We start from the raw sequence: 231123 nt of genomic DNA, 5'->3' as shown, positions 1-231123 counted from the left end.
GCAGTGACCTCCATGTGCTAAAAACCAGTGGTCAGTTTTTAAAACCAGCTTTGAGATGTAATCCACATAGCACACAATTCACCAGTTGTACTGTTCAATGCTTTTCACTGTATTCTCAGTTGTGTAACCATTACTGTAAAGCCAAAAAGAAATCTGTACCTGTTTGCACTTCCTCCCTTTCAGCTCCCCACCGCAACCTTAGCCCCTGGTGACCACTAACCCCAGTAGTCAGCTTCTCACCCATGGTAGCGTTTGATGAGTTGGTCACCCTTCTTCATAAACGTCCTATTGTTCTGGACCCCACTTCCACCTCGCTGTTCTTCATCCCACTGGCTCTTCTCCCAACCTCTGAACTTGGAGTACCCCAGGGTTCATATCTGGATCATTCTCTGCACTTTCTGTTGGTCATCCCATTCAGTCTAAAGTTTACATGCAGATAGAACCGAAAAATATATGTAGCCTACTTTCTAGGAACATCTGATTCCAAAAACCTATTTGACTTATTGATATGGATGTGTCTAATAAGCACCTAAGTTTTTACATGCTCAAAACTTAAACCTTCCCTTCAAATCCTTACCTTCTTAAAGCTTCCCTTCTCATCAGTAGTGGCTCTAAACCTTTTGCACAAGTCAAGAACCTGGGTATCCTTCCCTCTATCATTCCAATATCCAAGCCATCAGCAAATCCTTTGCACCATTCAAAAAAGGACCTGTTCTTACTGCGTTCCCTGCTAACACTCTAGTCCCTGATTCCATCATCACAATTGGACGACTAAATGCCTCCTGGATGGTCTTGCTGCTTTTGCCCTTGCCTTTTTCTTATCTGTTCTCTGTACAGCAGGTTGAGTGATCCTTTTAAAAGCTAGAGCATGTCATGTTTCAATGAAAGGTGTTTTCCAAATATTTGAGGATTTTCCACATAAGTTTCTGTTACTTATTTCTAGTGCAGGTCTGATTTGTCCAGAAATCATGCTTTGTATAATTGAAATCTTTTAAAACTTACCAAAGCTCTTCTTATGGCTCAGCTAATGGCCTTTTTGGTGAATGTTTTTGTGAGTGCTGCAAAAGTGCAGTTGTTGGTAAAGTGTTCTACACGTCAGTCCCAGTTGCTTATTAATGTCAGTCAAGTCTTCTGTATCCTCACTGATTTTCTGTCTCGTATCAGTTAGTGAGAGAGGAGTATTGAAATCTAGAATTGTGAGTTGGCCTATTTCTCCTTTTAGTTCTATCGGCTTTACTTCATGAAATTTGAAGGTTTGTTGTTAGACATATACACATTTAAGATTGTTAAGTCCTCCTGATGGACTGACCTTTTTCATCATATTCAAATGCTCCTCTCTATCACTGGTAAACGATTCTTTGTCATAAACTCTACTTTGTGTGATATAGCCACTCTAGCTTTCTTTGATTGATGGGAGTATTTCTTTTTCCATCCTAACTTTTAACCTATCTGTGTCTTTATATTTAAGGTAGAGTTGTTTTGTTTTTGGGTGTTTTGTTTCCTTTTTATGGACAGCATATAGTGGGTCTTGCTTTATTTTTCCTAACCTGCAAATCTTTGCCTTTTATTTGCAGTATTTTAGGTCAAATACATTTAGTGTAATTATCAACATGGCTGAATTTAAATCTACGATCTTTCTGGTTTTCTATTTGTCTCATGTTTCTTGTTTTCCCCTCTTTAATATGTTCTTTTTGTTTAACTGAGCACTTTTTATTGGCTTACTGGTTGTTCATCTTTAATTTTTCAGTGGTTGCTATAGGGATGGTTTTATATATATATTTATAGCACATTATATTTATTTATGTAATATACATAATATATAGATATGTAATATATATATAAAACTGCAATCTACCTCATGTAGAATGTAAGAACCTTACAACTGTATTTCCACTTTCTTCTCTGTGCTATTGGAGTACATTTTATTTTTATATACGCATAAATATTTTTGTTTTAAATTGTTTTCTTTCTAAGAGATAAAACAGAAGGGGGAAAAGTCTCTTTTACCCACATCTTACCATCTCCAGCATTCTTCACTTCTCTGTGTAGATCCACATTTTGGTATTTTCCTTCTGTCTTTAGAATTTTAAATTTTCATACAGTGCAGGTCTGCTGGCAATATATTCTATCTGCTTTTATTTGTCTAAAAAAGTATTTTTACTTAATTCATAAAGGAAATTTGCATTGGGTATAGACTTCTAGGTTGATTTTTATTGCAATGCCGGACAACACATTTTACATTGTTGAGTGCTAGACTTTTCTATTCATGTAAAAAGTGTTGGTTTTCATTTTGGCATATAGTTACTTGGAAGCAGGGAGGTCCTTTGGAGTTCTGCTTCTCGAGTGTTTTAGGACAGATCCAGTCTCTAGGGCTAATTTGACCCACACTGATACAATACGTCCTAAGCACTCCAATGAAGTGACATGTCACTCCACTGGAGGACACATCAGACTTCAGGATGCACCTTGCCTTGCTGTCCCCCACATCTGCCCACGGGGCTCTGGGAAGAGATAGATGAGAAAGGGAAATGGGACTTGAGGCCTCCTTGAGCTAAGGGGACCCAAGCACCTTGTTGAGTGACAGCACATCATGTTTCTGAGGACCCCTGACTCCAGAACTGAGCACCTACTGGACTCCCCACTCCAAGCAGGGTGTGACACGGATTGAGAAGTTAGGAGGAGAAAAAAACTGAATCTTGGTCCTTGTGTGTTCATAATGCCCTTGAATCACACATGAGGATCCAAATTCATCCTAGGTAAAGATCAGAGATGACATGTGACAGGGCACTGCTGGGAGAGTCTAGAGAGTTCCAAGGAGGGTGAGTCCGGGGAGGGAGTCAGTGTCAACTGCCGGGGATGGAGAGCTGAAGATCTGGGCAGATGCAAATCACTGGGCCCTGTAGGTGCCAGGAGCCAGTGGTGGACTTTGCTAAGGAGAGTCCACTTTGCTTCTTGGCTCCTTCATCCTTTCACCAGGTTGCTAATCTTTCCGGACTGGAGGACTGAAAGAACTGGGAGTTGGAGGGCACAGCTGGAAGGAGTGGACTGAGCAGAAGGCATGCATGAAGGGCAAGCGAGACTGATTCAGTGCCCGTTGTGTGCGGCCCCAGGCTTGAAGGGTCCCCTCGATTTAATGCTCTGCTCCTAGTTTGTCATCTTGAAATTCTTAAAAACTCTCAAGCAAGGGTACCGCAGTTTCACTTTGCACTGGGGCCCCTTGGGTTCTGCCCCTGGCAGAGAGATTCCCTGCAGATCTGTATTCCACAAGTATGGAAGATCATCTCAGCCTGGAGAAGGGGGGACTCTGGCAAGAGCACAGACCGTGAGGAAGCAGGAAAGGCCAGAGACAGGAACCCAGGCCACCTCCAGTGTGGGGTAAGAGAGAGCATCGAGGAAGCAGGGAGCAGAGACCACTGACTGTGAGATCAGCAGGTGAGCCTGAGAACTTCTTGCTGAGGCCGAGTGGTCTGTGGATCAGCTCTGAGCACCAGAGGCTCCCCTGAGCTTGTGGAGAATGAGATGGAAGCAGGTTCTTGGAGGGCTCTCTGAGAAGAGTCTGGAGCAAGGCAGAAGTGGTGAAGTTAGCATGCGGGTGTTGCTTTGATCCGTCCCCACTGAAGGACGGGCAGGCATTGCCCCTTTCTCACCATGCGGGCCCTGAGGCTCAGAGAGATAAGGGCCTGCCCAGGGATCTGGTCCCAGAACTTGCCCACCCGGATGGCGAGAGGTGAGATCCCCTCGACATTACCTGTGACCTCCTAATACCAGCCAGCCGGGCAAAGCAGAATTAAGCCTTGACATGTACGGTTCCACTTTCAGCCACACTGGTGCTCGTACCAGACCTGTGTATATGCATCTTGTTACCTTTCTAATGCCTGAAATTTCCAGATTCGGAGATACAGCTGGATTGTGGACCTGTAGGTGGGACCAGATTGGGCAGCTTATCACACACCCTGTGAGGCGAGATCATTTAGAGTCAAGGCTGAAAGCTGGTCTCGAGACATTTCCCCAGGAATTTCAGCCGGCTGCTGCTTCCCTGGGCTGGATGGCTAATCCCTGGGGCCCGCCACCTGGGGGGAAGTGTCTCTCGGTTCCCAAGATGCCCGGGGTCTGTTAGGAAACCAGACCTTCGGTGTGTTCATGTAGAAAGCACAGCGATGACCTGGCCTGATGGACACGCAGGTTAGGGGGAAGCCTGCCTCATCGGTAGGTTGGTTCTAGTGGTTGATGCAAACCCCAACCTGTGTCCTCCCTTCATGAGTGGCCCAGAGGTGCGGTGCTGCAGAATGGCTTCCAGCAGCTCTGCAGGGCCCAGAACCGGTGGGGGGGGGGTCGGGGGTGGGGGTGGGCAATGAGGAACCACAACCCACCCCACCGCCCCACCTGCGGTTGTTCCTGCCATGCTCCGGGTCTCCCCGGCTGTACCGGGTTGCCTGCACCCGCGATGGACAAAGCCTGGGGGGCCCGTTTTCAGCCTTGCCTCAGCCTCTGCCAGAGGGGAGACATAATTGGTTTCCCTTTTTCGAGCCAGACAGCTGTGTAAAGGGAGGCATGTCCCTGTGTCTACACTGGAGCTGCCTTCTGGTTAATTATTCAGCACTCTGCCATGATTTCCCTGGTGCTGAACAGCCCTTTAAAGTGAGGATTCGGCCTCAAGGCTGGTTGTGCCTGCCTGGGCCTGTCGGGGTCTGGGGACAGCCATGGGGTTCTGCTCCCCCGAGGGGCAGCAGACCTAGACTAAACCTGGCTCTGCCCCCTGCGTCCTCCTTCCTGGGCCTTGGAATGCTTGGGGTTAGGGAGAGAGGACAGCAAGGGGGGAATGGGCCATGTGCTCTGGCCACTTTGTGTCCTGTGTCCCCCTTCCCCAGTCTAGAGAGGAGGCCAGGATGCCTGCGGGCCCTGTGTCATCGGCGTGATCCATGCCACACACAGGGCATGAGGTCACCATCCCTCTTGGACTTGTTTACTCATCACTTGAAGCCCATATACCAGTCAGCAAGGAGATCAGCACCCCCTTCTTCCCCTGACCGGCCCAAATGTCCCAGGGGCCTATAGCAGGCCAGGCACATGAGGGTCCCCACAGCTGGCACCTCGGGATTTGGGAGGCCTCTGGACCACCTCCTATTCAGCCCCGGGGGCCACCTCCTATTCAGTTCCCCACCTGGCACCATGCAGACAAGGAACGGGGGAAGGAAGCTGGCTACTTCTGGGGAGAAACCGGAAAGGCCTCTGCCCCCGCTGTGGTTCTCAAACCTCAGTGTGAGTGGCGTTGACTGTGGGCATCTTCAGAGATGTGACTCTGGGGCCAACCTGTTCATATCCTCGTCCTCAGGCCCAGGGGGCAGGGCACCTGCTTGAACAACGTTCAGGGGCTGCGTTCGTGGGGTGGGTGGAGGGGACACAAACATCCTCTGAGCAACCTAAGCCAGTCCCACTGCCACAGGTCCCCAGTCCTTGCCTCGCTGCCCATCCGGGGTGGGCCTGGGTGGGGCCCCCTGGCTGGCTTGCCAGTGTCCCACCGCCTTCCCGGGTGCCCACTTCTGCATGGATGAGAAGACCATCAATGGGTCTTCAACGGGACCAGAAAAAGTGTCTTCCTTCCCCTGAAAAGGCTGTGGTCCCTCTTGTGACCGGGACGAATGGGTGATCCCAAGCTGAAGGATACAGCTGCCCTGGCTCAGGGGCCCCGTCTTTCCTCCAGGCTCCGGTGGCCTCCTGGAGGCGCTGGGGGCCCCAGGCTCATGCCCCCCACTCTTCAAGCCCCCCTTGGGGGAGCGGGGGATACAGGGAGCCAAGCCTGGCCTGCTTCTTCAGACTTGGCCTTGTTGCCTGCTGTTGGCCAAGGGTTGGGGCCAGGTACTGTCCTCACAGGGTCGTGGGATTCTTGGAGTAACTCAGCTGGAGGATCCCAGGCCTTCTTCCTTCTGTGACTAGTTTCCTGGGGGAGAAAGCGTAGGAGCTGCTGAGGAGAGCGCGGGAGGCGGTGGACAGCTCGGTGCCGGCTGTGGTAGGATCCTGGCAGTTGTGGGCCCACAAGCAGTGTGGAGAGTGGCCGCACTGCTAGGGGAACCCCGTGTGCCTCAGCTTCCTCATCTATAAAAGAGAACAATATAAGGAAACCAAGGCCCGCGTGGGGTGTCAGGGAGGGCAGTGGGCCCCTGGCTTCCAGCTTCATCGTAGGGCTGGGTATCCCTGGGTATCCTGGCTTCTGGTTTCCTCCCCTAAGCCACCAATATAAAGAGTTGTCCTCAAGTCTGAGCGTCTGAGCTGCTACTGAGGAGTGGGGCAGTGCGGCTCTCAGGAGGGGCAGGAAGGTCCACACTGTCTGACCCCCTCTCCCCAAGGCAGCCAGGGGCTGGACTCGGCCAGCAGAAGCCCGGGCCTCATCAGAGGGACACTCCAGGGTCTCTGTGGCACCTGTGTGGCATGTGACAGCCCGGCTGTCTGCTGGGGTGTCCACAGATGTCCTACCGGGGGTGTGAGGGGAGTTGGGCTGAGGTGTGAACCAGGCCATGGCCAAACCGTACCAGGATCAAGGCCCACCGACAATCTATGGGCTTAGGGACAATCAGCATCCCAGGGCCTCAGCGAGGTGAGTGGGGTGGATGGTGGGGAGCATCGGCCATGGGGAGAGACCGCTGGGTGCCTTCCCCAGTGGGGTGTGCAGAGCCTCCTAGCGAGTTGGGGCAGCACTCCCTGGCCCTTTCCTGCCCAGCGGGGGCCGTGGTCCCCTTGGGGCCGAAGTGTTTTTTTGCTGTCCTCCGGGAAAGCCAGGGCCGACTGGGCCTGGGGTCCCGACACTCAGGTTCCACTTCCTCTGGCTGACCACAGTGTGTGCAACCCCTCTGCCCACCCCTGAGAAACCCAGGGCTGGATTCCTGAGGTTCCTGCTTGTCCGAGCCTGATCCACCCGTGGGGAGCTGCTGCTGGGGCCCGCGTTGGTGCTGCTCCCTCATGGGACGGCCAGGCTGGGGCCAGTGACCCGGAGTCCACGTGTGTCAAGGTAGGCGGGGGCCTCCTCTCATGCCCGCTCTGGGGGCCGGGTGGGCTGCAGACGTGGGAGCAGGGTGCTCGCTCGCTGCCGTCCTCAGGGACACTGGGAGAACTGGGGAACAGAGCAGGGAGGCCCGGGGCAGTGGGCATGAAGTGGGGCAGGGCTGTGGCTTGGCTCTGTAGGCGGGGGTGAGGCCAGAAACAAGAGAACAAATCAGCGGGCAGAAAAGTGGAGGGAGAAGAAGCACAGGGCACAGGCTGTGGCAAGCAGTGCTGGGTGGGGACAGGGCAGCATGGTCCTCCATGTCCCTCTCCACTTAGGAGGATAAGGGACCCCAGAAAGTGGAGCAGTGAAAGGTCCTGGCATCTCCATGCCTGCTCTTGAGTACCCTCCGTAAGCTGGAAGGCATGGAGCAGCTCTGGGGCCAGCAGACCTACACGGCACCCCCTACCCCCCACCTCCCTTTGACACAACCTGGCGATCCCACGTCTAGCCTCCGTGTCCCTGTGGCCCCAGTGGAGGTGAGTCCTGTGCACCATGGCCTACCCCAGGGGCACCGTTTGCCCCCAACAGGGCAGGCTGCGCCCTGGTTAAGCACTGCGCTTCTGCCGGTGGTACCGAGGAAGGGCACAGGGAGGTTCCTGGGAGAGACCGCCTCCAGTGCAGGGACCCCCGGCTCTGCACGGGCACCTCACAGTGAGGAGGGCCAGCCCGGAGAGCGGCCACCTGCAGCTGGGAGCCCAGGGGCAGGGAGTTAACTCCTGTTCATGGTCAGGACCTGTGGGAGACCAAGAGCTAGTCCAAGAACCCCATCGACACCTGACCCTTCCGCAGCAAACACAGCACTCGGGCTGGACTGTGAGGAAGCTCCTGGGGACTCGGCTTACTACCACAGCGGTGGCGGCCATTCACCAGGGCTTCAGAACCCGAGCATGTTCCAGAAAGTCTTCATCAAGCCTGGAACCACCACTGGATAGCTGGGCCCTGGAGTGCCTTAGACCAAGCAGCAGTTGGGTAGAGCCGACTCAGAGAGGTCCGTGCTGACTCGGCAGTCTGGCAGGACCAACCTGACCACACTGAGGGGCAGACGGGGGCGTCGGGCCTTCCAGCCGACTGCTGAACGGGCCCACTGAGGCCATCTCCACTCTGAGGTGAAGGAGAGAATCAAGGTGCGGGGCCCCTGAGGAAGACAGGTCTAGAAGCTAGAAGGTCCTCAGCCCCTTTCCCCAGCTGTTCTTTCCCTGGTGGAAGGAAGGGCCCATGGGTCTGTGGTACCCCGTTGTGAGGAACATGGGCCCAGGCACAGAGGGTCCGACTGCTGCACGAGGCTGAGCCCAAGAGCTGGCAGGGAAAGGGAGCCAGGCTCTGCCCTCCTGGGTGGTCCTTGTGGTCAGATGAGGTAAGACACAGCCAGGGGAGCAGCCTGAGCTCCAGGGTTACCGCCTTTGTGCCCGTGAAAGAGGTGTGTGCTGCCCTCTGGGCATAGGCAGGGGGCGGATGGCACCCCTGGGCAGAAGCTCTCTTCTGTGGGGGGTGAGCCCACACCAGGGTGCCGGGGGCCACGGGCATGTTGCATTCCCACTAGGGGACGGGCTCCAGGGGCAGCGGAACCTCCCGAGAACTGGCTGGGCCTGGCCACAGGCTTTGGAAGTGGCACACAGGTGCCCAGCCTCAAGCAGAGCCCCACTCTCAGCTCGGAGCTCTGACAACCTGACTAGGGCTCGTTTCAGAAGAAGGGCCTTTTCAGTCCACGTGCGGTAAGCAGGAGTCAGAGAGGTACGTGTCGCCTTTAATAGCTCAGTTACTATGGTTTTTGTTGAGAAAGGGTCTGTTCACATACTGCAAAGGAGAACCAGGCAAGAGGTATCTGGAGCTGTCCAGGTGCTGGAAACACTGGCTCGCCCCTGTCCCTCTGCACAGAGGCCCCGCAGGAAGCCCCCGCACTTGGCCTGCTGGTGGCCCGCTGGTGGTGCGGTGGGCACCGCACCTGACCTGCCGCCCCACCCCCCAGGGCTGACCACTGCTGTGAGGGGCGCACGGGGAGCGGCGGTCCACCGCAAGCCAGGCTCTGGGCCTCCGTCGTGCTGCTGCAGGGGCATGGGGGCCCTCGGCAGGGACAGGAAGGAAGGGGCAGGCTGGGCGGGGGACTGGGAGGGGTTGGGTCTCAGCTCCCCTCTCCATGGCCCACACCGGGACACCGCAGAGGGGAGGAAGGGCCTGCCGCTACTTGTGGCCACGCCCTGGGTCTGGGTTCAGGGGCGGCCATGTTGCTCCAGGTGCCCCTCTGCTCTCGCTCGGGCGGCCCGGGTGGGTGCTCAGGCCTCCTGCTCCTTATTTCCTTCCCTTGAGTCCTCCTTCAGGTTCTGGGCCATGAGCTTCATTTGCTGTTGAGAGAACACAGAACACAGGGTGAGCCATGCCAGCTTGGTGGCCCCCCGAAGGGGGGGACACAGGCTCCCGCCCCCGCTGTGAGAGGCCCTGGGTGGTGGTGTCCCTTGAGCTCCATCACAGCACACTCTGTGGCCCGAGAAGCCAGGAAGTGGGGGTGCTCTGACACTGCCCACGGTCTCCCCAGAGTGCAGAGCCCCCGTATCTGACCCCGAGGAGATGGGAGCCTGCAGGCGTAGGCTGGGAACATCGTGTTGTGTGAACCTCCTAGCCCAGTGGGGAATCTACAGAGGCAGAAATGAGAAGCAGCAGCTGGAATCTTCTCCTCCCTGGATCCCCAGGGCCAGGGGGAGGGGAAAGAGCGGAGCAGGGGCCTGGAGCACTGACTTGGGGCCAAGTCCTTGCTCTGTGCCTGTAAACTTGGTGACCCTGGCAAGTGGACTTCTCTGAGCCTTTGTTGCCACATCTGCACGTGAGCAGCCAGGGTGCATGTTTGCAAGGTGGACACAGGGGTCACTGAACGTGAAGTCCCTGGCCCAGAGCAGATACGCCAAAACAACAGACATTTTCACCAGGCCTCTGACCCTAGGGCCACAGGACCATTCTGAGCCATTGAGCCATCCAGAGCCGTTAGGGCCATCCTATGAAATCTCCCAGAGAGCCAGGCCGAGACGGAGGGGCAGCCTGCCAGGCTCGCAGGGAGGTGTCAGAAGGAGCCCACAGCCAAGGCAGCTGGGGGCGAGGTGGTCCTGCTGCTCCCAGTCCTGGGGCGCCCCCTGCCCGTCCCCGAGGCCCCCATAGCTCCCAGCCCCCTCTGTCCCATGGGTGCTGGAAAATATGACTATAGCTCTGCCCTGTTTGTTGAAAAAATGAATAACTCCTTTGGAATTTGGCTTAAAATACACACACTGATTTTTGGTAACAGTTATTTACTTCTGGGAAAGACATAGCTCTGAGCACAAGCACTGCCGCTGCTTCAGGTAGCTGGGAGTCCTTCTTGGGGGCCCCCAGCACCACCCAGGGCTGGACACAATGCCATGCTCTCTCTGTTTCCGGGAGAGGAGTCCCATTCATACTCTGGAATCAAATGCCTCTGCCTCTCGATTCAACCCCATTTTGCCCAGTGAGAATCCTTTAGATCTGTAGTACCTCGGGGGACCCCAGTTCACTCCAGACAGTCACCTTCTCTAAGCCTGGTGGCTGCCCCTCCCACCATGAGCTGTGGAGGGGACTGCCCACGGTCTACACAGGAACAGGCTTCAGGGATGGCTTTTATGGGGAAGGGGGCAGGTGGGTCACGGGCACCAGTGAGCTCCTGCTGCACGGGCCATAGCATCTCCCCAAGCCTCCCCACAGGGGCTGACACCAGCCTCAGGCCCCACGGCTGCAGGGTCTGCACAGCCTTTAGCCTGCCAGGGTGACAGTCTGATTTAGTTCTCAAGGCTGGAGAAGCAGAACTGCCAGGCCACGTGAGAGTGCCCCGGAAGTTACGTAGTGCATCTGCTCCCTTTTCTGTGGCTACTAGCCCTTCCTGTCCTCTAACGAGGCCACTTTCCCTATTAACTGCCGATGTAAAACACAATCATAAGGTCACTGCCGACTCTTCTAGTTGATGTCAATTAACACTTAATGAGACCTTTTCAAAGGTCTTTTTGTGAGAGAGAATATGAATCTATTTCCTGATTTGACAAGCAGCCATAAGAAATTAAAGGCTAAATAACATTAACTAAACTAGAACTAGAATGAGGATAAACTATTCCCTAGCTTGTCATGGAATCTTCTAGCCAGGCCTCCCTAGCATTCCACATGCGGAGGTAAATCAAAGTGGGCTTTGGTCCACAGGAGCCTGTGAGGCTCCCTGCAGGGTGCAAGCTGTTCTCCCATTCTGTGTGTGGCTCTGGCTGGGAGGCCCCCTGCCAACAGGCGAAGGGCCACAGAGCTGTCCTCAGATCTCCGAGGAGGGGGCGTCCTGCCCCACAGTGGCCAGGAGGAGGGCTCTGCCTGACGTGCCCTCTCCTCTGGATGACCCAGGCCAAGGTAGGAGCTTCACTCAGGACCGGGGAGGGATTCAGAACCCACCACCCCATCTGTGGCACCTGCCCTGCTCAGGGTGGCTCCTGAGCACAGGGGATATATGGAAGGTCATGGGCTATCCACCCTGAGCTGCGCTACTGGGAGCAAAGGCAGGAATGCTGGCCAGGGACCCCACCATCCTGTCAAGCCCCAGCCCAGGCAGCAGGAGTACCTGTCTCTACTAGTGCAGTGACCAGGCCCCTCCCTCTGCTGGGTTTGGCCAAGCCTGCCCACAGCCCTTCCCCTCGGTGGTGGGTCCCTCAGGGCCTGATCTGCCTTGTGGAGCGTCCTGACCCCCACAGGAAACATGACCCATGGTGGACGGGAAGACTTGTGCTCCCCAGGCCTTTGCCAGCGTAGGGCTGAGCATCCTGGCTGCGAGGGGGGCAGAGGCTTGGCTTGTCTCCCTGCATCTCCTGTCCTCCATGCGGGACGTGGTAGCCAGTGGCCGAAGCAGAACTTCAGACCCATGGCTCAAGCCCAGAGAAACATCGCAGCAGATTAGAAGAAACAAGCTGTAGCAGCCTGCTTGCCACAGGAGGAGACTTAAACTGGTTTTGAGGTCGGTGAGTGACAGCCAGCCCTGTCCTGTGCAAACGGGCAGGCCTCCGCCATTCCTGCACTGCACCTTGAGACAGGTTCTCTCAGGTAAGCCAGCTGCTGTCCATTACTCCTCTATCTGCTGTCATGAACTTGGAAAAGAACCCTAACCCCACCCTCCTGGTGCAGAGGAGCCAAGAGGCTGAGCTCCAGTCCACTCTGCTTCCCACATCTTCCCCTACTGGGGGAGACCGTGAGCATTCGCAGAATGAACTCCAGAAGCACGGATTTTCTAATCTGGAAGAACCTTGATAATCATTCAGTCCTGTGGCCACTTAAGAGTCTGAGCACCTCTTAAATGCAGACTCACTGGCCCCTCCCTGAGGCACGGCTAACTCCCCTGTCTGTAGTGGGGTCCAAGGTCTCTGAATTTTAACAAGCCCTTGAATTTCTCCCAACTTGGGAGACTCTGATTTGTTGCCTGCCATCTCTCACAGATCAGTAAGCTGGAGTGGAGGGGGATGAGCAGGTCCCTTCCAGGCCACACTGTGGGCTCAGGCCAGGAGGCACAGAGCAGCCCTCTGGCACCAGGCTGCCTCCTGCCGCCCAGCTCTTTGGCTGCCTCTGCTCTTTAGCAGCCCTGCCTATAGGTGGATGTGGTGGGAGAGAGCAACATTATTCCCTAAACAAACAAACAAACCTGGCTTCTTTAGGGATTCTTGAAGTCTTATTAAAAATATAAGAAATATAATAGCACTAACTTCTTCCCTACAAAAAATATCAGAATGAAGAGAATGAAATCTTCCCCAATCATGACTCTTTAAAACACTCATGCTCCGAATAATTCTTTAAAAAGCCCAGACTGACTTCTTGCATCATTATTAGTAATGATTATCAGAGGAACCTAATCACGAAGTGTGTTGTTCAAATGCACGGCTTAACAGAAGAAAGGACGTAATTGGATCCATTTTTCCCTGTGGAGAAGCACAGAAGTGCTTCCTGAGCCCTGCAGTACTTTGTACAGACCTGGGATGGCCCCTTCCCCCTCCTGGGCTGGTAGCAGGGACTCTCTCTGGCTGACCCCGCAGTTAGCTCCGGGATCTTTCTATTCACAGCACTCAGGAAATCACAACCAATGGATTACATTATTGCCCAATAGGAAATCTGTTAGCAGCTACTCCATTACCCCTTCCCCTCAAGAGCAACAACCACCCACAGAAAGACTCTATTTGGGCAGCTCCTGGCTGAAGGACAGAGAGAGCCTGTGCATTCATCTCTTCCTGTTTACTAGAAGCTTCACTGGCCAGGAGCTGGCTCTGTGCAGAGCTCAGAGGCTGCCATGCGGGCTGGCTGCTGGCCTCACGGGCTCAGACAGGCACTGCGTTCCCGGGCCAGTTCAGTCTGGCAACGGCACCTGCGGCACCCAGTTCCCCCGAATCTTGCCTGTGGCCTCTCATGTGGAGGCCTTGTGATAGCGCCATGGCTGAGAGCACGGCCCCCTCCCCACCTCCATGCTGATGTAACTGGCTCCCCAGGGCGAGTCTATCACGAAGGCGAAGGCGGGGTGGAAGGAAGCCACTCCAGCTCTAGGGAGCAGGAAGGAGCAGGCCTGGAAGCCTCCCTCGGGCACAGCCCTGTCCATGCATCCCTCATTAGTACAAGCGAGGTCTTCTCTGTGTCATTCACTGATGAGGCTGAGGCTAAGCAACTTGTCTGAGGTCCTGTAGCTTGAATCAGGGCACAAATAAGCAACGGTCTGGCTGTTCAAGTGAAAAAGAAAGTAAAGAATGGGACATTTCACACACACAAAAATTTTTTTAAGTTATCTCTACACCCAGCATGGGGCTCAAACTCACAACCCCAGTGATCAAGAGTTGTGTGTTCTTCTGACTGACCCAGCCAGGTGCCTCAAGACTCTTTTTATTTGTTATATCTAGAGGAAAGCTTACCTCAAACAAGCAGGATTTTGGACATACTCTAATACTATGATGAAACACTCTAGCTCTGCCCTGGGCCTGGCAAGGCCTTTAGGCTGTGACAAACCCCACCGTAGTGGGGGAAGGGCAGGAGGGGCAGGGGCAGTGGTCCTTCAGGCTGTCCTGTGGGCATTGCCTATGCCACCTCTCCCTCTGGGGGTGGCCTGGTTCCTCAGTATTTGACAAAACGTACAAAACGTGAGGTCTGCTGACCATTAGACACGTCGGCGTTCTAAGTCCCATGTCTTCACCCCTGCCAGCTGCTCTCCCAGTCACCCCATCTCAGGGGCCACAACCACCTTGTTGCTCAGATCAGAACTGGAGCCCTTATGGTGGGTGCCTCTGTGCCCCTCCTCTGTCTTCGGTCCTCCATGGGGCCCTGCTCACCCTGCCTGCCCAGCACACCCCCTGCTCCCAGTGCTGGCCTCCCACTCCTCAACGTCGTCATCCAAACACAGCCCAAGCCAGGTTTTAAAACAGGGGACAAGAACATGCAATCACAGAGGCTTCCCAGAGGTTCTGGACTCAACCCCAGGTCGCTCAGCCCACAAGGGCTGCCTGTCACCTTCACCCTCCACCGTGATTCCTGTGCTCCACACACACCATCTGCTTTTGTCAATGTTTATGTGAGGGTTTTTCCTGCTTTGATATTCTATCCCACACAGTGTGGACTCTCTGGAGAGGGGGCATGGCTCTGTCCCCACAGCCCACGACACAGCACTGAGAGCTAGAGCCTGTACCCCGCCAATACGGGTGGAAGGGGGACCACAGCCTGGAGCTCCGGGGCAGCCGGCATGACCACTGTTCAGCCCAGAGCTTGGCATGACTGCAGTGAACTGGGGAGTCTTCCTTGCTCGCGGGTATGTAGAGGAGACACACTCATATTCTTGAAGGCAACATCACTATCTGGATCACAGGTCTGTCGAGCACACGTATGGCGTCCCAAAAAGCACACTGCAGTGTGAGCTTTATGTCAGAAGGCCCAGGATGTCGTTCAGAGGCCAGTTACCTGCCCTGGTAGCAATGCAGGTCTGGGCCCCTTAGGCCTGTGGCTCAGTGGGAACGGGAATTGTGGTTCCCCCAAGCCCTCAGGTGTGGTTCTGGCTCAGGGGGTCTGCAATGACAGCCGGGGAGGTGGAGGGAGGAGCAGAGGCAAGGGCCACCAGGAAGGCTGCCGGATGACCAGCTTGATCCCAGCTGGAAACAAAAACCCTCCAAGATAAAAACCCAGCTCTAAAGAGGCTTCAGGACCTGGTGGCCCAGCCCAGCTCACCCAAAGGGTGACATTCCAGAGCCCACAAGTTCATTAATTGCACAGGCTGACCCTGGGGAATATAAGTCAGTTTAACATTAAAAACATTTTATCTACTTTTAAAATTATCGTTTGGGTCCTGCTTTCTCTGTGTAATTGGGATTCAGGGCTAAATTTCCAAAAGCAGAAGTTAAAGGCTCTTGGAAGGAAAACTCTATAGATAGCTTGAGAATGCAAACTATTTTCTATAGAGTGTGAGGGGCCTGCAGAAGCCTAAGGCCTGCTTCCCAGCCATCCCCAGGTATGCACTAATTTGGATGCTTCTGGAGTCAGAGAGCCAAGTACATCCGATTAGCCACAGCCGTCTTTGAAACCTAGGCTGCTAAGATTATGTGTCTGCTAAAGCTATGGAGTTCTATAGGTGGCTACAAGCTGCTGAATGCACACAAAAATGACAAAGTGAAATCGATGAGAGACCAGCCTACCTCGCTGGGTTTGGGAAGTGCAGAAGGCCCTCATCTGGGCTGCTCATGGCCTCTGTCCTTCCACAGTCATTCTTGGCAACTTACTCCCTGCCTGCCCATTTCCTGCACTTCTAACTGTGCTTGTATATCCAAACTCTTTTTGCCTCCTGCTTTATTGATTTCACTTTCAATGTCTGTTTCATTCTATTGTTTTTGTGTAACTTAGTGACCAACAATTACATCACAATACATACCAGACACTCTTCTAAATGCTATCTATTTACTCATTTGCTCCTCAGAACCACCCTATGAGAAACATCACATTGTCATTATGTTCAAGAGGGAATCGAGGCCCAGGGAGGTTGAGAATCCTGCCCAAGGTCACACAGCCTGCCCAAGGTCACACGCGCCCAGGAGGTTTGAGCCCAGCCTGCTGCTGCATCTCTGGTTTCACGCTGTTATAATGTCATGCCTAGCCCCCTGCACTGGGAGACTCAGGGTCAGCTGGCTCGCACTTCCATCTCAGGAGGGTTTGCTGAGATCTTTCTGATTCTTGGTAAGGTCTCAATTTTTTTCCCATCCCACCTGGCTCGGAGTCTCTGCTTCTGCTAAGTCTCTAAACCACCGGAGTCTGGCTCTAGAACCCACCATGTTAACCCCTCTTCTGACCTGTAAGCACAAATTCAAGCAAGGTTTAAAAAGTTGCTTACAACGCCAGGAAAGAAGTTTTAAGAGTTAAATTTTTTAAGAAGGCAGACATCCTTGGCTTTTTTGTTGTTGTTGTTTCTTTTATTTATTTATTTATTTAGGCCTTTTTTTTTTTTTTTCCTCTTTTTTTAAACGGAAAGGCCTCTGAAGGGCACACGAGCCAGCGAATGTGGGAAATGCTGTGGGAATGTTAGCTGGCAAAATCACAAGTGCTCCAACAGCTCCAACACGGAATAAGGCTAGCGATGGGTGAACCACTAAGGAGAGCCCTTCCAAGAAGGAAAATGGAAAGAACCAGGACTTAAATGTGGCAACGAAGTGCAGTTCACCAAGCACAGAAAGGGGAGTACAGACAGTCATACATTATTCAGGAACAACCAAGGTTAAAATAAGCGATGTCTCCTTCGTTAGATGAGGAGAGAAAACTGGTAACAGATGTTGCTTAAAAGGCAGCTGAACTGAATGGATGCATTTTGGAAACACCCAGACCCAAGTGTAGAGAAGAAGGATGGCTGGGCCCTGGAGTGCCTGGGGACATCCACAAAGGGGAGACAGCCCAGCAGCAGCCTGGGCAGAAGGCATTAACCCTGCCCTCTCCATGGCCCACTATGGGGGTCAGGTCAGAATGCAGATGGAATATGTGGAATAGAAGTGTCATTAGAAATAACAAGAGCCAGAGTCCCTGAGATCAAAAGCAAGCTATGAGTAATTCTAAGGAAATAAGAGAATATATAGATAAGACACTCAGTACTTCTGGAACGGCCAACCACAGAGTGCATATCATGACCATAGAAGAAGGAGGGGATAAAAGGGAGGGTGAGGAAGACACAGAATGGGAGCCCTTGGCGAGTCACAGAAGTCGGATGAAGGGGCCACCAATTCTGTATGAGAAAGGGGAAAAAAGCGTTTTGTGTTTTGGTAAATAATCATGTAAAAAGAATATGGTGGGGGTACCTGGGGGGCTCAGTCCGTTAAGTGTCTGACTCTTGGTTTTGGCTTAGGTCATGATCTCAGGGTTGTGAGATCAAACCCTGTGTCGGCTGAATACTCAGCACAGAGTCTGTTTGGGATTCTTCCCCCTTTCTCACCCTCCCCCACTATTACCCGCCCCCCCTGCTTTCTTTCTTTCTCAAATAAATAAATACATAAATAAAATCTTTTAAAAAAAAAAGTATGGTGGTCAGTTTGCCTCAAATCAGGGGACAAATAACTAAATTTCCTTTATAAATTGAGTTCCTTTTCGAATGGCACCTTTCATTGAAAGAACTAGGTCTCCAGGCATGATGTTATTTTGCAGTGAAGCGCAGGAGGCAGCCCTCCATCCACTCCCTCTGCTGCAATATGGTCCTGGGCAGTTTGTCAGAAGAGAGGGAGGGGGATAATCTGATAGCTCTTCATCACCTGCGATACTGAATACACAGTGATGTTACTTTACCAAGACAGGACTCCTGTGCTTCCGAACACCCAGATGACCAAGCATCTGCAGGAGGCACTTCCTGGACAAGACTGTCACAGTGTCCCTACTCAGGAACTGGCCCACTCTTGATCTGACTGTAGGAAGGATGTGTTGGGGCTTCAGGATTTAACTCGCTCTTTGTCTGGAAGCCCTGGGAGCCAAGGAGGGAGGCAGTGTTGTTCTCTCCCTGAATAAGCTTACACACAGGTCACTGGGGTCCCTTAGGAGATGAGACCTAGAGAGATTTTTGACAAGGCTAGGCATTGTCTTTATCTGCAGGTCCTAGGTGGATAGCAGGGGCATCCCAGGGCTCAGGCTGTGAGTGGAGCAGTAGACAAGGAGAAAGGACAGAAAGCATCCATGGTTCCTCCAAAGAAACCCCCCAAAGGCTCACTGAAAGCCATGGCTGGGGGGGCATTTAGGGATTGAGCAACTGAAACTTCAACAATTTGGTTGGGTCAAGGTGATACACAAAGGCGTAAGAGCCCCAGGAAGAGAAATCAAAGGTCTCTAATAGGACCTCGACTGTGGGGTGAGTGGGTGGTGTGGAGGTCAGTCAGAGGGAACCTGGAGCCCAGCCTTTCATCTGAGTCCTGAGTCAAGGAGTGGGAGGGGCAGGATTTCACTGTGCCATGAAGCAGAAACCCAGACAGTTTAGAAAATAAAGGGCTGAGGTAAACAGTCCACTGAATTAAATATAGGAGACAGTCTACGCCCCACAGCAGGGTTTCAACTAAAGATTTTTTTCAATTTAAAATAAACACTTTTCATTAATATTAAGGGGGAATAACCTTTAATCTAAGAAAATAATGCCATCACTACTAACAAGGAGTGAGAGGGCAGGATGAATGGGCATGACCACACAGGGCGAGCTGCCTCTCTGCCCCAAGAGGCATCTGTACCCCTTCTGTGTGGCTGCCATGGGGGTCTGGGGTATGTGTAAGCACAGAAAGGGCTCCTGTCTGTTGCAGAGTGGTTCCAGCCTTTAGACACACCTCACCCATCACCAAAGCATCTTGTGAAAGATGCTTATAAAATGCATGCTCAATTTCAGACCACAGAGAAAGCACATGCCACCCCCCGCCCTCATCTTTAGGATCTTCCCAGAGCAGTGAGGTCGTTTCTCCCCATCTAAACACTGGATGGCTCTTTGATAAACACAAACATCTCTATCCTCTGTTAATCTAACAGTCACAACCAATAATATGACTAAAACCCAACCAATAGTTGTAACACTGATTGCGATTTTGACAAGGCCACATTGCCTCCATTGCCTAAGACACTGGCATGCTCCCCTCACTCTGGGTGGGTGGGGGAGGGCTGGGGTAGGGTCCTGGGTGCCCGTGCTGGGAGCCAGCAGGACTGCCACCATCAGCGCCCCTTCGGAGGAGCCTGGGCAAAGCTGGAGCCAGGGATGGTCTACTTGATCACACCTGATCTTTTTCTCCAACAAAAACACCCTCAGTGGAAGGTGGGGCTCTAGCCTTCATTCACTGGACATCCCTTTCCCTCAGAGCAGCTAAGGCCTACTCATTCCCATCTATTAGCCTCATTAAACGGAAAAATTCCTGCTTCTCGCCTCCATCTTTTACTCCACTTTTCTTTCCATCGCCTTATATTCCCTCCTGGGTGAGTGGCAGCGACCGTAACCAGCACTGATGGCTGAATTTTGGGTGACAAGAATGTCACCGAACACACAAACACACCTCACTGCTGTGTCCCAGGGTCGTGAGAACATTTAGGCTGTCTAGCGCGTCCTGAAATCTAGAACTGGAGTGACACAACGCTGTCCTAGTTGGTGCCATTGAAACCTATCCATGGCACCAAACCACCTCTGTCCCAGGGATTATCTTTCCATTAACTTTCCTCTGGGGGGGGGTTGAAATCCAGGTCAGACTTTCTAACAAGTGGAATTAGAAGCAGGCTAGATGACTTTTTTTAAGTTCATGTCTATGGTATAATACAGGCATGAAATTCACTGTTTCTGTGAGGAAGAAAGGACTTTTTTTTTTTTGCAAACATGTGTCTTAGAGATCAAAGACATCTAAGAACCTGGTGTTACCAGAATACAGAGTCTAGATGAAGAAGAAATGAGAGCATTCATGACTGACACCCCACATACAGTCTAGTCAGACCCCGTGAGGTTTCTCCCAAGTGTGCATGTGCCCCGAGGGAGATGTGGCCCAGTACGTGTTGGTGTTACATGAGCCAAAATGGGGTTTTCTAAATTGCAATGATTACAGTTTCACTGAAATTAATTATGAAACCAATCCTAGGTGAGCCCCTCAGTGCGTCATACATGTACCCCTCTAGGCCTTGAAGAGCAGCACTCCCAGGTATCAGGGGAGGCTCTGAAAGGCAGCATGAACAAATGCATGGGCTTACCCCTTTTATGACCCTATTACAAAGGCTCTTTCGTGTTCTCTCCAAGATAACAGAAGTAGAATAATAGCTACTTTATTATTTTAAATGCAACACCACAGGTTCACTTTGTCCATCTAATGGGAATATGAAAGTTCTGATTGTTCTCGGGCCCTAAATGCACAATGTACAAATGGACTTAGAAGATGTTCTTGGTTCTTTGGGTGAGGCCAATATTACTAAATTCAGGTGTTTTTTGGTTAAAAAAAAAAGGTTTACAAATTCAAAAAGAAGAAAAACTAGGACTAAAACATTGCCATTTTATCTGCATACTGCATTCAGAAGGGCACACAAAATAGGGGGAGAAGTGGTAAAAGGGCACTTCATGAAGCTCCTAGAAATCACTGCACAGAAGAAGCTAGTACCAATACTTCATTCCAACAGTGTCTGGTTCTACTCACTTCTTCCAGGTCTCAAAACATGACTGCATTTCATGCTGGGAGAGCAGCAAAGGCTTCCTTCTGTTTCCATCACAAGCTTTCCAGAATCTGGAAAGTTCTAGAAGGATGGAGTCCAGCCCGTGTGATCAGTGCTGTCTTTAGTGCGACCTCTGGAAGAGATCACAGTCACAGTTTGTGTTGAGCTGTCAGCCAGCACAATCCTGCTTAAGCCACGTGGCTGTGGACTTAGCTTTCTAAGCCGGTCCCAGTATCTGGAGTGTCAGAACTCTGCCTCCTTGCTTTGCTATTTAGAAACACGAGCTGATCTACCTAATAGGTGTTGAATTAAACATGCTTTCAAATATTTAGTTCCTCCTCTACCATTACTGCCGTTTCCCTGCGTGAAGCCAAGAACAGCATGTGGCACAGGAGATAAGCTGTTTGCTGACAGGGAAGCCCCTGGTAAAAGTAATAAAATACAGATGATTTTTGCCTCTTACCCTGAATGATCTGCAGGTCATTTTGTTAAGAGGGCACGGAATAAATGTTTTAGGTGCACATGGCCAGGTGTTTGTGGGGTGATTCTGTGTCATCTAGCAAAGCCTGCAGCTGAGGCACAGTTTGCTCGCATGGGTTTAGGAGGGGGAAGCAAATCAGTGTTTCCATAAGTTGTTTTGGACAAGCCAAAAACCAAGCATGCACCAAATCAAGAATCATCCAGTTGCAGCAGGTTGTGGGTATAGACTGTACATTTCCCCCCTTTGAATCGAGCATTCTGGGGAAGCATGTGGCAAAGCACATGGGTAAATGCTCTTAACTTCTGTAGGCTTAACTGGAAGGGCCTGAAGACCACTAGAAGAGTAAGATATCCTTAATGGTAACAAAAGCAGCTTGCAGACCAAGATCCACCACGCCTCAAGAAGGAACTGGTACGAGTATCGAGACTGCCCTGGTGTGCTGGAAAAGCCAGACACTCCCCCAGCATGCACAGTGCAGCAGCCAGCTGTACCGGGCCGGGAGGAAGTGAGGGCTAACCGCAAGTGGAAAACATGCACGAGGCGGAAATGGAACAGAACAAGACAGTGGGTGTGTCAGAGCTGAAGGGCCTCCACACAATGCGAGGACAGCTCTTTCCAAACAAAGACCTCATCGGGGGCAAAGGCTCACCACCAGTAATGACCCACCGAGAAGGGAGCCCCGCTCACGGGTCTTGAGTTCTTGCCTTCCGGGTCCTCAGTGCAGCAGAGTCCCACTGACCCCACCCACGATAGGTCACTGTGGCACCTGCTAACTACCCCAACGCTGTGAAGCAGCTGCAGTCCCTGGGGGAGCGCGGGAGACCCCAGCATTTCTGGCTCCAGTGGATACGCTTGGACTGGACCTTGAGCCCACCTCTCAGAGCCCACCTCTCAGAGCCCACCTCCAGCCCCACCCTGCCATCTTCACTGGCCCTTTTACCCTGCTTTGGGGCAGGCTGGTGTGCAGGGAGCTCAGAGGGAAGCAGTTCTCTCCTGACGTCTCCAGCACACCGACCTGGCAGCAGCTTCTAGTCCCGGGGTCTCACCTACACCTCTGCATGCCTACTGCTCTTTGAAGACATGGCACAGCAGGCACACTCCCGGAAGCTTCTCTAGCCTGCCACACGCAGGATAGGCAGGCCTCTGTGCACCGGCAAGTGGTCAACCCTGATGTAAGAGCTGGTAGGATGTTGTCTGTCTGCCCGCTGGCTTCCTTGAGGCAGAGTGGGCTCCCAAGGGCAAGGTTGGTCACTGGGGGGATCCAGAGCTCTGAGGTATGGCACAGGAGCCAAACAAGCCAGGCTTCTGCACCACTCTGTGCTGAGACCCAGTGTTTCTGCCCTTTACAGTGACCACCAACACATCTTGGGAGTCTCCCTTCTTCCCTGGGCTGCACAGTCAGACTCCCCCTTTGCCACCAAAACCCATCCCTCCAAGGGGCCAGTTCTACAGCTGGAGGAGAACCAAGGGCGGCAGTTAGGGAATGGACCATGGGACTACCACGGGGACCCGAGGAAGCAAAGTCCAACTGGCAAATTCAGATGCTCTACACAGGCAGCTTTAAGAATGAGACAGACTTTCATGTAGTCGGCCCTCAGCCTTGCTGACTGACAACCAGAATGTATCTGAGGATCTTTCATAAAACGGGTTTTTCTGGTCCCATTCGCAATTCTCATTTAACAGGTCTGGGGATGGGTCTGAGAACTATTTCTCAAACTTTAAATTTTGATACTTCAAACTTACAGAAAAATTGCACACACAGTATTAAGGGAGTCAGAAATACTCTTACTCAGATTTACCAACTGCTTTCATTTGTCCTATTTGCTTCATTATTCTCTTTTGTTTTTTGGGGGGGGGACCATTTGATAGTAAGTTGCAGACCATAAGCCCCTTGGCCCCTAAACACATCAGTGTGTATTTCCTAAAATCAAGGCCTGTCTCTTACATGATAGGGGAGAATGTTCTGTCCCCAAAGTGATTTTGGAGGGTGAAGAGATAGTACTTTCCTTTTTTTTTTATCAAAGTTTCCAAATTTTATCAAACTGACAGAATTCAGGAAGTATCAAAAACAGATGGGAGTCCCTCAACTATTACTGCAGAATAGCAGCTGGTTATTCTGAGGCTATAAGGTTATGGGCGAGGTTACAGTGATGAATGCTGGAGTTCCCTTTTATTCAGGATGCAAAAGATCTTTTGATGAACTGGAATAGAACATCACCCACCATATAAAGAAGCATTCAATTGAGATGAATTTGGGGATATAGTGGTGGGCATCCTCTGCTAGCCCTCAGTGGTCCCTGTCCCTGGTATGACTCCTTTGTGGAACCCTCTCTCCTGGAGTGTGGGCTGGACCTAGCGACTCACTTCTCAACAACACGACACAACAGAGGTGAGGGGATGTCACTTTGAGATTAGGTTACAAAGAGACTGTGGCTTCTGGCTCAGGTGCGTTCTCTCTCGCGCACTGGCTCTGACAGGAGCTGGCTGCCCTGTTGGGGAGAGGCCCACATGGTGAGGAACCCATGTCTGGGCCCTGAGGCGCCCAGCCATGGGTGTAAGCCCAGCCAGTCCTGGGACACCTGCAGCTCTACCCAACATAAGAGGCACCCTGGTAGGCATGTATGGATTCACAGACACTGTGAGAGAGCCAGCGTTTATTGTTCGGGGATAATTTGTTATCCACAAGTAGACAATATGGGATGGTTAACGTGGAATATCACAAAAACTCATTACGTTAAAATATGCCCGATTTCATGGAGAGCTCGATGGAGTAATCAAAGGCCAAGGGGTCCTGGCCAGAAAAGCAGAAGGTGGTTTACCTTTCCTGATTATTTAACCTCTCTCTCTTTCAACCAAATTCTGTCCTAGTGACTATAAAAATACTTTTATTTTTAAAATACATGTGCATAGTTTAAAAGGATCACGCACTAGAAAAATATCATTAATAAAGATTCACTCCCACTTTTGTCCCCCAGTCCCTCATCTTGGGAGGAAATTTCTTAATACATGACCAGTTTCATGATCATTCTTTCAGAAGTTTTGTCCCCCACGCCAAATATCAGCATATGCTATCTGAGGATATCCTTCTTGTTTTTAATACAAGTGTAGCATAATATACCCTGTTCTGCATCTTGCAAAAATAAATCTTAGAGATAGTCCTATATGAGGAATTGTAGAAAATTCTTTTTCTTTTGAATGTGTATGGGGTTTGTCATGGGACAATTCGCTAACTAGTCCCCTAAACCAAGGTGTACTTATGAACGTGAGTATATCTAGGGAATGAATTCTTGGAATTTTCTTTAGGCTATTAACCATCCTACTCTTTCTCATTAAACAGACAAACAAAGTCCTCCTCTCTACCTCCCACCCTCACTCTCCCCTCTGTGGACATTTCAGTTTCCTCCTCCCTCTCCCAGCCAAACCTGTCAATGGAATGGTCTCCCTTGGCTGTTTTCTCACTCTGACTCCCCAACCACCCCACTGTGGCTCCTGGCCAGTGAACCCACTGGAAGAGTTCCCTCTAAGGTCACCCAGCTGCCATGTGGCTAAATCCAAGGGTGTTTCTCCCGTCTTCATCTGACGGCTTCATCACAGCTGCACTGGACATCTTGCCACTAACTCCTTTCTGCCTGTGACTATGACATGACCCCTCACCTGGCCCTCCAGTCCTCCCACCTCTCCTGCCCTGTGCCCGCTCTTTTCTGGAAACAATCCTCAAGGGTCAACTCCAGGCCCTCTCCCCCTTTCACTTAGATCAACACCACCGGCCAGAACACTCTGAGATAAAAGGAATGTTTTATAAGCACTTAAGATGTGGTTAGTGCAACTGAAGTGCTGAATTTTTAATTTGATTTAATGTGAACGAATTTAAATGTAAAGAGCAACAGGTGGCCGGCGGCTACCGTGGACAGCACTCTCCCTGCGAGAGATCGCACAGAGCCAGCGGCAGCCACCACCTGTGTGCAGAGCATACATACACTCATCCCTACTCCCAGCCCCCAGGTTTCCTTCCTGCTCACAGAACACTCACAAAACCGATGCCCTGACATCTTCCTTTGGATGTCACTAAACTGACAATGCTAAACTCAAGGTCATTTCCTGAAGCCAGGCTGTCTTCCTGCCTAGTGAATCGCACAGCTTCAGAGCCTTGGAAAAGCAGGTGTGGTTACCTTCACCTTCCAGACTATTCCTAATTGGTCTGCACTCTACATCTTGGTCACTGTCTTATGAATCCATCGTGGAACTGGTGCAGCGGCCTCACTACTGGTCTATCGCATCCCCTCTGCCTCACCTGTCGTGTGTCCTCACAGTACCCTTGAGTATGAGAGACACCACTCCCAGCATGTCACAGTACAGCTGGAGCACAGTCATCCATTAGACCAGCGAAGGTCATGGATGCCACGCACCATGCAGATATCAGGGATCCTCGCAGCCCTCCAAGTCGAGCTTGGGTCCAGCTTCAAGACGAGCAGAGCTGAGGCCCAGTAAGTGCTGGGAGTTAGGTCGGGAAACAAGGCAGCAGTGGTCCATTTTACTTGGGGCCTGGGGGACTGGGATCAGCAAAGGCTGGAGAAGCAAGCACTTGACCAAGAGTCATCGAGGGATGGGATCTGCTGAGCAGTCCCTCAAAGGGGCTTTCTGAGCAGGGAGGGTGTGACACCAAGGGATGAAGGTGGCAAAAAAATAAAAATAAAAATAAAAAAATCCAGAGACAGAGATTGGGCAGGAGAGGTGGCCCAGGAAGCCTTGGGGTCACGCCCCTTTGTTCTGGATATTATTCCTGCAGCCTCTGGTTACATAAGCTGCTCTGGCAGCCGAGCCTTTAGCTCTTTGGAACTTGCAGCCAAGGAGACGGGCCAGCTTTTTCCATGTGCGCTTCATTTGGTCAGAATTTTTTTTTTTTGCCTGTACTTTTGTGATTTTTTTTAAATAGAATGCAAGACCTTCAGTTTATCCTGATTAAATTTTAACCTGTCCTTTCTGACCTTCATCATCGAAACCTACCATGATCTTTCTGAATGCCTTCATTCAGCACATTCCATTGCCTTTTCACCATCTCCCACTGTGTGCATTTTTTTTGACACTCAGAGCTTACTGCAAACTTTAGTAAGGCAGAACAAGATCTATTCCCTTCGACTGCTACGTAGTGTCTTTACTCCCTGCCTGGTCTCTACCTCTTCCCTACTCTAAAAGCCTATTTTTCACTCTGGAAGTCAGCAATGCCAGGTGCTACTTCTTAGTCTTCCCAATAGTTAGGGAATGAACTAGTAAGTCTCCTGGGGGACTTTCAGGAAAGGTTTTCCTTCCTAATATAAAGAGACTCTGACAAGAAGCCTCCCTTGCCTTTGGACAAGAGTGTGTGAAGATATGATGCCTGGAGCTATGGCATCCACCTTGTGACCATGATGAAAGCCAACATACTGATGATGGCTGGATGGGAAGACAGCCAAAGCCAACCTAGTTCCATAATGCCATCACTGGGCTGTTCCCTCAACCTTGGGAGAGGCCCACTTATGGATTTATTGTTATATTACACCTCAGGTTCACTTAATAACTTCTGTTCTTTTCTTTTTTATTAGTTTCAGAAGCAGAATTTAGTGGCTCATCAGTTGCATGTAACATCCAGTGCTAATTACATTACATGCCCTCCTTAATGCCCAACACCCAGTTACTCGTTCCCCCTCTCCATTTACCTCCCCCCAGCAGCCTCAGTTTGTCTCCTGGAGTTCAGCATCTCTTATGGTTTGCCTCCCTCTCAATTTTAATCTTACTTTATTTTTTCCTTCCCTTATGTTCATCTATTTTGTTTCTTAAATTCTACATATGAGAGAAATCGTATGGTATTTGTCTTACTCTGACTGAATTATCTCACTTAGTGTAACATCCTCTGGTTCCATCCATGTCATTGCAAATGGTGAGCTTTCATTCTTTTTGATGGCTGAGTAATATTCCATTGTAGATATATACCACATGTTCTTTATCCACTCATCTGTTGATGAACATCTGGGCTCTTTCCATAATTTGGCTATTGTGGACATTGCTGTTATAAACATTGGGGTGCAGGTGTCCCTTTGTATCACTACATTTTTATCTTTGGGGTAAATACCCAGTAGTGTAATTGCTGGGTCATAGAATAGCTCTATTTCCAAGTTTCTGAGGAACCTCCATACTGTTTCCCAGAGTAGCTGCACCAGTTTTGCACTCCCACCAACAGTGTAAGAGGGTTTCCCTTGTTCTGCACCCTCACCAACATCTGTTTTTTCCTGAGTTGTTAATTTTAGCCATTCTGACTGGTGTGAGATTGTATCTCATTGTGGTTTTGATCCTTATTTCTTTGATGCTGAGTGATGTTGAGCATTTTTTCATGTGTCTGTTGGCCATTTGTATGTCTTCTTTGGAGACATGTCTGTTCATATCTTCAGCACATTTCTTCACTAGATTTTTTTTTTTTTTTGATGCTGAGTTTGATATATAGATTATAGATTCTGGATACTAGGCTTTATCTGATAAGACATTTGCAAATATCTTCTCCAATTCTGTCAGTTGCCTTTTAGTTTTGTTGACTGTTTTCTTAGCTGTGTAAAAGTTTTTTATCTTGATGAAGTCCCAGTGGTTCATTTTTGCCCTTGCTTCCCTTGCCTTTGGAGACGTCTAGTGAGAAGTTGCTGTGGCTGAGGTAGAAGAGATTGCTGCCTGTGTTCTCCTCCAGGATTTTGATGGATTCCTGTCTCAATATTTAGGTCTTTCACCAATTTTGAGTTTATTTTTGTGTGTGGTGTAAGAAATTGGTCCAGTTTCATTCTTCTGCACGTGGCTATATCATTTTCCCAACACCATTCCTTGAAGACACTGTCCTTCTTTCTATTGAATATTCTTTTCCTTGATTTCTCTTTGTTCATTGTTCATGTTTAGAAATGCAACTGACTTCTGTGCATTGATTTTATCCTGCAACTTTGCTAAATTCCTGTTATCAGTTCTAGCAATTTTTTGGTGGAATCCTTTGGGTTTTTCTACAGAGTATTATGTTGTCTGTGAAGAGTTAAAGTTTGACTACTTCTTTGATGCTTTGAATGGCTTTTATTTCTTTTTGTTGTCTGATTACTGAGGCTAGGACTTCCAGTACTATGTTGAATAACAGTGGTGATAGTGGATATCTCTGCCATTTTCCTGACCTTAGGGGAAAAGCTCTCAGTTTTTCCCCATTGAGGATGACATTTGCTGTGAGTCTTTCATATATGACTTTTATGAACTGAGGTATGTTCCTTCTATCCCTACACTGCAGAGTTTTAATCAAGAAAAGATGCTGTATTTTGTCAAATGCTTTTTTTGCATCTATTGAGAGGATCATATGGTTCTTGTCCTTTTTTTATAATGTATGTGTATGACGTCGATTGATTTGTGGATGTTGAACCACCCTTGCAGCCCAGGAATAAATCCCACTTGCTCATAGTGAATAATCCTTTTAATCTAATGTTGGATCCTATTGGCTAGTATCTTGGTGAGAATTTTGGTATCTATGTTCATCAGGAATTTAGTCTGTAATTCTTTTTGGTGGGGTCTTTGTCTAGTTTGGGGATTGAAGTAATGCTGGCCTCATAGAAAGAATTTGGAAGTTTTCCTTCCATTTCTATTTTTTGAAACAGCTTCAGAAGAAGAGGTATTAGTTCTTCTTTCAGTGTTTGGTAGAATTCCCCTGGGAAGCCATCTGGACCTGGACTCTCGTTTGTTAGGAGACTTAATTTCCTTGCTGGTTATGTGTCTGTTCAGGTTTTCTATTTCTTACCATTTCAGTTTTGGTAGTTTATATGTTTCTAGGAATGCATCCTTTCTTTCAGATTGCCTAATTTGCTGGCTTATAGCTGCTCATAATATATTCTTTTTTTTTTTTAAGATTTTATTTATTTATTTGACAGACAGAGATCACAAGTAGGCCGAGAGAGAGGAGGAAGCAGGCTCCCTGCCGAGCAGAGAGCCCAATGTGGGGCTCAATCCCAGGACCCTGGGATCATGACCTGAGCCGAAGGCAGAGGCTTTAACCCACTGAGCCACCCAGGTGTCCCAAGCTCATAATATATTCTTATAATTGTTTATTGCTCTTCAGTATTGTGATCTCTCCTCTTTCATTCATGATTTTATTAATTTGGGTCTTTTCTTTTCTTTTTGGTAAGCCTGACCAGGGAGTTATCAATCTTATTCTTTCAAAGAACCAGCTCACAGTTTTGTTGATCTCTTCTACTGTTTTTTGGTTTCTATTTCTTTGATTTCTGCTCTAATATTTATTAATTCCTGTCTCCTGCTTGGTTTAGGCTTTATTTACTGTTCCTTCTCCAGGTCCTTTAGATGTAAGGTTGGGCTATATATTTGAGACCTTTCTTGTTTCTTGAGAAAGGGTTGTATTGCTATATACATCCTCTTGGGACAGCCTTTGCTGCATCCCAAAGGTTCTGAACTGTTGCATTTTTCATTTCCATTTGCTTCCATGTATTTTTTAATTCTTCTTTAATTTCTTGATTGACCCATTCATTCTTTAGTAGGACACCCTTTAGCCTCCATGTGTTTGTGTTCCTTCCAAATTTTTCTTGTGGTTGACTTCAAGTTTCAAAGCATTGTGGTCTGAAAATATGCATGGTATAATCTCAATCTTTTTGTATAGCTTGAGACCTGATGTGTGACCCAGTATGTGATTTATACTGGAGAATGTTCCATGTGCACTCCAGAAGAATATGCGTTCTGTTCCTTTGGAATGAAATGTTCTGAATGTATCTGTGAAGTCCATCTGGTCCAGTGTGTCATTCAAAGCCCTAGTAAATCTTATTCTTTATATGGGAACAACTCAGAAATATCCCAGGCCATGTAAGTCCCTATGTCTCATCACTCTTGTGTTCACCTGTACATTACTGGCACCCTCGCAACTAAATATATTGTAGCTGCGGTTTGTAATTCTATGTAGACTGAAGGCATTATCTGGGCATATGTTTTTCTCCCTTAAATTACAAAATTCTCTTGTTTATACCAGCCAATTTTCTGAGAAATTCATTCTTCTTGTGAATTTTGAGGTACTTTCTATTGGTTGTTACACTCCAGCATTTTAAGCCTCATTTAGACACCAAAATCATGCTCTTTGACATTCCATGCAGCTATTTATCTCCCTTTCCTTTCAGTTACAAGTCTTGACCTCCAACATAGACCAACACCTGGTCTCCCTCTCCTGCAGGTGCTCCAACATCAGTAGGGAAGTAACCTGAGTTATCTCCTGTGAGCTGAGCTCCCTGAGACCCCCAACTGTGGCTCCTTCCTCCAAGACTCCTCAGGAAAGCCCTCCCGGCTTTCCTCTCTGCCCCCTCCTCCATTCCCAGAGCTCTTCCCTTCTCATCTGCCCGTTCCACTGGAAGGCAATCAAACTTGATATCTGTCCTCCCTCATAAGTCAGCACTATGTACAAGCCTAGGGGCAGAGCTGGTAGATAAGGAACACTCCTAGGGAAGGGAAAAGGTATAAACACTCACAGGATATCATAACTGCTTTTTTCTGTCACACTTCATTTTCAGGAGAATCAGGGGAAGTTTAGGGTGACTGCAAGGGCTGATAAGTGTGGGCAGATTTGCTTTCACATATGTGTCAAAGCATCCTTCTTGCTTGGCAGTGCAGACCTTATGTTTATGTCCTCTGGCCCACCCTCAGGCATTGTGACCCCTTGTGGTCAGCAACAAGATTCCTCTGACCTATCATTTTTTCTTCTTGTCCCGAGGCCTGACATGCAGCTTTTCCTTGGGAAGTCCAGATTTATCCTCTATGGGAAAACCTCCTGTTACAAACACATCACCAGTAGCTCTGCATTTTTCTTTTTCCCTTGTGTCAAATTCTTCTACCCTCACCTCTTGACCCTAAAGTCTCTTCAGGATATTTGTTTTTCTGGCTTCCTTCCTGAATTTTTTCCATCTTGCACAGGAATATTTAATCCCTTCTAAAATGTTAGAGCCTAGACTTTTTCTAGCAAAAACGTCAACTGGATTTCATAGGAAACAATGAAAAAAATAACCCTTACACTTGCATGTAGTTTTTACACTTGACAGAATCATGTCTCTTGCTGGCAAAGAAAGCAGGAAGCACCCCTGCATAAGCGGCAGGCCTGGTTGTTGGGCACCCGGCCGCCCTACCTCTAGTTCTCACAGTGCTTCCCACTTGGCACATGCAGTAACTGTCCTGCACAAAGGTTAGGTCACACACCTACAGCTAATAAGCTTAGGTCTTAGGACACTTAGGTCTTGATGCCAAGCCACGTGGCATCAAACAACTGTTCTTCTCAATTTCCTCAATTTCTGTATTTTCTGGGATTCAAGGAAGGTATAATTGACCCTTGAACAATGCAGGTTTGAACTGTGCAGGTCCACTTATCCATGTATTTTTTTTAAAATAAACACAGTACAGTACTACAAATTTCTTTCCCTTATGATTTGCTACATAACATTTTTTCTGTAGCTGACTTAATTATAAAAATACAGTATATAATACAACATACAAAATATGTATGAATCGACTGTGTATGTTCTCAGTAAGGTTTCTGGTCAATAGCAGACTATTAGTAGTTAAGTTTTGGGCTGGCCAAAAGTTAAGCAAATTTTTTACTGAATGAGCAGGGTCAGTGTCCCTAACCCCCATGTTGCTCAAGGGTCAACTCAGTTTTTAGATTTCAGGAAACTATGATTTTGCTGGACTTGTTTGCCGCTCCGCTTTTGCTCCTCCCTGGTGGGGAAAGAGGTTTGAGCTGGGGGGAAGACACTGGGAGGCTCAACGGTCTGACACAGCACGTTTCCTGCCCACAGAGAGTAACAGTCAGTGTTTGACAGGTCCCCAGAACTGTTTTCTAGAAGATTCTCCTGCTTTTCTTTTAGCTTTCTCATTGTATAAATGACAGATTCAGAAAAGCATGTTTTCAGTTTTGATGACATGCCTATTTATTGATTTGTTCTTTTATGGACTGTGCTTTAGAAGCTGTATCCAAGAAATCTTCGGCTAATGCAAGTCACAAAGATTTTATCCTGCTTTTTTTCTAGAAGATTTAAAATTTTAGGTTTTCTGTTTAGGTTTACAAGCCATGTTGGTACGAAGTATGGGTCTGTGTTCATTTTGTTGTTGTTGTTTTTGCGTATGGATATCCAATTGTTCTCACATTATTTATTGAAAAGACTATCCTTTCTCTAATGCACCATATTTGTGTCTTTGTTAAAAATCAGTAGTATATCCTGGTGTCATCCTTTTGGTTTTCTTCAAATATCTGATGCTCTTAGGTAGTTCCTTCACATTTCTAACAGAAGGACTAGGTGATCCTTGTGTAGGTACTCCACCAAAGACTAGGTGACAAGAATGGGCCCCTTCCAGGGCTTTTCTCTCCCTGGATGGGGAGGAGGTGCTCTGGGTAGGCTCTGTATGCATACACCAATGAACCTGTTTTTCTTCAGGATGTGTGTAGGCAGCAGATAGGTGACCTGCAGGTTTCATTAGGAGCCACATGAGAAAAGCATCTTCCATCCTGGGATACTATGCATTCCTTGTATCCTCTCCCCATGGGTCACGGAGGCCCAGAGTAGCCTAGACATCCCTCACAGTCGCAAAGCTCCTCCTGCGCATTTTCTCCTGCTGGGGAGGTGCTGCTCTCTTGACAGAACTGCCTAAAGCCACCTGGTCCTGGTTCCCTTTCTGGCTGGACTGGCCGCCAGCTTGGGGCTGCTCTCACCAGCCAGCACTTGGCTGTGTCTGAAGGGGCTGCAACATCTTGGCTCCAGTTCCCAGTCAACCTGTCTTTTCTAATGCCTATTTTACAGGAATTTCCCAACCTTTTTTGGTTAGCTGATGGTACACTTTCTTGTTTTTCAACCTTTTAAATGGATTTATGCTTTTCTTGTATTTTTCCTATTGTTTAAATATGGTTTTTAGAGGAGGCAGAAATAAATGGGAAGTCCTGTTAGATGGTAATAAGTGTTAGGGAATGGATGGATTCACCTTCCCACAGAATATTTGCTAGGTCATAACCAGAGACAGAAAGCAGAACTGGAGCAATCACCAGGCCATCCAGAGCTACCACATACAGAAAGCTGGCTGGCTGGCTGTGATCTCATTCCCCATGTCTTTAAAAGCTCTTCTGGCCATGGAAGACTATGGCTCTGTGTAAGGGAGGTGGGGGGCAGGGGCAGCTCCACAAAGAGCAGGGATGCAGGAAAGCACAGGTTCAGTAGGACATACTTTGTCAAGAATCAAGCCCATAGCCATCACGACAAGGTCTTTTTCTGTTTTCCTTAATCATCTTTCACAGGCTTGGGTCTGTCTTTTTTTTTTTTTTTTTTTTTTGGGAAGAGAAGTATACATGTGTATGTAATTTTCCTATCTAGTCAGTAATTAGGAGCACTAGCATTTTTTTTTTTAGGATTTTATTTATTTATTTGAGAGAGAGAGAGAGAGAGAGAGAGAGAGAACGACCGGGGATTAGGGGAGAGAAGAGGGAGAGGGAGGAGCAGACTGTCCACTGTGCGGGGAGCCTGAGGTGGGGCTGGAACCTGAGGTGGGGCTCCATCCCAGAACCCTGAGATCAAGACGTGAGCTGAAGGCAGATGCTCAACCAACTAAGCCACCCAGGTGCCCCTGGAGCACTGTTTTAAAACAACTATATTAAGAAGGTGTTTTTTTTTGTTTTTTTTTTTTGGTGGTGGTGGGGGAGATCCTTAAAAGTATCAATAATCGGGCGCCTGGGTAGCTCAGTTGGTTAAGCAACTGCCTTCGGCTCAGGTCATGATCCCAGAGTTCCAGGATCGAGTCTCTCATTGGGCTCCCAGCTCCACGGGGAGTCTGCCTCTCCCTCTGACCTTCTTCCCTCTTATGCTCTCTCTCACTGCCTCTCTCTCAAATAAATAAATAAAATCTTTGAAAAAAAAGTATTAATAATCTTGGCCCCACAGACTGCTTGTCTTAGTTTCTGTAGTATTTTATGCTAAGACAGGCTGGCCACAGCATTTACAAAGGAACCAGCACTATCAAACACTCTCCAACATACAATCATTCTTGATCTGAAGGAGAACATAGTTTCATCTTAAAAAAACAAAATAAAGAACTCCAAAATTTCATGTTTCCTTCTCGGCTCAAGTCTTGTTATGAAACCACTCTGGGTGAAGATACATTACATTTTTTTTTTTAAAGATTTTATTTATTTATTTGAGAGGCAGAGATCACAAGTAAGCAGATAGGCAGAGAGAGAGAGAGGAGGAAGCAGGCTCCCTGCAGAGCACAGAGCCCGATGTGGGGCTCGATCCCAGAACCCTGGGATCATGACCTGAGCCGAAGGCAGAGGCTTAACCCACTGAGCCACCCAGGCGCCCCTACATTACATTTTTAAAAGGCAGGGAAAAGCAAACACAAAATAAATCTGCTATAATGGACTTAAAGACTTGCTTCTTGGCCAACAGGCCTTTGCTTATGCTGTTAGACTCTCTTGTTAATTTTGATCTGGCTGTTTACACACATTTCTTAATTTGTTCAATCATTTCACAAACCAATAGTTTCATGGTTCAATTTGTCTCAGGCAAAATGAAGTGTTACAAAAAAAAATTTTTTTTTTCAGGTTGGAGAAATTAATGAATTGAAATTGGAATAATTCTACATGATTGCTTTTTTTGTTCTAATTACAGAATACAGTCCTTCCCATAGATGTAAGAACACTCAGTAATAGCATAATAGATAAAAATACAAATATATCCCCATATTTCTTAACCTTCCCCTTTCATTCTTTGAAGGGTCCAGAAGCCATCACATTGTGAAATCCAGGTGTAGCTGATGCATAATCTGAAGTAAATGCTGGGCTCGGGCACTGCTACCTTGCAATTGCACAGACTCTAAGAAGGGGCCCCTGTGCCCTGGGGGAAAGCAAGGGCTATGGGCACAGGCTGGTGTGGGCAAACAGAGCCTGGAATATCTCCCAGCAGGCTTTTCCCTCAGCTCAGTGGCTGTAAAACTCAGTAAACAAGAGACAGACCCCTAGGCATACCTGCCCAATTCCTGGTTTTCCTTAAAGCAAATGAACATAAACAAAAAAATCTAATTCTCACAAATCTATAAAATATAAAAGTATTACTCTTCCTATTCAAAATCACAAACTACTGCACAAACACATGGTGTTGGAAAGAATGCTCTAACTGCCCCACTATCCAGCTTCCTTAAGAAATGGATGCCTGGGTGGCTTAGTCGGTTAAGCATCTGCCTTCGGCTCACTTCATGATCATACAGTCCTGGGATCAAGTCCCACATCGGGCTCCTTGCTCAGTGGGGAGTCTGCTTCTCCCTCTGTCTGCCGCTCCCCCTGCTTGTGTTCTCTCTCTCTCTCTCTGTCTGTCAAATAAATAAATAAAATCTTAAAAGAAAAGAAAAGAAATGGACATTGCTAATACGATGGATTCCACCTTGACAGCCCTCTGAACCTCATCTTCCACCCTCCTCCCCCAAAGAGGAACACTCCCCTGGATTTGGTACTCATCATTCCCATGTGGTTTTTCTCCCCTAGATGGGTTACACCTAAATGACACATAGTTTTACTCTGTAAGTGTTAAAACTTCCTGTCAGTAACAAGAGCTGTGCACACAGGGCTCCAGGGTGAACTGGCTCCCAGTGTGCTGGGGTGCTGATTCCCTTGGCTCCTGGGCAAGAGCATGCCCTCCTCCTGTGCTCTCTGTCCCACAGCTGCCCTCCAGCTCCCCAGGGCAGGCAGTGCTGAGGAGGGACATACAGTTACATGCCTTCTCGTGAAGCTCATCTAAAAACACACCTTGGTGTCCTCACTGAGGACAATGAGACAACTGTTGCTTCCAACAGGAAGCAAATGCTCTACAACAAATCAGCAGATTAAACAAGACCTCATCCGCAGTCTAGTGAGAGACATACGAGAGGGACTCTTTATCAGGAAATGCTGTGCCACGGCTGACATATGTTTTGTCTTAAGGCAAGCTGCCGCCTTCCGTACCAACCCAGGATTGAATGTGCCTTCTCTGTCCTCCCCCACCAGGTCTGCTAAGCTTCTCCTTCATCCTGCTCAGTTTTCAAGCCACTTGGTGGCATATTTCTTCCTCTACTTGCTGCCCCTGCCCTGAACACTGGGCCTTGCAAACTGAGTACTCCACGCAGATGGAATACTGCACCAGGTAGAGACAGTTCTCAAACTGTGCACAGAGGCACCCTTGAGCACTGCAGCGAACTCACAGGGGTGCCACAAGATATTTTGAATTTTGGAGAAAAACACAGTGACACTCAGCATCTATCAGATGTCAGTCAAGATAGGTGCACAGTCTAACATCAGAGGGATGAGCCTTACTAACGGGGATGATTTTGACTAGTGAAACAGAAGAAAGGTCGCCTGGGCACCTGGGGAGCTTGGGGCTAGGCTGGGCCTGTGGGGGTATGGCAGCAAGGTGTTGAGGGCAGCACAAGAGGGCTGGGCTGCTCCAGATGTGTGGGAAAGGGAGCAGCAGATGTGGCCTCTCACCAAACAGGGCTAGAGTGGGTGTGGTGAGGTGCTGATGGACGGGAGCCCCCTATTCCCCCAGAAGATGTGAAAAAGTTTTTCTCCAGCACTGCACACACCCTGATCTTATTCTAAGCACAAGGTAAGTCCTATAGTGATATTTTAGATTGGCTACACTTTATGACATGGGCTTAGTCAGTTCACCTATAAACTTAGTTACAACTGATCATCCTCTCCGTCTTAGAACATGGGTTCTGCATTCCAAACCATAGCCTTATACATGGATCTTTCAACTTAATAACTAGTCACTGAGTGCCTGTGGTGGACACCCTAAGGTATGTTCTAGGGTTCACCCCCAATGATTTCCATCTCCTGGTTTCATGCCTTGGACAGTCCCCATTCCTAGAATATGAATGGGAGCTGGAACTTGCTTCCAATCAACAGAATATGACAAAGGTAATGGGATGTCACTCCCGTGATAGGTTGCATTATATGAGAAAAGTGAAGAGATTTTGCAGATATAATTAATGAGCTGAGTTTTAAGTTAACCAAAAGAGGAACGCTAGGGTGGCTCAGTTTGTTAAGTGTCTGACTCTTAATTTCAGCTCAGGTCATGATCACAGGGTGGTAAGACTGGGCCCCATATTGGGTGTGGAGCCTGCTCTCTGCCACCCGCTCCCCCACCAAAAAAATCAACAAATCTTAAAAAAAAAAAAAAAAAGTTAACCAAAGCAGAGATTATCCTGAGTAAGCTGGACTTAATAAATTGAGAGTCTTTTAAAAAAGGGAATAGGCTGTCTCTGAGGGTAGAGACTAAGTGGAGAGACTCTTCATTGCTGACTCTGAAGAAGTAGGCTGCCATATTGTGGAGGCCTATGGAAAGAACATGGGAAGGAACTGTGGGTGGCCTTCAGGAGCAAAGAGCAGACCCTAGCACACAGCTAGCAAGAAAATAGGAACTTCACAGTCTATCATGGGAGATGCATTTGCTAACAACTGCAGAGAGCCTGAAGATCCCTTTCCAGTTGAGGCTCTGATGAGACCAAAGCCCTGCCCAAGCTTTTTGACTGCAGCTGCTGAGACCTTGCAGAGAGGAATGAGTTAAGCTGTGCCCATGGAAACTGTGAAATACTAAATGTTTTGTTTTAGGCCCACTAAGTTTTTGGTTTTTTCTTAACAGAACAATAGAAAACTAACACAGTGCCCAAGGTAGAAACTACTTATGCCACATTCTTGATGCATTGAGTACGTGAAACAGTTAAGCAGAAATGATCTCTAAACATTTTATAGCTTTAAAAAAATGATGATTTTTGAAAATTTATTTATTTGAGAGAGAGAGAGAGACAGCACGAGTGGTGGGTGAGGAGCAGAGGCAGAAGGAGAGGCAGACTCCCCACTGAGCAGGGAGCCTGATGCGGGACTCGATCCCAGGACCCTGGGATCACGACCTAAGCTGAAGGCAGATGCTTACCTGACTGAGCCACCCAGGCACCCCAAATAAATAAAGATTTAAAAATATGTTTTAAATCTATGCTACAATTTTCATCTGCAAATTGATCTAACCCAACCTTTTAATTTTAAGCTGTGTTGCTTGGCTCTTCTGGAAAACTGATCCCGGTTTTTCAGGATTTTGATGGCTCTAATTTTTAAGAAACTCTATCCTTTGGTGAACTATAAACACTTTAATTCTAATCAATCCCATCTGGAGGAGTCCTGGGGGTAAACAGAGTGTTGTACCTGTGGACTCCTAGAGCAGTGTGCAGGGAAGACGCCAGGTAGTATGTGAGAATGTCCACTTTGACCCAGGATGTGGTCCGAGGATGATCACTTTGACCCAGTGACCCTTTACCAACCCACTGTGTTGTAACTTCATGAAGATTCAAAGCTTTCTGTTAATTTATGAGAAATTGACAAATTATTCCTTAACACTTTTTAATCTGTAGATTTTTTCCGAAGAACTAGAATTTCAACCTAGAATGTATACTTATTACCTAATTATTGACAAATTTATTGAATATTGTTAGATTATCATCAGCTACTTTGTCAAAGGTAATTATCTACTTCTTTGGGCCTGAAGAGGGAAATAATTTTGCTCTAATTTCCGCTAAGTGGTACAGTAGTAAGGGTGCTTCTGGGTGAGGGGTGACATGGGGCTCCTGCACCCTGGGGGTCGGCATGGCCTCCTCTGTGGTGTCTGGAGCAGGCTGCAAATGGTCCATGCTGAGTCGGAGCTGTCACTGCTCAGAAACACGATGAAACACACAAAGCAGATGATGTACGTATGCTTTCACTTGCTACATTCAGCTCATTTTCAAAACTTTGGGGTATTGGTTTAAAAATGATTGTGACCACATTTTTAAACCTTGTGAGTCAATGATGAAATCTTAGAGGCAAAAAAGGAGCCATCATCACCTGTTTGTTGCTGATTTGGAAACAACAGTCACATTGTAATGCTGGTAAGTTATTAGCACCTGAAGAGCTGTCTCTTGTACATGCATCATGGCTGATGGGAGCCCGGGTTACTTCTAACACTGAGGGGCTCATGTGATGAATCTCGTGGCACGCAATTCATGACAGTCAAAATATGCAGAATGCACTCTGAAGTCAGTGCTGTTGGTCTCTCCCCAAAGCCAACTGCTTCTTTATCTCCCCAGTGACTTAGAGTTGTACTGTGTCCTCTTAGAAAGGTAAAATTAACAACTTCAAAGCAAAAACGATGAACACTAAATTCCATTTACAATATTCCAAATTTGCCCATCTTAGGGAGTACTGGCATTTTAAAGGATGATGCCATAGGATCTCATGACTGTCATTTGAACACTAGGGGAGTAGCCTAGTGGGCTGCCCCACCCCGCAGTGTGCACGCGAGTCTTCCTGGAAGAGCTGCCCTACGGCAATGGAGGGGCTTCCGGGGTGACCTGGTCCAAGTCCTCAATTTTAGCCAGGAGGGCCCTGAAGCAAGCCCAGGCTTGCATGGCTTCTCTGTGCTAGAGGACAGACCAGAACCCATGCCTCAGATTCATAAATCCTAGAATGCTGCATAAGGTCCCTTGACCTCAAGGAGACTGCCTGATTGACTGCGGGTGTTCTAACCCCAAAGTGAATACTTTTCTCCCTGCGCTTCTTGGATGCCCTGGGACAGGGCCTGTCCCTGAGGATCCTGTTAGGTGAAGGCTGCTGCCTTGAGGAAAACTGCACCCCCACCTTCTCTGGGAACACACACACACACACAAAGATGGAATTGCCAATCAACGGGTGCAAGGTCACTCTTCCACGCATATCCGCCACAAGCTAGGTACTAAGGAAACAGAAGCCATATGCTGGCTGTGGCTATTCCAGGACACAGATAAGTAAACTGTGACCACAGGTAGCACAAAGGAGGGCTTCACTGTGGTGGTGACCCAGGAGGCTTAAGAGAGGATGGGAACATTTCCAGGAAGACAAGCTGGACAGAAAGAAGGGAGCCAGCAGAATGAGAAGAGTGTGCAGAGGCAAAACCATCTGGGGTGACCCAGGAACCTGGTTACTTCCATGTGGTCAGAGAGAGGATCTGGCCAGGGAGATGAAGCTGGAAACAGCCATGGGGGTGGGCCAGGGTTTCTCTGAAATGTGGAGAGGCTAAAGGATTTTGAGCAGAAGCATACCATAGAGTTTTTTATTTAATTTAATTAATTTGTCAGAGAGAGAGAGAGAGAGAGAGAGAGAGGAGAGCGCACCCAAGCAGGGTGAGCAGCAGGCAGAGGGATAGACAGGCTTATTGCTGAGCAGGGAGCCAGCCACAGGACTTGATCCCAGGACCTGGAGATCATAACCTAAGCAGAAGGCAGACACCTAACTGGCTGAACCACCCCGGCATCCCCCCAATAGACTTACATTCGGAATTGGGAGAGCAAGCTGTGGTAGCAAAAGGGCAAGTGGATGGGACAGAGGAGAGATCGATGGCAGTCAGAGGCTTTAGGAGCTGTCCTGGAAGAGAGGGTAAGAGCCCCTTAACTGATTCCTTGACATACTGCAGATTAAAGGAAAAGTTTCACTACACAAGGACTGATACCATTGAAAAGGACAAGTCAGGGACCTGAATTCCTAACCCCATCAAGGGAAACCTAAAAACACAGCTTGTTACTTAATGACTTGTTACTTAATGACTGTTTCTTGGTCATAGAGAATTCTCAGATGACGTAAAAGAATCTTAGTTCATCTAAACACTGATTTATTAACATAGTTTATCTATTAATTATTTCATAGAGGCTTAAGCTCTATTATTATACTCCGGAGAATGATAATTTCTGTGCTTTTTAAAGTACCAAATGAAAATAGAGACATAAGGGAAACCAGCAGGATATACTGTGATTTTGAAAATGGGTTTGATTTTCAACTTAATGCTTGCTCCTTTGAGGAATTCAAAGGTATAATTTAAGAGTCTGGCAACTGAAGAATTATAATCAGCACTTACAATTTCACCAAATATATATCACTTCCAAATCTGCTTCTTCCATACCGCCCTATGTTCTATTTATAGTCCTGTTTACGAAACACAGAAGGCGCATGAAGTGTCTGCTGAGTGAAGGCATGAATGGCGTGACCTGCAGGAGGCACCGCGGAGGGAGGCCAGGACTGGGTCCCTCTCCTCATGGCTTTTCACCTTTACATTTTGGCTGAGGAGTCTAGGTACTGAGATCAATGTAACAGCTTTGTAGCTCTAGATACTTTCTGACAAGTTATAGTGTCTGTCCACTAATTTTCTCTTGCTTTCGAGCTGCCTTCACTGTGTGCTATTCAACAGGACTGTTCAAGGGTGATCCAAAGCCCACATCACCACCACCACCGCACCCATGGAAAAGGAATGGAAATGGAGGAGTCTGTGGAGCCACAGCCTTTGGGGAAGAAAGGAAGTACATACTATTCTTACTACCTCTATAGTCGAGTGCCTGTATCTTTCAAAATCATCTTTCCCAGATATAAAATGCAGTTTGCATTACTTATCACTAATTAGCCCAGGGAACTGGAGTGAATTTTACCAGTTAATTTTAATATACAATAAAGGAGTCATTACAACAACAAAAAACATTCAAAAGCATGCGCATATTACATTACTCAACTGTGAGTAAGTAAGATAAAAAGCAGCTAACCCATCTAATTTGTATTTCACACTTGGGGTTAATGTGTTAACAAAATACTGGATGAAAAAAAACAAGTATAAAGGGTGACTGTCTCTCAAATGTTTCAAGGGGAGTTTGCTTTTTCATATTACATTTGAATAATATCCTCTTTTTCCAGCATATAATTCCTGAAGACCCATCCTTTAAAAGGGAAACTAGAAGAAGGAAGAGAGTGATGTGAGTCCTTCATTTGTGTTAAATGAGAATTTGGGATTGTTTCTACCATGCTAATGGCTTTGACAGTGAACAATAAAATGTATTAACGTTACATGAGGTTATCTAGCTTTCTCCTCCCTCACAAAATCTACCATATTTAACAGAAGCTGAGAGAAAGGTAAAACAAGGGAATAAGAATGTTACACAAGTTGTTTTTAACTGTAGTTTACTAAGAAATTGTTGCAAGACAACTTTTCCTCTAAGTAATTTTAAACATATCCTATTACTGTCATTTAAAAAACGTAGTTTAAAAATATTAAACTCTTCTTGCTTGGCTCATATCTGATTCTGCAGCAAGAGTATTCGGATTCCATTACCTAGATTATAATAGAACCTTTTATTACTACAATATCATGAGTCTTCCTCTATTTATATTTTCTTGAGAGAAAGGAAAGAAAAGAAAGAAAGAAAGAAAGAAAGAAAGAAAGAAAGAAAGAAAGAAAGAAAGAAAGAAAGAAAGAAAGAAGACAGGCGTTCCAAGCCTGCAGCATAGTAAACTACTTTGAGGCGCTCTTGGAACCGGAAGGAAACCCTGACGTGCCTTTTCAAGCAGAGTGCCGCTTATACAACTGGCAAGAAGGTAATGCTACCAAACCCATTCCGTCCCACTTACCTCATCTAGCTGAACACTCATAAAATCCATGACCGCCAACTGCATTTAGTTGCATGAGAAAATATATTCTGAATACAGCGGTGCTATATTTGTGAAAAAGAGGCTTTCTGTGAACATTTCCAGGTGGAGGCTATGACTCCAAGTGATCCGAAAAGTAACTCTTCTTGGATGACTCTCAAATATATGATGCCATTCTGGTAACATGGCAAACAGATGCTAACACCTTTCTCACTGATTTACCTGCACGAAAAGTTCCGGAACACGAGCATGATGAGATCCCTCAGCTGATGTGTGCACTGAAACCAAATTATGACCTCAACGATTATGTCTACAGCCTTAGGCAACAGGTGTTTAAGTTCTCTGGTCCGCTGAAAGGTAGTGACACTGTGGGGAGGTGGTTTTAGAATCCTGACGGTAGGACTAAAATGTTAATCCTGCTTAACTGCCACCTACCTCAACAAGCAGAGAGAGCCACAGCCCACTCTGTGGCTGCACTTAATACCACCACAGTCCAGGGACTTTCCTGTCAGAGAAACTCGCCTTCCCGTTTAATTTGTACTCCTTCAAAAGTAGATCGTACTGATTCTGACCACTATCTTAGAGCCATTGAGAGTCCAAATGCAAAAGGAAACTCGATGAAGGCAGACTGAGTGAGATTTAATCCTCTGGAAGCCCAGGATGGTATTAGAGAAGGGGAGCTTAATTTTGAAAAGGCATTACATTTTTCATTGGTTATCTGTTCCCTAATCAAATCAATGGAAATGAACTTGAAGTGCCTTGCAGAGCAGGCTGGCAAGAGCGCTTCCACAGGGCCCCGTTTATGCTGCTTCTCTTTTTGGAGTGATGCCATCGTCACAGAGCTCAGAACAGTGGAAAATTTATACTTTCGCTGCAAACAAGCAGATGGTTTCAAGTCTAATGGAGGACCATTTAAAGATGCCTCAGTCTGTATTTTGGAGCTCAGGAACAACTGTGTCTTGGAGTTATTGTTTCCCAGAAAAATTAACTTCAAGGGTATGTGCTAACCAACCATTTCACTGAGACTGCCACTGTGTTAAGACACAATTAACTCACAAGAACTTAGTTTTTTTCTTTCGCCAGCTAACCCGTTTGATTTGGACACCCTGTGTCTATAGACAGGATAAGTCCAAGTTCCTGAGAGAGAAGACATATATATTTATATGTAGATAAGTATGTATGTATTTTTAACAAACAATTCCAAATAATTGGGATATCTCAACTGTCACAAGCTGACATGTGATGGGCTCCTGAGGCCAAGGATGAAAAACAGCCAGCTCCTACAACCAAATGTAAATGAAAATCAAACCCACTCCACCCTCCCACAATGAAAACAACTCCTTTCCACTTAACTACCCTCAACCAAGAGCTGGTGGTTTGAAAGGGGATCTAAGGGAGCCAAGGGGGTGCTGGGTGGCATGGAGCTTTAGACAGGTAGGAGATCAGAAATGCAGATGCATCTTATTTTAAGAGAATACGGAAAAGGAGGCAACCAGAGATGACTGTCAAGATGCCTGATGGTCTAGTGGTGGCTAGGTGGCTGAATCAGGTGAACATCCAACTCCTGATTTTGGCTCAGGTCATGGTCTCAAGATCGTGAGATCACCCCGTAATGGCCCTGTGTCGGATTCAAGCTGAGCCAGGTGTCTGCTTCTCTCACTCTTCTTCTTCCTCTGCCCCTCCCCCCCACACATATGTGCACCCTCTAAAACATACATAAATCTAAAAAAAAAAAAAAAAGATTCCAGGTGGTCTCCAGTGTCACAGGCATCACACTGGCGGTGGCCCAGGACACAGCCAATGTGCCCGTGCTGGGCTGGCTGCTTGGGAGCCTCCCCCCACTTCCTGTAGCCACTGTCCCCATTCCAGAGGGCTCTCCAGCACTGCTGAGTCAGCAGCTCATCTGAAAGCTAGTGCTGTCTAGACCTCAGGGCCTCTCCGTCAGTTAGAGCACTCTTTCTGACCAAATGAAAGGACCATACAAATGGCCAACAATCATCTTTATTCCCTGCCGTTGGCACAATGAGAATGACCTGCACTACATCTGAAGCAAGAGCTTCCTAAGGCAGAGCCACAAACAAAGCCTGCACTCAGGCCCCGGCAGGAGGGACCTTCTGTTAGAGCTCTCAGCTGCTCTGCCTTTTGTTTCCTATTTCTCCCACCCTCCTTTGTACTCCCCCCACCTTCCCCGCCTCAGTCTGTGGAGAGGTTTCTGGAGAGGATGGACCGGAAGTGCTCTCTTCCCTAGAGTGTATGCACTCCTTGGTTCTCATTGAGACAGCCACTTGTCTGGGATGGGGAGTTCATTATGACCATTGGCAGAGGTGGACCACTTTCTTCAGGGGACAGCAAGTTGCTGGTGCTAGGGCTACATCTCTGACAGCAAGATCTGACTGAGGTCCATTCTCATCTCACCTGCTGTGACCAAGAAAGCGGCCTGCAAGTCTCCCAGGCCCCACAGGGGTCGGCTGCACTGCCGCCCCACAGAGATGGGAGGGCTCTGAGGGCCCCCCCCCCCCCCCCCGGCTCCCCATGGAGAGAGGGCAGCAGCCTTCAGGAGGGCAGTCATCCCCAACACACAGCTTCTTAAGTAGGAATGCTGGCCCAGAGCACAGACCATGAGGTCTGTGGCCATCCCAGAGGAGGGTTTGAGACCTAGTGCTCTGAAGACTGGAAGACAGAACCAGCAGAATGCAAGAGGGGTGCGTGAGCATCTGCAAAGATAAACGGAAGAGAGAGCAGGGTAATTTGCTAAAAGGAAATGAAGCAGAAAATAAAAAAGAGAGAGAGACTGTAAATAGTAACACAAGCACAAAGAAGGAAGGTTAAAAGGAGGGTGTTTGGATAACATAAAATCAAAGAATGGACACTCTGGGCATATAGGCCTTTTCCTTTCCCAAACAACAGAAAAAGAAGAAAGAGATGTTGATGGAGAGTGGGAAGGAGGAGGTAGAAGAAAAGAGAAGCATGACTGACAATAGCACACAGACTCTACAGAATATAGCCCCAGGGCTGGCTGAACTCCATCACTATTCTTCCTAGAGAGAAATGCTGTTTCTATGAATTCTGCCATGGAAAGAGCAAGTGTGAGCCCAAGAAGAGCTATCCAACAGAGCCCCAATCCAAGTTTTGAAGGAAGGGCACTGCCCAGGGACTTGACACCAGTTTTTATTCCCAGGTATTCGTTTGAAATCCAAATTAGTCTTGGTTGATCAGGATTTCAAGACAACCTATTTGGTTAAAATACAGCTGGATAGTAACTATTTTTAAGGAATCACAGGCTGGAGGGTATCTGAGATAGTGAGAAAGGTAAATCTCCAAACTAGGAGTTCCTTCTCTTCTACAAGATCTCCAAGGATGGAGAATTAAAACCATCCATTTCTAAGGATGGAGTATTAAAAAGGAATATTTTGTCTCCCAATGGTCAAGTTCTTCATTGCGCCCAACAGAGAATTCTGTTATTTATACCCATCTGCTCTGTGGTGGAAAATGGTAGAAAAGCCATAGACTCAGAATTAGTTGTCTGCCTGGACCTGACTACTTATTCTCCCTGTGTGGTTATTCTCATCATTATGCCCATTTCACAGAGGAAGAAGCTGAGGCCCAGAGATGTTTAGTTACTCTGAGTAAGTTTGGGGCCCAGGGTTACTTAGTAGCGCAGCTGGGATATACCTGACTCCAAAAGCCATTCTCTTAACATCCGGAGCATGCAAACTACCCATCCTGCTCCAGGAACATTTTATATCCTTCAGAGAACCAAAATGCTTCATTTAAGGCCAATGGTTTGGCACAGACATAAATATGACAATTCCTTAGCGAGTTTCGCTGATGGTAACTGTTTAATCACACATCATTTTCACAGAAATGATTTGTGCCCAGCTATCCTGAATAAAGTCTAAATAACCCAGACTGATGTTTTTGGAAATGTTTTTCTACAACTTACATGGAAAAAAAAAAAAAAGAGTGAATTCATTAGTCCAAGAAGTCAAAAAAAGCAACCTGGCTTTATTCTGCTTCTAATCAAAACAATATTTATCACATGTGAAAGGAGAGGCATTGGTGCTGTTTCCCAGACATTTGGCAGTTCATTTTCTCTCGTGCCTGTGACTAAAACCAGACTTGAAAATTAAAAATAAACGCCTCTCATTTCTTTTTTTTTTTTCAAGACAATTCAAACAAAAGAGCCTGTAAATCTACCCACATGAACACTGCTTTAAGCAACTTGAATGAAGAACTGGAGAGAATCCCGAGATCCATTTACTTTCCAAATAACAAATAAGAGATTTTTTTTTTCTTCCAAATTGGCGTGTAGGGGAGATCAAGAATTTAAAGTTACAGCCCTGGTAACATAGTTACCTGGTAGACAGCAACTGCATTGCATACTTGATCTGAAAGGACAGCCACCAATATAAAAATGTTTAAAAAAAAACCTTAAAATACAATATTAAACAGATTTTTGGAAGGAAAAAGGAAAGGGAAGGTGATGGACTTTTGAACTAAATTTCATAATCCAAGGACATTTCATCAGGCCTGGTATTTTGTTCTTTGTTGTCCTACCACCTTTCTTACCTATTCTCATCATTAAATCTCCCTTGTAAATGGCATCACCAAGGACATCTGGTTATTCAAAATCCAACACTAAATCTTATTTTGTGGTTATCCTGGGGAACTGCAGGAGCATTCTCTTCCAGACCCATTCAACCACTCCGAGGAGGTGAGTACATGCAATGCAAGGGATCAAAAGACCAGTTGTTTCAAATATCCGTCTCATGTACGTACCTATCGATACGTTATGTAATTTATATTACCAGTTAAGACCTTTCAGGGTGATTTCCAATTTCAAAGGTATTTTAAAGGAAAGTTAAACTTACTGTTTTAGAACCTACTATGTACCAACCATTGTGGTAGGTTCTTTTATATAGTGAATTGTATTTTATTTAATGTCAAATTCTGTTTCTTTTTTTTTCTCCCCCCCCAAAAGATGTATTTATTTATTGTTTTAGAGAAAGAGAGAGAGAGACATAGAATGCAGTGGGGGAGAGGCAAAGGGAGAGAGGAGAATCTCAAGCAGACTCCCCACTGAGTGCATAGCCTCACTCAGAGCTTGATCCCACGACCCTGAGATCATGACCTGAGCGAAATCAGAGCCAGACACTTAATGGACTGAGCCATCTGGGTGTCCCTCCGTTTCTCCTTAAGCATGAGAAGAGGTAATATAGGAAGAAAGAAAGAACACTGGGCCAGGAGCCAGACTCTGGACTCGGCTGCCTTTATCTGTCTGACCGTTTAAACTTTCGGAGTCTCTGTCTTCTCATCTACAAAATCCTGGAGTGAAACTTGCCAAGCCAATCTTCATAGGCTGTGTAAGAATTACAGTTAATGGACTTGCGAGTGCTCTGGTGACAGCACGTTCAGTAAGAATGTAAACAACAAGCTTTGTTCTACTCCAGGCCACACTGAGGTAGGACTCTGTAGATCTCTGAGCAAGGCTCCATCCCCCAGGAATGACTAATTCTATAGTCCATGGTATAAAGAGGTATAAAGAAGCAGAAAGGCCTTCAGGACAGCTCAACAAGAGCAATGGTATCAAAGTCCAAAGAACTATCTTGCATGTTAAGTTGGAGGTACTCAGGTAGCAAGAATTGAGGGGAAAACTTGAGCAAATAGCTACAGCTCTACTGGTTGCTATTTATGCAGAAAGGAGAAGCCAAGAGAACGCAGGATTTCAGAGCCAGATACCTGGGTATGCAGCTTGGGCTTTGTGATTTTAGATGAATCACTTACCAGTTTTTTTCTTTTTCTTTTTCTTTAAACTTATTACACAAAAGTAGAGAGAATAGTGTAAAGAATCCCCCTATTGCTTAGCCTCAATAATGACTACCTCATAGTCACCCACCCAGCCTCCTTTCCTGGATTTCTGGTGCATTAAGTATCTATTACTGTGGAACAGATTAATCCAAAATCTTGTAGCTTTAAAACAACATGCGTTTATTTCCATGCTTTCTGTCAGCTGGGAATCTGGAAGCAGCTGGGTGGCTCTGGCTCAGGGCCTCCCACGAATGTGCAGTCAGGAGGTAGGGCAGGGGCTGAGGCATCTGAAGGCCTGACTGAGGCTAAGAGCTGGGGATGACAAACTACGGTCCACAAGCCAAACCTGGCCCACAGCCTGTGCTTATAAATATGGTTCTAACTGGAAAACAGCCTCTTTCTTTCATTCACATATTGCCGATGGCTGCCTTTGCATGACAATAGCAGAACCGAGGAGTTTTGATCGAGACTGTATGGTCTACACACCGTGACTATTTACTACCTGATTCTCTACAGAAAATATCTGCTAACCCTCAGACTAGAGAATGTTTCCAAGATGGTGCACTCACTTGGCTGTCAGCAGTAGGTCATGCTTCTAGTCATGTGGGCCCTCCATTGGCTGCTTAAGGGTTGGTTCACAACCCTGGGGGTTCTCTGGGTAAAATCTGAAACTAGGCCCCATACATCAAGGACAAGGAGAGACTGAAGAAAGAGGCCAGCCACTCCAGATTGGTAGGTGGCTGGTTTAACAATCAAGGAAAAGGACATGGAAGGCTTGATTTGGGTGATCACAAGACGAGTAGATCTCCATATCTGCCCACCAGAATCTTACAGTTTATATAGAGACCTCAAGGAGGCTCAGTCACATATGCAATCCAGAGGGTTTCAACACCTACTCTCTCAAGGTTCTGTCCCTGAAATGGCTCTTAGTGTGGGAATGGTGGTCAGAACATACATTTCAAGGACAGGGAGGAGCCTCTGACTGCCTAGGTCCAACTCTTGGGTCAACCAGCAGTTAGACTTTCTTGACCCCTCCAACGTTGTGTCCTCACAACATGGCAGCCAGTTTCCCGAGAGCAAATGACCCAAGAGGGAGAAGAAGATGACAGAAGCCATATATATATATATACACACACATATATACACACATATGTACGTGTAGGTAGATATATATGTGAAAAAATATATATACACACACACACACATTTTTTTTTAGTGACCTAGCCTCAGAAGGGACATACCAACATTCTGTAGTATCCTATTGGGATGGGACTTCAAAAGGGTGTAAATACTTGGGAGGCAGGGATCACTGGGGACCTTGGAAGCAAACAATCACAGTTAGTGACCCTTTCCTTAATCTGTACAATCAGGGTTTGGGACAGGATCAATAATTTTTCCTCTAACATTTGACAATTATACAATATAGGCAATTTCTGATGATTTATATTTTTGTGTATTGGCCACAGATGAATATACTCAATATTTGTTGAATTTTAATATCTGTATTTTAATTTTGACATATATGAATTCAGCATAATTTACTATTTATGTTCTTAGAGCCATTATTTATGTGGGTTATTTTCCTTTAATTAATTAGGTAGTATTTTAAAAAGTTCCTAAATCCAATCATCCCCTGTTTTCTGTACTCTATTCTTAGAAGACAGAGGCAAATCTGTGTTGTTCTTAAGGATTTAAAGTCTAAAATTTCTAGTCTACCAATCACTGTATTTTCAGCCTAACCTCCTAGGTTTGTATTCATTGCATGATGCAATATTCAATCATATCCCTGAGGTTCTGTAGCATTAGAAATCAATGGAAAATAATACCACTTATTATGTTGAATATTTTCTTATTACATTGAATATTTTCTACTTTAGCAATTTACTAGTAATTAAAAACAAAAGTTAAAAAAAAGTCTGTGGTTTCCTGACATAGCAAGTACTCAATAATGGTTTCCTGAATCCTAAATATAACACGCAAAAGAGAATTTCAAAGTCAAAAGACTAGAATTTAGTAATAGAGAAAGGCACAAAGAGATGGGGCTTTGACCCTGGTGATGTTCATTTAATTACTGACTTACTCACTCAACAAATGTAAATTCTGTGTCTGGAGTAATCTTGTCCCTAAGAAGCTTCTAGTCTGCTGGTCACAGACAAATATCTTTGACCTCAGTGAGTCAACAATATAATCTTTAATATCCTAGAATATATGGTTTAAAAAAAAAAAGGTAAATAGCTGCATTCATAACAGCCCAGGATTTTCCTAGAAAGAAAAGCCTGTTACCACACTGCTGGCCTGCAAGATAATGTAACTATTACTCCAGTACAGAGTCTGAGATAAGAACTCTTAGAACTTTAAGTATCTTATCAGAATATGTGTTTTTCCTCTTAAAATATATAGCTTTGATGGGAGAAAGAGGTAAAAGGGATTAAGAGTACACTTCTCATGATGGAGCACTGAGTCATGTACAGAATTTTTGAATCACTATACCACATGCCTGAAACTAATACAACCCAGTATGTTATTTATGCCAGAAATTAAAAAAAAACTTATGTATATATACATCTATCTATATATATATATACAGTTTGAGGCCTTCTGAAATCTCTAAGATAATTTGTTATAAGGTGAACTTTCTTCTTTATAAATTCAGACACATTTTGATGACAAATGTGACACTGGTCCAAAGCACAGGGTGTCCCTCCTATAGCACGGTAAACTCGAGGCCCTTCTGAGCAGAAAGGAACTGTACTTCCAAGTCCCTTCTGCCCACCCTGCTTCTGGTTTACTCACGTGCTGGCTAGGAAAATGCTAAATTTTATTCTGTTTCATGGCCTATTCAGTAATTTCCAAAGTAAAAATAAATCTGGTACTGATTTGGCTATGTTTCTTACATCTGGAAAAATAATTAGGATTTACAAATTTAAAATTTTGCTTAGAAAACCAGGGGAATGAGATAAGTAACAATTTCTATGGATTGTTTACTAGGAAGATAAAAATGATGAAAGGCTTTCTAGAGCTTTAGTGCAGCATCTTATTTTAATGTCTGTTTGACTCTATGTACACTACAGCATTTTTTTCTCTAGTGACAACAGAAAATGCAGGGGGAAAATGTCTTCACATCAGTGGTAAGGAGAGGACTGTTCCAGAGTCTGAACTTTGCAAAGTAGAAACTATTTTAGAATTCTATCTGGCTTGATTTGGGCTTTTTTTTTTTACCATCTTCTGGAGCCATGACTGTTACTGATATCAACCACAGTCAGTCTTTCGGGAAAAAAAAAAAAAATAGAATTTGAGCTTTATCAAGGCTAGGTATGGGGACCTTGTAAAGTGCTTGGATGCAATTCCTCAGAGTGCATTCTCTTCCCTGGTGATCCCAGAAGGGCATATGACCTAACTGTTTCCATTTTTGCCACAGAACCTATTTTAAGATTCCTCTTTTCTTGTCCAAGGACATCACTTGTCATTTACTTAATATATTAGCTTCTGAACTATGTATGAGTCAACAAACTCAGTTTGATGAGGTGGAGATTTATTCAGAGTCTGCTGGGCATCAGGCCCTGTGCCAGATGAGGGAACACAGGGGTAGAAATCCACCGGCCCAAGTGCAGCGGGGGAATGCACACAAGTGGCCACCATCCTCACAGCGGAGGGAGCGCTACACCACCCCATCCCCCCGGAAGTTGAGGTGTGTGAAGCTGAGGGCAGAGGGGAACTGTAGGGGTGGTCAGTTATAAAATGGCAGGGGAACCTGGGACTCCATGAGCAGTGCATCCTACCAGACCGGAAAGGAAGAGGAAGAAGAATGGGAGAGGGGACTGAGCGGCCACACAGAGCCAGCATTTGTTAAAGCATTGACCACCTGTGAAGAAGTATCCTGCGGCGACTGGAGAGAAACCCCATGTAAGTGGCTAACAGACCCTAGGCCAGGAACCCTTCAGAGGAGTGACTGCACACACAGAGGCTTGGAGAAGCACCTGGCTCCTGTGACCACCCGCTGTGGGCCAGACTTCCTCTCCTCCACTATCATGGCTGCTCAGCTGCTTGCGGGCCCGAAAGCAGGCAGGCAGGCCTGCTGCAAAGGTGGAATGGCGACTCATCTCCTCATCTGGTTTCATGGCCTCATTTTCCCCAGAATTACTGCCTGGCTCACCTGGTGATACAGGGCACCCAAGCACAAGGCAGTCCTTGCCTGTCCCAACATCACACTGTGTCCTACTCATGCTGTCCCACTGGGGCCCCACTCTGACCATACGTGGTGGGCACTGCCTCCCAGGGTCTCGTTGTAGCGGGAAGACGATGACAGAGGAGAAAGGGAGAGGCCAGCTGAGAGGGGCCATCCCAAAGCCCTGGAACTTACAAGGCCAGTACCTGGTTTGGGGCCCTGGGCCATGGACCATCCCTCCCCATGAACCAAGGCTCTGGCACCGTCTGCCACTAAGTTTCTTGGAAGCGGATTCTTTCTCTGGGCTCATTTCCTTCTGAACCACGTGTTGGCAAACCAGCTTGTGATTACATAGCCAATAGCCAAATGCTTTAGCACCTTCATTCCAGACTGTGAAACTTTTAACTTTCCCTTAAAAACGTTTATTTATCCACCACAACTTGAGAGCACAGATGCAGGGAAGAGAAGTTCAGAGGCTATTAGTAAATGCTGGAAATGGTTTAAATATACTCAATCCTAGGAAACAAAGACTTTACTTAAGGCCTCTGGCCCAGATGGCCCAGCCTGGCAGGTCCCACACCTGATTTGAGGCCCTTGAGGGCTATAATTAGCCCTGTGGTATCCTCTTAAAGTCCATATCTTGTTCTTTCTGACTGATTTCTGGGGGCTGTTATCTTTCTCAAAACCTGCGTTTGGACCTAGCCCTCTGGCTTTTGTAGGTGCTTGGCTTGGGGACGGTTGGCTGCCCAGAGGCCAGTTAAAGAGGTTGTGGTGTCCTTGGGCTCCAGGACCCTGAGAGATTCCTATTTTTAATTAAATCTCAAAATTATCCAGAATTGAATAAACCAATTTGAAAAGACAGAAAAGTGCATCATTCGGATATTTACCATCTAGAGTTCTTTGCAAAGGTCTCATCAGCAGAAGCCTGATTCTTTGAAAATGCCCTCTGCGAACAGTTTTATGTTCCCTAGTTTGCCTCTCACCTTCAAGTGCATCTGACTTGCCCTATATTTAGACAAGTCATAGCTTCCTATCTGATCCAGAAGAGGGAACTGCTCCCAGTACCTCGCCTTTCCTCCATGCCTCCCATCGCAACTGAGAGCAGTAACTAGGACCCACAGAGCACTTCTCCAAATGGGCTTCAGGGTTCCTGCATTAGAAGCAGTGCGGGGCAAAAATGCAGATCTCTGGGTCTTTCCACAGACCATGCAATCCAGCCTTTCATTTTATAAAACAAAAGAGACTACCTGCCTCATTTATGGCCCAGACCGCATTTGTTCCTGCACTCACCTGACCATGCTTGGGATCTATTTTGCTGGGGGCTGAGGATGAGGGGTGGGGGGGGTTGGAGCAATAGGAAGGGATGTTTAAATGTTTAGATCTAGCGAATCTGACTCTTCAGGTGTGGGGCCCAGGCACAGGTATCTTTCAGAAGTTCTACATTCAAGATACACAGCCCGATTTAAGAACTGGCCAATGACCTAAATTTCTTAGTCATGTTTTGTCTATAAAATAGGAACCTGAATTGAAAAGCAGCAATTCAAGTGAAAATTAAACATAATATACTGATTTTCTATAAGTAATGATTTCTTTTGGCCAATGTACTGTCAATTTCTGGTCACTTAACAGTGAAAATGTCAGGGGATAGGTGAGGTACTCATGAGATTTATTCTTAAGTATGTCTTCAAGAACTCTGTTTTTTTTTTTTAACTTTTATTTATTTATTTGACAGACAGAGATCACAGGTGGGCAGAGAGACAGGCAGAGAGAGAGGCAGAGAGAGAGGAAGGGAAGCAGGCTCCCAGCCAAGCAGAGAGCCCGATGCGGGGCTCGATCCCAGGACCCTGGGATCATGACCTGAGCCTAAGGCAGAGGCTTAACCCACTGAGCCACCCAGGCTCCCCAAGAACTCTGTTTCTGACTAAGGCCCACCAGAAGCTCTCTCTGCCTCTGATACATAGGAATGGACCAGTGCAGTGAGGCTCTACTTATTTACAAAGCAGGTAAGTTAAATGTCAGATTAAAGAAAAATAAGAAAAATTCTATATCCTAGAAATGTCAGTAGTTCAATAAGCAAACTGAAGACCTGCCAGTTAATCTGAGTTTTTGAAAAGCACTCTGTGGGTGACCTTTCATATCTAGGACCTTCTGGGCTTCTTCAGACCTCTGGACAGTGAGACTAAACAGGCAGCGTAGTAAGAATCTTTGCCGGACTCAGAGCCGCACGAACTTGCGAGGCCCAAGCAGCAGCGCCAACCACCCAACAAAGCCCTGGGCCAGCAAGAGAGGACAGGAGAGGGACAGCTGGCACGGGCTCTCCCTCCAGGCTTCTTTCCTGGATCTGTCCTTCTCAGATTCTAACTTTAACAAACAAGGAGTGGACAGGAGAATACTTTTACGTGGTTTGCTGTTCAGGACCCTGGGAAACCTTGACCACAGCACTCATCCCTGCCTCCTGCCCGCTTGATGGATCAGGCACTTGGGAGCCGCACATGCACAGATGTAAAACTACCTTTAGTGCAAGCTGGCTAGGACAAGCTAGAATGCCCTGTTTGAAGGCATTTGATAAATATAACAAGTCAAAGCCTGCGGGACATTTCTGTCCCTCCAGAATCTTAATAGCAAAATCAGCACCAAAGTCATGTTTTCTTAGAAGGTGATATTAATTAGAGAATCACATCTATGTCTCTAGAAGAAAAAGGCCCAAAGAGACTTAAAATCTTTTAGATTTTTTCTTCTTTTAAAATTTTATTTATTTATTTTTATTTAAGTAGGCTCTGTGCCCAGTGTGGAGTCCAATGCGGGGCTTGAACTCAAGACCCTGAGATTAAGACCTGAGCTGAGATCAAGAGTCAGGCGCTTAACCAACTGAGTCACCCAGGTGACCCTCGGTTTTTCTCTTCTTTTAAAATAATACGAGACAGGGAGGTGCACCTGGCTGGCTCAATCAGTAAAGCATATAATTCTTGATCTCAGGGTGGTGAGCTCAAGCCCCACATGGGGCATAGAACTTACTGAGAAAAAGTAAGTAAATAAAAACAAATTTTAAAAAATGAGACAGAATTTTGGTTAGTGCTTCATTACCCAATGACGATATGTGTAAATAAATTCTGCCTTTGAATTAGGGCTTTGCTTTGCTGTTAGGTAGTGTGTATCTGAAGCAGGGGAAGCCAGTAGCTGAGATGACCTCAGAGATCATTTAGCCATGTCCACAGCAAGCATTTACAGCTATGAGCCCCCTCAAAGCAAGTATAACAGTTCTGCGGTAGGACTTCTAGGTAAATGTATTGAGTAATACGAGCCATGTTAATATCCAACATCATTACAGACCCTTTGCTTTTTAGACAAATACACGATAACATGAAATCTTGAGCAAGAGGAAAGCTTCACTAGCATGGAAAATTCTTTTCCCAAAGAATTTTATCCTAATAAAATGTATTTTTTTTGCTTGGAAGTATCAATTACTGTCATACTTTACTTCACTAATATGCTCATAAACGGAAATTTAGAAGTTTAAAAAATTTCCCGTGACTCTAAGTCTCACTATAAGTGTTTACAATTTTCTTCTGGACCAACTGGTCATTATAGTTATGACTGGGCATAAATGACAAAAATTACACAAATATAATATACATATTGATAAGCAATTATTAGACATAAATTCCTGGATACATTTTCAAAATGCACCTTTTAAAGAGATGGATTTGGTTCTGGCAGGAGGAAGACTGTGATGTCTTTATGGATGTTTAGCCCCGGACACCTCCATGTTATAAGGCTCTCTCTCAGCTTCGAGCCTTTCACCCTGGGGTCAAGGCACAGAGCAGGGTTCAAGGCAGTGAGGGGTGCCTTCTTCTATTAAGCAGGGGTAACAACTGTAGGCAGAGAGGCAGTGTGGCCCAGGACAGCCCAGAGGGACCACAGGGTACTCAGGCCTCCTACAAGGACATTTTAGAAAAAAGAGGACACATATAAATTGGGGACCTGAATATTGAGGCTCTCATAATTGTCTGTGCCCACAGACTCCTCACAAGTTTAAGGAACTAGGCTATGGGGAGGGACTGTGCTCTACCCCCTCCCCCAGCCTCTCCTTTAAATGGGGGCTGAACAAGTACTCTGAAATACTGAGTGGGGCTCCAGATTCAGGTTGGTCTGCCCTCAGCCTTGGTCTCATCCTGATCCTGACACCAACTGAGGTTCACTGAGGACCAATCCCACTTTGCCTCACACTGATTCTAGGTTTCCACATTCAATTCGTGCCTGCAAACCTTGTGTGTAAAAAACCTATTTTTTTTTTTTAAAGATTTTATTTATTTATTTGACAGACACAGAGATCACAAGAAGTCAGAGAGGCAGGCAGAGAGAGAGGGGGAAGCAGGCTCCCTGCTGAGCAGAGAGCCCGATGTGGGGCTTGATCCCAGGACCCTGGGATCATGACCTGAGCTGAAGGCAGAGGCTTTAACCCACTGAGCCACCCAGGCGCCCCTAAAATACATATTATATGAAAATAAATTTTACTCCAAAAATTTCACCTGACGTTTAAATTTTTTTCTAAGAAAAAAACCAAAGCATATGAATGTTTGTAAAAAGAATAAGGAAGGAGGAGGAACAGTGTGTGAAAGATGCACTCAGGTGTATCTGAAAATGGCATTAGGGAATTTAAGGAATTATTCAAACCACCAACATGAGGGAGGACTTTATTTCTCATTTACTTACAGGAGTGTTTTAAATGCAGAAAACATACAGATAACAAATGGCAAATCACCCTCCACCCAAAGAATTCCTGTTGTCCTTCAACAAGTAGTACACGTGCCTGGTCAGAAAATCCAAGCTGTATGTGAAAACAGTTACCTTAATTTTTTTTTTTTAAGATGTTATTTATTTGAGAGAGCAAAAAGAACACAAACGGTGGGGAGGGGCAGAGGGAGAAGCAAATTCCCCCCTGAGCAGGGAGCCTGATGCGGAGCTCGATCCCAGAACCCTGAGATCATGACCTGAGCTGAAGGCAGACATTTAACTGACTTAGCCACCCAGGCGCCCAGAGAGATCTTAATTTTTCCTCAAAGGTAGCTATGTACCGGGTTTCCCGGAAGCCCTTCTAGGAAAAACAAAGGACGTGTTCGCATTCACCCATTTCTTGTCCCTTCCTTCCCTTCTTCAAAATTTAACTCAAACTTGTTCTGTACCTTGCTTTCTCTACTTGCTAAAATAGCAAACACATACTCACGCATGCACATGCATGCACATACACACAACACACACCCCAGCACGAAGAGACCTTTTAAAAACAAGGTTCTGTGGAACCATTATCTTACTATAATTGTCTTAAACTGTCTCCCACTCAGTTTAGCTGCGTCTGGGTTCTTGCTAATAGAAATGCTTTGACAACATTATTTTGGCCCACTTTGCAGTTATTACCATTACCCTAGCAAGAGTCATTCTGGTTGGAGGGTAATCTAAATCTTGATTCAACTGCATTCTAGAAAGCCTGAGCCAATTTACACTTCTGTCAAGTATAGAAAAGTGTCCACTACTTCACACCAGGCAAGAACAGGTCATCAACCAGCGTTTGCCCACAGAGTGAGTAAAATGTCATGTTTCCCTGTTGTTTGAACTTAAATTTCTTTAATTGTGAGTGAGGCCGAGCACCTCTTCTTAGGTTATGCTTTGATTACTGGTTGTCTTTTTGTATGAATTTATCAAAATGCTACTTGAATTAAAGATGTTAACCATTTTTCTTATGTTTCATATATTTCCCCACTATGTTCAATTTATCTTTTGAGGGTTTTTTTGGTCATACAGAAGTTTTAAATTCCCATACTTTTTGTATCTCTTACCTGTCTGAATTTTGCAGGAGCGTGGTGGCAAGAGGTATGTAAGGAATGAGGTAAAATGAAATGTAGTAATTTTCCCAAACAATTGTCATCAGACCATGTAACAAACAACCCTCCTTTTTCCCCACTACCACAGAATGTTAATTTTACCATAAACTAAAGTCCCAGTTTTATTTTGGTCCATTTACAGGCTCTCTGCTCTATTCCACTGATCTATTTCTTCCCTAATTCAAAATGTATTTAATTACTCTATTATATTATTCAGAATACATTTTAATATCTGGCAGAGCTAAAGACCTCATTTCTCTTCTTTTTCGGAAATCTCCTTGCTGTTCTCAAATGCTTATTCCTATATATTTGAATTAGCTTCACATTTTCACAAGACTGAATCTTTTGGTCCCAGCAGAGTTTTAAAAATATTCTTCATATAGATTATCAATACTATTTTTATAAATTACTACACACGTTTTCTCTTTTGGCTTCTTTGGCAAATGGGGCCTTTTCTTCAATAATATTTTCAGATGGCTATTAAAGGGAAACAAACAAACAAACAAACAAACAAAAGGAAACAAACAATTTTAGACAAACCTTGTAACCTACCTCCTTACCATGTTTTCTTATTGTGTCCAATAATGTATCTAGTGATTTTTAGATTTATAACCTTCTAATCTTCAAGGAGTTTTGCTTCCTGCAGGTTACTTGACCTTCTCACTTTTTCCTCCTGTAGAAGTGCATTGGTCAGCAGCCCCAGCGCCATGGAAAGTACCAGCGGTGGTAATGGGCTTCCTGACATTGCTGAGAATGCTTCTGGTGACTCACTGTGGAGCATGATGCTGCTTGTGCTCTGATGTAAGACACAGACACACTGGCTAGGTGAACTTGCCCCACAACTTAGAAACTGAAACGTAGTCATCTAGCCTTCTCCGCTGCTGCACCCCGCTGGTGGACCTGCACTTCTCCTTCTCTATACTCTTATCACAAGTCTTATCCTGGGGACACCCTGCCTAATCAGGGGCACATTCTGCTCCAGTGTGGGGCCTCCCATCTTGTGCACTGTCCTGGAGCTCTTGCTTCTATCAGAGGGTCAGTTTGGGGAGGGGTCCTCTTTGCAATTTTTTTCCTCCCAGCTCCCCAAACATCAAAGGAAATATTTCTGTACAAGGTGGTTTGGAAGCCTAATGGACTGTGAGGGTCAGAAGCCATGCCCTGGACCCACAGCTTGCCTCTCAGATGATAAGTACCTTACTAATTTTCTCATTGGTTTAGTTCCTATATATCTCTCACTAGAGAGCACTAGCTCTGGGCATGGAGAAGTCTCTGTCTTCCTGCTCACATTCTGCTAGGAGTAGAAAGTCAAAATGAAGACCTCCAGCTTTGCCTCTGGTATAATGTGGAAATCCCTGGATGAAGTTTCTACTTTGATGGCATTTTTGCTGCTTTTGCCCACACTTTCTTGTTCTCCCTCATTCTCTGCAAGATATTATGCGAGATTCTATTTACTCACTTCTTGCTTCATGTTTCTGTGGAAGGCAGACTTAGAAACGGTCAGAGCTGCCCCAGGATGATTCTTGGAAATCCTGGCCTTGTTCTTCTACTGAAAGCTAGCTCTGTTCTTTAACATTGCTCAGATATTTTTGTTTTGCTTAGTTTAGTTCTTTCAACTATTTGTTGCTCATATTATTACGATTTTGGTTTTGTTATGCCATCTAAACTGGAGGCTTCTGTATTTATTTACGCTGGTAACTCCAAGGCTGAAGGAAATACTGAGAGTGAGCTCTCTAAATTACAGCCCCTGGCATTTGCTAAAGACATACACTGATTTTCAGCACAGTTGCCCTTACCTGCCGCTTGAGTGCCTCCAAAGACTCGAACTCCAATCTGGCCAGTTTCATCTGGATATGCCGTGGTTTATCAGGTATGGCAAATGCAAGTATGAACTTTAAAGCCAGGAGTGCATGCTGAAAACAAGAAAGAGTACATGTTGACATGCCACACTAGGCTACGGTGTGCAATGAGACAACAAGGGACCTAATCAATCTGTGATTCTTCTCATTAGTCTTATTAATTTCTTATGACTGGCCTGTCCTTTATCAGAGATCAACCAGGCCCAAGAGTTCTATTTAACCCACCCCACCACGGTGGCCCACTCAATAGCTACTGTCTTATTTGCTTTATTCTTCTAAAATTGGTTATTCACTCAAATTGATACCATACATTATTTTCAGTGTTTTATAGAAAAATGAAATTTACTCTGAGAAGTCTTTCACAAAATGTGTTTTTTCCTTTTTCCTGTGTCCACCTTTCCAGTGTATGTTAGCATACAACACTGGCAGACTCCCTCTATTCTTTGCCCAATAACATCTTCCCTGTGCTGTGCTTCAGGCTATTATGTGAAACATATAGTGCCTTAAACACCAGGTGCCTTGAATCCTCTGCACCCCCACAAGTATCTGCTACTGTTTCTTTCATGAAATGATAATCAATAAATATTGATGAATTGATTGGCTGCAATGTACTACTTTATGCTGCTGACTCCATCTATATGGTAGGGCAGGTACACAGAAACGTAGAGTGTATCCATTAAACATGGGAAGCTTAGAACCCTTCTCCACCAAAATTATTTGGGGTTTTTCATACCATAATGATATGAGGTTTATAATTATGCTTTTTTCTCTGTAGAACAGAATAAACCAACAGGATTGTTTCTATTGGTAAGCCTGCTCTTCAGATGCATGGCCTCGACCTATGGATGATTCTACAATTCTAGTATCATCTTGTGATCCAGGATCAACACCCACAGAAGTCTGAATGATGAAAAGAATAAAGTTGCCTCTTTGATGACAGCACGAATTACTAAATATTAAAAGCTGTGAAATGATTTTTAAAGGTAAGAAATGATTAAAAGGCATTTTGAAAATCAGCGAAGGAAATGGAGCAGCCTCTAAGAAATGCTGTATTGAATTGCTGACAGAAAAAGAGGACAGCTTAAAAAAATCAGATGAACCCCTTACTGTGATATTTTCAAAAGGAGGATGAAGGATGAATACCATGTGGATATCTACTGGGAGAGGCATGAAATAATGAAGGAAATCAGCATCATGCCAGAACAAGCAATAATTCAATCCAAAGACTTGGAAATGGGCAGAGCCCCAGGGCAGGCCAGGTGCTCCTGGTATTAACAGGAGATATGGACTGGACCAGGGCCAGGCAGTCTTCACCAGAGTGTGACTACTGGGACCCCAGAGGACACCTGCAAGGTGCTGATTAAGTATCTACAGTGTGAAAACTAGTAGATAACACAGCACGGATCAGGTGACATCATCTGTTCTAAGTCTGAACTAATTGAATTAAATTAACAGGAACCTGGATAAAATCTACAAAGAACAAATAAATAATTCATAAAAGGTATACTGTGTCATTATTTCATTCCATTGGAGCACTATATATATAAGACTTAACCTCTTCAGTAGAAATACTAGACAAGAAATAAACAAACGAGCAGATGAAAAGAAATCTTCCACATTTTCCAGGAAAGGCGTGTCCTCAAACTGCCAGAACCCCATCATGAGCCAGTCACTGGCCCCTTTCCATCTCTCCTAGAAATCTGTACCCATTTTCTCTTCTTTGGAGTCTTGGAGGTAACCAGTGGGAAAAAAAAAGACCCTGCCAAGGTCTTCCCTTGGAAACAAGGTTCCTGTAAGATGTGTCAACTCTCCTTTGGGAACCAGGACTGGTTACTGGGCAACCGAGCAAGGCTACCACAGACCTCAGTGCTCACAGGTGCCATACAAAATGTCCATAACCCTCAAGAATTAAAAATGTTGGTATTTATTAAACAATATAAGTTGATATAGGAAGTCATTTTAATATGGTTAGAACACTTACATAGCAGTAAGTTCTGCGTAGTTTGGAAATCCTGGTAAGTTATGAGTAGTTACCATAATATACCATTACCTGGTAAGTTATGAGTAGTTCTGTAGTTTGTTTTCCTGAAATAATTTTATGTTAAATGTTTTTAAAGGCCCATATGTAGAGAGATCAATTTCTTTTGAGCTGTATTTGCAAATAGGTTCCTAATAGACCTGCTTATTTTAAGCTTTTAACTTCCCACTGAACACCTCCAGGGTTATGTTTCTTGAAGGGTTCCACACAACGCACACAGCTAAATATTCCTTAGCTGACTACCAGCACCACAAAGCCAGAGGGAAGCAGTACTGTGTCCCTCCTTTCACGTATATTAGTGACTAGTGTGCTAGACATGGGTCACGTGTTGGAGGACTCTACAGGGAAGGAGATGATGTCCTGGCACACGGTCTAGAGGAGGAGACGAATAATTACAGGCCATCCCCTAATGCCACGCATGAGTGGTCCCACCCAGTATACACAGGACAAAGAGCCTACAGACTGGCAGTTACCTGGGTTTTTAGCAGTTTGGAGAGGGAAGTATGTTTGCAGAGACATACAGGATGAGGAGTTGGCTAGGAGAGGGGAGGAGTGTTCCCAGAGAGGAAACCAACACACAGAGGGGCAGTGGGGTTGAGGAGAGAGGGGACATGGAGGCACTCAGATACTGGAAGACACAGGAGCTGAGTGAGGAGTGAGGAGGCACTGAAGATGCCGACACAGGAATGATGGGCTTGGAGGTCTCCATTTGTGGCACGGATAGCAGACCAGTGTGTAGTGTGCAGCAGTACAGGCAGGTAATCGGGGTGAGCCAGTGTGCAAGAGTAATGGGACGGAACCTCCAGGACTGAATGGAGGGCTCGCCAGCAGAGGACCAGACAGGCTTCCATGGCTCCTCCATCATGATGTGTGTAGGATGAGGAGCAGGCTGGAGGGAAGGGTCTGCACGGCCTATGCACTTTCAGGGGACTGTGGGATATCTGGGTAGAGATGCTCAGCAGGCAGTGGGGCAGAGGGGTCTCAAGTTCATGACAGGGCTGGAGGCAAACACCTGGGAGTTGCTAGGGCATATGCATAAGAGGCACATAATGCCATGGAAATGGCTGAGATCTGCAGGGATGCACAGTGAGGGAGAAAAGATGAGACAAGGTAAGAAGTCGGCACAGGATGGAACTGGAGGAATGTATCAGGTGTGATGAGCAGAGGGAGAGGTCTGAAAAGTAGCTTGAGAAGCAGCACATGGGGGGAGGCAGAAATCGGGGAGCTTGTGGGGTTACAGAAACAAAGCAGAGAGAAAGAAGCCAGTCAAGTGGGCACTGGTAGGTCATGTACATGGAGGCTGGGGAGCAACCTTTGGTTTTTAACCACCAGGAGGCCTTTGGTGGCTCTGGTGGGAGTGGTTTCAGGTGAGTGGAGGTCACAGAAGCAAGACCAAGGTGAGCCAAGAAGGGCCTGGGAAGCAAGAATGGAGAAAGCAGGGCTTGTCACACTGAAGAGGGAGAGCTGACTCAGGGAAACAAAGGCACTGGGGGCACTCATTTTAAAGAAGAGAAGAACTCTAGAAGAAATTTATTGTTCAGAATTGGCAATTCATACTTAAAATGAGGAACGACAGGTGACCATCCCATAGTGTTCTCATTTTTCTTTTACAGACCTCATCTTAAGCCATCACTACGTATCCTTTCCTCAAAACAAATCCTCATAATCTTCAACAGAAGAAAAAAAGTGCCTTGAAGAGCAAAACAAAAATGCCAATATTATTAACCAGATTAGAAGAAGATATATCAACATCTTGGCAATAGTTTTCTTTGGATGGTTGGCAATATGGGCAATCTCTTTATCTTTAGTCTCTGATAACATGCATTACTTCTTTTTTCCTTTTCTACATTTTTTTTGGTTTTTACTTTAATTCCAGTTAGTTAACATACAGTGTAGTATTAGTTTCAGGTGTACAATACAGTGATTCAGCACCTCCATACATCACCCTGTGCTCATCACAGCAACTGTGCTCCTTAATCCCCATCACTTATTTAGCTCATGCCCCCTCACCTTCCCTCTGGTAGCCATCAGTTTGTTCTCTATCGTTAAAGAGTCCGTTTCTTGGTTTGTCTTTTTTTTCACTTTTGCTCATTTGTTTTGTTTCTTCAGTTCCACATATGAGTGAAACCATATGGTCTTTGTCTTTCTCGGACTTATTTCGCTTAGCATTATACTCTTTAGTTCCATATGTGTTGTTGCAAATGGCAAGATTTCATTCTTTTTTTACGGCTGAATAATGTTCCATTTGTATGTGTATATATAGATATATATATATATACACAAACACATATACACACATACATACACAGCTCATCTTCTTATCCATTCATCAATCGCTGGACACTTGGACTCCCCCCATATCTTGGCTATTGTAAATAATGCTGCTACAAACATAGGGCTGCACATTGTGCATTGCTTTTATAAGGGGGAAAAACCCACTTTAGTCAAAAAGAATGCAAGTGTTCCTCACAGCTGGGGAAGGTCAGGGAGAAGACATGACCACTAGTGAACCCGTGAGCTGGACCTAGATGACTGGAGGCTGCTCACTTCCTCCCCTGTCCTTGGAATGTGGGAGTGAGCTTGCCCCTCCCACTCCCAGAAGCTACTGTAAGGACATCAGCTTGAGATGGTGAGGTGGTGTTGAGAACGGTACAGTTGACGGTACAGTTGACCAAACCCAGCGAGGGCCTCTATTGAGAAAAGTTCATAAAAACTTTTTAGATGTGGCGAGGAGGTGCAAGGATCCACTCATCTTGCTGCTGCCCAAGACAAGCCTCACAGGTAAGTTCCCTTTGCTATTTAACTGTCATCTTCCCACTTGGAGAGGCTGGCCTCTTTCTTCCATCTCTTCCTGCCCTCCACACTCAGGGGTCAGCTCAGATTTCACCCAGGAAGCTCTTGGGAGGGTTGTGAACTGACACTCACCTAAAGGAATTACATATGCTAAAGCTCCTAACCCCCCTTCACTATAACTGCCCATATGCCCAGGAGACAGACCCAAACCAGAAAACTTGCAGCCCAGGGAGTCTGGTTTTTTAATCTGGGGTCCGAGATGACAAGCAGCTGGTGAAGGTCATCACTTTGTACTCATTCCTTCTGCAAATATGTAGGAGAGCACTTACACACAGCTAGGCTACCTAGATGCTGGCCTTCTTTCACCACTTCCTTCCCTCCTCAAACCTTGTCACACTGATCCAACCCTCACCCTGCCCCACTTTGCAGCACTCCAGAAGTTCCACCAATTACAGGCTTATCTGGTTTGACATATCCCTGGGAGGGTGAAGGAGCGTTGCCATTCACAGGTAACTGTCAGTAAGTTTAATTAGCTAGTGCTAGCAAACTCTGTCCTCCACCCACCCCCAATCCTCTTGAGTGCTCAGAAGTAGGGGGATGCCACAGCAGCTTCAGCAGTGGGATACTGGCTTTGAGGAAGAGGAGTAAATAGAATCAGAATGGAACTAACAGTATCTTAATGCTCAGGACATCCAGCCACCGTCGCAGTCTCTTCACTGGTTTCTTGTACCCAGGATCCAGAGTTCAAGTTGATGGATTAAGTAAGCTTTTGTAGGCTAGCCTGGAAACCTAAATAACAGTTACAGCACCATGTTTCAAAAAAAAAAATCAACCTTTAAAATGTTGTTTATATATTCCCTACAGCAAATCTGTTTCAAGGCTGGGAACTGCTTTATGCTAACTGAACTGAGAAAAAAAATCGCAAAAGGCATTTTAGCTATTTCTACTTGTTTTCATAAATAAAAGCAAACCTAAGACAAAATGTGAATTTATTCAGATTTGAAGAAAAACATATTCAAAAATGAATACTTTGGTTGGCTTTTCATAGCCTATGAAAAGAGAAGACATTTTGTGGCCATGATTGTCATTCTTTCTTCATTGACAATCTTCTTTTAAAGTAAAACTCACAAAATTGTATCCTAAACAAAGCAAAGAAGAAAAGAAACAGTTGGGGGTTGGTGGGAAAATGGGCAGAATTTTAAAAGTAGTAAATACAAAGAAGTTGGCTCCCCATAACAACATGCTTCAAGTAATGATTATAGGGTGTATTAGTCAGGAAAGAAGAAATGGACAAGCCAAAGTAAATGAGCATCTGGAGCTAAGTATTTCCCAGAAACACAGTACTGCCTACCCAGCCACTGGTGCCATGCACCTCTGGTCACCCCAGGAGGTCAAGCTCTTGGGAGTCTTGTGGCAGGTGCACAGTCTGTGAGCAGAACCTTTTTATTTTACAAAAACTGGAAACTATGACACAATCGACAGTAGCAGCTGTGTTTGTAGCAGTATGTCCCCAACCCTGTCTCTTATGAAATACAAAATGCAAATTAGAGATAGTTCTTAGAATTCTGAAAAGATAATTTGATCTCCACAGTGGAATGTCGGCCATGGTACCTCTTTCCATTCAGAGTCCAGCCACCACTGAATAAAAGAAATTCCAAAAGAGCATCCTCTGCTGATTACCAAATTACATGCCAAATGCCAATTAATAAGAAATGATTAATAGATCCAAGATTGAAAAAAAATATGGAATTAGGCTCTTAAGAAGCAAACCTCAGACAAACAGAAATACAACATACCAAAATCTATGGGTTCCAGCAAAAACAGTTCTAAGAGAGAAGTTCATAGCAATATAGGCCTGCCTCAAGAAATAAGAGAAATTCAAATTAACCGTTTAACTTTAAACCCTAAAGGAACTAGGGGAAAAAAAAAGAATAAATAAAGCCCAAAGTTGGTAGAAGAAAGGAAATAATAAAGATCAGAGTGGAAATAAATGAAATAGAGACTAAAAATAGAAAAGGATCAATCAAACTAAGAGCAGATTCCTTGAAAAGATAAACAACATTAACACATCTTTAGACTCATCAAGAAAAAAAGAGAGGGCTCAAATAAAACAATCAGAAATGGAATACAAGTTACTGATGCCACAGAAATACAAAGGATCATAACAAACTACTAGGCACAATGACAGGTCAACAAATCGGACAACCTAGAAGAAATGGATAAATTCCTAGAAACAGAAAATCATCCAGACTGAATCATGAAGAAATAGAAAATTGGAACAGGCTGATTATTAAGAAACTGAATCAGTAATCAATAGCTCCCAACAAATGAAAGTCCAGGATCAAATGGCTTTATTACTGAATTCTACCAAACATTCAAATAAGATTTAATACCTATCCGTCTCAAACTCTTCTAAAACATTGAAGAATATGGAAAGCTCTCCTCATTTTATGAGGCCAGCATAACCTTGCTCCCAAAACCAGACAAGGACATCACAGAAAAAGAAAATTATAAGATGGGGATAAAAATAGATGCAAACTCCCCCACCAACAAAATATTAGCAAGCTGAATTTAAGACACATTAAAAGGATCATACCATGATCAAGTGGGAATTATTCCAGTGATGAAAGGATGATTCAACAATTGCAAATAAATCAGCACTACATTAACAAACTGAATGATAATGCAGTAAAAGCATTTGACAAAATTCAACATCAATTTATGACAAAAACTCTCAACAAAGTGGGTATAAAGGACATGTACCTCAAAATAATAAAGGCCATAGATAACAAACCCACAGCTGACATCATACTCAATGGTGAAAAGCTGAAAGCTTTTCCTCTAAGATCAGGAACAAAGGCAAGAACGACCACTATTCCTACTTTTATTCAACACAGTACGTACTAGAAGTCCTAGGAAGCAATTAGTCAAGGAAAAGAAACAAAAGGCATATAAATTAGAAAGGAAGAAATAAAACTGTCACTATTTGCAGATGACATGATGTTATATATAGAACACCCTAAGATGCTACCAAAAAACTTCTAAAATAAGCGGATTCCATAGATTTTCAGATAAAAAATTATTATACAAAAATCTGTTCCATTTTTGTACTCTGATAACAAGTTATCAGAAAGAAAAATCAAGAAAATAATCTCATTTACAACTGTATCAAAAAGAATAAAATAGCTAGGTATAAATTTGGCCAAAGAGGTGAAAGCCTTATACTATAAAAACTAAAAGACATTTATAAACTGAAGAAGACAGAAATGAATGGAAAGATATTCAGCACTCATGGACTGGAAGAATTATTATTATTAAAATGTCTATACTACCCAAAGCAATCTACAGATTCAATGCAATCCATATCAAAATTCCAGTTACATTTTTTTCATAGAACTAGAATAATTCTCAAATTTGCATGGGACCACAAAAGACCTCAAATAGCCAAAACAATCCTGAGAAAGAACAAAACTGGAGGTCCTACACTTGCTGATTTCAAATTGCAGTACAAAGTTATAGCACTCAAACAGCACAGTATTGACATAAATGAAACAGAATCGAGAGCCCAGAAATAAACACAAGCATATATGGTCAATTAATTTATGACAAAGAAAGCAAAAGTATACAACAGGGAAAAGAACTCTTAGAAATCTGCTCTTGGTGAGAGACGTCCCTGCCTGAAAGGTGCTCAGGTGGCAAAGCAGGGCGCAATCCTAGGTGGGGCAGTGTGGTTTTAGGATTCTCGGGGGTCACAGAAAGACAAGGGATTCCTGAGTGTGGCAGAGTTCCCAAGCATTGGAGCTGGGAAGCCAGCTGCAAACACAGCGGGCTCTAAGGTCTGGATTGCCATATACCATGAGCCTCAGCACAGTTGGATGACTGCTCTCTGAGCAGGGGCCCAGCGAGTGGCAGAACTGCAGTAAGACCCCCTCCTTTCACCCCAGGGAGGAGTGATAGGGGAGCACACCATACGAGTCTATGGGGTTTGGAAACTCAAAACAGGGTTGTGTACCTGAGATAGAAATCCTTGGTCACAGGCTAGGTGAGCACGGAATGCACAGAGAGACCAGGTAGACAGGAATAATTTGACTGCTTTTCCCTGAGGGCACCCTGAAGAGGGGGGCCAGAGTTCTTGGCTCAGGGGCCAGAGATTGGGAGACCGCCATCTTCATTCCCGTCCTCCAGAGCTCTATGGAAAGTGTTCATGGAACAAAAGCTACTGAGACTGAACACGAGGAGATTACTTAGCCTGGCCCCTGGCAAGGGTAGTGCAATTCTGCCTCAGGCAAAGACATTTGAGAATCACTGCAACAGGCCCCTCCCCCAGAAGATCAGCAAGAACATCCAGCCAAGATCAAGTTTACCAATCATAGATAACTATAAAACTCCAGAGCTAGAGGAAAATAGTATATAGAATTCACGGTTTTTTCCACCACAATTCTTTAGTCTTTCAATTTTAATCTTTTTCTCTTTCCCTTTTAACCAATATATTCCAATATATTTCATCAATTCTTTTTTAAAATCATTTATTTTCATTTTTACATTTACATTCTATCCTTTCCTTGTATTTATTTGTGTGTGTGTGTGTGTGTGTGTGTGTGTGTGTGTGTGTGTGTAAGTTTTTCTTTACAATTTTGGGATGCACTTTCCTCTAACAAACAAACAGACCAAAATTCATCCCGAATTCAGTGTATGGCTCTATTCTTTTCATCTGTCTGATCATATTTTCTCTCTCTTTTTTTTCTTCTTTTTTTTTTTTTGGTCAAAGTCTTTTTAAATTTTCATATTTACAGTACATTCTATCCTTTCAATGTATTTAATTTTATTTTTGTAGATATATAAGTTTTCTTTCTTTACAAATTTGAGATGTAATTTCTTCTAACAAACCGAACAAAATACACTCAGGATATAGTGTATAGCTCTGTTCTTTTCACCTGTTTATATTCCTTTTTTTTTTTTTGTCTTTTAATTTTCATTTCTACAGCTACATTCTATCCTTTCATTATATTTAATTTTATTTTTATACATAAATAAGTTTTTCTTTCTTTACAATTTTGGGATCTAGTTTTCTAACAAACATACAAAAAAAAAAAATACAGGATCCAGTGTATTGCTCTGTTCTGTTCACCTGTCTGATTATATTCTCTCTTTTAAAAAATTTTTAATATTTTTTGGTTTTAGGTTTCTTCTGATTTGTTTAGCATATATTTCTCTGGGGTTGTTGTTGCCATTCTAGTATTTTGTTCTCTCATTCATCTATTCTTCTCTGGACAGAATGACAAGATGGAAAAAACCACCCCCAAAAAGAGAACAACAGGCAGTACTGACTGCCAGGGACCTAATCAGTATGGATATAAATAAGATATAAGAACTAGAGTTGAGAATAATTATTATAAAGATACTACCTATGCTTGAAAAAAGCATAGAAGACACTAGAGAAATAAAAGAACTAAAATCCAATCAAGTCAAAATCAAAGAGGCTATTAATGAGATACAATAAAAAATGGAGGACTCTAACTGCTATGATAAATGAGTCAGAAGAGAGAATTAGTGATATAGAAGACCAAATGATGGAGAATAAAGAAACTGAGAGAAAGAGAGCTAAACAACTACTGAATCACAAGGGGAGAATTCAAGAGATAAGTGATACCATTCTAACTATATTAGAATAATTGGAATCTCAGAAGCAGAAGAAAGGGAGGCAGAGCAGAAGGTATATTTGAGCAAATTATAGCTGAGAACTTCCCTAATCTGGAGAAGGAAACAGGCATGCAAGTCCAGGAGGCACAGAGAACTCTCCTCAAAATCAACAAAAACAGGTCAACACCCTGACATCTAATAGTGAAGTTTGCAGATCTCAAAGACAAAGGGAAAATCCTGAAAGCAGCTGGGGACAAGAGGCCTGTAACCTACAATGGTAGAAACATTAGAGACTGGCAACATACCTATCCACACAGACCTGGCAAGCCAGAAAGGACTGGTGTGATACATTCAGGGTGCTAAATGACAAAAATAAGCAGCCAAGAATACTTTATCCTGCTAGGATGTCATTCAAAAATAAAAGGGGAGATAAAAGCCTTCCAGGACAAGCAGAAACTAAATGAATTTGTGACCATTAAACCAGCCCTGCAAAAAATACTCAAGGGGATCCTTTAAGCATAGAGAGATCCCAAAAGTAACACAGACCAGAAAGGAACAGAGACAATATATAGAAATAGGAACTTTACAGGTAATACAGTGGCACTAAATTCGTATCATTCAGTAGTTAAATGGGCAAAATGCCCCAATCAAAAGATACAGGGTATCAGACTGGATAAAAAAGCAAGACCCATCAGTATACTGTCTTCAAGAGACTCATTTTAGACCCAAAGACAACTCCAGATTTAGATTGAGAGGGTGGAAAATCATTTTTCATGCTAATAAATATCAAAAGAAAGCTGGGATAGCAATCCTTATATCAGACAAATTAGATTTAAAACTAAATACTGTAATAAGAGATGAGGAAGGACATTATATCATAACTAAAAGGTCTATCCAACAAGAAGATCTAACAGTTTTAAGTTTTTATGTCCCTAATGTGGGAGCAGCCAATTATGTAAATCAATTAATAAAAAAATTAAAGAAACACATTGATAATAATACAATAGTAGTAGGGGACTTTAACAACCCCTCCCCCCAACTCACTGCAATGGACAGATCATCTAGGCAGAAGTTCAACAAGGAAACAAGGGCTCTGAATGACACATTGGACCAGATGGACTTCACAAATGTATTCAGAACATTCCATCCTAAAGCAACAGAATATACATTCTTCTCAAGTGCCCATGTGACATTCTCCAGAATAGACCACACACTAGGTCATAAATCAGGTCTCAACTGGTACCAAAAGATTAGAATCATTCCCTGAACATTTTCAGACCACAGTGCTATGAAATTGGAACTCAATCACAAGAGGAAAGAACTTAAAAAAAAAAAAAAATGAGGTTAAAGAGCATCCTACTGGGGCGCCTGGGGGTTTCAGTCAGTTAAGCTACTGCCTTCAGCTCGGGTCATGATCCTGGGGTCCTGGGATCGAGTCCCGCATTGGGCTCCTTGTCCAGCTGGGAGCATGCTTCTCTCTCTGCCTCTGCCTGCTTGTGCTCTCTCTTTCTCTCTCTCTGACAAATAAATAAATAAAATCTTAAAAAAAAAAAAGAGCATCCTACTAAAGAATGAATGGGCCAATGAGAAAATTAAAGAAAAACTTTTAAAAATTCATGGAAAAAAATGAAAACGAAAATACAACTGTTCAAAACCTTTGGGATGCAGCAAAGGCAGTCCTAAGAGGGAAGTACATAGCAATACAAGCTTTTCTCAAGAAACAAGAAAGGTCTCAAATACACAACTTAACCATACACCTAAGAGCTGGAGAAAGAACAGCAAATAAAGCCTAAACCAAGCAGGAGACAAGAATTAATAAATATTAGAGCAGAAATCAATGAATAGAAACCAAAATACAGTAGAACAGATCAATGAAACTGAGAGTTGGTTCTCTGAAAGAATTAATAAGATTAATAACCCTCTAGTCAGACTTAGCAAAAAGAAAAGAGATAGGACCCAAATTAATAAAATCATGAATGAAAGAGGAGAGATCACAACCAACACTGAAGAAATACGAACAATTATAAGAACATATTATGAGCAAATATAAGCCAGCAAATTAGGCAATCTGGAAGAAAGGATGCATTCCTACAAACATATAAACTACCAAAACTGAAACAGGAAGAAACAGAAAACCCGAACAGACCCATAACCAGTAAGGAAATAAAAAAATCCCCCAAAAAACAAGTGTCCAGGGCCAGATGACTTCCCAGGGGAATTCTAGAAAACACTGAAAGAATTAATACCTATTCTTCTGAAGATGTTTCAAAAAATAGAAATGGAAAGAAAAGTTCCAAACTCATTTATGAGGCCATCATTACCCTGATTCCAAAAACCAAAGGCCCCACCAAAAAGGAGAATTATAGACCAATATCCCTGATGAACACAGATGCCAAAATTCTCACCAAGATACTAGTCAATAAGACCCAACAGTACCTTAGAAGGATTACTCACCATGACCAAGTGGGATTTATTCCTGGGATGCAAGGGTTGTTCAACATCCACAAATCAATCAATGTGATACACTACAGTGTGATACAGTACATTAATATGATATACTAAGTAAATAAAAGAAAGGACAAGAACCATATAATCCTTTCAAGAGATTCAGAAAAAAGATTTAACAAAATACAGCCTCCTTTTTTTGATTAAAACTCTTCACAGTATAGGGATAGAGGGAACATAACTCAGTATCATAAAAGCTATCTATGAAAAACCCACAGTGAGTATCATTCACAATGGGGAAAAATGAGAGTTTTCCCACTAAGGTCAGGAACATGGCAAGGATGTCCACTATCACCACTGCTATTCACCATAGTACTAGAAGTGCTAGCCTCAGCAATCAGACAACAAAAAGAAATAAAAGTCATCCAAATCAGCACAGAAGAAGTCAAACTCTCACTTTTCACAGATGACACAATACTCTATGTGGAAAACCTGAAAGATTCCACCTCAAATTTGCAAGAACTCATATAGGAATTCAGCAAAGTGGCAGGATATAAAATCAATGCACAGGAATCAGTTACATTTCTATCCACTAACAATGAGACAGAAAAAAGAGAAATCAAGGAGTCAATCCCATATAGAACTGCACGCAAAGTCATAAGATACCTTGGAATAAACCTGACCAAAGAGACAAAGAATCTGTACTCAGAAAACTACAGAACACTCATGAAAGAAATTGAGGAAGACACAAAGAAATGGAAAAATGTTCCATGCTCATGGATTGGAAGAATAAGTATTGTTGAAGTGTCTATGCTACCTAGAGCAATATACACATTCAATGCAATTCCTATCAAAATACGACAACTTTTTTTCAAAGAGCTGGAACAAATAATCCTAACATTTGTATGGAACCAGAAAAGACCCCGAATAGTCAAAGGAATGTTGAAAAAGAAAACCAAAGCTGGTGGCCCCACAATTCTGGACTTCAAGCTCTATTACAAAGCTGTAATCATCAACACAGTATGGTTCTGACACAAAAACAGATACAAAGGTAAATGGAACAGAAGCGAGAACCCAGAAATGGACCTTCAACTCTGTGGTCAACTAGTCTTCAACAAAGCAGGAAAGAATATCCAATGGAAAAAAGACAGTCACTTCAACAAATGGTGTTGGGAATATTGGACAGCTGTATATACACAGAAGAATGAAACTGGACCATTTCTTTTACACCATACACAAAAACAGACAATGGATGAAAGATGTAAATGTGAGACAGGAATCCATCAAAATCCTAGAGGAGAACACAGGCAAGCATCATTTGTGACCTCAGCTGCAGCAACTTCTTGCTAGACACATTTCTAAAGGCAAGGGAAACAAAGGTAAAAATGAACAACTGGGAATTCATTAAGATAGAAAACTTTTTACCTTAGAGGGAACAGCTGACAAAACCAAAAGACAAAAGAATGAGAGAAGATATTTGCAAATATCTTATCAGATAAAGGGCTAGTATCCAAAATCTATAAAGAACTTAACAATCTCAACACCCAAAGAACAAATAATCCAATCAATAAGTGGGCAGTGGACATGAACAGATACTTCTCCAAAGAAAACATCCAAATGGCCAACAGACACATGAAAAGTGCTCAACATTACTCAGCATCAGGGAAATACAGATCAAAACCACAATGAGATACCACCTTATACCAGTCAGAATGGCTAAAATTAACAACTCAGAAAACTATAGTTGTTGGCAAAGATTGGTGGGAGTGCAAACTGGTGCAACCACTCTGGAAAACAGTACGGAGTTTCCTCAAAAAATTGAAAGTAGAGCTATTCTATGACTCAGCAATTGCACTACTGGGTATTTATCCCAAAGATACAAATGTAGTGAGCCAAAGGTACTTAAACCCCAGTGTTTATGGCAGCAAGGTCCATAATAGCCAAACTACGGAAAGCACCCAGATGTCCATCAACAGATGAGTGGATAAAAATGGAATATATATATATATATATATATATATATATATATATATATATAATGGAACACTATTCAGCCATAAAAAATGAAATCTTAGCATTTGCAATGATGTGGATGGAACTACAGGGTACTATGCTAAGCAAAATAAGTCAATCAGAGAAAGACAATTATCACACGATCTCACTCATCTGTGGAATTTAAGAAATAAAACAGAGGAGCACAGAGGAAGCGAAGAAAAAATAAAACAAGACAAAAATCAGAGAGGGAGACAAACCATAAGAGACTCTTAATCATAGGAAACAAACAGGGTTGTTGGAGAGGAGGGGGGTTGGGGTAACTGGGTAATGGACATTAAGAAGGGCATGTGATGTAATGAGTACTAGGTATTATATAAGACTGATGAATCAGTGACCTCTACCTCTGAAACCAACAATACATTATATGTTAATTAACTGAATTTAAATAAAAATAAAAAAAATAAAGGAGAAAGAAAAAAAAAAAGAATGAGAAGAGGAACCAAGAGAATTTGTCAGAAATTCTGAATATAGAACTGATGAGGCAGAAAGTATAGCACATCTCCTGACATAAAGGCAGGTCCTCCCAAAGAAGACTCAGAAAGACACCAATGTCAGATTCAGCCCCACAGTAGGAAAGGATTGGGATAGAGTGTTCACCAAAGTGAATGTATTAAAAACCTGCCTTCAGAAAAACTAGGGCCACAGGGAGCCCTTTCTTATGCCACTTTGTAACAGAGTGACTGTAATGTTCTTCTCTTACACTAAAGCCAGTGACTTGCCCTTTAAAGAAAGCATGTGATCATCTGGGAGAGTCTTTGTGTGGGACTGCTAGGCCCAAGAGAGAAGCCACACCCACAGTCATACCAGGCTCCTAGTAAAGACTCAGAGGCCAGAATGAAGTCGACAAGATGCTGCAATGGAAAGCCCAAACCTTGTTCCTCCACTGAGATATCGACCTAACAGCAAAATACCATCCAAAAAGCCTTTATGAGAACTCCAGAAACCAGTTAAGAAGTTGCAGTACTCCAGGAAAGCACAAAGTAAAGAACGGCTACTTTGAAATACATAAGAAAAGCCACTGGATTTCACCTGCAATAGCTCCTCCTCCAAGCTGGCACAACTAAGCACAACTGGGAGAAAATACCCAACTCATGGCTTCTCCCTCAGGAGAGGAGAAGAAGAGTCGAACATATATCCAATGTTCTGGGTTTTCAGGGCATTGCCACAGGGACTGATTTCTGTCTCAGTAGACTCAGAGTCCTGGAAAGGATGTGACATGTTTTGGATGCCTGGGGGCCACTAAGAGCAACATGAGCTTGGTGGCATGCTGAAGTACCTGCAGTACTGCAGACAGACAATGGAGGGAGCAAGAAATCATAAACTCCTGAAAACGAAACTGACAACCTTCCTAACTGGGAAATTACATGCACAAGTTCAGAGAAAACACATTCCCAGAAAAGGTGTGAGACACCTCCAGCTCTCTAGCTGGGCTGACTGATGGAGTTTTTTCCATATACAAAGCTAGTCTGTAAAGACTGGGAGAGGCGGCTATTTTTTTTTAAATGCAAAAGCCTCAGTGAAAAATAATAAGGCATATGAAGAAACAGGGAAACATGGCACCATCAACGGAAAGTAATAAATCTTGAAAAACCAACCCTAAAGAAACAGAAATGTATAAATTACCTGACAATTCAAAATAATTAACCTGAAGAAACTCGATGGGCTACAAGAAAGAAAACTAACTGAAATCTGGAAAATAATGCATGAAAAAAATGAGAATATAAACAAAGAGACAGAAACTATAAAAGAACCAAACAGAACTTCTGAAGCTGAAGATTTCAATAATCAAAAAATTCACAAGATGGGCTCAACAGCTGCCTTGTTCAAGCAGGAGAATCAGTGAACCTGGAGAGAGGCCATTTGAAATTGTCAAGTCAGAGGAATGGAAGGGAAAAAAAAATGAAGAAAGCCTAAAGGACTTAAGGTACATCAACAAACAGACCAATATATGCATTCTGGGAGTCCCAGAAAGAGAAGAGATTAAAAGTCAGAGAGCTTATTTGAAGAAATAAGTGTCAAAAAGTTCCAAGTTTGAGAAAGGAAATGAACACACAAATTCAAGAAGCACAAAACATTCCAACTAGATAAACCCAAAAAGGCCCACACTGAAACGCAATGTAATCAAATTGTTGAAAGAAAAAGAGAAAATCTTAAAAGAAGCAGATCTACAAGAAAGGACCCATAAAATTATCAAAGAGTTTCTTAGCAGAAATAATATAAGCTAGAAGGGAGTGAGATGATATATTCAATATGCTAAAAGAATAACCCTGTAGCCAGGAGTACTAAATTCAGCAAAACTGTCCTTCAAAAGTGAAGGAGAAATTAAGACCTTTCCAGATAAATAAAAACTGAGAGAATTCATCACCACCAGATCTACCTTACAAGAAATGCTAAAGGGCATCCATCATGTTGAAATAAAGGATGCTAGACAGCAACACAAAAGCATATACAAACATATAGTAAATATTACCATATTACATATTACATATTACCAAATATTACAAAGGTAAATATTGACAAACACAGAATCCTGTAATACTGTAGTCGTGGTATACACATTGTTTTTAATTCTGGTGTACAACTTACAGGATAAAAGCATACAAAGTAACTATAAAACTATGTGAATGAATACAGTATATAAAAAACATAATCTGTGACATCAATAACATAAAATTGGAGGGGAGACATGTAAAGGAGCAGAGATTTGCATGTGAATAAAGTTTTTATCAGTTTAAAATAGACTGTTATAACTATGTTTTATATACCCACCATGTTAACCACAAGAAATACCTACAGAAGAGACACAAAAGAGAAATGAAAATCAAAAGTAAGGCAGTACCAAAAAAAACAAAAAACAAAAAACAAAAAACAACAACAAAAAAAAAAAACCCAAAAAACAAAACAATGAAACACAAAGAAAGGCATTGAGGAGAAAAAGAGGAACAAAATGACTATGAGACCCACAGAAAACAATGAAATGGCAACAGAAAATTTGCTACTATCAGTAATTAAATGTAAACAGATTAAACTCTGAAAAACACAAGAGTAGCTAAATGGATAAAAAAACAGGATCCAACTATATGCTATCTACAAGAGACTCACTTTAGAATTAAGGACACACATAGCATAAAAGTGAAAAGATGTAAAAAGATATTCCATGCAAACGAATGAGAAAGCATTAAAAAAATCTGTCTTTGTCTCAATAACACAATGAATAGGAATCTTCTCTGTAGTTTCAAAGGAGGCTTCTTGTATAGTGTCTTCAGTTCCTAACACCTGGTGGGTCACTGATGGACTCTGAGGGATGCAGTGTGGGCAGGGTATCTCCTGTGATAACAGTACATTACGCTCCTGACCAAGGTCATGGTGCATGCTTGGTGCAGTGAGGATGCACACAGGGCATGACAGGGAGTCACCATCATCACAAAGACCCTACACCTTTGGCTTGTCTACATGAGCTATTTCTCAAGATCAGTCAAATGAGTGAAGAGTTGGGTTGAAAAGGTTAGTGGAAAGTTGGAATCTGAAATAAGTATACAGGGAAAAAAGCAATGAAAAAATATTAGGAGAGTTAGTTGATTAAAACAATAAGAGAAGAGAAACTGATTATAATAAAAACATAAAAATTCTTTTGTTTCTTCTTCGTCCATCTTACCACTTAATAGAACCAATGCCAGTTAGACCAAATGAACAGAAGGAATTAAAGGGTTACAAGTAAATTTAGCTGAATGCCTCATCAGCTCTTCCCTTTTGAAAGTATAATCACCATTGTTGAGACTTGCTAACAAAAGATTAGCAAGATTAGCACCTTATAGGTGAAGGACCCTGAGTGATGGCATTGTCTTTGGTCAACGGGGTGAAGAAGCTGGCTTTCAAGGCCTTGGCAATTCTGATGTCATCCAAGAGCAGGTCCTATGCAGTGTTGAAGTGATTTATATGTGCAAAACTTTTTCTCTTTCCATTCACAGCTACATTTCATGTACAAAGCAGTTTCTAGGCCAGATTTGATGACTGTGAAAGTGCAATCTGTGGGAGGGTTATGTTTTATTTGGAGTTTATTTTTCCAACAATTATTTTGATTACTCGACAAGGAAAAAAAACAAGCAACGCTTAATAACTGTACTTGGAAATGTTTTCTAAGGCCTACAAGCAAAGTGATACCCTAAGATTGTGGTTTTGTTTTACTATATACTTACTTCATTTACTTAAATTGGACAATCAAGTGAAAATTTAAATAGCGCTGGAGAAGCACACACTTGTTGTCACAAAGGCGAGCCATGGTGCACTCCAAGGGTCCTCTGAGAGGTGGTGGCTCTACCAAAGTGCAAGAAAGACACACAATCAGCCTGCTTAAGTCACCTTCCTGATGCTTGCCTGGTCAGTGACAGAGAGTGAGGAGGGCCAGGCTCAGGAGACTCCACATGTGAAGTCTTACAGGAAACATAATTACTTTTCCTTTTAAGATCCAGTCTGGGGCCAACTAAACAGTCCTTTATGTACTGGCCTCACCAAACACTGTTTATCTTCAGAGATACACAGGCATGGCAGACACTGGAAGAATCTTTAAGTTGGAAAAAAAAAGTCTCAAAGGCCCAATGGCGGTGGGAATTCCAAGCTACAGGTACAAGACAGGAGGAGAATTCTTCTCCCTTCACTGTGGTGACAGCAGGATGTGACATATGTGACATAAAGCTGTGATCTCAGGATGGCTCTGTGTTCACAGACTTCATCTCTTTCCCTCTTAGTCTTTTGTTTTCCTTCTAGTTTTGTTGCTGTTGTTTTCCTTGTAATTTAGATGCCACAGCCATGGGAAACATTTGTTTATTACAGAATTAAATGAGAACCAATCATGTTTAATACCACTTCTTCAAGGACCAAAAATGAAGTAAAGCTACCTGGCATTTCTTTGACACTACTGGGCAGAAAGCTCTGTCCCATCTTCTTGGTTCTACCTGCCTGCTTTGGACAAGCTTCAATTTGCCAAGACCCTCTGTGGACTTGGCCTCTGAAATGGGCCCCCTCCAGGAGCTGCTGCTTCTGCACTGTCCCTGCAAGGCCTGTGCTTCCCCCTCCTTTGCTGGAGCTTAATCCTCCTTTACTCTTATTATGCTACACAGTTGTTGTGAAGCCCAACTGATACGTAGAGAAGGAAATCGTGGCAAAGAGCTTCCAGAGAAGGGCCACCTGGTGGGTAGTGATGTCTCTTGCCCCATCAGGAATGCAGAGATTTTAGAGCTGTAAGAAGCTGAGTGAGCCTTTCAATCAGTTTGTCACTTTAAGGGCAAGAAACTGACCTACAGAGACTATGTCAGGGCTGACAACGAAGTTCTAGGTTCTTCACTGTACACACTGCTGTTGCCTCCCCCCCAACAACCTGCCTGAGGTTGTTCCGTGAAGACACTGTGGGTGGGAGAGCACAGGCTTGGGAGCCAGGGAGGCATCTGCACAGAGGGCAGGACAAGGTTCAGGTCAGTGAGCCTCCTTTCCCACTGTCACACCTGACAAATGGTGAGTAGTCAAGACACAGAAATGTTATTTACTTTATTTTTTTCCAAGAGTTTATTTATTTATTTGTCAGAGAGAGAGAGAGAGAGAGAGGGCACAAGCAGGGGGAGCAGCAGAGGCAGAAGGAGAAGCAGGCTCCCTGCTTAGCAGGGAGCCTGATGTGGGACTCAAATCCAGGACCCTGAGATCATGACCTGAGCCGAAGGCAGACGTTTAACCTAATGAGCCACCCAGGTGTCCCAGAAATGCTACTTTCTGAAGTTCCTATGTTACTATTTTGTCAGATTAGTTTCTGACCACCTTCAACTCAGTTTGGGCATCCAAACCTTAGTGGCAGGTATTTAACTAATCGGGCATTCTTCTGAAGAAAGAAATTACTGTAAAGGATATTAGAGTCCTTCAGTGGGGCCTCCTAAAAATCAGATGGTTATCTGTTTATAAATGAAAAGAGAAAGCACCTCCTCTTACTTTCATCTAAGTCCTCATTCTAATACAGTTAATACTGGTCATCTGCATATGTATATGTTTTGCTGAAGGCCACAATGTCACTAGCAGCAGTTTTAGGAGATATGCTGCTGGACAAATGTCTCTCCCCAAAATATGATTCTAAATTGAGAATTTGTGCCAGGAAGCAATGGGCTTCACATCTCTAGCACCAAACCACACCAGAGGTGTCAGCTGATTAACTGGGTGGCAGGTGACAGACAGTCAATAAACTGAGCGTCAGGTCCATTTTCATGGGAAAATCTATTCTGCAGAGGAGAAGAGCCAGAAAGACCAGGGGTATGGAGCAGGAGGGCCTCAGATTTCTGTCCCCTCCACAGTGGACCTTTCACTGCTACTATCAGTGAGCAAATAGTTTGCTCAGTTATTGAAACATTTGCTTCATGTTTCCCTAAAACAAAATTCAGCATATTTACTACTGAATACATGCTTTGATTTACTATTTTGGTAACTGGCAAATTTATATGACACCAAATAACATCTCTTCAAAAAAGACCTTTGAGCACTTCTGGTTTTAGCTCCAACATGTAAAGAAAGCTTGGAAGTTTCACTCCTGTCAATACAACAATAAGACACTGGACAAATTGAAGACCAACTACTTTTCTTGGAACTGTCAAAGAATAGAGGGTGAACCACTGCTCAAAATCTGGGGAGTTAGGTGCATCTAGAGAGCTATAGCAACCAAGATCTACTTACTCAGAATGGAAACTGCCAGAGCCATAAACTGATAGGAACACTTAAAAGGTGATTTTGATGAATTGTTGGTGGCTGGGCATGATCAGCATAAGTGAGAAACCATTAAAGGGTAGAGTGCTAGGGGCCCCATACTTTCATAGGTGTTCCCTCCAGGAACCCAACCTGGTTCTCATGCTGAGAACAGAAGAAGGATCACCTCATAGATCTTACAGGGAGAAAGGAAGAGTAGGCATTATGAAATACTGTTCATAGCCTTCTCCATACAAAAGGCTTACTCTCTAGGAGGAAGGACTTTACCAGAGCAAATTCTAGACCGTGGTTTCAGCTTCAGTAAGGAAATTCCTCCCCACTCCTGCCTCTCCAGCCTTCCTGTCTCATGCAGGGAAAACAAAAATAAAACAGAGGGAACGGCAGTCAGGGCTTCAAAGAAGTAGTCTGGAGCACCGCAGACAGGGAAGCGGGCAGGGGCGGGCAGAGAGCTCTACTCATGTAACAACACTTTTGAAGACCACTCTCCTGAAATACTGCCTCACTTAAAGCCTGAGGGTTGATCTGAAAATCAGAGAATTGGTCCCCTTCTCAACAGCTTATCACACACCAACAGGGCTCTAGTATAATAGTATATTACAGTTAAAAGAGCCGCAATACACCCTTTCTCTGAGGAGAGAAACACAGGGAAGCCCAACCTAAAGAGGGAGAAAAAAACAAGGACAGAATGGGAACTTAAAGCCTGTGGTATCTATGGCCAAAATAAACATCAAGTACAGCCCAACTTCCAGCCAGATTAACACAAATCCTGACACCAAAGGCCTAGTTTACCTTAGCTGCTATGCCTGATGCAACAGGTCTGGCTTTCAACAAGAAATTACAAGGCATGCCATAAGAAAAGGAAAACACACTCTGAACAGATGAAGAAATCATCAGCACCAGACTCAAACATAACAGATTCTGGAACAGAATCTGTAACAGGGAGTTTAAAATAACTATGATTAGTATTATTAAGGGCTCTTCTGGGAAAAGTAGACAAAATGTTAAGAACAAATGAATAATGTAAGCACAGAGATGAAAAATGTAAGCAACAATCACAGTGGAATGCTAGAAATTAAAAACTCTAAAAGACGTGAACAATGCTTTTGATAGGATTGTCAGTTGACTGGACACAGCTGAGGAAAATCAGCAATCTTGAAGATAGGTCAAAAGAAACTTCCCAGTCTGAGTCAATACAAAGAATGAAAACAACAACAACCAACAAGAAAATATCTAACAACTGTGAGACAAGTGTAAAAGGTATAACATATGCATAATTATAATCCCAGAGAAGAACAAAGAAAGAATGGAACAGAAGAAATATTTGAAGAAGTAGTACCAGAGAACTTCCCCAAATTAATGATAGACACCAAGTCAAAGATCCAGGAAGCCCATAAAACATCAAGTTGGATAAATGCCAAAAGTCTATCCCCAGGCATATCATATTCAAAACTGCAGAAAATCAAAGAGATAGTCTTGAGAGAAGCCAGAGAGGAGAAAAACACCTTGTGGACAGGGGAACAAGGGTAAGAACATGCCAGCAAGAAGAGAATGAAATGAAGTGCTTATAAAGTGTGGGAAGAAACCCCCACCAAATCAGAGTTTACATCCAGCAAAATTATCTTTCAGTGTGAAGGAGAAAGACTTTTTTGTAAGTGGTATTCAAAAGAAATAAAAAGTAAATATAACAAATAGGCAACAGTTAAAAGCATGGTAATATTAAACCAACTATATCAATTATCATTTAAATGTAAATGGTCTAAATGTACTAAGAGACAGAGAATACCAGAGTGGACAAAAAGCAAAGCTTAACTATATGTTATCTATAAGAAAAGTAGATAAAAAGACTCAGATGAATTAAAAGCAAAGGAATGCACCAGATCTTGGTTTCTTCTTCTTCTTCTTTTTTTTTTAAAGATTTATTTATTTTTATCCTAGAGAGGGAGAGATCACGGTGGGAGGGGAAGAGGGAGAGAGATTCCCAAGCAGACTCTGGGCCGAGCGTGGAGCTAGACATTGGGGCTGATCCCACGGCCCTGAGCCAAAACCAAAAGTTGGATGTTTAACTCACTGCACCACCCAGGCACCCCAGATCTTGGTTTCTTTTCTTTTCTTTTCTTTTCTTTTCTTTTCTTTCTTTCTTTCTTTTTTTCTTTCTTTCTTTTTATTCATTTGACAGAGAGATCACAAGTAGGCAGGGAGGTAGGCAGAGAGAGGAGGAAGCAGGCTCTCTGCAAAGCAGAGAGCCCGATGCAGGGCTCGATCCCAGGACCTGAGCCGAAGGCAGAGGCTTTAACCCACTGAGCCACCCAGGTGCCCCCAGATCTTGGTTTCTAATTTCATTCTTCAATACAAGGAACTAGAGCTCACTGGAGAAATGGCTGATTCTAGGACTGGGGCAGGAAATACATAAGATGAGCCTGGAGCATTTTATCATGCCAGAAAGTAAGGGAGTGCTCAAAAAAGGAAACACACACACACACATACATATAAATTGGGGGGGAGGCTGTCAGAGAGACAGAGGAGCCAATTAAAAGAGCCCCCAAAGGCCAATAACCCAAAATATAAAATAAATATCCACAAATCTATATTGATACAAATAAATGATCGTATAAATAAATACATGGGGGGAAAGTGACAAATTTCCCTTGTGAAGAATTCCAAAAAAGCATAATGACCCACTCCTTAAGTGTGGGCTGAGCATAGGGACCTCCTTCCAAAGAGTACAAATGGAACGGGCACAACACAGCAACTTTATAGTGCAGAAACCTGACATACGCTACCTCACCTGGTGAACACTGATAAGTCATGTTGACAGTGTATGGCCCTGATGAGAAGAGCACTTCACCTCCATGGTCTTCCTCCCCCAAATCCACAGTCCGAGAAAAACATCAGACAAATCCCAAGTGAGGGATGTTGTCCAAAATATTGACCAGTACTCCTCAAAATTGTCAAAGTCATCAAAAACAAGGGAAGTCTGAGAAACTGTCACAGCCAAGAGGAAACTAAGGAGACAGGACAACTAAAGGCAATGCAGTAGTCCGGATGGAATCCTGGGACAGAAAAAAGGACATTTAGAAAAAAGTACAGAAATCTGAATAAATTATGAACTTTAGTTAATAATAATGTATTAGCAGGAGTTCATTAATAATAGTAATGTTAGATATTAAAAATGGGAGGTATATGAGAAGTTTCTGCACTACTGTGCCAACTTCCCAGTAAATTTAACAAGATTCTCTTATCATATACATTTCCTAAAGTTTTTCAGGTAAAACAAACTAGGGTTTGAAAGAAACCTTCTAAAAACAATTCAGCTAAATACTTGTTAATCAGTTCTCAGGTTCTATGGCTTCAAACCTATGCCCATGCTTCCTACAGCAGAGGCAATATATCCTGTCCCTGTTGTCAGTTTCTCAGGAGCTGTCCAAACACAGATGAGAATGAAGGCAACACACCAGGCAGAGGGAACTAACACAGGTGTGTTCAGTTCTTTTTTTTTTTTTCTTTTTTAAGATTTTATTTATTTATTTGACAGAGAGAGATCACAAGTAGACGGAGAGGCAGGCAGAGATGGGGGGAAGCAGGCTCCCCGCTGAGCAGAGAGCCCGATGTGGGACTTGATCCCAGGACCCTGAGATCATGACCCGAGCCGAAGGCAGCGGCCTAACCCACTGAGTCACCCAGGCGCCCCTGGTGTGTTCAGTTCTTAGAGCTGCTGGTAGGGAAGGCTACAGCCTCCACTGGCATTTGCTTCTGGGGACTGGATTTCTTTCCCACATTTCAGTATACATTAGGGATGGCTTCAATAAAGAATGCTTCCTACCTTGTCTTTCCCCTGGCTCACTAGGATTCAGCATTCATGTCTACTCCTTTTAGAAATTACCAGCAATATCTGGCACTTGTCAGGTTTTGCCTTAATGTAACATCTTACTTCTTTGCCAGAGCAAGGGAAGTGGGAAAACCAGCTGCATAGAGGCAGTGGATGTAGAAGAAAAAGGAGGTAAAAAATAAAGCTGGTTCAAGAGTCTTTACTCAAAAAGAAAGAAACCTCATACAACTGAGTAGAGTTGCTGTCAAAGAAGAAAAGGCTAGGACTCTACAGCTACACTTTTTTTTTCTTCAAGATCAAAGTTAAACTTTATATTCTTCACTGAGATATTTTCTTAAAGAAAACACTGGTTTCTTACTTTTCTCTTTCTTAAACAAGTCAACTAGATATGTTTCATGAACATTACTGTTAGAAGAGCAGAGAAATCTGAACTACCTCTTTGGCAAAGTCAGGTTTTCACCAGGGACCCTTACAGTTACAAAATAACATTAACAATCACCCTGCTGGAAACGCTCAAGGGAGGGATTTTCATAGGCAGATAAAAATAATTTCTAAGGCTTGGCAATAGCAAAGACTATCTTTCCTAGCTATTCTGAGTTTATTATTTTAAAAATGTTCATGTTTGTACTTAGGTTTTTGAAATACACGTTTAAAGGTATTGGTTAGGGGGGAAAAAAGCTAGCCAGTGAAAACTCTCCCTCTGCCCCTGTCTGCCAGTGCCCTCCTGTGTCCCATATTCGCATATACAAGTAAATATGAGTATGTGATTACTTTTTGCTATTTTTACATAAAAAGTACAGCAATATTGTTCTGCACTTTGATTTTTGACTTACTAATATCAGAGCTCTTCCCATATTTTTAAAAAGATTTTACTTATTTATTGAGGGGGGGAGTAACAGGGGAGAGAGCAAACTCCCCACTGAGCACAGAGCCCACGCAGGGCTTAATCCCAGGACCCTGAGATCATGAACTGAGCTGAAATCAAGAGTCAGACACTTAACTGACTGAGCCACCCAGGCACCCCAGGGCTCTTTCCATATTAGTACACAGAAAGCAACTATAATTTACTTAACCCTCATGGGCATTTACGTTCTTTCCAGTATTTTGTTATTATTAAGGATGCTGCAGTGAATAACCCCATGTATTTATCATTTTGTGTGTATGCAAATATATTTGTGAGATAAAATCCCAAATATAGAACTGCTAGGTCCATGGACACATGCAGTTTCAATTCAAGCAGATTTTGCCAAATTGTTTCATACGTGGTGTTGAGCCAGTAAGCACTCCCAGCAGCTGAGTATGCGGTACGCCTGGCTCCCCCTGGGTAGACTCAGAATATGTCTCTTGCGGGTTTCTGCTAGTCTGATAGGTGACAACCGGTATTTCAGTTTAGTTTCAATTTGCATTTCCTGCTTTGAGTGGTGTCGAGCATCTGTTTATACGCTTTAACATCCATCTGTATTTCATTAATGTGAACTTTCTGTTCACAATGAAAAGCATCTGGGAAGGTTGGAGGATTGAGGGAAGGAAAATAAGGGAGAGGAGGAAGAAAATACATCTATTCAGTTCTGTACAAGGATAGAGACCTCACATTTTTGCTTATATTAACCTAATTTATATTGGAACGTCAAATTCTAATGATGTTTTGCTATTATTTTTTATTAAATTCTATTTTTAGAACAGTTTTAGTTTTGAGAAAAATTGCATAGAAAGTACAGAGTTCCCATGTACCCTCCCTTCCTTCAGTTTCCCCTATTATTAACATTTTGTATTAGTGTGGTGAATTTGTTACAATTGATGAACCAATAATGCCACATTATTATTATTAATTAAGGTCCACAGTTCAAATCAGGGTTCATTGTATGGGTTTATACAAATGCATAATGTCATGTACCCACCATTACTTATCATAAAGAATAGTTTTACTGCCCTAAACATCTGTGGGTCACCTACTCGTCCCATCCTTTCTCCCTCCTCTCAGACCTCTGGTGACCATACAGTCTGCCTTTTCTACAACGTCATATAGTTGGACTCATACATGATTATAGCTTTTACAGATTGAATTCTTCCACTTAGTTATATGTATTTAAGTTTCCTCTACATCTTTTCATGGCTTGATAGCTCATTTCTTTTTAATTTAACACTGAAACACATTCCATTTGTATGGATGTACCATAGTTTATGTATCTCATCATCTATTAAAGGACATCTGATTGCTTCCAATTTTCATCAGTCATGATATAAACATTCATGTGCAGGTTTTTGTGTGGACATGTTTTTGACTTAGTTGGGTAAATGTCTAGGTGGGCAATTGCTAAAATCTAAGGTAAGGAGTATGTTTAGCTTTGTAAGAAACTGCCAAATTGTCTTCCACAGCTAAGTGAAAGAGTCCAGTCTGCAAGCGTTGTACCATTTTGCATTCCCACCAGCAGTGAATGAGCTGTTGGATTGTTTATTCATGGGTTGTTTTATTAGGTTGAGTTTTAAGAGTTCTTTGTATATTTTAGATACAAGTCCTTTAAGAGAGGTGTCTTTTGCAGATATTTTCTCCCAGTCTGTGGCTTGTCTTTTCAGTCTCTTACAGCATTATCTTTTGCAGAGCATAAGTTTTTAATTTAAAAAAGTCCAACTTGTCAATTATTTATTTCATGCTTTTGGAACTGTATCTAAAAAATCATTGCCAAACCCTAGGTCACCTAGATTTTCTAGAAGTTTTACACTTTTGTATTTTACATTTAGGTCTCTGATCCATTTTGAATTAATTTTTATGAAGGGCTTAAGATCTGTGTGTGTCTAGATTCATTAGTTTGCATGTGTATGTCCAGTTGTTCACCACCATTTGTTGAAAAGACCATCTTTTCTCCATTGAATTGCCTTTGCTCCTTTGTCAAAGACCAGTTGGATATATATGAGTGTATATAGTCCCCCTATTCTATTCCATTGGTCTGTTTCTCTATTCTTTTGCCGATACCAGTCTTGATTCCTGAAATGTTACATTAAGTCTTGAAACCAGCTAGTGTCAGTCCTCTGACTTTGTTCTTCTTTGGTATTATGTTGGCTATTCTGGGCCTTTGCCTCTCCATATGAACTGTAGAATCAATCTGTTGATATCCACAAGAGACCTTGCTGGAATTTTGATTGGGACTGCACTGAATCTCTATAGAGCAAGATGGGAAGAACTGACATCTTGACAATAGTGAGTGTTCCCAGCCATGAACATGGACTATCTCTCCATTTACTTACATTTTCTTTGATTTATTTCATCAGAGTTTTACAGTTTTCCATATCAAGATCTTACACATATTTTGTTAGACTTATGCCTAAATATTTCAGCTTTTTGAGGGGAGTGCTAATGTAAATGGTATTGTATTTTAAATTTCAAATTCCAATTTTCATTGCTCATATATCAGAAAACAACTGACTTTTGTTCTACTAATTTTTACCATTGTTTTTAGAATCAAGTAAAATAATAGTTGTCTATATGTCTGTGGGCGCAACTGAAAATACAGAAAATCTGATTCCTCAAGCTGTGAAAAATTACATATCTGGCTTTTCACCTGTACTAGAATCAGATATCTTAGAGAGTTCCCTAGTTATAATAAAGGAATCGTGTATCAATAACTTTGTCCTTTGTGATACATTTTCAAAAATCAAGTGATAAACTTTAAATAAGATTCCTAAACATAATATTCAAGTCCACATGAACCAAAGCCATATCAAAGGAACCTGTGGTTTAGAAAATATTATTGAGAACACTGTGCCATCTTTTGTGATGCAATACAGCAGTAGGTTAAACAGTGTTTCTAACAAACGTGGCACAGTTCTGAAAAACTGCCTGTTGGTTATAAATTCCTTAGCTTCTACTGTCCTCACAGATGAACTTCTATGAATGGACTAGATGAATGACAAGTTCAGGCATTCTCTTCTATTGCTTAGGCTTTATAATACAGTATTGATAGGTATCTTATATAATCTTAAAGTTAATGACCATCTGGTAAGAAGAAAACTTATTTTCAAAATATATCACAGCACAAATTTATAACATCTGAATTGTGCCCTCTGAGCCTACTGCCACAACAACAGTTGCTTAAGGAGTTGAATCTTAAGAGGAGTAATACTTGAGAGTGTAAAGTAATTGTACAGAATGCAGGAACATGTCTTCTAAATGCCTCATCAGGACTGTAGGATGTATTCCCCCAGGTTTTGAGGGTGCTGCTGGAAGGCACACCAATGCCCACCCTTCCCCTGAGGCAGCCTTCAACCAGTGACTAGTTTATGAGGGGTGAAGAACAAAATCCCAGTCACTGAGGGGCACCTGGGTGGCTTAGTCAGTTAAGCACCGGACTCCTCATTTTGGCCCAGCTCATGGTTCCAGGGTCTTAAGATGGAGTCCCATGCTCAGCAGGGAGTCTGCTTGAGATTTCCTCCCTTGCCCTCTGCCCCTCCCTCTGTTCGCCCACTCTCTCTTTCTTAAATAAATAAATAAGTCTTTAAAAATTTTTTATTTAAATTCAATTTAATTAACAACTAGTGCACTATTAGTTTCAGAAGTAGAATTCAGTGATTCATTAGTTGCATATAACAATAAATAAATCTTAAAAAAAAAAAAAAGAAAGCCTGGCCACTGTGTCCCAACTTGGGATAACTATGCAGGATCATCCCAGCTTAAGTGTGGAATCAGCTGAGGTCTCTGTTGATACTGTACTGCTGCTCACCTTCTCCCTCTGTTCCTTCCTCCTTCTTTCCCCTTCTTTTCAGGTGGTGATTCTCAAGAGCTGTCCCTAACAAACGTCCCCCACACTAGATTCTGTCTCAGAGTTCGCTTCCCAACGAAAGTGAACTGTGACAGCAATCAGTCAAATAATGAGGATTTTAAAGCACCTTACTGGGGCTCCTGGGTGGCTCAGTGGGTTAAGCGGCTGCCTACGGCTCTGATCATGATCTCAGGGTCCTGGGATCGAGTTCCACATCATACTCCCTGCTCAGCGGACAGCCTGCTTCTCCCTCTTCCTCTGCCTGCTGCTCTGCCTACTTGTGCTCTCTATCTCTCTGTCAAATAAATAAAATCTTTAAAAATGAACAAATAAAGCACCTTACTTATGGCTTTGTCTAGGCATGGTGGTTAGAAATGGAGGATGGGAGCAGAGGGGTGGGAGAGCTTACAAAATTAGTACAACACAAACCCCTCCATGCAAGTACCCTTCAATGCAGTTGAGGAATCCAAATGCACTTAGATGAGACTATAAAGTAACATAGAGGAAATTTAAACAAATACACTAGAATTTTATTTTATTTATTTTTTTAAAGATTTTTATTTATTTATTTATTTGACAGGGAGAGATCACAAGCAGGCAGAGAGGCAGGCAGAGAGAGAGGAAGGGAAGCAGGCTCCCTGCTGAGCAGAGAGCCCGATGCGGGGCTTGATTCCAGGACCCCGGGATCATGACCTGAGCCGAAGGCAGAGGCTTAACCCACTGAGCCACCCAGGTGCCCCTACACTAGAATTTTATATTCAAATAACTGTTGTTCAATTAGCAATGAATCTGGGAGGCTGTATAATTATTTTAAAGAACTAGAATAGAAAAATCATAAAGATTTTTGGAACACTTAGATGTACAACCAGAGCGAGTGAATGAAAATGGTTTTTTGCTGTCACTGGTTTTCATTTCCAATTGTAGTATGTAGTTTGGTGACCCAGTAAACTGCCAAGATTCAGTACTAAATTATTTTTCCTATTCTAAAAGTCAAATCCACCCTCAAAGGCTAAAGATATTACTAATAAAATAGGTTGCAGGACAATTCTAAAAGAGACTTCCCTAACATTCTCTCGACTTGTAAATGCATTCTCCTCTCTATAAAACAGCTTGATTGGTACATAATTCTCCCATCTAAATGGCTTTTAATCCAATGGCTTTTAATATATTAAATCCGATGGCTTTTAATATATTCCAATGGCTTTTAATATATTCACAAGTTTGTGCAACCATTACCACAGTCAATTTTAGAACAATTTCCTTATATCCCTCCAAACAACCAGCCTCCTTAGCTATCACTTACCAATCCTCCATATCCCCTAATCTAGATGATCATTAACCTACTTTCTATATCTATAGATTTGCTTATTTTAGACATTTCATATAAATGGAATCAGATGTGACTGACTTTTCACTTAGCATAATGTTTTCAAATTTCATCCACATTAGAGTGTATTAATAATTCATTTCTTTTTGCTATCTAATAAATCCAATTGAATGAACAAACCATATTTTATTTATCCACTAGTCAGGTGATGGACATATGTGTTATTTCCACTTTTGAGAAATAAATAATGCTGCTCTGAACTTTATGTACAAATTTTTGTGTGAATATATGTTTTCATTTCTTTTGAGTATATACCCAGGAGTAGAATTGATGGATCATATGCTAACTCTATGTTTAATATTTGAGGAATTGTTAGTCTGTTTTCCACAGTGGCTATACCACTTCACACTCCTACCAGCAATGTATAAGAATTCCAGTTCCTCTACATGCTTGCCAACACTTGCTATTATCTGCTTTTTTATGATAACCTTCCTATGAGTATGAAGTATCTCACCGTGGTTTTGATTTGTGTTTTTCTGATGGTTAACAATGTGAACATCTTTACATGTGCTTATTGGCCATTTTTCATATTTGGAAAAATGTCTATTCAGATCCTTTGCCCATTTTAAAATTATTTGTCTTTCTAGTATTGAGTTCTTTGTATATTTTAGATATAAGTCCTTTATCAGATGTTTACAAAACTTTTCTCCCCTTCTGTTCCTGTCTTTTCCCTTTCTCGATGATGTCCTATGAAGTACAAACCCTGTAAATTTTTATGATGTCTAGCTTTTTGTCTTTTTGTGGTCTGTACTTTGGGTGTTATGTTTAAGAAACCACTGCCTAACTCAACGGCACAAGGATTTACATCAATGTTCATTCTAAGAACTTTGTAGTTTTTGCACTTGTATTTAGGTCTCTGGTCTATTTTGAGTTCATTTTTATATCTGGTGTTAGTAGGAGTCCAACTTCATTCTTTCACATGTGGCTATCCAGTTGTCCCAGCCCCATTTGTTGAGAAGAATATAGTTTCTCTACTGAGTTGTCTTGGCACCCTTACTGAAAATCATACATGGGGGTTTATTTCTGGACTCTTGATTCTATTCTATTAGTCTGTAAGTCTATCCTTATGCTAGCATCACACAGGGCACCCTGAAGATAACTGCTATGTGTACTCATTCATCACGAATGCTCACTGGGCACCCATGACATTGGGTATCACTCTTTGAAGTGCTGCGGAATCTCAACTGAACTAAAACTTGCTTAGAGCTTAGCTTTATGCAGAAACACATAATTAAACTGTCTACGAGTAACACATACAGTTTGTCAGAGATTGATAAGTATCACTTAGGAAGCAAAGAAGGGAATACGAAGTATTGGGGGGAGGGCTAAATTCAGACAGTATAGCCAGGACAGGCCTTGCCAAGAAGCTGAGTGTTGAACAAAGACCCACAGAAGGTAAAGAAGCTGGGCATGCTGACATCTGTGGGGAAGCACTTTAGTTAGAGGGGAAAGCAAGGGCAGTGGCTCAGGTCATGATCTTGGGGTCTGGGATGGAGCCCCGTTTCAGGCTCCATGCTGGGCACGGGGCATGCTCAGGATTCTCTCTCTCCCTCTGCCCCCCCCCACCCTGCTCTCTCACTCTCTCTCTCTAAAAACAAACAAACAGGGGCACCTGGGTGGCTCAGTGGGTTAAAGCCTCTGCCTTCGGCTCAGGTCATGGTCCCAGTGTCCTGGGATCGAGCCCCACATCGGGCTCTCTGCTCTGTGGGGAGCCTGCTTCCACCTCTCTCTCTGTCTGCCTCTCTGCCTACTTGTGATCTCTGTCTGTCAAATAAATAAATAAAATCTTTAAAAAAATAAAATAAAATAAAATAAAAAATAAAAACAAACAAACAAACAGACAAACTTTTCTTGAAAAGATTTCCAGTCCTAACAACTACTGGGTGTGCCCTGGAAAGTGAGCTACAATTGTTGCCCAACTATTCACCTAATTAGCAACATGGGTATGTTGTCTTCATGTTAAGGCACAAATAACAGTACTTTTTTTCTTTTAGCATGGGTCATATTTTTTTCATTTGAGAAAGTAATGTGTACACATGATTAGAAAAAATAGTCAAAGGGTACACTGAAAAGTAGATCTTCCATCCATTCCTGACCTGCCTCTTGTCCCTTATCTTACAACACTCTGACTAGAAACAAGCCGTTATTTATCTGCTGGACTACAAATAGAGAAGTCCTTTATTATTCCTCAAATTAAATTCTGGCCTAGTACATGACTTTGAGAAGATACAGTCTTATAAGCTGTCAAGAAAGCTAGCATATCAAAAGTGTTACACTGGATAAGGGTTGTCAAGATATATAAAAAAAAGATATAGTATATTTTCTTTTTTATTTATGAATATGAAAATAATTCATGAAATGTTCATTCAACAAAGATTTATCGAGCATCTACCATATGCTAGGTACTGTCATAGGATGCAGGGACAAAAACAAAACAAGACACGATCCACTCCCTGTTAACCTCCAGTTCACTGTATTAAGAAAACAGTTAAGATCAGTTGATGGGTGTTTTTTTAAGTTGTTTTTTTTTTTTTAATCTTAACAGAGATCAACGGCTCATATACTTCCTCAGATCCTAGACCCCATCTCAGATGTCCTTACACCTTTCTTTACTGTCATGAAACTGGGGTGGGGTCATGCACACAGCTCCCAGGAAGGTGAGTGGACGTGGCCTCCCTGTTTGGACAAAGTATAATCTTAGCACAGAGGGTTCTTGCTGCTGTTTATGAGCAGAAAGAGAAGTATCACTCACACTCAGACAGATCCCCTAGACTTTGGCAGAAGAGGGCCAAGCCTCATAGAACAGGAACATATCGCGGGCCAGGGCCAGAGTGTCCTGAAATTATGTTACCACAGGCAGTCTCTGCGGAAGCAGGCCTGCTTCTTATGCTTTGCTTTAATATAGCTGATATCATGTACCAGGTCCTCCTCTAAAAGGATATTAAATCACAGCAATCCCAGGAGGTACGGACTTTATCCTCATATCACAGGTAAGGAAACTGAGCAACATAGTGGCTCTGTTTACTCTGATGGCTTATGCCTGTGATAACGTAGGCTGGCCTTCTACCTGGGGAGAAGTTTTCAGGCAAAAGTAATTAATTCAATAAAAATTTAAGTCTCACCTCTATGTTACGTTCTTGGTTGGTACAATTTTTCTCATTTTAAATACTATGAAATACTGACACCATGCTTATGTGGCAGATAATTCAAAAATAAACTGACTATGATCTACCACTTGGCAAAAGCTTGAGAAATCAAATAAGTTATTAGACTTCCAAATTCTGTCTTTATTTTAAGGTGAGAGCACCTAAAAGCTCTCACCTTAAAAAAAGCAAAGCCAATGGGTGCCTGGGTGGCTCAGTGGGTTAAGGCCTCTGCCTTCGGCTCAGGTCATGGTCCCGGAGTCCTGGGATTGAGTCCCACATCGGGCTCTCTGCTCCTCGGGGAGCCTGCTTTCTCCTCTCTCTCTGCCTGCCTCCCTCTCTGCCTATTTGTGATCTCTCTCTGTCAAATAAATAAATAAATAAAATCTTAAAAAAAAAAAAAAAAAGGCAAAGCCAAGTACCTAAGTAATATTTTCACAGACCCCTGAGGAATTGCCTCTACTAAGTTAAGGCACGTTAGAAACCATACTGAACCATTTGAATGGCATACTACACACATTTTCTAAAACTATCCTTGAGGACATTGTACATTATGCAAATCAAGGTTTCCTATTCAAGGAATTATATGATAAGGTCATCTTTGAGTTTAATTTTCTCTGAAGAAGAATTTTTCTGCTTCTTTTTTTTAAGTTTTTATTTTAATTCCTGTATAGTTAGTGTAAGTGATTTAGTATCCAATTTAGTGATTCAACACTTCCGTACATCGCCCAGTGCTCATCACAAATGCTCTCCTTAGTCCCCATCACCTATCTCACCCATCCCCCCACACACCTCCCCTCTGGTAACCATCATTGTTCTCCATAGTTAAGACTCTATTTCTTGGTTTATGCTCCTTTCTTTTTTTTTTTTTAAATAACAAAAGAAGATTTACTAACTTCCTTTTTCACTTCAGCTGACAGGACAACTTAAGCACAAGATAAAGTATCTCATCTCATGAGAATGGATAAGCTCATACTGTCCAGTTTTATTTCAGATATCCTCTAAAAGTTTCTTAACCTCATTATCCTATTTGCATTTTTAATTTCATTGTTACTTTCTTCTTCAAGTAGGTCAAAGAAGAAATAAAAAATAAATATCAAACTTAAATGAAATAATATAGAAGCTGGCAATCCAAAATTCAATGATGTACCAAAAATCATCAAACTTCAGGGCACCTGGGTGGCTCAGTGGGTTAAGCCTCACCCTTCAGCTCAGGTCATGATTCCAGGGTCCTGGGATTGAGCCCCACATCAGGCTCTCTGCTCAGTGGGGAGTCTGCTTCTCCCTCTCTCTCTGCCTACTTCTGCCTACTTATGATTTCTCTCTCTGTCAAATAAATAAATAATCTTTAAAAAAAAAATCATCAAACTTCTAGAGCTTAAAGATAAGAAAAGAACCAGAGAAGTAACCACCTTTATTAAATTGTGATTGGTATGTTTGCCCTGAAGGAAGCTTTAAAAGAAATAAAGAATGGAGGAAAAAGAAACTGAGCCAGTTTACAGTTGCAGGCATTTTAAGTCATCAGTACTGAACAGACTAAGGAGGATAAAAGTTAATCACCATATGGTTAAAATCAAAATGCAACTCTGAGGTGTGAGAGGCTTCTAGAACAAACAGATGAACTTATTTCTGCTCTCACCTCCTCTGAAATGTCACAAGGCCATCCCACGGTGCGCAGACGGCTGGCAGCTCAGGAGCTGGGCTACAAGGCCTGGAGGGGTTTTGGGGTGGATTCCAGGACCTGCCAATATACTGGCCACGCCTAGGCACATGCCCTTACCTGACAGGGGACTCAGGCAGAGACAGAGACAAGGCAGGGAAGGGAAGACAAGTGAGGTCGCATTCCTGAAACAGACTACAGAATACTATTTTTAAAAGAGGCAGGGGGAGAATATTCAGAAAACAAAGAAGAGCTCTTGGATATTAAACATACGATAGAAATAAATTCAATAGAACAATTAGAAAATACAGTTGAGGAAGGCTTCTCAAATAGAAAAAAACAAACACAGAGCAAAACAAACCAAAAAAGGAGACACAATGGTTGGGACTGAAGCAGGGGGGATCCATAACAAATGGTAGGTCTGGATAAAGCAAGAGAGGCCCAGAAATAGAGAAGACAGGAGATGTGGAAATGATCGTTTTCAAAAAAACAATTCAAGACATTTCACAGAAATGAAGAACAGGAGTTTGCAAGTGTCATGTTCAATTGCTGGGAAAGAAAAGAAATAACAATCACCAAACCACAAAAGAATATCACTATGAAACTTAAAAATATCAGAAATAAAGAGAAGATTCTAGAAACTATTCTAGAGAGAATGAGGTCACATATGAGACTGGGGATCAGAATGACATCAGCCTCTCAATGGCAATGCTGGAGGGAACTGAGCAATGCCTTCCAAATTTGGAGGGAAAATGGGAACAAAGATGTTTTCATACAAGATTCCAAAATCTCTCTCATGCACTTGCCAAAGTAAGGAAGGGGACTAAGAAATGGTATAGGGAACAAAGAAAAGCAAATTCTCAAGAAGTTGGAAATGAGGACGAGTAACCTGCCCAGATTGAAACAGGACAACTCAGATTCCAGGAATACGCTCTCCATAGAAAACAACAAAACACAACACTGATAGGATATCTGATGTGTTTAAGCACAGTATGTTCCAGAATCAATAACAGGTATATCGAAAATGAAGCAAATAAAAAATAAGGCAATTATCAACTCAATTACATTTAAGGAAACATAACCATGGCACACTACATGCTTATCTGTGCATAATAGCTGCAAAATAATAGAATCATCAAGGATGAATTTGACCAAAAGTTGGGATGTAAAACGGTATTAGGGGGATAGAAGAACAGTGTATGTGGGTGTAAAAACATTCATATCACAGAGTAGGGAGTCAACAAAACTGAAAAACACATTATTTAGGAAGATAGAGGTAACTAGCAGAAGAAAGACCTACAATATTGAGTCACTGACTCCAGGAAATTAGAAAAGCACAGTGACATGTTACTTTGTTATTAGTCTTAAAGAAATATTTGGCTTTAACATTATAAATATGTATTACTTTCAAAAAATAAAATATAATTTAAAAAGGAAACAATATGCTTGGTCAACTATAAGCAGAAAGATTTGTAAAATTCAGTTTCTAAATTACAGTCAAGTACTAAGAGTGATACCTCACTTGTGCCTTTAGGGAACCATGGGATTTCAGGGTTGGAAGCACCTCAACGGTTATCTAAGTTACGCCACCTGCTTCCCAGTGGGAAACCAGCTACCTCCTCACACCTCTGCTCCCTGAACTGCTCCCAGTACAGCCATGCCCTCCAGACAGACATGGGAGGACACACTCAGATGACTAGGCTCACCCTCCATGGGCCCTGAAACCTCTTCTTTTGGGAGTTTCACTTCTGGCAGCTCTCTACCTTCTAAGGGTTGCTGTTTCCCAAAACACGTGGCAAAAAGGGCCATGAACAACAGCTCCTGAGTACACAATTCCCCTCTGCAGAAGAGCAGCCAGATAGAAACAGGCTGCCCTGGAGCACAATTCCAAACCCTCCAAGGAAGGGCAGAATGGTGGAGCCTCGGTTGGATGCTCCCATACCCGCCAAGGGGCAGGGAACCCAACAGGGTGGGGGCACAGCTGCGGTCAGGCATGGGGGCTGCAGGGGGTGGGGGCGCAGTTTCCAGAAGAAACAAGTAATGGGCAGGCAGTCCAATAATTAGAACATTGATGTTAGAGAAAGAGACTGCTTATTGAATTTGTCTCTTAAGAGATTCAATTTTGGGTCATGTTTAGGAATTATTTAATTATATCTTCTCTTGGAACAAATGATTATTTGCTATTGGCTTCCTGTGCTCTGGGCCCTAATGAGTGATCACCATCAAATGTCACAAAGCAAAAATCCAACAAGGCGATCGTTCCTTGAGAAAAATATTTCATTCCCTTCTTTGCTTTTGCTCATTGTTGTGGAAAGAATAATTTCCTTAAGTGACTTTACCCAGAATAAAAATGATCTGCTTCCAGTCCCGAGGCCTTTTCCTTAGAAAAATTTAGTAACTGTGTATTTTTCTGGTATCTGGGGAGAATCTGGCAGTTTTTCCTTTGGGTGGCATGTTTTGTTCTCTGCCTTTGCATTGTAAGATGGCGACTTCACGAAGGAAGCCACGCTTCTGTAACTAGCGTGGCTAGTTACAGGTGAGGGTAAGCGCTCACGCTGACGCACCCTGGGGCACCACTCCACACCTGGCCTTATTCCCAACCACGCACTAGACATAAATGACTGTAATCGCTCGCCCGGGTGCCTCACCCTGCTCCACGGGTTCATCAGTCCATACCGTCCATGAATGAGTAGAGGTGGGGGCTGCAGTCTCCCCCATTGACTCCGAATTCGGACTTTCTTTGTTCGCAGCTGATTGCACTGCTGAGTAGGGGCCTGCTCTGAGCTAACAGAACTGATTTTGCCCTCTCAGGGTGAGCACTGGAGACATGGGAGCCAGAGGAGGCTGCAATGTATTTTCATCACAATACTACAGAGATTAGTACACAGTTTGATGATGTGAACTCTTCAGTAACTTTTATTTCAGGTACTCAAAACATATGTGATTCAGTCAGCTGGTACTGTGAGGACATACTAAAGAAAACCATTTTTCTCTTTCTTTTTTGTGCTAGAGGAGCATTTTGCTTTAAAAAAAAAGAGCATCTAATTTCCAGGTAACTAAATAAAGGGCATTAAAAAAAAGGTCTTTCTCTATGAGGACTAGAAAGAAGGCAGAAAAGGTAGGTTGTGACACCTACAAAATAAATGACCTATTGTTTAATTTACTCTCCAAATAAATATTGCAATGGCACCAAGAAGTTAAAAGAGTTACCTGGCCTGGCTCACTGGGGTACAGTGTAACATCTTTAAAATTGAGATTACTTAAAAAAACTAAAAACCTGTTCTATTAGCTCATGGTCAGTAGCCGTTCTGATCAAAGAAGACTGTTTTACAATAAATCAACAGCTATCTACAAATAAAAATTTCCTTTCACATGAAATAGGAGGGAGACTCCTTATGTCATGGTTAAAAATTTTTTTCCTTTCATTGATAATAATCTGAAAAGAATAATTCTATAAAAGTACCCTTTGCATCAATGTAGCGCTTTAAGGATCTTGAAGTCCTTGGCTATTATTTCTTCCCACCCTCAAAGTAACTGCAGCAGGCAGTTATGAACACGACACATGGATGAGGCAAAAACAACTTGTAGCCACAGTAGGCTCACTGATTGTCATCCAGTGTGAGGGAGCTGGGGGTGGAGTCAGGCTTTCCACAAGGAGCCCTATTCTCTTTTTCTTGCTCAATCTGTGTCCCTTCCCCTTCTTAGATCTCCAACCATGCAACACAAAAGCCTTGATTCTCTATAGATAGCTCTCCTGCCTTGTTGCAATGAGCCTTCAGCCTAAAAATTACTGAAACTCTAAAAAACTTTTTATATCAACATAAGCAAAATAAAAGCAAAAATAAATAAATAAATAAATAAATAACCCAAATCCTGGCAGTTCTGGACAGAGGGGTGAAAAAGCATTTCAGAGCTCTTCCTCTAAAGTAGCAAGATCATATTTTTAAATAATAATGGTAAAGATCAAAAGCTTGGTCCTATCCCATACCCTTATTAATACTGGGTAAGAGACAGCATCAGAGAACAGATATTTGCTCTCTACTAAAACTGAGGTCATGATCTCAGGGTCCTGGGATGGAGCCCCATGTCAGGCTCTGCATTCAGCATGGAATCTGCTTGGGGAATCTCTTCCTCTCCCTCTGCCCCTCCCCCTGCTCTCTCCCTCTCTCAAATAAATAAATAAATAAATCTTGAAAAGAAAAAGGAAGCTAGAATATATTTAATAGAAAACTTGATAAAGAAAACCAGAGACCAATATCACTTATAAATATAAACGCAAAAATTCTAAATACAGTGCTGGCAAGTAGAATCCAGCAGTGAATGAACAGAAAAATATATCATGACCAAGCATGGCTTATTTCAGGACTGCTGACATGGCTCACCATTTGGAAAGCTATCAGCATAATTTATTACATTTTTTAAAAAGTGAAAAAATAAAAACCCTATCAAGAAAGCATAGAGACTAAAAAAACACTTGATAAAATTCAAAAGTAATTCCTAATTAAAACAAGCAAGCAAAAAACAACTACCCAAAATAGAGTAAGATCAAAGCCATTTACTACAAACTTAAACAACCTATTCAATGGTGCAATACTAAGGCCACTACTATTTAAGTCAAGACTAAACAATGTCTACAATCAACATTGTTTTTGAAAGCCCTAGCTACTAATGCAGTAATAGAAGACACAAATAAATTAAGTATTGGCAGAGAAGAAAAAACATGATCTACATTAGAGCTATGAGTATAAGCGCAAGAAAGAAGTAACAACCAATTATGACAAATAAGAGATCTTAGTCTCTCATTGTTCACCTCCCCTTCCAATTTCCCCCAAATGCCTTCTCCTAACTCCCCATGTCCTCCATGCTATTTGTTATGCTCCACAAATAAGTGAAACCATATGATAATTGACTTTCTCTGCTTGACTTATAGCTTAATAGTTGTTGGATATAATTATTTTTTTAAAAAAGCTTTTCTTTATGCTAGTAATAAGTAGTTAGAAATGGAAATTGATTAGAAAAATATTATTCATGGAAACAATAAAAGTAATGAATTACCAAAGAAAAACAAGAAACATACAGAGCTTATATGAAGAAAATCATAAATTTTTATTGAAGGGTATGTAATAAGACATTGATAAACAAAGACCCAAAATACAGTGTTCTTGGATGGGCAAACTTATCACAAAGTATTGATCTTTCCATTTTTTTCATATATAACTTTAACACACTTTCAATCAGAACCTAATGGATTTTGTTTAGACTGAATTGAATAATTTTCACGTTCATATGGAAAAATAAGTGAATGAGAATTACCAACAAATTTTTAGGGAAAAAAACATAGGAGGAAAAATTTTAGGGAAAGAATTGTCATACCAAATACTAAAACGCTAACAACTATAATTAAAACGATATGGACTGGCTCGAAAAGAAACAGAAAGGCCAGTGAAATAAAACAGAGAATCGTAAAACATACATGATAAAGATTTCAGGTTGCTAGAAAAGATGGCTTATTTAATAAATGGTATGAATATAAATGCCTATTCGTTTGGGAAATACAAAGTTGGACTCCTACCACAAAAATAAAAATAATTTCCAAGTGAGTTAAATGTTTAACATAAACTTAAATGTAAATGGACACCAGGCAATCCATACAAGATTCACTCCTGTTGCTCTTTTTCTAATCCAAAGAAAGAAGGATTCTCTTTCAGGCTCCTGTTACCCCCAGCAGGGAGAGGCCTAGAGCTGGGGGAGATGTCACCTTTTGAGCTTCCCGTGACCCCACCACTTTGCACACACTCTCTGCCCGCCATGGACCCTTGATACACCTGTTATTTGGGCAAAGACCCCCTGCAGCAAGTTCATTAAAAGCTGTAGCTTTTACCCCAAATACACACACACACACACACACACACACACACACATATATATTTTTTAAGTAACACAAGGGATTGAACTCACAACCCTGAGATCAAGACCTGAGCTGAGATCAAGAGCCGGACACTTAATTGACTGAGCCACCCAGGCACCACTCAAATATAATATCTTTGATATTGCTTTTATGATATATTCAAAGAGAGAAGGAAAACAGCAATACAAATTGAGCTAATCTAAACATGAAATTAGAGAACCTTAAAGTGACATTCATGGTACAAATCCTAATGTTTAATTTCTAATTTCGTTACTTCATCTCTGTACTTCTTATATGGAATGACTCACTGATTTTGTCCCTATCAGAATAAATTCTCAGCTGTAAATCAAGTCATTAACAACATGGCAATTATCTTAAAGAATGAAGTAACATAGACTTGCTCTGCTCATGTATTTTTTTTTAAGGCATGAATTACTGAATCCTTGTTTGGTGCTGTGAGGGGTGTAGTACGTGCAGCAGGATAAGGCCCCAGTGACTGATAGGGTTGCTGTCTGGCCATGGGCAGGTAGAGCAGGGGGCTATTTTTCCCTCCCACCTTCTGGGAAGCTACTGGGTATGTCTGTTCTTTTCACCATCAAATGGTTTTGCAATGCAACAGTCTTGAGGCTATGGTGCTTGGGCACTGCAGTACGCCCCCAGGCCTGAGTAACTTAAGGTAGTGGTGAATACTGAGCAAGAAGCAAAAAATCATACCCCAGGCAAAATTAGGGGATCACCTCAGCATTCTTCATCAGAGTCCCAGAGCTCATGTAGAAAAACCACTAAAGAGGGACCATTTGAAGCATTTGCCCCTGTTTTTCTCAAAATGTTTTCATATTTCTGGGGCATCTGGGTGGCTCAGTCAGTTAAGTGTCTGACTCTTGATTTCGGTTCAGGTCGTGATCTCAGGGTTATGAGATTGAGCCCTGTCTCTCTCTTTCCCTCACCCTCTGTCCCTCCCCTCATCCTCTCTTTTTCTCTCTCCGTTGCTAAAAAGAAATTAAAAATAAAAACTTAAAAAAAGTTTTCATATTTCTGACTTCTAGTAAAATTGAGAGCCCAGCTAAAATCAACAAGTATTTACCAAGTGAGCACACTACAATGCTGGCATTACGGGTATTGCGACAGAAACACAGAAGACATGGACCCTATCACAAGGAACTTAAAATCTATCACAGGTGTGGGATCCAGGCGTGAAGCAAACACAAAACATTTCCATAGTAACAGATATTCATGTGTGGTTCAACTTACACACCTCCAGAGAAGAACCCTGAATATAAAGAAATGCCCTAGATGGGGGAAGAGTCTACCAAAGGAGGGTTTGGTATAGGAAGTGGAGGGTTTCAGTAGGCAGATGGGAAGGCCACTGACCAGAGGAAGGGGGCACTGGCGAGGCACAGAAGCTGAAGTTAACGTGGTGCAAAAAAACTAGGTGTTGGGAGAGGAAGAGGCGAGAAACGGGAGGAAAACGCCCCCCTTCCTGCTGCTACCTCATTTCACCCAATCTTACACCATGTGTTTTCATCACTTAGAATTCCAACTTGAAAGGGCTTTTAAAAAATTTCAGAAAAGGTTTTAAAATCATCACTCTTACGCTACATACAAGAAAACAAAGCACAATACACCAGTTAACGTGCTTTTTTTTTTTTCTTTAATCCCCCACATTCAGAGTCCAGCACTTCAGAATCGAGTCTTGTCTCAGAGTCAAGGGTGCTCAGGGTGTCAGTAGAGAGCCAGTTCCTGGGGCGGCCCAGCAGTGCAGGGGTGCAGCAATGGTTAAAGGCGGGTTCACCATGCACCCAGGCCACCCCTCCAAGCCGTTGACACACCCACTTGCAAGTTCCAATGCTGCTCCTTGCCCGATCTAATCAGAAGGAGTAGGGAGAGGTTTTCTGCACCACCCAGGGCTCATTTTCCCTTTTTCAAAGAGTGCTCAACAGCTTGTTGGCTGAAACCAGGAGGAGTTGCAGTTGCCAAATCATGCTACCAGGAGAAACATTCAATACACCCGTGTACTGGCAAGAGCAACTCTATCGTGGCAGCCACTGTGAAATGCAGTCACTTTCAGAGGTGTTAAAGTGAGAAAATGTGCCCTTAGAATCAATGAAATGTGGTGGTGTGATGTATTAAGCTTTTATCCTAGACTATAACTCCACAGATACTGGTACTAAAATCACCCTTGAATGTAATTAATCTGAGGACAGGATTTGTCTTTTAAACCCTGAAAAGATGCAGTAGTTAAGATGTGTGTGTGCACACGTGCACATACACACACAGAGGCAAATGCACCCATTACAGAAATGATCCCGATAAATATTTTAGCTTTGTCTGTGTATGCATTCTGCATTGGCCTGGGGTAATCTATGAAGGTTTACAAAGGCTGGATAAGCTTCCAGTCTATTTGACTTCTTATAGATCAATCTAGAATGGTGGCCATAGAAACCAATAAAAGGGGAAGCAACCCGTAAAAGGTCTGCAGGAGGACTGGGAGGGGTGGTGGGTGAAGAACTGAATTAGCCCAAATTTCTCAGTAACAAAATCAGTGCTATCTGGAGTAGAAGAGCTATTATGAGTTCCAAATGTTTTTTTTTTTTTTTCAAAAGTCTTAGGACTATAAAGCCATCCCTATCAAATGGGCTCAATAAACTGTGGCTTTGGTAGAAATACTGGAAGCGTTCCCAGTCCTTGCCTTGGCTCAGCCTTGTCAAGTCCCTAACCTCGCTCTGTATGGGTCTGAGACAGTAATTCAGCCCCCTCTGGGTAGATGAGGAGCCCTGGGGTGAAGAAGTGAATATAAACAACTTTGGGTACATCCTATCACAAGGTCACAACAACATTTTCTAAAACTCATTTAGCTATTTTGTGCTTTCTTCTTTTAACATGTTTGAAATGCTCAACAGACTCTAACCTACTTTTCGAGTTAAATGTATTTGATCTGAGTTGCTTATTGCTCAGAAGAGCTTGCTTGTTAAAAGTCCAGGGATGCTCTGCCAAGCTTCCAACATGTTTGAGTCAGATAAAGTCTGCAAATAAAGTTTAACTTAATTAACTAATTTTGTGTGGAGGTTAATAGTTTAAGGAATCCTAATGTGTTTATAAGTTTATTGAATATTATTCATAATATACGTGAAAGCGATTATGATTTTCATGTAAAATTTACTAGATTTACAAATAAGGCCTATAAGTTGAGCATCAGAAACACTATTTTTCATATTCACAGTTTTAATTACCTGAATATTAAAATGCAAGTAATTTTGAGTAATCCTTTCTATGCACAAGGCCATCTGCAGAAAATAAAATACTAACAGAACTCCATTAATGGAAAGATGGGAAACCTGGAGAATCTGAAGAGGTGAGGGAACCAGAGAAATCACTGGGACATAGTCATCTGGGGGGAGGTGAAGAGAAGGTGGAAAGAGGCCATGACACATGATACCTGGGTGTTCGTGAGCCTGAGAGTCTTATCCGAACAAGAAGGATGGCTCTATTATTCACAACTGCCCAGAGCCCAGCATAATAGTTTCATATGACTGACATTTTGTTGAATGGGACTAAATCTGCAGGGCTTATTGGGAGGAAGAGGGTGGAAGGGGAAATGAAGGGGAGGGAGCCTGAGACCCTGGAGCCAAGGAAAGGTCTTGCTCAATCACTTCACCTGCACCACGTTCTGTGACATGGAGCACAAGATCCCCGGTGTAGACAGTGGTCTGGACCTGGCGGTCTCCCGTTTTCAACTTAAAAGCAAACTGATGGAGATCCCCGAAACTGTGCATGCATGAGTCATTGGTGGAAGGTATCCTTTTCTACAGCCAATAAAATCAATCTGTTAAACAGTATAGTTTTTAGAAATCAGAACAATATGAGCTCCCTCTAGTGGCTTAAATACCTTTAAATACTCTCAGATACTTTGAAGAAGTTTCTACCTTTTTTTGATCATTTATTTTTATTTTTTGTATCATCCAGTCCTTTTCCTCTGAAGAAATCCACATCTTACAAATAGTGCACCGCAAATTGCATCCCAGTAGATAAAGAGAGGGGTAGACCCAGAGATCAAATGTGATGGCTCCCAAGTCACATAGCAAGTTTCTCTGCCCCTTCAAGGTCAATGTAAGCACCCATGAGTGATGGGATGGGGACAGACAGAGCTAGGCCGTGTGATGCTCAGAGACCAGGAAAAAAGACAGGCATTAGGCCAAGGGAAGTGAGCTGCAACCACAACATTAAAAAAGCTCACAGAGAACAAAGTGAGGGCTGCTGGAGAGATGGGAGGGGGGATGGGGTAGCTGAGGGATGGGCATTGAGGAGGGCACTTGTGAGGAGCACTGGGTGTTACACACAACTAACAAATCACTAAATTCTACTCTGGAAACCAATATTACACTATATGTTAACTACCTACAGTTTTAAAAATTAAAAAAAAAAAAGTTCATTTTCTCACAACCATCTCTGCAGAAATTAAGAAGGACCGGCTTCTAACAGACTTCAGGCCAATCCCAGCCAAGCTTCGCAGGCTGCTGCCGCTGCTCTGGCTCAATGTTTTGACGCTGTCATGTAAAGAGGGATCTTATCACTGCCCGGGATCACGCATCCAACTGAACACTGTGCTCTAGTGAGGCGGTGTCACAGCTGAGAAGGAAGGGATTTTTTTTTTCTTTTTTTTTTTTTACTGCGTAGCAACCCTGAGCGCAGCTTGCACTGACACCCTGAGTCTTGTTCTGTCATGGTGCAGTAAAGGGCTGGAGAGCTCCAGGTGAGCACAGTCAATACAGACAAACGAAAAGGCCAAAGGCAGAGGAACCAGAGGAAGAGCTTGACCCACACCTCCACTAAGAAATGTAAGTAACAATTACAAAGCAGATGAGACACGTAAGGGCTACCTAAGAGATTACCGCTGTGGCTGCGATGGCCTGTTTTTTCTGCCATTGCAAAGGGAGGTATTTAAAACTCAGGTTGTTGGTTTACTTCGTTTACAGGAGAAAGTCTTTCCAGAAAATTATTCTTGAATCAGTTTCTCAAAAAATTACCAACTAGTCCAAAATCTCTTTCAAAGATGGTTTAAAAATCCGATGAAATTCTTCGGAATTCCCTAAATACCACAGCAGTTTCTCTGATCTGCTCCAGTAAAACTGAAAACCCAGGAAAACAAAAGCAGCTTTCCAGTAAAGGAGATGGTGTCCAAATCACTAAGCTGCATGACTATGAACTGGGTTCCTAAGGAGGAAGCTGTATACTGACTAGCACACCAGGTATAGTTGAACATTGGATCCCAGCTCAGAATAAAACTCTCCCTCACACTACTTCGGCTATGAGAAAATCAGATTCAAATTAAAGTTGCTTTAAGTGTAAGAGCATTTTTCCTGCTGAGCCCAGGGATTGCCTCCAGGCTCGATTCCCTTGACAGCTTTCACTAGTGGACTGACCTAAGGGCATGTGGTTTTCATAAGATGTCATCATCTCCAGGGCTTTACCCAGGTTCCAGGGAAGCCCCAAATTACGCTACATCAAAACCCTTTACCTGAGGTGTGCTTCAGAACCTCAGACTGGCTTTCTTACTCATCAGGGGTGAGGTATCACATTTTCTTCACATGTTCCTTTCATGCCATCTTTCAGACTGTAGAACAAAATAACTGTCATTTTGTGACAGATACTCCAGAGGGGTATGTGGTGTGTACATACACAGTTGAGAAGCCAAAGCTGTCAGCCAGGGGACTCTGTTTCAATCTGGTCACTACTCTCCAGTTTTCACATCTTTTATTTACATTTAACAAAATAGTCATGGTGCCTCAGGGCAGAGGTCATACCTTTCTTTTCCCCCATAGGGTGAGGATATTATGAGGATGCAAAATAGGGATAAAAGATACTTGCAGAAGAAATGAATTTTACATTTCAATTTGTAGCACAGATAGCTGTACCATTTCTCTTAGAAGAGCTAAAGAAAGGTAAGGAATTTAAGATGTAAATAATTTTTAAAAATTCCATCCAAAAATTTCTTTGATGAATAAAATATATGATATAGTGTTCCTATAAACTTCAATTTAAAATAAGCATACTTTATTACACTTTGGGTATGCTTGCTAATCACAAACTTCTTAAAAAGATCTAATGCTCTTAAACTACTATCTAGACCTTACTTGCCACAACTGATTCATGATATCCTTATCTCATAAATGACGGCTCCATTCTCTAAGTTGCTCAGGCCAAACTCAGAGGTCATCCTTGATGCCTCGCTTTTGTCCCATCCTACCTGCAACCTATTATCAAATCCTTCTGATTCTGCCTTGAGAATATATGCAAAACCCAACCCCTCCTAGTGCCCCCACACTTACTGGCCTGGCCAAGGAAACTGCCACCACTATACCAGATCACTGCCATGCCCTCTCGACTGCTCTTTCTGCCCCTATCCCCTCCAGTGTGTGTCACCACAGCAGCCAAGAGTGGCCCCACTAACATGCACTTCCAATCACCTGCCCCCTGCTCAGAACCTCTAGTGACTCCCACATCCCCTGGAGTCACACCACAGTCTTGCCCATGCCCCAAGAAGCCCAACATGAGCTGCCTTCCCATTCCCCTTGTCGTATGTCTGCTTCATCTCCTCTTTCCCTACTCACTCCGGTGTGGTGACATGAGCCTCCCCTCTGTTCTTGAACACACTGGGCCCAGGCCCACCTCAGAGGCTGACTCCAGGTCCTGACTCACTGTCATTCTCCCTCCGAAGCCTTCTCACCATCCCATCAGAACATACCCATCTTCCTTCCTCACCTTATTTTTCCCCATAGCTCTTACTTTAATACTAAACATTTACTTATCTTACTCATTATCTATCTTCCACCCTAAAATACATACTACATGAGGGCAGAGTTTTTTCTTCTTTTTGCTTGCTGCTGTATCATCATTGCCAAGAAACATGTCTGGCACTGAGGAGGTGCTAACAAATCCTTATTGAGTTAACTGAATGAGTTGTAATTACTATTTACTGGAAGACTCTAGAACTCATCTAGTTTGAAAAAAAAAAAAAGGACTTCAGTGCTTTATTTGCTAACAGATTTGACATTGCTACCTTTTTACCTTAGAGTTGATAAACACATTTCTCTCTGTAAAGTTACCAATGCTTTCTTCTCTAGCCAGAGTCCAGATAAAATGGTGGGGGCTCGAGAACTGAGAATTGTCCTGATAAGTCCTTTGAGAGAGACAGGGCAGGTGCTCTCTGCTCTTCACAGGAAGGAAGAACAGGCATGTTCTTCCTCTCAGGAAGCTACCACAGGCCCAGGACTCACATGGAACTGGGGCATGTTCCTTTCCCATGGCTGCTTCCTCAATCAGCACCACATACAGACAGGTCAAGTGTGTGAGACAACTCTCCTCCCATGAGCCCTGCTGCTGCTAGTCCCTGGAAGACTGGCACTCCATCAGCCAGCACTGCCTGGACATCCTCATAGCTAAGGCAAACCCCTCATGAAAAGACAGAGAAAAAGGAAACATCCCAAACTTCTGATGGTGGCTATAGTTCATCAGCCACTGGTGAATGAGTGACCAGGGCACTCAGGAAGGGCACGTCTCAGGGTGCCTAGGTGGCTCAGTTAAGCATCTGCCTTGGGCTAAGGTCATGACCCCAAGGTCCTGGGATAAGCTCTGCCTCAGGTTCCCTGCTCAGCAGCGAGTCTGTTTCTCCCTCTGCCTCACCTCCTGCTAATGCTTTTGTACTCTCTCTCTCTGAAATAAATAAAATCTTAAAAAAAAAAAAAAAAGTAAAGGCATGTCTCTAGATCCCCATAGATGGTGGGAGCCTTTACATAAGTAGAGCCAACAAATCTTAAACCTTGGGATGTTCTTTATAAGCTCTAGGGAGCCACTCTATCACTATTAACTGTGATAAAAATGAAGTGCTACCAGCACAATGGTCTGGTTTTGAAAAGAAAGGTAAAATTCTACAGTTAGCATGTGAATAAATAAACAATCCCAAGAAATACTTACAAATAATGTGGTCAAATAAAAAGAAAATGTTCTAGATGTCTGTAAAGTGTAAGAGGAAAGTATAAACATATTATTTAAGAACACTTGAAATAAATTATGGTTTGAATAATTAACAGTATTTTTTACAGCCAAGAAAAAGTTTATAGCAACATGGACGGGACTGGAAGAGATTATGCTGAGTGAAATAAGTCAAGCAGAGAGAGTCAATTATCATATGGTTTCACTTATTTGTGGAGCATAACAAATAGCATTGAGGACAAGGGGAGATGGAGAGGAGAAGGGAGTTGAGGGAAATTGGAAGGGGAGGTGAACCATGAGAGACTATGGACTCTGAAAAACAACCTGAGGGTTTTGAAGAGCCGGGGGGTGGGAGGTTGGGGGAACCAGGTGGTGGGTATTAGGGAGGGCACGGATTGCATGGAGCACTGAGTGTGGTGCAAAAACAATGAATACTGTTACGCTGAAAAGAAATAAAAAATTTTTAAAAAAAAGAAAAAAAGGGAAAAGTTTATGATGCTAAAGAGAGAGCAAAAGTGGGGGAAAGTAAAAAGTGAATAAAAGAGGAACAAAATTAATTTGAAAAATGTTCTAATTCTATTGAAGGCACTTCTCCCTATTTTTTTTTTTTTAAAGGCCATAAAAGTCATGAAAAAGACCTCATCCAAACTAAAAACTTCTGTTCTGTAGAAGTTATATGAAGCTACAGACCGGGGGGAAATATTTGCAAACCACATATCCAGCAAAGGACTACTATCCAGATTACATGAAGAACTTTACAAACTCACTGTCTAAAAAGAAAAACCAAGTTAGAAAATGGGCAAGGGTGCCTGACAGGCTCAGTGGGTTAAGTATCTGACTTTGGCTCAGGTCATAATCTCAGGGTCCTGTGATCGAGCCCCGAATCAGGCTCCATCCTCAGCAGGAAGTCTCTCCCTCTCCCTCTGCTCCTTCCCCTGTTCATATTCTCTCCCCCACCGCCACAAATGGATAAAATCTTAAAAAAAAAAAAAAATAGGCACAAGATATCAATGGACATTTTACCGAAGAGGAAATACAGATGACATATAAGCACATGAAAAGATGTCCAACATCATTAGCCGTAAGAAAAATGCAAACTAAAATCACAATGAGATATTAATACAAACTCGTCAGAATGGTTAAAATAAAGATTAGTGACACCACCATTCTGGCAAGGATGTGGAAACTGGTTCCCTCACCCATTGCTGGTGGAAATGCAAAATGGTACAGGCACCCTGAAAAACAGTTTAGCGGTTTCTTATAAAACTAAACATGCAAATAGAGCCCAGCAATGTTATTCTTGGACATTTATCCAGAGAAATGAAAACTTTAGTTCACACAAAATCTGTACAAAAATGTTCACAGCCCCTGAACTGGGATCAGCCAAGATGTTCTTCAACTGCTGATGGTTAAACCGACTGTGGTACACCCACATCACAGAATAATACTCAACAACAAAAAAGGAACAAGCTGCGGATACACACACTAACTTGAATGAATCTCCAGGAAACTGAGCTGAGTGAAAAAGTCCAATCTTAGAAGGGCATATACTGCATGACTTATTTATGTTAACATTTTTAAAAAAGATTTATTTATTTATTTTAGAGATAGAGAGAGAGAGAGAGTGCATGCATGTGTATGAGCAGAGGATAGGGAAGAGGGGGAAGGAGAGAAGGAATCCTCACGTGGACTCCTCAGTGAGCATGGAGCCTGATGGAGGACTTGATCCCAGGACCCTGAGATCATGACCTGAGCCAGAATCAAGAGTCAGACGTTTAACTGACTGAGCCACCCAGGCATCCCATTCATGTGACATTTTTTAAAAGATAAAATTTTGTAAATGGAGAACAGGTAGTAGTTGCCAGGGGTAAGAGATGCAGAGGGTGGGGGTAGAAGGGGTAGAGGTAGGTGGAGTTATTAAAGGACTAGTGAGCTGTTCTATATCCTGATTATGATGGTGAACTCACAAACCTACACATGTATATAGAATTATATAGAAATTATATTATATATAGAATATATATATATTATATAGAAAACACAAACACACACAAACACACGAGCACAAGTAAAACTGGGGAAATCTGACCAAGGTCAGTAAATTGTATAAAGGTTAATACCCTAATTTGTGACACAGCTCTATAGTTTTATAAGATGTTACCATTGGAGGAAACTGGGGAAAAGGTACATGGGATCTCTATGTATTATTTCTTACAAGCATGTGAACCTACAATTATCTCAATAAAAATTTCAATGAAAAAAATCATAAAGTCATTACTTTGCCATGGTCTGACTAGCCTTGGTCTCCCAAGCCTTTAGGACCTAAATGAGTATGTCACTGTACAAGGGAGCTTATATAGTGATTCAATTGATGGTTAAATAAACCCACCAGATTTATGAAAAACTCCCCAATAATACTACTAAGTCAGCTTGAGTTTACATTCCGCACACTATTTGTATTTCCAATTAGTTGGAAAAAAAGATTATCTTTTTAAATAGTAATATGTTAAATATGACATAATCACTTTAGTTTTGGTACTGTTCTCAAGGTGACAAAAATTAACTACCTAATGGTTATCCCATTTCATGGTTTAATTATAATTATTTTGAACAAAAATAGTATAATTTGATTAATGTGACCAACTAGTGAATTTTTATAAGCAGTGTCCAAAATTTCATGATCACGTTAATGATATCATTTTTAGACACTATAGCTTTAAGTGATACAAAGACAGTTAAACAAAAAAATGGCCATAAAATGATGGGAGTGCAATACGCACAAAAAAGAGTGTTATTATATTTCCAACATAATTTATTTATACATTATGGTTACTTGGCTTTTTTATTGCTGCTCTAGTAACACAAATTAGATTTTTAAAAAATTTACAAAATATAGTCCATGTATCAGTTTATTGACTTGACAGTATCTGCAAAATCTCAGAAAAATGTTTTAACAAGGTCCTAGTCCTAGAATGACATTTCCAATTCTATTTAGCTTGAGAGTGGAGTCTGCATAAGCTCTTCCATATTAAATTAATGTCTGTCTAACAACCAATCTCTATCTCTGTCTGAAAATAATCCTTCGTAAAATAAACTTAAGCATCTCTCTTCACATGCAAATCATGATTGTGAATACACAGTCAGGCAGAGGACATCTGCCTGGTTTGGTTCATGTCTGATACCATCATTGCCCTTCATGTCTGTGCTGCCACCTTAGCACCCCACTTTTAGACTTAGGATGTGTGCCCTGAATGGGCCCTGATACCAGAGAGGATCAGAGGGGCGCATGTGTGCAGTGCCGTAGGAACAGGCCTGCTATCGGCTTCTCTGGAGCTCAGAAACCACTCACGAAGTAGAAGGGCTCTTCAGTGTGAGGTTAAATCTGTGTCTGCAGGCATCAGGGCAGGACAGGCACAGGACACTGAGGTCCGTGGTACAAGGGTCAAACTGTAGAGCAGCACATAGTCTTGTCACCTAAACTCAGGGGTCACAAGCTCCAAGTGTGCTGTCCTTCAAGGATGGCCCAGGCTGTGAGCTGGGGTGAGAGTGTGGAGAGGGCTGGAGCCCCTGATGGTAGAATCACACACATCCACACAAACTTCTGTGAATTCATTAGATGGCAGAAAAGGGAACAAATACTGAGAGGGTAGACTTACATCTAACTATATCAATGACCAGGTTAAATATAAATGCCATAACATCCCAACTAAAGGGCAGAGATTGTCAAACTGGATAAAACAATAAGACCTATTCTATTTTCCCTGACCTCTAAGAGGCAAACTGAGGGTTGCTGGACAGGTGGTGGGTGGGGAATAGGGTAACTGGGTGATGGGCATTAAGGAGGAATTGATGGAATGAGCACTGGGTGTTCTATGCTACTGATGAATCACTAAATTCTACCCCTGAAACCAATACTACACTCTATGTTAACTAAATTGAATTTAAATAAAGAATTAAAAAAAAATAGTTAAGAGCTAATCATATGCTGCCTAAAAAAAAAAAAAAAATCCTTAAAATATAGACAGAAATAGGTTAGGAGAAGGATGTTGAGGAGGAAAAAAAAAGGCTACCATGCCAACACTAGTCAGAGGAGAGAGAATACATGGGAAACATGGTATGACACCAGAACACGTTATGGAAGCACAGTAAATAATCATTAATTCTAAATGGGGAGACCAGGGAAAGGTGATGTCTAAGCTGGTCCTTGAAGACCAAGGGATCCTCTGGTAGCAGCAACTAGATAGGAGAAAATTCAAGGACTAAGGAAACTCCAGGCAGACAGACACCGCAGTGCTGTGGTGTTGTGAAAGGAGCGGTGGGGGAGGGGAGGGGAGACAGCTAAGAGGCAGATCACAGAGGATCTTAAGTCTCTTGCTAAGGATGCTGGACTTTATTTTATGAAAAGGGGAACAACCAAAGGCTTTCAGATCACAGGTGAGATGTGTGTTACAAATTAGATGGTACAGGAAGAAACTGAAGTCAAGAGAGCAGCTGGGAGCTCACTGAAATTCTCCAGTGAGGCATGACAAGAGGGGCCCTGGTGCAAGGTTGATGGTGCCTCAGGAAGGAGTCTGATGGAGAGGGCATTCTAGAGGCAGAATCAGCAGGTGGGAGACAAAAGAAATCTCTAAAGGCAAAGAGGAAAGCAAACATGTTCCATGGTTTCAAAGTGAGTTACCATGAAGATAGTGATCCCATGTGTTTCAATAGAAAACCAGAGAAAGGAGAAAGCACGAGAGTGAGGTCCCTGGGAGGATGCTGTGCTCTCTTCTGAGTGGCTGTATAGTGGTGCCTACAGAATGGCCATGGGGAGGTGTCCTCAGGCAGCCAGAAAGCAGAGCCGGCAGACGGAGGCACAGATTTATGAGCCGGCAGCACAGACAAGACAGCTACTCTACAAGAGCAGTGACCGTACAGTAATTACATCCAGCTTAAGCCCAGGCCTCTTTAAGAATTAACCACTCAATACATCTTCTCCAGTCTTTAATCTAATCTATTCCAAAGGGTCAACATTTCCCACAAACAATTTTATTGAAAATCAAGATACATAAACTTCAAGAATATTCAAACGTTAAAACCTACAGCAAATTGTTTCCTGCTCTGATATTAATATTTACTTGTAATTAAGTTAATTACCCCCATTTATGTCTACAGCACAGATTCTCAAACTATCCATGGTGAAGGACCAATGTTTTAAATTCCTAGTCCATTATGGACGTACCTATGGCCCTACTGTGAATGGAACTATGTACCACCCAAATTCATATGTTGAGGTCCTAACCCCCACTGTGGCTATAACTTAGAGACAGGGTTGACCAAGGCATAATTAGGATTAAATGAGGCTATAAGGGTGGGTCCCTGATGTGACAGGACTAGTGTCCTTATAAGAAGAGCTCCCAAAGAGCTCTCTCTCTGCCTTCCTCTGAACGTACATGAAGAAGAGGTCATGTGAGCACACAGCAAGACAGCGGCCACCTACAAGCCAAGGGAAGAATCTGCCCGCTGACACCCTGATCTTGAACCTCCAGCCTCTAGAACTTTGAGAACTACTTTCTGTTGTTGGAACAGCCACCCAGTCTGTGGTATTTTGTTATACAATGAGAGCAGACTAATGCATACCACAGGTGATCAAAATGAGCTGCACAACATGCAAGTCGCACACCACTCTGCTTCAGCTATACCTCGTTCAACAACATGAGACTACTGGCCACATGCTTAATGTCACAGCAATGTCAAACTGCCTTAGACATTTTGAAACACTTAACGCCCTACTTCTGTGCTAATCTCACTGTTGACTGGTATCAAACACTTTGTGGACTAACAGCAGTCTGCAGACCACACTTCAATCAGTACTGGTTTATAGTCTTTCTCTGATTTTTTTTTTAATGCAATATTTAGCTTAGGCATAGAACTCAAAATAAGGGCAAGAATATTAAACACATTTGAAATCATAAATATGCTATAGGGTGAGGGAAATAACAGAGAAGCTCAGGATTCTATCATGTATCTCGCTAAGATCCCTCAAACCACTGCAGAATGCAGGTTCTTAAAAGTGAACAGCACTGTGCCTTGTTTATAACACCTCTTGTATTCTATTTCTCTTTTGCTCTTCCTTCAGTCTCTGTAATCATATCCACAGAGTGCATTATAATTAGATTATAAGCTCAAAGCTGGAGTATGACTTCTTCAATTGACTATATACCAAACTCACCAAACAGATGCCCTCGAGGGACTCTGACTTGGATGGATAAGCAAATTAACTTTCATGATCCTGCCATTGAGATGAGGACCCTGTGCTCCCAGTGAAGAGATGTCCAACTTTCTGATGGCCATTCCAGAGGATCTTTGATGCGTGCGATCTAACATATGCATTTGGTTTTCACTCTGAGCCACTACTGGGTTGTTTCCTATGAAGAAGTGTTCATTCATCTTCAAAAGCTTTATGTAGCTTCGATAGCACAATTGAGGACAAGGATCACCTTTTCAGCAAGCATGGAAACAGGCCAGAAATGAGTGGAGATCATGGTTTCAAGCCAGCATCATGCCTTGGCAAACAGGTAGGTTTACAAGACCACAGAATATATTTTTTGCAAACAGGATTGCTGTGAAAAACTTTGCTGGCTGGATTTTCCTCTTTTTTCTATGTCCAAGGAAAAGGTAATTTAGTGTTAGCATTCTCACTTCTTCACAGTTCTTAAAACTACAGGACTCAGTGAGGAAGAGCTAGTAAAAGAACAGAATTTCAGAACTGCAAAGGCCCAGAATAACCAATGGCAAGGCAACCTCCTTGTAGCAAAGATGCCAGCTATTCGCCTAAATAAATTTTTTCTTTCTTTTGGACATAGAGCTGGAACACATTTCCCCAGGTTTCCAGTGGCCACATGTTCTCCCAATGGCTATGGCTGATTTCCATAGACAGCAGAATGTGAACAGAAATGACCTTCCAGGCCTGGCCCATAAAACCTTTCCTCACACCCACCTCAAACTCAGGTCTTACATTTAGGTCACTGGTCTACCTTGAGTTGATTTTTGTACCTCGTGTTCATTTTGTACATGATTTTGTACATGGTGTACATTCCATATGGATATTCAGTTGTCCCAGCCCCATTTGTTGAAAAGACTGTTCTTTCCCCCACTGAACTGTCTTGGCACTCTTGTGGAAAAAAAAAAAATCAACTGACCATAAATGTGAGTGTTACTTTCTGAACTTTCAATTCTATTCCACTGATCGATATATATATATATATATATATATATATATATATATATATATATATATGTATATCCATTCTTATACCAGTACCACACAGTCTTGATGACTGTAGCTTTGTAGTAAGTTTTGAAATTGGGAAGCATGGGTCCTCATGCATTATTCTTTTTCAAGATTCTTTCAGTTATCCTGGGTCCTTTGCATTTCCATATGAAGTTTAGGATGAATTTCTGCACATAAATTAGTTTGGATTTTAATATGTTGGATTTGTAGATGAATTTGAGGAGTATTGCCATCTTAACAGTACTGAGTTTTCTTTTCATTCTTTTTGATACTATTATAAATGGAACTGTGTTAATTCCATTTTTTGACTGCTAATTGCTATTATATATAAATACAATTCCTTTTGGGTATTATTTCTGTCTTCTCCAACCCTGTTGAACTCATTTACTAGTTCTGATAGTTGTTTAGTGAATTCCTTAGCATTTTCTATTAACTAAATTGTGTCCTCTGCAAACAGAGATAGTGTGTTTCACTTCTTCTTTTCCAATCTAGATGGCTTTTATTTCATTTTCTTACCTAACTGCCTTGGCTAGAATTTACAGGGAAATGTTAACTAAAAGTGGCAAGAATCAGGAGTAGGCATCTTTGTTTCTCTTGTTCCTGATCTTAATGAGAAAGCTTTCAGTCTTCCACCAGTAAACGTGATGTTTGCTGGAGGTTTTGTATAGATACCCTTTATCAGTTTGAAGAAAAGGGATGATTTTTGAAACCCTGCTAACTGTCAAGCCTTCACTACTATTTACCGGGTAGCCTTATGTTTAAGAGCTGGATTTGGTGATACAATGATACATGTAAAGCAGCTCTGTTTGCTCACTTCCAGGAAAAAATGCCAATTACAGAATGAAACTTCACTTAACTAACCCAGCTGCTCTTGGGACAAATGAGACAGTAGAGAAGCTCTACATACATGAGAAGGTGCTCACCATCACTAGCTATCAGGGAAATGAAAAGCAACACCACAATGAGATACCACTTCGCACCCATTAGGATGGCTATAATTAAAACAACAAGAGCAACAAACCCAGAAAATAGGTGTTGGCCAGGACATGGAGAAACTGGTAACCTTGTGCACTGCTGGTGGGAAAGTAAAATCATGCAGCTGTAGGGAAAACAGTTTGGTGGTTCTTCAGAAAATGTAATGTAGAATTACTATATGATTCAGCAATTCCACTCCTCAATACATATCCAAAAGAACTGCAAGCAGGGGGGGGGGGCGCCTGGGTGGCTCAGTGGGTTAAGCCTCTGCCTTCAGCTCGGGTCATGATCTCAGAGTCCTGGGATCGAGCCCCGCATCAGGCGCTCTGCTCAGCGGGAAACCGCTTCCTCCCTCTCTCTCTGCCTGCCTCTCTGCCTACTTGTGATCTCTGTCAAATAAATAAATAAATCTTAAAAAAAAAAAAAAAAAGAACTGCAAGCAGGGACTCAAACAGATAACCATATGCCAGTGTTCACTGCAGCATTAGTTACAATGACATTAAAATAGCCAAAAGGTGGAAACAACCCAAATGCCCATCAACACATAAATGGATGAACAAAATGTGGTCTATCCATACAATGCAATATCTCTCAGATATAAAAAGGAACGGAGTTCTGACACAGGCTACAACATGGATGAACCTTGAAAACACTATGGTAAGTGAAGGAGGCAGACGGAAAAGGGCAAACAATTCTATGAATCACTTATGGGAAATACCTAGAATACACAACTTCACAGAGACAGAAAGTAGAGGTCAGGAGGGATTGGGTGAAAGGAGTCTGAAGAGTTAATGCTTAATGGTGAGGGCTGTGCAACACAGTGAACATAATGTCACTGCATTGTACACCTAAAATGGTCAAAATGGCAAATTTTGTTTTTCATATTTTGCCAACAATAGAAAATGTAATAAAAAGGCCCACAGCTATTCCTACACCCACATTTTTACTGTCTTTACTATCATAGCAATATTTTTCTGTTCTTTTCTTGGGAAAGCTTTGTGACTTGAGTTACATCACTGATATACATAGCACAAGCTCCTCTTGGTAAGTATTGTGACTACTCGCTTACCTGCAGGGTAAGAGACTCCTACAATTCTTATGTGTGAGGGGCATGTCACGGCAATTACATAGATAATTATATTCTGCCCCTGCCCTTGAAAGTACTAATGCTAGAATCTACTTGAGTCAAGCAGGGTTCTTCTTTGCAAGCCACAAACACCCAATTTTGTTTTACTTGGACAAAGAAGGGGTTTGTTCAAAGGAAATCAGGCAGTTGGCATAACCTCTAAAAAGTCTAAAGAACCAGGTTTAGCAGTTACCCAGCCAGGAGCAGCGTCCAGAATCAAGCACCAAGTTCATTTCATAAGGATGCTGGGGCTACAGCTGCAAGACAGAGACCTAACCCCCCGACAACAGCCACTGCCTCGGCGTCCCTCACCAGAGTGGATTCTGCACAGTACCACCTTGCTGGGACCACTAGATTCCAGTTCCAAGTTTGCAGTAGCAAGGTTATGACTGCCGGAATCATTTGCCTATGTCCATGCCCAGCAGGAAGGGGGGCTAGGAAGGGAGCACCCAGCATTGTCTGTTGCCTGGGTGCTAAGTTGGGGCAGGGGGCTTCTGCCTTCCAAGGTCAGAGATTCTGTGGACACAAAAGGGGGGTTAGATGCTCAGAGATCAAAAAGAATGACTCATGTTCACTGCACCATGTCTTTAGGCAAACCAATTTGCAAATCAGCAATTTAAGCTAAGTATGTCTGACAAGGGTTCTCAGCCGAGGAAGCAGCAGACCTAAATTACCAAGCAAGAAAGAGCTCAGTCCTTTGGAGGAGCATGGGTGTTATTAAAGTGTGGGAAGGAGAGCAGTGGGGAAGAGCTGTATGATTTCACAGACGGACTGCAAAACTATATATGGATTTCAATCCTGAAAATGGTAGAGAGCCTGAAGGCTTTTAAGGAGAGAACTGCCCCAGAGACTCCAAGGTCCTTCAGCAGGACCACCTTCTTCTCTGCCCAAAGTGTCCTGTCCCTAGCCCCTCACTCCAGGCTCCATGACACTGGTCATTCCTCCTCAAAAATAACATCTCTCTGACTCCTGAGGAGGTTGAGTTCTTCTCTACACTCCAGCCATTTTAAATCTCTCTGTGTGACTACTTGGTGCTCTGCATCCACACTAGATGAAGCTCCAAGAGGCGAGGGATGAATCTTGCCTCTGCTCAGAACCCAGAACAAGGTACAGGCAGTCCCCAAGTAACTGCCAGGTGACTGTGCCTTGGGGGAGAGGAGCAGCAAGCACAATCAACCTTGGGGAGGGGGCAGGTAGAGGCCATTACACTTCCCTTCTACAATACCACAGAACACTCTGGCCACGTTCAGCAAGGAGGAAGAAACATAAGGAAGTACAATTATCAAGTAGAGAAAGATGCTTTGTCTCTCTTGGCTCCTCTTCCTAAGTTCCTAAATAAACCTGACTGGCAGGGGGTGGGGGTGGGGTGGGGGGAGGCTGATGCAGTTAGGACCAGCAGAGGCCCAGTTTCCAAATCTGTTCCTCTCCACGGCAAATTCTTCTTCTGTTTTCAATATCAAAATGCTACCAATTTATGAGGAAACTAATGGAGACTGGTCACTTCAAACCTCGGGTTTTCTGGGAACCAATCCCTCCAAATCCAAGGATCTGCTTGCCACTATGACGTGCCAACATCATCTCACTGTTTTGAATTTATTTGTTTGTTTCCCAACAGAGTGATCACGTCTATTTTCAAATGACAACATTCAATGTACTCCAGCATAATCACATAATATACTTAGAAAGTATTAAGTAAAAAAGTCATTGAAATCAGCACATTGAGAGAACTAAAACCAATCAAATGATGAAAATGAGGAAGCTTAAAAAAGACTGCCAACTTATCTCTTTAGTCAGGGGTGTGACTAACATATGGACTGCAGAATTATCTTTCTCATTTTAGACTCACTTTCAGAATTAGCAACATACTAATTGTCTTGTTCTGTCACCACATCTTTAACTATACCCATATTTTATTAATCTCTCTAATTAGCCATCATCTTGAGAATTTCCTCACTGGACTTGGAGATGTAATATTTATGATCACTTGTATAATGCTGAAACAGCATGTGTGTGGTACTGCCGCTTGCTGCCAGCCACCAGAAGTGTCAGCATGCACATCAACACTGCAATACTAAATGATTAATTAACACGTCAGAGGAAAAAAACGGTTTAAAAAGCACCACAGCTGGGAAAAAATTGCAACAGACTGAGATCACTGAAAAAATATATTGAGAGAACATAGTATATGATACAATCTATACAAAATTTAAAAAGAGGCAAAACTAAGTGGCAACAGAAGTCAGGAAAATGGTTACTTCGGGCTAGCACTGACTGGAAGGGCAAGAAGGGACTTCTGGTACATTGTTCTAGGTCTTACGGATATGTGCACTTCTTGAAACTCCAACTTAGCTTGACACCCATAACCAGTACACATATGTATGTGATACTTTAATAACAACCTCGCTAAAATAATTTTAATAGTCACTTAAAACATCTTATAAATATTACAGGATATACCACCTTTATCCTTACTTCAGCCCTACTTTAAGAAGTAATAGTAGAGGTCGCTTAAAATTCTCTTGGGGACTAAATAATTTCAAACTTGACTGACTTCAACTGGCACATGCTGGCACATACAACAGATATAACACAAACACACATACATACACAGACAGACAGACACACAAACACACATGCTATGCTGTTCTTCAGTGTCGTGGGACAAAGTTACAAGGATTTAAGTGTAACAAGTTTCTGGGAAAAGTTTTCACATTTTGTTCAATGCTTATATATTTATAAAAATTGAATTTCAAAATGCCTCTTATCCAATTAAAATATTACAACATGCTCAGTATGCCCCTTATAGGTAATATATTAGAAGTTTACTTTTATGTTGACAAGAATGGATTTTGTAGTGAACTAGGTATAAATTAGAATAAGTATAATGACAATCCAAGTAATATAAAATATGGTATAAGCTAAACAGAAGATGAAGTATTCTTCTTTAGTTCATAAATGAGTATCATATATTAAAACTGCCTGAAAACACCAAAATAAACTCAATTTTTTCCAGATAAAAATACTATTACAGAATTCTGGAATTTTATAGGTTAATGGAGATACCTAAATCCAAACTGCTCAATACATCCTCAAACAAACAAAACCAAACAGATCAACAAGGAGAGAACAAACGAAGGTATCCATTATTCATGACTACAACATATCTAGGAGACAGGTTACATGAAAATAGAGAAATCAACACCCAAATCCAGTAACACCAGCTTTAGAGCCCATATCTATGTGGGGAGTCAAGTCAGAAACTTTGGGGAAAAAAAAAAAGTAGAGAGGGAAACAGAGTTCTAGGAGTGGTGGACAACAAATAAAATCACCCACAGAAAAAGAAATTTCCACTGTAACTACTGAAAACTTATCTGAGACAGGTGGATCAGAGGGTTTCCTGGAAAATCCAAAGGACAGAGCTTGAAAATGAACAGAACCAGAGATTGTAGTCTTAGGAAGGCACCATTTCTGGGGGAAAGGATTACACAGAAGGATCAGGTATCTCATGGAGGCTAGTGATTACTGGAAAGAAGAAATTAAAAGGTAGAAATTATGGTCCTGTACAACCCAGAGCAATACTCATACTTCTCACCACAAAGAAGGTACTCATTAAAGAAATGGCTTTTTTTTTGCAAATCAAAACCACAACAAGATGTTACCTCACACCAGTTAGAATGACTACTATTAAAGAGACAAGAAATGACAAGTGCTGGCAAGGTTGCAGAGAAAAGAGAACCCCTGTGGTGTGCTGTTGGTGGGAATGTTAATTGGTGTAGCCACTGTGGAAAACAGTATGGAGGTACCTCAAAAAATCAAAACTAGAACTACCATATGATTCAGCAGTTCTACTTCTGGGCACATATTTGAAGAAAAGGAAAACACTAGTTTGAACAGACATATGCACCCAGCATTACTTACAATAGATGAGATATGGAACCAACTTCAGTGTCCCTATAAAATGGGTGAGAGCATCAAAAGATACAAACTTTCAGTTATATAATAAATAAATCATGGGAATGTAACATACAGTAACATACAATGTTGTGACTATAGTTAACACTGTATTGAATATTTGAAAGCTGCTAAGAGAATAAATCTTAAAAGTTCCCATCATGAGAAAAAAAATTTTATAACTGTATGGTGTTGGATGCTAACTAGACTAATTGTAGTGATCATTTCACAGTACACACAACATCTAATCATTATGTTATACACCTGAAACTGATATAATATTATATGTCAATCGTGTCTCAATAAAAAAAAAAAAGTGCTTAACCAAAGAAAAAGGGGGAAAAAAAAGATACAGCATTTTTGCTATACCAGAAGAAGGGAGCACTGTGAACTAGGGAGCTAAGAAAACCATCAAGTAAATCTCACCCTTGCCAACTCAAAATAGTAAAGCTAGCCCAGGAAAATCATTCATTTCAAAATGAACATAAAAACAGGAATAGCATCTGCACAGAGTTACTAGGAGTATAAAACAGACATTGAGAATCAATGGGTTTTAGTTTTAGGATTTGCTCACCAACAAAATTTTTTAAAATGATTAAAAAAACCAATAAAACAAAATAGAAACCACAGGAAACTTATAACTCAAGATTTAAACCTGAATTAAATTATGAAAGTTATAACTCAAGATTGAAACCTGAATTAAATTATATTAAGTAAGCATTTGCAAATATGAAAGAAAACCTCCAAGTAAAAAATCTAAAAACTCAGAACAGAAATATCAAACAAACCAACAAAGAGGAAGATGTGAAATGAGAATGACAACCTAGCAAAGAATTAAAGAAAAAGACAAAATCATCTTAGAAATGAGGATTAAACCACAAAGTAGCCAAGGGACAATAGATGGAAATGAAAATAAGGGACAAGAAAAGAAAGGACTGAAAAGCCAAGATGACAAAAATAAAATAGAGATGTCAAAGTGAAATAAAATGATTGCTACAGGAGAGAGGAAAAGAAGATCCAACCTACATACACCTGAAGACCCTGAAGAAAAACAAAACAAGAGAATGCAATTAATATTTAAAAATATGAGAATAATAAGAAGATAAGAAAATGTCCCAGAAGTAAAAGAAGACCTAAAACTACATTTGAAAAGGCTCACTGTGTATCTGTGATCTGGACCAGTCAACTCTTGAGACATATACCTACCTATAAAACTATTAGATTTTAAAGATAAATTTAAAAAGTAATCATAAACCCTCGGGCCTCAAAGCAAATGACCAAATCACTCATAAAAAGAGAAAAGTCACCCTGACATCAAAGTTTGACAGCAGTAAACCAAGACAACATTGCAGTAGCATTTTCAAGAAATTTTAAGAAAACTGAACCAAAATATTTTTTATACAGTAAATTGTCCTTCAAACATTAATGTTATGGAAGAATAGTCTTAAACATTCAAGAACTTAAAAACTCTTCTTGAGGAATCTTTTGCTACTCAAAGTAGGGTTCATTGGCACAGCAGTGGCATCCTTTGGGAGTATGTAAGGGATGAAAATCTAGGCGCTTTCCAAGAACTCCAAATGATTCATATGCCCATTATTGTTGGAGAAACAATGCACTAGAGAACAAGTTTCATGAAAAAAGAGGTGACTAAACAGGGAAACTTTGGCAGAGTGTGGCAAGCACCAGAGAGATTTAACTGTCTCCTAGGACTAAAAAAGATACATGCAAATGCTGAATATTTTGACAATGTAGAAATAATACAACTGAAATAATGAGAGGAGAAAGGAGAAAGGAAAATACATTAATGAAGTCAAACAGATAATACATAATCAAAGAATGTTTTTTAAAACTGACAAACCAAATGTAGAAATCTAAGAAAAGAAAAAGATAATTAAGGACATTGAGATAGCTGTAACAATAAAGATACAAAACAAACATTCCTAAACACCTCCCCACAAAAAGAGAGTATATACCATATAGAGAGAAAACACAGTAAATATAACATAATACCACAGAATACATAACACAAAATAACATAACAAAGTTGAGACCAAACACAATGGCATCAATTAAAAGTAAAATACTTCAAACTGTCTTCCAGAAGAAAACTAAATCTTATGCTATAGACAAGAGACACACTTCAATGAAAGTGATTCAGGAAAGTTAAAAATAAGGGTATACTAGAGAAGAACAGAAAAATAGAAAGGAGGGGATATAATTCTAATATCAGAGAGCAAAATTAGGTCAAAAGACATTAAAATGAAAAATATTTTTATAATGTTAAAGGTCACAATTCAAAATGAAAATACAGCAGTTACATATCTCTATACATCAAGTACATAGTAATTACATTTACGAACCAGAAACTAAATAGATGCTTTGTAATAGGAGCATAGTATTTAATAGAAGACTTTACCAAGATGACTTTATCAATAGAAGACTTTATCAAGATGAGTGGAGGGACGCCTGGGTGGCTCAGTGAGTTAAGCCTCTGCCTTCATCTCAGGTCATGATCTCAGGGTCCTGGGATCAAGCCCGGGATTGGGCTCTCCGCTCAGCAGGGAGCCTGCTTTCTCTCTGCCTGCTGCTCTGCCTACTTGTGATCTCTCTCTCTCTCTTTCTCTGTGTCAAATAAATAAATAAAAATCTTTAAAAATAAAAAAAAGATGAGTGGAAAAAAGTAATAATTTAGGAGACCTAAACAACATGTTTACAATGGTGGAGCTTAAAAACAGATACAGACACTGATAACATTACATGAGTATAATAAAGGGCCTATTTTATTCTCAAGCACATGTAGAACATTTAAATGCCTGATCTTATGTCAAGTCACAGAAAATGTCTCAAACTTGAATGGCATGTATGTATCTAAAAGGGAAAATCTGAACATTCTCTTAAGTAAAACCTATATGTGCAATACCATTATAAACTCCAGGCAAGAAGACAAAAAAAAGGAGTCTAAGATCACAAGTATAGATATTCTAACTTTTGACTACATTCACCATTCACACACTGTTTAAGTAATAGTCAACTATTCTGAAGACACAGCAAGATTCTCTAGATTCTCAAGAATCAACATATATTTTAAAAACAAACTACAGGGGCACCTGGGTGGTTCAGTGGGTTAAGCCTCTGCCTTCGGCTCAGGTCATGATCTCAGGGTCCTGAGATTGAGTCCCACATCGGGCTCTCTGCTCAGCAGGGAGCCTGCTTCCCCCCTCTCTCTCTGCCTGCCTATCTGCCTACTTGTGATCACTCTCTCTGTTAAATAAATAATTAAAATCTTAAAAAAAAAAAAAAAACTAAAAGCAAACTCCATTTTACTTTGAAGAAATATTTTTAACCTTTAAAATTACAAATCCTGGCTTACTCTTTATCCACAGAATTCACCATGATCTACTTGATTTTAATCTTAAGATTCATAAACTATTCTAATTTCCCAAATTGTTTTACAAGAATGAAGGTAAAATAAGAGCCTCTCATAACTCAGATAAAAATGTCTTCTTTCTGGGGTACCTGGGTGGCTCTGTCCATTAAGCATCCGACTCTTGATTTCAGCTTGAATGGGGCCCCACCTTGGGCTCCACTCAGTGCTGAGTCTGTTTGTCCATCTCCCCCTTCTCTGCCCCTTCCCCACCCACATACACGTGCCCTCTCTCTCAAATAAATAAATAAATAAATAAAATCTTAAAAAATTATCTTCTCTGATGTCTATGGCAGAGTTTTCTTGCACTAATGTTTTAATGTGTGAAACAAAGTTACCATATTATATTTCTGCTTTGTAATTGCTTTAAAAATACTAATAGCAAGTCTTGAAATAAAAAATATTCTACAACACGTGATCTTACAATTCTGGGGTTTAGGTGGTAATTAAAACCATAATCAGAGAGCCAAAAGCATTGTCATAAATCCAGTGATGTTTTGCCCACTAAATAGAGATTCTCCTCACTGAGAGCCACCATGGATATATCCACAACTTGTACCCTATCAATCCTCTGGCAGCCCCACGTGTGACATCAATTGTTTCTTTCCAGCAAGAAGAAGAGCAGAATCATAGGCAGCCTGGATTAAAGTCTCAATAACTCCCACAGCAATATTAATAATGCAGAGAGGAGACTAAAGGTCTGATAGTCAAAGGGATGAGGAGTCCCTCTCTCTCTCTCTAAAGATGCAATAGTAACTGATGCTTTCATGGTTGCAAATGCCTTGCTTTTGCTTAAACTTCCCATACAAACTGGCTCAAAATTCTTCTTAAGGATTTAGAAAAAAACAAATGAAACTATCAGCTAATAACCCTGACTGGCTATCCTCATTCAATTTAGAACTGATTTTTTATTAAATATGAAAATACAGGCAGGTGTGTAAAAGGTGGGAGAAGTAGCTATAGACTGGGAAATAATGTTCTTGGAAATCCCAATATTAATAATGGGGCCATACAACAGTTCATCCAGTATAACAGTAATTCCTTAATCAATGACATCCACAGATGTACCACTATTTGCAGGGTACACGAAATTGTTCAAGTTGTTTTGTTTTTAAATTTTATTTTATATCATATAATAAAGTTGACATTTTTGTGTGTAGTTCCATGAATTTCAACAAATGCATAGATTTGCATGACCACCACCATATTTTGAGTACTGAACAGTTCCATCAACCTCCAAAATCCCTCATGCTATGTCTTTATAGTCACTCAAAACAAAATTAATTTTAATTCACTTTATTTTAATGTTTTTTTCCCATGAAAGAGTAAAACAAAACAGAACAACCAAAACAATCCCTCCAAACACCCAAGGATCACCAACCCAAAGATTCAAAGACACAGTGATAGGGTAAGGTTTAGGCATGCTCAGTTCCTTCCTCAGTCCTAGCAAGAATTCACACAAAATGTGTGCCGTGTTCCAAAGACATCATTCTCTGATTAGGGATTTAATTGTTCTGTTCCATACCAGACAGATGTTCCCTTTTCTCTCTGCCTTTGTGGCCTCTATGCCAAGCCCAGAAGGGGCTCAGTAAATCTCTGGTGCTCCTAGCCCAGGACACAGACCCAGACATCAAGGAAGCAGTCAGAGAAAACTCCAACAACAAAGAAGCCTAAAGTAGGGGTTGTCAGCAGAAAAGAGGTGGTGATACATTTCAGAGGATGACAATGAGAAGCGGCACTGAGGAAGAAAGCCAAAGGATGTGAAGGGCTATTGAGAAAGAGAAATGCAGTAGTAAATGAGAGTGAGAAGCGGGCTGAAAACTCCAAGTCCATCCAGAGAACTGTATCATTAGCCTAAACTACCCCATCCTAAATTTTCTCTTGTGAGGATAAATTATTTCAAGTAGAATTTCAGGGTCAAAGAATATACCTATTTCACATTTATTTAAATTTTATGAAGCTTATTTTCTAAAAAGACAACTTCAAAAACTCCCTAACCCAGGCAATTTTGCTGAATGACACTGTTGCAATTGATTCTCTTCCCAGAGTTGCATGATTATCTGCTTAAAAAAGCTTTGGCCTCAGAAGCAGTTTTAAAGAAATTCACTCTTATTAAAAAATTAGGACAAATACACAAATAGACTGCTCCTTTGCTTGGGCCCCAACGCAATCTTGATACTATCCCTGATGACAAGCAGGACAAAATATTTGTTATTAATAAGCAGCTTTTGTTTTTCCTAACCTGTAGGTGAAACAGATCCAAACCTAAAATTACAAGCACACCAGTCATTCATTATCTTTCAACCCATCATCTACTCACAACGCATGAATTTCTGCTATCCTGGAAAGGTCAAAACTGCCTTGTAAAATAACACTCAAGTCATCAATTCTAAAGCTCAACAACATGAGAGGTCATCTCACAAAGGACATAAAAAATTTACGCAAATTTTTAAAAAATTACTGATAGCATTATTTGTACTAAACAACTAGATGTAAAATGAATCCACGAAATCCTGCTCATAAATCATTATTCTCATATATATTTATTTATCTGCACATTAACTATCCCAGGAAGCAGATGTAAGGATCCTAGTACATTGACTACCCCCAGGAAAGGAAATTTATTGACTGAGAGATAGAAGTAGAGGGATTTTATCACTGCATTTTTGAATCTTTCAAGTTTGAGCCATGTAAATGCACTATATTCACAGAATAAATTAAAACATTTACATAAAGAAGATCATTATGTCTGTAAGGAAATACCCTTTATAATTTCCATTGTATCCGCTAACAACAAAAATGCAGCTGTATCAAACAATACCATCAGACTCCAAGACTTGTGCCAGAATGCACATCATTTCTCAGGAAGGATGCTCAGACATCAGCTGACATTGCTTTCCATATCTACACATTTGCAATGAAGGAAGCAGCCTGCTGATTTACATTTTAGCATGAGCTCCTTATCTTTCTGCAAACTACCACAAACAGTTTGCAGACCAGCAAGCCCAGCGTGGGAGCCATACTGAGGGCAGCACCATGAACTATGGTGAGTACCACTGACAGCAAGTTTTAGTGATGTGCTGACCAAGACAACAGGGGAAAAAAAAATCCCAAAAATGCAAATTCCATTAATCTCCGCTAATATGTGACTTAAGAACTATATCAGTTAATCAGGGTTCGAGATAAGACCCTCCTCTGGACTTCAGATTATAAACCTCTCTCTTTCAAAGGAATGAATAAACAGGGTTTAGCACCCTATTTGAAAGGTCACTGACCCTTATATTATTTTTTTCTGACCCTTATTTTAAAGCATAAAAACCACAAATAAGTACTCAAGTATTTGTTACCCAATTGATAAACCAATTTTCAGTTAGATCACAATTACATACTATTTAGTCTTTCATATCTAAAAGAAAATATTCTTTAGGTTAAACCCTTAAACAGCTTTTAACTTAGAACTATTGAAACATTCCCTAGAAAAGTCAAACTCATGAACAAATGTAATGTTCCAAATTGTTTAAAATGTTTCTTTTAGTTTGAAATTATTTACTTAAAAATTACCAAATACAAACATGGTTTTTGATGACTCCACTAGTGGACATTAACCTCACTCCCTCTCTCATTAGAACACTGGAATTCTCTCTCTATCACTCTCAGTGTGCTACTGCCTATTGCCCACACCCTGATGATTCTAGAGGCACATGAGCAAAATGAGCACAAAGGCAAATATCTTGTGCCTTTGAAAAGCTTAACGGCAATACCATATTACTTTCCATACAACTATCAGCATTTATGTACATGGCCCACATTCTGAAAGCAACAAAATATAAAACAGTGGCTCATTTTTGTTCTTAAGCATGATCAGTGAATTCTCAGATGTCTGAACTATGGCTCACCTCATTAATTTTCCCCCATGCATGCAAAACAGTACTCTGCATGAGCAGCTCCTTTAATGTTGACAGGCATTATGAGAAACTGAAGAATGGAAAACCCAATATATCTTTAGCATGTTTCCTTTAGCAAAATCTATGAAAATTCTATTCTAAAATCTTATTCGGAGCTTGAAAAAAGCCACTTGCTATACAAAATCAAAATTTAGATTAACTGGTATTAGGTAATTTCATTCTCAGTTAGTTCGGGGGAAAAAGTCACTGGGGCACCTGGGTAGCTCAGTCTGCCTTTGGCTCAGGTCATGATCCCAGGACCCTGGAATCAGGCTCCCTGCTCAGTGGGGAGTCTGCTTCTCCCCCTCCCCACTGCTCGTGCTCTCTCTCTGTCTCATTTGCTCTGTCTCTCTCTCTGTCAAATAAATGAATAAAATCTTAAAAAAAAAATCATTTCTTTCACCTTGCAAACATACCCTGAGCCACAGGAAAAAGATTTTCCAAAGCATGTTTTTCAATAAAGTTTTATACATTTTAAAATTCATTTTTAGGGATGCCTGAGTGGCTCAGTCATTAAGCATCTGCCTTCAGCTCAGGTCATGATCCCAGGGTCCTGGGATCAAGGCCCACATCAGGCTCTCTGCTCGGTAGGAAGCCTGCTTCTCCCTCTCTCTCTGCTTGTGTTCCCTCTCTCACTGTGCCTCTCTCTGTCAAATAAATAAATAAAATCTTTTAAAAAAAATAGAATAAAATAAAATAAAATTCATTTTTAAATTTACACAGAGTAAAAATCACTCATAAAGCTCTTTGAATTTTTACAAATGCAGTGAGGTGTGAAACCATCATCGTAATCAAGATACAGAAGAAGTCCATCATTCCAAAAACTGTCCTTGTGCTGTACCCTTGTAATCAAACACACACCTTATTCCCAATCCGTGGCAATCACCCTGCAGTAAATTTAAATGTCCAAAATTTAGAATGGATGCATAGGACAAATCTTAGAGCAGAGAGAAGACAACACAACGAGCCCTCCCCATAGCCTTGCTTATATGTCCTTCCTAAACCCTCAGTGGAAGGATGCTGTTGACCTACCACAGAGCTGCTCCTTCCCCTTGGAGTTGCGCTTCTACAACTGATGACTATAAAAGAATATCAACCAGTGGTATTCTTTCTGCTCCAATCCCACCACCTTTTTGCTGTGAAATACTCCCTCAACCTGAGTTCTTTGTGTGCCAGTGACCACATTACAGACTTAGTTGTTCACACAGATGATGCCAATTAGTTTCCCTGTGAGGTGCTACAATGAACCTGAAATGGAAGCACTATAACCTTGCTTGCATTTATAGAAATGGTTACAGCTAGGGCCCACTGAGAGCAGCACAGGGATAATCACATCCCTACACTTTGCAGCTCATCTTCCTCCTTATGCCCCGGCTGTCAAAGGAGAACCGTGGTCTACAGGTTCTGATTAGGCATATCGTATCTCTCACACACAGACACACACTCACACACACATATATACACACGTGTGTGTGAAACATGGCATTTCTATTCCTTCAGTTGGAACATAAGGGCTTTTAACTAAAGTATGTAGAACTTTTCCCTTTCATAGTTTTTAACCTCTTTGGAAATAGTTGATTTTTAGTAACATATAACATAACATAATGGGACTGGGAACATGTTTTATTAATTAGGAAGAAATGACAGCAGTAATATTAACATCTTATATTTATAAGCACCTCAGAATCTATAAAACACTCTCACATGGCTTCTAATTTAATCCAGTGTTTGCAACACAGCACCTTGGGGGACTATAAAAGAAACTAGAGCCTTCTGAAACTTTTAAGCTAGAGAATAAAGGTGAGGCAGAAGGAAATCAGAAGTGACAACAAAACAAAAAAACAATTAAAATATAGCAAATATAACAGAAAATTATACGCTGGTCAAACTGATACCATTTCACCCAATCCAATTAATATATCAATGTCTATGATGTTAAGAAAGTGATAATTCAAGCCTGACCCAATTTTTGAAACAAAATTCCAAAGCAAAAAGCAGCTAAGTGTTTCTTAAAGTGGGATATGACCTCAAATACTAACACAACATTTTGAACTTGGGATATTGTTAATGGGGGAGGTTTCCTAAAGGAAATGGGTTATTAAACTGGGTTCTTCAACAAAACCAGTATTTCCCACCAACTGACAAATTTATAAGCCAGACCGCTAATTCCACACTCCCCAAGGACAGAAGAATCTCATTTATAAAGATGCCATACCTGAGACCAGTTATTCAACAAAGTAGTTGAAATGAGGAATCATAAAAATGCCTATCTTTCATGTTTTATTTCAGCAAACATTTAAATGTACATTTATTTGCAAAGATTTTAATGTAGGGCCAAGACCTTTTCTTTGGATAGGACCCAGGGATAGAGTTCCACAGTCTTCCATACACAAATAACACCCATGAGACAATGTTGAAGATCATCAGGATTGTTTTCTTTAAAGAAGAATGAAAATAAAGACACATGTGGACCAAAGTGAAAACAGAACCTGGAAGCTGTCCACGTTTTTATGATTTGTTCCTAATCTTTTATAATTGCCTCATCTTTATCCAATCTGATAATAATTTGTCTTTATGGAGTCTTTCCAAAGGTTTTCATAGAAATGATGGCTCTCTCTGTTTTAGCACACACATTTCATCAGTTTTCATTCCACTTAATGAAATTATGGCAATTACAGTAACAAGAATGCCATACATAGATTGGGAAACAAAATGCCTCTTGGTGAGCACTTACTTCAGTGAGCAGACATCTTCACTGGCTCCAACCCAGCGGGCTGGGATACCTGCGCCAGTCTAGGCACTGCTGGGAGGGGAAGGGAGGGGGTCACCTGGGGAGGCCGGAAAGCAGGCCTTCTATCACTGATCCATCTCCTGGAGGGTTCTGTCTGTAAACACGGCTAAAGCCAGGGCTGTACCTTGGTAATACCTGGCATAGTTTAAGCACCCAATACCTACATTTTTAGTGAAAGAATTTGCCTTGACTATCTTTAATTATTCCAACACCTTTAAAAGAACATAAAGCAATGTTTCATTTGGATAAAAAATGAAGAGGGTGCCAGTGTACAGAAAGACCAGAAAATTCCCATGACTATCACAGAACTAAAGGAAACAAAAGGAGGAAGGGAAAAACCCAGTTCAACAATTCCATTCAAAAGTACCCTAATCTAAAGGTCAGAAACCTTCCTAGGAGCCCAATACAGGCTGATGCTGCACGTGGTACCAGAAGAATAGTGGTTGTGGTTTTCTTCCCAATCAAGCCTTTTAGTTAAATTCTCAGAGTTTAATCAGACCTTTCAGTTAGGTAAAGAGACTTCTATGAGAAGAGACTGTCTTCTTAAAACAAACAACTGACAAATACTGAATACTTAATCTTGCCAGGCCCTGTAGTAAGCATGCCATGTGTATTTATACATTTAATCCTCATAATAATTGTAGGTACTAAACTCTTTCAAAGACAGATAGCTTATCAATGGTGGAGCCAGGATTTGACCCCCGGTGCCATGTTCTAAACCACAGTGTCATACTGCCTAGTTAAGCTCACCTTTTCTTATAAACCATTTTAACATTCTACTTAAGGGTTTTGTTGATATACCTCCCCAAAATACATCCAAGTCTTTAATTATAAAGTTAAAATTCATTCTTGAATAATTCCCACTAACTGTATATTCACTGGGAAAACAACCACCATACATGACTACACTTATTCATTAAAAAACATTTCACAGGAGCGCCTGGGTGGCTCAGTGGGTTGAACCTCTGCCTTCGGCTCAGGTCATGATCTCAGGGTCCTGGTATTGAGCCCTGCATCAGGCTCTCTGCTCGGCAGGGAGCCTGCTTTCCCCTCTCTGTTTTCCTGCCTCTCTCTCTACTTGTGATGTCTCTCTGTCAAATAAATAAATAAAATCTTAAAAAAAAATTTCACAAGCAATTGCTTAATCACTTAAAAACACAGTAAAAGCGATTCAGTGGACACTTTTCAGTTGTTGAGTATTTACTGCATGCCTATCCTTGCCAATGCTTTCAGGAGGCTCCTTCTGATAGAAGAAAGGCATCGCTGTCCTACAGTTTAAGTAAATGCTAACAGTAACTTGCAGGAAGGGCTCTGGGGTGTCCAAATATAAAAAGGACGGCAGGGGAAGGGACATTGTAAAGACTCTGATATTCAACCTAGGCATTTCTTCTGTAAGCTGCAGAGATTCGTGTTAAGGACCACCGCAGAGGAGAAATATGATCAGAATTTTGTTTTGGAATAACCAGGCCAGAAGTAGAAAGCATGGAGAAGATGAGAGAAAGCATAAAGCCAGAAAACTAGTAAGGACCCAGTCACACTGGTGGCTGTGAAAGTCTAAGTGAGAGCTGGGGAATGTACACTTTAAATAAGGGAACTGTATGATATATGAATTATATCTATAAAGCTGTTTTTTTAAAAAAGTCTAGATGGGGGGAGCGCCTGGTGGCTCAATCGGTTAAGCATCAGCCTTCGGCTCAGATTGGAGATCCTGAGATGGAGCCTGGCATCAGGCTCCTTGCTCAGCGGCGGAGCCTGCTTCTCCCTCTCCCACTTCCCCTGCTTGTGCTCTCTCTCTCTCTCTCTTCGTATCAAACAAATAAAAATTTTAAAAATTTACAAAAAAGTCTAAATGGGAAATGGTAAAAGCCTGAACTCAAACCACAGCAATGGTCAAAGGGAAGAGTGGTGCAACAGATATTCAAAGTCAGAATCAGCAAGACTTGGTGAGATGATGGGCAGGAAGGAGGGCTGGACTGAGGTGTGGGAACAGGAAGACTGCGAAGAGAAGAAAAATGGGAGTACTGTCACAGGATGGAAACATGAGATAGAGACTAACATATAATCGAGAAACTGCAGCACAAACAAAACCAATTCACTGTTGCATGGGGGGAGCAGAGCCGGGGAGAGGCATCTGTGAGATGAGGGACAAATACGAGCTAGCTGCTAAAATATGAACCCATTAACAGCGGTGTCACTGTTCACCGTTACCACCTTCTCAAGTCCTCCTCCACATCAGACCTGGCGTCTGCCGCTTCCGCTATACTTTACCAATGCCCTCATTCTACATCTGAGCCACCGTGGCACACAGAGACGAAGAGGAAGGGCGGAGGTGCTAATTCAGCTACCTCTGGCCTCTGACACCCCAAGCTACTTCCATGTTGCTATGCTGCTTAACAAATAATGATGACAGTAACAATCAAGACAACAACAGCTTCACTCTGCCACTGCCAAGCCAGCTGGAACTGCAGCTCTTAGCTCTGGGCCTCTGCCAAATGCCCAGCTCTGTGTGTGGAATTTCACATGCACAATTGTGTCTGTATCTTGTCTTGTAAGAGTGGTAACACAACCTGCATTTACCAAGAATCTGCACAAGGCCAGACCCTTGTGATTAGGGTCACACATGTGTCATTTCTACTCCTCAGTACATCCCTGAAGAGAAGCTGCCCTGGTCTCAATCTGTAGTCAAGGAAACAGGCATACCAGCAATTGCACTGCTGGGTATTTACCCCAAAGATACATGTATAGTGAAAAGAAGGCCCACATGCACCCCAATGTTCATAGCAATAATGTCCACAACAACCAAACTGTGGAAAGAGCTGAGATGCCCTTCAACAGATGAATGGATAGAGAAGAGGTGGTCCATATACACAATGGAATATTACTCAGTCATCAGAATGGATGAATACCCAATATTTGTGTCAACATGCATGGAACTGGAGATTATGCTGAGTGAAATAAGTCAGAGAAAGAGAATTATCATATGGTTTCACTTAACTGTGGAACATAAGGAATAGCATGGAGGACATTAGGAGAAGGAAGGGAAAAATGAAGAGGGGGAATCAGAGTGGGAGATGAACCATGAGAGACTATGGCCTCTGGGAAACAAACTGAGGGTTTCGGGGGGGGGGGGTGTGGGGGGATGGGTGAGCCCAGTGGTGGGTACTAAAGAGGGCACAGATTGCATGGAGCACTGGGTGTTATGCACAAACAATGAATCATGGAACACTACATCAAAAACTAATGAGGTACTACGTAATAATTAACAACATAATAAGAAAAATTATAAAAGAAAAAAATGGTAACAGGTCTAGAAGATGAGGTGACTGGCCCAGGGCCATGGTGCACTAAGGAGCAGGAGAGGGACAGAATCTCCACACTCTGAAGTACCCATATGTATTCATACACACAGATGTAAATACGAATTAACGGAGAGAGGGAGTAAGAGAGAGCATTAATGTGGCAAAAGGTTCGAAATGAGTGAATCCTTATAAATATAGGAATTACCTGTATTATGAGTTGCAGCTTTTCTGAAACCATTTTTAAAGTCTGAAACCATTTTTAAAGAATAGAAAAATAGGGACACCTGGGTAGATCAGTCAGTTAAGTGCCCAACTCTTGATTTCGGCTCATGTCACGATCTCAGGGTCCTGAGATCAAGCTTCTCATTGGGCTCCCCACTCAGGGTGGAGCCTGCTTCAGATTCTCTCTCTCTCCCTCTGCCCTCCACAACTCATGCTGTACCTCTCTCTCTAAATAAATAAATAAATAGTTAAGATCATAAGTAAGTAAAGTAAGTAAGTAAATAAATAAATAATAGAAAAATAAACCCTGTGAGTCAGGGCATAAAAGAACTCAAAGGGCTCTGTCCATTCTCAATAGACACCTTAGTCATTACAAGCAGGTGAGAATCAATTCTGTTTCTAGGCAGCTCTTGGAGGGAGTGGAAATCACATAACACCCCCCCCCTTTTTTTTAAGAAACTGCAATTAAGCGATATTTTTAAAACTACCAATTAAACATGCATGGTGCAAATTAGCTTGCCAGGCACCAGGACCTGAGCATTAGAAATGTAGTATAACTTCTGGGGTGAATAGTTAATTCACTTTCACCTGAGGAAAAAAGTAGCATTTAGTAGGTGAATGGTCCACATTCAGAATGTATGACTGCTTCATCTTGCCAAGTTTAGAATTAAAAGAGAACTGTGAATGTATTTAATACTAAAATAATGGATTACCAACGTGTGATATTTAGAAAATTTAGGTCATTTCTATTTTTTAGGAATTGGGAGTTCTTGTGCAATTCCTCATTTCCTCATTTAAAGAAATGATCCTTTGCAAAACAAACAAATAAACAAAAACAAAAACAAACCAGTAGTGATCCTTTGTTTGATCCAAGAAGTAAATGAAATTTGCCTCAAAAGTGAGGATAATTATTATTTAAAAGGAATTATTTGGATGATGATTAAATCTTGTGGGCTGAACATGTGGGCATAAGACTTCCATTATTTGGCTATTTTTAATCTAGAAATGGAATTTTCACATGTTTTCATACATTGGTAGGCTATTCTTTTGATCAGCCCATAATTTCATAACATTTCAGCAATAAAAGTAGTGTTCAAGTGTCCTTAGTTTTTAAAGTAAACACTAGATGGCAGTAATTACACAAAAGTTGTGACATATGACCTGGTGCTTACCAGCAAACATTACTGACCATTTTTGCCTTTTACTGCATTTTACACTGCACTATGTCAAGCTTTAAAACAAAACTAAACTAAACTAACCTGAAGAATCAAAAATTAAAGCTAAAGTTTCCTGACTTTAAAAGTCTGAACAAGAAAAACTTCATCCACAATTAAAATTGTGAGAACACTCTCAACACCAGCTTTATAAAATTGTTACATGTTCTAAGTTTCTTTTGTCTTGTTAACAAATTTTAATCACATAAACATGTTTTAGATGTTACTTAATTTGGAGAAAATAACTAAAATAAGATCTCTTAAACTGCTGTTTCCATCAAGATGCTAAAAATTTACACAAGAACTTACTTTATTTATGGCTTTTTTTGGGTTTGATTTAGTGAAATTTCTATTCTTTTAGGGATTATGAATGAATATACATAAGTATAGCATGCTATTAATTTAATGTCCTACACACAAAACTTTTTTTAAAACTTAATAATTAAGGATGAGGGGACAGAAGGCAAGCTTAGGAAGAAGCACAAGCTGACACCCCACAACCCCCTTTCCCCCAAATGGTATTTACTTGACATCCCTCGGGCACTCTTGGCTGCCCTAAAGCTAAGGAAAGGAAAAAGAAATAGTTAACTCACAGAGATCACAATCCTTCAAGACATGAGTCTCCCTCAGCTTACAAATGTCTTAGAGATCTACAAGAACAAAGCATTTCTATCAATAACCTAGCTTCCAGAAGAAACTGTAGATACAATCAAATGTCCTTATAACCTGCAGCCCATTGCCAGATACCTGAAGCAGGCAGAGTGTGATGTTCCTCCAGGAATCTCCTAACTGTCTTCATGTTAGTGCCTTGCCAGCAGGAAAAACAACCTTAACTCGACAATGGCATAACCACCGGTATCCTGGGAGTCTATTTTAACATGTAAAAATCCTTTGAGACCTCCCTTTTCCTTACCTCCCCCAATATAATGTAATCAATATAATCAGCCACCCCTCACATTCCTGGGGCAGCAGCTCTTTCTGCCTATGGGTCCTGTCCCTGTGCTTTAATAAACCACCATTTTGTACTAAAGATGTTTCAAGAATTCTTTCCTGGTCATAGGCTCCAGACTGCACCCCACAGAACCTCATCTATATTCCAAAACCATATCAATTAATACTGATACTTTACCTTGAGTCTGGAAAAAAAAAACCCATGTAATTAAATATAATTTTAACATTTTACTTCCTTATATGAAAATACTTCTACAGATCAAAAGGAAAAATCTTATACACAGAAACATGTTAACTTGACCCATGGATGGTTTTAGGGAATCTTCTATAACATTCTGAATTAGAATTTCAGTATGATTTTACAAACTTGCGTGGTAATAAACCGAAAAAGTATGCTTTCTAATTTATATTAAACTTTCTACTTTTTGGATTCATTACAAGACCAGATGGCATTCAGCTTAGGTCTTAGCAACACTAAAATAAAACTAGCTAACTTACTAATTTTTTGGTTACTTCTAACAGTTTCTCTGAGCTAGATTTTGTTCTAACACAAAAAATTTTCAATTTAGAAAACAAAGCTGGGGTCCTCGCAATAGGAAGAATGTCAATAAAATAAAAACAAATAAATCTTCAAAAATACCACTGTGGTAGAAAGGGAAGACATTTTAATATGAATCTGTGCCAATATAAACCCAGCTTTTAATCAATAGTTTTTAAAAAATCAGTAAGTAGCTTCAGTTACTACAAGCACATTAAAACAAACACAAACCCGATAGCCGAATCAATCTTTTATAGCCTCGAAAAAGAACAAAGTAGGGAGTCTCACACTTCTTGATATGAAAACTTACTACAAAGCTACAGTAAGAAAAGCAGTATGGTAACTGACATAAAGACAGCTATATAATCATCACCAAATTCATCAAGTTGTATACATTAAATATGTACAGCTTTTTGTATGTCAATCACACATCAATAAAGTGGTTAAAAAAAAGACAGACATATAGATAGACCAATGAAACTGAATAGAGTCAAGAAATAAACTACCTAACATATATGGTCAAATGATTTTCAACAAGGGTGCCAATACCAGTTACTGGGGAATGGAGAGTCTTTTCTACATGATGCTGGAAGCACTGAATATCCACATGCAAAAGAATGAATTTGGACACTTACAGCACATACAAAAATTAACCTAAAATGGATCAAACACTTAAACTTAAGGCCTAAAACTATAAAACTCCTGGAAAAAAACATAGGGCAAAAGCTTCATGACATTAGATCTGGCAATGATTTCCTGGATATGACACTGAAGCACAGGCAAAGTAAAGGAAAAAGTAGAAAAATTAGACTTCTGTACAAGAGGTAGTATCAGGGGAGCAAAGAGGTAATCCACAGAATGGGAGAAAATATCTGCAAGTCAGACATCTAATATGGGATTGATACCCAGAATAAAGAATTCCTACCAAAAAGTAAACAGCACAATTTAAAAAATAGGCAAAGAACTTGAACAGATACCTAAAAAAGAAATACAAATGGCCAAAAACAACATGAAAAGATGTTTAATATCACTGATTATCAGGGAAATCAAAACTATAATGAGATACTACATTATACACATTAGGGTAACTATTACTTAAAAAAAAAAACAACAAAAAGAAGCAACATAAAATCACAAGTGTTGACAAGGATGTGGAGAAATTGGAATGCAATTCCCACATTGCTGATGGGAATGCAAAATGGTGTAGCTGCTATGGAAAATGGTACAGTTAATTTCCTCAAAAAATTCCACATAGAATTACCATATATCCAGAAATTCTGTTTCTGGCTATATACTCAAAAGAAGTGAAACAGAGACTCAAACAGATTATTTGTATACCCATGTTCACAGTAGCATTATTCACGATAACTAAAATGTAGAAGCAATATGAATGCCCATCGATTGATGCCTGGATAAATAAAGTGTGGTATATCCATCAATGGAATATCATTCATTCTTAAAAAGGAAGGAAATTCTGACATATGCTACAATATGAATGAACCTTAAAGACCTTATGCCAAGGGAAATAACCCAGACACAAAAGGACAAATATGGGGTGATTCCATTATAGGAGATTCCTGGTGTAATCAAATTCATAGAAACAAAAGTAGAATGGGGGTGGGGAGGGGAGTTAGTGTTTAAGAGATACAGAATTTCAGTCAATGCCTTGAACTGTACACTTAAAAGTGGTTAAGAGGGTAAATTTCATATTATGTGTTTTTTATCACAGTTAAAAAATTTTAAAGAGGTTACAGTGCTAAATTTATGTTATGTTTACTTTATCACAATAAAAAAATGAAAAGAGTAGTATACATTTAGTTACCACCTCTTCATCCTCCCTTACCTTTAACTCTGGGTGATCTCAATATTAGTAATGATCTCTATATTAATAATTGTTGACAACATTCTATTGAGTTATCTTACTAAAAAAAAAACCCAATACATACCAAAATGATCACTTTTATCTTATAAGGATTTAATCTTGGTAACCCAGGGAAATACTTCTTGTCTAGAGGTCTAAGTCTAGCTGGTAATGAAATGGCCTAAAACATTGCTGGCATTCTGGCCTCTGTGGATTAATTTTAAGCTGAAAACTATCTTTCTTCTAAGTCATGACCGATTCTAAATCAGCCTGGGCTGTGCTTTTATCTCCCACCCTCAGGATGCCGGGTATCCTTAACTTAGGAGTAGGTTACAGAATTCAGAGTGAGAAGTCTCTAAGCATGGAAGAAACTGCCTTTTAAGCTGCTCTGGGAAATCAGGATTCACTCACACCCAAGCCTTCCCAAAATATGCGACAGGAGGCCCCAGACCTCACCGAAGGGAGAAGATAAAGCCAGCAAAGGGTCTCCTGTCTTCGGATGCTCTCCGTGATTATCCTCCTCCATGTTGCCACTGACCATTCACTTGGAACGTCATTCATACTTCCCAGTTGCATCTCTAGTGGATGAATGTAATCAGTCTGTACGTGGGGATATGCACGCGTGTGTGTGTCTGTGTGTCATACTTCCTAGCTGCATCTCTAGTAGATGAATTTAACCAGTCTGCACACAGAGATATGCACACATGTGTGTGTCTGTGTGGTCAAAAAGTGCACATCTCCTCAGCTACATTAAGAAGCAGAGTTCTTGAGGACAGACACAGAAAGACAGCTTTGTCTTTCCTTAGCACCAGATTCAGTGTCATATACATGTAAGTTTTATATACTGAGTATAATTTAATTAAGGAATAAAAAAATGAGCACTTGCCACTTTGTGTTCTCTAAATAGAACTTAGAAGAGAATGTTATACACAAATATAGTCATAAATTAATACTGGATATAAATTAATCAAAAGAATAATATCCATTTTTCCTTTTTAAATAAAAAAAGAAGTACCCATTTCCCTTTCTAATAGCTTAATTTATTAATTCCACATTTATGTCAACACTGAAATGCCTACCTACCATGTTTTAGTTACTATTCTAGCTAGTAGTCTGATTTACTCGATAGAAAAGTAGACACCGTCCCTGCTCTTCTGAAGCTGACAGTGCACAGGGAGAAACAGACATTACATAAACATGCCTATCAGGAAATGCCAAGCATATAAGTGGGATAATCACCATGAGGAAGACAATTAAGGCTTCATGAGAGACTAACAGAAGAGATCCAGAAGAGATGGAGAGATCAGAAAAGGCTGGGAGCCCAGTGACATCTGAGCTGAGACCTAAGGAATAAAAGTATGCTAGCTAGGCCCAAAGAAAGGACTTTGTAAGGGCAAAGGTCCTAAGCCAAAGAGGGGGGAAAAAAAGGAATAAAAAAGCGAGGACTTCTACTTCTGGGCAGGTAAAATAGAAGTACTCTTCACTACTCCTCCTGCTAAGTACAACTAAAAGCCACTGACATTATACATAAAATAAACATAAGAAAACTCTGAAGGGTAGAAAGAAGAAAACAGACTCACCAGGGACCCCAGGATCCTAAGGAGCAACATGGTGGTGAGTTCCCAGGGATCCCTCTTTACCTTGTATGTGTCAGACTAAGGGCTGAGGAAGCAGAACCAGAAATGCCAATGGGCACAAACAAAAATCAACCAGAAAAGCCTGCTCTCCAGCCAAAGTCCAGCACAGGGGAGGTCTAGCAAGACCAAACTTTTGGACACTCTAGACTAATGCGGCAGAAATCCCGGGGCCCCATCCCATGCATGCAGGCAAATCCCTGGGGGAGCGCCGGCTGCAAGAACAGCCTCAGAGGCCAGGGAGTCACCCAAATTAAATGAGAAGAGCCAGGCCCTGGCTAGCCGATGCTAAGACATCACCAAACACAAAAGAAAGCAGTGGCAATGGCAATATACGCAACACTGGACTGGCCAGAAATCTAGAGAAAGTGAAGGCAAAATCAAGAGGTGGGCAGTGAACACATCCAGCATTGCTCAGAAGCTGGCAATGGAACACCCAGATCTGGCTTGCGGCAGAGGTCTGCTCAAGTTCGGGGAAGGGATGGTTTTCAGGGTTTCCATTTCCTTGTCTTTCAAGACATATACTGCTCTTGCTCTGGTTCCCACTTTACCAAGAAATCTAATAAACCAATTTCACTTTAACACCAACTGTTACAGTCATTGGGAAAGATGGTAAATTATTGGGAAAGATGGTAAATTTACCTTATGGTAAATTAACTGCCTGGCATTCTGGTCAGTCCTTTGTGAGACTCATTACTTTTAAATGTAAGTCAGCCCCAAAAGCCTAATTAACTCTGGATGTACTGGCAAAGTTAAGGGCCAAATCCTCTATCAAGAAGGTATGCTATGAGCCTGGGCAGTTGGCCATCCCCTAAGATACCTGTTTTGATCTCTCACACAGGTGAGAAATCAACCTTACAAATAGCTCTCCAAAATCCTATTCAACCCTCAAAATTCAAAACAGACCTACTTTTATCTGCTAGAGCCTTCCCTTTCCCTCTTACTCACTGCTGTCTAAAATCATTCTCCAAATGCACTCTGCATATAGCATCTACCATGAACACACATTCCTATTAAATACACAGAAAGAGTAAATACAGCAAAGCAGAATCTATTTCTTCAGCCACTAGTAGAAATGTACAAGTTCATAGTTTCATTTCTAGTCAGCCTTCAGGCCTAAGGCCACTCTATAATCCTGCTAAATTCTGTTTTAATAAATTTCCACAACTGTTCTATTTTTTAAATATCTAAAAATGAAAGGTCACAATATTCCAGACAATAATAATCACTAGCAATAAAAAAATTCCTGCAAATTCTTTCCTTTGCAATTGGTCAGTGCTGAATTTTCAAAATGTTACAGTAAAGCCATATTGAAAAACATGATAAAATGAAAACCTAAAAAGTACACAGACAGGGGCACCTGTGGGGCTCAGTGGGTTAAGACTCTTGCCTTCAGCTAGGGTCATAATCTCAGGGTCCTGGGATCCAGCCACATTGGGTTCTCTGCTCAGCGGGGAGCCTTCTTCCCCAAACCGCGCACCCGCCCCCCTCCCCCTGCCGCCTGCCTCTCTGCCTACTTGTGACCTCTCTGTCAAATAAATAAATAAAATCTTAAAAAAAAAAAAAAAAAAGTACACAGACAGACCACTTGTACTTTGTATGTGAAATTATGAGTCTTCTTACTATATGTTACATTTTGGTGTTTTAGAGTTTCATAATGAATTTCATACCTGTTGCTAATGAGATTTAAATTGTTAATCAAAAAGCATCTCTTACAATTTATTTGCTTAAGAAAGTGGAAATGACAGATCCCTAGAAGAAACTTAAAAAAATATTAAATCTACAGAATTCTTTTTCAAATAGGATTTATCTACTCAGCACTGGACAGGTCAATACAACGGCTGGAAAGGTCACTTTCCCATCTGCACCATGGGGACTTTCTCATACCTGGGAAACAACCAGAAACGCACAGCCTCAAACCTCATGGCTTTCCATTACCTGACCCAGGAAGACCCAGGAAATGGATGTCACTAAATTGTTAATCATTGACAGTTGGAGACATCACTGCTTTAGGTCATCTCTGCTTTAACGGAGGCATCTGATGTGGAGACTATTTAAAACAGGTTTAAATTTTCACTTACCTCCACTGCTACTACAATCAAAATGAGGTCCAATTTTGACTCCGGGAAGAGGGCGTTCACTTGTGGTGACATTCCAATTAGAGCACAGTTGGTCACCACAGATATAACACTCATTGTTTCAAAAGCCAACTAAAAGAAAAAAAAATGTGAAATTAAAAACCACAATGACCTCTTCCATATTTCCTCATCCTTTTTTTATATTATCTAAAATCAAAGGAAAAGCCTTTCCCTTGTTCTAAATATTCCAAGTACATTTTAAGCTTTTTCCCTATAATGCTGTGATTTTCTTTAAAATCAGCTTAAAAAAGCCACACTGTTACAAGGTATTTTAGATACTTATGGCTTGAATATCCAAAGCAGTATGTTCTACCTTCCCAACTGGAGGTGGCCAGGGACCTGAAAATTTGGAATACATCCTAGAGGAGTACACTGTTAAAGTTACTCTACTCATATCTACAGGGAACCTAAAATGGGGCCACCAGAAAAAATGTTTCACTTTCAAAAACAGTCAGGTATGATTTCAAATAGAATTTATTTTGTGACTACCCTACTTTGACACATCACACACATCTGGTTCAACTATACCTGAGGCACCATAACAGTGATCCTTTTCTAGTGGCATTTACTTGTGGGACTTCAAGGAAAATACAGATGCCCCCACTCAGCTACTTAACAGAGTGATCCAAGGTCCCATGAGGAGTCTCATGGAGCACACTACTGAGTACCGACTGTGGAAATGTTGTGACCACTGCTTGGTCACTCTTTCTTTCCTTTAATGTGTAACACTTGACCGCTACTTAATTACTTAACCACCGGGAATGGGAGATAGGCCTGTAGTTATAGGATGAAGAAGTCATGGGGCGGGGGCGCCTGGGTGGCTCAGTAGGTTAAGCAACTGCCTTGGGCTCAAGTCATGATCCTGGAGTCCCAGGATCAAGTCCCAAGTCGGGCTCCCTGATAGGCAGCGAGTCTGCTTCTCCCGCTGACCTCTCTACTCTCATGCTCTCTCTTTCTTTTTCTCTCAAATAAATGAATAAAATCTTAAAAAAAAAAAAAAAGAATCATGGGGATGAAAGGTACAGCATAGGGAATACAATCAATGGTATTATAGTAGCAATGTATGGTGACAGTGGGAGCTAACTTGCGGTGAGCACAGCATAACATATAGCCTTATCTAATCACTACATTGCACACCTGAAACAAATATAACACTATGTGTCAATTGCGTGTTATTTAAAAAAAAATCAGAAAAAAAGTCCCACTAATTCTTAGAAAAGCAATTACTTTTAGAAATTAAAATTTTTTTAAAAAATTTAAGATTTTATTCATTCGTCAGAGAGAGAGAGGGCACAAGCAGTGGGAGCAGCAGGCAGAAGGAGAAGCAAGCTCTCCACTGAGCAAGGAGCCCGGGATCAAGACCTGAACCAAAGGCAGACGTTCAACCAAATGAGCCACCAAGGTGTCCCAGAAATTAAAATTTTAAAAGAAGCAAAATGAAACATGATTGGATCCAAACTGAATATTGTTTCATGGAGAATTTCTGCCATCTTTTATTTTAGGAATCCTTGTGTAATCTATTTTTCCAGTATTCTTTACAACAAACCTACTCTGGACTTTGTTTACTTTCTCTTTAAATAAAGCAAAAAGTGAAGAGTCTCCTTGCCCTCATGTATCCCTTCCCTCCCTCACCAGCTCCCATTCTCCCTACAAAATGATCACTATTATTTTCTTTTGTACCACTCCAGACACTTAATATACAAATATAAACAAACTTGAATGTATATACCCTTAGTGTCAGGTCCCTTGCTTTTGTCACTAAATGTCTTGAAGAATATTCTATGTCAGATCTCAAAGAATGCCTTCATTCTTTGTCACAACTGCTTAAATATTTTATTGCATAGATGTACCAGAACTTATTTTACTATTTCCTTATCGGTGGGCATTAGCTGCTGTTACAAACAATGCTCCAATTAGTTATCATGTAAATACATCATTTAACAAGTGTGGAATTATGATAAATTCCTAAACATGGATTACCTGAGTCAAAGGTACCATGCATTCATAATTTTGATAAATAATGCCAAGCTGCACTCCTGTCAGTAGCATATAAGAGTGCCTGGCTTCCTGCACTTTTAATACATTTATCAAAAAACGTGATTTTTCAAATACAGCGATACTGAGTTATAATTTGTGTGATAAACTGCATTCATTGAAGGTATACACTTTATTGTTTTGATAGTTGTATTTACCTATAAAATCACTGCCACAAAATACAGAATATTTCCATTTCCCCTCAAAAGATTCCTCATGACCCTTTGTAATCCAACCTTCTTTTCAAACCTGGCCCCAAACACTAATCTGCTTTTTGTCATTATGAATTAGTTTGTATGCTCTAGAATGTCATATAATTGAAGTCATATACTGTATGATTTGCATATTTTTTTGAAGTACTTCTTCAAATCATTATCCATGTTTTTATTGGCTGAAATGCCTCATTGAGTTTTAAGAGTTCTTAATCTGAATACGAGTCCTCTGGAGACATATGTTTATGAATATTTTCTCCCATTCTGAGTCCTGTCCTGTTATCTTGTAATTTTAGAAGAACAAACTTTCTCCCCCTTATCTGGAGACCTAGTTATCTCAATGATATTAATGGATAGTCGTTTCCCCTACTGAACTGAGATTGCACCTATACCATATAATGCATTTCTGGACTTTTTATTGTGTTCCACTGGTGTGATTGTCTACTAATGCACCAGTACCACACTACTTTAATAACTGAAGTTATATAGTAAGTATTAATATGTGGTAAGTGTCCTTATTCTTCTTTAGAATTTTCTTGCTATTCTATTTCATTTATTTTTCCCTGTGAATTTGACAATAAGTTTACCTAGTTAAAAGAAAAACTTTGACTGGGATACTGGTACATTTGTGAATTAATTTGTAGGTTAATTTATAAATTTGTAAATTAAAGGAGAACTGATCTATTACAAGTACTGAGTCTTCTTTTTATTCCAAGTACTGAGTCAGTTAGCTATTACTACATAACCAACCACCCCAAACTCTGTGACTTCAAACAGCCATTTTTTTTTAACTCCTCATTCTGTGGGTGGACAATTTAGGATGTGCTCATCCAAGCAGTTCTTGTCTCAGATGACTTTGACTGGATATGCTCATATACTTGAGGTCAGCTAGGGACCTCACTGGTAAACTGGAGGTATCACTGGCCTTATTATGCTACTTAGAACTTCTAGTACTATGTTCAGTAAGGGTAGTGAGAGTGGATTTCCTTGCATTGTTCCTAATCTTATAAGGAAAGCTTTCAGTCTTTCACCAAGAAGTATGATGTTAGCTTTAGGTTTTTTAAAAATAGATGTTCCTTACCAAGTTAAAGAAATACCCCCATTTCTATTTTTTTGAGTCTTCAAAAATGAATGTTGGATTCTGTCAAATGTTTTATATTTATTGATTGATATAACCATATAGACTATGAATATGGTAGATTATATTGAACCCAGCTGGCATCCCTGGACTAAATCCTACTTGTCATGGTCTATACCTCTTTTTATAGATTGCTGAATTATATTTGCTAACAGTTTATTAAGATGTTTTATATATTTATTCAGAAGGTATATTGGTTTGTTGTTTTCCTTTTTCATACTCTCTCTGGTTTTCTATCACACTGATACCAGCTCCATAAAGTGAATTGGGAAATACTCCCATGTCCTGTTTCTAGAAGAAATTGTATAAAATCAGTGTTAATTTTTCTTTAAATTAGAATTTGCCAGTAAAATCATTTGGGCCAGGGCATCTCTTTTTTGGAAATTTGTAACTACAGATTCAATTTCCTTACAGTTATGGAGCTACTCAAATTATCTACTTCATATTGGGTGAGTTGTGGTAGTCTGTGTTTTGGAAGAATTGGTCCATTTTATCCAAGTTGTCAAATTTTTATGTATAGGGATGCTTGCGTGGCTCAGTTGGTTAAGTGTCATGCCTCATCAGGTCATGATCCCAGGGTCCTGGGATTGAGTCCCACACCAGGCTCCTTGCTCAGCAGGAAGCCTGCTTTTCCTTCTCCCTCTATTAATGAATAAATAAAATCTTTTTAAAAAATTATATGTGTAGAGTTGCTTGTAATAGTCCCTTTTATACTTTCGATATCTGAAGGGTCTGTAGTGTTATCTCCTGTTTCATTTTTATAATGGTTGTTTCTTCTTTCTTGCTTTAGTCCTGCTGGAGGTCTATCAACTATATTGCTCTTTCCAAAGAATCAACTCTTTAATTTCATTAATCTTCTCTACTATTTTTCTGTTTTTCATTTCATCGACTTACACTCTATTATTTTCTTCTTTCTGCTTCTGTTGGTTTTGTTTGTCTCCAGTTTCCTAAGTAGGAGTTTAGATTACTGTTTGAAACATTTCCCTCTTTTCCAATGTATGCATTTAGTGCTACAAATTTCCCTGTCACCACAGCTTTAGCTATGTCTCACCAACTTTGATATGCTGTCTTTTCGTTTTCAGTGTCTTCTGAGTTCACTTGACACTTTCTTTTGACCCCATGATTATTTACGGAATGTGTCATTTAGTCTTCAAGTGCTTAGAGATTTCCCTGTTATCATTCTGTTATTGATTTCTAGTTTGATTCTACTGTAGTTGGAGACATACTATATATGATTTCAATTTCTAAAGTTTGTTTCCCCAGTTTGAATGTTCTGTAAGGACTTGAAATGTGTGCCCTACTATTGTTGAGCAGAGTGCTCTGTAACATGGATTAGATTCTGTTATCTAATGACGGTGGTGGTGCTGAGTTCTTCCATACCCTTGCTGACTCTCTAGCTCTTGTTCTGTCAACTGTTGAGAGAGGAATGTTGACGTCTCCAACTATCACTGTGGATTTATCTATTTCTCCTTTTAGTTCTATAAATTTTGGGTTCACATAATTTTAAAACTTTGTTGTTCAGGGCATATACATTAAGATTGCTATGTCTTCTTGGTAATTTTACCCTTTTATCATCATAGAATGCTCCTCTCTGTTAATTTCTTTTTGTTCTGAAGTCTAATTTATCTGATACTAATATAACCACTCTTGCTTTCTTCTGATTAATAGTTCTATACATGGGGTATTTTTTATTTGTCCTTTTACCTTTACCCTGCTTATAGCATTATGTTTGAACTCAATTTCTTACAGACAGCATATAGTTGGGTTATGTGTTTTAATCCACTCTGCCAATATCAGTCTTTAACTGGTATCTTTAGACCTTTTACAGTTGATATAATTATTGATATCTTAGGACTTTAGTTTGCTGTTTCTCTGTTTTCCATTTGTTCCTTCTGTTTTTTCATTTCTGTGTTTTACTTGTCATGCCTTATTGTGGGTTATTTGAACATGTTTTAGAACTACATTTTGATTTATCTGTTTTGAATGTATCTTTTTTGTAGCTTTGTAATGGTTGCTCTAGGTATTACATTACATACATATATGATTATATAGATATGCTTTATATATTACATACATTTCATATTATATTGTGTGTGCGTCTGTGTAGATCTTCCTTGATTGAAGAGTTATATCCCAAAAAACCCACTGTAAGTTTAAAATATTGTAAGACAAAAATGCATTTAATATACCTAACTTACCAAATTATCGTAATTTAACCTAGCTTACCTTAAATGTACTCAGAACACTTAGATTAGCCTATGGTTCAGCAAAATCATCTAACACAAAGCTTACTTTATAATAAAGTGTTGAAAATCTCATGTAATTTGTTAAACACTGTATTGAAAGTAAAAAACATAATGGTTGTAGGTACAGACGGTTCTAGGTGTATCAGCTGTTGACCCTTATGACTATAAACAGCTTGCTGCCCAGAGTCATGAGAGAGGATCCTATTGCATACCACTGGCTTAGGAAAAGATCCAAATTAAAGATTTGAGGTATGGTTTCTATTGAATACGTATTGTTTTCACACTGTTGTAAAGTCAAAAAATCATAATTTGAACTATTGTAAGTTGGGGACCGTCTATATATAATCAGTCTACTTATGTCGTCATTTACTAGTTTGAGTGATATAAAGAAACCTCACCTCCTTTTACCATTCTGTATAGTATCTAATATTTTCTCCACATATATTTAGAATCATAAGATAGTGTTATAATTTCTATTTCAATTGTCATATATAACTTTAGAGACTCAAGACAGGAAAAGCCTAATATGTTTACTTGTATTTTTGCTTACCATGGTTTTTCTTCCTAATGCTCCCAGGTCCCTTCTTTTAACATTTCCTTAAGTTTAGAGAGCTTCTTTTAGCTATTCTTTTAGGATAGGTCTTCTGGCAACAAATTCTCTTAGTTTTCCTTCATCTAAGAGTGTCTTGATCTTCTTTTAAATCCTGAAGGATACTTTTCTCTGAATATAGGATTCTGTATTAATGGTACTTTTCTTTAAGTGCTTAAAAGATACTATGCCACTTGCCTCCGGCCTCCATGGTTTCTGATGAAAAACTGGCTGTCATTCTAATTGTCTTCCCCTATAGTAGGTAACAAGTCACTTCTCTCCTCGTGCTTTCAAGTGTTTCTTTGTCTTTAGCTTTCATGTGTTTAGTTACAATGTGTTTGGCACAGACTTTTGGGGCTTATTCTATTTGCGATTCAATCAGTTTCTTGAATCTGTAGTTTTAGTTCTCTTGCCAAATCAAAAAGTTTTGGCCATTATTACTTCAAATATTTTTTAGCCCCTCCTTTCTCCTTTCCTTCTGGAACACCAAGAGCAGGAATGTTAGATTTTCTGTTAGAGCCATGCAGGTCTCTGAGGTTGTATTTACTTTGGCTATTTTTTTGTCTGCTATTCAGACTGAATCATTTCTATTGCATTGTTTTCCAGTTTCTGATCTTTACTTCTTCCATTCTGCTCCTGCACTCATCCACTGAGTTTTTTATTTTTTTTTAAGATTTTATTTATTTATTTGACAGACAGAGATCACAAGTAGGCAGAGAGGCAGGCAGAGAGAGGGGAAGGGAAGCAGGCTTCCTGACAAGCAGAGAGCCCGATGCGGGGTTCGATCCCAGGACCCCGGGATCATGACCTGAGCCGAAGGCAGAGGCTTTAACCCACTGAGCCACCCAGGCGCCCCTGAGTTTTTTATTTTAATTATATTTTCCACTTCTAAAATATCTATTTGCCTCTCCTTCATATCTTCTATTTCTTTGCTGAGATATTCTATTTTTCCATCTGTTTAAGGTGTATTCATTTTATCAAGGCTGTTTAGAATTTTTGTATGATATTTCTAACATCTGATACCTTGATTGTGGCATCTACTGACTACATCACCTTTTTTGGGGGGGTAACATCCTGGTTCTTGGTATGATGATTTTTTAATAGAACCCTGGACATTTTGGGTGTTATAAGATTCTACATTTTATTTAAAACTTTTGTTTTAGTTGGTTCCTCTGACATCACTCCAGCAGGGAAAGAAGTAACATCTTGTTAGGTTGCCCATTTGGACACCACTGACACCCAAAGTGGGGGATGGGATCCTTATTATCACTGGACAGGGATCAGAGTTCTGGCTTCCCACTAACCTCCCCACTGATCTCTCTTTTGCTTGGAGGGGTACAAATGGCTCATGTGCACTCCCATATGGCCTCTGCTGTGCTGGGTGGTGGTGAAATGTCTGACTCTTCATTAGGCTTTATCTGAGATCACTGCAGCAGAAACTAGAGAGGGAACCTCATTATTCCTGGGTAAGTGTGGAAGTCCAGGCTCCCCACATGATCTGCATTGACACTGTAGTGGGAGGGCCTCTTTATCACCTAGTGGGTAAAATCCCAGCTGGCTACTTTCCTAGAAAACTATTAGAATTTTACCTCTGAAAGGGGTCATAAAAATTATAATTTACCTCCCTGCCCCATCCCTAATTTTAAAAACAAGAAAAGCAAGGTCCAGAAGAAGTTAATAACTATGTGAAGTCACACAGCTAGTTTGTGGCCAAAAAAATTAATAAATAAAAATAAACAGGATAACATCCAGTTTTTCCAAATCTCTCCTGAGCACTTTTATTTTTAATATAAGGCCCCATTTTGCTAATTTTTTCCCCCAAAGGAATAATTTTTTACCTGCCATACACCAATTAATTACCTGCCATACACCAATATTGGCTGAAGGTTCTGAGAATGGCCGTTTGAGGACTCTGCACATTTTTAAGGCATCTGAATTAACTTCAGTGAAGTTATTTAACACAGCAAAGGCAGCTGCTAATGGGTAAACGCAGGAGAAAAGGCTCACATAACCGAACTGAAGGAATAATTCCAAGTAATCATCAAAGGTACCCTGAAAATGTAAACCACAAGAAAAAAAAGGCACTGTTTTAATATCATGTAACAGGAACAACGTTTAGCAATACTACCCAAGACACTGGCCTCCAACCAAAAAAAACCTCAGAATTCTTCTCAATTTCTTCTTCTCAACAATAGATTTTACATAAATTCAAAAGCAATTTTATATTTAAGTTCCTGAAAGAATGAAAAAATGATTTAGCTACTCATTTCATTGTGCCAAATCACTGAATTATTACATAATAACAGCAAAGCTAAAGATGTTTGCTCTTGATCAACTGAAAAGAAATGATTCAACATCACCATTAGAAATCTTATTAAGGAGGGCACATATTGCTTGGAGTACTGGGTGTGGTACATAAACAATGAATCTTGGAACACTGAAAAATTAAATTAAATTAAAAAAAAAATCTTGCATGACTGCCCCCTCGCACCATGGGTACCCCAGAATCTCAGTCCCTGACCTTCTAATAAAAAACTGAGGTGGTGATGATGTGGGAAACAAAGGCAAAAGAAAAATTATTAAATTTCCTCACTACTTACAGCCCATTGACAAGTCCTTAAAACAAGCAGAGTGACCTTCCTCTAAGAACTAAGCTGCCTCAACATTAATACTTTGCTAAGGGCAAAAGGCAAAGTCAGGCCCAAACCCCCAGGATGCTGTAAAGTCTACTTTAACATAAAAATTCCTTTGGAAACTTCCTTTATCTCACCACTCCCCCCCACCCCCACCAAGATACATGTTGGCAATCATCCTCCAAGCATAAGATCCAAGTATATATATCTGAAGGGTCTAATGACTGAAGGCTTACTAAACAATAATGAATGGCCTTTTCTTAACAAGAGCTAGCCCCCTCAGGATCCTGAAAACCTTGTTTCCAAAATACATAGAAGGCTTATGCTATCCTTAACCCCCTTCCAACTTGAAAGTTTATAATGGGTCACTCCTCATCCCCTCAGTGCAGCTCTTTCCGCCCAGGGATCTTGTCCCCATGCTTTAATAAAACCACCTTTTTGCACTAAAGACACCTCAAAAATTCTTTCTTGGCTGTTGCCTTTGAAACTAATGTCTTTCCTATATCAGTGATGTCAGTGAAAATGGAAGAGTAAGGACCTCCAGAAGTTTGCCCCTCCATGAGAATAGAAAAGATGGCAAAATGTGTCAGAATCAACTTTTCGGGTACTCTGGAAATTAACCAAAGGCTTGTAGCAATACTGGCTGCATACAGTCATGACAAACATCTCAATCTTCTGGCATCTTAAGTTATTCTAGTCTCATCTCCTACTCCCCAGCTCTGTAGGAACATTGAAAACAAACAAACAAACCAAAAACAGCATGCACTCCCAGGACCAGAGGGAGCAAGGTGGGCCTGGAGATCTTTGAAAGCCTCATTCCCAAAGGGAAATTATTATCTGACCTGGTTAGTAGGACCCTAGAAAACCTCACTCGAAAGGCTCATCTTTATTCAACTTCACCAAATCTTGTTGAGTGCTAAAGGCTTTTCCCTGGGTATGTCAGTTGAATTTTTAAACATCAGTCTGCCTGAGGTAATGGATAGCAGTTGGGGCAAACAAGAGACTAGCCAGGGAGCTCAAAAGGGCAAGCTGAGGAGACATTCACAGGGGGTTGAAAAGCTCCAACATTTTCCTGGAAATCTAGACAACCAGGCACATGCCTAGGATCATGCATAATCTCAGGAAAGATCTCAGAAGTCTCTAAGATCTCACCTCTGCATAAGCAGGAAGGGAATGTTAAGGCACAATTTTAAACTTCCTGGTTTTGTGCTGAAAGCATTCCCCACCACAAAAAGAGAGACCTAAAGACATGTGATGAAGGACAGAAGCAGAAAAATGTTCACCTTTAGCCCAGTAGGTTGATCTATGGCCTGCATAAGTTTGATAAGGATCAAATTAAGTGCTTGTTGCTACATTCTTAAAGGATCTCAAGACTACCTGTACATCTCACTGATAGTTAATCTCGGTCAAACTGATTGATAAGCACAAGAAAAATCTTGCAAAAGTAATGTCACGACTAGAATTTGAAGAAACATTTACGATTTAACACTCCCTACGTGTCCCTTCCCTCTTGAGTATTAAGCATATAACCATCAGATTCATAAAGCAAAAGTGCAACTCCTTCTGCCCAAAGGTCCTGTTCCTGTGGACAGAAAGCAATTCTTTCTTGACCGTTCACTTGCAGCCCCACATCAACATCTACATAACACTGAACCCAACAACAGAATACTCATTCTTCCCAAGTACACATGAAACATTCTTCAGGATAGATGAGATGTTAGATCGTAAAACAATTCTCAACAAATCTGAAAGGCTTACAAATCATACAAAGTACTCTTTGACCACAATGGAATGAAAGTGGAAATCAATAACAGAGGGAAATTTGGGAAATTCACACATTGTATGGATATTAAGCAACATACTCCTAAAAAACAGTAAGTCAAAGAAGAAATCACGAGAAAAATTAGAAAATACTTTGAGATGAATGAAAATTAAGATACTATATCAAAACTTATAGGATGCTGTAAAAACAGAGCTCAGATAGAAGTTCATCGGTATAAATGCTTTCATTTAAAAAAAAAAAGGCAGATCTCAAAACAACTAAAATTTTCACCTTATGAATCTAGTAAAAGAACAGTAAACTAAATCCAGAGCAAGCAAAAGGAAATACATAAACACAACAAAATTTGATAGATATATATAATTTATATAATATATATATTTTAAGATTTTGTTTATTTGTCAGAGAGAGAGAGTGAGAGAGCACAAGCAGAGGGAGTAACAGGCAGAGGGAGAAGCAGGTTCTTCACTGAGTAACGAGGCTGATGTGGGATTCGATTCCAGGACCCTGGCATCATGATCTGAGCCAAAGGCAGATGCGTAACCAACTGAGCCACCCAGAGATCCCTAAATATGTATCTTTATATAATTATATATAATAATCTCAATGGATACAGAAAAAAAACCAAAATCTGATACCCTTTCATGATAAAAACACTCAACAAATTGTAATCATAGAGAATTTTCTCAAACTGATAAACAGCATCTATGAATCCCCACTGCTAACATCATACTTAATGGTGAAAAATTAAAAGCTTCCCAACTAAGATCAGGAACAAGACAAGAATGTCTGCTCTTAACTCTGCTATTCAACACTGTCCTTAGGGTTCTGACCAGAACAATAAGGCAAGGAAAGAAATAAGAGCCATCCAGAACAAGAAAAAACGTAGAACTATTTCTATTTGCCCAGGACATGATATTACATACCAAAAAACCCTAAGGAACCCCCCCAAAAGATTATTAGGTCTAATTATAAGCAATCTAATAATAAACTTCAGTACAGTTGCAGGATATAAGATCAACATACAAAAATCAAAGGTACTTCTAGAAACCAGCAATGAACAACCTCAAAACAAAATTTTTAAAAAATTCATTTACAATAGTACCAAAAAGAATAAAACACTTAGTAATACATTTAACAGAATGCAAGATTTGTACACTGAAAACCGCAAATCATTGCTGAAAGAAATTAAAGACTTAAATAAACAGAAAGACATTCCATGTTTACAGATTAGAAAACTTAATATTAAGATGGAAATACTCCCCAAATTGATGAATAGAGTCAATGCAATCAAACTTCCAACTGCATTTTTAAAAGAAATGGACAAGCTAATCCTAAAATCATAAGGAACTGCAAGGGACCCAGAATTGCCAAAACAATCTTGAAAAAGAACAAAGTTAGAGAAATCACATTTCCTGATTTGAAAACCTACTACTAAGCTACAGTAATCAGGACAGTGTAGTACCGGCATAAGGATAGACATGTAGAGGAATAGCACTGAGAGTCCAGAAACAAATCCATGTATCTATAGACTTACAATTTTCAACAAATGTGTGAATATCATTCAATGAAGAAAAAAATGATTTTTTTTAAACAAATGGTGGTAGGACAGCTGGATATCCACATGCAAAAGAATGAATCTGGACTCCTTCCTCATACTACCTACAAAAATTAATTCCAAATGGATCAGACCTAAATGTAAAAGCTAAGTCTATAAAATTCTTAGCAGAAAATATAGAAGTAAATCTTTCTGTGTTTAGATAAGGCAATGGTTTCTTAGAGATGACAGCAAAAGAATAAGCAACAAAAAAGAGAGAAATCTGACTCCATCGAAATTAAAAACTTTTATGCATCAAAGGACATTCAAGAAAATAAGCTAACCCAAAGAATGGTAAGATATATTTGCAAATCATATAGCTGATAGGAAATTTATATTCAGGGGCATCTGGGTGGCTCAGTCAGTTAAGCAGCCAACTCTTGATTTCAGCTCAGGTCATGATCTCAGGGTGATGAGACTGAGCCCTGATCAGGTTCTGTGCTAGGTAGGGAGCCTGCTTAAGATTCGCTCACTCCCAGATATTTGCAAATGACAGTAGAGACAAAAGGTTGATATCCAGGATCTATAAAGAACTCCTCAAACTCAACACACACAAAACAGACAACCTTATAAAGAATGGGCAGAAGATATGAACAGACACTTCTCCAATGAAGACATACAAATGGCTATCAGACACATGAAAAAATGTTCATCATCACTAGCCATCAGGGAGATTCAAATTAAAACCACATTGAGATACTACCTTACACCAGTTAGAATGGCCAAAATTAGCAAGACAGGAAACAACATGTGTTGGAGGGGATGTGGAGAAAGGGGAACCCTCTTACACTGTTGGTGGAAATGCAAGTTGGTGCAGCCACTTTGGAGAACAGTGTGGAGATTCCTCAAGAAATTAAAAATAGAGCTTCCTTATGACCCTGCCATTGCGCTACTGGGTATTTACCCCAAAGATACAGACGTAGTGAAAAGAAGGGCCATCTGTACCCAAATGTTTATAGCAGCAATGGCCACGGTTGCCAAACTGTGGAAAGAACCAAGATGCCCTTCAACGGACGAATGGATAAGGAAGATGTGGTCCATATACACTATGGAGTATTATGCCTCCATCAGAAAGGTGAATACCAAACTTTTGTAGCAACATGGACGGGACTGGAAGAGATTATGCTGAGTGAAATAAGTCAAGCAGAGAGAGTCAATTTTCATATGGTTTCACCTATTTGTGGAGCATAACAAATAGCATGGAGGACAAGGGAAGTTAGGAGAAGGGAGTTGAGGGAAATTGGAAGGGGAGGTGAACCATGAGAGACTATGGACTCTGAAAAACAATCTGAGGGTTTTGAAGGGGCGGGGAGTGGGAGGTTGGAGGAACCAGGTGGTGGGTATTGGAGAGGGCACAGATTGCATGGAGCACTGGGTGTGGTGCAAAAACAATGAATACTGTTACGCTGAAAATAAATTTAAAAAATTAAAAAAAAAAAAAAGATTCTCTCTCTCCCACCATCTCTGCCCCTCTCTCCACCCCTCTCACACTCTCTCTTTAAAAAAAGAAAGAAAGAAAGAAATTTATATTCAGAATATATGAAGAATTTTTGCAATGAAATAATAAAAAGACACATAATCCAATGAAAAATGGGCAAAGAATATGAATATGTACTTCCCCAAAAAAGAGACACAATGGTCAAAAAGCACATGAAAAGACGATCAGTATCTTTAGGGATTAAGAAAATGCAAATCAGAGGTCCCTGGGTGGCTCAGTGGGTTAAAGCCTCTGTCTTCTGTTCAGGTCATAATCCCAGGGTCCTGGGATCGAGCCCCACACTGGGCTTTCTGCTCAGCAAGGAGCCCGCTTCCCTTCCTCTCTCTCTGCCTACTTGTGATCTCTGTCTGTGAAATAAATAAATAAAATCTTAAGAAAGAAAGAAAGAAAGAAAGAAAGAAAGAAAGAAAGAAAGAAAACGCAAATCAAACCCACAATGAAATACCATTTTACATGTATTAGGTGTGGCTATCATTAAAAAAGGGGAGGGACGCCTGGGTGGCTCAGTTGGTTGTGTCTGACTCTTGGTCTTGTTAAGGTCATGATCTCATGGTCATGAGATCAAGTCCCAAGTCTGGCTCTGTGCTCAGCGTGGGGTCTACTTGAGATTCTCTCTCTCTCTCTCTCCTCCTCTGGCCCTCCCCCCACTTGTGCACATGCTGTCTCTCTCATAAATAAATCTTACATAACAAGTGTTGATAGAGATGTAGAAAAAAGTGGACTGGCAGGGATGTAAAATGGTACCACTGCCTCTGAAAAGTCTGGCAGTTCCTCAAAAAGTGAAACAGAGAGTGAACATATGACCTAGCCAATGGTAACATATGTTCATAAGAAGCATATGTTCATATAAAAGCTTGCACACAAATGTTCATACCAGCATTATTTCTAACAGCCAAAAAGTGGAAACAATCCAAATGTCTATCAACTGATGAATGAATATATAAAATGTAGTATATTCATACAAGGGAATATTATCCAACCATAGAAAGGAATGAAGTATGGATATATGCTATCTCATGGATGAACCCTGAAAGTACTATGCTTAGTGAAAGAAACTAGACACAAAAGCCACATATTGGAGGATTCCATGTACATGACATGCATACAGCAGGCAAATCCACAGAGACAGAATGCACACTGGTGGTTGCCAGACACTGGGATAGGGACTGACAGCTTAATGGGTGTCGGATTTCTTTCAGGGATGAGGAAACATTCTGGACTTAGTGGTCATTGTTGTAAAACCTTGTGAATTCACTAAAAATCATTATATTGTACTGATTCAAAATGGTGAATTTTATGGCATGTGAATTAGATCCCAATTTTTTAAAAAGTAAAGAAAAAAAAAGCTGGTAGTAACAAGGGACCTCCTGAGAGTCACTACATCAGAAGCAGCAGTTATACCAAAGAGGCCAACGAGAAAATCCACAGCAGAAAGTGGGGAAACCATAGAAGCAGGAAGAAATCTTTCTCAAACTATGTTTAAAAACCTTGCTAATAGGTTTTAATAGGTTTAGTCTAAAGGAAGAAAGGGGCAACAATCATTATATGCCCTCAGCTTGGTGGGGGAGAAACATAAACATCAGTATGAGTTAAGTTATTTAGTTACTTAATAATTGGACAAAGGAGCCTTCACCGAAGTAGGATGCCTGGGCATTGGTGACTGTCACTTGCCACCTGAGTGACATTACAACTCTCCAGGACCCAGTGACATGCTACTCAAACTCCTCACTCCTCACTAGAGGCCTGCTCACAACACACATTTATTCTGACCCAGAGAAGCCAAGCAGTGCTCTACGCCATGCAGTGACTCAGTGACAGACCCAGCCCTCGTAAGGCCTAAGGCCAGGCTTGCCTACTTCCAGCACCCTCAGGCCTCCTCATGACCATCCAAGTGCACAGGCTACAACAACTTCAGCTTAGTAAAAATACTTGTCACAATATTTTAAGGCAATTATTAAGCATTAATATTCTATACTATATAGAATAAAATATATATTGCTTTAAAATATTGTGACAAGTATTTTTATATGTATATATTCTATATATAAATTCTTTATAATATGTTCTACATATATTCTCTATATTATAAAATATAAATATATGTATAAATATATACTAGAGATAGTATATATACATATATACTATATATTCTATATATTATTATGTATTTACATAATATATAGAATTATATATAATATAGGCATTATATAATAGAATATGTAATTATATAGAATTATATAGAACATATAATTATATAGAATATATCTAGAATATATAGAGATCATATATAGAATATATAATTATAGGGGTGCCTGGGTGGCTCAGTGGATGAATAAGCCTCTGCTTTTGGTTTAGGTCATGATCTCAAGGTCCTGGGATCGAGCCCCGCAACAGGCTCAGCAGAAAGACTGCTTCCCCCTCTCTTTCTGCCTGCCTCTCTGCCTACTTGTGATCCTTCTCTCTCTGTCAAATAAATAAATAAAATCTTTTAAAAAAGAATATGTAATTATATAAATATATAAATAAATTATGTAAATTTGATAAATTACATAAAAATATATAAGTATATATTTATATAATATATTATTAAATATTCTATATTATATTCTATATTATATAGAATAATTCTAAAATGAATTATTATAATTATTATTATGGTATCTCAGAGCCCATCTTTCACCAAGACATGTATATTAGGCTCAGTAGCTGAGCTTAGTGTAGGTCAGATTCCACTCCTAGTCAGTTTCTTTTCTTGTTTTGTATTTCACTAAAATAGAAAATACCCAGACATAAGTACTGGGAATGGCAGAAAGTGCTTCCTCCAGATGTTCTGGGTATGTGGACGAAGCAGGAACCCAGGGATTCTGAGTTAGTCTCTGGCTATTTTCAAGGCTCATGGGTGCCTCCGGAGCTGGGTGAGGCAGGGGGCGGGGGGGGGGGGGGAGGCAGAGAGAGGCGGGGAGTTGGCGCTCAGCTGGAGATTCAGTGGTGAGTAGTTTCTAAACCACTCTTTGGTTGCATTTGCTTCTATGTATTTCCTTATGCTGTATTGCAGCATATAGATGTGGTTTTAAAATATACTGACTGATATAGCATCAATTCATTTCTCTGAAAAGTGTAGAAATCAAGAGTTAGGAAAGAGTGAAAATGTTAGCTATTAAGCCATTTTTACCACAATTCAGTCTTAAGAAATCCTGATAGCCTCCATTCGGCTGAATGTTTCAGCTCCGACAGTACAAGGCTGGGCCTCTGCAGAGATGTATAGACAAATTCACCTGGATGTGCCACTAGGCAGCCTCCAGAAGGCATGCCCAAGTCTTCTTGGCATTTTAGCATACAGCACCCAGGGAGTCCCTACCCCACACAGCAGCACACCACGCGTTCTGTTTCTATCTCACACATCAAGTGAGTGTCGTATGCACGTGTTAACACTTTATCAGTACTCTTAACGCTACTGAGCACTTTTAAGCCAGTAAATTTAGCACATCAGGGACATACTCCAACAGCAAGAAGGAAAAAAATGCAAATTCAACAAAGTAAATAACTGCATACATAAACAAAAATACATTAACTAAGAAACACTCTACCCTATTAGCTCCAAGTTAGCAAGGACCAACCAAGACAAACTTACAAAATTTTAAAAACAAAGAAGTCATTAACAATACTTGCTATGAAATTATAACTACTTTTAACACATCTATTTATTAAATGAATGAAAAAAGGTTTCAGGTTTCAGGTGATCCATCCCACTGGCTCCTCAAACCAGCCCTGGAGAAACACCATGTCTGAGAGTTCCCTATGCTGAGTGCAGGACAAAGAAAAAGTATACTGAGGGCAGCAAACAGCACACAGACATCAAGGCTGGCCATTCTTCTCCTAAAACTGTTCCTTATTCCATATTATATTGAATGCCTGCTAAGAGCTACCATGATAAATAACATGGGTACCCTGCTCTCAGCGATTGAGAAAGGAAAATTATTAAGTGACACAAAATCCTAAATAAAATACTGACATATTCAATATGACAATATGTATTTAAAAATACTTACCAAGTGGAATTAATCATTTAAATGTAACATGGTATTCCATTAGGAAATTTATTATTGTAAATGAAAATATTAAAAAATGAAGACACTTTATTTAATATGATAATCTCAAAAAAAGAAATAAATGAAGTATTTGATAAAATTTAACATCCTTCACAATACAAACTCTTAGTAAATAGGGGAAAAGAACCATTTCTCAACTGATAAAAAGTTATCTACCAGAAACATGTGACATGACACTCAATGATGAGGGGAAAAAAAAATCAGGAACAAGAGAAAGATTCCTGTTGTAACTAATTCTGTCCAAATTATACTGAACATATTAGTGAACCCAATAGACAATAACTATCAAGATGAAGGAAGAAAAAAAACAGTCATTATTTCTTTACAGTTGAAATATCCGTCTACATGAAAATCCAAGAAAGTTGATTGGAAATAATGGCAGGATTCAGCAAGGTTGCTGGATAAAACATACAAAAATCAACAGCATTCCCATGTACTAGCAACAACCAATTAAAAATTATTTTTTAAGGGTACCAATAAAAGGAAACAGGAAAGTCTCAAAGTATCTAGCAGTAGATTCATTACAAAGTGAAAAACCGCCTCTACAATCTGCTTATCATCAGGTCAACCAAGGGATAGAACAAGGTGGCCCCAGACGGGGGGCAACCTGACATCATGCCCCCTGATGGGGTATAATAATGGTACCTTCGGTAACTGCTAAGCTTGAATCTTATGAGGAAACAAGGGGACCAACTGGCTGCACCAAAGCCAATGCCTTGAAAAACAAAAAAGGCAGGGAGGTTATCCCAGATTTACAGTTTTCAAGCTTTTTGGTCTTTGGAGCTCTAAACTCTTAAAAATGACTGAGGACAAGGCAAAGGAAACAAAAGCAAAAATGAACTTTTGGGACTTCATCAAGATAAAAAGCTTCTGCACAGCAAAGGAAACAGTCAACAAAACAAAGAGGCAACCCACAGAAGGGGAGAAGATATTCACTAATGACACTATAGACAAAGAGCTGATATCCAAGATCTATAAAGAACTCCTCAAACTCAACACTCAAAAATCAGATAATCACGTCAAAAAATGGGCAGAAGACATGAACAGGCACTTCTCCAAAGAAGACATACAAATGGCTAACAGACACATGAAAAAATGTTCATCATCATTAGCCATCAGGGAGATACAAATCAAAACCACACTGAGATACCACCTTACACCGGTTAGAATGGCCAAAATCAACAAGACATTAAACAAAAAGTATTGGAGAGGATGTGGAGAAATGGGAACCCTCTTACACTGTGGGAATGCAAGTTCGTGCAGCCACTTTGGGAAACTGTGTGGAGATTCCTTAAGAAATGAAAAATAGAGCTACCCTATGACCCTGCAATTGCAGTACTGGGTATTTACCCCAAAGATACAGATGTAGTGAAAAGAAGGGCCATATATACCCCGATGTTCATAGCGGCAAAGGCCACAAATGCCAAACTGTGAGGAGTCATCTTGGCCTTCAACAGACGATGGATAAAGATGATGTGGTCCATATATACAATGGAGTATTATGCCTTCATCAGAAAGGATGAATATCCAACTTTTGTATCAACATGGATGGGACTGGAAGATATTATGCTGAGTGAAATAAGTCAAGCAGAGAGAGTCAATTATCATATGGTTTCACTTGCTTGTGAAGCATAAGGAATAACATGGAGGACATTAGGAGAAGGAAAGGAAAAGTGAAATGGGGGAAATCAGAGGAGGAGATGAAGCATGAGAGACTGTGGACTTTGAGAAACAAACTAAGGGTTTTTGGAGGGGAGGAGGTAGAGGGATGGGTAAGCCTGTGGTGGGTATTAAGAAGGGCATGTAGTGCATGGAGCCCTGGGTGTGGTGCATAAACAATGAATCTTGGAATACTGAAAAAATAAATTAAAAAAAAAAATGACTGAGGACACCAAAGGCCTTTTGTTTGTAGGAGTTCTACCTAATGATGTTTACCATATTTGAAATTAAAACTCAAAACTGTAAAAAAAAAAAAAAAAGAGTCTCATTGATTATGTAAATAAAAACATTAACAACAATAAAATACTGCTTGAAAAGTAAGTACATTTTCTAAGACAAAAACGTTCAGTGTAAAGAGTAACACTCGTTTATGTTTTTAACAAATTTCTTAATGTCTGTCTTACTAGAATGCAGCTCATTTACTGTGCAGCAATATGCTGCTCTAACTGGAGTACTCACCGTGCAAATTCATACTCATGCAGCTATGCAGGTGGGTGGGAACTGGCTATTCACAGGTGAGCGGGAGTGGTGCACAGTGCAGACCGAGGTGCGACTCAGCCTTAGCCCTATGGCTGACAGCAGGGTCAGAAGACCCTAGCAGATTACCCCTGGTGGGGACATTATGGAGGTTTTCTTTTTCCTTAATTTTTACTCTGTCCTGCATTATCCAAGTTTCCCATTGTGCATAATAAGTATTACTTTTACAATGTTTTTTGTGTTTCAGTTGGATTGTTTTTTTTCCCCAAAACCTGGTAATATTATTTTAGATTCTCATGTAGCAGTCAGGATGAGCTTTACAGAAAACACAGTTCTAAGTTCACTGATGTCAGTGAGGAGAAAAGAGGGGAAGGATCAGTGCATGGGAAATAATGACCTAGATCAAATGTGACCAAAAAGCATGTCCCCTCTCTCCCAATATATGGAGAGAGTTGAAATAACATATATTGGATTGTCACTCCAGTGGAGAGAGGTAGAGGGGGACATATAGGAGAGGAGGAGGGCGAAATGTATCAGATCACACAGGGTCCTGCAACCAAGCCGAGGAGTAGTACTGCCAACCCCAGTGTTCACGCACAGACCCAGGACTGCAAGAGAAACCAGTGCTCTCCTTCCTTTACTTCACATCAGAGAGCCTGTGTTCAATGACAGGAAGACTGAACTGGAAAAGCAGAGTCTTGAATTTTGTTCCTGATTTAGTGGCCAAGTGATTAAGAAGATAGAACTTCATTTGCCTTTTATTAACATGGGAAAAGCCATGCTTATCTTACCTTCCTTCATAAAGTATTATCAGATGTCATCAAGTGCCAAAAAAAGGAAGATCTAAGATTCTGGCAGGGTCTAAGATTCTACAATTCTTAGATGAATTAAAATTGCTGGGGCAAGGGGCACATTGTTTGAATTATGGTGTATCATTCACTGAGCCAGGAGAAAAGGAGAAGAAACTGGTCTAGAGAAGAGTGTGAATTTGATTTGGAATACTTCAGTGGATGATGTTGTTTGCCCAAATAATTTGGAGGAAAAAGAGATGGAAGCAGATTCTAACTGATTACAGGAAGAGAAGTAGGGAAGTAGAGATGATAATAATATAGAGAATTATTTCAAGAAACTGTGAGGGGCAGGAAAGACAGGACACAAACAGGAGAAGTGTGAGGGTTTGCTTGGTTTGGGACAGGGGGCTGCTGACAGGTGGGGCAGGAAGAAGGGGAAATGGGAGATGTGGGAGCTCCAGGTGAACCCTGGGAAAAAAAGGTATGTAAAAATGAAAGGAGATGCAGAAGCGACAGAATAAAGAGGTTGGGGGGGAAAGACTGCTGGTTGTCTTCCATAAAAGAGTGGAAGGACGAAAAATATATACAGTCAGAAATACCAGTCCCCAGAACAAGCAAGGAAAGGATTCGGACGCAGTGTGAATTAGATAGTCTTTAGGCCACAGTAAGCTAGCCCTCAACCAATTCAGGCAAGATGGCATCCCACTGTGCAAATGTGTTCCTTTAACTCGTCCTGAGTGCACATGCCTCTGTGTTGTGTGTGTGCATGTGTACACACACTCCTGTGTTTTCTCTGACACTTCACGAATAAGCATAAATCGTGTTATACTGGTCAAGTGTGCTATAAATTTATACTCAAAATCACACTCTCTCCCAAGGAGAGCAGTGACAGAAAATGCTAGTGTGTATACATGTATTTTCATCACAGGCATATTACCACTCAAAAATTAGAAAAACAGCTGCATAGGTGAGAAATGGAACAGAAAGCAAGGTGGTAAGCCGGAGCCTGGCCAACAGTGGCAGCTAGATCTGCATCTGTGGGGCAGGGGACAAAGGCACCCCACTCCAGTGCCACATAACTGGAAAAACCATGCTTATCTTACCTTCCTTCATAAAGGTATTATCAGATGTCATGAAGTGCCAAAAAGGTAAGGCCATTTGCACAAAACCAGGAGCTAGGACAGTGTTCCACTATCCCTGAAAGGGAGCTGAAAAAAGCCAGTTGCTGCTCTGGAACTACAGCTTGGGTCAACATCGTGCTACCTACCTACTGGCTCTCCAAAATCTCCAAGGTCATCCTAAGGTGGCAGCTCTGGGCTACAAATGCCCGGGTCTGGACTAAGGACTTAACAGCTCATGGGACAGTTGTGAAAACAAGGCAGGGAAAAGTGGGCAGAGAGAGAATATACTCCTCCTTGAGATGAACGTATCAACTAAAACTCGCATGCACATCAGAAAAAGAGGCACGTGAGCCAAGAAACCCGCAAGACGATTCACCAAGATGGAAGACAAGACTAAGAGAGTTTGCCAGTAATGGACCCTCCCTGATGAACCACTGCAGGGTCTGTCTCCCTCAGGAGAGTCCCAAGCTGAGAAGGAAGGTGTAGGATACAAAAACAGTGACCTGGGGCAGACGGGGCCCAACACCCCTTGCCCATGAACGTATGGACGGGTCTCAGGAGCTAGATGCTTCACTGTTACAAGTGGCCGCACTGCCAGCAGATCCCCGGTGAATTCAGACATTCTCTGTCATATTTACCATGCCATTAAGTAATTTAAGCTAGAAATGAATCTGCAGATAGGCCCTCCAGTTCAGCAGCAGGCTTCAGTCTCCTCCGGGCGTCGGCAGCACCCTGAGCCAGCCAGTGCTGCCTCTCCACAGCCTTCTCATCCCGCCCAGGCTCCAGCATCTTTGCAGCAATGGCCCTCAAGCCTCTGCAGAGCGGCGACAGAAACGGCCAAACTCCCTCTGTGGCTGGTAGGCATAAGTTCAGATGGAATACAGCAACATTTCAATGCCCAGTTCCAGCTTTTTTTAAGCTTTAGCATAGCTCTTGGTGAGGACACTGGCAGGAAAGTGGCCACATCTGAGACAGTGAGCGTATACACATTTGTTGCGCTCAGTGTATGACTGTCAGTCCCTTTGAGTCAATGGTTAATTCATCAATATTCAAACTTACCAAGTAAGTTCCCATTTCTTTTTCTAGGACAACTTGTTCATATAATGTAGCATCAATGTCAGCTTTTAAGGCCTGCACCTTCCTCTTCACCTGCACATGGTGCTTCTTTTGGAGCCAGTAAGGAAGAAGAGATTCCATAATTTGATTAAGGATCTGGGAGGTAATAAGGAGAGTGGCCAAGCTCTAAAAAGAAACACACAAATGGAATTTGACAATGTAACTTGTATGGAATCTGTATAATCACGCAGTAAATAAAAATGGAATCTTCAACAAATAGTACACTATTAATAAAAACTAGGATTGAAAAAGCTAGGTGCTAGAATAATGTTTCCAATTTACTGTTTTTTTCAGTTAAGACATACTAAAATACAAAAAAGTTGTAATATAAATAAGATTATAATAAGAAATAAATCAATTACGAGTTGGCAGGGGAACAATTTTACTTGAAATTGTGTTTTTTGTCATCTCATCCTTGCTACAACATAATAATCTACATGATATTGGCAACTTTGAAAAAAAAAAAGTAGTTTGGCAAAACTTAAAAAAAATTATAAAGCGAATATATCCTCCCTCCTTGTAGAAAACCTAGAAAAGAGAAAAAGTCACCCATAATTCCACATGCATGATGCAACCATGCTAACTAACACCTTAGGATATTTCTTTCCAATCACATGTAAAAATACAAGTAGCCCATAGACTGTTGTTGACTGTATTATTCCCAACCTTCACTCCTATAAATACCGCCCCCTGGATACCTGTGTACCATGATTCCTTGCCCAATCTCTGATGATCTACTAGGAATGGATTAAGTTTCTTGGCAAAGCTGCCCAAGTAGTTTCCTGAAATGCTGTGTCAATTTCTACTTACCCCAGATGGACAGGAGTGTTTCCATCACATACCACCTTTGCTGGTATTAAAATTATATTATTTAAAAAGTCCTCCCCTATCCCCATCCTTTATCTCCTATTTAAAAAGGAGACTCTCTAAGGTACTACAAATGAGAAGTCATACCCTACTAATACACTAAAGGCAGGACAGAAGACAGTATGTATATCCAACTTACCAATTTCAAAATGTATTATTCTGAACTTTCAATTTTCAAAAAAAGTAGCAATATATGTAATGTTTTTTCTTAAATTTCTTTTTCTCACCATAGCATATACCCTCCCCAATGTCCATCACCTAGTCACCCCATCCCTCCCATCCCCCTCCCCTCCAGCAACCCTCAATTTGTTTCCTGAGATTAAGAGTTTCTCATGGTTTCTCTCCCTCTCTAGTTTCATCTTGTTTCATTTTTCCCTCCCTTCTCCTATGATCCTCTGTCTTGTTTCTCAAACTTCTCATATCAGTTAGGTCATATTTCTCTGATTGACTTATTTCCAGTGTTCTTAAGAACACAGCATTTAATTTTACTTTATGCAAGCTGTTAGAACCATAACTACAAAATCTTCTGTCTCTGATTATACAATTTCCTAAAAAATGATCCCAAGTTCTCATATAAACACTATTATGAAGCCTAAGCTTTTGATATTTTTTACTAACAACCACAGTATATTAAAGCCAAGAAGGAATAGCACTTACTGATAGCTGGCTCAATTATAAAAAAGATAATTTAGATAGCAATAATTTGTACTCAATTTATCATTCCCTGGCATTTGTGGTCCAAGAATGGCAACACACCAAAGTAAATGTGTGTTCTTAAACACTGCAGAAAAGACACAGCAGTGCATGGGATCTGCTGGTCTCTAAAGTTTCACAACTTATTCATTTCAAAATGAAATGTATTTAAAGTCCTATCAATCATCCCTCACTCTGGGACACACACAAAATTTCAATTAAGGAATACATTTTCTTCATTAGAATTGCTTTTACAAGCTTTGAGGTGAACGGTTTATTTTCCAGTACTACATGGTTAATTTTACAAGTGTTTTCAGTTGAGTATGATATACAGTGCAATTGCTAATGGTTTTTTATTTAGAGTTGGCTTAGAAAGATACAAAATGTAAGGTTTTATTTGTAAAAATAATAATGTGAAGACAATCACATTCCCTGAATATAAGAAAGCACCTCTAAAACCTGTAAGATGGATACCTTCTGCTATTCACTCACCTGACGCAACAGCTTCATATCCCTCAAGACAAAGGCAATGTAGAAAAGCGAGGCAAAACAATTCAGAAAGTTGAACTGCCAAAAAGAGAGAGAGAGAGAGAGAGCAAGATTTCACACTGTTTTTACAGTACTTCAACAAAACTATAAATATAGCATTAAAAATGTGAAGAGGGGACTTCCAGTCCTGACAAGATGGCATAGACTTGTTTCTCCCTATTCCTCCTCCCTAAGCATGTCCATAAACTCTGGAAAGAACACCAGGGTGAGCAAAGGAGGACTCTGGTACCTGCCTAGAGCCTGGAGGACAACTGCTTTGGGAGGCCAGGACAGTTCCAGCACATCTCCACTACATTCCAACACACCAGCCTTTCCCACCCTCAACCAGCAGCCCAGATAGCTGGGGTGGGCTCAGTCCCTGCTCGCCCCATCTCACCGCACCCCCTGTCCATCTGAAGAGTCGTGTGGACTTGGCAAGGGGGATCTTTCCAGAGTCCTCACTAGCAGTGCTTCCCTCCTGCAAGCCTGGCACTCCCCTTTGCCACAGAGAGATTCCAGGATGGCCAGACAACACTGGCATTTGAACTAACAATTATTTCCAGTGCTAGCCTGAGGCCTTCACAGACTTTTTAAGTATGTATGACTGCTTGGACCTTTTCTAATGTCCAAATTGCTAAAACTGTTGAATTTTTATTACCTACTTATGAAAAATTTTCTATTTCCTTACCACTCTTGCCTCTCTAAGTTTACCTCCTTCCAGAAACCTAAACACCTTTCTATCAGTAGCTTCTAATCTGTTAAAGCTTGAAAAACTAGATCAATAAGCTTCTTAGAATGATTTCTGTAGCTGGAACAAAAACTTGTTTCTCTGGAACCCTTTCTTAGGAGTAATGTACAGTTGAAAGTTCAGAGGACTCTTTCTGCACCTTTATTGATCCTCATTTATGTTACTAGTGGCTGAGATAACCTCCTGATAAGTGAGGGGCTTCCAAGCTGGTATTCATCATTTATAATGATGGAAAGAGGCATAATGTGTGAGCTTTTACACAAAGAGCAAGCAGGTTACACCAAGCCTTCTCTCCATTTCTTTCCTCCTACCCACTAAAACATGCTGAAAAAATCTTAGACTTTGGAAATTTCTTTCACAAAATTAATGGTTCATCTAACGGTACATCTTTCAAAAAATGTAATGGTCCATCACTGAACTGAATTGGAAGAATTGTTGAAGAGTGAAACAAAGAAGTCACCAAGAGGAAGAGAACAGAAATATGTCTATAACGTCGTTAATTAGATTTTTAAATAACTAGAATTTGGCTATACTACCAATTTCTATACTTGAAGTCTTATAACACATACATAGGTAGTAAGACTACAGAATGCATATGTAAACTCACTTAATCAATCCTTCCCTGCCTATACAAAATATAGTAACTATCCGATACCGTAAATTAGAAGCCAGGCTTCCTATTTATCCTCCTAACTATTAACTAATATACATAGGTTTCAAAATTCAAATGGATTTGTATATAAAAACTATACTCACCACTAAAACTTTCAGAATTAGATGATTCTGGTAGGCAGATTCCAATCTGTGATTCTCTAAAATATTGGAAAGGAGAGGAAATTTCTCTTACATAAGCACACAGTAGGGGAGGCCATCGTGGGGTGAAGGCAGATGAGCTGAGCCAGAGACGTCAGGCAACAGAGCCTCAGTGAGTGAACATGCCAGAATGCCATTCACAGTTACTACTTAACCCACAACAACATCTCACAGGAAGAAAGTACACTTGGGACACATTTTTCACAGTACTGTGAGAGCACTGTGTTCTGTAATTATTTTTAAATTATTACTGCAACGAAGAAATGTGGGAAGAATTGGCAAATGATCCCATAGACAGCCACCCAGGAAAAGACCCTGAATAAATAGAACAGAGCAACCTCTAAAGAGGGCAGTAAAGTTTCCGTATGTGTGTCTTACAAGGATTAACTTAAAGGGCAACTCAAATCTCCATCCCCAGCTAGGGAAAGAAGACACAGGACAGGCCCTGAGACAGCCATGTGAAAGAACAAAGAAGATTCTTAAGAGGAGTGTCACCCTGCAGAAAGGTGGTGTTACGCTCAAGTGGACCGGAACCCCACTCAGCTACTCAGCCACTGTCTGTCTTTGGGCAAGTCACATAACTTTGGGATACTCAGCCTCCTTGCCTACAAAAACTGCTAACGCCCCCTCCTCCCAGAGTCACTGTCAGGATAAGAAGTAATACAAAACTTCAGTCCAGTTTCAGCAGAAGGAAAGCACTCAATAAATAGTAGTTGTTAAATGACTGATAAAAATAACTTAAATATCTTTATAGTCCATGAAGTTAAGATACAGACTTCTTCCTAAGGAATAACAGTTCATATTTGCTTGTTTGAGTGAATAAATAAAGAGTGAATGGCCAGTCACAACAATTTTTAAACTATACCCATTCCTCTTTTGCTACAGATGTATATATACACAAGAGTATCCGCTCTACTAAGGCCAGTGGCAGTCCTCAGTGCTCTAAACCACTAGACCATCAGCTTTCAGACACCAGACATAGTACAACTGGCCAAAGTATCTGACATTAATTCAATCTACTTTACCCCCAGCAAAAAATACAAAAAATACAAAATTATAGTATTGAGATCACAGGTTTTAGACAGAGAGGTGTGGATTAGACTGGCTCGACAATTTGCCCGAACATTGTTTAACTCTCAGTGTCTCTATCCCTAAGATGGTGACATAACTTTCATTTCATAGTGTCCTGAGGAGGTGAAAATGAGGTACCACGGACAAAGAGTTAGCAGGGCACCTGGAGTGCAGTAACCAACATTCATGTGTGACTGCCACGATAACCAGGAAGTGAGAGCATCAGAAACCACAAAGCTGATGAATTCCTCCTTATGTCTCTAGAGTGAGCCCACAGCAACATCTCCTTGCTTTGCAAAGCAGCAGGGATGGGAATCCTATGATCCAAGCAACATTTCCTATAGGCAAATAAGACATAAATGCAAGCATCACATCTTACCCCATGAAGTTAGAAACTCAGCAGCGTATCGATAGAGGCGGTTCATGATCTCAATCACAATGGCATAGATGATGCTGGGCACATACAACAGGACACTGGTCCACTCTGATCCACTGCTCTCGTGTAGACTCAAGGCCCAGGCCTCCATGTCAAAGTAAATCATCATGACATACAGGGAGAAATAGAGACAGAGGCACACAAAGGGCAGAGAGACCAGGTAAATGCGCAACTGCCTTTTGTAGCTGGGGTAGAGAGGTTCCTCCCTACCAGTGACGGGATTGATACCCAGGACCCCATGGAATCCCGGCCGGGGCTCCTCAAACTGTCTCTTCATGACAAGTGTCCCCCACCTGTAGGTCATACTGGCACAGCCACGCTTCCACACTTCCAGGATCACTGTGGACCAGATCAGGTTGAAGGAGGCGAAGATCACATACTTATCATAATCTTCCCACACAAACAAATAGTAAGGTAACCCAATGACCGCCATAGGGATTAAGGCAACAGTGAAATATTCCAAAAATCCAAAGTAAAGAGCGATTGTGTCCCCAAAGTAGCCACGAATACGGTCTACAATGAAAGGGGGAAAAAAAAAAAGACCGTAAGTAAAGACTACCAAAGACTTTCACCACTTCAAGTAAACTTACTTATTTTTGTAGTTAAGTGAGCGATCATTTAATACTCTCATTTCCCAATCAATGTACAATGGTAAATCTATCTTCCATGCAGTACCAAGACCCCACTTGCCTGGAGATCCAGCCCAGTACTTGCCCCAGCTTAGAGCCCGGCCATAGCTGCTGGGGCTGCTCTGAAAGGCACCCAGGATCTGTTTCCTCTTTACTTCCTTATCTGATGGATGCCCTCTTCCCAAAGAAAAATTTAGCTTGGGGCTTGTCTCAAATATCCATGATCCTAGCCTAAACTCAGTCATAGCCAATGAGCCATTTTAATTCGGGGGTTTGTGTTCTCTACCTTTCTCTCACTTTAATATCATAGCTATAGATGTTCTTTTCAAAGAAGACTCCATCCACAGTATCTGCTCCCACTGTCCAAAAATATAAATTTTCATCAATGTGCCATGGCAAATGATTCAATACACTGAAGAAAAGCTATTCAAAAGTATAAAACAATATTCTACACATTAACTTCTAGAACAGCCACGGGACATATTTATCTATACCTTCATATAAGAACTGGGCAAAAGAAGGGACAAGCAACATCACTGTTAAATACTCTGTAAACACAACATGAGCTAACTCAAAAGGGGTCTCTCGAACACTCCATCCTTTGCCAGCTGCATCTACCTGGGGGAGTGCCTGGGCTGTAAAAGCATTCTGCACTGGGACCAGGGTGTGATGCAAGGGCTGGGGAGGTACAATAATGGGGTTATTATTTCTTGGTTCGTTTCATGCAGTTAAAACTTTAGGATAATGTGTCAGATCAGTCTATGCAGACAGGTCAGAGTAAACTGGGATAAGCTATTTCCCCCTATCCTTATTCTTCCAACTAACCCACGAACATGATAAAATAGTTGGTATGATCAGGTCACCTCAAATCTGAATCAGGTTAAAGGATATCCAAAAAATGAAAAAGAAAAACAACAACTACAAAAAAAGGTGCTCATGGTCCTGGTCTCCAAAATCACATGACCTCCCTCTTTTGATCTTAAGGGGAAGGTCAAGATTTGCCTGTGCCCCACCTGCTATCCCCAGTCCCAGCACTCCCCAAAGTCTCACGCCCTCCACCACAACCATGCTCAGCCTCCACCCTCAACTCACTTTTCCCCTCACTTTCTAAGCAGTTACTGGATACTATCACCTACAAGTCCTAGAGGCAATATTTAAATTTATTACATCTAGATGCCACACAAATGTCAATTAGTGTAACACAAAACAACTAGTGTATTACCTAGAACTATAAAAAATGAACTTTTCCTTTCAAAGAATTCAAGAAAAAATTCAAAATGCAATTTCAAATTTTCATCTTAAAAACAGATTTTTATTTACTGTGACAATATTATAGTAGCTGTTTTCAGGAATGGAAATTGGAAATAAAATTATTTTAGAGGGATTTCTTTGAACAAAATCAAAAGAGAAATGCCCTTGAAATATGGATAGCAATGCTTATAATAAAATCTAACAGCTTAATAATCCTTATGCTTAAAAAACATAAGTAAGCCATGGGGCGCCTGGGTGGCTCAGTGGGTTAAGCCTCTGCCTTTGGCTCAGGTCGTGATCCCAGGGTCCTGGGATCGAGCCCCACATTGGGCTCTCTGCTCAGCAGGGAGCCTGCTTCCCTCTCTCTCTGCCTACTTGCGATCTCTGTCAGATATATAAATAAAATCTTTAAAAAAATGTTTAAATAAAAAATAAATAAATAAAACATAAGTAAGCCAAAAAACCTGAACATTCGTTCTGAAGTCAGTTTGCATGCAGTAATGCTAACACATACCAAATAAACTAATGGACACTCTTATAACTAAATTCAGAGAAAATGTATAGATTCAGTAATATACACCAAGATACTTACAAACTAGGCATGTTAGTCTGCCCCTAAAAATGAGCACAGCTTGGTCTGCTCAAATGATTAGCTCTAAAGAAACAGAAATTTTCCAATACAAGATATTCACAGTCAAATGAAATTCTCATAAAATCTGTTCTACTCCAACTCGGACATGTACTCATGAAGGCCACTCTGAATAGCCTATGTTGTTGGTGAAATTTAAGGAGAGCTTGCCATTCAGCCCACCTGAAATGCTATTAGAAATAAAATAAATTACTAAATAGGTCATGTAATAGGGTAGAGAGGTTCCTCCCTACCAGTGACACCATCTTATCTGACCCCAATTTTTGCCCACAGAGCCTTGCCCAGCAGAGCATTAAACATCTACCCAATATGCTGAGAAACATGCCACTGTTGAATCATGACATCTGGTTGGTAGTCCTTCCTCTTCCCTATGAGAACAGGTATTGACACATACCTAGGGGCTGATACTTGAAAGTAAACCGCGTGTACCAGCTGTCCTCAAGCTTCTTCAGGGCTTCGTTATCATGCAGTGGGAACACCTGAATCACGATGCCAGAGGTGAGCAATCTTCTCACTGCAGATGGAAAATGGGCCAGACTAGATAAAATGGCTTTGAGATCACTCGTGATATACTTCTTCAAATGCTAGAGAGCCAGCCCAGTAAAGAAGGGGTGTTGTACAAGGAGCAGTGGTATACTGCCTATTCTGAAGGTATATATTCTTTTGTTCTTCACAGTGTAAATATCTTGACTATTTTAACTATGAAAGCAATACAACTTTATGTAAAACTATAAACCATACTGAAATGTACAAATTAGATTTGGAGATCCTCCCACAAAAAATAACCAGTGTAAACAACAATTTTGTGTAAGACCAAACTTCAAAACATACATCCATAAATATATATTATAAAAATAAAAGTAGGATCATTCTATACACATTGTTCTGTAATTTTTTCTCATGTAGTAGTGTATAACAAATGTTTTCAATGCCATTGCCTAGAAACATGAAATGTCCTTTTTAACAGTATCATAATATTCCCTTGTATGAAGTGCTAAAATGTAATCCTCTGTTGAAAAATACTTGTTCCCTGCCCCCCCTTTCTGCCATTATAAATGTTAAAATTCAGGGTACCTAGGGGGCTCAGTCAGTTAAGCATACCACTCTTGGTTTCTGCTCAGGTTATGGTATCATGGTTGTGGGATCCAGACCCACATCAGGCTCCATGCTCAGCCAGGAGTCTGCTGGAGATTCTCTCCCTTTGCCCCTCCCCACTCTGCAAATACGCTTGCTCTCTCTAATAAATAAATCTTAATAAATAAACAAATGTTAAAATTCTTTTTTTTTTTTTTAAAGATTTTATTTATTTATTTGTTAGAGAGAGAGAGCATGAGCACAGGCAGAGTGGCAGGCAGAGGCAGAGGGAGAAGCAGGCTCCCCGCCAAGCAAGGAGCCCGATGTGGGACTCGATCCCAGGACGCTGGGACCATGACCTGAGCTGAAGGCAGCCGCTTAACCAACTGAGCCACCCAGGCGTCCCGCAAATGTTAAAATTCTTATACACATATCTTTTCCCACCTGCCCACTATTTCCTCAGACATACTTAGCAGTAGAATTAGAAGTAGAGTTAGAAGTAGAAGTAGAATTGCTAGGTCGAAGAGCATATGTATTTTAAATTTGAACAGCAATTATAAAACTGCCCCTAGAAAGACTTTACCAATCTGTCCTCCCACCACAGTGAAGGTAAGAAGACAGTGTTCAGTTCCTTTCATCCTTGATGATACTGAATATTTGCAGAATCATTTTATCTTTTCTAATCTGATAACAAAGTCTTACATTTACAAACAGCAAATAACAAAACCAAATAAAATCATACTTTCAGCAGTCAGCTGACTAGTACGATTTTATCACTCCTGTACATATACTTGAAAGAGACAAATGAATTTACCCAAAGACAATATCCCCTGGTAATATGTGAAAACAGGGCATTCTCTCATCCATAAATTATTTAGAGTGACTCAGGTGTGTGGGTCTTCAGATGTGATCAGGATGTGATCAGCAGACATGGAGAGCTCTGATGCTGTGCCTAGTGCCATATGTGGGGAGATGAACTACTTTTTACACAAGTTTCTAATAGAGTCTCTAACTTAAGAGTACAGTTGCTTATAAGATGGAATTTGCATAAAGAAAAGATGCTTTGCTGTTTTCATCCACTGATAAGCTTTGAGCTCTTCAAGGCTTATCAGCTCACCTCTTCCAAGAGCTGCCTCTCTTATCTCCTATCTACCTTGTCACCAAAGACAAGTGATGAGCATATTAAGCAACAGGCCCTTCAAGGAGGATGAAAATGAACATCTGCAACATCGAAGCAAAGTATGTTTGAGTTTTCCCTGTAGAAATACTATATATAACAAAGAAAGATGCTATTTTCGACAGATGGCCCTATCAGAAAATCTTCAGAGTAATTTAAAAGTAAAGCAGGGGCACCTGGGTGTCTCAGTCAATTAAGCGTCTGACTCTAGATTTCAGTTCAGGTCATGATCTCAGTGTTGTGAGATCTAGCCCGGATCATACTCCACACCTGGGTGTGGAGCCTGTTTCAGTTTCCCTCTCTCCCACTCCTTCTAACCCTGTCTCCTCCAGCTCTAAAACATAAAAATAATAAAAATAAAAATAAAGTTAACTTCTTAGAAATGAACAAAGAATCCTAAACAGAAGATATGTGATACCAACAATAGGAAAAAGCCTGGGTCTGAAAGAAAACTTCTTAATCGATGAGTCTTACAATTATATCTCACACAGAAGTTATAAAAAAGTCTTAAAGGGGCACCTGGGTGGCTCAGTCAGTTTAACATCAGACGCGGTTTCAGCTCAGGTTGTGATCTCAGGGTCGTAAGATTGAACCCCAGGTTGGGCTCCATGCTCAGGAGAGAGTCTGCTGGAGATTCTCCCTCTTCCTCGCCCTCTGCCCCTACCCCTCCTCTCATGCTCTCTCTCTAAAAATAAATAAATCTTTTTTTAAAAAGTCTTGAAAAGCAAGGGATGTGATGAAATCCTTAATGACTAAAAAAAAACCACACTCATTAATTAGCAGGAAAAGATACATGGTTTAAGTTATATTAGCCACTGATGCTGTCAAGTCCATTTCTTAATGTTTTTATTCTGAAGTATTTCAGTGAGTTTTCCTTTCACTCACATGAGTGAAAGTTGATCATCCACAACTGTTCTGATTCTTCTCTCTTATTTGAAGATGCACAGCTGTACTTTATTCTTTCTTCCATCACTATCCTTTTCAATTACTGTGTCAAGTTATTCAACTTTGAACTGACAACATCTAAATTATTTTACTATTTCTAAGTTCTTTTTAAAAAACTGACTGCATTCTACTATAGATGACTTTCTCGGCAGGCATAAAAACCAGCTACTTCTAAAAAAAGGACTGTGAACTGAAAGACTCAGAATATAAAGCCTCAAGTCCTAAATTACCAGGCTTCTCTTCACCACCAATGCCAAAAGCGTGGTTCCAATTTCAGCTTCTAAAAATAGAGGTCTGTCTTTTAATCCTTTAACTTTCTCTTGTTAGCGAAGAATGTAATTAAAATGACCCTTACCTTCAAAGGTAAGATGCTGTGTAGGTCTATTTAAAGACAGAAACAACGGCTTCCCAGGAGGATGGAGATGGCAGACTGGAGCTCACCTCTCCCCAGACACACCAAGACTACAGCTACATATAGAACAACTCTGTCTGAGAATGACCTGAAGAGTAACAGAACAGCTCTTTCACAGCTAGAAAGAAAAAGTCACACTGAGAAGCACAGGAGGGGCAGAGAAGTGGTCTAATCAGGACCCAAATCCACAGCATGGCAGCTCACAAGTGGGAGGGATAGCACATGCAGGGAGGTCCCCCCTGTGAAGGGTTCAAGCCCCACATGGGGGTAACCTTGCTAAAGGAACCTGCACCGAGAAAATGGGCCCCAAAATGTCCGGTTTTGAAAATCAGCAGGGCTTAATCCCAAGAGAGCAAGAGGGCTACAGGAAACCAAGATTCCACTCTTAAAAGACCCATCCACATACTTGCTCTAAGACCCAGTGTCAAGGCAGCAGTTTGAAAGTACCCGTGCCATATATGAAGCAGATTCACTGACTAACTTTAGGACATGTGCCAGAGGTTCAGGGAACTGCAGGAACATTCTCCAGGAATGGAAGTGCTGGCAGATGCCATTTTTCTCACCCTACCTAGCTGGCCTAGTACTGGTGAGAAAGACTTCTGACACTCTCCATCTACCTAGCTAGCACTGCTAGCCTCACCCTGGTATTCCCCTGCAGACCTGCCCTGCTCAACTCTCCGCACTCTGGAAGGCACCCCCCACCCAAAGTAGTTCCCACCCCACCACACCCACCAGGCCACCTCCACCTTAACTGGTGCTCCCCTAAAGGGCCTCCCATCTACTATTAGGCCACAACAGTTGTGGCTCACCCAAAACAGGAGGGGACACACAAAGGACACCCTTGGACCTCCTGATTCGGGTGACCAACAAGGGACTGCACTTCTGGGCCCCACAGTACACCTTCTACAGAAGGCCACTCCTTTAAGACCAGATGTTGCTGATCTACTTAAAACACACAAACACAAAGAGGCAAGATGAGAAGACAGAGGAATATGTTCCAAATGAAAGAATAAGATAAAACCTCAGAAAATAATTAAATGAAAAAGAGATAAGCAATCTCCCTGAAAAAGACTTACCAAGTAATGGTCATGAAGATGCTCACCAAACTCAGGTGAAGAACTGATGAACACAGCAAAAACTTCAAGAAAGAGATAAATAATATAAAACAAGAACCAATCAGAGCCAAACAATATAATTACTAAGTTGAAAAATATACTAGAGGGAATCAGCAGCAGATCAGAGGATGCAGAAGAATGGATCAGCAATCTGGAAAACAGGGTAATGGAAATGACCCTAACTGAATGGCAAAAAGAAAAAAGAATTTTTAAAACCGAGGATAGTTAGGGCACCTGGGTGGCTCAGTCAGTTAAGCATCTGCCTTCGGCTCAGGTCATGATTCCAAGGTCCTGGGATCAAGCCCCACGTCGGACTCTCTGCTCAGCAGGGAGGCTGCTTCTCCCTCTCTCTCCCTGCCCCACCCCCCATCAAATAAATAAATAAAATCTTTTAAAAAAAACAACTGAGTATAGTTTAAGAGACCTTCAGGACAACATCAAGGGTACTAACATTTGCATTTTACAGGTCCCAGAATGAGAAGATAAAGAGAAAGGAGCAGAAAACTTCTTTAAAGAAGTTATAGCTAAAACAGACAAGGAAGAGACATCCAGGTCCAAAAACGAAAGAGAGCCCTGGGCAAGAAAACAGACATCCAGATCCAAAAAAGGAAAGACAGCCCCAAAAAAGATGAACCCAAAGAAGTTCATAGCAAGATACAAAAATAGTGAAAATGTCAAAAATTAATGAGAAAATATTAAAAGCAACAGGAAATAAGCAACTAGTTACATACCTGAGAACACCCATAATATTATCAGCTAATTTTTCAGCAGACTTTGCAGGTCAGAAAGGAGTGGCACAATATATTCAAAGTGTTGAAAGGTTAAAATCCACAAAGAGAAACAAGGTTATCTACACAGCAAGGTTATCATTCAGAATTGTAGTACAAATAAAGAGTTTTCCAGACAAAAGAGTTCATCACCACTAAACCTGCTTTACAGGAAATGTTAAAGGAACTTCTTTAAGTAGAAAAGAAAAGGCCGTAACTAGAAGAAAATTTTGAAAGAAAAAATATAGCTGTAACAGTGAACATATAAAGATGGTAGATCAACTACTTATAAAGCTAGTATGAAGGTTAAGGACAAAAGTAGTAAGTCAACAATATTTACAACAGTTAGTTAAGGGATACACAAAATAAAAAGATGTGAAATATGATGACAAAAACATAAAACAGGGAGGGGGAGAATAAAAATGTAGTGTTCTTAGAATGTGTTCAAACGTAAGCAACCATCAACTTGAAACATACTTCTACATACATAGGGTATTATATGTGAACCTCATGGTAATCACAAACAAAAAACCTATAATAGATACACAAAGAATAAAAAGAAAGGAATTCAAACATAACACTAAAGAAAACCAGGAAATCACAAGGGAATAAGCAAGAGAAGAAGAAACACAGAAGAACTACAAAAACAATTAACAAAATGGCAATAAGTACATACCTATCAATAAGTAAATATAAATGGACAAAGTCTTCCAAGTGTACCCAAATGATATAGGGTGACTGAATGGGTAAATAAATGAGACTTATCTATATGCTATCTAAAAGGGACTCATTTCAGATCTAAAGACTTGCACAGACTAAAAGTGAGGGATGAAAAAAGATATTCCATGAAAATGAAATGAAAAGAAAGCTAGAGTAGCAATACTTATGTCAGACAAAATGGACTATAAAACAAAGAGTGTATAACAAAAAGGGCCCTACATAATAATAAAAAAATCAATCCAAGAAGAGGATATAACAATTGTTAATACCTATGTACCCAACATAGAAGCACTTAAGTATATAAAGCAAATATTAACCGCCAAAAAGGGAGAAACTAACAATAATACAATAACAGTAGGGGACTTTAATGCTCCACTTACACAAATGGATAGATCATCCAGGCAGAAAATCAATTAAAAAAAACAGTGACCTTAAGTGACACATTACACCAGATGGATTTAACAGACACATACAAAAAATTTCATCCCAAACCAGCAGAGCACATATTCTTTTGAAGTCCATATGGAACATTCAACAGGATAAATCACATATTAGGGAACAAAGTAAGTTTCAATAAATTAAAGAAGACTGAAATCATATCAAGCATCTTTTATGACCACAATGGTATGAGACAATAAATCAACTACAAGGAAAAAATGAATATATATCTATATACACAGAGGCTAAACAATACACTATTAAACAACCAATGGCCAATGGATCAATGAGAAAATTAAAAAAAAAAAAAAAACACAAAAAAACCCCTTGAGACCAATGAAAATGGAAACACAATGTCCCAAAATCAATGAGACTCAGCAAAAGCAGCTGTAAAGGAAGTTTATAGTAGTAGAGGCCTACCTCAAGAAACCAGAAAAAAATCTCAAATAAACAATCTAACCTTACATCTAGATAAACTGGAGAAAGAACAAAGCCCAAAGTTAATAAAAGTGGAAATAAATGAAATAGAGATCTCAAAAATAATGGAAAAGATCAATGAAACTAGTAGCTGGTTCTTCAAAGGATAAACAAAAATAATAAACAAGAAGAAGAAGAGGAGGAGGAAGGAAGAGGAGGAGGAAGGAAGGAGGAGGGGATGAGAAGGGGGAGGAGGGTGAAAAGGGAGGAGGGGGAGAGGGAAGGGGGGAGGACATAGGGAAGAAGAAGAAGAAAGAAAGGAAAGAAGGAGGGAGGGAGAGTAGAGAAACCAAATAAATACAATTAGAAATGAAAGAGAAGTTACAACTGACAAAACCACAAAGGATTATAAGAGACTACTACCAACAGTTACACGCCAACAAACTGGACAGCCTAGAAGAAACTGATAAATTCCTGGAAACCCTCAATTTTCAGGGAAGACTGAAATAGGAAGAAAGAAAATCTGAACAGACTGCTTATTGGTAATGAAACTGAATCAGTAATCAAAAAACATCCAACAAAGAAAAGACCAGAACCAAACAGCCTCACAGGTGAATTCTACCAAACATTTATTTTTTTTAAAGATTTTGTTTGTTTGTTTATTTAGAGAGTGTGAGCAGGGCGGCGGGGTGGGGGGGGGTGTGGAGAGCAGAGGGAGAGGAAGGATCTCAAGCAGACTCCATGCTGAGCACAGAGCCCAACATGGGGCCCAGTCTCACAACCCTTAGATCATGACTTGAGTTGAAATCCAGAGTCGGACACTAAACTGACTGAGTCATCCAGGTGCCCCTCTACGAAACATTTAAAGAAGATTTAATACCTATCTTTCTCAAACTATTCTAAAAATTTCAAGAGAAAGGAACACTGCTAAATTCATTCAATAAGGCCAGAATTTACCCTGATACTAAAACCAGACAAAGATTCTACAAAAAAAGAAAATTACAGGCCAGTAACACTGATGAAAATTATAGGTAAAAATCCTCAACAAAATATAAGCAAACCAAATTCAATAATACATTAAAAGGATCATATATGGGGCGCCTGGGTGGCTCAGTGGGTTAAGCCTCTGCTTTCGGCTCAGGTCATGATCCCAGGGTCCTGGGATCGAGCCCCGCATCGGGCTCTCTGCTCAGCGGGGAGCCTGCTTCCTCCTTTCTCTCTGCCTGCGTCTCTGCCTACTTGTAATCTCTGTCTGTCAAATAAATAAATAACATATTAAAAAAAAATAATAATAAAAAAAAAAATAAAAGGATCATATATGATAATCAAGTGGAATTTATTCCAGGGATGAAAGGATGGTTCAATATCCTCAAATCAGTCAATGTGATATACAACATTCATAAAATGAAGGATGAAAATCATATGATCACCTCAATAGATGCATAAAAAGTATTTGATGAATTCTACATCCATTTGTGATTTTTAAAAACTCTCAATAAAATGGGTGTAGTACATATCAACATAATAAAGGCCACATGTAACATAAAACATAAATAACATCAAACTCAAGGTTAGGAACAAGACAAGGATATCCACTTTCACCACTTTTATTCAACATAGTATTAGAAGTTCTAATTGCAACAATCAGACAGCAAAAAGGAATAAAAGGCATTCAAACTGGTAAAGGGGAAGTTAAATTGTCACTATTGGCAGATAGCATATTATACATAGAAAAACCTAAAGAATCCTAAAGAATCCACCAAAAACTATTAGATTAAATGGATTCAGTTAAGATGAATGAGATAAAATTAATACATAGAAATCTGTTGTGTTTTTATACACTAATAGCAAAATATCATGAAGAGAAATTAAGAAAACAATTCCATTTACAATTGCATCAAAAATAATAAAAATTTCAATAGACTATGTCTATAGTCTATATCACTAATCACTAGGGAAATTCAAATCAAAATGACAATGATGTGTCATTGTGTCAGAGCAGCTAGTATCAAAAAGACAAAAAATAGTAAGTGCTGGCAAGAATATGGAGAAAAAGGAACTCTTAAGCACTGCTGGTGGGAATTTAAATTGGTACAGCTATGGAAAACTGTATGGAGTTTCCTCAAAAAGCTAAAATAGGAATTTCATAACATTCAACAATTCCATTTCTGGGTAAATACCTGAAGAAAATGAAAACACTAATTCAAAAAGATAATCTGCACTTCTATGTCCACTGCAGCATTATTTACAATAGCCAAGATATGGAATAAACCTAATGCCTATGGACAGATGAATGGATAAAGAAGATGTAGTATATAAACACACATACGGTGGAATATTACTCAGCCGTAAAAAGGAAAGAAAGAAATCTTGCCATTTGCAACAACATGGATGGACCAAGAGGGTATTATGCTAAGTGAAAAATGTCGAACAGAGAAAGACAAATACCAGATGATTTCACTTATCGGTGGAGTCTAAAAAGCAAAACAGGGACACCCAGATGGCCCATTTAGTTAGGTGTCTGACTCTCAATTTCAGCTCAGGTCATGATCTCGGGGCAGTGAGACGAAGCCATGGTATTGGGCTCTACACTGGGTGTGGAGCCTGCTTAAGATTCTCTCTCTTTCTCTCTGCTGCTCCCACTCCTCCCCCTGGCCTCATGCTTTCTCTTTCAAAAAAAAAAAAAAAAAAAAAAAGGCAAAACAGATGAACAAAATCAAACAGACTTATAAATCAGAGACCAAACTGGTGGTTGCCAGAAGGGAAGGGCATCAAGGGATACGAGAAATAGGTAAAGGGAGTTAAGAGGTATAAACTCTCAGTTATAATTAGAAAGTCATGGAGATATAAAGTACAGCACAGGGATTATAGCCAATAACATTGTAACGACTTCATATGGTGACAGATTATATCTAGACTTACGATGGTGATCATTTTATAAAGCAAATAAATGTCCAGTCACTATACCATATACTTAAAATTAATAAATATTGTATGTCAACTATATTTCCATTAAAAAAAATAAAACTAAACAACCTAAACCAAGATTCCTTCCTTTAAGAATGCTGAATGGGGCGCCTGAGTGGCTCAGCCCTTAAGCGTCTGCCTTCGGCTCAGGTCATGATTCCAGGGTCCTGGGACTGAGCCCCGCACTGGGCTCCCTGCTTGGCGGGAGGCCTGCTTCTCCCTCTCCCACTCCCCATGCTTGTGTTCCCTCTCTTGCTGTGTCTCTCTCTGTCAAATAAATAAATAAAATCTTTAAAAATAAAAAAAAGACTGCTAATGTTCCATTGTCAAATACTAGGGTTCTTACTATTACAGCCATTTATTGAATAGCTAAACAAAGCAAAATCTAACTGAAGGGAAGTGATAACTAACCTAGTTTATAGTCAGACCTCGAAATTAAATAACACAATAATAATACTAACACAGTTGCTTCTGTCTTTGGCTAATTAACACATGTTTACTTCAAAAGCAACAACAAAGTCTCTCTCATGTCTCCTTACAGCATCTCTGTGCAGATCATGCTGCCTCCAATCCAGAAGAGGGATGATGAGCGCACAGAGCACCCATAAGAGGCGTAGCTGCTGCCATGCCCCAGCACCTTCTCCCAGGTCTCACTACACTCGAACAGACAGGTGTGAACACAACACTCATGTCTCAATAAGGAAAAAATTGCTTCTCAGAAGTAACCTGTGTTCTCAAAATACATTTATATTCCTGTATTGTTTTAATCCCGCTTAATAGAAAAAGTGCATATATGCACCAAAACACAGTACATGTATGTGTGCATTTGTCTATGTATGTGTGTGTGTGTGTGTGTGTGTGTGTGTATGGTGATGCACCCAGTGATAGATGTATTTATAAAGAGAAAGAGAAATATAGATATATATATATGTATTAATAGTTTAATCTTATATACATGCCTGCTACATGATATTTACTTGAAACTTTATTACTCTTATAAGGTCTATTAATAATATTATAAGACAGATTATATCTGACCACTCTATGTATAAACAGAAGATATTCAGAAATAGTTACTATAATGTCCAAAAAGAATGACAATATAAAACTAAAGATGAGCTGTGCCATCTCCCATCAATCAAAACATGATAATCTTCTGACAGACATTTTGAGACACAGCTTTAACCTAAATAGCATCCCTTAAGATACAGTTAATATATAAGAAATTCCCAGCTCCCTTAACTCCTTTTTCTAAAGAAAATCTTTCATTGTGTTACTTTGCTGACTATTAACTATTGGGAACCAACAGGAGAAGGCAGAGTCTTTGAGTGATCTCAGCTCACAGAGAAAACCAAGATGAATGCGACAAAGACACATGTAGAGACACACTTTTAGACATCCGTCCACATTGCTCCTGTGAGACAAGGGAGAGCCTGACTGCAAGCACCCAGGACCTCCTAATTGGCTGAAGGTCACATTCACCCCAACAACAGTTGCCATCTACTTAATGCAAGCTATTAAAACAGAACATTGTGGCAAACAAAATCACAATCATCGCATGTAAAATCAAATTAAACCTGCAATAGCAGGGAGAGTTTCTCATGAAAGGCCTGGCTAGCTCTCACAGTGCTGATGGGATCACAATGAGCAGGTTACAATCTCTGCTCCCAATTAGCTGTGGGAAAGAGGACACCCAGGGAGTGTCTCCCGTGAAACTGAAAGACCAAAAAAAGTCGGGGGTGGCTTTTTGAGTGGCTGTTAAGCGTTTGCCTGCAGCTCAGGTCATGATCCTGGGGTCTGGGATTGAGCCCTGTTGCGCAGGAGGGGAGGGTGAGGGTTGGGGGGAAATCCCTGCTCAGTAGGGAGCCTGCTTCTCCCTCTGCCTCTCATGTTCTCCCTCTCTCTCCTTCACAAATAAAATCTTAAAAAGAAAAAAAGCTTTTCTACTTATTGCTATGGACTAACTTCATGGAAATCTAAGATTTTAGGTTACTCTGAGTTTTATTAGCTCTAATATTTGTACTCTGAAAACAGTTCATGCTTTATAATTATCCATAGCCCATATATATATCTCATTTCTTCTTCAACCAAATATTATGATAAAACACAGCATTTTAGGGATCACATTTTTCAAATATATAAAGGAAAACAATAATGCAGATTTTGAAAATCCAGCCTTGACCACGGAAATATGATTCTTACCTCAGATGTATAAAAAATTTTCAAATGACCATGATGAGATGATTTTATTATCTTTATATGTATTACCAAAAAGAAAGAAAGAAAGAGAGAGAGAGGAGACCCTTGTTTATAAAACCCCCATCCTGCCAGCAAGAAAATTATTTCTATTACAGCTTTAGAACAACAGACAGGGCACCTATACACCCAAGAAAAATCCATTTACATATATTCCTTTCAAGGTTTTCATTCAGCTGAAAACTTCTTTCTGAAGCAGCTGGGAGCATTTGGAAAACTGCTGCTCCAGAGACCCATGTGGTGGGAATGCACGCACAGTCTCTGTCCCAGCCACAGAAAGAGGATGTACCTGTGCAGAAGCTCGCAGAAGGAAGCAGGGGTTTCCACATAAGAATCTGAATGTGGATAAACAGGAAGAAATGGGAGGCTGACATTAACAACCAAGACGGTGCCTCAGCCTGTTTTGTACCCAGCTGTGTCTTATTTCCACTAAGAGATTAAGAAAGATTTAAAATTCTGGGAAGGCACCAAAATACTGCCTGAATACAGAATGTGGAACTCCTGGTAACAAAGAGTGGCAGAAAGACACCTCTGCCCTGTTCTTGCTCATGATAAAAGTTAAAAACAACAAAGGAAACAAGACAGATAAAGGGAAACACCTATCTTTGATGAAACTAGAAAAACATTTATAAACCCAAATCACAAACCATGAGACAAGGCTTTAAAAGTCAGCCCAGGCTAAGCTAAGAGCATCCATGCCTCTGCACAATGGGGTCAAGGAGGAGAGGGCAGGGTTCTCCTGGACATTGAGGAGTGGGGATTGCCCCACTGCCCAGATGTGGACAAAAAGGACTCATGGTAGATCCCTGAACTGCATCTGCTGGAAAAGATAGTGGTCTGGAAGAACAAGCTCTCTAGAAAGTAAGTAATAACCACAAGTAAATGGCATAGAACTATGCAGAAATATTATAGGGAAAAGGAAACCAGAAACAAAGGCAGAGAAGAAACAAAGCAGGAAATTACAGCATTGAGCAATGAAAGCCTATGAAATTAAAGAAATGAAAGTAAGCCATCTCCCTGAAATTAAAACCCAAAGAAGAGCTATAAGAGCTGAAGGTGAGAGCTCAGAAAACTGATTTAAGACACACATAAAACTCCTACAGATGCAAAGTCATAATTAGAGCTAACAGGAAATACTGAAAACATAGCCAGGAAAATGGTAGACAAGCCTAAGAAAATTACATAAAACCTTAAATATATTTCAGAGAATATTTAAGAGTCCACATACACATAACTGGCTTACCTAAAGACAAGAAGAAAGTAAATACAACCAATAACTCATAAAAGTTTACTGAAAAAAAATTCTTCTGCAATCATGGTAATCTTTAATACACACATTGAAAAAATATATGTCCAACAAAAACTGCTACAATATAATCAATATCAAGACATATGCAGATAACTAGGAATGTAGACAAATAAGAATCAGTACCTACATTCAGATTTCTTGACACCTCCTGCAAGCCATACAGATCAACAAGAGAACAAACAAAAGCATCCATAGCACATACACCTACAGCATAACTCAGAGACAGGGGAGTCCACAAAATCCAGTTCACATGTAAATTAGACAATAAATGACCAAAAACACATTCTTCTCAAGTGCACATGGGACACTTTCCAGGATAGATCAGTCATGTGTTAGGCCGCAAATTAAGTCTCAACAGATTTACAAATACCTATCATAAAAAGTATCCTCAGACCACAGTGGGATAAAGTTAGAAATCAGTAACAGAAGGAAAGCTGAAGAATTCACAAATGTGTGGAAATTAAAAAACTACATTTTTAAACAATAACTAATGGATCAAAGAAGACATCACACAGCAAATTAGAAAATATTTAGAGATGAATGAAAACAAAAACACAACAAAACTTAGGAAACACAGAAAAAAGGAGGGAATTTGTGGCTAAGGACCTCAAATGAACAAACTAATTTAATTAAGAAACTAGAAAAAGGAGAACAATCTAAACCCATAGTCAGGAGAAGGAATGAAATAATAAAGATTAGAGCAGAGATAAACAAAACAGAGGAAAGAAAGACAATAGAAAAGACTAAAGGAATCAAAGGTAGTTTTTGGGAAAGATCAAGAAAATTGACAAATACTTTGCTAGATGAACTAAGGAAAAACGAGAGATGACTTAACTTACTAATTACTAAGATCAGAAGTAGAAATGAGGACATTACTACCAATTCTGCAGAAATAAAAAGGATTGTAAGAGAGTGCTAGTAACAACTATCTAACAACAAACTAGGTAACCCACATGACATGGACAAATTCCTATAAATACAAAAAGCTACCATGAAAAACTATCAGAGGTCAGAAGAAATAGAAAATCTGATAATTAGGAGACTGAATTAGTAAGGACCCTGAAAAATCTCCTGACAAAGAAAAACCCTGGACCTGACAACTTTGCTGGTGAATTTTACGAAATACTTAAAGAACTAATACCAATCCTTTTCAAACTTTCCCCCAAAGTTGATGAGGAACACTTTTTTGTTGTTGTTGTTGTTTATTTTTTAAGAGATTTTACTTATTTATTTATTTGACAGAGAGAGAGCGAGCCAGAGCACACAACCAGGGGGAGCAGCAGAGGGACAGGGTGAAGCAGGCTCTCCACTGAGCAGGGAGCCCCAGGAGGAGCTTGATCCCAGGACCCTAGGATCATGACCTGAGCCGAAGGCAATTGTTTAACCATCTAAGCCACTCAGGCGCCCCAATGAGGAGTGCTATTAACTCATTCTCTGAGGCCAGCATTACCCTGATACAAAGCCAGACAACAATACCACAAGAAAACTACAGACCACCATCCCTTATAAACAATGATGCAAAAATACTCAACAAAATACTAGCAAACTCAATTTAGACACACAGTAGAAAGATAAGACAGCAAGCAAGTGGAATTTATTCCTGGAATGCAAGGATAATTCCAGTAAAAGCCTACTGTGATACACCATGTTAACAGAAAGGGGTGGGGGGGAACCACATGATCAACTCAACTGATGCAGAAAAAGCATTTAATATGAGTCACCACTTTTATGCTCAACAAACTAGGAACAGAAGGAAACTACCTCAACATAACAAAATCCATCTGGGAAAAGCCCACAGCAAACATCATACTGAATGGTGAAAGACTAAAAGTTTTTCCTTTAGATCAGGAATATGATAAAGAAGCCCACTTTCACCACTTCCATTCAACATAGAATTGGAAGTTCTAGCCAAAACAATTAGAGAAGAAAAAAATGCATCCAAATTAGAAAGGAAGAAGTAAAATTATGTGTTGATGAGCGATATTGTATTTTATGTAGAAAAACCCTAACTTTTCTGTAAAAACACTGTCATGGCTAATAGATGAATTCAGAAAAATAGCAGGATACAAAATGAATAAATAGAACAAGCTGCATTTCTATACATTAACAATGAACTATCTGAAAAGGTAATTACAGAATGAACTATCTGAAAAGGAATTATGGCAATCCCATTTATAATAGCATCGTAAAGAATAAAATAACTAATAAGAATTAGTTAGTTTTAGAATTTAGTTAATAAGAAATTAACTGAAGACAAAAGATGCACACAATGAAAAACTACAAAACAATGCTAAACGAAATAAGACGTAAATAAATGGAAACACATCCCATGTTCATGGGACTTAATATTGTTGAATTGTCAATACTACCCAAAGTATCTATAGATTCAATGCAATCTCTATCAAAATCCCAATCAAGCTTTCTGCAAAAATAGAAAAACCCATCATAAAATTCATATGGAATTTCATGGGACTTCAAAACAATCATGGGAGTCAAAACAATCTTGAAAAGGAAGAAAAAAATTCCTGAATTTAAAACTTACCATAGGGGCACCTGGGTGGCTCAGTGAGTTAAAGCCTCTGCCTTTGGCTCAGGTCATGATCCCAGGGTCCTGGGATCGAGCCCCACATCGGACTCTCTGCTCAGCAGGGAGCCTGCTTCCCCCTCTCTCTCTGCCTAGCTCTCTGCCTACTTGTGATCTCTCTCTGTCAAATAAATAAATAAAATCTTTAAAAAAAAAAAAAAAACTTACCATAAAGCTGGGATGCTGAGTGGCTCACTTGATTAAGCAGCTGGCTCTTCGTTTTGGCTTGGCTCAGGGTCTTGAGATCAAACCCCATGTTGCACTCCACTCTCAGCATGGAGTCTGCCTGAGGTTCTCTCCCTCTTCCCCTCTCCCCCTTGGCCCTTCTCCTGGCTTATGCAAATTCTCTCTCTCTCTTTCAAATAAATAACTAAAATCTTAAAAATAAAAATGACCACAGGAACCAATATAATGTGGTACTGGCGTACAGACATATAGACCAATATAAAACAGAGGCCAGAAACAAACCCTCACATACATGGTCAAATGATTTGTGACAAGGGTACCAAGGCCATTCAATGGGGAAAGGGTGGTCTTTCCAACAAATGGTACCGGGAAAACTGGATATCCATACGCAAAAGAATGAAACTGAATCCTTAAAAATAAATAAATACATAAAAATAGAAAATAAATTGAACCCTTACCTAACACCATAGAGAAAAGTTAACTCAAAATGGATTAAAGACCTAAATATAAAACCCAAAACTATAAAACTCCTAGAAGAAAATACAGAGGAAAAGCTTCATGACATTGGATTTGATTGCATGACATTGGCAATAATTTCTTAGATATGACACCAAAGGTACAGGCAAAAAGAAAAAATAGGTTAAGTTGGACTTCATGAAAATTTTAAAATTTTATGCATCAAAAGACAATATCAACAAAGTAAAAAGGCAATCCATGAAATAGGTAAAAATATGTGCCAATCATATATCTGATAAGGGATTAATATCCAGAATATATAGAGACTGTCTAAAACTCAACAACAACAAAAACAACCTGATTCAAAAATGGGCAAATGACGTGAAAATACATTTCTCCAAAGAAGATATACGAATGGCCAATAAGCACATGAAAGACGCTCCACATCACTCATCATCAGGGAAATGAAAATCAAACTACAATGAGACATCATCTCACCCCTATTGGAATGACTACTCCCAAAATATCAGAAAATAACAAGAGTTGGCCAGGATGTAGAGAGACTGGAACCCTTGTGCACTGTCAGTGGGAATGCAAAATGTCACAACCACTGTGGAAAACACTATAGAGGTTCTTCAAAAAATTAAAAATAGGTGAACTTGGATGGCTCAGTTGGTTAAGCGTCTGCCTTCAGCTCAGGTCATGACCTCAGGGTCCTGGGATCAAGTCCCATGTCAGGCTCTCTGCTCAGTGGGCAGTCTGCTTCTCCCTCTCCCTCTGTCCCCCACTCATGCTCTCTCTCTCAAATAAATAAAATCTTTAAAAAAATTAAATATAGAAATACCATATGACCCAACACTTCCACTTCTGGGTATACACCCAAAATAATTAAAAGCAGGGTCTTGGAAGGATATTTGCAGACCATGTTCATAAAAGCATAATTCAAAATAGACAAAAGGTGGAGACAAGACAACCCAAGTGTCCACGACAGATGAGTAAACAAGCAAAATGTGGTATATACATACAATGGAATATTATTTAGCCTTAAAAAGGGAGGAAATTCCAACATATGCCACAATGTAGATGAACCCAATGAACATAATGCTAAGTGAAATAAACCAGTCACAAAGAGAGAAATACTGTATGATTCCACTTATTTGAGATACTTAGAGTAGTCAAAACCATGGTCAGAAAGTAGAAAGGTGGTTGATTATGCCAGAGTCAGAGGAAGAAGGGAGGGAGACAGATTGTTTAATGGATACAGACTTCTGGTTTTACAAGATGAAATGAGCTCTGAAGAGGGATGGTGATGATAGTTGTACAATATTATGAATATATTTAATATCGTTGAAAATCTCTTAAAATTTTTAATCTTCAATCTTTAAATTTTATGTTATGTGTACTTTATCACACTAAGAGAAAGGGAGTTTGTTAAGAGATATACCACCATACAAAGTGGGTGATCTATGATTGGATCTCGGTTTGATCAAACCAACTCTATATATTTGGGGACAACTGAGAAAATCTGAAATGGACTGGTTCTTGGGCATCTGTCCTCCCAGGGCTTGGGGCCAGGGGAGTGGGTAAAGACTGGAAGATAGTATTATGCAGCCTAGAGAACACAGTGACTTACATGTTTAAAGTACATTTGCACAGCAAAAATGCTCTGAGGCCTTGCCACCATCTGGTAGGGGAGTGGGTTGAGGCAAACTTGAAATTACACACTGTAGTGAGCACTTCCATCTGCAAACTAGTATTCTCACTCAAATGGAATAACACAAAATCACAAAATTGCAAACTGCTGATTTGTATTCAGGTATTATGTCACTTTGTGATTCTTCCTAAGCCTTGCTCCCAAGTTCTCACTGACTGAGATGAGAACAGATGGAAGGAGGGCTCCAGGAAAAGGTGATGGCTCCTGTTCTCATTCCTCCCCAGACTCCCTAGAGTGTGTGGACATAAAGTAAACTTTGCTAAACTTAACATGAGTAATATATGTATGTATTCACACCTAATTTTAAGCTAACTGAATGCTGTGAGACTGCAATTAATAAGTAGCAAACCATACAAAACAAATATATTGATCTAAAGGTACAATATAATGAAGCTCCAGTAGTAAAAGCTATGTTCACACAGAAATAAGTCATTGTAAAGTTCTATGCATTTTTCAGTAAGAGAAAAAAATAGAGCTTTTCTAACTTGTTATTCATGTCTACTAAGAAAAGATAATTGCATTAGAATGTGTATTCATGAAGCTGGTTGATACAATGACTTACATAATGATTTTCCTGGATACAACTTTGCCTGGGGGTAACCAGGGATCATCTTTTCTTCTCTGGCTCTAAGATTTTCAAGCTCATGTTTGATAATGAATTGACATTCTGCCATTGTAAGGAAGTCATTATTGTCATCTAAATGAAAGCAAAAATTTCCAGTTATTTTCTCGTTAATAGCCAAAATAAAATTAATAATATTCATATAACTTGGGATTACAGAAATGATGATATAAACAAATAACAAAAGGAGTTAGCAAAGTATAAAACTGCTAAATTAAGCAGAACATAAAGCACCTTAGATATTCTTTAAGAATAAAAATATTGTTTTGCCTTCACATAATACAACTCTTCAATCATTGTACAATGGTACCCCCTCATTCTGCAGTTTTTCTTTCTAGCGTGTTAGTTACCCCATGAATCACGGTCCAGAAGTGGCTGATCCTCTCCCTCTCACCTATCATCAGAAGGTCAGTGGTAGCCTAACACTATGTTCCAATGCCTAGGTCATTCACCTCACCTCATCTCATCAGCCCATCATCACAAGAAGGGTACATACAGTAAAACAAGGCACTTTGAGGGAGAGAGAGAGAGACCACATTTGCAGAATTTTTATTACAGTAGATTGTTATCATTGTTCTACTTTATTATTGTTGTTGTTAATCTCTTATTGTGCCTAGTTTACAATTTAAGCTTTATCACAGGGATGTGCATATAGGAAAACAGCACATATAGGGTCCAGTACTACCTGCTATTTCAGGCATCCAATGGGAGGGCCTACAGTACTAGTTCTTATATAATATAGTATAAACATCCAAATGGCAGCTACTTGCTTGCTCTCAACTAATACCAATGAGCAGAAAGCCATATGCTCTTTAATTCTAACTAGGGATGACCTGAAGTTTGGCTGTATGACAAATTCTCCTTCCTCAAACTCACAAGCCTAGGCCTGTCCTTTGTGGAGTTAACATCCCACCCATAAATGAGGGAGAAGATAGTCTGATAAGAAAATAGTATTTTGGGGGCACCTGGGTGGCTCACTCAGTTAAATTCCTGCCTTTGGCTCAGGTCATAATCTCAGGGTCCTGGGATCCAGTCGTGCATCACACTCCCTGCTCATGGAAGAGTCTGCTTCTCTCTCCCTCTGCCCCTCTCACTCCCACTTGTGCTCTCTCTCTCAAATAAATAAATAAAATCTTAAAAAAAAAAAAGAAAGAAAACAGTATTTTTTTGGCAAGTGAATCCTCCTAAATGAGGTGAATTTTACCATTATCCTTTACCCACTAAATAACTAAGTAAGGCCCATGGACCATATTTTATAAGCAAATTTTAGTGGAACAGTTTTACCCATTCATTTCTTATGGTCTATGGCTGCTTTTGCTTTCCAAGGGCAGTGTCAAATAACAGTGAGAAAGTATACGGCCTGCACAGCCTAAAATATTTACAATTTGGTCTTTTACTGAAAATGTTTGCTGACCCCTGGATCTACTCATCAGTAATTTATTTTTGAAATAAATTGATTCTGATAGAAACAATCTTGGGACTTACCATCAAAATCTTTGAAGTTATGTCGCGTTCCATATGTGAAGGCTCTCATAGTGTTATCATTACACTCTTTTACCAAACCTATTGCTTCTGCACCCAGTAACAATGTAATCTTAGAGGCACCAACAAGATATAAGTTCTGATTTTCTAGTGTTTCTTTCTCGTATTTATTTAATAGTGGTCTAAACAGGAGCTGGGCACCTTCAAAAACAAAAGATAAGCACAATCTTAGAAAAGTTTCAAAAATGAAAACATTCTAAATAAGTATTATTTCTAGTTTGATATAAGACAAATGTATTAACAATTCAAATCTATCTTCCAAACAAATAAGAATTACAAGTAAGTTGATTTCCTTCGGAAAATGCCTTCTAGCTTCCTGTATTTCTGCTCACAAGTCTGATCCCTTATGTGTGACTTACTGTCTTTCTAAAAGTTTGTAGTATATTCTCCATTCCCAGGGTTCTAGAACATTCCAACGGTAAGCCATTTTCATCTACAGTGCAGGGCACTGGGTGGGCCCTTCCCATCTGAAAAAGCATGGCATCAACCTTAAGTTTCCCTTTGATGATTTCTTCTCCTTTTTTCTCTATTCACTTTCTAGAACTCCTTTTATTCAGATGTGTACCTCCTAGACTAGTCCTCTAACTTCCTTACTTTTTCTCTGTCAAAAATCCCAATTCTGTCCCTTTTACTCTACTTTCTGGGAGCTTTTATCAAAATTATTTTCTAATCCTTTCACCGAGTTTTAAATTTTGCTTTTATACTTCTACTTTATATATGAGCTTTTTTTCCTAAATGAGTATTTTGCAGTATCCAACTCCTGATCTTTTGATCTATCAAGAATATCCAACTCTAGGTCTGTCCTAGCTTCTCGTAACTGAGAGCTGAGTTTTAAATTTTCTCTGGTTTTCTTCTTTGGCAAAGTTTGCTGTTTTTATCTTTTTGTTTAGTTTTAGCTTTCTCTTTCATGTTAGGGATTTTCCTCAGACGTTTGGTGATCTTTTATTATATGTGCATATTTAGGAATGGGGTTCTAGGAGGCTGTACTTAAGTTCTGAAGGCTTAGATAGAACTCATTAAAGATAACCTTGAATACATAGTCATCTAGCCAGGTTGTTTTCCATGGTCAACTCTCTGATTTCGGCACCTTTGGTTATTGTCTTCAATCAGACTCCCCAAGAAAGATTATTCAACCTGCTTCCTAAGTGATTTGAATGTAGCTGCTAACATTTTAGAAACTAAAGTAGATATGAGATTGGTGGGATGGAGGATAGGGGGAATAATACTCAGTTATTATCCTATTTTCAGTAGAGAATCTCTGTTTTCAACTGTGCATAAAGCCCCCACATCAAAATCCAAGCATCTTGCATTCAGTCTTCTGTTGTAATGGCAGAATACAGAAGGGATCTGGGGATCTATTTCTTACATGAATCTCAGTCAATTCTTTTTTCTTTTTCTTGGTACTACTTAATTCCACCTCTGCAAACCCCTAAAGTCACTAATACCTAAGTCTTTAGGAGTATTCTGCGGTGTTAAACTAAACTGACCTCAATTTATACCCCTACCACCTTCAACTTTGACTTTTTTCAAGTCTGAGAAGCTATTTACTACTCATCCACCTGTTTTCTAGCTTCCAAAATGGTGATGCTGCTATATTCTTCCCCTTTTTCTTTGTCAAACTGGACTTATCTCTTTTTTAAAAAATCCTTTTATTGTCATGTTTGAAAGAGAGTAAAAATAAACATGAGTGTTAAATCCACTACCTTTACCTGAAAGATCAGAATATGTTTTTGGAATGTTCTTTTCATATTTCCCAGCAGGGTAGAAAGATGCCCACCCCCCATGCCATCCTTGTGTTTCTCTGTTGAAGGCACACAGTGAGCAGGGAAGACTGGGAATACACTGAAGTCCCTCCCTCTTAGGCACTACAAATGCTTTTCCATCACAGGAATTTTATTTCATTTTTATAGATTTCATTTATTTATTTGACAGAGAAAGAGAAAGTGAGAGAGGGAACACAAGAAGGAGGAGTGGGAGAGGGAGAAGCAGGCTTCTAGCTGAGCAGGGAGCCCATTGCAGGCCTTGATCCCAGCACTCTGGGATCAGGACCTGACCCCAAGGCAGATGCTTAATGACTGAGCCACTCAGGTGCCCCCATCACAGGAATTTTAAAGAAGGGACTCCAACCCAGGGAAACACCTCAGATTTAGGTAAGAAAGTACTCTTGTTTTTAAGTTATCTTTTGGTGCAGTTGTTTGCAAAAACTTAAAAATTCCACTTTGATTCAAGGTTTTATTATAAGGATAGCATTTTGGTTCACAGTCAAAATCTTTATTAAAAACAGTCTATTAAGGATGCCTGGGTGGCTCAGTGGCTTAAGCCACTGCCTTCAGCTCAGGTCATGATCCCAGAGTCCTGGGATCAAGCCCCGCATCGGGCTCTCTGCTCCGCAGGGAGTCTGCCTCCACCTCTCTCTCTGCCTACTTGTGATCTCTGTCTGTCAAATAAATAAATAAAATCTTAAAAAATAAATAAATAAATAAAATAAAAACAGTCTATTAAAGTTTTATTCAGTGTTTGGAGACTTGGTAAAGTTTTAGATGAATTTTTAGGTGAAGTGCAAGTGCAAAACAACTCTTGTTTTGTGTAGTTTTACGAAGTGTTTGCTATGTGAAATGTCCTCCATCCTCTCACCCAATCTAGATCCCTCTCCACCCTAGGAGAGAGCTAAGCTTTGGCTTCTATGAAGTCATACTTTTCCAGCCCAAAAACCATCACCAGGTGTTACCTCTGTCTTCCCATTACTCTTCCAGCTAGTTTACATACAATTCATTTTTAAGTATCATGCACTGCTGTGTAACAGCTCTTTAATTAGGGTTTTTGGGGTTTTTTGGAGGGGGCGTTTACCTGTTACTTCAATTTCCAGGAATTGGCATTCAGTCTCCTTACACTGACAGTAACATCCTTGCAAGCAGAGACCATATTAATCTTTCCCTTAGCATCATAACTGACACATAGAGAGCACTCAATAGATACTTATTCATTCATTTGATAAATATTGACCTACTATGTGCCAGGCTGTGTACTAGACACAGCGTTTATAGCTGTGAACAAAATCACTCATGTCACTTATAGTCTAATGTAGACTTAAGGTCTCTTTTCAAGTCCAGATGAATAATAAAGAGCAAAGAAATGGATTATTAATTTTAGAAATATATCAATGAAATAACTATAAAACATATTTGAAAATATATTTTTAGTCACTAATCATGACCGAGTCTGAGTTATATTTATTTTACTTACCTCCATCTTCCTTTTTAGAGACAATTCTGTTCTTCAGCCATTCTTTGGTTTCTTCTTTGACATCCTGAGCCAGTTCTAGAACGACCAAAGGTGTGAAGGAACTCTCACAAGTATCCAAAGCTGGTAAGGTCACTTTCATCTTTTACAAACATGCTAAAATTAAAATAAAATAAAAAGCACATGGGTTACAATGGAAAAGAGAAATATATAGACAAATATCTATATTTGTATTTTCTCTTAACTACACCTAATTCTGGCTTCCAAGAAAAAGGAAGATTTTTCATGACCTAGTTGGGTTATACAATAGGCTCAACTAATGGTTCAGAGCACACATGTGAGGCAGGCCCATACGAAGTCAGGGGGAAGACCATCCTCTTCTACTGTAAGCAGCTCAGAACACGGCAGGGAGGACATTCAGGTTAAGGGAAGGACAGTATTGTCAAATGTGCTCTCACACAGGAAGAGTAAGAAAGTATTTACGAGGGCTGTGACACCTGAACAGGATTCAGAAGAATGAATAGGAGTTCGCTGGCGAGACTTGGATAGCATTCTAAGTAGAGGAAATAATATTCTCCTACAGATAATGATGAAAAACAACCAATAGAATCAGAGGAATACAAGTGATTAAGTATGACTGCAGCACTACCTGTGGGTGTGGGGAGGGTGGCAGGGTGCTAGGATGGGAATGAGTAGGTACTAACAAGGGACCCTGATTACAAAGGAACTGGGCTTTGTCAAATAAACAATGGGAGTCACCAGGTCAGTAAGAGCAGGGAACTAACACAGTCTGAATTCATGTTCCAGTATGGAGTTGATGCCCCCAGCATCAGCTTCCCTTCCTAGTTTTTCTTTCTCAGGAACATCACCTTTATCTCCATTTCCAAGCCTGAAAAATACTCAGGTCAACCTGGACCCCCCACCCCACCCCAAATGGCATCAGTCACGAAGGCTTAACGGCCTCTCTCTAAAATGTTTTTCATGTGAATCTCTTTAACCCAGTGATTTACACCAGGGACGATTTCTAGACTTTAGACTTACTTGTACTAGCTTTGTACTTGATATAAGTTTTAATGACTCCAAAGTACACATTCAAATCAATTCTTGGGAATAATCACAAAAGGAGTGATCAACACCACAGAACACCTTTCCATTCTTTGGGGTGAACCATGATCTTGCAACAAGCTGATCAAACAGACCAGTGTAATCTGACTTGACAGTGATAAGCTTTTGTTCTTCTCTAACAGAGCACAGTTTTGGGGCAATGTAAGTATCATAAATCAATTCTGGATTCACATCATAGCACAAATGCTTCAGGAATGCTATTCTAAAATGCCAGCCAAATCCAAAGTCAGCATGCTAGGCTCTATGAAGGTAACCAGATCAAAATAGGACCCAGTACTCCCTTTCCAACAGTTAAAATGATATGGTCAGGAATTACACAGAAGGAAATAATGATAAAAGATAGCAGTTAGAGCTATGGGAACTCAGAACACTTGATGTGCAAAAGTTTTCAAACAAGAAAAAAAAAGTTTTCAAAAAAGAAAAAAAAAACAAGAATGACTCATTCTACACAGGGAAAGAACATGTATAAAATCAATGATGCAAGAATAAAGACAGTATAGGAGAAGACCAGTAAGACTGGCCTGACCAGAGCAGAGAGGGCAACATTTTGTGAGCTGTGACCATTTAAGGATAAGGAATGCCACACTTCACATCCACTCCAGTGGCCAGAAAGGAGTCACTGTAGGTTTCTGAGCAGAGCATTAGCAACATGTCAGAATGATACGAATCTCAATACGTAAATTTAGGGGGCAAGATTGTGAGTGTTTTTCATCTTTCAATTCCCCTGAACTTCTGAAATTTTTCATAACAAAAAGTTGGGAAAAATGGTTAATCTACCGGTAGATTACAGAGGCTTAAGCATCATCAACTTTTAAAAGGAAATATCAAATGCAACGAACACTACTGCAGTACTTATTTTGGGCCATGCTGTGACAGTCTGAAGGTACAAAAGTAAGTCAGGTCCCTTCTCACTTCTGGGGAGTTCATGGTCTTTTAGCAGAAGCAAGTGTGCGCCAAATCATTCTAGCACAAGGCCTGAGTACAATAGCAGTAACCGGGTGGGGCAGGGCAGCCGGAGGAGGTGGGATTAACTTTCTCTTTCTGGGAAGGGAGGCTGAGAACCAGACACCCTTCAACTTGGAAAAGGCACATGGATGACTCTAAGACTTCTGACCTGGGACATGGGACAGAGTAAATAAAGAGACATGTTGGAAAGAATGGTAAGGTTAAGGGCACAATCAAAGGTTCAGCACAGTACATGTGGACATGCATCAAAGATGGTAGTTTTTTGGCAATTATGCATTGCCTAATGTCAGTAATAAAAGGCCTACCTTATTCATAATTACCAGGTCACAAAACAATCTTTTTGAGACACTAAATGAGGGTTTCCATCCTAAACATGTATATGAGCACCAGCTAGAGATTCATAATAAATACTTATGCACTGATTTATTCTCATTTGAGATACTATACACCTTTCATTACTTGAGACAACCTTAACAAGATTTCCAATATATTACAAACAAAAGTGTCACATCTCTGATATCCAAAGAGTTCCTACAAATCAACAAAAAAATACAAAAAACTGAAATCACAAGTCACAAAAGAATACAAGCAGCCAACACACCTTGAAAAGATGTTCAAAACATACTAATAAACGAAATGAAAAATAAGTAGAAGATGCTTTTCCTTTTTCAGATTTGCTGAAGTTGAAAGGTGGACAGAAGCCAGTTCTGGAACAGGTGCAGAAAATTGGGCATTCTTGGGGTACCTGGGTGGCTTAGTGGATTAAGCCTCTGCCTTTGGCTCGGGTCATGATCTCAGGGTCCTGGGATCGAGGCCTGCATCGGGCTCTCTGCTCAGCAGGGAGCCTGCTTCCTCCTCTCTCTCTCTCTCTACCTACCTCTCTGCCTGCTTGTGATTTCTCTGTCAAATAAATAAATAAAATCTTAAAAAAAAAAGAAAAAGAAAATTGGGCATTCTCACACATGGCTGACAGATGTAACTTGATACCACCTTTCCAGAAAGCAGCGTGGCAGTATTAAAAGCAATATTAAATACTCCTACTATTCAACACAACAATGCTATTTCTTGGAATTCATGCCAAAGAGATAATAAAATAGAATATATATATATATATATATATATATATATATATATATATACATACATACATATATATACGTATGTATATATTCTACGCACATACATATATATATATATACGTACGTATACATACATATAGTGAAAGTTCATGACAACTTTCTTTTTTTCTCTCTTTCTTATTTATTTTTGGGTTCTAGTTATGGCAAAGAAATGAAAAAGAAACAACTTACAACCTGAAAGTCTAACGAGGAGATTGGCTAAATACATAAAGTGTGTCACAACTATACAACAGAACCATCAATACTAGCATCCAGATGCAATTATATTAACATGGAGAACATTTTAGAACACATTGTAAAGTTCAAAAAAACGCAAAGCATGATCCCAGTTATGGATATACACAATCCATACTAATAGCAAAATGACAACACTAGTTAACTTTTGCTGGGGACTTACTACATGCAAAGCACTGGGCTACTCATTAAATTCTCACACCAACCCCATGAAGAAGAAACTCTAACACTTTCATTTAGCAGATGAGAAAACTGAGGTCAAACAGGATAAGTAGGTTTGTCCTATGTCACACAGTAACAAGCAGGAAAGCTGGGATTTAAATTCTAGTGGTCTGAGGCCAGAGCTTACACCCTGAACCGTGTGTGGAAACACTCACATTTCAGTCTACACTGTTTCTGGGTTTTGTTTTGTTTTTTAAGATTTTATTTATTTATTTGTCAGAGAGAGAGAGAGAGAGAGAGAGAGAGAGAGTAAGCACAAGCAGGGGGAGCAGGAGGCAGAGGGAGAAGCAGGCTCCCTGCTGAGCAAGTAGCCTGATGCAGGCAGAACTTGATCTCAGGACTCTGGGATCATGACTGAGTTAAAAGCAGACACTTAATTAACTGAGCCACCCAGCGTGCATTTTAATAAATGTGCCGCTAATGATTAGTCAGATAAATTTCTCCAAACTGCCATGTCTAAGTAGCAGGATTTAAGCTGATTGTTATTTTCTTCTTTACATTTTTCTTTTTGATTTGAATTTTAATGAGCAAGGGTTTTTTTTAATAATTAGAAAAAAATGGCTTTTATGGTTGTATATAGAACTATATACAATATATTGTATATACAGTTGTATATACAATTATATACATATACTACATATAGTTGTATATAGAATAGTATAGAAGCCCTGCATTTTCAACAGTAAGTATAAAATATACCTTTTAGTAAAGGTCAAGTAATATTTTTAAAACTATAATACAAGATAATATTTTGCTTTAGTCCTCAGATTAAAAACATACCAACTTTGTACAAAAGAAGTTGCCAAACTTTAAAGGCTGTTTGGAGTAAAAGTTCACTAATGGTGAAAAGCCTTCTGTCTGACAGTATACACAATGAAAGGACTCAGTACCTAGGCACACTCCCTCCTATCCAGAAGCAGATGGCCAAAAGCACCAGAGGGCTGCACAGTGATAGAATTTTTAGAGCAGAAGGAGCCTTAGGGTCATTTAGTTCCATGACCTCACCATATCATGTTCATCAGACCCAAAATCACACAAATAGTGTGGCAGATATGGGACTGAAATCCAGTGCTCTTTGAATGACATGAAAAAGGTGTGGTTTTTTTGTCCTTTTTGTGAACTGAGTCCATAAAGTCAGTTTTACAGTCTCATCATTAGAAGGAACACTGGTCTGCCCACACTGTGCAGCGGCATGCTTTAGCTCCAAAGAAGTCTCACAGAATAACACGAGTGCCAGTGTTGTGTGGACACTGCTCTGAGCAATGTGAATGGCAAGTGAGGGGTGGGACAGAAGGCCCACTAAGGCTTTTTAGTGGAGTTTGGTTAAGACTTGACCCCTTTGAGGCTCTAGTACAGAAAATGCTCTTGAGGTTTCCACACTGTTGATGACAGCCCTTTCAGGACCAACTCTGCTCCGTTCATGCTTTTGGTTTTCAGCTGTCCTACGCTTATGCCATCCATTGAGCCACAATGTACTTACAAACCTGGTTACCTAAGATGCCCCTTCCCCACCCTGCAACACCTCCTGTGCTCTCTTCTTCTAGTCCCTGTAATCCACCTAGGGGAACCTAATGCTCAGGAAATTTCTGTATAGGAACAGCTCTGTGATGCCCTTTCCTTGGGGGATTCCTGTCCCTGTTCTGTATGCAGCAGGGTACAGGTAAGGAGGATTCAATTTTACAGTTTACAGGACAGGGTAATCCAGGCGTGCCCTAAACCCACATCTCCCAATTGGCTAGCCCAGTGGTGTGAATAGCAAGTCTAAGGTGGTGAAAACAAGAAGCCTCATGGCAGCCTTGGCCTAAGCTGAGTTCTGCAATCTGCTTTTACCAGAGGATCTTAATAGGAACTTGGTCCACCATTACCAGGCAGGACCAGTACATGGGACCAAAATACCAGATGGGCAGACATGAGGGCTTTAAGTATGGTAAGAGAGGCTCATGGGGCCAATCTAAAAACAATGATTCAACATATGTAGTCTTCTTAGACATTGGAAGGTAGCATGATTTCTACAACCACAACCAATTTCCCCCTTTTATCCAGGCTGTCAGCCAAGATAGCAGCCAGGAAGGACTAAAAGGCTTAGCATACAGGTTCCATAGATACCATGGAGCATAAGATAGCCATCCCAAATTCTGCTCTTCGCATGTGCTGAACTGCACACAGGGTCAAAGAGAGGCCTATAAATGAACTGGACTCATGTGACTTTTACTTTAGCTACTGGAATCACTTGCCTATAATAACAGGTAAATCCTGTCCATAGAGGTTGAAACGCACATATGAAGAGAAACACACTGTAAGTTCAACCATGGGTGGGAGGTTGAGGGGCTGAGAGTATGCGCATATTTTATCAAGGATCAAAAAAAGAATAGGAGACCCTGTTCTCTTCCTGAATTGGGGGAGGGGGCGCAATGGAATTATAAATTCAGAGGCTAGTAAGAAGGAAATGCACCTGCTGTCTTCAGAAATCACCTTATTTCAGACTCAAGGAGAAACATAAACCAAAATTACAAAATTTTCTGACATGAAGCAAAATAGGAATACACCAGTGAGAGAAAAATGAAGGGCCACACTGACCGAAAATGAGAGGGATTTCTTCAGGAGAAAAGTTGCTTTTTTTTTTTTTTTTTTTTTTTTTGCATTTTTAATGGCCAGGGCTAGAAGGAAGACGGACAGGACCCCTCCAAAGGCCCTGAGGGTAAAGACAGCTTAGAGACATCCTCTGAAACCTCCAATAGGCAGTTAATTATGAGAGCAACTGTGGGATATTCCTTCTTTGAGACCTAAGGCAGCTGCCTCTTGGTGTTATATCAGATGTGGGGAAATTTGATAGTAGAAAATCAGCACTGCACACACACACCCTAACTAGAATTTGACACTCAGTGACACCAACAAGGTAAGGAAGCTGCTGAGGCCTATTCCCATACCTGGGAACATGGTGGCATCAGGATTCCACAGGAAGATGCAGGACAGGTAAGACAAGACAAATGAAGACAGCCTGGCCATAGCAGCGCAAGCCCAGGCCTGATTAGATGCTACAGCAGCAGAAGGCCACCTGGACACAGAATCACCCAACTGGGCCTTGCCACAGACTGACCGATGAAGTGAAAAAAACACTATTTCCTCTTCTCATTCAGACTTTCTATCTACTCTCATAATGCCACAAACTGTCAAGATTTTGCTTATTTGGGCTGGAATGATGTCTGAGAACCTGGAGCAACACCGAATCTCACCTGTAAGCATAGCACTTGACACAAAACAACTCTAATATGTGATAAAAGAATAAATCCATATGATAACCATACAACCATTTAAAAAGATATTTAAGGAAACTTTTTAATGATCCAGGAAAATGCCAAGTGGGAAAAAAGAAAAGTAATATAACAATATGATCTCGATAATGTAACATGTACATTTAATACACAATAAAATACAAAAAGAATTAAGAAGAATTGCACCCAAATGTTAATAGGGTTGGTGAAATTACATGGGATTTTAATTTTCATCCTTATATTTTTTCTCACTCTTCCAAGTTTCTACAATGAAAAAAAAAGTTTCACTGGCTTTTTAAGTGCATACACTCCAATTTACCAGGCCATTTCTATTCCCTTCCATTATTTTAGACCTTTTAAATTTCATTCTTCACGGGCAATTCTACGATTCTTTCAGCAACAGCTGGTCAGAACAGATATGGTCTACTTTCCACAGTGAATTGAAAACTATGTACCATACACAATAGGCCCTTAGACAACATCCAGCTCTGTAGGTTAGTCTGACTTCAAATTGAAAGGAGACAAATAATAAAGATTTTTTTTTAACTCCACGGGATTAGATTTTTTTAAAATTAAACACCACGGGATTTAAGAGAATGGGATACAACTGCTTTTCCGTCTGAGTGAACCTCAACTGTACTTATTTTTAATTACAGTTGTCTTGGCTGCTGAACAGTGTTTTGCTGCAGACAGCGCACACCAAGGCTGGCGCTGTGAAGGTACCGGGAAAACAGAAGCAGCCTAAAGGAAATCTCTATTCCATCCACATTACTTCGGTGTCCTAGGCACTGCTCCTGACTTGCATTTATTACTTGAAATGTACAGTGTGTCCCAGTCAAGAGCTTGGAAACCCAATCACCCTGATGTGAAAGAGAGCAAGTTCGCTCCAGCCACACTTCGTTCTAACATACCCTAACCGCCCCCCTGCTCCCGGGACTGTCCAGTGGAAGCGTGAATCCTGAGCCCCGCTGAGCTGGTCCTTCCAAAACACGCCCTTAAGCTTCGCAGTCTTTTCCACTCCCGCCCACGACCTCATTCTCCTTAGCTCTGAAGACCCCCAACCCCACAGCCTGACTCCAACCCCAGGTTTCGGCCTCACTACGTTTCTTTCATTACTCAACCCTCCACCCCATAACCCCTCCCCAGATCTCGGCTCTCCCAGCCCCCACCTGCGACTAACATTCCCCAACACCTTCAGTCCTCCCTCCACCTTCCCGCATTTGTGCCCGTTCCCGTCCCACTTCCCCATTCCTGGGACTGCCAGCACTGGGGGGTACCCCGGGAAGGAAGGGCGGCCGGTGGCGTCCCTGGAGGCGCCCCGCCGTGGCGGGGCAGCCCGGGCTCAGCTCCGCACGGACCCTGGCTCCGCGCCGCCAGCAGCGAGAGGGTCTGCGGTCCCCTCCCCCACGTACCGGCCGCAGCGGCAATCCACGTCTTCGCAGGCGGACCCGAGAGCCAGCGCGACCCGGAGGCACCGCCGTGGACTGTCGAGGGCGGGGCGGGACGGCGCCTGAGGGGAGGGCGCGCCGGGCGCTGGGTGTGGCAGGCCTGGCGGGGCCCAGAACGCCGGAGCTCTTAAGCAGGGCCGGACCACGCCGGGAGAGGCGGGGCCCAACACTGCGTCGCACTAAGCGGGGCGGGGCCTAGCAGGGAGTGCTTCAGGCGCGGACCGGAACGGCTCCGCAGAAAAGTGAGATGGGCCTAGCTGGCCTTTGGCCGGGAGTGGGAACGGGGCGGTGCACGGGAGAGGCGTGCCGCGCTCGCTGTCACTCTGAGAGGGAGTCGGACCACAGAGTGGGCAACGGGGCCTCGCGGGGCGGTCGCACCGTGGGGGGCGGGACCACGGTGAGAGGGTGTGCCCTACGAGCTGTCATTCCGAGGGGGGCGGGACCACAGTGGAAGAGGCGTGTCTTGTGGGCTGTCTTTCCTGTGAGGGGCGGGGCCTCGCTGGGCCGTCGCGCCGAGAGGGGGCGGGACCTAGTAGGTCCGCTAAAAAAGAATTACTGGATGGTGAGTGCTGTGAAGTGTGTAAACCTGGCGATTCACAGACCTGTACTCCTGGGGATAAAAATATATTATATGTTTATAAAAAATAAAAGAAAAGAAAAGAATTACTGGTATCCAGGCTCCCGCAGGAGACCTGCTACCGAGAGTAATAGCTTTTTTCATAAAAGCGGCAGTGCTCCTCGGATTTCCTTCCCTTAACGAACACAGGTACTAATGTAGGTCTTTCGTAAAGGGAACGTTGGGAAAGCGACGGGGTGGGGGTGGAGGGATTAGTCTTCGCTTTTCGACTTAGGCTGGGGCTCTGCTTTCGGATAGCCAAGGAAGCCTGTGTGCCTCTTCACATTTTCCTCCTTTCAGTCTCTTACGGTCCAGATTCCACTTTTCCTGTCACTTTCAAATATAAGAGCAAATACCCACCACCCTTTATCTCTCAGAAGACCTCTACTCTCCCCTTTTCTCTGCTGTAGCCACTTAGGTCTCCCTGACCTTCCTAGATCCTACCCACCACCCACCTCAGAGCCTTTTGCCCTGGTTGTTCCCTCTGCCTTCCTTAATTATGGAGGTTGTTACTTTCCTCCCTCGGGGAGCAGAATCCCACCTTTTCGCTGAGTCCCTTTCCTCCTCCATGCCTCACCATCTACTTATCTGCTCTCCTATTTCTTTTTTCCATAGCACTCCTCACTTAACTGTTTAATGTTATTATGTTTACTTTCAGTCTCTCTCTAGAATGTAAACTTCACAAGGGCAGAAATTTTTGTCAGTTTTGTCCACTAGTATATTTCCAGTGCCTGGGACAGCCCTAGATCTGCAACAGGCCCAATAACTCAGTGGAATGAAAGAAAGCAATGAATGAATGAATGCTTTATAAGGACTACCCCAAACCCCCACCCTCCATACCCATCTCAGCCCAGAGGGATGCCTCCAAGTCCTGCCAAGCCAGAGCAGTGAGGTCTGCTCTTCCACTCCTCCACGCCTTCTTGCAGGGTCCAGACAGGAAGGAAGGAAACTAGGTGAAAGGAACAAAGGCTGGTTACTCCCTAGGGGATATTGTTCTTTGTGGAACTTCAATGCTCCACCTTACTGACCAGCTCTCAAGGGGCTGTCTTTTAGTAAGTCCTGCATGGCTATATCCAGAAGTTCTCTCTCTTCTCCAAGTTGGGACAAATTGTTTCTGAGTTTCAGTAGGTTTAGACATTAAGTACTCATTAGGCTTTTTAAAACTGTAGTCTTCCTATCTTCTCACCCCTTGAACTTGAATCGCCATCCCTCCACATAACTTTATCTTCTGATAGTTATATGACCAGAAGGACTGGCAAAAACAAAATTTGAATGGAAATATAAAGAAATACCTTTTACATGGAAAATCTAATTTCTTCTCTACAATTAACAAATTAAAACTTTGTGGTAAAGTATGACAGATTAGTTGTTGGACAACACAAACAGCTGACCTGAGTGAGTTAATGACATGGATTTCTGCATAACAAACCACAACACACAATTAGGGATTCCCATCTCCTCTGTCCTTTGCGGGATTTCCTTCATATTCTGTGGCTCCCAGGACCTATTTCCAGTTCTGCTGGCCAGAAAGCTAGGCTGCTCCTGAAGTTTCCTAGGCTTTCTAACTGTTGTGCATATCTGTCTGTGGGGCTATTGTAAAGGCAGTGATGAGGGAAAAGAGAAGAAAATAACAGGGATTCTCTTAGTTACCCATGTCACCTTACTACTGCAGCCCAGCACTGGAACTGAGACTAGCCTCAGGACAGAGGAGGGAGAAGAAAAAACAATCAGGAGTTTTAAACACTTTGTCCAGCTTGTAAAGCCTTTTTTGCATATTTTATCTAGAGGTTTTAATAGTAGTCAGAGGGGTACCCAGGCTGCAGTCGACTTACTGCATTTTGGCCAGAACTGGAATTTACCAACCTGATAGATGAAAAAATGTTTCAATTTGCATTTTTCTTATTACAAGTGTAAACGAGACATTTGTATTTTGTCTTCTATGAATTCTCTATATATTTTGTCCAATTTTCTACTGGATGAACTTTATGTAATAGTAAAAATAGTCCTTTTCTTAGATATGAATGTCAAAACTTTTTCTCAGTTTGCCACATCTTTTTATTTTACTTATGCTGTTTTATTTGCTTGTTTTGTGCTTTGTTTTTTTAGCAAGCAGGCCTTTTCCTTTTCTAATTAATGAATTTTACCACACTTTTCTTTTACTACTTAGTATTTCCAGGTTGTATCAGACTTAGAAAGACCTTTACCTTTTTTAGATTACTTTGAAAAATTTTCCATGGTTTTTTCTTAATGTTCCATGAGTCACATTTTTCCTTTTAAAATTTGACTTATCAGGAATTTGTTTTGATATAAGTGGAATGGATCTAGCTTTTCTTTATATCTTGATACCGACACAATTGCCTGATTTTGTTTACTTGATAACCCATCTTTCCCTTACTGATTTAAATTCATCATTATCACATACTAAATTTCATTCTGTGTCATCATTATCACATACTAAATTTCATTCTGTATTTTTGGACTTTTGCAATACATCTTTTTCCTTCTTTAAACTCTCCAGTACAGTGAGAAAAGGCCAACCCACCCTGATAGTTTCTGAATCTCTTATTCCCATCATAACTGTCTAGTACAGCAGCCACTGAAGTCTTGCCTTCAGTAAACTGGTCATTCCAGGAGACCACAGATGACCATTTAGGTAACTTTTCCCACTGTGTGCCCTATATTCATACTATCCCATTTTCCTCTGGTGACAGGGTCACCATTGTCTTCAAACCTAGCCAGGTCAGATCCAATCCCAAACTTCCATCTTGAGGGCCTGATTCCTGCAACCATTTCCAATACCAAATATGTACAGACCAGGGCTAGAACCACAGCCACTGCCTGAGTATGGAGAATGGACAGTTTAACCTGTGATCCATGGATTTCAGAGTTGGATCAAGAAGCTTCCACAACCACTACTGCTACCTGATACCAGGAAGCTTGAAAATAGACTGGAACTTGGTGCAAAGAAGTTTCCTAACTTCTACTACCTGATCTCAAATCAGGTAATTATGACTGTGACTGATCTCGTAGTCACATAATTTGGAAATAATTAGAATTTTCCTGCTTTCTTTTCTTTTTTCTGATATTAAGGAAATGCTTCTGGTGTTTACTCAGCAAGTAGGAGGTTGACTTTGGGTTGGAGATAAATATATTTTATTATTAAGTAAGAATCCATGAATTATTATTTAATTGAAAGTTTTTTATTTATCAAGGATGAATGCTGAATTTTTTAAATATGCCTTTTCATCATCCATGAAGACATTCATAGTAACTTTTTTCTTATTAATAATGAATTATATTAGTAGGTTTCCTTATTTAGCTTTTATTCTGAAAGTGATAGAGAGCCATTGAGGAATTCTGAGCAGATGAGTGATATTATGTGCCTCACATCTGAACAGGATCACTCAGATTTCTGTGTTGAGAACACACAGAAGAGGCACATGGATGGAAGCGGACTATTACAGTAATTGAGGCAAGAGATGGACTATACCAGAGAGGTACAGTGATGAGAAGCATACAGGTTCTAGAAATATCCAGAAGGTAAAGTTCTTAGGAATTGCAGACATGTTGGATATGAAGTACCAGTGACAGCAGTGTCATTAATTGAAGTAGGGAAGACTGTGCCAGGAGTGGGTTTGGAGGAGAGTCAGGACCTCTGTCTTGGACACACTGTTTAAGATCCCTTTTGGAAATCTGAGTTAGAATACAGGCCCCTGGCAGTCAGGAGAGAAGGCACAACTGGAGGGATGCATTTGCAGAGTGTTAGCGCAGACCTGGTATTTGAAGCTGCAGGCCTGACTGGGTGCCCCAGAGGTGCAGGAGCCACTAGGGAAGAGGACCAAGGACTGAGCCCAGGGCCTTAGCTCCAACAGTGAGAGGTCAAACCAAGAACCAAAACAGCAGAGGAGTTTTGCAGAGACTGGCCAGTCAGATGGGAGGTAAGCCAAGAGAGTAGGAGGGGGGTCGTCTCGGAAGCAAGTGAAGAACGTGAATGAAGAAGAAGCTGTGCCACATTCTGAGGGCAGGTCAAGTAAGATGAGAACTGGGAATGTGAAATAATATGACAGCACTAAGATGAACATATTTGGCCTACCAATTATGGAACCATGCCTAAATCACTTGCAAATAAACAAAATAGTCAAATTGGATGGATGAAAATTCAGCTCTATATTCTATGTAACAGACAACATAAAGTAATTTTCAGTTTTACAATAAAAGGATGGCCAAAAGCATGCCAGGCAAATACAAACACAAATAAAGCCAAGATGGTTGGATTCAGAGCACAAAGCATTAAACAAGACAAAGAAAGGGAGTTTGGAACGCTTATGTGTAGAATTCACAGTGAGATAACATACTTACGAATATCTATGCACCAAATAACACTGTTGTCCCTGCCTCAAACAGGGCCGTTGCACCTGCTCTTCCCTCTGCCTGGAACACTCTTCCCTAGCACACCACTAACTCTTTCACTTCTCCAAGATTATTCAAAATGTCGTTTTCTCAATGAGGCCTACTCTCACCTCCAGACTCAAAATTGTAACCTAGTCTCTCTAATCCCCGTAAACTATTTTGCTGTTTTCATTCTGGCTCTCCATGGCTCCTCCTGAATTTGCTTTCATGTCTATTTTCTAGGGACAGGTGGCCAGTTTTCCTTTAATTATTGATACTTTTTTTTTTTTTACACTTTCACTTCTTTTCAAAGTGCCACCAGCTTCTGTCTACCTCCTGCCTCACTTTCTTCCATGTGAGTCACTGGCAGAGGGTATGGTGGGTGGGGTCCAGGTCCCTGACTGGAAGCTCTTCTTAGGGCTCAAGTATTGACTTGGCAAATTGGCTCGGCCTTTGCTTTTCTTCCACCCAAAAACAGGCCACTGGAGGACTGCTCATGGTGCGGTCTTCTCTCTACTCACTGACAGACTACTTCCTGCATATCTGTGGTGGTGTGTGTGTCCCCATGCAGCCCTACTTCCTTGCTTTTACCTTCATTCTTGACCTGCTGCTGTTCTGAGACTTGGCTTGGTGCACCCTCTCCACTGGGTCCTTCACTGTGGAGTGCCCCCCAGCCCTATGTGACCCCTGCAACCCTGAGGGTGCTTTCTCCACTTCTGTCTGGGTCCCTACTAAGCCTCACGGCTGTGGGTACTCTCCCATCTGTTTCATGTGGTTGTGCGGTCCAGGGGTCTCCCAGTTTGTCAAAGATGAGTGTTTTAGCTAGTTCAGGCTGCTATTCCAAAAATACCATAGACTAGTGACTTAAACAAAAAAAAATTTTTATTTTTTATATTTTCCCAAAATAGAAATTTATGCTTATATATTAAAACACCTGTCTTATCCTCCTAGAAACAAATATGTAAACCGTTTCCATCCTCCCTGTAGCTATTGAGTACAATCACTTTTTGCCAGAGTAGACAAAATATCATATAAATATTTTTAATGTCCTGGGGAAAGTGTTGTTTTATTTCCACCATGTTTTTACTGGAAACCTATAATATAGAGTAATGACAATTTGACATCTGCCAAATAAGCAAGGACATAATCTGGCTCCCAGTGTTATTTCAATTTCCTGTCTTAGCAGGGAACAGTCTAAATGGCTAATGGGTCCTTTCTGTGTCTTCTCTATATCTAATACATTCCTGGAATAAAGCCATTGATGTAATAGAATTCCTCTATGAAATTGCCCACCTGACGGGAACTGCTCATCCTAAGTATTAGATTTTGATTGAGATGGGTATCTTCAACCATCAAAATCTATATCATAAGTGTCAAGAACTCCAAAGGGTACGACATTTTACCATACCTATGAGCAAGTAAGTTAACCTGTCACAGTTTCATGGATGTTAACAGAAGACAAGGGACTCCTGGGTCAGAGACAAAGGACTTGATGACTCATTGCATAGGTGGCAGTTTGAGCTCTGTGTTTGTGTGAGTTCCCCTTGACCCCCATGTCCTATGGGGGCAATGTGGGGCAGCCCAGGTGGATTCTGCACACTCACTGGGTTAGCATCGTAGCTCATCGTAGCTCAGAAACTCTGAGTTTCCGTAACTCTGGTCTTTTAAAGAGGCTGTTAGCAAGCCTGCTTGACCTTTACTTCTGAGGGAAGCATTATCTTTATAATCCTAAACAAAAAACAAATCGCCCTCTGCTCCACACAGAGATACCAGCTCTAGCTTCAAGGCTATTTTCTATACAAACATCTTTCAAAAGATAATTTGGAACAAAGGTTTTCAGTGCCTTGACTGAGAAGATGTGTAGATATGCCTAAGATTCATGTCGAATTATTTCCCAACAGTTAGGAATGGTCTTGCTACAAACACAACTCATGAGTTTCCCAACAGAAGTATATTTCACCCTTGAGCAGCACATGGGATAGGGGCACCAACACCCACAAGCAGTCAAAAACCTGTGTATAACTTCTGACTCCCTCAGAACTTAACTACTAATAGCCTACTATTTAACAAAGCCCTACTGATAGCATAAACAGTTAACACATATTTTTGCATGTTGTATAATTATATACTGTATTCTTACAATAAAGTAAGCTAGAGGAAAGAAAATGTTAAGCAAATCATGAGAGAGAGAAAATTTACAGTATTGTACCATAAAAAATCCACATCTAAGTGGAGCCTCACAGTTCAAAATTGTGTTGTTCAAGGTCAGTTGTATATACTACAGGCTGCACAGGTAGCAGAGTTAACAAGACTTTGTAAGAGGACAAAAGATTACTGAATTTGCTTTTCACATGTCTTTGAATTTAAAAAAAAAGTTAAGTAACACAGACACTTAGTACAAAAGTAAAAATTGTAGGAGAGTAGGCAGAGAAAAGTATGTCTCTCTTCCTATCCCCTACCACTGTTTCTCTCCGCAGAGGAAACCAGCTTATTTTGAATTTCCTAGAGATTTTAGATCTTCCTGTCTTCCTCCCCTGCCTTCCTATTCACCCCCCCCCCATACACACCTCCACACACATAAGCACTGGGGTATGTGTTTGGATACTCAAGCCTTTCCTCTACCTCCAATTCTTGTCTACTCCTCCACATATCCCCACCCACCAGAAACAATCAAATTTAAGACAGATGAAGCAATCTAAAACGAAAAACAGTGCAGTTTCATCCAGTGACTTTTGAAATTCCTGAATTCATTTACTCATGCATTCCCCATTGGTGACCACTTCCTGAGCTCACGCATGTAAAGGGGAACAAGGCACCTAATTATAAAGAATAATGAGAGTAGGAGAAATAAATGTACTATAGGAGAACCCACGCCTCCCACATCGCTTAGGACACCTTGTTGCTGACACCTACTTCCTTCCTTCACAGCAAACAAAACACTGGCAGCCTAGCTTGAGCCTCTGAGGCCCCATATCTAATTTATTGCTCCGCACTTATGTCAAATGTTGGCGATTATCACCCTGGAGGGCCCTGAGCATCACTTCAAGTCCTTTCAAGTACCTTAGACAGAGATAATCCCTCCATCTGACTTCTCCAATATACCCTACAGATTTTACTCTGCTATGTAAGTGTTGTCCAGTAAACCTAAGTGCATAGGTGAAGATGAATTATAACTTTTATATATGTTATTTTTAAATATAACCCTTTAACCTATATGATGAAGTAGAAAATGGAAAGGTTTTAACAGTCTGACTTGATCTGATATTATAGTTGTGGTTTATTTGTTCCTCCAATTTGGTAAACTCCAATAGCTTCTCTTTGAGTAGTCCAGTGTGTAAGAAAGAAGTATTTTTATATAGCAAATCCTTAACAAAGAGACCAAAAAAACCCCAAAAAACAACAACAAAAAAACATAAGCAAGAAACAGCATCCTAGTGTGGGTGTCCCCAGAAGCAGACCCTAAGACAAGGATTTGAGGGCAAGCAGTTCATTGGGAGGAGAACCAGGGGACATGGGTAGAGGAGAGAGGAAGAGAGACCAGGAGTGAGGCTGTGTCATCACGCAGGTCACTCCTTAAGGTGGCCGGGGCTGAACCCCACTGGGCAATTCCAGGGCCAGTGGAAAACACACTTCAGTTTCCTGCACAAGGACTGCTAGCTGGGAAGGTTAGTTCTTTGGTACTTTTGGCCTCCCATGTCTGTGGGAAGCCAGTGCTCCTGCCACCAGAGGTGCCCTCAGGCAACGAGATGCAGCTGCTGGCCAATGGAAGGTCCTGAGGGGATATGGCTGGGCTCTGCCTGCATCTACTACATGGGTCATTGCAGGACCAAGAGAGGCCATTGGCTCATATTCCACACTTGCAAATGCCCCCAAATTTGAGCTAAAACATCATTCCTGAGGGTATAGAAGTAATTATAGAAACACACACAGGATTGAAAAATGTCTACTAAGTAACTTCCTTTTTTATTTATTTAAATTCAATTAATTAACATATATTATTTGTTTCAGGTTACAGGTCTATGATTCATTAGTCTTATGTAATACCCAGTGCTCATTATAACACATACTTTCCCCAATGTCCATCACCCAGTTACCCCATCCCTCTACTCCCTCCTCTCCAGCAACCCTCAGTTTGTTTCCTTTGACTAAGAGTCTCTTATGGTTTGTCTCCCCCTCTGGTCTGGTCTTGTTTCATTTTTCCATCCCTTCTCCATGATCCTCTATCTTGTTTCTTAATTTCCACATATATATACAATGGAATATTACACAGCCATCAAAAAACGAAATCTTGCCATTTACAACGACATGGATGGAATGAAAGGATACTATGCTAAGCTAAATCAGTCAGTCAGAAAAAGACAATTATCATGTGATCTCACTGATATTAAGTAACTTTCAATTTGTGTCCCAGTAACAGACCACAATATTAATGGTTATGTATAATGAATTTAGTGTTTTTCACAAATCCTTTCTTTACCTTATAATTAGTATAATTGTATTGCTTTGTATTTTTGTTTTAAAGACATATTTTGGGGGCACCTGGGTGGCTCAGGCATTAAACGTCTGCCTTCAGCTCAGTTCATGATCCCAGAATCCTGGGATCCAGCCCCGCATCTGGCCTTCTGCTCAACGGGCAGTCTGCTTCTCCCTCTCTCACTCCGCCTAATTGTGTTCCCTCTCTTGCTGTGACTTTCTCTGTCAAATAAATAAAATCTTTTTAAAAAAGACATATTTTGTTAAATATGGATATTTCAAGTGTTTCCTCAGCAATTAAAAATTTTTTTTAGCACCCTGCTTTAACATTTCTTTATTTTTTAATGTATTGCAAGCCTCAAAAACTGAAAACAACCCGGACCTCTGTCACCATTGCAAAGGCCCCAGTTAAACACAATAAAATTAGGGAGAAATTAGGGGCAAAATTAAGAAGAAAAAGGAAGGACATAAGAGACAAAGTGTCAGGGCACTTTGCTCTCACCTAATTGATTAGGGTGTGGACAGGGCTGTGTGTACTATACCTGAGCTGAACGGTGTCTTCTTGGCCTTTCAGGCACCAGTGGCTCAGAGGTGGAGCATGACTCTCAGAAACTTCACTTTGTAGACCTAACCTGACAGTTCCAGCTGATCCATGGGCCTCGCTCACATCTTGCTTTTTATTTCTCACCTTAAAGAAAAAAATTAGGAGCAAAGCAATAAAAAGTAACCAATTGGATGATAAATCAGAAAGTTGCCATTCGCCTCTTAGAGCTAGTGGGACTTAGTACGTGTTCTGAATACAATATAAAATATATTGTGGGTAGCAATGAATGAATGATAATGAAATCCCCAAAGGGGGATCAATCAGGTTTTTCTGGAAGCCTCCCGAAGTATCGAGAAATGTGTGTTATATTTATCTTTGTGTTTTTTCTTCAAATAAAAGCTGATTAAAGTGAGGTATCTTATTTTTCTAATTAACCTAACGCTAAAAATTATTAATGTTGTCTTTGTGAACCCAATCTCTAAATTATTCCTGGGAAAAATATGCCTTCTCCAAAACCAAATGTTTCAATAATCATTGACTCACTAGACCATAAATTCATTTATGGATAACTCATTTATAAGGATAACCTTCTAACTAGCACTATAATTGAGAGATAAATATGTTTTATCACAAGCAAGTAGTAGATGATATTTGTTGAAATTATGCGATTTGTTTTAATTTTCTTTGATCAAAATTTGTAAAAAATTAAGAAGAAAAGCTTTTTTCAAGATATGTTCATAAAGAATGCCTAGGTGGCTCAGTTGGTTAAGTGTTTGTCTTCTGCTCAGATCATGATCTCAGGGTCCTGGGATCAAGCCCCACATCAGGCTTTCTGCTCAGGTTCTCCTTCTTCCTCTGTCCCTCCCTTCCCCAACTTATGCTCTCTCACTCTCGTGCTCTCTCTCTCAAATAAACGAAATCTTAAAAAAAATTTTTTTAAAGATATGTCTATAGAATGCTAAAAATAATACAAATTAGAAATTTTGGATTTCCCTTTAAGCATTTGTCATTTTCATGGGATTTTTAGCTGTCAAAATCAAAACAAATGCATATAATATTGGATATCCAGTCTGTTCAATGGGATATGGATGGAATACAATGACAGATCTTTTCTCATACTTTAGAATTTCTGAAAAATGAAAAGCTTATTACAATTACATTATGTATTTAGAGGGTAAAAATACTTAGCTCAGGGGCGCCTGGGTGGCTCAGTGGGTTGGGCCTCTGCCTTAGGCTCAGGTCATGGTCTCAGGGTCCTGGGATCGAGCCCCACGTCGGGCTCTCTGCTCAGTGGGGTGCCTGCTTCCCTTCCTCTCTCTCTCTGCCTGCCTCTCTGCCTACTTGTGATCTCTGTCAAATAACTAAATAAAATTAAAAAAAAAAAAAGAAAGAAACCCCCAGAGGGGGGCAAACAATGGGAAAAAAAAAAAAATACTTAGCTCACAGGTATCCAGAGAGCAGGTGCTTGGTACATAGTGTGAAACACTGGTCCTGACTCTCAGGGTGCACTGGGCAGGAGTAGTACCACCTCTGTAGGGTGAGATAGTTTTCTTTCTGGAGCATGCATGCGTGCCTGTGTATGTGTGTATGTGGCTGCACAGCAGCACCACATGGTGGAGGGGTAAGAAAGGGAACTCTCAACAACTATTTTAGGCACCTACCTGTAGTACCTATTGCTGCTTTAACAAATTACCCCCAGACATGGTGACTTAAAACAACAAAATATTCATTTCCTAACACAGTTTCTGAGAGTCAGGAATGCGGAGGAATGGGTGGTTCTGGCTCAGGACTTCTCTTAAGTTTGCAGTCTAGATGTCATCCAGGGCTGCGGTTATCTGATGGCTCAAATAGGGCGCCAGGATCTGTCCCCAGGGTGGCTCTTTCTTGTGGCTGCTGGAAGATAACACCTCAGGCCCTCAAACATGGACTTCTTCATAGGACTCCTTATGGCCAGTGGCTTCTGGAAGAGGACAGGATCAGAGAAAGTAAACAGGAAGTTCTAATGCCTTTTAGTCACTTAATCCCCATAGCCATACTGTCATTTCTACATCCTATAATTTGTTAGAAGCAAGTCAGTAAGTCCAGCCCACAGTCAAGGGGAGGGGAATTAGGTGACTTCTTTTGAATGGCTGCAGAGGCGGGGTGGTCAAAGAGCTTGACTTCTTTTTTTTTTTTTTTTTTTAAGTAGGTCCATGGCTAACATAGAGTCCAACACAGTTCTTGAACTCATGACCCTGAGATCAAGACTCGAGCTGAGATCAGTTGTCTGATGCCCAACTGACTGAGCCACCAGGTGCCCCAGAGAACTTGATATTTTATTTTTTATTTTATTTTTGTTTATTTTTTTAAAGGCTTAATTTATTTATTTGACAGAGAGAGCACAAACAGGGAAGTGGCAGGCAGAGGGAGAGGGAGAAACAGGCTTCTTGCTGAGCAGGGAGCTTAATGTGGGGCTTGATCCCAGGACCCTGGGATCATGACCTGAGCCAAAGGCTGACACTAATCAACTGAGCCACCCAGATGCCCCTGAACTTGATATTTTAAATCAGCGCAGTGAAGCAACTCCAAGAATCAGATGACTCACCCAGCTTACCATGACATTGGTATGTGAGGGCACTCACATCTACATCTTTCAGGTGTTTGTGGAACATTCCTAGTGCTAATGTTTAATACATAGATCCACACAGCTAAAATAAGTTGAGGAATCCATTTGTGATGGAAATATAGATGATTCTGTTTCTTCCAGAAGGCAGAATCTAACATATCAGAGTATTGTCAACTATGAGACTGTCTGGATGGCGGCCTAGAACTTTTTCAGCATTATTCTGTCATATCAACACAACCAGTTGAATTCAGAGGAGTGTCCTTAGCCTAAGCAAGCCTAGTCCTGAGTTGGGGCCACAGAAATATATGTTTGGTGGCAAGGAGGGGAGGACACTAAGGGGGTCTGAAAATAATGTTGCTGGCCAGTCACTCCAAAATGGACCACTTGACAATGATTTGCTTGAAGAATTGATACTTAAATATATCAGTCACTAGGCACATAGGTATTTAATAGGTTTAAATTCCACAGTACCTTTCAATATTGGTTGTGTGTTTTGAGGGGATGGAGAAAAATGGTTGAAAAGTGTATTCTCAGCTAATTTTATGGAAAGACTTTGCTTGAAACTTCTCCATTCAACCTACTCCATTATGATGCTCTTTCCAAGCCAGCACAAGCATAATAAAGCATGATCAATGCTGACTGGACTGAAAAAATAACTGGCTAGCAGGGAAAGCTGCACCCCTGGTCATGGAGAACTTGCCATCCCTGCCCGACTTCAGTTATTCTTTCTTCCCCCAACCACCAGCTCAGTCTGCACCCTCTTCCACCAGGCCTCCACACAGGAGTTTATGCAGAATGGCTGACTATCCCTGGCAGCAAGAAGACTCTGGAGGGTATTATATTCCAATACTCCCATTCTCTCACTGTCCAGCAGCAGAGTAGAGTCACACACACCCAAACAAAATGGTGACTTTTCTTCCTTGCAGAGTTCTAACAAACAGAACTCTTTTCAAACAGACTTTTCCCTTGCCACATTATGTTGATAATTGATGCTCATAATAATGATCCTGAAGGTTTGTCAGACTCTGAGAAACCCACTGAATAATTAAGAGAATGAAATGATTTTCAATAGGACTTCATGCTTAGTGCATTTCATATTCCAGTACTTTGGATAGATGGTCACAGCTGAGTGTCTAATTCTTCAGACATCTGAGGAAGCCAAGGATTTACTGTGAGTCGGTGGTACTGCTGTGATGAGTTATTTGGGAGCATATTACCCAGTGTCGCTCAGCTCTGGCATGGCCATGCAGGCGGCCACATAAGCTGCAGCCACAGGGAGCTGTTGCATTGGAACCACTCAGAACCCATGTTTTCCTCCTAGATTAAAAAAAATTATTGGGGCACCTGGGTGGCTCAGTCGGTTAAACATTTACTTCTGTTCAGGTCATGATCTCTGACTGAGCCCTGCATCAGGCTCCTTGTCCAGTAGTCGGTCTGCTTCTCCCTCTCCCTCTACCCCTCCCCCTGTTCCTGTGTGCTCTCTCTCTCTCTAATAAATAAATAAAATCTTTCAAAAAATTATTGTTGGAATTAAGGATAATTATCAATAAAATCATATCCCAAAACACTGTTCTTATAATCAAGGAACCACCTACTGCCCTTACCCATTTTTAACGTGTTTAAAGAATTTGATACAGGATTAATAAAAAAAAATTTGGCTGGAAAAGATTAAACTACTCCAGGTGGCACCTCATATCCGATGAAGGCTTCTTCTTCTCTCTCTCTCTCTCTCTCTCTCTCTCTCGCTGCTCCTGTTATTTGCAGATACATTGCTCTACTTGGAGAAATTCAAAATCACAAAAATTTACTGTGGAAAAAAATATCAAGTCCAACACTCATATTTGGCAGTTGAAAAACAAACATCCCAAATGCAATATGACTTGCCCCCCAGCTACAAAACAAGTTAATCATGGAGCCCCAGAAGAACCCACATTTCCCAATTCCTGCAGAAAGATCAAAGCCACAGCAAAGCCAGTAACTGCTAATGCAAACTCTCAGCTCTCACAGCCAAAGAAACCAAAGAAGCACTGGGAATTGGTCTTTCAATGAACTACTTTTGACCACTAAGATTGAAGTCCCATGTGTCCTATTTTAAATATCTCACATTGAAAGGATTCAAGTAGCTTTAAGCAGAAAATTAAAGCTCACATGGCATTGCTCATCTTTAGGGTCTCTGAGGCTCAGAGACATGCAATTTAGTAATTTACATCTTTTCAGACTTTGATTAATTTTCAGAATGGAGGCCATGTCCACAAGAGAGTGTGGGCAGCTGGAACTAACTCTTCATTGATGCCAAGTGTGGGAAAGGGGATTACATGGTGCAATAATTGGATCCTTACCACACACACCTACCTGCAGGTAGATTTATACTATTTTACTTCTAAATATTTCAACATGCATCTCCTAAGAATAAGTACATTCTTCTTATTGGTGAGAAATCATATTTAGAAACCAAGATCTGGGGGCAAGGGTGTTCACTGATACTAGGTTATCATTGCTTCCTGGCCCTCTCAGCATACAGATATAGGAAAGATGCACTTTTAAAAGTTGAGTCTATGGGGTTATTCTCAATTCAAATTTAATCTTACAGTGTTTTATTATTTTAATTTAATATTTGCTTTGCATCTCATTTTTCTTACACCAAAAATCTTGTTTTGTATAATATACTTATTTTCACCTGCATTTTAATTTTTTAAATATGTAAAACACTTACCTGAACCTAAAGTATAAACTGTATGAAAAGGTAATCAAATTCACTGAAGTTTCACTTCCAGCCTTCTTCCTTCTCTCCATTTCCTCATCCCCTATAGGTAACTAATTCTATCACCTCTTTTTGAAAATATAAACAAATATGTAAACATATTCTTATTCCTAATTTTATTTTTCTTTAATTTCATTAATTAACATATAGTGTGCTATTAATTTCAGAAGTAGAGTTCAATGCTTCATCAGTTGTATATAACACCCAGTGCTCAATACATTGTGTGCCTTCCTTAATGCCCATCACCCTAATACCCCATCCCCCCCTACCCACCTCCCCTCCAGCAACCATCAGTTTGTTTCCTATGGTTAAGAGTCTTTTATGGAATAGAACTTCCCTATGACCCTGCAATTGCACTACTAGGTATTTACCCCAAAGATACAGATGTAGTGAAAAGAAGGGCCATCTGTACCCCAATGTTCATAGCAGCAATGGCCATGGTCGCCAAACTGTGGAAAGAACCAAGATGCCCTTCAACGGACGAATGGATAAGGAAGATGTGGTCCATATACACTATGGAGTATTTTGCCTCCATCAGAAAGGATGAATACCCAACTTTTGTATCAACATGGACAGGACTGGAAGAGATTATGCTGAGTGAAATAAGTCAAGCAGAGAGAGTCAATTTTCATATGGTTTCACTTATTTGTGGAGCATAAGAAATAACACAGAGAACATAGGGAGATGGAGAGGAGAAGGGAGTTGGGGGAAATTGGAGGGGGAAACGAACCATGAGAGACTATGGACTCTGAAAAACAATCTGAGGGTTTTGAAGGGGTGGGGGGTGGGAGGTTGGGTGAGCCTGGTAATGGGTATTATGGAGGGCACATATTGCATGGAGAACTGGGTGTGGTGCATAAACAATGAATTCTGGTACACTAAAATTAAAAAATAAAAAAAAAATTTAAAAAAGAGTCTATTATGTGGTTTTTTTTTCTCACTGATTAAATCTTGTTTTATTTTTCCTGCCCTTTTTCTATACTTCTCTGTATTGTCTCTTAAATTCCACATATGAGTGAGATCATATGATAATTATAATTGACTGATTGACTTATTTCCTTCAGCATAATACTTTCTAGTTCCATCCATGTCATTGAAATGTCAAGATTTTGTGCCAATACCATACTGTCTTGATGAAATAGCTTTGTAATAGAGCTTGAAGTCTGGAATTGTGATGGCACCAGCTTTGGTTTTCTTTTTCAATATTCCTTTGAATATTTGGGGTCTTTTCTAGTTCCATACAAATTTTAGGACTTGTTCCAGCTCTATGAAAAAAGGGGATGATATTTTGATAGGGATTGTACTGACTGTATAGATGGCTCTGGAAAGCACAAGCATTTTAAAAATATTTGTTTTTCCAGTCCATGAACATGGAATGTTTTCCATTTCTTTGTGTCTTCCTCAGTTTCTTTCATGAGTGTTTTATAGTTTTCAGAGTACATAGCCTTTGCCTCTTTGCTTAGGTTTATTCCTAGGTATCTTATGGTTTTGGCTGCAATTGTAAATGGGATTTACTTCTTGATTTCCCTTTCTTCTGTCTCATTGTTATTGTGTTGAAATGCAACTGATTTCTGTGCATTGATTTTGTATCCTGCCATGTTGCTGAATTGCTGTATGAGTTCTAGCAATTTTGGAGTGAAGTCTTCTGAGTTTTCCACATGAAGTATCATGTTATCTATGAGAAGTGTGTGTTTGACTTCTTCTTTGCTGATTTGGATGCCTTTTAGTTTTTGTTGTCTGATTGCTGAGGCTAGGACTTCTAATATTATATTGAACAATAGTGCTGAGAATAAACATCCCTTTCATGTTCCTGACCTTAGGGGAAACGCTCTCAGTATTTCCCCATTGAGAATGATATTCACTGTGGGCTTTTCATAGTTGGCTTTTATGATCTTGAGGTTTATTCCCTCTATCCCTACACTGTGGAGAGCTTTAGTCGAAAAAAATGCTGTATTTTGTCAAGTGCTTTTTCTGCATCTATTGAGAGGATCATATGTTTCTTGTCCTTTCTTTTATTAATTTAGTGTATCACAGTAATGTCATGGTATCACATTTTAGTGTATCACATTGATTAATTTGAGGATGTTGAACCACCCTTGCATCCCAGGAGTAAATCCTACTTGGTTGTGGTAAAAACATTTTTAATGTACTGTTGGAGCCTATGGGCTAGTACCTTCATGAGAATTTTTGCATCCATGTTCATCACGGATATTAGCCTGTAATTCTCCTTTTGGGTGGGGTCTTTGTCTGGTTTGGGGATCAAGGTAATGATGGCCTCACAGAAAGAGATTGGAAGTTTTCCTTCCATTTCTATTTTTTGAAACAGCTTCAGAAAAATAGGTATTAATTCTTCTTTAAATGTTTAGTAGAATTCCCCTGGGAAGACATGCAGCCCTAGACTCACTTATTGGGAGATTTTAAATTAGTACTTCAATTTCCTTGCTGATTCTGGGTCTGTTCAGGTTTCCTATTTCTTCCCATTTCAGTTTTGGCAGTTTATATGTTTCTAGGAATGCATCCATTTCTTCCAGATTGCCTAATTTGCTGGCCTATAGTTTCTCATAATATGTTCTTATAATTGCTCGTATTTCTTTGGTGTTAGTTGTGATATCTCCTCTTTCATTCATGATTTTATTAATTTGTGTCCTATCTCTTTTCTTTTTGATAAGTCTGGCTAGGGGTTTATTGATCTTACTAATTCTTTCAAAGAACAAGCCCTTAGTTTTGTTGATCTATTCTACTGTTTTTTGGTTTCTATCTCATTCATTTCTGCTCTAATCTTTATTAATTCTCATCTTCTGCTTTGTTTAGGTTTTATTTGCTGTTCTTTCTCCAGTTCCTTTAGATGTATGGTTAGGTTGTGTATTTGAGACTTTCCTTGTTTCTTGAGAAAGTCTTGTACTGCAATGTACTTCCCTCTTAGGACCACCTTTGCAGCATTCCAAAGGTTTTGAGTAGCTAGCTGTGTTTTCATTTTCATTTGTTTTCCATGAATTTTTAAATACTTCTTTAATTTTCTGGTTGACCCATTCCTTAGTAGGATGTTCTTTAACCTCCAAGTATTTGAGTTCCTTCCAAAGTTCCTCTTGTGACTGAGTTCAAATTTCAAAGCACTGTGACTAAAAATATGTAGGGAATAATCCGTCTTTTGGTACCAGTTTAGACCTGATTTGTGACTCAGTACGTGATCTATTCTGGGAAATGTTCCATGTGCAGTTGAGAAGAATGTGTATTGTGTTGCTTTAGGAGGAATGCTCCAAATATATCTCTGAAGTCTACCTGGTCCAGTGTATCATTCAAAACCCTTGTTTCCTTGTTGATCTTCTACTTAGATGATCTGTCCATTGCTGTGAATGGGTATTGAAGTCCCCTGCTATTAGTGTATTATTATCAATGTGTTTCTTTAATTTTGTTTTTAATTGGTTTATATAATTGGCTGCTCCCAAGTCACGAGCATATATTTTTACAATTGTTAGATCTTCTTGTTGGATAGACTCTTTAATTATAATATAGTGTCCCTCTTCACCCTCACTATAGTCTTTGGTTTAAAATCTAGTTTGTCTGATATAAGGATTGCTACTCCAGCTTTCTTTTGATGTTAATTAGCATGACAAATGGTTTGCCATCCCCTCTCTTTCAAACTGGAGGTGTCTTTGGGTCTAAAATGAGTCTCTTGCAGACAGCATATCAATGGGTCTTGCTTTTTTATCCAATAAGATACCCGGTGTGTTCTGATTAGAGCACTTAGCCCATTTACATTCAGAGTGACTATTGAAAGATATGAATGTAGTGCCATTGTATTACCTGTAAAATCACTGTTTCTGTATATTGTCTCTGTTTCTATGTTACTTTTGGGCTCTCTCTTCACTTAAAGGATCTCCTTTAATATTTCTTGCAGGTCTGGTTTAGTGATCACAAATTCTTTTAGTTTGTGTTTGTCCTGGAAGCTCTTTATCTCTGCTATTTTGAATGACAACATTGCTGGATAAAGTATTCTTAGCTGTATATTTTTCTCATTTAGCATCCTGAATATATCATGCCAGCTCTTTCAGGCCTGCCAGGTCTCTGTGAATAGGTCTGCTGCCAGCCTTATGTTTCTACCTCTGTAGGTTAGAGCTTTCAGGATTTTCCTTTTATTTCTGAAAATTTCAAGCTTCACTATTATGTCAAGGTATTGACCTATTTTTATTGATTTTTAGGGGGGGTTCTCTGTGCTTCCTGGACTTGAATGCTTGTTTCCTTCCCCAGATTAGGTAAGTTCTCAGGTACAATTTGCTCCAATATATCTTCTGCCCCTCTCTCTCTTTCCTCTTCTTCTAGGACCGACCCCAATTATTCTATTATTGTTTTGCTTTATGGTATTGCTGATCTCCTGAATCCTCCCCTCATGATCCAGTAGTTGTTTATCTCTCTTTTCCTCAATTTCGTTATGCCCCATTGTTTTATCTTCTTTGTCATGGATTCTTTCTTCTGCCTCATTTATTCTAGCAGTTAGAGTCTCTCTCTCTTTTAAAAAAAAAAATTATTCATTTGAAATAGAGAGAGCATGAGTGGCAGGGAGGGGCAGAAGGAGAGGGAGAAACAGACTCCCCGCTAAGCAGGGGGTCCAATGCTGGACTCAATCCCACGATCCAGAGATCATGACCTCAGCCAAAGGCAGATGCTTAACCATCTGAGCCACCCAGGTGTCCCTAGTGCCTCCATTTTTTATTGCATCTCAGTAATACACCTTTTTTTCCTGATCTGATTAGATTTTAGTTCTTTTATTTCTCCAGAAAGGGATTCTCCAGTGTCTTCTATGCTTTTTCAAGGCCAGCTAGTATCTTTATAATTGTTATTATGAATTCTAGCTCTGATATTTTACTAATATCCATATTTATTAAATCTCTGGCAGTACTGCCTCTTGTTGTCCCCCACTGCCCTGGTGAATTTTTCCATCTTGTCATTTTGTCCAGAGAACAATAGATGAACAAGAGAACAAAATACAAAAAATATCAACCACAACCCCAACAAAATATACACTAAACAAATCAGAAGAGATCAGAAGCCAAAAACAAAACAAAACAAAACAAAAGGTGGGGGAGAGAGAGAACAGTGGAAAGAACAGGGTAATATGCTAGGTCCTGGGTGCACCTGGATGGCTTAGTTGGTTAAGCATCTGCTTTCGGTTGAGGTCATGATCTCAGGGTCCTGTGATTGAGCCCTGCATCAGGCCCTCAGCAGCAAATCTGCGTCTCCCTATCACTCTCCCTCTGTGCTCTCTCTCTCAAATAAATAAATAAAATCTTTTTTAAAAAGAGTTCTTTTTTTTTTTAAAGGCTTAAAACTGTTGGTAAAATAAAAAACTAGTTAAAAAGGAAAAAAAAAGAGAAAAGTAATTTTAAACTGAAAGGCTAAAGAATCATGAGAAAAAATCTTGAATTGTACATACTATTTTTCCATAGCACTGGAGTTTTCAGTGTTGTGTGATCTGTATACTTGCTGTTAGCCTAATGTTCCTGCTGGTCTTCTGAGGCAGAGGCCTGTTGCACTGATTCACAGGTGCCTTTGGTCAAGAGGAGTTGCACCATCTTTGCCAGGGGCCCTGGCTCAGCGTAAGTGGCTCCAGATCACTCTGAGTGGCTTTCATTCCCTGAAGGCTTTCCGTGTCACTTTAGAGGATGAAAACAAAAATGGTGGTGTCCCATTCTCCAGTCCTAGAGCTGGAAGATTGCAGCCCCCACTCTTCAGTGGTCCTCAGGGAAAAGCAGTTAATCGCCTCGTCTCCCCAGTTTCTGTCCCCACTCTTTTTTCACCCAGCCTGTGTCCAAGCATTTTTATCTCAGGTACATGACGCCATTTTGAGACTTTACAGACTCCTTTGGCAAAATTCGACACTGCACCACTCAATACTCCAAGTCCTGCAGATTTCTTTGGTATGTACCCACGCCACTCCTCCAGGGAAAGAAGGAGAGTCTCGCTGTGGTTCTACTGCTTGCTGGGCCCCTGCTCAGAGAGCAGTCACCCGGCTGTGCTGCAGTCATGGTTTAAGGCAACACTGAGATGAAAGCCTAGTCCTAGGCTCACTGATTTCAGCCAGCTTCCCTATCTGATGTCTGGGAGCTCTACCCAACTCGGGCACCCCAGTCTTCCTGTGACCCTGGAGATCCTGAGACCACACTGTCCCACCTAGGATTCTGCTCCACTTTGCTACCTTATAGGCAGGGATGTCCCCCACTGGAGCAGACTTGTAAAAGTTCTGATTTTGTGCTCCACTGCTATACCACCTTCCAGTGCTGGCTTATGGAGGCTCCCTCCCCTCATGGTTTGTCTTCTGATATATCACCTCAGATTTACTTCTCCACACCCCCTACCTTGCAAAATGTGGTCACTTTTCTATTTGTAGAATTGCAGCAATTCTTTTCTTAAATCTCAGGTTGAGTACACAGGTGTTCAGAGTGGTTTGACAGCTAACTAGCTGAATTCAAGGGACCAGATGAAACTAGGGTCCCCTATACCACCATCTTCCTCCAAACTCCACCATTTATTCCTAAACACAAAGTATAT

General features: G+C 41.1%; 1 protein-coding gene across 2 annotated transcripts; it reads right to left on the bottom strand.

The window, feature by feature from the left end:
* Positions 1–8804: 8804 nt before the first annotated feature.
* Positions 8805–209217, bottom strand: LOC111159072 (anoctamin 10). 2 transcript variants are annotated; one of them, XM_022521455.1, is made up of 14 exons: positions 209154–209217; positions 200787–200939; positions 197487–197684; positions 195942–196076; positions 177237–177356; positions 174257–174826; positions 172750–172805; positions 171210–171284; positions 169101–169283; positions 154177–154368; positions 146041–146169; positions 60321–60437; positions 58945–59004; positions 8805–9378 (listed from the first exon to the last, which is right to left on the bottom strand). In XM_022521455.1, exons 2-14 carry the CDS (start codon positions 200923–200925, stop codon positions 9310–9312), a joined length of 2043 nt encoding a protein of 680 aa, XP_022377163.1. In that variant the 5' UTR covers positions 200926–200939; positions 209154–209217; the 3' UTR covers positions 8805–9309. The 2 variants fall into 2 exon arrangements, with proteins under 2 accessions (XP_022377163.1, XP_022377164.1); XM_022521456.1 differs by lacking the exon at positions 58945–59004.
* Positions 209218–231123: the final 21906 nt, after the last annotated feature.

The sequence above is a fragment of the Enhydra lutris genome, unplaced genomic scaffold (genome assembly GCF_002288905.1).
Source record: "Enhydra lutris kenyoni isolate GAN:26980312 unplaced genomic scaffold, ASM228890v2 scaffoldscaffold66, whole genome shotgun sequence".
Classification (NCBI taxonomy): Eukaryota; Metazoa; Chordata; class Mammalia; order Carnivora; family Mustelidae; genus Enhydra; species Enhydra lutris.
The sequence above is the reverse complement of the archived record's forward strand: the minus strand, read 5'-3'. Positions and strand labels throughout refer to the sequence as shown.

Excerpts from the sequence above, each read along its gene's own strand:
- LOC111159072 (XM_022521455.1), bottom strand. The coding sequence starts at position 200,925 with ATGAAAGTGACCTTACCAGCTTTGGATACTTGTGAGAGTTCCTTCACA. Across the intron at positions 172,806-174,256 it reads TGAGTTTCTAACTTCATGGG|AGAATCACAGATTGGAATCT; the intron begins GTAAGATGTGAT and ends CCAATATTTTAG. Across the intron at positions 146,170-154,176 it reads CCAATATTGGTGTATGGCAG|TTGGCTTTTGAAACAATGAG; the intron begins GTAATTAATTGG and ends TTTTTCTTTTAG.